General features: G+C 40.4%; 3 protein-coding genes across 4 annotated transcripts; 1 reads left to right on the forward strand and 2 right to left on the reverse strand.

Annotated features, from left to right (window-relative positions):
- Positions 1-2,649: 2,649 nt before the first annotated feature.
- Positions 2,650-167,027, reverse strand: STK32B (serine/threonine kinase 32B). The gene is made up of 12 exons (XM_048304965.1): positions 166,705-167,027; positions 138,422-138,477; positions 130,578-130,729; positions 76,643-76,816; positions 55,331-55,368; positions 46,022-46,111; positions 34,163-34,266; positions 29,528-29,644; positions 28,281-28,406; positions 23,401-23,532; positions 22,595-22,659; positions 2,650-4,230 (listed from the first exon to the last, which is right to left on the reverse strand). The coding sequence occupies exons 1-12, from the start codon at positions 166,778-166,780 to the stop codon at positions 4,092-4,094; spliced, it is 1,269 nt and encodes a 422-aa protein (XP_048160922.1). The 5' UTR covers positions 166,781-167,027; the 3' UTR covers positions 2,650-4,091.
- A 24,644-nt stretch (positions 167,028-191,671) lies between these two features.
- CYTL1 (cytokine like 1) lies at positions 191,672-194,426 on the forward strand. Of its 2 annotated transcripts, none has more exons than XM_048304202.1 (4): positions 191,672-191,930; positions 192,040-192,084; positions 193,445-193,573; positions 193,752-194,426. In XM_048304202.1, the coding sequence occupies exons 1-4, from the start codon at positions 191,790-191,792 to the stop codon at positions 193,833-193,835; spliced, it is 399 nt and encodes a 132-aa protein (XP_048160159.1). In that variant the 5' UTR covers positions 191,672-191,789; the 3' UTR covers positions 193,836-194,426. The 2 variants fall into 2 exon arrangements, with proteins under 2 accessions (XP_048160159.1, XP_048160158.1); XM_048304201.1 differs by having other exon boundaries at positions 191,675-191,933.
- A 76,074-nt stretch (positions 194,427-270,500) lies between these two features.
- MSX1 (msh homeobox 1) lies at positions 270,501-273,547 on the reverse strand. Its single transcript, XM_048305226.1, has 2 exons — positions 273,012-273,547; positions 270,501-271,527 (listed from the first exon to the last, which is right to left on the reverse strand). The coding sequence occupies exons 1-2, from the start codon at positions 273,466-273,468 to the stop codon at positions 271,097-271,099; spliced, it is 888 nt and encodes a 295-aa protein (XP_048161183.1). The 5' UTR covers positions 273,469-273,547; the 3' UTR covers positions 270,501-271,096.
- Between the last annotated feature and the right edge of the window lie 14,811 nt (positions 273,548-288,358).

The following is a 288,358-nucleotide window of genomic DNA, read 5'->3' on the forward strand; positions in this document are numbered from 1 at the left end:
TATTTCCTCTATAATGTACTTAGCTGTCATTTTGAATAATGTACCAAGACCTATAACCAACCCTCCAATTCCCCCGAATCTACAGGAAAATCTTCTGGAAACATTACATTAATCATTTTTGTCAAGACTACAGATGAAAGGACCCATTTGTGCTTTATGACAGTTGGTAATTAAACATTTACAGTACTGTGCCAATATTTAATACACAATGTAGAAGGAGCAAACTGAACAGAAGGTAAATCTGGCAGAGTTTGATGTGGAGTGATGCTGTGGGAATGTGCATGTATGATCAGAACTGCAACACCACAGAGCAAGAGGCACTGCAATAAACTGTGGTAGCAGCAAACTGCTTTTCCAGCTGTGTTAGACTTCTTTCTCTCTTCCCTGGAACAGAAATGAGAAAAAATATTTTTATCCTTTAAATGACTTGGTGAAACCAGATGGGACTTTGGGAGTCCAGATCACTGTCTGCTTTTGCAAGACAATAAAGTTGTATAGAATAAATGTGTCCCAAGGAGTTTCTTCTGATTTTATGACTGCCCTGCTTTCTTCTTGTTCTCCATCTCACTGAGTATATTGTAAAAACCTTCTATGTCTTATTTAGGACTTCCCTATTTTCATTTCTGCTGGAATACAAGACAAGAGTATGTTTGTGTATTTTTTTTTCCTCTAATACCACTTCTGCACTTAAGGATGAAAACTGTTTAAACCTCTCTTACTCCCATTGAATAGATCACAAATTCTCCCATTTTTCATAAGGATTGGACTGCAACTTGACAAACTGTCTGTGCCATCACAAACAAGATTCATCTGACTAAATGTCAGTGCACAATGTGCATGTCCACATCTGGGCTGTGTGCACTGATGTTGTACTCCATGGAGGCAGAGCCACAGGGAGAACCATCTGCTAAAACAGACAGTCAAGACAGGGAAAGTGCACCACATCCTAAAAGCATTTTTTTTTTCATCTCTATTTTTGAGCCTGGATCTGGCTAATTCATTTTTCTTATGTCTAAAGTAGGACAGACAAGTCTCAGCCAAGCATTTCTCAGGCGTGTTCCCAGGCTCTGTGACTTCACTTGTCATATGTGTTCTGGCCCCACAAATCATATTCTATTAAGAATAACCTCTCTTCATGTTCTTCTGCACCATTATCAGAGCTTCCCAAGGCAAGACAGATCCTTACAGCTATGTTGGTTGAAAGAAAAGATGAAATAAGAGTGTAGGTGTTCCAGAGAGGTGGTGGAAGCCCCATCCCTAGAAGCATTCAGGGTCATATTGGATGGGGCTCTGAGCAACCTGATCTAGTTGAAGGTGTCTCTGCTCACTGCAGGAGACTTGAACTGGATGACCTTTAAATGTCCCTTCCAACCCAAACCATTCCATGGTTCTTTGATTCAATATTGGGTCTCCATGGTATAGCTGAGGGCATTCACTGATCTGTGTAATAAGTTGACATAAATAATTATATGTAGCGTAAGGTACAGCTTGCAGTCAGTGGAAGTGCCATGGACTACGGATAAAGCTGATTGGTGCCATGATTTCATTTTTTTGCAAGCAGTACAGTTGTTTGAGAAATGATCATGTGGCCACAAGCGTGAAATTAAAGTGTCTGAGCGAGCTTGCATTCATGCACAATACTCTGTGCAAATATATTTAAGTAGATGCAATCTATTGAATAACCAGGCTCCTCTCAAAAACAGCTTAGTAAAGCACTGGCAAAGACATCCAGCAACAGCCAGATCGGACTGCAAATATTTGGTAGAATCTTGCTGCTAATTAAATTCTGTCTGCAGTAAACTCCTCCAATTTTTGATGCAGTCACCGATGATCTTCTTGCATATGTAGATCTTCCATTCTATAAACTTCTCATTCTATAAGCCCAGGTTTCTTGGGGGCTGTGTGTGCATTAGCTGGCAGTGCAGCTGGACAGGAGGGGCTCTGCTGACCTGACATCCACGAGCTACATTTGGGGAAGTTCCATCTCAGATTTTCTCTTACCTGTTCCTGTGGTCTACAGGCCCAGGGCTGGGCAGATGGCAGTAAGTGCTCTCTCGGAACACATCTTCTGACTTTGTATCCTCCAAAAAGCCTCTGATTTGGGTGCTGCAATAGGTACTAAAATGCAGTAAGGCTGTAAGGTTGAGACATTCACTTCAAAAATGCCTTCCTAGCCTCAGCTAAGGTGCTAGCACAGTGGCATCCTGTCTGGTTGATGTACAAAATCACCCGGAGTAACTCTTCTTGCTCAAAATAACTGTAACCACAGAAAAAGAATAAAATGTGCAATTGCCTTTTTTCCTCATGTTTTCCAGCTGGAAAATTTTACATGGAAAATCTCACTAAATTACTGGTTCTCCTTATAAACGCTCTCTGTCTCTAATCTATATCGTCTGATACATCATGGATCTTGCAAAATTTTGCTTACGATATTTACCCAGTAACATTAATCTCTGTAGGATTACTTAAATAAAGAAAAGATTTTCTTTCACATCCAGATCAAGGTCCAGGATCATAATGAATTTTGACTGGAACAGAACAACAGGTGTTTCCAGAAATTATGTGAAATCTTATCCCCTTTGGTCATTCCCAAGGGAAACCAATGTCAAGAAAAAAAAAAAAAAAGAAAAAGGTCATTATAAGAAAGGATGGATATGAAACAGTTTATTCTGGGCAATGAAATCTGTCCTCTTATGACCAGAAAAATTCTGCTCCTTTGCTTGATCCTATGATTATTCCAGTCTATGACCAAATTAAGCAAGTAGACCAACATCATGCTCATGACAGACATAAAATCTTTATCTTTGTACATTTGTAAACTGCTTGTTGTTGATAGGAACACCATTTCGTGGAGCGATAAAAATCTGTATTTGCAAAAAATTGTGACCAAAATATAACATGAAACAAAATTTTAAAATATATTCAATTACAAAGAACTTTGTAAAAGATAGAATGGGAACAATGCAGTAAAAATAGATTATTTCAAATGTTTTTCACTTCCAAAAACCTTACTTTTTTTTAAAAGGCTGAAATGAAATTTGCTTACAAGTGGTAACCCTTCAAAATAGAAGCACAATAGGAGAGAATAAACATGCATTTATTATCAAAATGTGGATGTACAAGTTGCAAAATGCCATAAATGTTTGGAATTTTGGGTGCTGTTTAAAATAAAAGGATTTCATGTCAGCAATATTTTGACTAAATTATGTTTCTTTCTATTCAAGATAGTTTCATCCAGAATAGATCCGTGAAAATAGAGACACATGTAACTTCTTCACATTTTATAACAGCTAGCTATAGATCTGAGCAAATTCTTAATGTTTTTAGCTCTCCTTACTAACTCTGGCTCAGTCAGCCTATTGGTACAAATAAAAAGGTCTTTCTTTACCATGGTTAGCATACATAACTAATGTGTCTGATCTTGCATCCACTAAAGTCACTAGCAAAACTTTGACTTGGCCAGGGTCACATCTTTTACTACAAAGCAGAACACAGGATGTTAAACAACAATGTGAATACACTCACACTGCAACATTTTCAATGAGTTTCAGGTATTTAAATGAAATTATTCAGTGTTTGGCCCATTTGACACTACATTCATGTATTTACATCATGTACATCTGTTATAAACTCAACAGCAGGTGCTTAGAAACAGCTGTGTGCAGCAGTTTCACAAAATTCCAAACTGGACCATTTTAATTAACGGAGGGATTTGGGGTAATGTAAAGCCTTCAAGATAAAGCTGGCCCCAATATAACGTTGTCTCTTGAAAATATCCAGGAATGTGGCAATCTTTGAGAGGCTGCCTAATGAATTGTTTCAAGTTTTCTTCCAGGATTTTGAAAACAAAAGTCACACTTACTTAAAAAACTGTATTTTGTTGCTGATGGTCATTTTTCCAGTGGCAGATTCAAGAGCAGAGTTGTATGTGGAAAATCTCAGCCAGTGTGCTGTGTGGGTTTGTCCTTGGTCGGGGATCCGGCTTTTGGAGGGGTCAGGTGTCCCAGGACCCAAGGGGTGCAGAAGAGGGGGGGTGCAGAGAGGACCTCCCCTCCTGCTGCCGCTGAGGAAGCGTGTGGGGCCGTGGCTCACTAACTGCTGCAGCCTCTGGTGCAGCCGTGTCCCAGCAAATTGTTGTTCCTCCCGTCTTGGAGTTTCTCATGGCTCTGAAGGGATGCTCTGCTGTCAATGCTGGAAGTCTGTCCACTTTGATCCTGCTGTCTTCTTAATCTGCCAGAGGTTAAAAACATTGATAGAGCTGTCATGTGCAGGTAGCTGTAGCAGAAGGACAGCTGCTGCCTGCCCTGTGGATGGCCACGTACACCTGGGTATAAAACAGATTCCTGCAGCATTTCACCCGTATTAACTGCTTGAGCTTTATAGCTGCCATTTCCTCTAAACACTGATGATTGCTTCCTCCTAAATATGTGAAGTTAGGTCTTGGACAAATCCTGCTCCACTTCAAGCCTACCATAAACAGCCAGCAGAGGAGAGTGCTTTCCCTGGCTTTAGCACCTCTGCTCAGGCTGTAGCTTGGTAAAACCTCCAGGTAGCTGGAGGCTGATGAAAGCTGTTGACTGGGCACACAACAGCTGCTCCCCTCTGTTGTCCTACAAAGTTATCAGTGACCTTCATCAGTAAAAGAGAAAAAAACCATGAGATGAAAGCATATTCAGTACTCCTCTTGTAATTACTTCATATGTTATCAAAGCCTCATAAGTGGTTTCAAGCAACAATGGCAACAAAATCCTATGTTTAAAGACTGCAACATTATCTTTTTTTGACATCACTTTCTAGAGAACAGCAACAGCCCTAGAAGCATCTGCAGTCCTCACCAACTGTGTTATCATAGAGCTTCTCAGCATTTCTGCTCAACAGTGGTAGCAGTCTCTGTGATTTTACTGTGATTCATGTCATATTCCGTGTTTTCCTCCAAACACTGTGTAAATACTTTCAGGAGAGATGGAAAGACTCACAGGGAAGCTACATGGTAGGGACCATTTTTTTTTGAAGCATGGACAGCTACTATTTTGAAGGAACTTTTCTCTGACTGCTTCTTTTCTCAAAATGGGAAATAGTACTCCTGAAAATGGCACCAAGACTTGGCACCAGAGACACGATGGAAGAGCTCTTTGGTACAGTGATTATAAAAGGTATATATGCTATACTCCAAAAAAAACCCAGCTTTGAAAGTAATATAGAATACCTAGAAAATAATCATTAATGGAAAAGGATGAAAAAATCAAATTTAAATGATCAATTTCAAATCCTTAAATGCTTCCAGGTGGCGTAAAGAATATGGAGACACCATAGTGAACACTCAGAAGAGAATGTGAATGGATATGAAAATACTTTAATTAAACAGAGGACTAGAGGAGGCTATTAAAGCAAAAAATATGGGAACACTGTACAAAAACTTAAGTTTAAAAGGGCAGACACATTAAATGAAAAGCTGTAAGGCAGAATGAAAACAACAAATCAGAGGAACAAATTTCTAAGAGCATTTACCCTAATGGTGAGTTTTTTCAATTGCATCAGAAATCCAATGGTTACCATTGAGTCTAGAGGTCAATGTAGGATTTATTAGAGGATAGCACAGAAAATATGAGTCCCCAGCTGAAAAGCCTATGAATTATCTTCACTAATGTCCACAACAAACGCGCTTAGGAAGATTCCTTTCCTTATGACAAATTTGTCCATCATCTCCAGTTAAACCATCAGTGAAAGAGCTTTAGAACCTGTTGCTTAAATTAATGTTGGCAAAGCATCAAGACAGTGGATTTTCACCCAAGGACTCTAAGAAAATTATAATTTTTGCACAGCTGAATGGAGAGTGTAACTTATTCTTCAAACTGTCTTGGCACCGTGGAAGATAGCAAATTTGATGACTTTTTTTTTTTGTTGGTTTGGGGTGTTTTTTGTTTGCTCGTTGGTTTGGGTTTTTTAACAAGACCTTCAAAAAAGATCCAAGAGACTTCCAGGAGAGCAATAGAGCTCGACTTGAGACTTGAAACATCTCAGGATCTGAGCTACTGGTACAAGACTAATGTGTTTGTAGGCATCGAAAGAAAAGACTACAGTGCTTGGAAACTCATGTTGCAAAGTGTGGGTGGCAAACCTTGCAAACTGCTAAATAGTGGAGTGAGACAAATTTTGGCTCTATAGAGATCTGAGGAATCATTGCATTGGTCTAAGACATGCAGGTGCTTTCTCCCTGAAACTGTATATTTCCTTTGTTCGTAGAAAGCTGAAAAAGAAGGCAGTTACTGCACTGCTCAATTTAAAAGGAAAATAAGAATTCTCTCAATAACAACATGAAGCAAGAAAACACCAATTTTTTTTTTTTTTTTTTTTCTGAGAACCACTCAAACTGGCACAAAGGCAGCATGCATGTAAGGAGGACAGTGTAAAAAGGAGAGAAATAAAACCCATGCTGAGTTCAAAAGATACCTCTGGCCAGGCTCAATTTTTTCACTCTCTACAGAGGTGGTTAATAATGGTGATTTATTTCCATTATTTTCTTTTATACTGTTCCTACTCTCCAGGTCTACTATTGAAACAGAATATGGGGATTTGGAAGTGCTAAAGAAATACATTGTTTTAGCAGTGCTTCATTGAATTCCCTTTTCAGACATTTTCTGTTTCTGTATCTAGATTCACTACCCATATTTCAAATGATCGAAGTAAGCAATAGGTTATTAACCTGATGAGGAGGTAAAAAATTAACTGGTATTTAACTATTTAATAATTTATCAATAACTTTATTAAGTTATTAAAATTACATTAAGTATTTCACTCTAGGGGTTTAGTTACTGTGGGCATACAAAAACCTGCTTACCAATGGTCTCTTGGGGCTGGGGAATTGGACTAAGAATCAGAAGATTTTTATTCTGTTTCCACCTCTGTGGACAAATTGCAGCACTTTTCTGTGTCTCAGCTTCTCTCATCAGCTGTCAAGGCAGCTGCTGTCTAAAATGATGGAAGCTGAGAACTTTGTGTCTCTAAGTACTGCTCTGTGTCTCACAGGCCTGAATGAAACAGGGAATTACAGTCTGGTCTCTGTGATTATTAGAAAAGAAGGTGGTGTGTATAATCAAGAAAAATGTAATTATACTGCATGTGTAATTATGCATGTATGCATTACTGAATATATAAAAATACAAAAATAAAGAGAAAAAACTGGCTAAAAGCTAGGATGGAAAATAAAATCTTGAACTGAAAAAGACTGCTACAACTATGGCAGGCCAGAACGAAAATCACAAACATTTAATGAAACCCAGTAGCAAACTTGGGAGCACCAGGGAATTGCTTACAGCTCAGCTTTGTTCTCTAGATGAAGAAGAATATTGAAGTTTGTCTTTAGGCTGCTTAGCAGGATAAGTCCAATGACAAAGAATGAGAAGTTGCAGATTCAACATAACTGTCAAAATTGCAGATTTGCTAAGAATAAGGCCTCCTCCCAAACCACTGCAGTTTCAGAAAAAATAAAATAAGGCAATTGGTTTGTATTTCTCTCTAGCTCAAAACTGCAGACTCAGGTCAAGACACAAAGAAATGTGTGTGCACAGTCTCTTCAGTTAAAATATTAGACAGTTACAGAAGTGAAATTTCTCTCTTTTTGGTGCATTCTTGATTCTTTGGTGTCAAACCCGGAGCACTTTTCTGTCAGATGTTCTCAGCTTTTAAAAAATGTGAGTACCTTGACATGTTTCCTGTAATCATGGCAAAATAAATGCAGTCTGGGCCATTCTGTTCAAAAATGACTCTAGTGCAATAAATCACTTGTAGGAAGCTGCTTTCCAGTGAATGACTTATCTTGCCTTTAAGCTGATGCAGCGACAGGCTGTGATAACTGGATAAAGGCCCAGGGAGAATGAATGGCTTGACAGAGACTTTGTGGTGGATCTGAAGCAGGTTCAGATGTTCCTATGCTGAATACTATTGGCTAAGAATAAATAATAAAATGGCCAGCTATGAATGAAAAAGTGAACAAGTGGTTCTAGTGGACAGTCATATGGAACAAAAAAAGCCTGCAGGGAAAAGAGGATGAAAATGAGTTTGAACAGTTTCTGTTACATTTATTCCATGACAGTTCTGTGCAAATACATAAGTAGTCTCAGAGGCAATTATGCTGAGTGCTTCTGCTGAACCAACAAAGAGTTTTCCTTCCCTTCGCCATCGATCTGTGCAATATTGCTAGTGTGTGACACTGAGCACTGCACAGACTCCTCTCCAGCAGCGAGGAAGAAGGAGGCTGTACCAGCCACTACAGGAATGCAGCAAGAACAGTAACGGAACCTCCAGTCAAGTCTTGGCTTTGTCAGTATTTCTGGTAAAGAGGAAGAGCCTGTGTGAGCCATGAATTGCTTTTTAAGGTTCTCATTTTCTCAATACTCAGATATTACAGTAACTTTCCTGCAGCATTGATTTCTGATGCTGGATCTTGAATCTGATATAGGTCAGTGGAAGGGAATTCAGAGGAGAGGGAAAAATTCTAGGTCCAAAACTGCTATATCAGTACAGAGCAATGGCATCAGGCTTTGCAAAACATAGTTGCTGTGTTTGACAGCCATGCAGAGGCTGTTACACTGCCTGTCACTCATCTGTTTGCTCAGTGCATGGTAACACCTTTGTGCAGCTGATGCACTCCTCAGTGGGCCTTGCCAGGCTGTCAGGGTGAAACTGAAGCCTCAGAAATACAAGGAGTTTCAAAGGGTGAGCCTGCTCTCAGCAGCCATTGAGAGGAGAAAAGAGACCTTCTACTGGCAAAAGAGACCTCAAGCCAGGCAGAGCTGCCCCTCCTCTGAGACTCTCACACTTACCACATCGTAAAGGAAACTCTTTTGACTATGGAAAATCTGCAAGTGAGTTCGCCAATATTGCAAATCAAGTGTCCTAGGTGTGGAGGAAACAGAACAGTCTGAGTGGGCAGTGGATTTGTTTTGCCTTTTCTATATTTAGCATTTTACCTTGGTCTCTTGATATTTCAAACACTTTGCTGGAGAAAATGGATGCTTTGCTTTTGGTTTGGGGGAAAGAAGAGCTTAATAAAATGAACTTTAGAAACTGTAGTTTTATTGTAGGAAAAAAAGCCTATTAATGACAACTTTTACATCCCTTGGGATAAGTCCTGAGGAGTAGATAAATCTGTGGAATATTTATCCCAGTTATTTTTCACAAGGGAGGGGGTCTGAGATCAGAAGAGATGAGGCATGTCTATGCTGGCTTTTTGAAATTCATGAATCCTGGAGGACAGTTTGCTAAATAGTCAGAAAACCATCTCAGTTATATGATTTAGCATCTACACAGAAGTAATGCTGATGGCTTGTGCAGATGGCCTTGCTATAAGGCTAATTCTGAACACATCTGAATCAGAGACTGATCTGTCATGAGGAATGACTGTGCTCAGGAAGGAACTGTTTCATCTACATGTGTCTGAGCATGTCATGTGTTTTGTCTACGAGACCACAGATACAGAAGTCACGAGGAGATTTTAAAAATGCAGTGAATGTCCTAATGTCCAAATCCCATATTTTTAGAATGAGTTGGCAAATAACACAGCACTAGAAACTTTTCATTCTCAATAGAAAAGATCTAGCAATGACATTTTCTGAAGGACTTAAAAGAAGCCAGAAAGGGACAGAGATAAGCACTATTTTGTTATATCCTGGTCAGAGAAAATACAAACGTGAAAGTTATGCCATATAACTAAAATAGCTGAATATTATAATGTTGAAAAACTTTCATCCAAATAATTTTTACAGGGTGGTACAATTCTGTAGAGGGACTCCATAAAGTAAGAAGATCCCAACAGTAGCAATGTCTCGCAGGGATCCTGTCAGAGCTGGGGACACCCAGCATGCCCAGCCAAGATGGGAGCAAGTTGCCAAGATAGCCAAGGATGGAGTAAGATATCTCAGCACTGAGGGCAGGCAAGGTGTCAGTTTTGTACCCACTACTCTTGCCCACTGTTTGTTTCCAATTTCAATTTTTATTCATTGTGGTAATGATGCATCCAAATTTGTATGCAAACATAGCCAAAACAGGCCCAGAAGAATAAATCACAAGTGGTGAACACAATTTCTTTCACAAGGTGGTGACTCTTTAATTATTCCCACACCACCACTGCCTGTCCCTGAACACAACTAATTAGTTTGAGTGATAACTAAGCACTGTTTCACCAAATGGTTCAGAAATTGCTTCCTAAGGAAATGGACGTAGTTAGCAGCTGTTATTGAAACTGGCTTCAAGGCTTGGTTCCACACAAAAGAAAGATGAAATGCTCAGCCCAAATAATTTGTAAAATTTGTGGCAATCTGGAACTCTGTGAACCAGATCCCCACCCATCTCCTTTATTTCCAGTCAAAAGGTATAAAAAGGAAAACTTAATGGGACTTTGGAGTCTAACTGTGGCAATAAGCTTTGCTTACTGTGGAATAAGTACAGACTATATCCCTGTGTTGCTCACATTTTTAAGTGTTTTTATGCAGAGAAACATGTTCTAGAAAGAACAGAAGGATTTGGACTGTGAGGATTCGAAAGGACTCACACTGAGTGTGATACAAAATGTAACCAGAAAGCTGCTGGGCAGCTTGGACTTTACACCTTGGTATAACCCTCATGAAAGGGGTCTGTTTTGGTTTACATCTCTGCCTAAATAATAAGTGTTCAGTAGTAAGCAGGTGGTTGACAGGTGGAAATTAACAATGTTGGTCATGCCAGCTCATTTTCTACATCAGCTCACCCAGCAGCCCCAAAAGGACTCTTCCCTCAGCTTGGCACTGAGGAAAAATGTTCACAGCACCCACAATTTCTCATGCTTTACCTGGAAAAAGAGTCACTTCCCCAAAGTCATGCAAAACCTCATCATTTATAAAACCCCTGTCTAAGCTTTATAGCAGCTCATGCACTTCAGTAAAGTGGACATACTACAAAAACAGGGCAAGTTTTTGGCAGTAAAATGTAGGTCCTGCAGTGCACACACGTCTTTTCAAAAATAATGGGCTGTATGCATGTGCATCTCATACTCCACTTTGAAAAATTCACCCATTATTTTTCTGACATCATTTTAACATCAGCTGCAGGCAATGATTGTGGAAATACTGATAACAGAGCATGATTTCTGGGACAATAAGCAGCTTGGCTTGTCGTCTGGTTTCCTCTGTCGGGAATAAGAATGGACTTTGATACACAGTCACTTAATAATTTTCTGCCTGCATGTTTTAAGGTTTCTCTTATAAATTGGTCCTTGCTGTGTTCTACTTTTTGTAAAAATGGAAGAAGCTGGCAGTACTTTACGATTGTAAATGAGCGTCACGCTTTCTCTTACATCTCCTTTATTCTGCTTACTAGTTCTCTTCTGCCAAGATTTCATTCAACTATACTTTTTAGTGAAAAGGTGAAATAAAGAAGGAAGAAGTGAGCAAAGGATCCTGATCAAGTTATTTTTTAACTGAATAAGCATATGAAGAAGAGTATTTTTACTTTTCAAAACAAAGTAGCCAGAAAAGTTATCATAAAGGACTGAAAATTCCTAGATTTGCTTTCTTTTTTAAAATGTTAGCAAAAGTGAGCCTATAAGTTTATCAGAAGTTCAGACAATTTGCTTAATTTACACTTCCATCCATAAAGAAGAAAATAGTAGCTTTGCTCAGTGTAAATCTTAAGGAGCAGTCAGGTCTACCCAAATCCTATGAAATTCCCCAACTTGAAAAGATGTGCTCTAATTTCATAGCAACATATAGCAGAAATAATTGTTAATCCTCCTTAAGATTAAGTTACCTGGTAACCTGAACATCTGACAATTTATTCATCCACTTCCTATTCCCCGGTGGTACCTGGGAGGGCTCTCATGACAGGCAGCAAATAGAGCACTGCATGGGAATGCAATTCCTGTCTTTTAGACATCAGTTCCATTTGCTCCTGAAGATAAAGATCAGTGCCTGGGAGCTGAGTGAGTGGCACAGACTGCCTCACACCCTTATGGCTAATCTCTAACCTGCAAACCAGAGTTGTTGGATTCCAGCTGCCTGTTGGGCAGCCTTTGGTCTGTGATAACCCCTGATGCATGAAGGGAATTGCTTCAAAGAGTGATTTTAGCCTGGGAAAAATTATGCCAGGGACCACGCTAACAATGGAGCAGTATGGCAGATTGCCTGTGTACTGCCTATGAAAAATAGGCAGAAAACAGCAGTGAAGGTGGAAAATGCAGGATAAGAAAAAAAAGGAGTGGAAATGGAGGAAGGAGAGTTAAACACTTTAGAAAAGAGGACGGATTCAAAAGAATCCCAGCTGTGGGCATCTTATTAATTAAACTAAGTAATTATATAGCCAATTGAAACTGTCCCAAAAGACAGCTGTATATAGCTAATGTCCTTTTTGGTTTGTTTATTAAAAATTCTTTTTTACATGTAGCAGAGGAGCAGAAAGCATGGGAGAGTTGATAGTGGGCTTTTCTTTCATTTGGCCTCTGCACAGAGTGATCTCAGAAGTCTTTTCAGGAAAACAGAAATCACTGGAAAGTGTATGAATTTTCTAATCATTTCTGAGTAAACAAGGAAGGCACACTCTTGCTCTGTGTCAGAGGAAGCTTGGGGCAGACCAGGGCAGACTTATGGAGCTGCTGAAGCAGAGACAACACTCATCACTCAGCCACATCAAAGCTGAGTCACAAGACTCCAAAGTGAAAATTAGTCTGTAAACTCAGATCATTTCCCCTTGATCTGGAGTTTGTGTAGAGAACCGATGTGTGCAGAGCAGCCTTAAATGAGACACAACCCTCCCCGCTGTCTGAGTTACAGCAGGTGTGTGTTTTGGGAGACCTGGGTCCAAGAAGCAACTCCATTGAACCACTAGCCAAGAGTGGATGTCATGAGTCTTTGACACTTCCTTGATAATGTTTACAGCTATGGCTTGCTTGTTCTTGGCCTCCTGCCCCCATGGCTATGGACATACACTCAAATGCAGCTGCCCCACAAGCGATGCTTGGTGCTGCATGAGATACCCTTGATTACCTGACACAGAGAGAGTGGTCAGACCACAGAACTCCTGTGCCTGTGGAACTGACATTTAGAAATGATCTGAACTCTCAAATGTGGGATGGATTTTATGCCAGCTAACTGTAGACAACTGAAAGATTAGTTCAGATTCTCTCTACAGGATAAATAGAGTCACTAACATAGATTAATTTCTTCTGGTCTAAGTAATCTAATATATGTGTCACAGATCAATCTTGGGAGATACAAGTCTCTCCTCACTGAGTACTAAAGGAGCTTAAACTAAATAAATTATTTTAAAATATATTAATTTAAAGGGATACAGGCTTGTTGCACCTCTAGAAAAACATATATGCCTTCCCTCTTTGAGAAACAGATTCAAGGCCCTTCCTGTCTAGTGGCTTTACAAGCTCACCACACACCGCACTGCTTATCAGAGCCAATTTACTTCTGGATTAGAGCTAATTTGCACCCACACTGTTCAGGCGTGCAGAAATTGAATGGTCCCATCAGCCTGTAACACAGCACATGCTGATAAACTCTGCCAAGAGCTGGGTAATGAAATCACCAACGAGAACAGGGTGCAATTGCCTGCTCATCCATGCAGACGCGCCTGTAGCGTATCCAGGCTCTGGCTCTGCCAGCAGTGGCTTTTCTGCATGACTTGGGCTATAACTTGAAAAATACTTTGTCATCTAATTCCTATTTATTTCAGATATCTCTGAAAAACCTTGTGTACAGCCTGTGGGGTAGGAGTTGTTCTGTGTTTAAGCACTATTTAACTCAGTCAGTCTTTGACCCCAAACATGTTCTCTTGGAACTGAGTGCTTTGATGGAAAGAGTCATAACGTCAGGTCTGTTTTCCTAATACACCATGGCGTACGTGTTTTGATAGCTCAGTAGACTACCAAGTAATTATTCAAATAACTGTATTTTAACTCCATTTAAATTTAAATTAATGATTTTCAAACTAAAAGTTACGCTTTATTACAGCTGAATGTAAAAAATAAAATGTTGGGGGAAGTATTCCCATGTAGCCCGTATATCTTCTTTTACCACTGACACTCATGACATTTACTCCCACCTTTTCCAAGAATCTTCAGGGAAATATTCTTAGAGTTTGGATAATTGATTCAGGTTGATGGTTCCTGCTGAGTAATTACACTCAGTAAATGGCTGTGAATATAATTTTCTATCAACCAGCAATTTATAATCAAACCTAATGGGTTCAGGTGCACATACAGCATGAGTGACATGTGAAATACCGGTGTGCAGAAGGCAAGTGAAATATTGTACTGGGTGCTATAGGATGTTGACATTCATTGTCTTGAGATCTCAGGTTTATCCTGGGATTTGATAAAGCAAAATAAGTGAAGACATGAAGTAAATAAATGAAGACTTCAAATGATGTGCAGTCATTTAAGAAAATGTGACTAAACCAACTGATTAACACTAACATTAAAGCCAGGTTCAGACAAGTGAAATAGGTGTCTCTTAGAAGTGGCCTATTGTCTGTTCAAGGTGCATCCTAAACAATGTCTGTCTTGTTCAGCCACATTTTTAAATGTGAACAAGTTTTTCTAGTTTAAGTATCTTTGCAGATCCACATCTACAGGGAACAGGAAAGCAGTTATGAATTTTCCCAATAATATACTGGGTTTTAGACTTTTTGGGATGACAGGGAAAAGATTTTCTTTCTAGTTAGCCAGTATCCAGTTTTAAGACCATAGGCACCTGTCCACAAATAAAGATATTTCCCGGTGTGGGCCAAAACACATTTTCAAGAAAGGCATTAATTTCCTAGCCTGCCTTTGGTGTGTATCCTGCAGGATGTTAGGCTCACCCTTTTGTTCAGCTGCCAGCAGATGGACAGACCACATGGAGGTCAAGGGACCCACTCTGTAGCAGTTTATGAAGAAATGCAGCCTGTGTGAGGAAACTCACATTGGAGCAGGAGAAGAGTGTGAGGAGGAAGCAGCAGCAGAGACATGTAATGAACTAACTGCATTCCCCATCCCCATGTGCCCCTGTCATGGAGGAGGTAGAGGATTTGGGAGTGAAGTTGAGCCCAGGAAGAAGGGAGGGGTGGAGGGAAGATGTTTTTAAGATTTGCGGTTTATTTCTTACTATCCTGGTCTTTTATTTATTGGCAATAAATTAAATTAATCTTCCCCAAGCTGAGCAAATTTTGCCCATGACAGTAACTGGTGAGTGATCTCTCTCTCCCTGTCCTTTCCTCAACCCATGAACCTTTTGTTGTATTTTCTTTCCCCAGCCCAGCTGAGGAGAGCTGTGATACAGTGACTTTGGTGGGCATCTGGCATCGAGACAGGGTCAACACACCACTAAAGTCAGTCTGGCTCTGCCTAATTATTTAGACCTGACAATAAACATTCTCAGGCTGGCATATGCATCTGGGAGTAGGCAGGTTCAGCCCTACCCTTCTCACAGCACCAGACTTCCAGGAATTAAAGGCTGTGAGTTGCCAGGGAGCAGCCACAGCCTGCACTCACCTCTCTGCAGGCTCATCTCTCTCCACCTATTTCTTATGCAAGATTTCTCTGCTCCAGTCCAAAACTTAGCTTCACATGAAGTCTGATTAACTGTGGAGCTCCTTCCTCCCCTGAAGGTGGACCCCACAAAAGGAGGCTGAGCCAGGAGTTCACCTGTGGTTGCACAGCATAACTTGCAGCCTTCGGTTAATCACCAAATCTCCCTGCACAATGTGTGGGAAAGGTGCTGCCTAACACAGGGATCCCCAGAAGCCACTCTACTGAACATCATTCAGGTTAGTCACTAAGGTGCACCCACAGCAGAAGCATGTATTGTGCCCCAGGTGGGACACAGGAAAATTACCTCCACATGGGAGGTCTTCCCAGGGGATGGGGGATGTGTCCTGGAACACAGCAATGGACAGTCTGAATCTTACCTAAATCTTTTACTGACCTAAGTCTGCATTTCTTTTCCTATTTCCAATAGTAGATATATATATAGATAAATAGATAAAGATATAGATAGATACAGATAGATATATATACACACACACATACTTGCATGTATGCATACATACACAGATATGTGCTATTATGAAGGGTATATGAAAATGGAGACCTTGTAATCTGTGAGAAGCCATAAATGCACAAACCCAGCCATTCTACCTAACAGAGATTCCCCTCTCTCATAGTGGCCCATTTCAGACACTAGTGCATGTTGTCGAAGAATGAGCTGAATGGAGACAAATGTCTGCTGTGACATATCCCCCTCACTTCTGACATTTCCAGGTTTCCAGAACCAATAACTGCATCAGAGGCCTCACATCTCAAGGACCTTGATGGATCTTTTCCCATGAATTTCTCTAATCCTTTTTAAAATCTTTTTGTATGTTTAACATCCAAAGCACCACTCAGCAACATGCTGCAATTCACAAAAAAGCATGCTTTGTTTTCTTTTAAACCTGCAGACTGATAACTTTGTGACCTTGGGTTACCACAAAGAGTGAATAATCATTGCTTAGTCATCTTCTCAATAAGTTTCAGAACATGTTATTATTTATCCAGTTCCTGTCTTTTCAGTTGCCTCTTCTCGGAGTTTAAATTAGTTCAAGTCTATTAAATCCTTCTACATGACCCATGTCACCCCCCTGGCCAATCCTGTTTTTCTTGAAACCTTTCTAAGTCCTTTGTAACTTTTTTGAGATATGAAAGCAGAACTGTACACGGAATGAAAGATGCAAGTTTATGTATATGAACATATATTTATCTGTAGCTGTTTTTTCAGGTTTTAACATATCAGCACCTTTTAGTCTTCTGCTTAGCATTGTGCTATCCACAGTTTTTTCAAACTCTCTGTCCTTCATAACTGGAGTTAATTTTGAGTCTATTATCCTAAAGGTAAAGTTTAGATTTTCTTCTTCCTAATGTATTTGCATTTATCAGTACTGACTTTGAGCTGCCATTTTCTTACCCTGCAACTCAGAACCATGGCTATCATTATCTATTGCAGCTCTTTGCAGTCAGATTTAGTCGTGACTACTCTGGTATCATAAGTGAACTTTGTTCCCTCACCATTCACCTCCCTTCCCAACTCATTTATGAATATATTCAACAGATACATGGACATCAGAGGGACTGGCAGTAATAATGTTATCTCATTACTGGCTTGTTTCTGCATTGCTTCATCAACTGGCTCCAAATTGCTTTCTTAAAACAGGACAAGGATTTCAGTCTTCACGACTCATAATGGTGACTCATAATAAGTGAAAATTTATGTTAGTGTGGGACACAAAGAGAGATGAAGAGAAATCATGGAGGTAGTCCCCTATGGCAATGGAACAGTCATGACCTGTTATGCAGCCTTTATTTATCACAGATATGATTTGTCCCATGTAACCTGTTCAAAAAATTAAAATATTTGGTACTCAGAATTATACAGTTGTGCTTCCCCTCCAAAGTCTGAGATGTATAAATGAAGACTCCTCTTTCCTCTGAATTGACTTCCAATTAGTTTTAATGAGGTGTATTTCTGTTTAGTTTTCTGTGAGTAAAAACTAATTTCTGGCCTCCACTGCTGAGGATGTGCATGTTATCCTGACCTTTCCAGGACCACATTTCAACATGGAGAATGCCCTGACATATGCACCCCCATACAAACTTTCATTCCCAAAGTTGGATGGTCAAGTGTAGCCATTATAATGGTATCATTACTTGCTTGGGAAAACTTTGACCATTTTTCCTGGAAGACTTTTAAAATGAGGTTCCAGGTACTCATTAGCCTTTGTGGGTTTTTTCCCTCCATGAAACTGTGAAAGGAACATGTCATTGAAACAATGGCATTTTTCTGACCACTCCTTTCTCAAAAAAAAGTGAATTTGAAGGTATATCTGTAGAAAAATTACCAGTTTGGACCTGCTACACTCAAACTTTTAGGCAGCTTGGCTCACTAGGAAGAGAGTGACATTTGGATTGGCAATTCTAAACCAGCAACAGTGAGCAGGAATCAAAGGCAGAAGTGAAAGGGCTCATGTGAGCAAGCAACAGTTATTACTGCCCAAACACAAATCAGGTTCAATCCCATTCAGAAAAACATCTTTCTAATTGCGAGAGCAATCTCCAAAAGCAGACATATCCATTTCAAAAGGGAGAAGAAAGCTTCAGTGAAAAGCTGTGCAACCACTTGAAATGCTCAGAAAGAAATGGATCTAAACTGAATTAAGGTCAGCAGAAGGGGCAAGAAAAGGAATGCAGCTTCATCCAAAAAGGATTCAGCTATTATAAGGATTATGATAATATAAAGATCTCCAGAGATACCAAAGTGATGTAAAATACATATTAGAAAAGTACATTCAATGAAGTATACTGCAAATCATTATGAATATTCAATTTCAATCAAAATAAAATGAAAGAGAGTACTCAGGGACTCTGGATTTGAATCTGAAAAGACAATTAAAAGAAAAGAAAAAGAACTAAAAAGAGAGAGATAATAAATTTGATCCTATAAAAAATGCAGAGAATATTAAGTAAGCTTTTCACCTATGATATGGAAAAAATCAGACAACGTGATTTTAAGCATCTTAATATGCTTAAAATATGCTCCCTCAAGTATTGCTATTTATTCTGGGAACAGAGAGCTGTCTGTTCACCTCGAGCTGTTCAGGATCATTTATAAGAGAGCTAGATATGCTCAAAAGGTAGGAATGATAGCAGGAAAAGACAGAGCAATGTGCTTCAATTTGTGGCAGATTTTTTTTAGTGTGGAAGCATTGAACAAATACTGAGAAGAGGAATAAGGTGTATCAGTATCTTAGGACAGAGACAATTTTTCAGGGTGAAGAAGAGGCTCAGGAACCATAAGGGGTAAGAAATATGATTTCACTACAAGCAAGTATTGGGTCTATTTCTTAATTTCTGGTCATTTCAGGTTTTAGGTATTCATAAAGAGATGTAGTTGTATGTGAAGATCTGTTTAGTGATTACAGCACAAAAATAGCAAAATAATCTGTGCTCATCTTTTCAATAAAGCTACAAGAACACAGTGTGGATTTATCTGTACAATCTCCTCCACCACAGACACACACACAAAATTAAAAAAAGAAAATTTGAAATTGTAGCCTACAGCTTGTAAATGAGATCAAATTCTTGAAAAATTGCTGGCAAGTCTATGGGAATACACATTAAGATACTGCAGAATGTTTGGTGCTGCATTTCTGGATATAATAAAATATCTACATACAGAAAAGGAATTAAAACCAAAAAATAATTATTTTTCCACCAAAAGGAGCCAAACAGATCCCTGAAACCTACTTCAGATCATACTTGCCAGCTAATCAGTGTGTGGACCATTTGTATATCAGAGTTTATTTTGTTTATGTGTTCAAAACTAAGAGACTGCATTGACACTTTTAAGAATAGAAAACAAGTCCTGCAAAAGGATTTTCCTATGTTGTTTTACTTTGCATCAGTGCAGTGAGTGCCCCTGTCTTGAAGGTACTGGAAGATAACATCACTGTGGACAGATGCCATACCCCCATGTCATATCAAAAGACACCCACACCCACCCACACCCACCCATACGCATTTTAATTTGCAGCTCACGCCCACTGAAATATTCAACAGAAGATGCCACGTGATCAGGAGTGGGTAAGGGATGCATTTCTAACTTTTTTTACCCACTGCTGGCAATCACTAACATCATGTCTTTGTCAAGGAAGCCGTTGCTTAAAGCATTCCTACAAATACCAGTTTTCCATTACTTAAATACAGAAAGCAATGGAATACAGAAAATGTGCACATTCTTTGTCTCCGTTAACTGAAACTATTAACGTACTTCAGTCTCTTCCACTATGTTTAAATTATTTTTATCATAGTGAGCCTTTTGTCTAATTCCCCCTGCTCCTCTTGCCTGCAATATAAGAGTGTCTGATAGTCTCCTGAGCTTCTTGACAAGAAAGCAAGTATGACATATTGCAAGATTTGCAGTGTCTGTTGCAGGATGAAAGACACACAGTGGAAAAGAGGCACAGTGTACAACTACCAGCAAGGCATTCAATAAAATCAGACTCTGCTTTTCATACCAGATATTTTACAAGTATTGGATTGCAAGATATTGTGGAACTGGGATGGTTTAACATCACACAGTTAACTACATATTACTACCTGACTTTGTGTTGCTCAGATAGAAGCATCTGAAATTTTCCTTGAATCCTTGTAGTTTAGAGAGTCTCATTTTTTCCCTTGAAAGACATGCTATTTTTTTTTCATCCTTTATTGGGATTTTTGTGGTGTTCTGTGACACTGAAGTAAACTGAGCAGAAGGCTTAGGTCACAATAAAATGTAGATTTTTGTTGCTGAATATAATGAATATCTATAGAAATATGCAGACAGTTTCAACAGTTACTACGCAGAGGAACATGGAAGAATACCAAAACATCTGGCTGCTTTAATCTGAGACTGATTTAAAGCCCTGTTTGGGGTTGACACCTAACCTAATGATACAATCACATATTAATAGGTATTGTGTTTGTGGGAACAAACAGTTCACATCTTTCAGCATCTGCAGCTGTTCCTAAGAACTTGATGGGCCATGTGGCTTTGGAAATCCATGTAAGCACAGCCTCAGCCTGTACATCCAGTCTTGAGGGCACAGAAGGTCTAAGGAAACCCACCCTGAGTTCCTCTGGTGTATACTGTGTAGCTTCTTCTGGTATGATGGCATCTGTGCCTGCCATTGCTCCTATTTTGTTCTCATTAACCTGAATTCACTTTGCACTTCAAACATTTGACCTCTGCTTCCCCCCAGTCTTAACATTTTTGTCTTTGGAAAGTATTACAGAAGTCTCTCCATGTCCTTCTGAAGCTATAATGCAATTTAAATGAGAAATTATTGTGATCTGGCCTTAGACAATGCAGGATCTGTTGTAGGTCTATACTAAATATTTTTCCATTACCTTGTCAAAGCCAGCCAAGCAATGACCAAAACACATGCTTTTTTTGATTGAAGTGCATGTGGTTTACCTTTTGCTTCCATTTTACTGGTACTCAATTTAAACCTCTTGATCTCTCATCAGCCTCTCAGAGTTCTTTATAGCTTGTGTTGCTACTGTAGTTGTGCAATATGAAACAAATGAAAAAAATTTCCTATGCATAAAATGATTTAAGAATAACACAGTAAAATCATGACGAGAAATTGTTCAAGGTAGTGAACACACCAATGAAATTTTGAGTGTCTTACAAAATCTGGGGTTTTAACTTTCAAAAATTGCTGCATATTGGAACTTCTTGATGTATGACTCTAGAGTAGGTGGTATAATAACAATAGTAGTAATATCTGGAAATTAATTACTTGTGTGAATAGCTTCTAAAAAACTCATTAAATTGATTAATAAATGTAAAATTTTTCTAATCTTGTCATTATGATCTTAATAATTTTATTTTTGTGGGTTAAATTCAAAGTTCAAGCATTCACTGGTTCAACTGATTCAGAGAATCCACCAAGACGTTTCTGAAAACCTTCTATGGGCTGACTTGGTCTGGCTTCTCTTCTTTATGGTTTTTACAGAAACAAAAGGCTTTCTTGTGCTAGAGATCATGCAAAATAACATGAAGAATCTGCTGGACCTTCTTTTTCTTTCTAAGACCTTGTAGTTTCTGTGAGCATCAGTATCAATCATAGAAATGTCCCACAGATTGTAACAGGAAGAAGGGTATGTCATGGCATAATTTCCTTTGTGCTATTGTGTGAACTGTACAAAGCCGACAATTCCTTTCCCAGTTTTAATTACAGAGACAGTAATTACCTGCATTGTATGCATTAATTAAAATAGTCACAACTTTTAAATTAATTTTTAACATCTCACAACTCTATTAGAAAGGCTTGCATATAGAGTTAGGCCAAATAAAAACATGGAATATACTTGAATGAAATGCAATAATTTGACCAAAGACACAAACAACTCCACTGTTATGAGGTGTATCTGCTAATACAAATGGGTTCATAATGACTGCAACTCAAAGGCAGTAAATTATGAAAAATGCAGTGCATTAATTGAACCAGGAAGATTATTGATATCCTTGGGAATCAGTCTTGTGCTTCTGACTAACCCTCAGATTACAAGCTCTTGCTTCGTGTCTGGTATAGGTGTAATACTTAGCTTTGTTGAAATAGGTAATGTTGAAATACACTTTTTCTTTTCCCCAATAGTGGGGAAGTATGAACAGTGTTTCCAAGTCAGAACAGTGCAGCTCGTATCATTAAAATTTCATGAGTTATGACTTCCCTTGGATTTGTTTGAGTTGTGAAAAAGCAGTACCTTGTATTGTATTCCTCTGCTTAATTACTGGCATTTTCTCTGGGGAGTTCAGTAACATTTACCTTATATTTCTAACATACTTTCATCACAAGGTCTTCTGCTTGGTTGCAGAGAAGCAAGCACTACAAAACCATCCCACCAGAGACTGTAGGGGAAGAAATCAATGGAAATCCAGTCTTTTAGGCTCTGCTGCTGTGATCATTAATCACTTTCCCTTATACTGTGAGAAAAAAAAATAGTTCTCAATTTAATTTTAGTAGTGAGTGCTAAAGAGGCATTAAGAAATGCACTTACTTCTCTCTGTTGAATATGATGAATTCTTTCCTAACGGTTTCCAAGCACTGCTGCAGGTGTACGTTCTTTAAAAAACAGCATGAATAGGTTGATTAAAAAAGATGAGAAATCATAGACAAAAATCACACAAACACAAACAACACCTAACAAAAAGGCTTACGAATGAATACTATCACGAGTATTTTGAAGACTCTTAAATTGGGCTGTGATAGCACAATCAATCTCATTCTTTTGGAAGAAGTACCCCATAAAGAATTCCTGAGGATTTTTACATCTGATAGCTGTACGAAGAACAGCTTGCACGAACATACAAAATCATTAGGAGTAGCAACATAATTTATAAAACCTCACTGAAATGATAATTCAAGTCTGGAAATTGTTATTAATTTTCTCAGTACTCTTGACTATTCATACAATGCATCTTTCTACATGGGACACATTAGTCAAGAGTAAATAAAAAGCCTTTTCACTGCATACTTCTCATTTTTGGTAGTAGTACTGAATAAATACTTTTTGTAACTATTTGTCCATGTGTGGGAAGTGTTTTTGGCAACTGGAAACACTTTTTCATACTTTAAATGAGCATCTGTGATAACCTTAAAAATTATTATAGCTTAAACATGTTGTTACTATTTGACCGAAAAAAAATGGTTGCTTTTCATCTTGCTTTGGAGATGATTTATGCAATGTATGAAATGACAGACAGAAAGGTTGAGTCTACTTTCAGAGGTGATAGAAGTGAATGGAGTTTGCCTATTCGAGTGTAATCAAAATGCCACTGACTGCAGTCACAGTCCCCATCTTACCAGCGGGCAGGTTTCCTTGGCTCCGTCTTTGGATTTGTTTTTGGCAAGTCGCTTTTTCTTTTTATGGAGAGGCTTGGACTCTAAAATCATTTCTTCAAGTTCAAATGTGGGATCACAGTTCAGTCTTCCTTTCTGGTACAAAAGGATTCAAAGTTACTCTTTGAAGCATTGTTGTGGTTTTTTAGTTTGCTTGGCAAGTGTTAATAGCAGTAATAATGAACCAGCTCCTCAATCACATCTGTAAAATGAAAACTGTCTTTTTAGGCCTGGAGTGACGCTCAAACTCTAAGTAAGGGAGATAAGATAAAAATCATATTATATAGCAATTATAAAGAGTTAGATCCACTTCCTAGTTATAAACAGATACACTCCTAGAGTGACTAAAGTTATGCTTCCCCAGTGAGAGAGATTAATCTGGTCCCAGGTCTTCATGAGAATATCAGTTAGTGCTATAGAGCATAAATGGCACCTGTAATAGTGCAAAAGAGATGGGGAGTGCCTCTAAGACTTTGTTGAAATCTGATTTTCTGAAGTGTTACTGTGGATTCAGTTACTTACATGCTGTCCATGAGAACAAAGGAAGGAGCAGGCCTGTTTTGTTAGCAGCCTATATTAAAAAAATTGATTCACAGTATTATAGAATCCCAGGTTGGAAAGGATCCCAAGGATCTCCTGGTCAAACTTTTCTGGAAAAAACCACAGTCCCCAGTCTGGACAAGACAGCCCAGCAACCTGTCCAGCTGAATCTTAAAGTGTCCAGATTTGGGGAATCCACCATTTTAATGGTCAGATTATTGAAATGGCTGATTGTTGTTATGAAAAACTTTGCTCTTATGTCCAGCTGGAATCTTCCCAGGAGTAACTTGTACCCAATATCCCTTGTCTTTTCCATGTGACTCCCTGTAAAAAGGGAGTCTCCATCTTTGTAGCTAACCTTTAAATAATGGGACATGGTGATAAGGTCTCCCCTAATCCTTCTTTTCTCAAGGCTCTACAAGCCCAGTTCTTCCAGCCTTTCCTCTTATGGCCTGTTTCCCATTCCTCTGATCATCTCTGTGGCCCTTCTCTGGACCGACTCCAGCCTCTCCACACTTTTATGTGTAGTGTGGACCAAAACTGAACACAGTATTTCAGGCATGGCCTGTCAAGTGCTGAGTAGAGTGGGCAGTGACTTTTCCTCTGCTGGTGATGCCCTTGTTGATGCAACTCAACATCCCATCATCTTTCTTTGCCGTGGCAGCACCCTGGTCACTCACATTGAGCTTGGTGCCCACCTGGACCTCCAGAGGTGCTGGAGCTGTTCCCCAGTGGGGTAGATCCCACCCTGGGCTACATCCCTGGATTATGCTTCCCAGGTTTAAGACCTTACACTTGTTCTTGTTGAACTTCATAAGATTCTTGTTAGCCCACTTCTCCACAGGTCTTCCTGCAGGGAGGTTCTCCCAAAGTGTCCACTTCCCCACTCAGTTTGGTATCATCAGGGAACTTCCTCAGAGCACACTTCCCATCATCTACATCACTTGTTAAGGTATTAAACAGTGTTGGACCCAATATCGATCCCTGGGGGCCCCACTTGTGACAGGCTGCCAGGTGAAAAGGAGCTGTTTTCCACCTCCCTCTGGGTGCAGCCCACCAGCCAGCTCCCCACCCATAATATGCATCACTTGTCTGTGCCATAACACGATTTCTCCTAAAGGAGGCTGTGGGAAACTGTATCACAAGCCTTGGAGAAATCCAGGTAAACAATGACCACCACTTGCCCCTTATCAACTGAGCAGGTTCCTTTGTCCTTGAGTATGATCAGGTTTGGAAAGTACTTTTAGTCCTTGGTGAATCCCTGGCTTTTCCCAATTATGGGCTTCATTCTAGTCTATTATTCTTTTTCTATTCTATCCACTTTATTAAGATTTTCCTTACCCATTACACAAATTACTTAAATGTTTTGGATTCTCCATAAAAAAATGTTATGTTAATTTGTGATGCATGATGCAAATTTTAAGATTCTTTGAATCTTAAAATACAAGGAAGTCCTTTAAAAATTTTTTAAATTTCTTTTGGAAGTCCAAAAAAAATTTTCTGAAAGATTTGAATTGTGTTGTGGAAGATGCTAAAAGCAGCCTGTTTTCTTCTGGGACTTCTGAGAGTTCAATCACACCATTGTCACTGTCAAGGTGGAAGTACTAAAATGAGTCATATATGGATGACAGATATTTTTAGTAACCAAAACCACCAAGCAGTAAAATCACATCAGAAATTACTTGTATAATTTGTGGTATCCTACAATGAAACATTTTGTTTAGCGATCACTCCATCGTTTTTATTCCTAGTGAATTCTGTATAGTCGGAGCATAATATTTACATATCTGATGCCTTTTCCTGCATATTATCCAGACAGCTTTAGTAAAATGTATTTGGCTTTTATTTATGGAAATTTATAGTTTGTTTATATTTATTAATAAATAAATATTTATTACCTCAGGTTTCATTAATATCAGTTTCTTTCTTGACAATGTATAGTTTTGAGATTTGTGTGACTACTTAAAAAATAGATCACTTTAATTCTGAAGCTTTAAAAATAAAAGTAAATTTTATTTTTAAAAACCGTACTAATAATTTATGACTCCAAGCTGAATATGAAGAAACTAACTAAGCCATAAAGAAACACATGTGCTAGTTAAGTAAGAACTATGTTTATGGAATCAAACTATAAGGGAGAAACAAACCTGTGGGATATTGCTCCCACGGGCCTTCCATGTGCCCTCTTAGCTGCAGAGGGCAGACAAGCTCCTGACAGTCATGGCAAGCTGTCAAAATTTGTAAAACTCTCTACTTTCAAAACACTCCACAGGTCACAGGGCCCCAGTTCACCCTCTCATCAAAGGCTGAAAAACAAGAAATATTTTGTTGTGTGGCCCCAATTAATCAGTGAAAATTTTGCTGGTGCAACAAAGAGAAAGTTCCTGGAAAATGTGTGACCAAACTTGGTCTCATGAAACAATAAAGTTTCTATAAAAAGAAATATTGTGCTAGAAAAGACACTTTGATTCCCACATCACTTTTTTTCCTGACACACTTGATTGACCAGGTGAAACGAGCCCTGGTTGATATCAGACTCTTCATGAAAGAGTCTGATAGAGCTTGTAATGGGACTTTCATATTAATCTGGGTAGATAAATGAAACATTTTACTCCTATTTCCTTTTAAATGTAGAATATTATTTTGCTTCAAATAATACAGCTTTTCCCTTCAGTTTTATAGATGCCTGCCAAAATACAAATAAGGTGAATCCAAATGTGAAAAGAAAAGCTGTCTTTGCAGAATCTGAGTCTCTCTTGGATCCCCAAGTATGTTGTACCTTTGGATATGGGGAAATGGATCTCCCTTTTAAGGTACTGTGTTGTGAAGTTTTCCACATGCTGACAGTTGTGGATTAAACTTTTAGCTGGAAGTAGGAGGTCTAAATAATCAGTTGAGTTCTGCCTGAGAAGTCAGTGCACACCTCTGGTATCTCAAAGAGCAGCTTGAACTTGAAAAAAGGAAAAGAGGAAAGTCAGTCTCCACTCATCTTGCAGATCCACACCACCAGGAGAACGGAGTTTACAGTCCACCAGGCCAGGAAGGAGCTTTGTTCTGCAGTGCTTTGCTTAGGGCAGAAACCTGAAGGAGTGGAGGGGAGGTTCCTGGCATGGCATAGCTTAGACACAGAAGTAAGAGGGAAAGACTCCTGGCCTGACAGATATGACATTCACCTCTCCAACTTTCATGTTGCACTAGGATTGAGCTACAAAATGAAATGAAGGAATTTCCCTGCAGGTGAACATTGTCCTGAGTGCCTGTACAGAGGAGCGTGCCTTTCCCTTCTCCTGTTGTGCTAGTAATATACCTGCCATATTCCTGGTCTTTCCCCCAGTTCCCTGAGGGAGGCCTGCTTGCCGACCCGCAGCTTTCTTCTCCTGTAGGATATTGCTTCCAGAGAGGCTCTGGTCAGGTGCCAAGAAGCCCAGCAAACACTGCCAGCAGTGTCTTGGCAACCCACCTGTCTACCTTTGCTCCGTTAGGCAATGTCTCTCACCTCCAGCTTCTGAAGCATTGGATCCTGTCTCCATCATGTTTATGATGGACTCTAATGCGCCCCTGGATGAAGACAGGGTCTACCTATTCCACCTTCGTCATCTTTGTTTACAGTTGCATAAAAAAACCCCCAGCAAAACAGAAACAAACCTTGGTATGCTACAAATATGTTGTTTGGAGAAGAATTATAGTGTGATATGACTGAAAAAAGTGAAGAAGCATGTTAACACCACAGTCATTGCTTTTTATTCATGGCCTTCGAATACATTTAACTTGAAAACGATGAAAATGGAAATACCCAGAAAACACCAACAAAATGAGACTACAGTAAAAAAGAAACCACCAGATTCCCTCACACATCTGAATGTTTTATTGTCAGAAACTGTCACAAAGGAAATAGGTCAGCCTTTTGGAACCCTATTTTTTAAGTGAAAAAGTAGCAGCATACTGGGATGTCAAAAAGTTTTCCAAATGTTATTTAAATGCCGGACTTTCACAGCCACACAGTCTTCTTGGTTTTCTTTGTCTCAGAGTTAACTCTGACAATCATTTGCTCTAACAGCGGAAATGCAAAGTCTAGAAAAAGCTTCCTTTTATTTGAAAGGGAACGAAAAGTGAACCAAGGTTAATTAGTTTTTGTTGTGATCTATTGAAATGGGACGAATTTTCCCTTAGCTGTGACTGAGTAAATGAAAGTAGAATCCAAAGTAAATTGCTGAAGAGCAATAAATACAAGCATAAACAAGTAAAATAGCAGTGATAACTAAAGTCAGAATTTACAAACATATTCACCTGGAATATCGACTTACGTTAGGAACAAAGCCCGGGGTCACAGCTTTCTCTAGAACAGCATCCCAGTTGACATCAGCTAGGTATGGAGAGTTTTGGATGTCTGCAAGGCTTGAAAGGCGGCACTCTGGGTCCTTAGTGAGGAGCTGTGAACAAGCACAAGGCATTTTCTAAGGGACTGGATGCCATATGCAAGAGTAAATGTATCACACACATAATTGTAGGATACATATTTTTAAGTAAGAAAATGGCTAGGGAATCTTCTGACAGATGCTAGAAGTCCCAATTAAAAAAAAAAATTAAAAGTAATAACTCATAGGGTATGGGTATAATTTAATTGCCCCCAGATGGCTGCTGCAGGCATGAAGTATATAAACGCATTAGCAACAAAAGTCTGTTTACAAATACACAAGAGTCTGAGTGAAATGAAACATCATAGTGCAACACCACCCAACAATTTGTATTTTGTATTTAATTTTTTGGACAATAAAGTTACACTGAGCATCCTGGCAGCAATTAAAATTATCCACCTCACTTCTCTTATCTATTCAACACTAGATTGCTAATTGCTTCAAAAGACATGTATTTTTTATTACTCTATTCAAACATTCACCAATATTTCCTGTTCAAGTGTCAATATTGATGATCTGAAATATCTAAAATAGACAGATTATCTTTGCAGTATGGCCAGAAAATTAAAGCAAACAAAAACCTGGGATTTTAGGAAGAACACAATTTTTAGGGTCGGATGCATTCAGAAAGAGCCCTCCCTTGTAGCTTAGCGACATTTACAGCAAAGTGGCTTGACTTTTGTTGTTGCCACTGTAGCAACGTGGGACAGGAAAAGATACAGCCATTTTAATTTTTAATCTCCCTTTCTGGAAACTGCAGCAGAAATTCAGAGGGCAGAGTGGTCCTTCCTTCCCTGTCCCACTTGCATATCCACAGCTGGGGGGAAATGGGGCCAGGGCACAGAGGAGGAATTACTGATCCCCAAACTTTTACTATCACTTGTGAATCAGTTCCAAAATAAAAGAAATATTAAATTTTTACTTCTCTGAAGCCATGAAAAGCCTGAATCCAAGCCTAAGAATAAAGAACCTAAGAATACTGCACCACTCACACTCAGCCTAGAAATAAGGCCTGCTCTCTCATCCTTGAAATGTCGACTACCTAATGTGTGTGCTTGTCTAATGCCTTTTCCAGTATTGGAGGGGCTTCTGGAAGAGAAGAGAACAGAGGACAGAAGGTATTTGTGCTTTCTTACCTTTTTCAGTAGTGCTATCATGCCCTTGCACCATGCAGATGAGTAGTGAACTCTTTCTATCTTGAACATGTTGAGTATCTCATCAATGGGGGTGGCTGAATGAATTTCATAGGGCCTCTGGGATAAAGTTAAAACAAAATCAAGTCAGCAAGAATAGATAAAGCAGTGCAGACTATTCACGTTTTCCTGAGCTCAGTATTGTTTATCTTGGAAATACCAAAACCACAAAAACATCTTATAACAATTTTGAGTCTAATCCTTTGCATGTATGCTTTTCTTTGGTTGTAATAAATATAATTACTCATAGATGCATTTTCTTTGCAATTTTTCTCTCATGAAAGGAAGTATCAGTTCAAATGAGATGAATAAATAATTTTGAACCTAGGACATTCTATGTGAAATGTGGATTATTTACTATTTTTTGGTTGTAGTACCAGTGATCAGTTCTGGTAACCTAAACTGACTAAATCAAAAAGAGGTGGCTGAAAGGAGCTTTGTCATCCTGATTTTACTGAGTAGTAGATAAAGAAACTAAAAAATGCTTACAAAAGTCTGTGTCAGAATCACAGTAAAAAAGAAGACTCCCAATCCTTCTCCTTTGCCCTTGTTTAAAATCCAAAATTTACTCATTATATGGATCTGCTGTCATGTGTTTGCAGTGCCTAAATTCTTCTACAGATGAAGAAAAGCCCCGGGCTTTGCAGTGCTTTGTTCATGAAGTTTGCTCTGATTTATCTTTTATAAAATGCAGAATTTGGAAACAAAGGTACTACATATAAATTTATATTCTTGTCATTTTCTGTGCGCATACTTGTATGTTTGAAGCAAGTTGTTATAATTATAGTGTATTTTTATAAACAAGGACAGAGAGTGGATTGTTTGTGAATTAAGTTGTACCCAGCAGGTGATAAATATGTGATATGAGATCTGCAGCTAAATGCCATCCTAGCAGCAGTGTGCAAATTAATGCATCGTAATTCATAAACAAAATAGAGTTACCTATTAATCCATAACCTGAACAGCAAAGGGCAGACACTCATTATCTTGACTAAGAACTGAATCATGCTGTGACTTTTGCTAGTATGTACTGGTAAAACATTATAATTTAAGAATATTTCTAGGTGTTAGTTATCTAATCTGTTAAGGACTTGGAGTCGCTCTTCATAAAGACCCAGGACATAGTCTTATTCTGGGAAGATTGATGCACATATTTAACTTTTAACATATGTATGAAACCAAGTCCATTCCAAGGCACTGGGGTGTTCTAAAAATAAGTTCAAGGAGGGCTTAAATCTTTTTGCTTTGATTCACATTAAGTTAGCCTGTTGTCATTTAGCTATACCATGTCCATATGAATTCAACAGGACCTAAATGTCTGCTCTAAATACGTAATTTTCTTATCAGTTTCAAAATTGTCATTAGAAATAGTCTGTCATGCTTTTCCCTACCTGTGGCAATGTTGCCATAAAACAGTTATTAAAAATGAAGCCTTGACATGCTTTCTGTCACCTAGAAGTAACCTACTGCTGACTTAACTTGATATAAAAATGTGGTCAATAGGATCATTGAGGCAGAATGTACACCAATTGTTGAAAATGGCAGTTAACTCTAAAAATAGCAACTATAAGGAATTGTGAATCATGAAAAGTTTTTCTGTTAAGGATATTTCTGTCCATGCCTTTTTCCTCGCAGGAAAATCTCTGAAGTTTACCTTATTTTCAAGACTATTAGCATTCTGCCCTCTTGATTTTTTGAGATTTGCAGAGATTTTAAATATTGTTATTAGTTAATTCAAACCATAAATGGCCATTATAAGTTTGGTCTTTTGAGGCTCTTCGTACCTCTATCTCCCCTGCTTTTCAGCTATTCAATCCACTTGAGTGTCCTATCCCTTCAGTTCTATTTTGTGAAAAAAGAAAAAAAAAATCTGGTTTGCTTTTGTTCATGGTTTTTTATCAAAGTTTGTTGTAAATTGGTCACATTGCAGTGAAAGTCAGAATCTGGGAATCCCACCTACTATCTCATTCCTTCTCTTTGTCTCTACTGAATTCATGGTATATACATTTATTGTAGCATTTTAGCAGTTGTCTATAGCTCAGTAGCAGACTGTCACGTGGCAGTTTGCAACAGGCAGTTTAATTACAATTTAATTTCATGGACTTGGTGAAAAGATCGATGCCTGATGCAAGGCTGTATGAATTTGCTTTTTTCTTGCTAGGTATTTTATTAGCAGTTGGGTAAGGAGAAAAATTAAAGGAGAAAAACTAGTGAGAAATGTTAGCTCTGCTGTGGATAACCAAAAAACAGTGCAGACAGCTCTGTACTGGACACAACCTGCTCCTGTAGCTACAGCCTCATTTCCAGCACAGCATTGTTTTAGCTGCCCAGCACTAAGAAGCCAGACATGAGAGCGGCTGGAATGCCTTGAGCACCCTGAACAGTAGAGGCAAATAAAACCAAAAATTTTCAGCTCAATGACAAACAACTCATTTTTACTCATTTTACTTTTACTTATCACCTCTTGAATTCAGATTGTCAGCATCATACGCTATGCACAGCTCCGAGGTGGAAAATCAAATTTGTGATGTTCCTTATTTCTAATGCTCCTTCCTTGCTTGCCTGCTGCCTTTCCCATGCAGCAGCAGGCAGCAGGCTCCAGCTGCAGACAGCCCTGTGTCCTGTGGCTCTGCCCTGTGCCACAGCCTCCTCTCTGCCCAGGGCTGCTGCTGCTGGCGCGGGTGGGCTGCTCCAAGCGCCCACCCATGTTCTGGGTGGCAGTGGGGCTGTTTCCTTGCTGTGGGACAGAGAGCTGTGGGAGCCTGGAGGAGCAGGGGCTGCGTGCCTGCAGCTTTAGCTCGCAGCCTTGTGTGTGCAAAGTGCACCTTCGCGGCCATCTGCATGGCGCTGCTGCCGCAGATGGGGCTTCGGAGCTCGCTGCTGTTGAGACAGCAACGTGCCTCGGGTTAAGCACATTTCCTCAACCCACTGCTACTTCTCTTGTCATCACTTGTCAGTTTAGGCCTTGTCTAGACTAGAAAAATTTAGAAAATATTCACCTTTTCCTTATCCATACAGTGGTGTGGGCTGCCAAGCCATCCTCTGGCTTGCTCAGCAGCCAAGAGCTGCTCTTCAGGAGAAAACAAGCAGCTGACTTGGTTGACTTGAGCAGGTACAGATGGCAATGTTTTTATTAAAAAAAAAAAACAAACAAAAAAATTGATTCAGTCTCAACTTTGCTTTGTTTGTAGCCAGATTGACTTAGTCAGGAAAGACTGTATGGATCTTGGCAAATGGATATTAGTCTACGTAATTTTTCATTTATTAAAGTGAATTTGACACATTAAAGTGATCTTTTGTGATTAGTCTTGGGAGTTCAGCTTTCATTAACAATCATTCATTGTGCTCCTTTCTTGGAGACACTCAGTGGTGAAAGGGTTGTTATAAAACCATCAGGATGTTCTCTAAATTTACCGAAAGTGCAGCTAGAACTACCGTCTCTGACTAGGATTGAGGATGTATTATCCTTATCACTGCCAGACTTTAACTTCTCCATTCCAGAAAGAATGTCAGCCTAAAAACTGCCTGAGGTTTGAGAATTATGGTAGAGAAAAATTGATAATAATTGTTGGTTTGTTGTTTTTGTTAAGAAAGGTATTTAATACTCCTCTGCTTTGAGAGCTGAAACAGTCTTTGCATGGGAGAGATCTTTGTCTCAGGAGCATAACTTTTTCTATTTCTGTGAAAATACAAAACAGATTGGCCAAATTTTAGGCCTTTGAAAAATTAAATGCTGAAGCAACAATATGCAGACACTCTCAAATTAAGTCTTCCACCAAAAAGAGGGAATAACAATTATTCTTTATTTCTATTTTCCTTTTTCTGTCATCCTACATGAAATTGTGAGATCTTTGTGGGATGGATTGTCTGGCAAGACAAGGTAGCAGAACTGTGTTAGTGTCATAATATAAAAAATACTCCTTCCCTTTTAAAAAAGCATACTGCAATGCAATAAAATCCTCTTTCCAAAACAGGAATGCAAAATAATTTTAAAACCCTCAAACAGCTACTTTAGCTATGTCATCTGAAATAGTATCTAAATTAGTGTTTTCCATGGGGAATAGTAAATATTTAAGCAACTGACTGAAATCCTTAGAACCAAAATGGAAAAGAATTTTCCATTATCTTCTGTGATATTTGACCATGCTCAGGAAGATTTTTCATTAAGCTTATTCACATAATTGATTAGATAAGAAACAAATGCACTGGCAGATAAGCATTTTCTATAGCTGGGCCAAGCATCTTAGGATATTGCATTAAGTCTCTTATGGTATTAGCCAAGACAATCAAAGATAAAATAGAGTCTGAAGTAACTCCTGTTTGAAAAGGAACACCATTGTTTGCAATTCAGCATTATAAAGAAGCCATTTAACATAAGGCTTTTCCTTAGCCAAACTGAGGCAAATTTTCATAATGTATTTGAGTGTGGGGTGAAACTTTCCCAAGAGTGTTTTCAGCTGGAAAAGAATCAGGACAGCATTCCTGACCTGGACCTCAAATTTTATCCTGAAGAGTGCACTCAGTGGCACTGCAAACTTGAGACTTTTGTCAGATAACAACAAACTCCATCATTCTTACCCAACCCCTCAGTAATTCATATGCTGTAATTCCTAGAGACCACCAGTCTACTGGGTATGAGTATCCTGGACCTCCATCCATAAAAGCCTGGAACACTTCGGGAGCTAAAACAGTAAATGAAATCAAACAAAAAAGCATTTCATTAAGGTTACACTACAGATATTATTTCACAGCTGAAAAATTATCAAGGACTCAACAAACTGGAATTAAATAGACCTGGAAGAACAGTATTTTCAGGATGTAGTTTCAGTGCCTTGTTTTACTGATAAAAAGCAACCTTCACCAGTCAGGGTATTTCAAAAGTCAGTAATTTCATATGTTAATTCTTACCTGATTAATTGAAGATTTAAGCTATGTGAATAAAAATAAGCAATAAGAGGGGAATTCTTGATCTGAAGTGTGACTTAGAAAGTTTAAGGTAATGTAAACATTTTATGGGAAAAATATCTGCAAGTGAGGTGGTTCTTCCTGATTGATGGAGATGTTGAATATAGTAAATCTCATCCTTCTTCTCCATTTGGGTAGAACTAATCAGACAGGTTTAAAAGTATTCAACATAGGAAAATGGTACTTAGAAATCCTGACACTGATTTTATGATGTGAGAAACTGTGATGACTGCAAGAAAACCCACTGTCAATGAAGCAATGACTTCCATAAAAGTAACTTTTGTGGAGGAAAATAAAATGTATTTTCAAAACAAGGATCCACTTGTCTAATTTCAGGAAAAAACTTGTACTAAATAATGCTACTGTAGTCTCTTCAGAAAACCAGACATAAATAAGAGTGCATATGAAATGAAATTAAATTAAATTAAAACTCAGTCATGCTTTTCTAATGATTTAACAGCAGAATCTTAGTGCACTTTGTGAAAACAACACTTTCACTGGAGATTTTCTAAATAACATTGTCCCCAGCCATAACATCATGCTAGATTACAACTACCATGTGAGCCTCTTCTGGCCATGGTACCGAGTCTAATGTACCACACTACCCTCTGATTATCATGGCCTCACTTTGTGATGTGCACACTGCAGTGAATGATGTGCTCTGGTCACACTTACTTCTGACTGGCAGTTTGGGATTTCACTATTTAAGGCATTTAGAGAAGCACCTTTAATAAATGGAAAGGCATTCCTTTTAGAGGAGTTTTTGCAGTCCTTGCATTATGGATGGCAACCTAATAATTTACAACTCCAGACTTGACTTCAGAAAGTCTTCAAGAGCCAAATATAATAGAAGATTTCAGCATGGCAAAACTCTAATCTGTAGAATAAAAAGCAGTGAATGTATGAAAGTAGTCTTATACTCTTTGGCCAGCAAGACCATGTCTAAACACATTTGGTATGAGATCTGCAGGCACCTAAATAAACATTTTTGCTAGGATACATGTGTTTGGAGAATAGATGACCAGTGGATCTCCGTCAGAGTAAAACTTGTGCTGTGATCCAGTATGACATGAATCAACAATGCCATAAGAGTCATTACACTGAGTTAACTCTGTCTCACCTCCAGATGACATAGCTTCCCTTGGCATGCTATATCTTCATGTGTATTTCAGCTCTTGTTTGCATGCTGCTGGTGTGCAGGCACATTTTACAGGTGTGAAGTCTATCAGATAGGTCCTGAGAGTGTAAGCAGGACTCTTTTTATTACTTGAATGGATGGATGAACTTAAATTGCACATTAGGCACCAAACTTATATTTTGAATATCACCATAGGCACCTTGTAGTGAAGGTTTGCTTGATTTAGCCCCATTTGTTATGGTTTTTGCCCACCGTGCCTAGATGACGTACCATATTTCATTACAGAAAATAGCCTTTTGGCATTTTTACTGAGCTGTGTAGGTATAATATTGGTTTCACTATTTCTTTTATAGCTTTAATATTTTAATAATGAGACAGATCACTATCTGATTTCTGTGAGATAGAGGTGAAAGTACTTTATTGATGCAACCTGACATTGCCAGAATCATGCAGCTGTTTTGCTAACTTAGTGACTGAGCAATTGACTTACACTGTATTTTATTTTCTTGTTCTAGAAGTTTCAAGGTCAAATCATCCTACATTAAGCAGATCAGCAGAAAATGCTGTCTTTTGCCCTGGAGTTTTGAAGCTGTTCTCTTACCTTAAGCCGATGGCATTCTTAGGTCAGAATATGAGCAGTTAAGGTCCCAATTTTTAAAGCAGATAGCCCCTTTTGCCCACTTTAACATCATTATTTCCAGTCCACCTGGAATGCCTCCCTGCATTCCACCAGCTCCAGTGAAGCAGTTGTAAACACTCTCTTCCTGTGAGGTGGGGGACTGGCAGAGGGTGCAATATAATTTGCAGTATCCTATATACAGATTTTTTCCCAGGGTGAAATCTCAACGATGTTGAAGCCAAAAGACCTTTCTCTAATTTGACAAGGCTGTTAAATACCCATTTCACACTAAGCTTGTGCTTAATGTGTCTAAAAGTTTTTCTGAATGGAGACATTAGGTGCGAACAAAGGGCTCCAGGCTGTGTGCAGACTTCGGGAGTTTGCCTGCTCATTCAGAGAAAGCATGATCTTACAGAAAGACAGCACACCCTCCAAATCATGGAATTAGCCAAGCTCTAAAGAACTAGAGCTGTGAAATACATGACATAACACTAGGTTTTGCTGTAAGAAATAACTGTGCCAGGAGAACCAATTCAGAGTGCAAATTGGCTAGGACAAAAGCAAATAAAAATTCTGAAAGGAGGGATGAAATTCTCATTGAATTTCTTTAACATTGTTACTTAAATAGGCTATCTGTAATCTTTTAAAATTTGAACTTGATCCCAGGCTCATCTTGGACAGCCATCCTGCAGACTGCTCTGGGTAGATTCTTCCAATGGATGATCAGATTTGAGCTTGCCAGCTTGGAGCAAGGGCAACAGCTCTGATGTGTGCACCCTTTGTGAACATATCCTCTCTTGCCATAACAGACTTAGGATGAGAAGAATACTTCATCTTTTACCCCCATGCATCTACACAGGCAGAAGTATTCTGCCTTCGAGAGTGTGTCAACAAGAGTGAGAGTACCTGCAACAACAAGAGTTTCAGACCTTTTCCCTCTAGCAGTTTCTACTGAACAAAGGCTTTTCAGGAAAATAAATGGGTTTAATAATGGGTTTGATCCTGCAGTTTGTTTTGGCTGAGAGCTGTAGTTCCTATCACAGGCACTTAGGCAGAATGCAGTAGATGTTTGCATGGCAATAGCACGACTTTTAAATAGCGAAGCTACATCAAGTAATAGAAAGTCTAGCATCAAGAGTGAATTCAAAGAAAAGTTGAGAAGTGTTGCAATTGGTAGATCCCACAGGTCCTCACAGCTTCCCCTGACCTAATTTCTTTCATATGATGGAGAACTACATATTCCTAGAGCTGCCTGAAGAATGACTCAACAGCAGGAACCTGGTCCAGCCTCACTGCTCACCCTTTGAGCAGAGCTGGGCTAGAGGCTCCTGGGGCCCCTGCTATCACAAGCCACCCCACAGTCCTGTGATCCTAATGAAGCTCAAGCAGCCAGCTCCTCACAGCACATCTGAGTGGCATGACAGAGGCATCTGAGGCCAGAAAGCCTCAATGAGGTCTTTACAGCTTCTTCCTCTTGGCAGTCATCATTAACTGCATGGGCTCTTCACCTCTGCTCAGACACCCAGAAAACCTGACACCCAGAGTACAGGGAATTTCTAAAAGTCTGCAATTCAGAAGTAATGCAGTCTTCTTGTTTGGGTTGTTGCTTTTCATGGTTTGAGAAGTGTGATCTGACACCTTTCATGCAACTTTTTGAGAGAAAAGTTTCTTTGACAAAGAAAAACCCTTTAAATACCAGAGCCATTCCAAGCTGGGACATCTGTACTAATTTTAACAGAGTAAACAACAAAATCAGGAATGTGTCTGTGTCTTACATAACAATGAGTAATTGCACATCTTTAACTTTGGCAACTAGCCAAAGTTGTTTCTTTTCTGCATCTGTATTTTTCTCTTAATAATACACTTTCATGATTTTATTATCTGCTTTGCTTTCTTGAAAAATTACATAAACAAATCCACTTTTGTACCGTCTTGTGTGCTTCAGTGCATTTCTTGCAGTCCCCAATACAAATCTCCAGTCAAGATTTTTTTCCAACTAATAAATAAATAAATCCTCTTCAGAGATGTGTGTTCTGATGCTCTTGCACAGTATCTTTTTAGTAATACAATATTACTGCAGACTGTAGGAAGTAAATAAATGGTTATTTCTCTGTAAAATAAAACCATACTAAGGGACAACATATGAAAAAATTGAATGTGAAAGCAAATCTAGTGGGTCTGCACCCATCTCAGAAGCAATGGCTTATTGTGATAGCCTTACTCCTGTTCTGTAGGTTTGTGCAAAAGGGAGTAATTTCTGGCAAATCCATTAATGTACATAACTATCCACTGGAATTTTCATAGTAGTCTGCAATGTGAATTATGTAGATGATGCATCTCATACTGTATACATATTTTCCTAAAGATCTGTAACAAATATAAAGTTATAAAAAAGAAAATGTCATGTAGCTGGTAGGTAATTATCTACCTTTATTTGTGGAAAGGTATTAGTATCTAACAATATGATTCATGAGCTTGAAATTAAAGAGAATATCAATGTAAATGCAAACAATGCTACACCAAATTTTCAGTATTCTTTCCCATTGTAGAAGTCCATTTTGTACAAAGAATAAAATGTTTTGAGTACGGTTTCTGAAAATCTGCTGAGTACTCATTGGTATTGCAACTTCATAAATTTTAAGTGCTTTGGATCTCTGAAATTCAGACTATGTTTAATTTGGTGCTAAAAGGTGAGTTTGAAAATGCTGACCATGATAAAATGATCAATTTGAGGTCTATCTCTTGGTGTGGCTGGCAAAAAGAATAGCTGCTATTATTTCTGATGGAACATCTACATACTAACAAATCTGTCTATTTAAGCAATAACTTACTAGTCAGTCTTGCAAGATGGATTACTGTAAGGAGCTCACTGTCCATAAAAAGCTAAATGTTGCCAATGACAGCTGGTCATCAGTTCCTGCAAAATGCCCTGTGCCAGTGTTATCAATAGGAGAAACTGAAAATGAAACAAATAATTAAACCCTAGTGGTTTTGTCTCTTTTTTTTTTTTGAATGATCCATTTCAGGTGGATATGTCCAAAACATTTCTTAAGAATGAAATCCCTGACATTGCTCATCCAGTTGTCTAGCTACAGCTCTCTGAAGTCTATTTGTATCTCAGCAGAGACCCTACTTGCCAGTAAGGGGAATCAGAGGTTTGTGGTTTACAGCAGGGGCTGCAAAGCAACACACTCTGCTGTAGTCATTGCAGCAAAACATATTTCAGTGGCGTGGCTTTGATTGCAATGCCCAAGATTTCAGATTAGAAAATACATTCCACTGTCATTAACTGCGATTCAGCATAATACCACACTGCCAGATATCATTCTCCTTCCACATCTTAGTCCCTGATCTTGGCAAAAAAATTATGTCTATAAGTATAAATTGATATATACATATACATACAATACACACAGCATAAGCAATATTTTGACTGGCTAGCACAGGTCAAGCTGTTAAAATCTTAGATGTTTGCAAATTTTAAGTGTGTGAATGATGATGGATATAACACATTTATAGTTTTACCTTGCTGAATCAGGCTTAAGGCATGACAGATTGAGCTGAATAAAAAATGAACTTGACTTTTGGAATAATATTCCAAGAACCTTGAACTGAGATGTTTCAGTGAAATATTAATTGCTTTCTCAGCACTGTGATGAGAAAATAATAATTTTCACTTTCCCCTGAGAAGTAAATTCAGGGGTCAGTAATTTTTCTGGATCATGGTTTAAATAGAAAACAGAAATCGAGCTACAGTAATGACAAGTGATCTTCTATCCAGAGTAGAAGCTGTTTCTAGAGCAAAATGGAATAAAACAACTTCCCTCTCCCTGAATATAAATGTGGATTTGGTAAACTATCAATTTACCTCCTAGTGTTTACCTTCTCATGTGCTAAAAGGGTCTAAATTATAATGGTCAGCCTTCTGACTCAGAGCTTTAGACTAGCCAGCTGCTAACTTCTATTTGATAAGGCAAAATGCTGCTTAAAACCTGGGATGGCAATTTTCTACCGTGAGGTTTATACTTGTTAAAGCCATGTAACCGATTTTGCACCATTATTCACATTATACACCTCAATAGTTTTAATACTCATATTTAATGCAATTATTCAATCAAAGTAAATAACTTAGATACCATTACCTGAAAACAGACACGGCATTTAGAACGCCTTATCAGTTTTCCATATGGCTATATAACCTCTCCTGCCCTTATTCAGCGTGCTATCCTCATACAACCCTCTGCTTTACTCAACCACTGAACAGAACTCACTTCCCAACCTTGCACAGAGAAGCCCTTAGTGGCTGAACATCTGGATCAGCCTCAGAGAAACCACCTCAAGTTGCTACCCCTGCTGAAAGCAAGCCCAACAGCAATGAGCATGTCATGGTCTCCCATTATTGAACATGAAATTATACACAAGCACCTTCATTACTCCATACAAAAGCTCACAGTGGCTGCAGGGCCAGTTTTTCTAGAAGGGGTTTTTTTAGAAGGGATTTTGTCCAAAAATATCTGTTTGATGTTCCAGTGTATAGACAGCAGCTGCTCTGCCTAATACTGAAATTAGCTGATCTGCATAACTGGGGATTCACAGGACAGACTGTACCTGACACACCAGAAGGACTATTACATACTCCTGCCTCACATACTCCTCACAGGTTAGAAAATATCTTTACACCAGTTTATGCATGCAAAAACCTGGCGGGGCTGGCCTGACCAAAGAACAAGAGTTATCCAGTGGGCAGAAGGGCCCTGCTGGGGACTATTTGCCACCTCCACTGGACATCTGCTCCCCCTCAGATCTGCCTGCAGAGCTCCACAACACATCAAGCCCTTTCAGGCAGGTAATAAGTAAATAAATAAACAAACAAACAAATAAAAATCCCAACCCAAAACAACCCTTGAACTCAGAGTGGGGTATTTATTAACTGAAATAGTCAAAGAAATGATTACATTAGTAGTTTTGCTGGAAGATCTGAAAGGATGGTAGGAAGTCAGAGAGCACAAAGAGGTGAAGAGCAGCTGGAGGTAGTAACTTCTTTCCTGACCTCCTGAGGTTCCTCAGCTGCTTATACTCCTACTCGTTAATGTCAGAGTGGAACCAAAACCTGAATGCCTGCTTGCAGCTCAGTGTGTAATCCCTTGAGCCAAGTAGCTCCTAGCAGGAGCTGAAAATCCCATCAGTGTGGGGAATATTTATTTCAGCACCTCAAAGTCTCACATGGCCACTCTTGGTTCTTATCAGAACAAACAAGAGCCTCCCTTGCCATGCTGACATAGTGAGATTTCCCTGGGATCAAAAGGTCAGGTAATGCCATGAACACAGCAACTCTGCAGATGGGCAGTCAAACTCCTTGTAGGATAAAGGTAGGATTTTTAAAAACCTAAACGCTGCCTTAACTGCATTCAAAATGCAATGAGCTGCAAAACAATATTTAATTTCAGAGCACTGCTTGAGTTCAAAGAAAGACCAAAGGTTGACCACTTTTGAAAACCCTACTCAAAATTTGCCCCTCCTGTATTTTAACCATCTGAGGAACAAATTTAGCCCTATGGGATACGTTTTTTTTTACATGAAAGGTTTATATCAGAACATCCACTGGCTTTCCTCTGAATCCAATAGTACTCCTACACAGTATTAATTAATAAATATGGATGACTCATACATTTTAGAAGTTCAGTGGACCAGTGTAAATCCATAATCCTCTGGTAATCTCAGGCATACAGTCATTCTTCACCACGACAGCAACTTATGAAAGGAGCTGTGAAAACCTGAGATAACAAGCCTGTAGGATAGGAGGAGGGTAGCTGAAACCTTTCACATAATTTATGACTGATTTTATTGACTTTGGATTTTTGTCAGGTGTATTTGTGTAATAAAATGTATTTTATTAGTTTGATTTGAGGTAAAGTCACAGTGCATCATTTGAATAACTTCAGTCTCTGCTGAGAAAAACATCAAAGAGACTACCTAGTCCCCCCAAACCCTCCTACCACTAAAACCAGAAACTCCAAAAAACCAAAACAAAAAAAAGCAACAACAGCAACAAAACTACACAAAAACCCAAAAAATCCTTAACCCCCCCAAAATATAACCTGTGAATGGCAAGTTTTTGCAGCACTCAGAAATAATACACAGATCCGTGGAAACTAATTATTCCAAAATATTTCAGTAAAGAGAAAGCATATGCTATAGGACTCAAACACCCAGTCCTCCAAAGTGAGGAATAAACAAAAGTGACACCTGTCATGTTTTCTAGATGTGTTTTACTATTTAACTTTTGGGTTTGTAGCTGAGCAACCTGTTCCAGTGTAGAGGGCCATCACTGCAGATGGGTGCCCAGCACAAAGCACATTCTTTCAGACACACAGGTTTTTCCTGCAGCCTTTTTCTTGAGGGAGCAACTTAAGAAATATCCTTTTTTCTTTTTTTTGTTTTTCACTCATAAAGATGGAAAAGTGTTGAAAGTAGCAAGGACTTACATAGGTGCTTCCAGTCAGGTGAACACACACTTCCCTTTCACACAAGAGGCCAAAGTAATATCCTTCTGCAGGAAGAGCCACAGCTGAATCGCCCAGCACAGGCTGCAGCCAAGGACCATGTCCTGCCCTGCACTGGCTTTCCTGGTCCACATCCCAGTGCAGAATGGAGAGGGTCCTGCACAAGTGCTCATGCTCATTGTTGGCAGCAGCTGTGCCTGCCAAAAGCCAGCCTGGTCTCAAAGGATATTTTGTGTTGCTTGCCAGGGTAGGATGACAGCCTGAAACTGTACGAGGTTTCAGAAAGCTATTCCTGCAATAAAGCCTTGACAACAGCTCCAGTCACAGGTGTTGCAGAAGGTTTGAGCAGTGAATTTGTGAAGGTAAAATCAGGCACGGGTGACACACAGGTTTCCCAAATCAGCTGAAGGCACACATTGCCTTCCACAGTCACAGCCACCTGAGTCTGTTGGCCTTGTTCCTTTCACATAAACTGCTGTCGCTGTCTTTGTTTCTGCATGTGGCAGGTATTTCAGTTGTCTGAGTGAACTGGCTGGGAAGGGGGGGACACAGAAATTGACAGGGTTTCTAGAGAAACATTCAGGTTCAGGTATAGTGCATTCTGCATAAACATTTAATAAGTAGGGAAAGAGGCAGGGAATATTTCAGGCTGAGAAAGACTTAGGGGCTAAAAGGCTAATGTGAAGTGGGATTAAGCAAAAGCTGCAGGAGCTGACTCACACCATGCTTAGCATTACAAGATAGGCATCTTAATCAGACCAGCTAGGGCATTTTTACAACACAATATCAATTCACTCTGGTTTTTTTCCTGGAAACCATTTTTATTCTGTCATGCTGCATGTGAACAAATCACTCCCTAGGAATTTCTTAGCCTATTTCAATCAGATTTCAAAGAGGAACGGAGGCTTTAGAGATAACATTTTTCTGTTTATTTCCTTAAATGGGCCATAGGAAGAAGTGAGAAATCCTATAAGGGCCTCTGCTAAGGGAAAGGTTGGAGAGTGCCCTCATATCTGATTAAACATAACAGGATCCACATGAGAGTAAGATTTTATAAACCTTAAAGAGGGGGGGAAAGCTTTCATCACATCTCATACTGTCATCATTGTGAAAATCAGCATAGCATAAGGCATATCTCACAGAAACTGCTAAGTTTCCTTGGTTCTGGTACTCAGCAAGTACCATGCTTGAAGGTGACTTTGGCTTGTTACACCAAGCTTCAAATGTGGTTTGAATTCCTGGTAATAAAATCTTACCACCAACCATAGAGCCAACCTCCCTAGCTCTGTTTTTTTCTATTTTTCTCTTAGTCTAAATGTCTCAGGAGAAGCCACATGGAAAGCCTTTGATACAGCCTTACAACCAGAAATCACTGCAACTGAAAAGTCCTTGTAGAATTTCAGTAAAGTTACAATTCTTCACAAAATAAAAGGTGTAAACTAAAAGAGGAAAGCAGCACCAATGAATGTCTGACCATATCTGTCACACAGCTAATATTTGGTTTGTTGAAGCCTTGATATCCAAACTGCCACAGAGAATCCTTACCCATTGCTTTTCATCTGAAATAGAGGATTTTTACAGCTCTGAAATATTTTCTGTCTTTTTATAGCTCCAAATCAAAACAAGGATGGCTCTTCTGACTCCTTCTGAATGGCAAAGACTGCACTTGTGGCTTTTGCAGCATCTTTGCATTTCCAAGAGGTGAGGAAGGCACACTGAAGAGAAAGTCAGCTGCTGGATGGTATGACAGCCTTCATAAAGGAAAGGAGAGCATTTTTTGGTACTGTTTCTTCTTGTGTGGTTGTTGGATATGGTGGAGATCTGATGTGTGGGGAAGAAGCCTCAGGAGTAGAACAGCTACATGAGCTGAAGAGAACCGAGACCAGACCCATTAGTGTGAAAAGGTAAAATCTTTTCCCTATCTCCCATCTTTCCCTTGACCTCCTAATGCTCTATATCCCATGCCTGTGCTGTGCTGCTCATTTAATCTAAGCAGAGTCACTGAACTAGCCTGTCAGGGGCAACAGACTCCAGCTCCTGCTAACTGTTGATTCACAACAAAAAATGTATCATATGTGAAAAAATCTACTCTCATCCACTGCCTGGCACTGCTCTGCCACAGTCCCACAGCTGGTGTGGAGGCACCCTGCAGATGCCTGCCTGCTTCATGTGCAGGGTAGTACAGTGCTCTTTGTGCTGTGAAAAACATCAGTGTCAATTCCTATTTCTTGAGCACATGCTTTTACTCCTATGCTAAAATGCAGAGGTGTGGCAACACAGCGGCCTCTGGTTCCCCAAATGGCAGTTTCAGAACATGATAATTTACCAATATTTCACCACTGCACGTGTGTTAGGTGTGCTCTGAGCACGTCTGCTAAAGACTCTTGGAGATACACCTGTCTCTTAGTATATGGTTTCCTGAATCTAAATACATTTAGTCTTAAGCTAGTCATCTGCCCAAGCAATGACAATTACATATACAGAAAAAACTAAAACAGCAGATATGTATAAAGCCACAAATAGGACAAATCACACATACACTTAGTCATGGAAGCTAGCCTAACTTTGGTGGGACAAATAACCTTCAGGAGATGCCTTCTATCCTTCAGCTTCAGGGAAAGTTTGAGTTTACCTTTTTGACACATGAAGACAGATAAACAGAATTTTACTCTCCCAGCCTTCAAACAATCATATATTTTAAATATATTATTACAATATATAACATGGCCCTAAAAGCCATAGGGCAAGAACTTCAGCAATTAGTTACAAAGAACTCTAATTTTAAACAGACACCTTTCTGAGGAACTCAACATAGGAAAGCAATTAAGGATGTGCCTAAACACTTTTAAATGACATTATGTGTTCTCTGCTAGGTCATAGCCACAGTGGTGCAAATATACAATATATTCTTGTCTCAAGATGTGGGGATTTACAGAAAGTAACACGGCTGAAATTCTCCTGAATTTGAATTCACAAAACCAAACAGAACCCGACTAGAAGCAGTGTAGAGATCAAGCTCCTCTTTAAAATTAGCATCCAAACTACATCCTCTATCTCCCAAGTTTTGCACTGCTAACACACGTATATCCTGTCAAAAAAAGAAGTTGATCTCATCTACTTTATGCTTTTACAACTTAAAATCATTTTGCTATACCATTAGTAATCCTTAATCTGTCAATTTTCCTACATTTTTAAATGTCTTGAGAACTTACCCATATAGGGTTTTGTGCCAGCCATAGAAGAAGCTTTTTCTGAGCCTTTCACTATGGTTGCTATGTTAAAGTCGGTGATATGAACATGTCCTGCAATTACATAAAGTAAAAACAGAAGTTAAAATAGCACATAATACAAATAGTTCTCTCTTTATCTAACATTTAAATAAGGGAAAGAAACAAATTTGGAAAGATCTGTAACATTAATAGAAACAATATTAAACGTTACTCTTAACTAGAAAAAATCAAATTGGAAGTGGTGGAATACTCTTTTTATGTGGTTGCACCCCACTACCTGTTTGCAGTGCTGAACTGTTTTTGCTGATCGCTCCTGAATCCTGCCCTGCCATGAACAAAGTGGGCCCACAAGAACCTCACGAAGTTCAGCAAGTCCAAGTGTAAGCTACTGCACCTGGGTGGGGGCAATCTCAGACATGAGCACAGACTTGGAGATAACTCATTAAGAGCAGCCCTGCGGGAAAGAACTTGGGGGTTCTTGTGGATGAAAAGCTGGACATGCCACAGCAGTGTGCATTTGCAGCCAAGCCTGTTCTGGGCTGCATCAAAAGAGGCACAGCCAGCAGGCTGAGGGAGGTGATTACTCCCCTCTCTGCTCTGCCCTCATGAGACCCCACCTGGAGTGCGGTGAGACACTGGCATAGGTTGTCCAGGCAGGTTGTGGATGCCCCATCCCTGGCAGTGTTCAAGGCCAGGTTGGATGGGGCTCTGACCAACCTGGTCTAATGGAAGGTGTCCCTGCCCATGGCATGTAGGTTGGAACAAGATGATCTTGAAGGTCCCTTCCAACCTCAGCCATTCTGTTTATTCTATGATTCTCTCTGTATTCTCAGAACAGTAAGTAACATGCAGAAGCAGAATGTGAAGCTATGTGCAAAATTTGCCTCTCCCTCTCCTCACATCTCAGGTACTTGCAGCACTGTCTACAATTGCATCCACTACATGTTACCATCAGCCTGACTTTTTCTGTCTTCTCAGGGCAAAGAGAGAGCGAGAAGAAATTTTTTTATCACACAGTAACTATAAAATTAGATCCATAGTAGCAGAAGATGTGTATGTAACAGGAGCAGGTCCCAAATGCTCACTCATTTGACAGCAGGTGACAAGATGAACAATAAGTGGCAGAAGTCAGCCTGAGAATGTGCTGCCTGACCAGCCAGACAGATGATTTAAACTGAACTAATCAGGCTGGATGGCCCAAACCTTCTATTACTTTTTTCCTATTACTTTTTTTCCTGGGATAGTTTATGATAAGCATAGGTTCAATTACTCCACCACAGTGAAGTAATAGTTGTTAACCCTGGTTTGTCATAGGCAGGTAAACTGAATAGAAATCCAGTTTGAAAATCTGCAGTTTTAATTTGTCAAGTCTTCTGGTAGGTTTTGCATCTTTGCTCAAGGACTAGTGTTGTGGAGTGATGCGGATACTGTCCTCTCTGTGCTTACATCTGGCAATGCCATGGAGGACAGGGGTGTGTACTCCATTTCCCAGCTGAGCTCTGCACTCAGATCAGGATTAATACATCATGTGTTGAACTAGACTCCTGAGTGACAAATTTGTGTGGGTTTTTTTTATCAAGGTCTCAGTCTCGTTCAATCCACAGAACGGATCATGGTTTGGGCATGGTGCAGTTGTTAAGTGAGGGAGGCTTTTATTAGATGAAAAGATTGTAACAAATGACTGATGGATGTTACCCTGGTGCCTGATGGAGGAAGAGCAGTCTCAACAAAATGTCATGCTGCTCCAACAATCTAACCTAGATCCTGCTCAAAGTCCACAGGAAATGTATCTGCCAACCTCTAACTGTGAAGCTATGCATGTGTGAACTGAAATTCTCAGAGGACCCTGATTTGGCCAGATCTGAGCTGACTTTGAATTGGAAAAGGAAGAAGACACTTCTCACTGCTAAACTTAAAGCTGCTTCTCCAAATGGGAGACACAATAGAAGTTTTCAATGAAACGGTTTGCATGTTTTTCCACAATTTTTTTGAAAAACCTGCTTGCATTTTATTGACACTTTTTTCCTAAGATGCCCAGACCAGGAAGTCCTCTACACATGGCAGAGAAAAACTGTGAGCCAGTGAAAGCCATCTCTTTACAAGATGTGGGAAATGTTAGGCTGCCATAATGAGAATTAGTGTTCACAGCCCAGCTTGACATACCATTTGGAAGGTGGTATTCCTACTTCCTGGTGGCTGGAATGTAGCATATTTGCAGTTTATTTCCACCATCACAAAACACTGTGGAAGAATGTTTTTGAAAATTATAACTGAAAAATATAAATCCACCTCATGGCAGTAGTTTAAAGCAATTCTGTGTATACTATAGAATGAATAGTTGTAAGGATCTTAGTAGACTAATGCTTTCTCTTTTTTTAACAAATAATATAAATATAAATATAAATATAGCTCTGTCACTTAAATGACAGCATTGTAAGTGACACTCCCTATTATTAGATTGTTGGAGCAGCATGATATTTTGTTGAGACTGCTCTTCCTCCATCAGCTAGCATCACTGCCCATTGCAAAACATCTATTGCATAATATCTGTTCAGACTGATCCAAATAGGTGATTTGCAATGAAAATGGGATTGTTTTCTCTCCCTTTTATTAGATTTTTTTTCATTTAACAAAACCAAAATAGCACACATGAAGTGGTGTATACATTGTGGGGGATTTTATTAAAAAATGCCTTTCTGGAAGGTAAGGGATGGATTGGGAAGGTAGGTTCTCTATAGTTCCTCTGCATCCTGCTGCCCATACAGCAACAGGCAGCTCCTGTACACGAGATAGGGCACAGTTTACTGCTGGAAAAGCTGCCCTTTTGCTTTTCCCCGTAACAGGGCCACTCCACAACTCTCAGGCTGTCTGCAGGCTGCCTTTGCCTGGTGCTTGAGGGGCTGCTAATTGGTGCTGGAGGGAAAGGAAGGTGCTCTGCAGGCAGAGGAGGCAGCTGGTGGGAGCTGGGGGCAGGGAGAGTGGCTGTGTGTGGGACAGGGGCAGAGCAGGGGTGACTTCCCTGTGCCTGTGGGCGGTGGAGGAGGGCTGGAGAGAGGTCGAGGTGGAGCTCTGCCTGCCTGTGCATACCACTGAATGACCTCAACTCTTGTAAGCCTAAGGACTTTGGGGTTTTGGTTTTGGCAGTTTTTGGTTTGGTTTGGTTTGGCTTTTTAAGGTTTTCATTCCTGGTGTGAATATTTCAAGAGACAATTAGATCCCAGTTCTCTATAGCAGTCTTTCTAATCAACCTCTAAGACAAGTTTCTACTGAAACTCTTGCATGTAGGAAAAGGGAAAGTTGCTATTGCTGCAGTGAATATGCTGGGATTCCACCTACTTCATGCTGTTTGCAAAATTTCTGTTCGTGAGGAGTTTTTCCCATCTGAGCTTCACACCTTGTAGTTGATCTCCCTTTCTGGATATGATTGTGAACAACTAAATGTCAAAACCAAGTCTGTACCCTGGTATAATATTGAACTAAGCAGAATGTCAGTGTCACTTGAATTTAGCTCTTATGAACAGTGAAGCAGAGCAGTGCACAACAGATTCAGCAGACCTAAATAATTTCAAGTATTCCAGGGAAAGAGCTCATTGCTTAATTCTTGGAGCTGCATGACCCCGCACATAATAAGATGGTGGTAGAAAAAGCAAGTGACCGCATTCCTTTGACTCTCTGCAGAGTGGCTTCTTCAAATAACATCAGACTGCAGATTTCACATACACCAACATATACATTTGAAGAAGAAATTATCTCAGTGGAAATTGTTTCAAAATTATATTGCTTCAGTCAGCTTCCATTTAAAGCTTTAACTACCCACAGAACCGTGTATGACTTTGGAAAGCTTTATGCAATGTGACTTTTATGTCTCACTTTTCAACGTGGCCTGAAATTACAGTTTCTGAGGTAAACAGCAAATGATCTGTGTTTGCATTTAATTTTTGAGCAAATCATAATGACAATTAGAGCAAGTCCCGAAAGTTGGCTGGGGCTAGCTGACTAACATTCAGCAGAGGAAGATGTATGTGACTTCAAACCTCATTGAATTTTTCAGAGTCGGAACCGAAGTGGTGAATGTGATGTCAGAGAGAAGAAATATTATACTGGAGTTAATGCCATCAACTCAGCATGCACCAGAGCTGATTGTAAATCTCAGAACTGTAACATTTTGAAGTACAGTCAAATCTGATTTGCTCCCAGAAAGTCGAACCCCATGAAGAATTTAAAAAGCCTCTCTGGGTTCATCTGTACTATGTATGAGAGCCTAAGCTTGTACCCACCTGAACTTGGCATGACTTGGCAGTCTGAAACTTATCATCAGGGAGATTGGTAGAAATTGCATGACTGTATATGGGTTCAGCAGAGCTGTGCATTTCAAAAAGTTAGGCTGTTGAATGGCCATGTAGGCATGTAAAATTTCAGATACACTTTCAAAGTCTAGACAGCTCCAGGTGGATGAATTATACTGGAATCTTTTGTCTTCTTAATCAGCACTGGAGGGTTAAACAAGATTTAGTCCTTGCAAAGTGTCTCACAGACATCAGCATACAGCAATAATATTGTCATTTTTGCTATTCAAAAGTCAGTACTGGGATTCCAATTATTTATTTGTGGGTAGGTTTTTTCATCCCATTTTTGGTTTTAATGCCAGGATTGCCCATTGGCTACATCTTTCAGTTTTGCTGAGAGTTTACAAATAAGAGCTGAAATGTATTCAAGGAAATAGAGTTTTAAGGAAAACTTTGATGATACACAAATATAATAATATATAATAAGGCACAAATGAATGCCAGTTTCAATTAATTTTGCTCACTCATAAGTGAAATGATTTTACTGAGTAAAATTGTCACAAACAGATGCAAAAATCTAACAAACCCCCAAAACCTAATAACATGTAAATAGCCCTGTTAAGTATAACAGTGAAATATTAGATCTGTGATTTCAGTATGGAGAACCATCGGGTAACAGTTTCAAGACTAGAAATAGTAATAATTCGGTGAAATTAGCAGGTAGCACCTTCAAAAAATAACAAGGAGGTAGTGAGTCTTCACATAATCTATCTTTAAACTAAGGACCCAAACACAAGATGTTAAGGATGCTAAAAGTTCTCTCCACTCAAGGAAGCACCAGAAAAGATCTTGGAAAAGGTCAACAAAAGCTCTTAAATGTGTGGAAACCATGATCCAGGAAACACCTCAGTCACAAAAAACTGGAGGTTAGGTGAGTACATGGGGAAAGTACCACAAAAAATAGTCTCTTTATATCCTGCTCTGTCATTCACTTTTTGGAGACTCCTGGAGATAAGAAGCTCAATTAGACAGGTCTTTGATCCACCATGGTTGCTCTTCTGCCCTGAAACAGGAAGCCTGCATATCTGTAACTCTATCTATGGCAAGAGAGAGAGGGGCAAAACATCTCCCTAATAGGGAGACATTAAAAACACTGAGGGTCTTTTGCTGATAGGAGGGTGCTGAAGGAGTTTTTGAATATCTTGAATATTGTGATTGTAAGTTATAATTCATCAAATCCTGGAATTCTAAATGTTTGGATTTTTTTTTTTTTTAAAGAATAATACTTTCAAACTTATTAAAGAAAACACTTTTCTTTCATGAAGGATGGTGAACTTCTACAAATTGTTGCTCCAGGAGGGTGTAGAGGCTAGTATCAGCTGCAGCTTCAAAGAGGCAGGAAACAAACTCATTAACAAGAATTCCTTCATATTCTAAATGGAATATGAAAAGATGCTGTAATATCCCACCACAAAAAAATTGTGGGTGATAGGCAGCACTGAAGCATTTGGTGCCCAGGTGGCAAAAGGCATGTTCCACAAATAATGTTTCCTCTTGCTACCAGTTGCAATAAAATGCTGGCCAAGGTCTTGGATCTCACCTAGCAGGGAGTTCTTCCTCAGTAAACCAAGCAAGGATCTTGCTGCATCTCATGAAATGATGTTGTGGAAAACTTGCCTGAGAGGAATTCCAATCCTTGCAGATTTTTTGTAAACAGATTTTAATGATGGTGTGGTCACTTAGTACAAGGCTAAGCCTGGATGCAAAAGTGGAGCTTGTAATTTTTGCAGAACCAGCAGAGATGTTAATTTCAATGGTGCTACCAAATACCTACAGAAATAATGTTATCATCCTTTTAAAAAGTCAGTTTACTCATCTGTTTGCCACTGCTTGTTTATCTGCACTTAGAAAATTCTATGTCTCTTTAGACGTCATAGTTAATAGATCATGCAAACTTTTAAAGTTACCTTTAATTTCTTTGGTATTTCAGAAAAAAATACAACATGGACCAGACTTAGCAGATTCCAGATCTAAATGTTGTCACTTCAGTTATATTGTTCTAAACCATTAAAATGAAAGGAGTAGAAGAGGAAGCAGAATTCTGCCATTAAGAGAATTCTATAATGCTTTTCTCTGTACGATACAATAGTAGTAGTTCTCCTGGAACACTAGGTAGTCCCTTCAGCAGTCACTGGAATAATTCTGTTTCAGATGTTTGTTAGCAGAACAGAGCACTACTACTAAATTTAGAGATTAATGTTAGTCATAAAAGGAAGAGCTTTCTGGGAAAGCTGAGAAGGAAACATAAAAAAAAAAGAGCTTTATTGAGTGAATTAATTTCCTTAGAGGATCTGATTCTGATTCAGAGAATGAACGCTGAAACCATCCCTACTTTCTCTCCTCAGAGACAGGATGTGGAATCTCTCCAGGACACCATACAATCATTCTCTGATAGGGGCTGAACACTATTTTAAACTGCCAGTTATCCCATTCTCATGTGCCACTATGCTTTTCATGATCATCAAACATTTATTTCCACTGATGCATCAGAACCTGTGCTCAGCAGTGCTGAGATGTGGCTTTGATGAAAAACATATGGAAAAATTCAGACTTCCTCTGCCAGAATGATTTTGAATAGGTTGTATATGTTTTTGTGTTCGTTTTTTTTTTATTTGTAAATTAGATTGATCATTTTTAAAAAAAATCTTCTATTTTCACTACTTCTGTATTCCTGAGGTGTGTTCCCTAAGCCATACAGATAAATTATAGAGAAAATAGTTTTAATGAGCACAAATATCTATAATATATATTCTTGGTATCTGTTCTGAAAGTCAGTCAATTTAACTGCTTGAAGATGTAAGGCAATGTGAATAAGGTAACATTAAATTTTGACTTCAGCCAGAACAGGTTTGTTGAGTGAGGCCAAAGAAATCTAAGTCAGTGAGACAAAGTCTCAGTCAGAAATGCTGTGCATATCCCATTACCTGATACTTTGTGTGAGCATAATTTGTTTAATGAACTGTAAGAAAGACCTAGGGGGTACAGTCAAGCACATAGGAAACTGTTGTGCCATTTTAGAGGCCACAGGCTAAGATAAAGTTCCTTCCCGTGCACCTGGTTAAGCTCATATTAGGTGAATTTGTTATGCTTACTCTGCAGCCAAACATATTTGTGGTGCATATATTCAGCGCATTTTTCCATTAAGTGAAATCTGATGATTTCATTAAAATGATGTTACTATGTTGCAGCTTAATCAGAGCTGTTAGGGACTTTAAGAATAGCTTTTTCTTGCGAAAGAACTTCACTTCTGTAAGGTAAGCCTGAGGTAACGAGCATGGTACAGATGCTTGTCCCACTGATATCACCACATTTAGTGAGTTGAAGTGTGTAGACCCTTTCCCAGCTCCAGGGAATTCCTTCTCCAAACCACATGACAGGTCTCTGAACCTGTTTGAACCCATGAATTGATTACTTCTGCTGACCAAGATTTGTGTGCATGTCTGGAGAGGTCTGTTGCTCCACCACTTGTCTGCAGGTGTGCTATAAGGGAGCAGTACTCTGCTGCTTTGCAAAAAAGAGGTCATCCATCCCAAAATTTCCAAGCTGTTATTCCAACAGATAACTTTGTTGCTGAATAGTTTATAATCACAAAAAAATCCCTTCATTTTGCATTTTATTGCTCACTCTGGTGTGGGTTTTTCTCTGTGCTGCTTGAGTCTCTGTAGGAAAGCTCCCGCAAGAGGCTGGTTTTGTGCACTAATTGACCTTGATGAGAGGCAAGGAGAGATAAAGGTGACCGTGCTTCAAAGGCTGTCAATCAGAGATTTAACATTCTCATACCCATTTTGTGTTGCTGTTGACATCTTTAATTCACCAGGACTTAAAGACAAGATATTTCTATTTCATGCTTGTTTGCTGATGCTAGAATCTTGGGAACATTAACACTTATGGGTCTGAGATATTAAATTGTTGAAGTTCTAAATGGTTTCAAACTCTAGATGGTTTAATATTACTTAGCTTTATTAGCTTTCATGTTCCTAGGAACTTCAGCTATGCAGAATGTTACCTCTTTAATCAACTTTAAATTGTATACCCAGCAGTTCTGCAATCGATTTTGAAACATAATGCCATCGTTGGCATAATTTCAATATTATAGTTGCTCAGAGATTATCTGCTTTTAATCAATTTCTGAAGTAAACAAAGCACAAGATTTTCGCACAGTAGCAAACACATATCTCCTTTTTCCATTTAGTCTTTTTCCTCTATGTATTTCTGTTCTGACTGATACAAGGCCCTCTTTGCCTATATTTCTCATGTTTTCCCTATGAACAATTACAAGAAGATACACGACATTTTAGCTAAATACTCCTTAGAGAGAGTATATGCTTAAAATTTAAGTTTAAAGAAATTAGCTGCTTTTTTTTTTTTTTCATACTATGTCTTTTATCTTTGAGAACATGGAATTAGAAGTAAAAGTTCAAAGTTGTTTATTATGGTCTACTCTTTTTTGTGCTATTTAAGCCAGAACTACATGTAGAGGCACACAAATTTTGCAGTCAAATTTCCAAAATCCCTATCTTGATTTAGGAAAGTAATTTTAGCTACCTATATGAGAAATAATTTGTTATGTGACCTTTCTTAGCCCTTCAGAAGTTCAAAAAAAGAAAATAAAGTGCTTGGTACTGTTCTACTGGTAGGCACCTAAAAAGGGGTTATGGTGATTCACAGAAACCCGTTAATAAAATACTAAGATCTTTTAATCAAGTGTCCCTGCTGGTCTCAACTCATATTAAATTCCTTTGTTTTCCGACCTTGAAAGTTTCTGATCCACACATTTCTTTGGCAATAAGAGAGAAAACTACAAAATCCACAAGGTGTTTTGAGGGAGCTTTCTGAGAAAGTCCAGGTTTAGGTAGGAATTCAACATCTGAGGTTGATTTACAAAGAATGTCATGAGCATGCCACAATTAGAGATTCTGAGACAAAGCAGTCAATATTCACTTACCATGTTCATCCAGCAGTATGTTGTCAGGTTTGATGTCCCTGGAAAATAAGGAAAGGAAAGCATTACACTTTTTAATAAAAGGAAATCTGCAATTTTAAAGTTTTTCCCATTTGGGTATGAGGACTAAGTCACTTAAATCATTACAAAACCAATGAAAACCATGTAATACATACAGGCAAATTATTTTTATCTACATCCTTTTGCTGCCCTGAGAAAACATGCATACTAAAGAGGCTCTCTGGGTTTCCATTTATTGTGCTTTTGTTTTCATATGGTTAACATTGACATGGGTCTGGTTTTCAAGATTATGTGCTTTATTCTTTATAGCACAGTAAAAACGAGAAGGAAGATTTGCATCTAGAAGGTTCCTGATTGCTTCAGGGACTCCACATTTGACAGAAATCATTTAATTGGAAACATAGGTGGTTTACCCTGTCTGCCAGACCCCACTAATCTGCCATGCTCACATGCATGGTCGCTCACATACTGCAGAGTCCCGTGAGTTCTCCTGTGCTAACGGAACATGTCCAGCAGCTCTGCCTTTACCCCCAAATCCCCACTTGGCTCTCTATAATCAAGTGCCATACTGGGGAAAGGAGCAGGGATAAGGGAAGATGGAGATCATGACAGGCTGAAGCATCAGGTCAACTCTTGCCATTCTTGGCTCAAGAGAACAATATTGCCCTAGAGATTTGCACTTTCAGGATTATTTTCCTTTGACCTAAGTTCATGCTGCTGTGAGGAGGGATGGAAACAACTTTTCCCCACCACTGTCAGGCATTCCCATTCTCTTTCTTGGTGCAGAATTATTGCCCCTGGTGTGGAGCTGTTCAGGAAAAATTCATCTCTTCACTTCGCCGTCTGGATCGGTCCCTGGTTTGGCTCACCCCACGGCTTGGTGAGTGTGCTGTGGCAGTGTTGTGTGGCACTGCCTTGTCACTGGTAGCTTGCACTTCATGCAGGTTTGAAATTGTGTTTTTTTCTTGGTGGGGCATTGCCAGAGTGGCAGAGGCAATCATCCACCTTGAGCAAAGATTTTGCCCCTTGGGCTGATTTTTCCACTTATCTCAAAAGACAAGGAACCATAAACTGGCAAAATAAGCTCTTGAATGTCTGCAAATGAACTCCAAACACTTCCACCTCTGTAATCTCTTTTAGATAAGGAATGTTTAAGTTTCAATTTAACCATTTCCTAGGAAATTTTTTTTTACAACATGCCCATAAATGGAATAATCAAAAAGGTGAAATGTTGCAAAAGGAAAACATATTACACCAGAATGTCTTTTTTTTCCAAATTTAAAGTAGAGAAGGACTTTTAAAATAAACATTATACAGGAATAAGATAGCAATAGCAATTATAATATGCATATTGCTTGCATGATATGAGCTCATTCATCACCTAAATTTCACATCTTTATTGACAGAAGAAGGAAGACCACACTTTCCTTAGCATTCTGGATTCCACACTTTCTAGCCCTTCCTGAGAATCATATGCATTTGTGAAGTATTTTACAATTATTTTTATAATTTGTGTAGTGGCAGCTGGGGAAACACAGGATAAATAAGAAATTAGTTTGAATAATTCTCTGCAAATTTGGAAATAATGTAGAATGCATGTACATATGTCTGTGTAAGGAAAAGGATCTCATTATGAATTACCATCTGGAATGGAAATTTAAAATTATACCAGTATTTCAGTGTGAAATACTGTCTTTTTTCTGCACAACTTACAAGCTACCTATAACTGTCTGATTCAACAGCAGTTCTAGTTATGTGTGTAATATAAAGAAACATCTGTCCTAAAGTTTATTTAATCCAAAATCTTCCAGACTCTGTCTTTCCTGTCCACTGTAATCACTTGGCATATCATCTATCATATCATAATCTTTCCTTCCCTGATTTCATATGGGTGAAGCTGTAAGACAAACTGTAGGAATAAATAACTTTGTATATATTATGAAACATGATTGTGTTTTGTTTGAATTTGGAATTTGTATTTTGTTGAATTTGGTTGAAGTATCACAGGAGATTCTATGCAATTCAAATGTAACATCATATCTAACCTCTCAATTGATGAGACAGTTTTTGAAAGAGCTGCTGCTCTGATGATATCTATATTTGCTAGTGACAAAATGATCTTTGGTTTCTGATAACTGTTTTGTGATAAGAGTTGGAATTGTGATTTCCTGTTGAATAGTCTTTGGGATTGATCCATGACTTGAAAATACAGCGATAACTTTCCATGGAAGTAAGTAACTAAGTCATAGTTTTGACAGCTGAGTTAAATATTTTAAACTTTGTCTTCACAAATTTTAACAAGCACAAAGTTCACACATGGGTAAAAATATTGGGGGTCATATACAAGTACATTTGGGTCTTTTTGTGGCTTCCTAAAATCAGTGATACATTCAACATCACTCCAAAGTCTTTTCCCCAGTTTAAGAAAATTGAGAATTAGAATTATACATTCATTAGCACTTCACCAAGAATAAAACTGATCAAAAGGAGAAATTCATCTTTATGAGCTACTGCCGTGTGTATAACAATAGAGCAACCAGGGATGGCTCATTACAAGACAGTGACTTTTCTAGCTTTTTTTTTAAGAAGATTAGTTCAAACAATTTGAATATCTGCTATGGTATTGCATCATTAAATGGACTATACATTTTTATAGTCACCAGAGAAGACATTGACAAATCCACTTGACAACTGCATGTATCATCAAATATATTCTTCAGGCAGTCTGCATCTGTAATGTTCAGAAAGTTGAGTGGTAAAATTAGATCTGTGCTTATCTTTCCATGACTAATTCACGCAGTGGCTGGTACTTGATACAGATGAGCACAACCATAAAGCCTTTCCCATCTAAGGGATGTTCCCCACTGTCAGCTTTGCTCATTTTGCTCAAAGGCAGGATATAGCTGGGGGCAGGCACCACAGGGTGTATCGCCTTGCACACAGCAGCGCAACCCCTCAGTCCCTGAGGCAATCTGATAGACTCATAACCCTTCCTCAGACCTCAAACAGTCCATTTTAAACTGCTTTTACAGCAAGTAAAAGTCTTAAAAAAACTTAAGCCAGAAGGTAACAAGTTTCTTAAGACACTACTGCTTTGGGGTCACACGCCTGGAGACGCGCGAGCCGCACGGATTCACACGGCAGGTGAGAAGGACAAGCACGGGGTCACCGTGCAGAGCGTGCCTTCCAGCGTGCCTTCCTCTCTGCTGTGTGCTTGTCCCCAGTTCACAGTGCACACTAAAAGTTCTGCTCTCCAGAGGCTGCTTGTTGAAAGCTCTAAGGACTGCAGTGGAGCAAGGGCACTGCTCTGCTCTTGCACTGACTGCTGCCAGCCAGGTGCAGGGCAGAGAGGGTTCAACAGGGTCAAGGGGAAGACAGGGACCAGGTGCATTGCAAGTTACTGGATATATTCAGAACTGAGCGCTTCTGAAATCTTTTTTTTTAGTTCCTCTAGATAAATACTCTAGTGAATTTAAAAGATAACGCCTCTTCATTTAAGCAGTTTAAATTCAAACATATTATGTAAGTGAAATTCTGTTTTGATTACACATCAATTTTTCTGAAAAACATTTCCCATTAGCTAGCATGTTCAAACAGCAGGGTGCTGTTCAGCAGCACCTTAACTTCAGGGTTTTCCTGTTACATGTATCCCTAGCTAAGACAATTAATTGAAACACTCATTTCATAATCCAAATACTTTGAACCAGCTTATAGGAGAAATTGAAGGACTTTTGCAAGGAGAACACTCACCACAGTTTGGATTCAGATACGCCCTGGGCTTCTCTCTGGCCATTCATCAAGCCATGACCAGCAGAGCTATGGAAGCATCCTTGACACTTCCTCAATCTGTACTGGTGCTACTCCAACTGTTTTCATATGCAGAAAATTCAGAGCAACATAGAAACAAGGGTAGAGAAACCTTTGAAGTCTTCTGGCCAGTGACAGGACAAGGCATAACTAACATGAAAGCTGGCTCAAGAAACTCAAAGGTGCAGACAATTGAGAAAAAACGTGGAAAAATCCCACAATTTAATTGCCACTTGTTGATACTGCCTGTGAAACAATTTCTAGATTTCTTCAATTGCCTTATCTACAAATGTCAAAATAAAGCTGCCTGAAGGATGAAAGTTGAGTAAGAAGTTGCTATTATAAAAACAATTTCCAAGTAGGAAAGAATGATTAATAATCTACTTGTATCTTCCATAATATCTAGGCTGTATGTGCATCCCATGTGCTTGAAGATTTTCTCTCTGCATGGAGTAAAACTATGCACATGGCTCAACTCACGTTCACTGCATATGCCAGTCAGAGTGTCCTCCCTGGAAAGGCTCACAATGGTTATAAAGGACTTAGGTTCAAGAATCTGCAGTTTTAATTACCTCTTCCATCAATTTCTTTCTGATGTTACTAAGTAGAAGCAGGTTTCTAAATCAAGAGGTGGAGAAGTCATGCAGTCTTCATCCTTGTTGGTTTTCAAGACCTGACTGGATAAATCCCAAATAACCTGTTCTGATCAAAGGCTGACCATGCTTTGGGAAGATCATTATACTGGAGGCCTCTGGAGGTCCCTTCCACCCTGAATTAGTCCAAGTCTATGAAAAATAATGTATCTGAGTTCAAAGACTGTCATACTTATTCCTCCTCTTTTTGACTGCAAGGAAGTTCATGAAAGATTGAAGAAACCTGTGAGAGAACTATATGTGGAATTTAGTGAGTCTTTGATATGGTCCATAGTAGTTGGCAGCTAGTGAGGGTTTTCACCTCTTAAATTCTGTCATGGGGCTTGAAAGCTAATGAAGAAAATAGTAGGAATAAATAGCCTATCTTCATCTTGAAATGAGGTTAAAATTGCAATGTCCTGCAGTTGAGCACTGGAGAGGTGTAACACAGTATTTATTAGCTATGTAAGCTGTAAAAGAATGAGGATTATACCACCTGAAGGGGACTCAAAAAAAGTTTCATGTGATATGATCAATCAGGACTTCATGACTTTTTGTCTCTGTTTTTATTGATGGCACTTGTAACATCCATCTACAAAAGAAAGGAGCATCTCTGGTGAATTCAACCATGAACTGCTCCGTTCTCTCAAGAAAAAAATGATGGCTGGTTCATATCACTTCACACTGAAATCAACTAATTCTAAGCAGGTTACAGAAAATTATTGCAAAAAAGTGTTGTGTGGTAATTTAAAAAAATGTAGGTCCTTCAGTTATGTAATTTCTTAGGAACTGTAAGAAAACAGTCAACAAAGGAAAGATCTAAGACTAAACAAAAAAATTCCTTGTGAATAAAGAACAAATAGATTAGATTGCTTAGTTAACAGCAGAGACCTGTAAGATGTGATGTGACAAATAATAGTACCTACATGGGCAGCAAAACCTTTCTATTTGCTTTTGGAACATGAATGTGGATTCATATTCCATAAAATCAAAGCGAAATAAACAGTGTTCTATTTATACAACTGAGAATTAAACTCAAGTTGATTACTACAAGACATAATTCTGTAAAAATGCTTCAGAGGCTTAAGCAAAGATTTAGCCATTGATGTGAATAACAGAACTACCAGCTAGACTTCCTCCAGCTAATATTAATCTAATTGATTTAGGAAAGCACTTCTACATCAAATACAGAGACGCTCTACCCTTCACCTTTTTGAAACACACCCATAATAATACCAAACACAAGATCTATGCTTTTCCTTAAACCTGTGAGAACTGAAAACCTGTCTGTTTTACTCTGCTTTCAAATTTTGCAGCAAACTTATACACACCACACACTTGGTTTTGGCCATGTTTGACTTTGTGATTTTTTGCTTTTAGCTACATTTTCTCATTTTATCAAAAGATTTCAAGTGTTTCCAACACAGGGACAGCTGTTCTTTGCCCATCCAAACAGCTTTTTAATACTATCAATATATGAAATATTTCCACTTATAACAGCTCTGTATAGGTCTGAATTCACAGATGTAATAACCCCATACCCTTAATTTGGTATCGGCAAAAAATCAAAGTACATTATTTCAGATTTATATCTGATATATTTCACTCTTTGCCTTACTGGGTCAGACCAGCATCTAATATATTATCACATTTCCATTCTCTTGAGTTTCTAAACTCCAACAGTACCATATATGAGCATTTCAGTTGATAGAAGTTTTGCCAGCATGAATTACAATGCAGTATCTCCACTTTTTAATGAGGATTGGTTTCCCCAAAATGAGGACCACTGAGGCTTCAACTGTTCATTAACCAAAGGTGAGTTAAGGAGAAAACGCAATTCTGTACAAACTGAAGAAATGAAGCCTTAGATTTTTAAAAGTAGCTTCTGCCTGCCTTTATTTGACTAGACAAAAGACACATGCTCACTTTCATTCAAAGGACAGAATCTAGCATACGAAAAACAGGTGTGAGTTGCAACAAGGGAGTTCAGACTGGATATAAAGGAAAACTTCCACCGTGATGACAGAGAGAGGAACAGGAGTGGCTGTATGGTCATCATCCCTGGAGTTTTTCAAGACATGACTACATAATCCCTGGGTAGACTGGTCTGGTGTTGTATCTGATCATGCTTTAATCAGAAGGTTGGACTGAAGACCTCCTGAGGTTCCTTTCTACCTGAATTTTGCCTATGATGATTTATGTTTAGACAAGTTCTGAAGGAAAAAAAGAGGCCTTTCTCCACGCTTCAGTTCAGAGCAGAAGTTGAGTAACTTCCTATAAATGACACCCAGCATTGCAGCCTATGGCCAGCCTCCTCCAGGGAAGTGGTGATGCCTAGAGCCCATGGACAATAAAACCCCTGGGTCACAAGATATGTTTATCTCAGCCTGGATGTAGTGACCCCAAATTTACATGTGAATCACTGAAAATTCATTGGCTGACAATGAACCTATGTCCTTGCAGAACACTAAGGGTTTTTTTCTCAAAGATAATTTCAACACATCCACAGAGAAATTAAATTAGATGGATTTTGCATTCTCATAAGGACGCAAAATAAGCAGGATTTAAAGGTCCTTGAGGTCAGTGGAAGAATTACACTGGCTTCAGTAGACTTTGTTTCCACTTTAATAAAGGCTTTCTTATCCATTTGTCTCTTTAGTGCTAAAAATCTAACTGTTGTGTAGGAGAAAACCATGAAATACTGAGTTAAAGGTTTTTTCTTAATTATGCGGTTCATGTCTAGGTATAATATTTTTTTTCCTTACATAGAAATAGGCATTAAGATTAATGCTAGGTGCATAGCAGTTCTCAACAACCATAAAAAAGGCAAGGAGCTGGGAAATACAAGCTTCAGCTATGGATTATTTGAGTTCACATCAGACATCACTGTATCAGAGCACTGAAGTGAACCATATATGATAAAGGGTTTTCTCCTGATTATGGAAAGAAACATGAACAAATTCTGATTTTCACAGATAGGGACCTTATTTCCTTCCTATTTGTTATTATACACACAAATAATACAAATGTCCAAGGCATGCAGTACATAAAAAAAGTGACTGCATACATAGGGAAGTTTTCTTTAGGTGAATTTACTGAAGCTTTGGATAAAGGAAAAGTCAATAAATATTAGCTACTGTATAGTCATCAATTTTGTCAAAGGTGTTTTGCTTCTGTAAGAGTGGTACAGAAATGAGGTATCTTCCAGAGCTGAACTGTGCAGGGCACCTACCAGGAGGACTTGTTCAAGAAATAGCCTTAATGAAGTGTGATGCATCTTTCCTTCCTTTCGTCAACACCTCACTCATTTAGCTTTTTATTTTTCTGTTCCTGACCAACATCCTTCCTAGTTTCAAGAACTGTATAATAGTATTAAAAAAAGATCATAGTAAGAATCTCAGAGCTCTTTACTGTTATTTACTATTAGATGAATGGGAATGAAAGACTTTGACAGCTCCAGAGCTCTGATTGCCTGTTCACATACTACTCACTTAGGTCTCAGCAGTAATTGCTGCCGCTTACTGTCCTTTCATAAAAAGATCTTCAGAGCCTTCTGTTTCTGCTCCAATGAATGTTGTGACATTACATGACCCTGTGCATCACGGTAATTTTGAAATTTAAACAATTCAGTGAAACTGAAAATAAGCTGAGAAGACGAGATACTAGATTTTGTTGTTTTTCTCTGCAATTCCTGCTCCTGGGGCTTTAATGCAGAAACAAAAAATGCATAATTACTTCCAACTATTTATCTGGTAGCAAGCATTCATATGCTCCTAATCAGGGTCCCATCATCCAATCTATTACCACATTCTGGAGTCTTTTCTTTCTGTGGGACAACCTATGTGGCTACAAGACCATTTTCTAGTCTGTATGAAAGATATGACTGCTGTAATAACTTTGACAACCGAAAAAGCTCCCACCCATGAAGGCCTCTGAAGGTCCCACCTCTCCCTATGTACCTTTAAGGAGTGTCTGGACACCTGGCTTAAGGCTTGGGATTGTAGTGCCTCATTATACAGAAAAAAGTTACTGTGATGCTGAGTAGTGTGGTGCCTGGAGTTCCTTTCTAGTTTAATTCTATTTTTTGCCAGGTGTCCATGACAATGCTGGATTTTCTTAGCACTTGTACTAGCCAATTTTACATTGCTCTAAAAATAAGCTGTCAAACAAGACATCAAAACATGTTTATTTACAAATGTCTTAACTGGAACAAGCTCATTATTTTCCAATTTTATCCCCATGTGGAAATATACAAATATGAAAATATCTTCAATTCTCTCCTCGTAGCAATAGGTGGCAGTAATGATATCTACATTTGTCTGGATGGCCAGTGGGTTTTGGAAACACTGTGTTTGCCAGTTTTAGCTTAGACAAATGGTTGTAGTAGATATTTTTATCCCAGGTTGAAGAAAATTACCTTTTTAAATAAAGAAATCCTATATCTAACCTTTCACATATCTGGGTATATATATATAGCCAGATAATAGTCTTCTTTGGCTACATTCAGCTTCTGAATTTACACAGTTGCCAAATTAAAATAAAAATATTAAACACAGACTATTTCATTATATTGTTCTTATTGAATATCCAAAATTTCTTTACCACAGGGGTAATTATATACTGCAATAGCAAGAAAAATAGGCAAAGAGTCTTAAATGTTATACAAGCTAGAAAGATTTGTCCAAAGGACACTGTGAATCTGTACTTTGTTCTTCATTGTATGATGCCTCAGAGAATGGGATTAGAAAGTACCACTGCAGCCTTATAAACTGAGCTTTTACATAACAAAGCCCAGGCTATATTATCCAGGATTTGTCTTCCAGACAAATTTAGTTCTTTTTCAACTAAACATTTACAAGCACAAGCAATTTGCAGGCAATCTAATGGTTAGTTTTAATTTTGCCTGAAGGACTTAAAGTAATGACAAATGTGGTATTCCTTTGCTAGAACAGTTTCCTATAGTTTCTAGAGTTAATGTTACACAGTTACAGGCCTTGGACTTTCACACAAATCTGAAGGGAACAACTGTCAACACTGTGATGATGTCAAACATCACCACATCTCAAATAAAAAGCTTCTTCAGCCAAATGCTTCTTCAGATCACATGGAGGAGCCATGCAGAATCACCACAGAGCAGTAAATTTTGATACTCTCACAGGTAATGACTCCAATCTTTCCTGTGTTGTAGAGTCAAGTATTACTGAGACCTTCTGCGTGTACACGTACAAGGCTCAAACCACTATGTGTGAATCAGTTTCAGGAACAGGTGACACCTCTGACAACCATGGGAAGGGCACAACTCATTAGGCCTGTGGCAGTGTGGCATTTGGAAAGAATTATCTGGTGCAGCAGGAAAGCATATGCATTGCAATGGTGATGTTTCCTTCCATGACCTTGTGAAGAGAGCTTTTTACTAGGAATAAGGGAGAATGTAATCGGTGCCAGCAACTGCAAGACTAGAAGTCTCCTTCCAGTAGAAGGCGTAGGCCCTCTTCCAATTTCCACAGGAAGAAATCCATGTGTGAAACTAAATGAGAGAAGAAATTGATGACATTTGCCCTCTGCCTAAAGACAAATCTGTAGGGTATTGTTACTGATAAGCACATTTGGCTTTATCTGTTGAAAAAAGCCAGCATTGAAAGTGTGGTGTTTTGTAATGTCTGAAATTCATATAGCTGCTCCTTTGTTTTACTCTGCATGAAATATGGAATAGACCCATTCAGATGTATCACATCCCCAAGAGTTTGCTCAGCTTATCAGACAAATTCAAAAAGAAAATATACAGAATTCCAAGCACACACATGTGCTTGTCAGCCACTGTTCATAGTGTGTAATACTGTGTAATATCCGTAATATTTACCTTAAACCCCCTACCAACTTCTGTACCTAAAAGTTCATGCGCCACCTGCTAGAACAACAGTATCCACAATAATACTATCACATTATTTAACAGCTGTTTCCTTCATCTATACCATAGTGCAATCAATTACAGTCAACATGGCTGGCAACTAAAGTGTGGCTCAGCACAGTGCTTTTCACATGCAGGGCAAGGAAATAAACAGCAGCTTCGGAATGTTTCAAGATTTCAGCAAGTACCCGGGTTCAGTGCAGCAGTGAAACTTCCCAACAAGCATATTTTCTGCTGATCCAAGTCTCTGCAGCACAGTGCAGCAGGGAGAAGGGCTGCTGACCAGCAATCAGGAAACAACCACGTGAGGCTGTGTTATTCACTTTCATCTGAAGCCCCAAATCACCTTCACCACTGCCAGTGTCTCCTGCTGGCTTGTGCCTATGACATGGGTACAAGTATTTGGACCTTTACTCCTCAAACTGACCACCTCATATCCTGTAATATACACAACCAGGACATATCACCATGAGGATGTTGAATATGTTCCACAGACAAGCAAACTTTGATGTCCTGCATATGCTTCCCCTTCTGGGTCGTTTTATAGATTTATGCAAAATGGATAAATCTGCTGTGGTAGACCAGGATGGGAGGTGCAGTCTATGCTAGAAAAGAAAATTACATTTCATAAATGATTTAAAAACTGACCTGCTACTGATGCCATGAAGATTTTTGCCTTTTCTTTTATACCCGTTATACCTTTTTACAGCTTCTGTATTCCTAGTGCTTTTTGCCTACATTCTTGGACTTGTTTGTCAAGCTAAGAGACTAAACATTTTAGAAGCCTCGTAGCTAGGGATCAGTGTGCCCCAGACCCCAGGGTCCTCTCCAGAACACATTCTGTAAACTAAGATAGAACCATCCAGGGGAAGGTTCCTTGGGGAGGGGGAGCTCACTTGAACCTCTCATTGGGGAATCTTTGATAGATATGCTAATTAGAAAAGCCTATAACGTTATACCCAATGTTGGGGGGAGGACACGGAAACACACGGGAGGAGAGAGACACAGAGACACAGGGAAAGACTCGGTGGGGTACATCTTGATGCGTATGACCTGGACGTGTACACCTAAGGATCCTTAAGAATAAATACCAAGGTAAAATCCCTTTTCCCCTTCTAACCGTGTATGCCTCTTGATTTTAAGACCAGGAAAAAGGCATCACTGCTACCTGAAATGTCAGTAGCATGTCCCATGATACTTCTCTATGTTGAGCTTCAGGTATCTTGGGAAGCACTGTAATAAGTTACTTGTAAGAATAACTTTGTATGCTTTTAAGAAGGAACACTTGCAAACAAACTCACAGAGCAATAAATGTGTGTATTACCACATGTTGCTGTTTAGGATAATGAGACATGTCAGGCAACATTTGACCCAAACCCAACCCCCATTTCAGTATTCCACCCTTCTAAGAAGTTTCCCTATTCTAGGAGATGTCAAAAACATACTGCCTGTTGCATGAAATCAAGCATCCAAGTATTCTAACTCCTCTTGAAGAATCTGGATAAGGAATTATATAGTGGTAATATTGTTTGAGCCCACAGACTGTAGTGCCAACATCCTGGTTAACTGGATGACTAGGCAAGAATAGTAGGGTTGAAGGTGAGTTTAAACTAGACAGTGCAGAGAAACTGCTGTTACAGTAACTACTTGCACTGAAATGATTATAAGGATTATTCTTGTTATTTATTCAAGTGAAAATAGCTATGGGATTCTGATCTCAGGTTAAGGTGCTTGGATTAGGTTCTATTGTAAATTAGGCATGTATATACCCATTTATAGTCAATAGATGTGTAACCTTCACAGTCATTGGAGTGCAGAAGCCATTCAAATGACTATCTGTTTTTAGATGAACTGAAAGCTTTATAGATTCTGTTAGCTTTATAGATTTGTTGGCTAGGTTGGCTTGTTTGTACAGACAACTAAAAAAGCATAGTCTCTCTCATTTAAATCTTGGTAAACTGTGGACTAAGTTTTTAAAAACAAGAAAAATCTTGCATGCTGTGTGGAATTCTGAAAACAACTGGGGATGTTCTCAAGTCAAATTATTGTAAGGTGCTATCACAGAAGTGCAGGCAGGTGTTTAAGCCTCTTGCAGGAGTCACGCTTCTGGCACTCATTGTCTTGTTTGACGTCATGTCACACCACGAACAGTGCAATCCTTCATACATGATTAATTGTGCCGTATTTAAAACACCTTGCACATTTGAGAATTCTTTTAGTTGCTGCCATCAAATAAAACATTTGCACACACGAACCCTCTGAGGCTCTGTATTGTCTTCTGTCCGTGTGAGGCTTAGAGGGAGATACCTGTGCAAGGAGCCCAGGAGTTCCTTGCTTCCCTCCAAGGCAGGTGGACTTCCCAAGCTCAGCTGTTTGTGGCATGCCAGGAACCTGGCACTGCCACACAGAGCTGCTTTTGTACAACTGGAGTCACATTTCAGCTTGGGGAGTTAACATCTTGTCTCCTGCAAGGAAACTGGTGACCAAGTGTTTCATAGGAGGGAGCAACAGGCAATGACTGAGCCCATTAACTGAAGAGTAACAGTGGTCTGATGTATAGGTTCAAAAATCTAGACAACTAAGGCTTAATAATTCCATTTCTCAGCTGTAGATCTCATATGCTACGCCTTTTGGACACTGTTCCTTCCAAAAGCAAATATTAAGTAATAATGATAGGATAAAAGACTGTTTGCTGGAAATGTACTTCCTTAAGTACATGCTCATAATTCTTAGTTTCAGCAGTGGAGCTACTCTGGGACTCAGGGAAATAAGCTGGTACTTTAATTAGTGTTAACTCTCTTTACATATATAAGTGCATATGTTTGCATTGGGGTGCATCTGTAAAGCATTTCTGTGGCTGAGGAGATTTGCAGAAGAGAGTTGAAGGAGCACCACCGGGGGAAATTCTGCAGCATCTCAAATTAAGAGGCAAGCTGTGACTCTCTGTGGGTTTTAAAAGCAGAACTCTAGATAACTAATATGTTTAATTAGCATAAAAGCTGAAAATGCACCATCCTGGCAATAGGTTTTCCACTCAGCAAGTCTTGTTAAGTGGCTGTATTAGTAATTGTTACTGATTATTGACAATACATCAATTATTTTTTATTGGATTGCACTCAAAACAGACCTCTGACACTCATTGAGTAGTCCCGTTGATCTGATATTTTTAATGAAGACCGTATCTAAATTATTGTAGCAACATGAGAGAGAAATGTGGGAAATATAAAACTGCACTTCCCCACATCATCACTTTTTCTAGAAACACAAAGAGAGATTAATCCTTATGTCCATGTGTTATTTTTTATCCGCAGAGCTCTGAGCAGAGGTTTTCACAGCTGGTAAATAAAGCTGTTTGACCCCTACAATGACAAAGAAAAACATACTCAAAACCATTCAGCCTTCAGTAAATCTTATCCTGCTGACTGGGAATTTGCATACTGCCACCAAGCCCCTATTTCCTCTGCTACTGGACCCCTACGTTCACCCTCTCTGGCCACTCTTAACTTTGGCTTTTAGGGTCTGACTCTTTCCATAGCAGTTTTCTCTTGCCCACATCCTACACCACACTCTGCACTCCCTGGTCATTTCCTTAGCCATCCTAGTCCCCCTGTGAACATCCCTGCCCTACCTGATGGAGATAGATGATGTCCTTTTTTTGGTGCCCTCAAATCCATCTATCTTACCGTCAATTTCTCTTTTATTGTTCCTGTCTCTCCAAAGAGTAGCTGTCCAAAATATTTGCAATCTAAACTCAGCCTGAAAGCAGAGTAAAGACAGTATCTGAGTAGAGAAAGTGGGCCCACAGCTTTATCATAAAACCCTCACATTTATCTTCTAATATATCTGTGTCCATAATTAAAACTCCAAACCTAAAAAATAAAGTGACGTGTGCAGTAAGAGTATCACTGAAATAAACTTTGAGAGTACAACATGGTTAGGCACAGAGTAGTCACTCACTCTGAAAGGTAAAAAAAAAAAAGAGATGCACCAGTTTTGTATTGTTTTTTTCTTAGGCTAGAAAGGAAGTCCTCTACATTCAGAACACTACCAAAGTTTCACGTTTATAACAAAATGAAGAGAAAAAGGTCTGAATAAAAATGGTAGCCAGTGGATAGAATTTCTCATTCTTGTTAGTTAGGCTGTAGAGATGATTTTGATCATCACTGTAAGAATGACCCAATTAATCTGAAACCAATTTAATAAATTTTGGTTTATTGAACATGCAGTGCCTACCAAGTGCTGTTTCCACCTTGCAAGGTCCCAGTTTGGCATTGTATTTTAAGGTCTTTCCCTGCTGACAACATTTCTTCACCACAAGAGCACCACAGCTGCTGAACTGCAGGTTTTCCTTGTTTCCTCTGCTGCAGGCAAGCACGATTATCCACACTGCATTATCCCAGAAAATTCCCTCAGGATAAAGGTAAGCTGTGTATGCACATGTTGGGAGAAGCAGAGGCTCTTCAGTAGCACTGTCTGTCATAAAACATCAAAGCTTTGAGCTGCTGTGATTTCTCCTCTTGAAAACCTATCCAGGGGAGTTGGGACAGGATTTTACAGAGAATATAGGAATGTTTGAAAATAACATTGAGGGAGTGTCCTGAGGAGCATCCAAGAAGGGGTATAGAAAATAAATGCAAGGGAAAAAAAACTGAAAAGGCAAATTCAGCATAACAAATCTGATGGCAATTTTTATCCTAATTGCAGTCCCTGCTCACAAGGTGATTTATTTTGAAAGAAGAAATTGTCATATGATTACAATTACAACTCTCACTCTTTCTCATCTCTCAGTATATCTGTGAAGTCAAAAGTTCTACAAAGTAGACTACATCTCACCTGAAATATTAAAGCTGTACTGAAAGCTGCTGAATGCATTTCCAAGGCATGAAGGAAGCTCAAATTGCAATATCTATTAATGCAATGTCTTCTGCCACACTGTGAACAGTTCGCTCAACTCCTGAGATACAGAAGACTACTGCAGGCCTGAAGAAGTCAAGTAAAAGTCTACTTTTTTCCTAAGTCTTTTTTATTTTTCCATATGTTAGAAAAACTTACATTGTAAGGAAATCTCCAAGGGAATGATAGAATACTTTATGTCTGTGTTGCCTATTCAAGCTGAAAAAACATTGCCACCACTGAAGCAGAAACAGGAGAAAGAAACAATAGTCCATATGCTGCTCTTGGTTCATACTTTGCTTAGCATGAAATGTACAGTGTTTTGCCATATTTCCTTTCCCATCACCTTAATCAAAGATTTTAAATTTCTTCACTGACTGCAAACAAAAAAGATTCAAGTACATTGCATGCAAATCTGCCATTTTGGTGAAGAGAATATGCCACTCAGGGTCATGCTGTTGTGAAATTTCCAAGATACAAAGATATCAGAATACTTATAACATTAACACTGAAGCTTTGGGAAAAAAAGGATGAACATATGGTTAGCTCTTGTTCTCTCCTCTGTTTGTTGGGACTTCACATCATTTCTCATTTGTCTCTCTGGATCAGCCACTTCCTCCACAGATGCATGGAGGGTTTGGGGCAGGAGGTGGAAGGTCACAAAACCAGGGTAAGCCAGGCAGTGCCATATGAGACAGTGGATACAGTTATGCCTCTGTAGAAGGAGTGCCTAATCATTTTAATTACTTAGTAAAAATTACTTGCATGTAGTTATTAATACTCTTGATTATTATATTTAGCATAATAGTATCAACATGCTATTAATATGGTGGTCTTTGCTAGCACAGATCAGTTGAGAGCAGACACCCATACTAAAATCACTTGAAGCTTTAAAGCAAAACCAAGAAATTTTTAAGGGATTTCTGTGAAAGAAAGATATCTCTGATAACTGGCCACAAAGAAACTAGCAATATGCTAAAACAGAAAACTGGCATTAGCCAGATCAGATTTGTGCATGGAGACCTGAGATAATCTTGAATATAAAGCCCTGCTTTAGTTCTTTCAGCATCTTCTGCTTCAGTGTCTGAATGTCTAAAAATGATTCATGATCAAAATTTTAATACTGAGGAGGTATGGAAGGAAGGAAACAAAACATTTAATTTTATTATCCATCAATAGAATGCTAAATTGTGGAGATGAGGGATATGTAGCATTTTAATACATATCGTGTGCCCTAAAGACTTCTTTTCCTAAAAGGGTAGGTTAATGTAAAGGGATTATTGAAGAAAACCAGGAAGGGAAAAGCAGGAACATAGACAGGTGATGGCAGCTGATTTAAGTGTGGGTGCAACCAATGGGTGTGTTTGTGGTGTACACAGCATAATAGTTGGTTTTCTTATTGATTGCTGCTCTGTTTAAAAGCAGACACCCTGACAAGTGAAGACATGAGCTATACACAAAGGATTGTATGACATGCATTTAGAAAAAAGAGTTACTAATTATTCTAGAAAGAATTTCAAGCAATGGTATCTAAATCATAATTTTTATACACTGATTTAAAGGTTTCCCTGAATCCTCCCCCAGATAATTGTGATTTAGCTGCAACCAACAAAATAAACCTGAGAAATCTCTAAAATCACAATGCCATCACTAGGGCATTGTGGACTTAAACATCTCTAGATCATATCTACACTTGTCTGGGTGTCTGATTTTAAACAGAGAAGAAATCAATAATAAAACCAACTACTGTGCTCTGTACACCACAAACACACATTTAAGATGGCCTTGATTTAGGTTATCTTTGACCACTAGGTTTGTTACCTAATGCAAAATGCATGGCCAAGCTCAGTCTATAGGTCAGATGTTCCATCTGCTACCATTGACCAGACATGTAAATTTTAAATGATCTGGAGCTGGTGAGATGAGTTTTCCTTGGCTAAACAATAATTTCATATAAGCACATTCCTGCAATGTCACGATAATGAAAGAAGGAAGATGAAAGAAAGGGCCAAGAGGTGACTTCATCTACTCACTTGAAAACTGTAAGGAAACAAGCAATTCCCTGCTGGGTTCAAGGAGGGTCTCAACCCTGGGGTATTGAAGGAGTGAGGGTGTGATAGGTATCTTCTGGTATTTCACCTCAGTGAGGAAAGGACAGTACATCAGGCCCACAATAAAAGATTGTATCCATGCCAGTGGCAGGAACTAGAGCACTTGATGGGGTGTCATGCACCTCAGAGAGTTCCCTGTGTCTCTTTCCCAATACAGCCTGTTTTACTTCATTAGTGCTTTAGTCTCTGTATAAAGAAATCTCAGTATATTTTGAAACCAGCTTCATTTATTAGCAATATCTCATCTAGTATATCAAATAACTTTTTCTGTAGCTAAATGGAAGTAAAATTAGTTTGTTCTTGTAGGGAATGAACTCCATTCAGAAGTTGAAAGGCTTGTTCTCTACATATTTGCATGTTGTGGTATCTAATTCTTTGTTAAGGGCATGACTGAAATTTAAATACCCTTTGTGCCTAGAATTTGTGAATCACTTTCTTTTTTCATCAGTGATGGCTCATAAGCATTCAACAGGTTTTCAGGGCTTTATAGTTTGCGTGGTGCTTATTTTTTGACTGGTTTTGGTATGTTTTCTGATTTATTTCTCTTATGTAGCTCATTGCTCAGTTCCTGTAATTTTTCCTTGGAATAATGTGGGCTAGCATTCTTTTAAAGAACAAAATAAAATGCCATGGAAGAGACATGGGAATTAAGAAAATTCAATGGACAAGACTCCTGATCTGCTATGATCTTTGATAATGCTTATGAATGGTAGTTGTATTGTGGTTATTTTTTCCCTAGTTCATCTACTTCAGACCTTATTTTTCCTTCATCTACCCACACTTGTCAGAAAGTAAAAAACTATTAGTATGAGCAGAAATCTGTAAGGAACTGTGTTTTATTATGTCCAGCTAAATATCAGGTTGGCACTATTCTGCCTGTGACAACTGTGAAAAACTAGGGGCAAATTTTCCATTTCCAAGAAATTTTCAAGCCTATTTGCTGCTTACATTCTAAATGGAAAATGTTATGAAGGGAACACTTTTAAATAGAGTTTGTTCTTTTGCTATGTGTTGTTACAAGTGAGGCAGGGAAGGCCCATTTTAAAGAAGTGTCGAATCATTTAGATATAACATCTTATTTCACCAGACTGTTGGAGATCTTGAAAGACTCAATGATAATGAACAAACAGGTCCAGTTCTGAACAAAGAGTAGCCCTTGTCTGGTTGATAGCAGTAAGACATCCTTACCCTGCAGTGGGTCATCTGGCAGAGGAAAATGCAGTGCTCAATTTGCCCCCATTTTCCAATTGCTTTTGCCCACCCTGCACTGCTATTGAGTTACTCCAAGATGAAATAACTGCTCGTGCTACTCCCCATTGGAAGCAGAACTTGGAGGAATGGAAAACAGACTGGTGATCACAGTAGCCACACTGCACAGACCTGCCAATCCAGGCTGATTGCAGTCATATTGTGCTCAGAAAAAAATGTTATGTATGCTTATATATGTACACAGACACACATGAATAGTTTTGTATTAAATAAACCCCACTAAAATAAAAGTGTCCTGGGCACACAGATCAAACAGCTAGTCCAGTATCCTAAAATTGTGCTGGAAGGTTACTGCAATTTCCATTCCAGGCATCTGCCATATCCAGCCTCCTCTCTAAGCAGATGAAAACCAATGGAGCCAGACGATGATGAAAAGTTGTGAGGGCAATGCAGTTAACACTTGCCCCTTAGAAAGAGAAAATGTGATTTTTTTCAGCATGAGCATATTACCAGGGCAGCAGCCACAGCATTGCAGGGCCAGCACTGCTCTGAGCCAAGGCTGTAGCTGCAAGAGCATCCTGGAAGGATCACAACACTGGAGCTACTGCCGGAAGAACTCGCTGAATGGAAACAGGCAGCCTACTCTGGTGAGGAGGCAGGTGGTTTTATTGAAATGTATGAACAGCAACATTTGTGAAAGGAGGAGGCTGAGTTACTCATGGCTGAAATAAGTTTATTCAGCCTTTGATGGGAAAACTTTTGTCCAATACATTATTCACTGGCATTATACAATGAGTTCTGGAAAGAATGTACTTAGTCATACCATCTTGGAATGGCAGAATGCCAGATTTGATCCAAGATTTGAGAATGTTGAGATGTATACTGTGAGAAGCCTTTCTGTGTGTACTGGGATCCAAGGGTCTATAAGAAACAGCACTCATCCAGCTAAAAAATAATTAGTTTTTCACGTAAGAAATGTGGATAAAATATAATTACAGGAGTGCTGTGAGAAAATAAAGTTTTTTGGTGTAACTCTTACCTGTGACCAACAATCTCAGTATTAAGTTAGCTGTTGTAAAAGTGTCTCGGGGTGACTTTATGATGTTGTATCTCCAACAGTGAAAAATCTACCCAGACTAGTCTTCAAATAATAGCTTGAAACTTAGATCTTTTCTTTTTAAAGTTTTTATAAGTCTGGGTGAATATCCATGTAAACACAAACATTTACAATAGAGCTGTGAGACATAGTGCAGCATTCATTATTGTGCCATAATAAATAAATCCACTATTGCAGAATTACGAATGACAAATTTGGATTTTATATACATGGATGTGATTAATAAAAAATGCAAGTTTCATAAATACACCAGAACAGTAGTGGTTTTTACTCTATTTATGGCTAAATTTGTCCCTGCAGTAACAATAGTCCTATTGCTGAAATGATTGCCACATTCAAAGTACAGACCACAAACCACATCAACAAACACAGAAGCATTGCAAGGTATCTCCAAGGGGAACTGGCATAGTACTGATCTGTACACTTTGCCTCCATTCATACATGCCTGGTGATTCCTGTCCCCTTCAGTACCATTTCCTTTTGTAGCAAACTCCTGGGGCCACAGGTTAGCCTAGAAAAACCCATTCTGTCATGTTTCTGGATGCAATAGTAATGGAAACCTGAACACATTTCATACACAACTGTATATTAGGAGGAGTTAAGCTCCTGATTCACATCCCCTGTATTCAGTTCTTTATGACACTGCAGTTTGAAAATCCACCTACCCAGTCTGATAAATTGTTCGACTATTCTTTATTTGTAGCCAAGATGAAATTTAGTAGCAGGCTCTCTCAATGACTCACTTACTAACATTCTTCTTCCTTTTTGCTGCCAACACATTCATTTTAAAATGAAAGATCTAATATGGTTTTGTAGGTTAGCATGTGAATGCTGACTGGAAGCACTTGGTAACAACGATATTGCTAAGGTCTGCTACCACAAACTATAAACAACAAGCAGAGCACTGATTTCATCTCCAAACGAGATGGTGTGTTTGCAATGATAAAGAAATGACTACATGTCTCCTCACTGTGCATCACTGTTGGCTCTGCTCCTGAATGAGTTTAAGTCACTGCTGCGCCCTTGATACCAGAAATGCTACAGAAATTTAAGGCAGCTGAAGACCCATCCCACAGACTGCTGTTCCATGTAGTGGTGAGATAGAGGGCAGAATTTGTACTATTATTCCTACTTCCCCACCTCTCTTCCTCCTGACCTTCATGCAGATGCTGCAAGTAAACAAATTAGTCTCAGCTTTAGGTTCTATAACCATTCCCTGATGTTATTGTGGGAAGCTCTTATACTGGATTACGATTACAACATTTTTGTGTTCAGTAACATTGTGAAACTGGAGAATTAAAAATAAATTAAAAGCAGTCAGGATGCTATTATGGATTGTATTTAGTGTTTAAGGACCACAGCGAAAAATTTACATCATGGTATGAGATCAGAAGAAGAAAAGGGCAGCATGAGAAGGATACTGAATGGCTACTGAATGGCTGTAGACAGAAAGAAAGCACTATAAAAAAACCCTTTCAGAGCCAAATTCCACCCTTGAATAGCAATGTGAACTTTTCAGAGGTTTTGAATAAACAGAACTACAAATTCAGATGTGTGATCAAATTCCTCTGCTTTACCAAAAGCAAGCAGCCCATTCCTCAAATGAAATTCACTCACCTGTGAATGATGTGGTACCTCTGCAAATAATCCAAGGAGAGCGCCAGCTCACAAATGTACAGTTTAACAGTTCCTTCATTAAAGTGAACGTTCTGCTGCAAATGGTAACGCAGGTCACCTCCGAGTAAGAGATCAACCACCATGAACATGTCTTCTTCATCTTGAAATGAATACCTGGAAGAAAGAGTTACAGCTGAGGTCTCAGGGCTGATAATGCAGTCACAGCTGTGCCTTAGAGTGGCTCTCATTAAGGAGAGCCTGGTAAGTCCCTGATTTGCTCAAAAGGCATGCACAGAAAGGAATTCTGACTGCTGTGGTCCGGTCCTGCAGCAGACTTCGATTGTGGTGGGACTCTGCCTATTGAAGCATTGTGCTTTTACCCCAGTGACAATTAAATACCATGCAGATGCTCACTCACTCCTCTTTGCCCCAGTGGGTTGGGGAGGAGAATAAGAAAAAAGTAAAAACTTGTGGGTTGAGATAAGAACAGTTTAATAATTGAAAAAAGTAAAGTATAATAATAGTACTAATGATAAAAACAGTAATAATTGCAATAAAAAGGAGAGAAAGAAAGAAAACCTGAGAAGAACAAATGATGCATAACACCAGTGCTCACCACCTCCTGACTGATGTCAAGTCTGTCCCCCAGCAGCGAACAGCCCTTCCCATCCAGATCCCCCAGTTTATATGACCATGACACTTTATGGTGTGGAATATCCCTTTGGACAGTTTGGATCAGCTGTCCCAGCCATGCTCCCTCCTGGCTCCTTGTGCAGCTCCTCACTTGGCAGAGCGTGAGCCACTGAAAAGTCTTTGACTTAGGGTGAGCACTACTGAGCAACAGCCAAAACATCAGCGTGTTATCAACAGTATTCTCATCCTGAATCCAAAACACAGCACTGTTCTAGTAAGAAGAAAACTAATTTTATCCCAGCTGAAATCAGAACATGAAGGCAAGCAGACCTTGAACTGCTGCCATACTACTGTCTTATTCTAAACATGGATTAACACCTGAATGTTGATAAAACAGTATTTAAAATACCTTTAAGGTTTTTACATTCTTAAGTAACCATATTCTCATTCAGGTGACAAAATGGCTTACAAAATAGTACCAATAAAAGGGAAGGCCTTGAAACACACTTGGTATTTACACACATACAACTCTAGTTCAGTGCTTATGGAAAGTATCCTGGCAGCATTGAGAGCTGCTGTCTCAGGGGTATTTTCCAGATTCAATAAATATACACAATGTTCTATTGGCTATTTTTTACAGCTTGCAGCATAGGTCCAAATTCAATAAGGAATAAAACTGCAATTTTACTGCCTAACAATACATTTTTTTTTTCAGTCAGCAACTTATATCTTATAAAATGACAGAGTCTTCATGGTTACTGACTGAATTCTTCTGGACCCTTTCCCAGAACTGCCTGCTGAACACTCTGAGGACCAAATTTTGATGTGATTTAAATCCTGTAAATCCAAAGGTGTAACCAGTCAATGCACAGTATATATATACATATATAGTGCTTGGGCAAGCAGGAATTTCCATGTGTTTTTACTTACCTTGGCTATGCTGCCATTGCTCTGTTTATTGCGGTCTGGGTGGACCAATAGAAACTCTCTGGATTTTGTTTCTAAATGCAACTCTATAAGACAGTTTTTTAGTTTTCCCAAATGGGGATTGGTAAATACCTTATTTCCGATGTGAAATCACTCTTTTCTTAGAAATTGTTCTAGAATTAATTTTGATGTGAAGTTATATTATTTTATACCAGATATATATGGACTACTGAGTCCATATATACAATGACAGTGCCTCTTCCACCACCTTTGCTCCCATGAGGTGTGTAACATATGTTGGCTACAGATGTGATTCAGTTCTCCTGAACTGTAAAATTTATGCCAAGGAAATGAAAAAAAGTGGGCTTCCAGAAAATCTGTGTACACCCTCCCCCCAGAGGCAGAAAAGTCTATATTAGATTATTTTAATTGACAGTTACGTACAGTTTCACATTCATTCCCAGGCTTGCACTTACTGAAGTGAGGCACTGCTTAGGGGTTGTCACAGATGGTTCATTTTGAATTTAATGCTTGTTATTCTTTTTGAACACAGTTCTGAGAAGCGACTTTCTCTCATACTCTGCTCTGCTGTTGCATTTCTGTGTGACTGCCAAATGCCAGGAGGGGAAAATAATTTTATTTGTATTAAGCTTACTTCTCCCTAAGTCAAACCTCTGAAGAAAAATGGTGAAGTAGGTGGCACATGGTGTCTTCTCACCCCTAGAGGTGAGAGGCAGAATTTTGTAACACACAAACACATAGGTTAAAAACCCAGAAGTCTTCAAATATATTCAAATTCCTCCAAGTATTGTGTGTACTCCAGTACTGAACCTGGAGCAAAGGCAGAAGCAAAGCTTAAATGTGTAGTTACATTTAAGATTTTTTTTCTTTTTTGACACTGCTGTTATTTTAAGTGGAGAAATTGTAGCATTGAGCAGACGTAAAATCATCATCATAGAATGGCTTTGATTGGAAGGGGTCTTAAAAATCATCTATTTCCAACCCCCCTGTCATGGGCAGGGACACCTTCCACTATCCCAGGTTGCTCAAAGCCCCATCTACCCTGGCCTTGAACACTTCCAAGCATGGGGCAGCCACAGTTGCTCTGGGTACCAGTTCCAGTACCTCACCACCCTCTGAAAAATGTTAATTTTTCCCTTCATTTACCACTTGAGTAAGGTATAGATTTTGTTTGTTTCCTTTTTATATTAAAAAAAAACCCTGAAAACAAATTGCAGATTGAAAACTCTACTCAAATGATAAGTGAAATACTGTGTCTTGTCTGGGACTAAAGAACACTCCTGGTGCCTAAAATCATATGATTACATGTCAGTAGAAACGGTTCTGATGCAACTCTAGTCTTGAGATACACATGTTCTTAGTCATTTTTTTGGGCACAGCATGAAAACAGGGTAAAGAGTGACTGCTGTGAACTTGCTTTTAAATCCAATGATTACTCCCTTTCTTCGGAAAATTATGAGTGTGTTTCAAGGTGAATGTTCAGTCTGGACAAAAGACCCATCAGAACCATCCAGAAATAAATGTGAAATCTTGTTCATATCCAGATGAATGCTAACACTCGGTGGAACATGGTTTTCATTCCAAGCATGTTTTTCAGCTGATGTACTCTGGTTTTCTGTGCTTGTGAGTGGGGAATGGTGGTCCTTTGTCACCTCCCAGGCAAGCTTTGATGCATCTATAATTGTTAACGATTTAAAAGAGAGATCAAACAAAGCTTTCCTCCAGGGCTCAACCAATCCCCACCCATTCACTGCCTTGGGACTCTCAGGGCCTCAGGTATCTCTGGGAATCCAGGCTACGATGACAACAGATGGGTTTTGTCCAGGGGCTGTCAGATTTGCTAGTAAATCATTGGTCTCCTGCTACTATGCCTTGCCTCTCAGATAAACACATGAAGTGCAATCCCTACAGACAGAGCTACAAGGCTTCCAGATGTGACTGTACCTCTTGAACAAAGTATTTTGAAGCCAAACAGAAAAACCAAAACAAAAAAACCCAAATAAACAAAACCCTCAACAAAACAAAACAAAACAAAAAACCAAAAACCCCATCAGCACCAAAACTAAACTGAGAGGTTTATGAGAAGTATGGCTGATGTTTGCATATAACTGAGAAGTATGGCTAATGTTTGCACTAGGCAGCCTTCCCTCATTAGACACTTTTCAGATTTGTCTGGGCCATCTTGTCTAGATCACGATTTGCTAAGAAAGGTTAGAGCAGATGATCCTTGAGATCCTTCCACCCTGGTATTCTATGATTCTGTGATCTTTCATGACCTGTGGATGGAACATAAGTCAGTTTTATTTGGATGTTGAAGGTAGAATGACGCACACCAAGACACAGCAGTTGTGAAGCTTAGTATACCCTCTCTGATGTTCTGCTCTTTCACTCAGAACCAGAGTTGGTTTTTTTCATTTGTACTGATTATGTGTCTGTGGTAACTCTGCTGACCCTGCCAGAAGTGTTGTACGTACTGGTGTAGTTAAGACACAAGCTGTACAGGCATGGTTTGAAAGAATATGTGCATGGACATGTTCAGGATATCAGCAGATTTTTTCACCCTCTCTAAATTCTATCACACCTGACACACATCATTATGCTAATCTTATTATGCCTGTTCTCATGGATAATGGGGTCTTCCCTGGACATTTGATCCAGTTGGGTCAAACCTTCATGGGTGGCATTTCTCTGACTGTCTGGATCAGACTACAGTGTGATTAAGACCACCCCAAGGTATTTTCTGGAGGGTGAAGAAGTTTATCCCTGTGAAAATATGTGTCTATGACCTAGAGGAGAGCTTGGGCATGGCAAACAGGAGAAAGTCTCTGGAGCTGATAGACACTCCACTAAGCAGATCCTGTAGCTACCAATTTCTAATGCAGAGCACGAGTTTCTCCAGGTCCTGCTGTGCAGCTGGATAAGAAATGGTATTGTTTTCCTCCTTCCCTGCCTTAAGGACTAACAGGACTTCGTTTACCAGCTTAGACAATTTGGTTTGTCATAGTCACAAGCAATCTAGTCCTATGGCTCTCTCCCTCACACAAATACAGTATTCTTTCTTTACATAAGAAATGAAATACTACCTTTATCTTTTTTTTCTATTTCAATATTTCAAGAAATAAGAGCTTTTGATTTATTGGTCTAAGAATTGAAATAGGCAAGTGAAATATGGGAGAAAGAAATCTTTGAAAATGTTGCTGCAGGTTGGGGAGGGGCTGGTGGCAAATCAGACCAGTGGAGATTAATTTTTGAGCAAACACTGTAATTTTACTTCTGTAAGTTTCTTATCTCCTCAAAGGTAAATGACATAGAAAAGGATTTATTGGTTTTTGAAGTAAACTCAGAGGTTGTTTGGGATTTTTATGTTAACCAGTAGCTGGGAAATACCTGCTGAATGAATTTTAACATTGTGACTTATATGGAATATTAATCGATACTGAATACCAATAATACATTACTAGCTTACCCTAAAAACAAAATTTTAATCCTTCTTGAAATGAAAGAGTAAATGACTTGAAGTAATAGTTCTTGTTTCTTAAGTAGCATCATTATCCATTTATAGGAAAACTGTTCTAATTAGAGATTCAGCCTCTGCTTTCTCTTGTTTGAAGAAAAGTTTTAATACATTAGAATCATCTTTCTCCAAATTAAGATAAAGTAATAAAGCCCATGGCAAACAGGGAATTGAATTTTTGGTTATCTTCAGACAGGAAGATAAACTAGTATTGAACATAGTCCTCAATGGAAACACATTTAAACAAATAACTTTTTTAATATGTTATATCTGTTTCCACATTTATATCTGTATATTTGTTTTAATAATATTTAATTTTTGTATTTATATCATATTTGTACTTATTATTTGTAACTCTGTGTCTTCATGAAAGCAGTTAGAAATGAATTGTTAAGATAATTTTCCCCCTTTTCATTTCTTCTTTTTAGTTAACTAGAGTAATTTTTCATTTAAATCCTTCCAGTTGAGGCACCCAGTATTCATATATCTTGTTTCACATGAATTACCTGGGGAAAAGGACATCATGATGGATATTTTATATATTACTTAAAGATTAAAAACACATTAGAAAAATTTCATCATTAAGCACAAACCTAACTTCATAATCTTGAGGTAATCAGTTAAAGCACAGTTCATATATTCAGAAAACACTTCTGCTTTCTATTGAATACAACAAATGATTGATCCTTGGTGTCTCCTAACTACAAAATTAAAGAAAGATCCCTTTTCAGTTTTCCCCTGGTAATATTAAAGGGACATGGTAATTTTTTCAAGGACATAAACCCCCCACTAGGAACTGTAGATTTTCCCAGTGTAGATGTAGATGCCATTTCTCGATATGGTTGCCTTGCTTTTTTCTCTTACCAGTCCAGTTAGTGGAACTATGTTCTAGAATACTCCTCAGCTGCTGTGAAGCAGCAACAGGTTCACCCACGACTTGCTGCATTGAAAAACTACAGGTTGCTTAAAGGCTTGAATAATTTGGCATTTGCCAAAGAACAGTAAGCCAGGGAAGAAAAGTAACAGTCCAGAGCTCTCTTGTACGGGTATGGTGGAATAAAATATAGACATACGTTGGTATAAGTATAGGTTATAATATAGGTGCCAAAAATAGCAACTTCGATCAGTCAAACATCAAATCATTACAAACTTGCCCATTCTGAGAAGGTGTGCTGAAAATTATTACACTCACTGTGACTGGGAATAGCAAATACTTCCCTCTGAATTACATGTTTCATAAAATGAGGTGTCCAAGCCAACCAAATTAATGTTTTTGTTTAAGTTTGGTTTTTCTGCCAGCCAAGGACAAGCCTCAAGAGACAAAGCTTCAAGATATATTAACTTGGTAAATACAAATATGCAAGTATTTTGAAGGAATGTTGGAAATGTTCCCTCATAATGTCTGTTTTTGCTTACATTTCTATAGATTTCTTTGTTCTTTTGGAAAGTGGATAAACATCAGCTATTGGAATTTGAGGTTTATGCTTGCAAAGTATTTAATAGAAGACTATTGTTGGAAAGAAATATGCCTATTTCCAAACTCAGAAAGACACGAGTCATTTCTACAAATGTTAAGGACAACGGACAATAACTTTCTTTATTCTTCCTATATTTCTTCATATAGACATGAAAATATCTTTCAGTATTCCCTATTGAAAATTTCTGAGAACAGGGAATTTCTTCTATAAACTTTTCTATAAAGAGTTGAGTTGTTTATGCTTATACCTTCTCAAATTCTATTCAGCTCTGAAGTGACCAAAAGAAACAGGTAAGAAAAACGCCTAAATAAAAAATGACCTGAAATTAAGTTGAAAGATGACTAGAATTTGTTTCAACAAAGATAGTAAGAGACATGTCACAGACTTATTAGCATAGTAAATATTCACCATTAGCTCCCATCCAGGCAAGGATTATTAATTAGAGACAGCTCAGTATTTATCCTCACACAGAAGAAAATTTTCTCCCTCCAATAGGTTGAGAAGACCACAAATTCTCTCTGATCTGAGAATGAACCATTCATCATCTGGACATGAGCTGGCCATGTGCACTCATAGCTCAGAAAGCCAAAGCTGTCCTGGGCTGCATCCAAAGCAATGTGTCCAACAGAGTGAGGGAGGGGATTCTGCCCCTCTGCTCTTCTCTCCTGAGGCCCCACCTGCAGTGCTGCATCCAACTCTGGGGCCCTATCACAGGAAGGACACAGACCTGCTGAAGCAAGTCCAGAGGAGGCCACCAAGATGATCAGAGGGATGGAGCACATCTTCTAGAAGGAAATGCTAAGAGAATTGGGATTGTTCAGCCTGGAAAAGAGAAGGCTTTGGGGTGACCTAACTTGGGCCTTCCAGCACCTGAAGGGAGCCTACAAGAGAGTGTGTAGGGACAGGACAAGGAGGAATGGCTTTAAACCAAAGACAAGTTTAGATTAGATATTAGGAAGAAATTCTTTACTGTGAGGATGCTGAGGCACTGGAACAGGTTTCCCAGAAAAGTTGTGGATGTGCCTACCCTGAAAGTGTTCAAGGCTGGGTCTGGTGAGGTTCTGAGCAATGTGGTCTAGTGAAAGGCATCCCTGTCCATGGCAGGGGAGTTGGAACTAGGTGAACTTTGAGGTAGGTCCCTTCCAACCCAGGCCACTCTGTGATTTTATGATCATTCCCATATGCACTGTCACAGCATTTGGCTCAGTTCATCACAAGATACACAACCATGCCATGGGCAGGCAGCAAACAGTAATGAACTAAACATGAAAAACCAAAATGCAAAATAAATGTTGTTTGCTCTTTTACAATGCACTTTGCTTTCAGCTAATGAAATAAAACTCATTAGTATATTTTTGCATACACAAACTACAGTTATTGATCAATGCTGTTTTGAAGTGTTTAAACTCTTTGTGAGTCCTGATCATTTGAGCTGGTTTGTTTTAGAGCACATTTTCTTTCACTCCTTCACCTGGTTCTAATCAACTAAGGCTTTGCTCCACCTAAAAGAAGCTTCTTTATTTCTGCCTCTGATTTTGCAAATGCTAGGGGAGGAAGAGGTCATTTGTGATGTGGGTTATATATATATATATATATATATATCCAGGTAATAACTCTGGATAGTGAAAAAGGGCAGGTTTAGATTCGATGTTAGGAAGAAATTCTTTACTCAGAGGCACTGGAACAGGTTGCCCAGAGAAGCTGAGGATGGCCCATTCATGGAAGTGTTCAAGGCCAGGTTGGATAGGGCTTTGAACAGCCTGGTCTAGTGGAAGGTGTCTCTGTCCATTGGAAATAGATGATCATTAAGGTCCCTCTCAACCCTAACCATTCTATGAAAATATGGTATTTTGCTTGTCTTTGATCATGGTGATATTGTAGAGAAACCATGAGAGAAACCATGTGATTAATGTAGGCGGTCATCTACTAAAAGAGAAAGAGTTCTTACTGTTTTCTGTTGCTTTTAGGCTGGGACTAAAGAGCTTAGATGCAGGGTTTGCACACAGCCCACAGTCATGTGAGCTCTTTTACACTGTGATTAAGTAGTGTTCACAAAACATTAATATAGACCCACAGAATAATTTTGAATGGAAAACCTCTTCAGATGTCAGCGAGTCCAACCTCCTGCTCAAAGCAGGGCTAATTTCAAACTAGGTCAGGTTGCCAGGGGCCTTATCCAGGGCAGTTTTGAAACTCTCCAAGGATAGGAATTCCACAGCTTCCCAGGGAAGCATGTTCCAGCCACTCATTTAGTTTTGAAGAGACATTTTGCTTATATCCAGTTAGGACTTCAGTTGCTGAACTGTGCCACTTAAGTCACTCATACTTTCAATGTATGTGAGTTTTTCTCCATCTGTAGGCATTGCCGTCTTCATGTCATCACCACCACACCTTTGGGTAGTGGAAGACTGTAAATTGTTCCCTCCCTCAGCTCAGCAGTGTCATGTCCCAGCTCTGCTCTAACCCAGGAGCAATGATACTTCCTTAGATCTTGTAGAAAAGGGCTGGATTACCTTATTCCAAGGAAGACCACTGTAGTAGGTGTAGGTATCACTTTTGAGATGATAAATGGCATTAGCTGAAACTTTCATGAACACTTGTTTAAGGCCTAGAAAATTTCAGACAAATAGGATGAATTATTGGTACACTATGAACAATCACATGGAGGGAAAAAGCCACACTGCTATCAATTACTGTGATTCTGGAAACATTTTTATTTCCACATATTAAGAGCTCTGTTTTTGCAAATGGCTGGTCTCTAAAAGTGTTTTCTCATAATTTGTTTTTCAGGAGAAAATTAATTACTTTTCTGGCTCATTTGCTCATATACTTGTAGACTTAATGGCACAGTCTCATGATAAAGTCTGTGTTTTCTCAAATATTATTAGACCAATGATAAAGTAAGACTTGCAAATGAATGCAAAATAGGCTCATTTCTCAGTCTATTTGTTTAGGATTTTTAGCAGATTTGGATGCAATATCCTCAAAGCTCATTTTAATTGTTTTGCTATCATGCAAAGCACAACAGCTTTCACCAGCCTCACTCAGTTTTACTCTCTGAGCCCAAAGTCAGCTTCATTCTTCATCAATTTTTTCCAAGTGTTTTATCTTTCATATACCTTTTGTTGAGTGGAATAAAGAAAAGTCTCCACTATCTTCTGTTCTATTTATAGTCTTTAAAATAGCTACATCACAATTACACGAGAGCTCTATTCTGCTTGACTGAATTAGAACATATATAGAAGGCACTTAGGGTTTGTTGACACTCTCATCTGAATGCAGCCTCTAAAATCCATTCAGCTGTGTTGGAGATGTGCTGTGACTTGGCCAATGCTCACCAAGTTCTTCATTATCACTTCGTGTTATTATCACTGCCAATTTATAGCACTTCATATGCACGTGGCACTACAGCAGTAGCAATTATGTGTATAGTGCCAACCAGTCTCTCTTGTCCCCCGCTTGTCTCAAACACTTCCAGATAAAGCAGGCAACAGACAGATTATGTGATGAACTCAGGGAAATTACTCACACAAACAAGGGCCCCACTACCAATACAAGAAACTGCTCACCTAGAAAAATAGGTACTTGAGAAAGTTGTGGGCTCATGGGAAATAATGGACTGAAAACTTAGACCCCATTTGAGATGCAGGTCAAGAGCTTAGTCTGTAACTTGCAAAGTTTGATATATTCATAAATTACGGAATCACAGAATACTTTAGATTGGAAAAGACCTGCGAGATCAACTCCCACCATGAACCCAAGACTGCCAAGTCTACCACTAAACCATGTCCTTAAGAGCCACATCTACATGTATTTTAAACACCCCCAGGGATGGTTACTCTATCACTTCCCTGGAGAGCAAGTTCCAATGCTTGACATGGTCCATCCTGATAAGTAGAAAATCAAGCATAAGAAGAAGGAAGCCAGCATGGATGAGCAAGGACATCCTAACTGAACTCAGAGAGTAAAAATAAGTGTACAAGAGGTGGAACTAGGGGTGGGTGATCCAGGAAGAACACAGAGTTATCCGATCCTGCAGAGATAGGGTTAGGAAAGCCAAGGCTGACCTGGAATACTGCACTCCATTCTTGGCTTCCCAGTCCGTGAAGAGTAAAGCACAGGGCTACACAGATGAATAAAGGACTGGAGCATTTTTCATATGAGAAAAAGTTGGGAGAGCTGGGACTGTTCACCCTGGAGAAGGTTTAGGTGGGATCTCATCAACGTGTATAAATACCTGATGGGCAGAAATGAAGAAGAGGGAGACAGACTCTTCTCAGCAGTGCTCCGTGACAGGACAAGAGGAAATGAGCACAAATTAAAACACATTAATCCCTTGTGAACACAAAAATGTATTTCTTCTGTGAGGATTGTCAAGCATTGGTTTGACAGGTTGCTCAGAGAGGCTGTGGAGTCTTCCTTTGAGGAGATACTAAAATCCCAACTGGGCAACCTGTCTTAGGTGACTCTGCTCGAGCTGGGGGTTTGCATTAGGTGAACTCAAGATGTCACTTCCAAACTAAACAATTCTGTGATTCTGTAATCTTTTCATTGCAGCAGCTAACCAGCTCTCTAAACTACATACAATTAAAGGAGTGTTGAAGAACAGAATTTGAGCAGATGTTTGTCTCACGGAGAATCTCCTCTGTTTCTCTTCCCTCTTTCTCACGGCCTCATTATCTGAGGTTCACAGATCTTCATTTGGTGGAAGATTTTTAAAAAAGTAGTTACAAATACTAATAGAGATAAACACTAACTACTAAACAAGGATTTCAACCTAACCAAATAACCCAAAGTTTTAGAGCACAGAGCAATAAGATTGTGCTGGGACAACAGAAGATAATGAAAGAAAACTGTGGCAGGTCTGGAGTTATACTATGCTGAAACCCAAAGTTCAGCAGTCAAACTTGTGATAGATTACAACAAATTATTCCAAACTCTCTGTGTTTAACTTCAAACACTGTTAAATTTATGGACAATCTTGTGTCTTTTTTCAGTTTTATGAAGTAAAAAATCAAAGTTGCAGCACTTATCATTAAGCTTCAATCCCAACAAAATTTAATCTTCAGCACACGATTCATTGAATGAACAACAAATCACATACTGGAGTTAAGAACAGGTATAAATCTTTGCTGTGTATAACCTTAGACACCGCACTGATTGTGTATCTCTGTGTGCTTGGCACTCTACATGAGTTGAGAGGTGTAAAATAATGCTTTTCTTTTTCATTTATTTAGGCATGAACTAGATTTTCCTCTGAGACAAACAAACCCCTTCATTTTCCTGGTATGAAACCTAGAAAAGGCAGAACAATCTTTCCTTGCATGCATACACCTTCTGTAGCTAGTTTACTCATTGGAATTGGACAGATTTCCTATCATGTCTTTCCCTCTTCCTGACTTCACTGTAAACTAAAATTTCTCACTGCTACTGACATAAACAGTTTTCTTTTGTTGGAAATATACAAACACTCTTCAACCAGCTCCCAGAAAATCTCTGCCACTCCAGTATAATCCTGGTGAGTAAAGCCAGCTACTCAAAAGGTTTCACTCAAGCAGCTTCTCTTACTTCCAGTCAATAAAATAGTTAATTTAAAACTGTGGTGCTCAAGTATAATGCTTTCAATCACATGCTTAGATATTAGTAGATGCCTACTAACATTTTCAGACATTCCTCTTAGTATGATGTCCTTCATTACTTGTGGGCATTTCTAAAACATTAAAATAAATTAAACAAGATGGACCAAAACACGTCTCACTCTGTCAAATCTTTACTAGCTCATTTCAGACTTACCCCCTTAATTGGCATGCAAGTTATTTTGCAAGCTTTCCAAACCCAAAAAATGAAGCAATAATCTGAATAGTAATGTGAAGGATGTAGTGCAAAACAAATCAGGCTTATTGTTTCTCTGTCATTTTAAATCAGGACAGAAAACTGTTTTCAGTTTCAATTTAAAGATAATTTCCTTCATACAAAAATTTCCTTACAAAATTCAATTTCCATGCAAAAAACAATTCTTCTGGAAGGAATATAAGATAACAGTGTGATTTAAGTGATTCTTCAAGCAGTATGAGCATACATGAAATAACCTTTTCTTTTTACTGTTGTTTCTCATCCATACACTAAATCTAGGAGAAACCTTTATCTAAGTGGGCACATGCTCAACAGCTTACTAGAATTGAGTTACTTAGCTCCATTTTTGTCCAGACTACCTTTGGGTACATTATTAATGTACTTTCGGTTAGAAAAGTAGTTTCTCTATGGTCACTGTGCAGTAAGCAGGACACCTATGGTCCTGCTCTAGGTGTGGTAACTGTCCTCTAGAATTTCCCTCTCTTTTCCACTGATTACAGAGGCAGACCAGGTAATGAGACTGATGTCTGAAGTGAGCTGGGAAGAATTCAAGTTCTCTGGAGCTTGTCTTTTCTGTTTTAGGAAGTCCCTATTATGGTCAGTACATCACATTCACATGTACATTTTGACTGCTACAGAAGGGTTGATAATTATGACTGTGAGTGAACGTTCTTTGTTTGATTGGCAGAGAAAAAGATAAGACAGATTTTCTGACTTATGCTGATCTTACAGGTTCTCAGTTCCTTCCTTAACTGTGGTGCATATCTTGCCTCTGATCACTTAATTGATTTTACATTTAACTCCAGGAAGATAGACCTTCATCTATTTGCATTAAAAAGACAGGAAAGGCATTAACTTGCAAATACAACGTTATGATGCATAAGCCAGGAAAAAGGCAAATGATGAAAACTTCCCTAATTTTCTATCTGTGTTGCTTGACCCCATATGAAGAAGCTTTTTGTTAATGTTCTATTTCATGTAAGTGGCACTTTGTTCTTTAATAAGAATAAGATATAGTGCAAGGAGACAGGGAAGGAGTGAGGAGTCCTTTGGGTTAGGGATCCTGAATTAAGAAGGAGATTCTTTAAGGCAGTTAAAGGAATAAGTAAATTAAATAAACATAGGCAATACTCCTGTGCTTTTTAAAAATTTTTTATATTGCTCTCTCTACAATAATCCCAGCATATCAGTGAAGTTCAAAGGAAGAGAAGCTGCTCAAAAATCTCCTCTGTTTAACACATCTTACTCCCACATAATGATAAGCAATTGAGTTTCTCCAGATACTGTAGTGACCAGTCACACAGATGGTCACAAAGTAACCTGCATTGGCTCACAGCAGTGTAAGGATTCAGACTAGGGCATCTCTATGGTTATTTCTCAGCTGGCAGCATTTTATACTCATTAATTTGAATATGAGCAGTCAGATAATCAATGCTTATGATTCTTAGCGTTCTGTTTTATGGCAGCTCTTGTGCCATGCTCATGCCATGCTTACTGCCATAGGAGGCAGTGAGGCTTCCATTTGTATTTTGTGTATGTGCCACATGTTCATGTCCCCTCCTTTTCTTAGCATGGGAAGTGCAACATCTTCCCTTGGTAGATCTTTTGGGTCATTTTGTTTTCTGAAATGCGCAGCACTGTGAGTACTATGTTAGGAACGTTCCCCCATGGTCTCAGAAGATACAGAAGTTGTTTGATACAGTTCTTAGAGCCTCGTTAAGACTATAGTTCTAAAGAAAAAAATGAAGGAAACCCTTTTATTGCTTTACTTTATCCATGAATTAGCCAATCTGAGTACAAATATATTTTTCAGAGAGGATGTACTGAATGAGAATTTATGATCTCATCATGTGAAAAAAACCCAAACCCAAATTCTAATTCTGGTGTAGTCTCTTTGTTTAAATTTTCTGGGAATGAGTCTCAATGGTTCACTGTAACTGCTGCCAAAGAGCAATATTTTTGTCATGGCAGAAAATTATTTCAGAATATGAATAATCAAACCTTATTTCTACCCTTAGATTCAGCATCTTGTTTTTCCAATTCCAATTATAGTCATAATAAATGTTAATATTTGTTATAAAACGAGATAACTCTTGCCTTTCTAATTTATAGCTGAGTTTATCAAGTTGCTTCAGAGCAATCACACAGAAGCAACTTCAGATATCAACTACTATCATTCTATCTCACCCCAGACATTTAAATTATTCTGCAAAATTGTCTGTCAAACCTTCAGTATTTCCTCTTTTTTTTTTTAATTTAATGTGTCAGAGTCATGTTATTTGTGGTAACACTGCTTAGGTTAATAGAGGTGCAGAGAGGAGGAGCATGTCAAACCATCAGGAACATGGGAGAGACCCCAATGAGAGCAAACAACATCACCTTCGAAAGCACCATTGCACTAAGTGAACTAAATCCAGGGCTGTACACAGGGCCTTTGTCATCAGGCATCTTTTTTCCAGATGCAAACAGAAGCAGACTTGAAGGAGTAATACTGAAAGCTTCCTCACAGGCACTGCTTCCCAGCTTCCACATATAGGGCTTCTTGAATCACTATTTCTATATTAAGAATACAACAAAATGCAACAGTTATTAATTGAATACAGTAGATATAAATTGACTTACTGGAGTCTATCAGGAAGACTCCCCTGACAGCATGTTCTGCACTACTGCAGGCCACCTGCCAGAGACAGGTTGTAATATTGGTTAAGATGAGACAAGGAATAAATTGGATGCAATGGTTGTGGATGGCCAAATCTACAGCTGAAGAGCTTCACTCCGTTCTCTTGAATTGATGAGCAAATGGCTGGGCAGTTGCTTTTTCCAGTGGCTCAGGACAGGATGGAGTGCTGCTTCCTTTCCTGACCTGTCCTGCCTCTGCACAAATATGTCCTGATCTTACCTTGAATCTCACTTAACATGTTTTCTTATAAAGAAAATAGGAGGGGAAAGGAAATTTAAGCAACTCTGCTCCAAAATTTGGTTCACTGATGCTTATAAATGTCCATGGAAATCTCAGATTTTTATTTTTCTTTTTAATGTGTGCCCAACCAAAGACTACAAAAGCTGGGAGAGGTGCCAGCCCGATGACACGACAGCTTCAAAGCAGGGCAGTCCAGACACTGAAGTGGGTTTAGATCTTCTGGCTCAGGCAAGCCAGAAGCCTGCATATGGGGAAAGAAGGCAGAAATTCAACCTGGGAGCTCTTTCTTCTTCACAACCCACCAGCAAAGGAGTGAAGATTCTGGCTGTCTAACAGTCCTCCAGGCAAGACAAGAAGGGGGCAGATTTCCAGCAAAATTTTTTCTTAATTGACATGTCTTCAGAACATTTGATTCACTTTAATTGAGGTTCTTCTCATTTTTCTGTAAAAGTCTCAGCCAGGTTCAAACACAGCAAATTTATCTCACTACACACGAAAATTATTATAAGCTGTCCTCCCAAGTTGTATTTGTCTTAATTTGAAGTAATAAGTAGATCTGACTCTCAGTGCTAAGGCTGGCAGCTGTAGCTAAATTGGATGGGACAATGGAAACAATATATTCCTTTAATAAGGTAGTGTGAGACCGAAAAACGTTGGCATTTGGGACTGGGACCAAGAAAGAAACATCACTTTGTTGAACACATTAACCAAGCTTCTAACAGAGGCTGATGGCAATTTACACACTATAGCAGAGAGTGGGAAGATACTTTTAGCATGCAAATGTGTAGACTGAAGATGTAAATTTATCCTATGACAGAGGGAGGCAAATAGCTGCAGAAATGATCCTTTCTGAATGCATGTGTTAACTACAGTCTTGAGTACAGACACAGTAATGCAGCGGAAGCAGTCGAGAAAGCTGAAATTCTGAGAATTAAGTTGGGTAATAGCCTAAAAACAAAACTGGCAAGGCCAAAATCTTAACTTCTTTCTTGGTCTCACATTCTTCTTTAATTCTTAGGCCGTATCTCTAAATAGGCAGGAAAAAAGTAGGAAATTCTTTGTTTCTATAAGTTCATCCATGTGCAAATATGGAATCACCTGTGCGCACCCCTGAGCACTACACCAGTGTGATAAATCTGTCTGTCATCTCTCCTTTCTTTTCTAATGATTACAGTATTCACAAATTTGTAAGTTGGGAGGAAATGAGGAGTGCAGAGCATCCTGCACATCCTCCCTACCGGTTTGTGGTTCTGCCTCAGGAAAGAAAATTATAATGCAAGCTGTAGGAGTAGCTGCTCTGCAAAACAGAAATTAGAAGAAAGAAAGGAATTTTTGTAACCATGGGCAAGGCATGCACTGCCTTCTGTCACTGCTCTGTGTTTTGTCAACAGCATCCCATTTTAACACGAGCACAGCTCTTCTGTTTTGCCCAGCCAGGTCCCCAGGGCAGAAGTTTTTGACTCTGACCTCCCAGTGTAGGAAAAATCAGACAGCCCTGGTTAGAGATGAAACAGTCTCTTTCAAATGGATATTTACAAGAAAAACAATATGAAATTTCTGTCTTTACACACCAGCTTATTACATGGAAGGGAGAGAACAAATGCCCCATGGACCACTGTCATTAGAAAAGACCTGATTATTATCCCTGTTTCACTTCTGAGAAAGGATTCCATTTGCCATCAGGGAGGAGGGGAGTCTGGGCCACAGCTGTTCTTACACATCCAGCCTGTGGATTCTAGATCATCTTCTCACTTTGCTTCCCTGCTGTCCTCAACACGGGTTCCAAGATCTCCACCCCAGCTCTCTGCTTGTAGAGATTTATATTGTACTAAAGCATCTCCCTTCCATTTTGGCTCTGCACCAAATCACATCCACCCAAATTGCTTTCCAGTGAAGCATCTCTGACTTAATCACTGAGCAGTGATTAAGTTCACTCATTAAGTACATATAATTAATACAGAAAAGCAGATCCAAACCTGAAACTATAAGCAAGTCTTACCTGCTGGGAGGCAGGTCATTCAAAAAGAAGCCCACTACTTTTTGCATAGAAGTGACTGGCACTTTCTTACTTATGAAATGAGTAAAGAAAATCACTACTTAATCAGAAAAGCTCAAAAATTATCTCATCTGTAACATAACATTTATAGTGAGGTGGATGTGATGGTCTGTGCTCAGAAAGATAAGAGCGGAACATGAGATAAAAACTCAAATCAAGGGAATAATGTTAAAAGTAAAAAAGGGCTAATACAATTATTTTCCCAATTCCAGACTGTAAATCACCCTATCTCACAGCCTCAAGTCCTCTGTCACAATATGGGCGAAAAATAATTAATAGCAAAAATATGCATTCACACCCACCACAAAAAATTCCATAGAACTGGATAAAAACAATCAAAGCAATTACTACAGAAGTTTAAAAATGTTAATTTAAAAGACCTATTTAGATATCTATAAGGAAGGATAAACTATTTGTTTGTTCCTTTGCTACCATTATAACTTGCTGCTTTTGTTATTGGCACTGCTGATGCAGAGAACTGGTGACAATTCTCAAAGGGATGATCTCAAAGGGAATGGGAACAGGAACAGAAGAACATCAGCATTTAGTGAAATGTTAATAGGGTGAAAACTGTAAAATTGGCTGATGGCAGCATGAGGCCATCAAGGTACCAGCAGTATGGAAGCTTGGTCTCCATGACAATGTCATAAATTCTGTATGAAATTAATATTTAAAAGGCAGGAAGGAAGTCCTCTGAAGCACCAGGGTTTCATCGGAGCACACACTAAAAGGCCAGTGGACACCTCAAACTAAATATTTCCAGAAAAACAGTTTGACAGCTGGAAGAGTTATTCAGTACTGTCTCCAAGTCCCCAGCCATTTTCCACATCAGGAGTATAACTAAATTCTCTGTAGCAAAATATTTGTAGCATTGATGGTCTGCTCATATATTTATCAGATCTGCCAACATGTACATTTGACTTTTTCAAATATTCTGAAATATGCACTTTCTTCCCAGCTAGAGCAAGTCGTATTTTTCTAGCTATCCAGAATTAAGATTTGGGAGGCAATAAAAAAGTGTTTTAGATGATTAATAATTTCACCTCTAACAAGTAGATTAGCCTTCTTTTTTTTGGCATTTAATTGCACTGTGTAAAAAAAAAATACCGAAATGCTTTTAAACAATTGGTGAAAACCTAAATGTTCTTTTTATAACTTTTATATAATTACAGAATATTGGGTATTTATTAATTTGCTTACTAACAGAAATTTTTGCGTATTTGACCAGTAATTCACAAGAAGACATTGATTGGTTTTATTTCATTTTTACCCTCTCAGCTCCTGCATTTCAAGATAGTGGGTCAGACCCTAGATTTTTTAATTTTGGGGAATTCTAAATGATAAAACTTCTAGGACCTTCCATTTCTTCCTTTTTTCACAGTCATGTTAATTACTATTCTACAAGCACCAAAATGAAGCATAGTAAGAAGCAGAAGAGAGATAATGTTAACCAAGCATTTATTTCCTGAAGTCAAATTAGTGAGAAATACCCTTTTCAAAATGCCATACTAAGTTCACAATAAACTGCTTTTACTAAATCAGTACACTAGTCACTTTTATGTTAGTTCCAGACTTTAAAAGACATGAATTAAATCAATTTCAAACTCACCTAATTTTCCAACCATCTCCTGCTCCAAATGAGAACACCCAGTTTCAGGGACCATGCCAGCTCAATCCCTTCATTAAAAGAAAACTGAAGTGCTCACAATTCATTAGCAATAATCTCGTCTATTAAATCATCGTAATTGTCACCTCTCCCAGAACAGACCCATTTCTTGTCAAGAGTGTTCTCATCCCTTACCAGCTCTTCCCCAAACTTATCTGCACTGTTCCAGAAACTAATTTTTCATCTCAAGTCATATCCTTCTTTTCTTCTGCTCTTCAAGTTCAAGGTCAGCTTACCAACAGTATGCCCTTAGGATGAGGCACATGGGCAGCCTGCTCTATCTGCTCTTTCCCCCTGTCCACATCTCATTCTACCCACAGAGGCAACCTGTATCAGTGTATGAACAGTTTATTCATAAAATTCCATCAGGGTCGCTGGTTTTTTCAGGGCTGGACTTGTTATCAGCAGAAAAGCTGCTGTGTAAAGCCACTGCTTGCATATCCCTCTGTTTCTGTGTCCAGGGTTTACTTGTCGTACTTCAGCAGTCACGAGATACAGCACAAATACACTGAGATTTTAAAATAAAATATATGAAGCATATCTCCTCTCAGCAGTCATCTTTATGCAGGAAAGGGAGAAGTCAAATCTTCAAAGTCTTTAAAGAGAGGGAATATCACATTGATATGAATTAAAGAATTAATAGGCCTCAAGTACAATACTGATTAGCGACTTCTAATGGGTTGCCCACCTGTGCAATTGCCCATAATTCATCCCTGTGAATTATGTGGGTAACACTCGTGTCTCCATTCTAGTAATACATTTGAAATAATAAGATAACCTAAAGCTGCTGAAAACTGTTCATCTCATTAGTGGAATCCAATATTAAAAGGATTTCTCAATTCCTATCTGTGGGAACACTCTGCCAGAAGAGCTCAGGTCAGCTCTAACATCAAATGCAATGAAATGCTGTTCAGTGTCTTGGTGTGTATCATTTGATTATTTTAAACACTCAGTGACTGTAATTGCCTTTCTTTCAAATGGCTGGTTTTAATTAGTCAGCAGCTCATTAGTATGTCACAGGTGCCATTCTTTAAATAATCTGGTGGAAAATTTCTTTATTGATATTTCAGGTGATTCAAAAGAAAAGAAGGGAAATTTCATGACCAAAACTTCTGCTTTTGGCAGTTATTGCAGAAAGATGATCTGATTCTATGCTGTAATGCCATGGTTTTTAATGTTCATACTATAGCAAATTTCTAAAAGACTGATGAGATATAAGAGTCAGGACATTTGTAATTCACTGGTGAAAGAAGTGATATGGCCAACAAATGAATTTGAAAGTCTAAATAAGATTTGTAGATTTAATAATGACAATAAGGTGCTGCTGTTTTCACGGAGTTACTGGATATTTTAATCAGGGGAATCAAGAATTACCAGCTACTTCTTACAGGACTGTGAATGATTTTCTGACAGAGTGGTTTCTGGGCTATTGCATCTGCACATGTACATCTACAGTTGTTGGGACCTTCATTTTGAATCATGACTGGTTAACCTTGGCACACGCCTTTAGTTGAACAAACACTTTATGCTATTTCTTACCACCCAACTTACATGTAAGTGATTTTATGGCATGGGAAGCACAGTAAGTGTTGCCAAAAGAGAAGTTTACTTAAAATTATTCCAAGCCAGTACCAGAAAGCAATTAAGATGAATACCCATCATGATGATGGCATATACATCATGTTTCACATCATTTACAGAGAGTATCTGAAAGTGCTACAAGATGTAAAAATTTTACAAAATGTAGAACTTTTTGCGTGAGAGTCTGTCAAAACATCAGTTCACCTGTAGACAACTAACTAAAATATTCAAGTGATTTAATCACCCATTTATACAGAAATGCCTATTATTTTCAGGCCACCAAAGACAAAAGTTGGTATTTTGATTGCGAGGAATCACTTAGCTGAGCTTTCCTGCAGTATAAATGGTTGCAAGATCCCATTTTCACATTTGGGAAGGGATAGTTGATGGTACCACATTCACTCTTTACTCACACTTTTTCTGTCGCAAAACCAAGCTGTTTGAATTGCTCAAGGAATTTAACCAGTGGAATAAAATTTAGTAATAAAAAATTCCAGGGTTCATTTTATTCATTCATCAACAGTTTTTTTTCTCTGTTAATCCCACAGAGGATACAATAGGATTTGGGCTGCAGGGAATGCTGACAATATTGATAAAAACAGAGACACTCTTGTGCTTCTGTGCCATTATATTTGAATAAAAATATTGTGATTTTAACAACAAAGAAAAATTTTCAGGCTTTTCTTTTTCTTCCTTTTTTTGAAGCTTTCAATTAATATATTTGAGCTCTTCGCCACTACATGATAGTCACACATTAAGCAACATGCTTCAGACGTGAGTCAATTTTCCACAGTTCCTCAACTGCAGGAACTTATAAATAAATAAAAACAATGTATGAAAAAAATAAATTTCTTTCAGATTTAATCGAATATTTTATCAGGGTTCATTCTTCCTTTTTCCACAGTATTTCATTTCCTCTCCTATAAGGACTCAAATCAATCAGAACTGCTTTTGAATGACACATGTCACTCAACTATTTGTTCCCCATGGTGAAAATGTATTTTTTCCAAAACACAGTTTAGCCAATAAATCCCCCTGGGCTCTATTGTTTTACTTAAAGAGCATCAGAAATATTTCTGATCTATATTTTATTGAAGTAGTTGCTGATTTTATAGTTGCACTTTTTGTGGTCAAGAGGTCTAATTTTCCAGTCACTGACCCCTGAAACTTGGTTTCCATTTGACATGGAAAATGTATGATGAAGTACTGCATATTCTGACTTTGATCTGAACATCTAAGCCCTCCATTTGGAGGACATACACACACGAACCAAAGAAAAGTATAAAACTCTGGGGTATACCCTAATTTTAGAGTAGCAGTTGTACTATTAGTTCTGAACTTTCTACTTGACTGTTCATTTAATGGAATGAAATAGAATTATAGCAGGAAGCAGAATGTGATTCAAGCTCAAGTCTGGCTTTTGAATTACGAGAGGCTGCATTATCTTTGCACCAAGAGAAAGGCAAAGTAGTAGCTAATAATCTGCAACAGAATCGAAGTACACAAGAAAAGAGAAGTTAATTTGCATGCTTTTCAATTTTTATGGAAGACTGGAAAACAAAATCTAGCAAGCAAGATTAAATTATGCGTTAGAAGATTATCTTGAAGAGAAAAACACATGAAAATACATAAAGGGAAAGCAGTGAGGGAGAAAAATCTCTCAGCAGGGAATTCTTCAGTTATTTGTCAAAACCAGGCAGATAGTGATGCGCAAAACAAGTCAACTATTTCCTAACAGTTGGAAGATGTTCCCAAACAAAGACCAAAGCACAAGGGGAATGTTTTTGGGAGAACAGCACCATAAGCTTTTTAAACCAGTCATTTTGTACACATTTAAATGAACTTCAGAATTTTCAATTTATAAATAACAGCTTGAGACACCACTGGTAGACACATAACACATGTGAGCTGATCTTCAGCAAACCATGCTTACATCCAACATCACAAGAAGTGAAGCCTGGGATGACAGACACTGCAAGTACACACAGTATTTCCTCAGTTTAGGAAAACTGCTTCTGGTTTTTTTTTTCTTTACTACTTTCAGGCATGCTTAATGTGCTAAAACTCATAGATTACCTTGAAGAGTAGAGATGAATATTCCCCTCTTGAAAAAAATTGTCCTCATAGTAGACTTCTGAGTGCCTAAAAGAGGATAACCCCTCCCCACAAAACACCCAAAAAACAGACAAAACAACCTTACAAAATAAAACCTGTTGGGGTCACTTCCCCCCTGCCATGGAGCCCTGGAAGAGGGGCCCTGGGGGAGACACGGTGTTTCCCTGCCCCTGCTCAGCCTCGTTCCCCATTGGTTGGTTTGTGTTCCCTGCGCGGGCAGAAGGACCCTCGGGTCCCGTGATTGAGCAGCTCCTCGGCAGATCCCGGCCATGCGGCTGGAGAAATAAACATCTCTGAAACATCTATCAAGAATCGGTCCATAGATATTTCTTTTCCATGGGCCTCGTTGTCTGATACACATGTTGCAGTATCCCCACTGTAACAAAAACCCACAAACAAACAAAAAAACCCAAGCCCAAACTAGCTCCTCATGCACTGTCTGTTCCCGTTGTCACTTTGATATTTGACCTTCTGTGAGATCTGACATACAGAGAAAGGGCAATTTATGAGGTTCTGGTCCACTGAGTAAAAGGAACATTTAATTTCAAAATGCAGGCAGCTGTGTACAGCTGGTAGACAGCATCTGTTTTACATTAATGGTCAGGAGAGCAGGTGCTAACTCTTCCTGTAGAATAGAAATAAGCCCGCACTATGCTACCATGCCAAAAGACCTTTTCTGTTCTTGTGCCTTATACTGTAAGATTCATCCATATTCCACCCATGTACTAATGATTTTCCATCAATCCCCCTGGCATGCTGCATGATCCTGGCATACCCTCTATGCCTAGCCATTCTGAAAGTAGTCAATACAAAGTGACACCCTTTTAAAGTGATCCTGGGGTTGAAACATCACTGATGGCCCACATTTGAAGCACAATTCAAGCTGTATTTATCTAGACTTGAACTAATATTCGGCAAAAACTCAAACCTTTTCTTACAAGTTCATTGAACTAATGAGAAAGCCATGAAATTCTGTGGCCAGAGTCATCTCCACACATATGGATGCAAGAGAGCCCAATGGAGCAATGGGACAAGGGAGAACCGACCTGTTTCTCCCCTGGCTTCTCCCAGAGCTACATCACAGGAGATACAACTACTTGATGGACTACTCAAGTCTAAGTCTGGCTTCCAAAGGGATCCACACTGTGTATGTACATGTACATGTATATTATTTCCCAGTAAGAGTCTGTCATCCTGGAAAAGGCCACTGGTGGTGCTTGTGAGTGCTGTGTGCTCTGCCTGTGTCAATCTGCGTGACTGGCACAAGTATGTGCATGGTGTAGGGTGTGTTTACATATGTGCCTGGTGGGAATATATGCTCAGCCTTGCTCCTGGTGAGACCTGAAAGCACAGAGCTCTACTGACTACTACATTTTGCACCCCATGAGAGAAACAGTGCTATTTCACCTTCAGAGAAGTGAAATTGCCCCAGCAACAGTAAAATTTTGCAACAGACTTCTTTTAAAATGTGAATAATTCTAAATCCCTACCTATCTGCATCTTGCAGATCTGATTTTAACAAACCCATTTGCTGATGTTATTTCAGTGGCAAAATCTAGATAAGACAAGACAAGACGTCGTGTCATTTAACTGTTACTTTCCAGGCTTTAACACATATTAATATGCTTATGGGTGTTCTGCTAGCAGGGACTGTGACATTTGAGTAGCCCTTTTAATTAATTTTGACCTTTTTCAGTTAATAAATAATTTCCAAATACATTTTGCCCTTGTTCATTGCAATTTTTTGCTGTAGGTTGGATGGAGTGTTATGTTTTCAGGGTAACCGGTAAACAATGTTGGTGATGGCTAAACAGGATTCTTCCGTAGCAGAACAGGAGATACTGGAACAATAGAACCACATCAGACTCGGAGACACAGACTGAGACTCAGTCACAGATGCTGGAAATTTACCAGAAATTCTTAAGTTCCCTGAATTATTTAATGGTGAGAAAAGTCCAGGGCTTCCTGCCTGAAACGCTTTGCTGAGCTAATTCTTCTGTATCAGTGGAAGATGTGTACTGCACCTGCAGCCAGTGTTGACTGTACCTGTCATGGTTAACTCCAGCTGGCAGCTCAGCCCCACACAGCCACTCACTCATTGCCCCCACAGCGGAATGGGGGAAAGAACCAGAAGAGAAAAAGTGAAAAAACTTCTGGGCTGAGATAAAGGCAGTTTAATAGGGAAAGAAAAAGCCACGTGCACAAGCAAAGCAAAGTAAGGAATTCATTCACCATGGGCAGGCAGGTGTTCAGCCATCCCCAGGAAAGCAGGGCTCCATCACACAGTTACTTGGGAAGACAAAAGCCATCACTCCAAATGTTATCCCCTCCCTTCTCCTTCCTCCAGCTGTATATGCTGACCATGACTTCATTTCATGCATGATGCCATATGATGTGGCATACCCCTGGGGTCAGTTGGGGTCAGCTGTCCTGGCTGTCCCCTCTCAACTCCTTGTGCGCCCCTCACCTCCTCACTGGTGAGATGGGTGAGGAGCAGGAAAGTGTAAGCACTGCCCAGCAATAACTACATCCCTGTGTCACCAACTCTGTTTCCAGCACAAATCCCAGACACATTCCTGTACTATGCAGGCAATTACCTCTACCACAGCCAAAACCAGCACAGTATCTTACACCCACAGCTGCTCAGGGCACAGACAAATTTGCTCATTTTCTATTGCTGTTCCCTTCTGTAACATTTGAGTGTATCAAATGAGGCAGAGTCAGTGGTGATTGTTTTCTATTGCTGTGCTTTGATATGCATTTAAAGCAGAATTGAAATTCTAGTTTTTCACATTTGCAGACCAGATTCAAGTCCTGCTTGCTGAATAATGTTTTTCAGAGTATTTTTAAATTTTGTGAGCAAGACATTAAATTTCAATTTGTCTCCAAGACAAAGTATTTCCTTACATCCTGAAGTCCCCAGTCAATAAAAATGGATAGGCTTTCTATACAAATGCATTATCGCAATGTCTTGGGGATTAAATCTCAGAATTCAATTAATTCTGATTTTGATCAATCACTTCCCAACTTCTTTGCAATTTAAAGAGCTGCACAAGAAGAAAACAGAACATCCTAGATGCCCAGCTTCTTACTTTTGCCATTATAGTTGCCATAATTCATTAGGTATGTCCTATTTTCTTTTTGGACTGCTCATATATCTTGGATCTAGAAATAACCAGTGGGTTGCTTCCCCTCACCCACTGCACAACACAAGTCAGAAGCATTTTACTCAAGCTTTCATTTATGGAGGGTAAAAATCAGTATTTGACTATATAAATTAGCTTAAAGGCATTTAAAAAAATTTAGTTCACACGTTAGCTGGTATTCACAAAAGCATGCAAAAAGTTCTCCTGTGTGTACAAACAAGCTTAAAACAATTAAGATTTAAGGTCTTGCAAGAAGTTTAGGGCACTTTCCTGATGATTAGAACCACGTTATTTTGTTTTGTTTCTTAAAAATCCCTCTCTTAGAATATCACTGATATTAGATTTTTCCTACAGGATGAGATAACTAAACACAAGGGAGTTTATTGTGTCCTAAAAATGCTCATACCCTATTTTACAAAAACACAGACCTATTACAAATAAACACAAAAACTAATCAAGATAATCTAAAGCCAAAAGGAGCAAACCAATGTTGACTCTTGCATTCTGGATGCCATAAAGAAACCAGAAAAGATAATTTTTTTATACATTATTCTATACCTACCTGGGCTTTGTAGATTTGAAGACCTCAAGAAAACCCTGCTACCACAGTTTATATTATGTGACACATCAATATGTATTTTATAAAAAGAAGATTAAAAGCAAAATCATTTCAGCCAAATTGGTCTTTCCTGAAGTTAGGTATGTATGGCAAAAATCATCAATAAGGTTTTCTGGCTAAAGTTAGGTTTTCTCTCCAAATCCTACCGAAACTGCTTTGCATCAGAAAATTTAGAGCGACCTGACCAAAGCCAAGTGCTAAAATCAGGTACCCTGAATTTATAACTGAATAACTAATGCAAAACATTCACAAAACCACTAACTTTCCCAGCAATAAATAGTGCCCACAGTAGGCAATGTAACTGTATACTTTTTGTATGCCAAAGGTCCAAGTTGAGACTATATGATCAACTCCTCAACTTTTGAAGTCTAAACAGACATTGATGGACTTATGTGTAAGATTTCACTTTACCCTCCTCTTCGTGCTGCTGATCCAAATGACGCAAATCTTGAGAAAAAAGGAAATTAGGTGAAAAGATTGAAATAACAGTAGCAATAGGAGTTAGCAACATCCATCTGGTTTTTACAATCAACATCAGAGTGAAATCTCTCAATTCTTACCAAAGTGTTTGCTAAACAAAGGGAATTTCAGCAATAGACAAGGACATCTTTCAAACCACTACCACAGCCACTGGCTTCTAAGGGAGAGTGGTTGTCTGCGGGGCACTCACGTCCCCTGTGAGAATATGACATTCTCAGTTTTCCTAAAAAACATTTACTGTAACACCTTTGTACCCTGCATAGCAATAACTTAGTTCCAGACAAACACTGCCTGAGATGTGACAGAACATTAATTAAGGGGCTGCTTAGTTCCAACATCTTCCACTGATAGCCAAATACACACACGTTTTGTGCTGAAGCTTTGACAGCAAATATTACATTTGGGAGACTGATAAACATCTGTTTCAACAAGACATTCCATGATTAAACAAGCTTCTCTATTTCTGATTAATTTTGTAAGGAAACATGTGCAAAGTGAGTAAAACCATTTAATTTACTTATTATATGGGTCATTAGCTTTTCATTTATAAAAAGCAAACTTGTCACGGTACTGAGCTAGGATTATAATTAAAACACATATAAAGGAACTTTTGCTCCTGTTTCCTTTATGTTTGTACTTGAATGGCAAACAAACAAACAAACAACAAGCTCCTAGTAGAAGCTCTGATTATATTACCCTTTTAGCTTAGGACCATGTCTTGCATCAGAATGGTCTTTGACACAGACTGGGGGGATTTTTGGATGAAAGCAAATTTTAAGATCACTGGTATCAGGATGCAATTCTAAATACAGAAGAAATAAGCATGGTCTGAGGAACAACTGAGCAGTATCACGTCTGAAAAATGGGCTTTCTATTTAATATGCAATCTTAAGTTGTTCAAGTTTTTTCTTATTTGGGAATTTGGGATTCTGAATTCTGTGAGATGTTTCGAGAAGAAATTAATATGAATAATTTTTACTGCTAGCACAGTATATTAAAATTATTGAACTTCTTTCAACCTGTATATACTGTAAACTAGCAAAAATCTGATGAAACATCCATATTTAATTTTCATTGTTTCTCACTGGTATTTTTTCTTTTGGCAAAGAAATATATGTACCCTCAAGAAATATATTTAAGTTTTCCAGTAAAAGACTGAAAAACATAAAATTCTGATTCTCTCTGGTAAAAAGAAAATATATTTTTATATGAAATGGCAACCATGAGCATTGCTAATGCTCTGCTTTTTCTTCTACCACATTTTTTCATTTACATGGTACCCTATTCTTTCTTTTCACAGAAGAGTAGAGGGGGTTGGGGTGTTTGGGAATATTTTATGTTCTACCATTGGGTTGAGAGGTTTTTTGGATGAAGGTTTAACAAACAGTTTCTAACGGCAGTTTAACCATTTTTCAAGATTCAAAATTACAAGCAAAATAAAATATGCGGATGTAAATCAGTAATCTTTTTCACAGTGAAACATAAATACTGGTTTTTTACTGTTACTAAAAAAAGATCTGTTGCACTAGAAAAAAAGCATTTGATTTACAATTTCTTAAAGCTAAAATATTTCTACAGAACAGTGACCCTTTCCTGAAAGGAATCAGAAAATGAGCTGACTTGAAGAATGACTCCCTGTCTCAGATGAAGGACCCATGCACCACGTGGTCAATACTTGATGACCGAATACCAAAGAGATTCTGGCTCAGAGATAGACCACACAACCAAAATACCATGAATGCGAACAACTTGACCCCAAAAAATCTTTTGAGCAGTTACTCCAGAACATACATTTGGAAAGGATTAACACATTTGGCTGTTGAGACTTTGCCAGAACCATGGATATTTGTCAGCAGCACAAACCCCTTTAGGGCAGACTTTACAAGAACAGCACAAGCAATTATGACACAAACTTTCCTGTGGGATTCCTGAAACAAACACCACACTTGGGCAGTGAAATTAAAGCAGTGTTGCCCCATTCCTCTCTTTATTTTCCCTATACATTTACAGAGTCATTCAGAAATTAACTTGAATCACCCAGCGCTACTCAAGTATTTACTGTGATATTATATACTAAACAGTTTTTCAATATATAAACATTTTCTTCACTGAATATAAAATATTTCAAAATATTACACGCTATTCTAGAAGATTGTTTTATATAGAGTGTTATACATTGTATTATTATATATTTAATTATATAATAAGAATACCAATGACCATTTATAAAATGATACTGTTTTCCATCTTCCAATGGAGTTCAAGAGACCTACAGAAATATTTACTAAATAAATATCAAAATTACTGAAAAATACAAAAATAATGAAACAGTAGCATGACAAAGTCATCAAAATCAAGGATTTGAGCAAACGAGAAGAATTGGAAGTGTCCCCAAATAAGTATGGTCTTACTGGAGGAAAATGAAGAGTATCATTGCAGTAGCCCTCAGGAAAAAGAAATTTAATAAGACATAAGAGAGTGCCATTGGCACTTTGGACCTGACTCAGTGTTATTAAGCTGCTCTAATGCAGCACAGTGTTCTTTGTGAAGTGTTACTGCAAGGAAAGGATGACATCTCAATGTGCAGCATTCAAATTAACTTTGACATTACATTTTGTTATTGGAAGTGTTGTCAATGCATTCTTCTCGTAAAAAGATTCAGCATCAACTACTGACTGATCTGAAGATTTTAGAGAGCACCAGGCTACAGAATGACATTACATACTGACAAAGATGTACCAGTTTTAAAATCCAAGTCTATGTAGAGTCTGCTAGACACAAACCATTTAGACACTTCAATAACTTGCATGCATTCATCATAACCTGTGTTAGAGACAGCATAACCCAAGGGACCAAATTTTATTCCCAGAAACATTTCTACAGCCTTAAAGCCTTCATGCATACAGTGGAATATTACTAAGTATCAAACCTGAGAAAATTAATTTGGTCAATTAATTGTTTATTTTACTCAACCAAGTTTTTCAGATGTTGTTTTCCACTTAAGTAGCAGAGAATCCTTGCACGTTCCTCTTTCAGGGCACGTTTCTCCTACATTCATGAGAAAATAAATTCCTCCCGTTTGTATCTATTATGATCACTTAAATATTGCTGAGTGTAGTGGTTTGGTCCAAAATACTCATTACTGTTTATCTTCTGTGAGATAAGAATTAGGAGAAACGCAAAGCAGGCACCAAACTTGAAAGAATATAAAGAAGTTTATTAACAGACCTAAAAGAGGGGGAAAAAAATTATACCACCTTCAGAACTCTTCTCCTCCCCCCACCTTCCTCCCTTCTCCCACTGACAATGTAAAAAGACAACCCTTAAGATGTTCAGTCTGTTTACCACTTCCATAATAACCTTGTTCAGTCCATTTAGAAAGAGAAGTCTCTTCTTGCTCGTGCTATGAAAACATTATCACAACGAGACAGCCGCCCACTTCCAAATATTGTTCCGTCCATTTAGGAAGAGGAGTCTCTCTGCCTGCGTGTGAGTCCCTTCCCCCGACTTGCAGCTTTTCCTGCAACTGCTTTCGAGGGTCCACTCTTGAAGTTTTTTGGGGTACAATTTTAAGGTTGAGCCATTCAGGAACAAAAACAGAGGCCCCTCTCCTTCCCTGGGAGCAAAGGGTCTTCATCACCTTCATCTTTAGGACTATCTCTGGGAGCATCTCTAGGAACTGAGGTTTCTCCTTTCCCATTTGGAGCAAAAGTCCTCATCTGGTTCATCTCTCCCTGTCCAAACTTCTCATGAAATTACAGCTGCGTCAGCATCTGCCTATCTCAGTGCAGGTGCTTTTGCTCATGAGTTGAACACTCCACCCCCCATATCTTCATGAAATTACAACAAGATACTCTGATATATCATAGCTTCACAACAGAATTTCAGCTTTAAGCATCTCCTCTCTCTCTTCCCTCAGGTTTTCAGCTCTTCACAGCAATAAAAGGGTTAATCTCACCTCGGCCTTGCAGCTTTGCAGCTGGAATGTTGAATGTTTCTTATCGCAGTGGAGAGGGGGGAGAGCCGAGCTGCTCCGGCTGCCCACGGCAAGGCAGTGGGGGGGGTTCCACAGGTGGAACAGGTCCATGGCTTCAGGATGGCCGTGGCCCGGCCCGGCCTGGCCCAAGCAGGGCCTGGCCGGGCCCGCTGGCCCCCGCACAGGGCCCGCAGCCACCTGTCCCAGTGCCGGAAACGAGAGAGAGCTTGGGGGGGAGTTTGTCTATTCTTAAATGTGGATCACAGAGGCGGTCACAACTTTAAGTGGCTTAGAGAATTGTCCATATTCAAACTGGCCAGCTGATAGGTTCTATCAGGTCCCAGAGGAAGCTGTAAGCACCCCTTAGCAAGGACATCCCTTCCGGGACTATGCTTGCTAACCTATGACACTGAGACAGCTACAGCACTAGTCTAAATAAAAAAAAAAGTCTTCAGAAAGTTTTAGTCAAAATAAAACTGACCACATTAAAAAAGAAATAACATCTGTGAAACTTTGCTTCTAGTACTGAAGTACTAGTTTGCTGTAGCATTGAATATTTCTGTGGAGAAGCTCTGAGGCTGTAAATTAGCTGTAAATGGGTAAAAGAACACACAGAATTATGCAGCTGTCAGAGGCTACATGCTGACTACAAGGGAAAGACAGTCAGAAACAACAGTCCACACATGTACACAGTACCTATGAGTCAACCATAATAACACCAGGCTGAAACAAACGGTAAGAACAGGGACAGATCCTTAAAAACAGATATAATGATCTCTCAGATATTTAAATTTCTTCCTTGTACCAACACTTGGCAAGTTCTTTGCTAGCAATAGAGCTGATTATTGAGCTGATTATGTTTTAAATACAACCATTTTAGTCACCCATATTTAGGAAATATGCATAACAGGACGATGTATGAGTGGTAAGACATTTGCAGCTTTGGGAAAGGAAGATTATATTTCCTTTATTCCAGAAAATATTACATTAATAATACAAATAGATGTACATTAATAAGGCAGGGAGAGGCAAGAAAGTGGATGACAAGAAGGCAGAACATTGTCAGTTCTAGAGAATGAACCAGTTACACTTGGATGAGCTGAGACGCCTCTGAAGACTGGTCCCGATACTGGCACATAAGAGAAATTTGTGCCTTCCACAGCTTTCAACTTTGTAAATTCCCAGCCAAAATGTCTCAGAACCTATTGAAAATGGAGAAGAGCTGTGTGGTGACAGGAACTGATGTCATTCTGAGTCAAACCTTTGCTTGCACGGCAAGAAATATTAATTGCTTTGTGATCAACCTCCAAAAGATGTAAAGGAGGAAGAAAACTTTAAGAACAGGCTTTTAAACACATAGAAAAACAGTCTCCGTGAGAAGCTCTACTTTCAGATTTTCATCTCAAGGGAAGAGAGATTAGAATGAGTATTCTGGGCTAAGAGCAAAATTACAGTGGCCTTATTAACTCAGAAAATTACACTGGTATAAAACTGGTGATACAATTCAGACCTAATGCAAATCTTCTCACCCATATAGCTAGAACAAAACGAAACCCCAAAATATGTAATAGCTATGTCTGGTAATTTCTTGCCTTTAACCCGCTGTAAGCTTTTCCCTTATGGAGTGATGAATGTTGCTAATTGCAAGAAAAATGCTGTCACAACTGAATGAAATAATTTCATACTCATTCTCTATGGGAATTTATATAGAACTTGAAACAGCAGAGACTTCAGCAAAAAAAGAAAAAATCTGCCATATTTTAATTAATTCTGTGCTGTTCACAACTTTAAGTGCAAGACAAAAATTACAGTTTTTAAACTGTTAGTAGTAAATTCACTGGATCTCAAGAACCTCTCCCTGAAGTGGAAGAAATTTTCATCTTTATTCCACATATATGTTTTTCAGTGTTACAGAAACTGAGCAAAATAACCCTTAGGGTATGTTTTCCTTGCAATACTCTTCAGAAGGTTTAGGAGTGTGGTGCTCCCAGCAGAGAGCATACACCTAGAGGAAAGGCAAATGTCAGTGATGCACTGACAGTGCATGTGACAGCACTCAGCTACAGACTCCTGAAACTCAAGAAATTCAAAGGCAGAGGAACATGAATGGTAGGTAACAATTCCTCTCTCCACAGCCAGCTCCTGATCTTTTATCTACACCAGGGATAAATAATTTTGGCATTACAGATGCAACCTTTTTTCTTATATGGATGAGAACTTCATCTGAGGGTTTAGGCAGCTTCATCAGAGAGGCATATGCTTCACTGAAGGATGGACAGGTACCAGCTCCCTCTCAGCTATTCCTCTGAAACAAACTTTGTTCCAATAACCTGGCTGCTTCCTGTTTAAGCAGAAACAGATCTGGCTGCTGAAAATGCCCACAGATGCATCTTTCATTTCCTCCCTTTCAGCAGCTGTTTATGACTCACCATTAGCAATTTTAATTATAAAAGCCTCCAGTTATCATTTTTGTATTCTACCATGATTGCTTATTACTATACACCTAAATCTAATTACAATGAGGTAATTACTGTTGTTGAATTATGACAGTCCTCTATCTTTGATTTAAACTAGTAAAATCAATGGTTCTGCCTCTAAAGAAGCCACAACCATAAAATATTGATCAAATAATTTTACACAGTGTTGGAAGTGGTATAAAATGGATATTTAAGACTAGCAATTAGCAGGAGACTTTGCTGAACACAATGACATTTAAATCAGTCGTGGATGTCTGAAATGTCAGAGAGAGTTATCTACAGAATGAAGGGGTTCTTACTGCTTAATGAGGGTTAAAGATTTTTCACTGCTCTGAACCTGGTCCTTGAATACCAATTCCAAAATAATATTTGTTGCATGGTACCTTAGGAGGCCAAACTATTGTAATACTGAGGAAGGACCTTTCATGTCCAAGCAGGTTGCCTGCCCTACTGGCACGGTCCAAAGGCACTGTGGCAGGGCTTTATCCCAAGGGAAACCATCCCATTTGCCTTTGCCTTCATGAAGCTGCTTTGCTTATCAACCCACAGAATCTTTGGATTGGTCTCATAGTTTTGGTCCATAACTCTTCACATTCCCCTTGAAGGTTCTAACTTTATGTACCATGTTATTTCCAGGGCTGTAATCATTTACATACCCCAAGATTTTAACTAAAACCATAGATGTGCAGAGCTTGGCCAATCAACACACAACAAATGCACCTGAGGTGCAACGGGTGCTCATGCCATCGTAAGCAAAAACTGACAGGGAACTTGGGAGTCCCAGTGTACACCACCATGGTCCCAGTCCACAAACCCACACTGAAGCAAAGCACCCTGAAATGAGCATAGCATGGGTCTTCAAACCTCAGCAACCACTGCTTCACTCCAGAAATCCATTCCTAGAGGGCAAGCAGTGTGCTCCTTGCTGATACAGACACAGCCTGAAAGAACTAAATAAAACACAGTCAGAAGTTTTAGCCACCTCTCTGTTACTGACTGCTGGTTGCAACAGTTTTTCATCTTTCTCCAGGAAGGACTGACCCTGTGCTATGGGTAAATGTACCTCTTCATGAGCATTTTAATTTTCTATTATAAGACAAATACAACCCATTTTGGATTATCTCAGTTCATTTGCCATCAAAATTGGTCTGAACTAAAGAGCCCATGGGTTCTAGAAGACCAACTGAGCTACAGGAACCCAAACCCTTGAATCTTTGGGGACTGTACTAAAAACATGGTGTTCCAGTACTTTCCAACACCGGACATTTTTTCACTTCACAGTTTTTTAGGCAAGAGATGTTACTTTCAGTTGAAATCTTAGTTTAAAAAAAGCTCATCTCCAAAAGAACTTGCTGCAATTTAGATGGTAAGACAGCTACAAAATCAAAAGACCAGAAAGAAATCTACATACTTTTCTCAAGGCCGTGAAAAAAAAAAAATTATGATTGAGTTCAGAAGGATATTCTCATTGCCAATCTGGACAGAAAATTTTGTCTTCCAAAGCGCACAATGTAACACATTTATTAGCCTAAGAATTCAGAAAATTAGAAGGCAAATTTATGGCATCTTTTGCCTTACAATAATACCTTAAAAGACAAACAACCAACCTTATCCTCAAAACCAAAATAAAAGACCCCACTTAAAAAAGGAATCCTCCCTATATTTTACCCAAACTGACCACAACTCCAACTGTCTAAGGTGTTTCTTTTCCGCGAGTTAGTGAGGTGCTGTAATAAGTAGATCTCATGTGGGAAATAAAAGTCAGTACTGTCTACACACTTTGAAAAACAAAGGAAAAATGTAGATAAAAGCTGCTTAAGACATAAAATATACTGTTTCATCCTGTAGACATTTTTGGCACAGAATCCTTAGTTTTCTCACCAGACTAAGACTTCAGCTACACCCTGCTCCCTCGATTATACAACCAAAGTCAAGAGCCTTCTTCCTTTCTCAAGAAAAGCTCTTCTCTCAGCCCTCGCACCTGCCCACCCCACCACAGAGGATGGTGTTACAGAAGCCTCCTCAAGCATTAGGAGCTGCTGAAGTGGCAGGCACGGGCACACGTCACACAGCATTTTACATTGTCCTTTTTTCTCCCTTCTCTTTGGCAGTGAAGAAAGGAGTCGAGACAAAATAGTCTTTAAGATACTTACATTGGCTTGTGTCAGAGGCCAAAACAGCATTACTGCAGGGGAAGATATCATTTACCAGAATTATGATTGTTCCTGTTCTCAAGCTGCCGTAACACTTGGGCTCCTTCAGGGGAAAAGGGTTTCTTCTGCAGGGTACTTAGCTATCTGCTGCTTCCCAGCTGTTTGGGCACACTTCTTTCCTTCTGTGGCATAATTACTCCTCATAGTAATTGCTCCTGGTTAAATTGTGAGCTATTTCCATTTCTCTGAGCCCCTGTAACACTGGTCTTCTATGCCTCATCCAACTTGAAAGTTGCTAGAATTGTATTTACTTCTCTACAAAGGCTTCTTCCCAATTCCATTTATTTTTCTGCCTCTGAGGCTTGTGCTTTTTGTGGGGATTTCATAGATGATCCACACTATCACATCGTTTACAGATCAGTCTTGTGGGTACACCAAAAGAGGATTGCAAATACTGTTTTCATATCCCCTTACAGATAAAACATTAATCCATCCTTCATCTCCAAGACTTATTCCACCAGGTTAGCATAGCAAGCTTTTTGTAGCAGGTGGGCTGCAGGTGTGGTTTCTGTGAGAATTAAGTTAATTTCTCCAGGTCAAGTCTGTTTTGTCTGCGATGGTCACCAGTGAGTGATCTTCCTCTGTCCTTATCTTGACCCATGAGCCTTTTATTCTATTTTCACATCCAGCTGAGGAGGGCAGTGACAGAGTGGCTTGGGTGAGAACCTGCACTGCAGCCAGGGTCAACCCAATATACTTACCTTTGTCCAGAAACCCCCATTACCATTCTCACTGTCATTATGTCTACTTTCAGTTAGTCTGTACTCAGATTATATCAGCAGCACATAGAGAGAGAGGCAGAATTATTCCAAAATAAACTGAGCCAAAGAGGAGGGTTTTGAGTATCCCCACAAACACTGAACCAGTCTCTAACCCTCCCCTGTAATTCCTTCTCTTTGAAGGCAGGCTGTCACCACTGTAATCAGACTCCCATTCAACCAAGTCATTTTTGTAATGACCTAATTCTCCAATCTATCCTGTATCAGGAGGTTCAGTTTGGGATTTAATTAGTGATTCTTCTCACTCTCATCACATCTTTACACATCAAACCACTTTCAGAGTTTTCATTTTTGCAGAGCTACCTTGTACACACAGCCATCCTCAGGCTTTACAAGTGCCTTGTTTTCTTCAGCAGCCAAGCTTTGCATTTCTAAAATGTTAGCAGAAGTAGCAGGTGTGCCAAAGCAAGCCTTTCTTTTACAAAGCAGACCTTTTAATTGCCAAAGGCAGAATTTATACAATTTTTCCTGAAAGACAAGTAATAACAGCAACCACTTTCTCCAGTCCACTGTTACTTATTCAGTGAAAGTTTATAACATCCATCCTGATTAAACCTTTTGTGGAGACCATTTATCTCAAAAATCCTGGGCATATCTTGTCTTCTCTTCCACTGCAGTTGTTTCCAACTGTTTTCCTTTAAAAAATCCAGTTTAAACAAGCAGCTCCTCCTTCCACTGCTCAAGCCTCCTCCAAAGTGTTCATCTTTGAGCTGTGTGGTCCTTTCAGATTTTAAATTGTGTCGTTTTCTACAACTTGTGATACCTCCTTATATGCAGAAAGTGGTGCAAGGTACAAAATCCCCTTTCTTATGCCTGGTACGTGACCCCTTTGGAGGAGCAGGGTGGGAATGTATCTTGCACTCGATAAATAGCACAGTCCGTTGCTTGGGCCTTCAGAGACATCCGTAAGATGACATCTAGAAGGACCCAGGGTGAGGCTGAGGGTGTTTGGGGAAGGGGTGGAGCACACAACTTTCATTTTCTGATCATCTACATACCACCAAGAACTGGCTCTGATGAAGTCACAGCCTGTTCACACAGCTCTCCCCAGCTGTCAGCAAGTATTTTTCAACTGAACATGTTGAATAGTTGAATCGGGCACTTTGCCCAGCTTGTCATAAAATGTGACAACTGTTCCGCAGGTATCTGACCCCAGCTTTTGTATTTTGAAGGTTCTGCTGCTTGAAATTTCCCTTAGAAGAAGTGGGAATGTCTCTGGCTTGTACCAGTGAGACACAGATGCAACTTTTGGAGCTATACTCACAGAGATACTCACAGACCCTGATGCTCCAGAAAGACAGCTGAAAATAGGAGGAATTATTGTGCATGTGTGTGTTTCAACAAAATATGTCAGTGCTTTCCATCACGCACACACCAAAAAAAGGAGCACTGTAAGATAGGAAACACTGTTCAGGCGAAGTCAGCTGAATGTTTTGGAGTAGACTGATTTATTTTGTAGACCCATATCAGATCCATTTGACAGCAAGAGAGTATTAAAACCAAATTTCTTGTCTATCAGCACTTGAGAAAATTTACAATGACTTCATAGTTCCACTCTTTGCGGTTCTCCATGAGGAAACCTACAGCTATCTTCAATACCTGTGCTACAGGCTAGCATCGATGGTTAAGAACATTGATAGAAATCATACATTTCCAGAATTTTGTTCTAAGCACTTTTTACAATAAGATACAAACTTTCTCTTAAAAACACCTATGTAAATATGTGTAAATTAGATTGCTGTGTGTGCCTAAACTCCTTTCATCTTTGTCTCTTGATTGAAACAGGAAGCAAATGTACCAGACTACAATTCGCGGGAGAATCGATGCCAACACTAGAGAATCAAGATGATTCTGGATTTCAGAATTTTTTCTAGTAGAAGACAGACATTTGGAAGAAAGAAAAAATTAGATTTTAGTTAGTACAGCATTTTCTGTTAAAACTATTTTCAGGCATCTTTACACATGATTTTCATATAACTGTGTAGTTAGGCTACAGCATAACAACTCCTACCCTGATTTTATTACTCCATATTACTACATTAGTTAGGATAAAACCCCTTATTGTATTTGAACAGACTATTCTGTAAATAGCAGAGAGTCAAAATTGCAGATCAGCATCTCATCATAGTCTACATTTTTACAGAAGACTCTGTAAATAAAGACACAGCAGTATAATATGTGACCAAACACTACGACAATCTAATTATTTAAATGTACATCACATTTGTAAGGCTACTGACCAGAATGCAAATTGTCAGTTTTAACTATTGGCTCTGACTGATTTCTCTCTCTCTGCTGTCATGGAAACCTACATTAAAGGCAAAGAAACAATGGAAACTAATTAATGTCTCATCATTCTTCTGTACAGCAAATGTATTGTGCAATACTTGGGAACATTATGGCAGCACATACAACATGATTTTCAAATGCATGGTTAAAGGATTTCTGCCAAAAAAAAAAATGTTTTGCTATAAAAACTTTTAAAAATGGAGATAAGTCAGAAGTACAAGATGGATAAAAGAGAGTCTCTCCCACCACTCTTCCCCCAGATATATTTTGAGGGCTAAATTTAAAGGAGGAAACACCACTTTGAACTGTTCTTTCATTTAGACCCTGCAACCTGGCAGTCTCTCTATAAGATCAAGGATCCCCTTGGGTTAGAAGTAAGAGCCTGTCAGGTTGCCATGAGAGATGTCAGGATGTGGGTACTGGTAGAGGGAGGCAGCATCAAGATGGTGGCAAGAGGGTGTTAAAGAAATAGTTGAGAAAGAAGGATCTCTCTTCATTAAACTCTTTGTCACTGGCCAGGTTTAATTCATCTGTGTACTGTGGTACCTCTGTACTTTACTTCCACATCTGATTTTTTCCCCAAAGACTCACTGTTTAAAAGAGTACAAACCACCATATCTTGCTTTTCTAGTCTTGTCCTTAGAAGAAGGCTCTGCAAGCACAATGGTACATGTGATGCTTTTACACCCTGCTGCAGCTTCATGTTAAAAATTCAGTATTCCAGAGAATATGGGAAAGGATAGGATGGGTGAACATCCTGTAGGCTTAACTGGAACTTTTTACTCATTACAAAATCAAGTCCCGCAAGTAAGTTAGACAGGAGATAAAAGTAATACTTTTTTTCCCAGGTTAAACAATGGATAGTTATAGGATTTTGTCTTTACTACAAATTCTAGACTGCAACAAAACCCACCATGTCTCAGGGAAGGAGATGCTTATTGGACACTATAATTTAATTTCATTATAACTATAAATCCTCTGCTTCTGGGAGTTATGAATGAATAAAACAAAGAATCTTCCCAATGTTAAACTGAATCACTTCACACACAACTGATTAAGCAGGGAAAAAAAATGTTTGGGCATATTGATTTCTGCTGATGTGCACCAAATTGTCTGTCCATGGCAGTGACAGGACCCTGTTCCAGCTGCCCCATGCTGTCAGCCTGGCTGGGAGCCTCAGCTGTGACTCCTGCCCTCTTCTGTGCTCAGCACTGCTCCCCAGCCTGATTGTGTCTGACAGCATCCTTAGTCTCTTGTGTTCTATAGCTTACGAAAAAGTCATGCTTGTAAGGCTGTAGAGGCATTGTTCAGCCAGCATTTCCTACTTAAACAGAAGCTGGACAACAATTTGGAGGGTCCCCTTTTTCTCTTGTCCCTGGAAAAGAACACAGACATACAGGAGAGCACGAGTCTCAGTGACATGAAAAGTTTGCAGCTGTCTCCCAAGTAAGAGAGATAAAAGAAAAAAAAAGTGTGAAATGAAATTGTTCATTAGAACAGCTATAGAAAAATGAATATAGGATGTTATTAAAACAGGCTATACTTGTCAAAGTTTGTGAAAATAATAATTAAAGATAAATTCCATCAAAATTGAGAGTATCAACCATTGCCACTGGTTATGCAGATACTGTGCACGTGGCATCAATTGTAATGAACAGACAGCTAAAGAAAGAACCACAGGCAACTCTATATTTATTGATGGGGTATCCTGAAGCTGGTGTGTCAAAACCCTATTGAAAGGTCATAAGATTTTCTTGAATTATTTACAGAAAGGAAAACAAAAGAGAAGGAGAGAGGTATTAAAAAATACATGGTTCATCCAGCCACAGAGGAAACCCAGGAGATACATCTGAGCAAGCATTTCTCTATATGTCACAAGTGAGTGACAGACCTTGTTGAGCACGAAAATGATTGATTAGGAACACAGACAGACACTGTGTGGAGTTTTTTTAAGAACTCAAAGGAAATTTAAATACAAGCTCGCTGAAAAAGCAGTGCCAGCAGAAAAGTTCTAACTCTTCTTGAGCACTGAACTTTGTCAAAGTCATAAGAGTATTCCTTTTTTCCTCTGTTAGTCTGAGTGAATCCTGTTGTGCTGTTTAGCTGTCTCAGTCTGGTGAGGTGCACAATGGTCAAAGAGCTTTTTACTTGCTGTGTGGAGGAAGAGCTGTTCAGTTCTTGACAGCACGTGTGCATGAGGCAGTCAGCTCAGAGCTAGTCCCAAAAACACCCTGCACTCTGTGATTCCAGATACTCACAGTGATATTTTCAATGTGTCACTGCTTTTTAAAAGACTGCCTTACCAATATTCTTATATCTTCGTATGCTAATTGCTAATTTTCCATTGCAACTAAAATTCCACTTTCCACTTGAACAAATGCTAAAAACCCCTATGCATCATTAGTACCATTCTATAATTTAGTGATCCCAAATATGGATCAGAATCAGAGTTTAGTCATTATTATTTCATAGGAACCTTGTTATACACCATATTCCACCAGACTTTTAGAGGAGTGATAGGACCACTGCAGGTAGCTTGCCTCAAACCATACTTTGCTGAAGACTGCAGAAATGGAGGCAACTACACCATGGTTGAATATCAATGGAAGATGTTGCATCATGTTGGGGTCTCCTCCCCTGCCATGTAGCCCTGGGAGAGGGGCCCTGAGGGCACAGACACGGGGCTTCCTGCCCCTGCTCAGCCTCGTTCCCATTGGTTGGTTTGTGTTCCCTGCGCGGGCAGAAGGACCCTTGGTCCCGTGACTGGAACAGTTCCTCAGCAGAGCTCCGGCCATGCGGCTGGAGAAATAAACATCTCTCTGAAACAGCTATCAAGAATCTGTCTGTCCATATATATTTCCTTTCCACGGGACTCCTGGTTTGATATATGCGTGTTGCAGGATCCCCACTGCAACAAATGGTGGAGATTTGTGAGCAGAACGATCCCCGATCCCTAAGCGACTGATTTGTGTGAGTAAACCCTGGAAACTTTGGATTCCTCTTCTTGGTTTTGCTTTGCTATTCCATACCTGAACTATGGAGGAACCGTGGGAAGACTCTTGGCTCTCAGAGCCGCATATGGACATTTATCTTAAACTTAAAATGATTCTTGAACAACGATTTGTAAATTTTAGCTTGATTCAAGCTCAAAAAGAACTGAAACACTTCCTGGCATGGTTGTTTAAGAACTTTTTCTATGTTTCTTGGGATTTAATTCTTACCAAGGGCTTTTGGAAAACCGTTTGGACACAGTTAATACTGGAGTCAAAATATATGCCGATGGAAGAATATTTTCGTGAATATTATTTAGTTACTGAGACTGTTGAGCAATGTCAGCTGTGTCCTGGTGAAGGGAAGCCTGGCGCAGGGACCGTGCGGCCCAGGCCACGTGCACCGAGCGCTCTGCGAGCAGCAGCGAGGCAGTTCCCGCGTGCGGGCGGAGCCACGCGAGCCGCAGTGTCGGTGGCGGAGCGAGGCGCGGCAGGAGCAGCGGGACCCGGCGGTGCCTGCCCGGTCCTGTGCAGCGCGTGGTGGAGCGAGCCCCGGGAACGCCCGACCGAGAGGGGCGGCACGCGGGCGGCGGCTGGCGGCGGTGGCGATGGAACGGAGCCGTGCCCAGCCGAAACGCGCGCTGGAGCGGGGCGCGGGGGAGTCATCGCTCGGGGGCCCGGCCGAGACGTGGGTGCAGCGCCCGGCAGCGGCAGCGAAGCTGCGACCAGAGGAGGCGACGCACGGAGAACTGAGCAGCGTGGCCCGGCCCGGCCCGCGCAGCCCCGAACGCGACCCCGGGAAGAGCGCGCAGGCACCAGCAGCCCCGACAATTCCAACACGGGAGCGACCGAAGGAGAGAGCAAAGACGCAGCGAGACAGAAAACAGCAGCCACTCGGAAAAAGGAAAAGATCATAGCAACTAAGACCTTAGGGATAGTAAAATGGTATAATGTTAAGCAAAATTATGGTTTTATAACAAGGTGTGACAACCAGCAAGACATATTCGTGCACAGAACTGCTATTAAAAAGAATAACCCTGAAAAATGCATCCCAAGCTTGGGAGATGGAGAGGTGGTGGAATTTAATATTGTACTAGGGAGAAAAGGGTTACAAGCATCGCAGGTCACTGGGCCTGATGGTGTTCCTGTAAAAGGCAGTATATATGCAAAAAATCGTAGTCATGTTAGACAGTATCTCCATTGTAAGCCCCCCCTACAGTTTCCCTTTCCTAATCCCACCTTTCCCTTTTACCCTATGTCCTATTACCCCCAGTGTATTCCCAATCCGTTTTTTCATCCATGGTTTCCCTCACAAAACCATGCTTTTGCCAATTGTTTCCCCAAAAATCCCTTTCCAATGCCGAGTGGGGGATGAAAAGGGGGAGGGAAGAAGTTAAACCCTCTCCTGCCTCAGTTTCCCCACAAAGCATGCTCAGAGAATTCTGTCTCCCTTCTGTCAGCCCTAAGATGTTCCAGAGAATCTGTTTGGACATTTAAAGACTCAGGAGGGTGGCTTGTTTTGTTTTGAAACTGTTCTTGTTATGTTTATCCAGTTGTTTTCATTCTCCTTTTATTAAAATAAAACGGGTGAGGTGTTGGGGTCTCCTCCCCTGCCATGTAGCCCTGGGAGAGGGGCCCTGAGGGCACAGACACGGGGTTTCCTGCCCCTGCTCAGCCTCGTTCCCATTGGTTGGTTTGTGTTCCCTGCGCGGGCAGAAGGACCCTTGGTCCCGTGACTGGAACAGTTCCTCAGCAGAGCTCCGGCCATGCGGCTGGAGAAATAAACATCTCTCTGAAACAGCTATCAAGAATCTGTCTGTCCATATATATTTCCTTTCCACGGGACTCCTGGTTTGATATATGCGTGTTGCAGTATCCCCACTGCAACAGCATCAGACTTCCCAGACCCAGTAAAAATAGGCAGGTGCCCACCATATGAACCACGATCATACAGTAAAGCTGGTACAAGAAATGGGAAATGTCCTACCTGTCAATTCCACAGAGCTGCTTGTACTGACTGGAAAGAAGCCATGCTTACGCTCCCTGAGGAATTCAGTACTGTACTGTCAAAACTACAGATGTCACCATTAACTAAGCGATGAACAATAATAAAAAGGATAATACTTGAGACCAGCATAACATATTTTATTCCTTTCAAATGTTAATATCTTCACTTGTAAATGATATCTCTACATTTTTTTAGTGCCTTATGAAGCTTAACTCCTAAAATTCCTTTTAAATAGATATGGCTTAGAATGTGCTGTTCCTCCTTATCATATCATTTGATCATTTATCAATGACCAAGCTATTTTCTCTATGAAGAAATATCTAGGTTTTGAATATTTTCTTCAAATAAAGAACATTTTCCTCAAGAGAGAATTTCAAGTGCTCTACTTCAAGACAAACAAAATACTTAGTTATTTTTTAAAAAGGCTGCAGAATTTTCTACTTCCACAGAAAGAACAACTTGCACAGAAGTCTGTAGTTCATCTCTCTTTCATTGGAGAGACGAGAAACAAAACCTGATTTTGTCTTCTGCTTTCTTCATTTTTAAACATCAGTTAAGAAAGTCCAGACCTTGAAGAATCTGATTTATGCAGTGATGTTGGTTACACTTTCTAATTAGGTTAGATTTTGTACCCACTAAAGGAGAAAAATGCCTTCTCCTTTCAGCCCACCGTTCACATTCTCACCAAGCTCATTACCATTTTTGTTTGCACCTGTATTTTCTCTCATCCTTCTCCCAGCCCATCTATTGATGAGGCTGTGAAAGCTATGATCAAGAAGAAGAATTATTTCTGTTAGTTCTATTTCACTTGCTCATTTGTCAACAAGATTCAATACCACCACCTCACCTTTTGGCAAGAAAGAACTTGCTCCCTGCACCCTGGATAAATTCTAGTTTAGGTAGTTAGAGAGAATTTGATGGGCAGAAGTAATTTTCCTACTGGCTATATCCATTTTGCAGAGGAATTTTAATAGTCATCTTCACAGCTCATGACCTTTCTTTGGTCCAGATGTTAATTTGTAAAATGTACATCATCATAGAAAAGGAACCTTAAATCCTCCCTTATGTGTCATGTACTTATGAAACATGAGAGTTATCCTCTTCTCATTAGAACTTTACACTGCAAAACTGTCATTAATCTTGAAACAGGATACCATTAATAATTTTCTGAAGTCTTAGTATCAGGTTCTAACTGCACTTTACAAGCACAATAAATACAATTTTCGTTCAATAAAATGGAATTAAAAGCACACTTATGCTGTAAAAATCTGTAGTTGACTTTTAAATTAATAAAAGCTTTGATAAATTTTAATGAGATAAGGCAAAGGTTCTCCTAGGCAGGCAAATTAATGCATTACAGAACTTCCTGCTTTCTTCAATTGCACTATTTTCCATTTAAAATTCAGTCTGTTTGATACAGTTCCAACAATGGAAATTTTAAATTTTCTTGCACTCAGGATTTTTATTGTTATTTAATCATTTATTTACATCTCTTATTCCCATATATGCAAACTTAGGCTTCTGTTCTGTCCTTCTGTCACTGTTTTGATATCTCTTGCTAGTTCCATGGGGGCTTTGGTTTTGTTTTTGGTATCATTACTATGACTTTTACTTCAGCTTTTAACTCTGTTATAAATAACAAGGAATTCACCAATGTGTTTTATCTGGTTTGAACAAAAACCATCATCACTAAAACCACAAATATATTCAAAAGCAAACCAGGAAAAATTTATATAGCTATAATAACTGTAAACATTTGTGGACTAGTTGTATATCTGTAGGATCTGCTCAGTATCAAAGTTTTGCAGTGCAAGTGTTAAGAAATGCAGTGCAAGTGTTATTTTTATTCTACAATGATCACCTACTTTACATTCACCCTTTGGGTGGTTTTATAGGTGCATCCAAGACAGTTTTGCCCTCTGATGGCCATTCCACTGTGGTTGGGCTTTGTTAGCACAGTGCTTAGCTGCATCTTGTATAATCTACATTTAACAGCCTTTACTACAGGCTAATTGCAGTCCCAGTTTCCACAGCATAAGAATTGATCCTGACTGAAAATAGTAGATTTACATGATGTACTTATTACTCTGTCACAAGAACCACTTTACCTACAGAACCTTGGTTATCAGTCTAATTGTACACTCCAGATATTGTGTTTGGCATTCATAAACTTTATAGCAGGGAAGGGAAAAAACAAAGAAAAAGAAAAAAAAAACCACTGCTTGCCAAAAGTGGCAATTGAGGAGACTGAAGTAATATCTAAGTGCTTTCCTTCTTTCTTTCACACCTCATTAGGTTGAGAGTACCAAAACCCCGCTCTCATGCTCTCTTGAGAATAACCCTGCCACAGCACTGGAGCTCTGCATCCACCCAAAAGGAATAATACTCATCCCTGCCATAAATGTGCAGAGGATTACTGCAGCTGTCTACACCACAAACCTGAGACATGGCCAAGGCTCCCTCCAAGCTCAAGAGGGTCTGCTTTGGGTAGCGGGTACCCCCCTGTGAAGGCAGAACAAGGTAAGTATTGCAAATTCATAAGAGAAACATGACTGGAAATGAAAATTTTTAAAACAGATGAGATTATTTTTCTCAGAAGTTTGATTTTTATCAATATTTATAATAGGACTCCTCTTGCAGTGAAAGCTTTCTGTGAGAAAAGTTTATTGGGGTCAGCAAATAAAGTGTGTGTCTCAGTAAGAATGATCCAGACACTCCTAAGGGTCTTGGCAGGCAGCGAGACACACAGGAGATGAAATATCTCGTGCAGCAGTTTCTAATGCAAAAAAGATCAAAACTTAAACTATGCTAAAGGCCAATTCCTGCTTTTAAGAGGAATGTATTAAAGTTGAGCCTAAAGATATATATTTCAAAGTGACAGCAATTTCTCACAGGAAATAATTAGTCACCAGAACAAAATTTATCCAGACAGTGTCCCAATACTGTTAATTATTATCTTAGGGTATTAAAATCAGCACAAAAAATAAATAACTGTTGGATCACGCATTCATCAGTTGGTGATAATGTTACAGCTAACATTGATTTAGCACAAACACCCAGAGGTTGCCAGCTGGCAGTGTTGAGTCCGATGTAATTTCCACAGCTAGAAATAATATCCTGAACATTTACAACTGAAGTCAAATCTCTTCCATACTCTCTTCTTCCAATTATCTTACCCTTCCTGCTGCCTCATCACCTTTCCCTGCCCTTTTTCCATCATTATCTCTTCTAAGGCTCTAAAGAACAGAAAATGTTTTCAGTCTTTTTCAATATCTTCGCCTATTTCAGATTTACATTAATGCAGTGAAGAATTGATAGCTATTTGAGGAAAGTACTCACCCTTTGCTTTGTCTATAGAAAAAATAATTCACCCATCTAAGATCTGTACAAGATGCTAAATATATCTTTCTCCCTTGATTTAAAATCTCTTCTTGGCTGGAATAAAAACTTAGACACTGTCAGATACCTGAAATGGACCACGATTACATGGCCTGGCATTCATGACCTCAGCTAAATTCACAAAAGAAACACATGTTGCATCAATAAACATGTCAGTGACTGTTGTCCAAATGCACTAAGACCAAATGGCACAAAAATGCCTGCACCTGGTCAGCTCCCAAACCCAGGGAGATGTGGGTTTGCAAGCTGCCTACCTACTGGGAGCAATCTGGCTGCCCCTGGGGCTCCTCTGGGATGATGCTCATGCCCCAGCCCACAGCAAGGCTGGGAGCAGGCCTAGAAACATTTTGCAACATGAAATACTGGGTTTGAGAGCCCAGAAAGGATACCTAGTTCTAAGTTACTGGTATAGACATAGCCAATGAGGACAACACCATAGTTTTTCTCCACATAAACCAGACTTGGAGCAGCTGGGTATAACCAAAGGGAGTGAAGAGCATTGAGCATCTTCATTACTCTCCAGGAGAACTGAATCTGTGTCAGGATGGTTTCGTTACCTTTTTGGGATCCACCACATACTATGAAGACAGACATCAGTGCAGGTTACCTTTCCTTTTCAGCACGGGGCTGTCAGGACAGTAGCAAACACCCAGCCTGTGTCCTAGCAGGAAACAACACAACCCCACTGCTCCCTTCCAGAAACATAAAGCAATTTTTCTGTTAGATCATGAACTTTACTCACAGCCTTTATTGTGGTGTCTCATGAAGCTCAGAAAGCCAGTCACACCACTTGTCAGAAAAGAAATTTTGAATCCCCCCATAAAATCTCTTCATTCCAGATTAGGCTTCCTATATCATGGCAAGTTAAGCAGCCACAAGACCACAGCCACTAAGCAAGCTCACCTGAGACTGACCTAAACTACCTCCTTTTGTTGCCTCTGATAGGTAATTGGTGCTCCTTGGTTGGTCATTTTCATCTCCACCCAGCAGTAAAACACTTGGTCAGGTGTTCTTGCTTCCCTAAGTTTGTAGATTTATGTACATTTTTGATGCCAACCTGAGGAGCAAAGCCATGCTATGGTGCAGTCCAAGGTGACATCGTTCCCAAAATATTCTAGAAAGAGCACCTTCACAGGGAAGTGTTAATGTCCAGTTATGCATCTGTAAATGTGCATACATTAAGCAACCCATCCAACCCTTGAGACTGAACAAATAATTTCTTGTCTCCAGAATCCTTTTTTTTTCCTCTTTTTTAACTTCTCTTTCTTTTGAAGGCACGTTGGGGTATTAGATGAATTCAGAAACGCATGAACATTTTTGCTGCAATGTGTGTTCTTCACTTTTCACTGATTTGAAACTTGGCTTTACTGTAGCTGGTAACAGTAATGTACTTTTGTGGGTCTGTCATGGAATACATGCAGTTTCTGCAGACTGATGAGTCAAAAGAAAAATACATCGCAGTATACAGCCACTCTGAGAATGCAGCTAACACTTCTACATGGCTTGTTAAATAAATCAAACATATTGTTTTGTCTATACTAGGAAAATGACCTATAAGCTGACAAAAGTAAATGGTTATCCTTCTCCCTCTGCTGCTTTAGAAAATGTTCTGACAAGTTAAAAAAATTTAGCAAGGCTATTAAAAATAAGATCACTTCAATGTTTCAAAACTTTTGAGAAATGATCCAATTTTTTTTCAGTTTTTTCAGTTCTACATCAGCATAGAAACCACTTTGATACATTAGGTTTTTTTGCAAAAAAATTTCTGTCTTTTGTGGTAAGCCTTGTTGTTTTCAGAGCTTTCAGAGTAGATGCTTCAAACATCTCCTTGTGTTTGAGGACAAGTCACATAATACCAAACCTACCGGCAGTGGTACATGGCAAGTAACCTGGCTCTTGTCTCAGTCCTAATGCACGTTGTAAGAAATGTATTTAAAATATGAATACATTCAGGAACACCACGCATCTTGCCCAGGGGACACTCAGCTATCTGGGGAAGGATGAACATGGATAAAATGCTGAATATTAGAGAGGAACAGTCTCGAGGCAGGACCAAGTTGGCAGCTGACATTTCCACAGCCCATTCATCTATGCTTGAAATACCCAGGCCAAAAAAAGTTCTGATAAAAAACAGACTGAATTTTATTTTAAGAAGGAATCTCTATTATCAGAAATGCCTCTAATGGTGATAAAACTGGCTTTAAGCATTTATTCAATTTCATTTCTAAAATGAAGGTTATAAATCAACCCCAAACCCTTCCTGAAAAACACTGTTATCCTCCAAGCCTTTATGAGCATTTACAGAAGAGTAATTCCTTTCTGTGTCAGATGTTATGAAAGACAGTTCATACTTCAAATAATGTGACTTATAGGTTGAGATTGTGAAGTTAAATTTAATAAAGCTCAGAGAAGATGCATGAGCCTCAAAAAGCTTTTTAATAGAGATCTTTGAGAGTTGAGATGCTACCCTTTTTTTATATGAGCTGCTCTGTATTCTTGTGTAAGCTGTGGTTACTGATAGATCCAGCAGAACTACCCACCACAGAATGTTCACCCTCTTTCCTCTTCTTTTTCTCTCCACAAGAATTTAACTGATGACAGATTGTATGCACATACCTCATTACTTTCTTCAGTTATCATGAAAAACCAAAGGACTTTCCAGTATTCATGTTTGTTTCTTGAATTGCCAACTTTTATTTTTGATGATGTAATTTCTCAAACAAAGATTAACGTGCTTGGTTAGTATTCCCTTTTGTTCAAGGAGTTGTTGGGAGATTTATTACTATTTTAATTTTATTTTGAAGACCAGATGATAAACTTTTGAGAATCAGCTGTTCTTGTTGATGCCATGAAGATTTTTGCCTTTTCTTTTATACCCCTGTTATACCTTTTTACAGCTTCTGTATTCTCAGTGCTTTTTGCCTACGTTCTTGGACTTGTTTGTCAAGCTAAGAGACTAAACATTTTAGAAGCTTCGTAGCTAGGGATCAGTGTGCCCCAGACCCCAAGGTCCTCTCCAGAACACATTCTGTAAACTAAGATAGAACCATCCAAGGGAAGGTTCCTTGGGGAGGGGGACTCACTTGAGCCTCTCATTGGGGAATCTTTGATAGATATGCTAATTAGTAAAACCTATAATGTCATACCCAATGTTGGGGGGGACACGAGAAGAGAGACACAGACACAGAGATAGATTCGGCGGTGTGCATCTCGATGCATATGACCTGGACGTGTACACCTAAGGATCCTTAAAATAAATACCAAGGTAAAATCCCTTTTCCCCTTCTAACCATGTATGCCTCTTGATTTTAAGACCAGGAAAAGGCATCATTGTCAGGGACAGTCCCACAAACACATGCTAAGGTTACCATGACAGAATTTCCTCCAAATATACTTTTCAGCTTTGATTTAGGATTTGATATTTTGAATTGAAAGATTCAACTTTTCTTAATTTCAACTCAGCCCAATGCAAAAAAAAAAAAAAAGAAAAAGAAAGGACACCGAAATTGTTCCTACAGGATACTTTAGGAAAAATAAAAGTATTTTGATTTCTGGATTTTAGTTACCAAATCATACCTTAGACAGGATTCCTGAAAACTGATATGAGCCCTGAGAGAGTGTGATAGAGGCTGGAAAGCCAGCCTAGGCCAGAAGAACCTTGTCATTTAAACAAGCTGCTGCTGTGTTATTCCCCATACAGCAGGACATAACTGGTTTTTGTTAAATTACTATTCCAGTTCCTGAAACAATACAGCGTTAGTGGCTCCTGTTACAGTCCCTTTGTACATTTACAGTGCAATTAACAAAACAAACAACAAAATCTAACTCTGAAACTAATCTAGCTGCAATTACTACAGAAGAAATGCAGATTCAACTGTTTCCTTCCATTAGCATGTCAGGAATTGACTCATAAGAGGAAAATTCATGGATTTGTGTTAATCATCTAATACAAGTTATAACTACAATGTAAACGTATTTGGTGCAAATTATTATTGCATCTAAATTTCAAGTAAAAATACATTAAACAGGATGCTAGTTCACCTACAATCAATGAAAATGTTATTTTAAGACATTATTTCTGGGAATATATTTAAGGACTATTCCATTCATACTTGCATTGTTCCTTTTCTCAAACTACATTTGAAATGTAGTTTCAAATATTAAATAAATGAAATACAATTCGTATGTTTAAAAGCTTCATATGGCTTAGTGTTAACAGAACAGATGTGACCATTATTCACAGATCACTTATGGTCTTTGTGATTTTCCCTTGTTGCAGTTCAATAACAAAAATCATTATTTGAAGATAATGCATAGAATGTCTTGAAATTCAGGTGAAATTTGAGACAGAGAAGTCAGAAGTCTGGAACATGCTACTGTAGCCTGCAAGTGTAGACACTCCAGAAATATATCAGAAGTTATTCTAAATTCATTTAGGATTGTTCAAGGCTAATTTTTATAGAAACATATTATGAGCCTGATACGAGGAAAGACCTATTTGGGGTAGACTAGATTAATTTTGGGAAGGCTCAGGCTCAAGATTTCCCTTTGCTATCCCAGGGTGAAATACAGGTTCTCCAGCAGTTCAGTAGCTCACACTGGAGTCAGGGCTTTGAATCACCAAACATTTAAATGTGCAGTGTTTGAGGTGAACACTTCAGGTGAAAATAATAAGGGTCAATGAAATTATTTTTTGGAAAAATTTCTACAGTTCTGATAGTGTTAGTCCAAGTCCCTGAATGTCAGTAGAGCCTCATACAGAATCATAGAGTCACAGAATATCCTGAGTTGGAAGGGACCCAAAAGGATCATCAAGTGCAACTCCTGGCCCTGCACAGAATCACCCCGAAAGTCACACCATGTGCCTGAGAGCATTGTCCAAATGCTTCTTGAACTCTGTCAGGCTTGATGCTGTGGCCACTCCCCTGGGGAGCCTGTTCCAGTGCCCAAACACCCTCTGGGTGAAGAACCTTTTCCTAATATCAAACCTAAGCCTCCCCTGCCTCAACTTCATGATGTTTCCTCAAGTCCTGTCACCAGCCATGAGAGTGAAGAGATCAGTACTTGTGGATACATTGGTCAACTATAACCATAGCTAGAGACATCAAATATAAAACATGGTTAGTGCACTGAAGCATCTTGAATAGTGTCCTGTATGCCTGAAATGTTTTGTTAGCTCCAGAGTACTATATTTCTCTTTCATTTTCTGCATTTCTCATACACACATATAGTATAACATTTGAGTCTTGAGATCCTGTGACAGTACCTTAGAAGTGCAGGAAGGATAAAAAGCATCATAATGCCTAATACCATTTTAAAATATTGCTTATTTCAAGTTTAATATTTGGCATGGAAAAAGAAAAAGAGAAACAATATTTATCATCTGATTATAATTCTGTTATGGGAATCTAGCATTGTTTTTGTTTCACAATAAATATTTGATCTTCAGTCTTTCAACACTGTTATGTTTATCTCTCAGACCACATTAACTTATGACTGTTTCGGTACAGTGTGTAGTTACACAGTGGAAACTTCCATACCTCCTGATAAAGAACAAAAGTTAGTGGGATTTCAAGAAAGGTAGACAAATGCATAACAGAGAAATCCACAGGCTCCTAGGCACAGATATGATATATCTTTGGTCAAGAAATCCCAAGACTACAGGTTGCTGGAACCTTGGAAAATATACTGGAAAAGTTTTGTATTATAGTCACAATGTTTATATCTTTTTCTTTAAGCCTTCAACAGGGTATTAGATTAGCTCAGATCATTCATGTCAAGTGGAGATCACACACATATATATATGTATATATATATATATAATTAGGTCATTTTGGAACCAATTTTGTGTTCAAATGCTTTGCTGTTATAACAGAGTGCAATTATACTAAAGCTGTGTTCACTCAAGACAGAACACAATTTGGCTTTTAATTGAAAAGGTGAAAAGTGCTAACCTGGCACCAGGAGTGAGCTAAGGGATGGGCAAAACACTGACCTCAAGTAAGGCAGCTAAAACTCACAAAACACAAGATCAAGTGTGCATTGTGACCATCAAGCTATTCACAAAGAGAACAATTTTATTATCATAATGATTTATGTCCCCTCCACCTTTTTATTTTCTGAATGATATAGGTCATTAGAAAAGGAGGAAAACTCTGCATCCCATTACTACTATCACTATGAAAGCCAACGAGTATTATCACACTACATAAGAGCCAGCAAATACTTTAAGCTGGTGGTATAGTTGACACTAGTCATTGCTTGACCAGCATTTTCTCACACTCATATGTGACCAAGAGATTCAGTGGCTAGCATGGAGAAGATAAGGGAAATTCCAGGGGACAAAAAGACACTTTTCTGCTGTCCTGTGTCAGTAATTTTTAGAAAGTAACTGAGTTTTGACTTTTCTCTGAATCAACTCAAGAAAAAAAATTAAATGAATTATTGGTTTTGATATTCCATGGCTTTATGAAAGATGTTTAATCCAGGTATTATCACAGATAAATGATGAAGCTGGACAGGACAACACATTTCCACACACTGCTGTAACAGTTTGGAGAGAAACCAAACCATAAATGAACAGATGAATATGATGCTTAAATATTCCAATTAAAAAAGACACCTTAAAATATTAATGACAAAAAAAAATTCTCTGTGAAACCTTAATACCTTTAACAAAGGAGGTCACCAAAAATCTTTTGTTCTTTTCAGCTTTCCAGCCTTACATAATCTGAACAGATTCAGCAACAAGGAGAAAATGAGAAATCCTTGAAAGCATTTTAAAGATTTTCTTACCACAGATTGACTAGGAAGGGATGTTCCAGGCCTTGCATTATCTGTAGCTCCCGGAAAACATTGCGAACTTCATCTCTCTCAATGCACTTCTGTTTATTCATATACTTCATGGCATACATTTTCTTGGTGTCTCTCTTCTGTACAATGCACACCTAATTGGCAGCAAAGTAAAAGAAAAATTTTGACACCTTAAGAAAGTGAATTCAATTGTGACTTTGAATAAAAGGATTCTTTAATGATATTTCACTAATTCAGATCTGGATACTACAGCTGAGTAACACCTTCGTAAGTTCACTTCACAGCTCTGCAGGATTCTTTGTAATAGATTAAAAATTAATAAAAAACCAACCCAACCCTGCATAAGAACAAATGGGGACCCAGAAAAGTGTCTGATTTTCAGAAGTTACATGGTAAAGCTGAGAGGAGTACATGCCAATGGCTGAAATCACATGCTATTTCATTAGTCAGAGAAATTATTGCCTCCTGCCTAGGAAAATGCGCAATCATTGTCCTCATTCCCACAAGTCAATACTCACATCTTGATTACTGCATCATAAACCTTGCCTGTGTTACCGAGGCTCAATATTTCATCTAAATATCAGAATTATGCTCCCTTAATTGTTGTTGAAAAGAAAAAGAATTTTTATACAGATATTCATCATAATATTTCTGAATTCATGAGAGACCATTACAATGATTTACTCTCTGGCAGTAAACTTCTATGATTTTACTTTATCTTCTTTTTTTTTTTTTTTTGAAAGAAGTCAAATAATGTAAATGCATGAAGAAAATCTTAGTCAAGAGAACTCCCATGGGAAGTCTAGATTGTTTTTTGTCATGGTAGTTTACCTTGAGAATGGAGCTGGAGAGTGTCACAAGCACCACAACCAACCATCAGGTTAAGTACAATTTTTGGCAACACAGAAATAGACAATTGTTCTGAATGTACTGCAAACATCTGACTTAGGTATCACAGGTCTGTAGTGTCTAAGTTCAAAGGTATTCTGGATTCACTTGGTGTGGGAATTATTTTTTTATTTGTATATTTATGTACGTACACACACATACACATACATGCTCCCATATACGCACAAAAAAATTATAATATGCACTCTTGAAATTTGTGCTCAGAGATCAGATTATAACATGGTGACAGCCAAAAAGAAATCCTTTATGTCCGAGTTGTATTTTAAGGAACTTATGCACTCAATATTTAGAAACAATCAGGAGTAACTAAGGCAACTTCCCACAGCTGAAATTAGGAAGAACAGGGCCAGCGAAGCCAAACCACATATGTTTCTCTGAAACTCTGTTTTCATAAAATGTGTCCTTGAGCTCAAATCTACTCCAAATAGCAGAGTTAATAGAGTACCTTTAACCTATAATGATAAGGCATGATTAAGCAGAGTTTCTAACTACCTTTCCTAATATCACGAGATGTTCTGCTATTAAGGAAAACATGGATGGTAACATTTTGTTTTGAGCCCATCAGTTTTGCACAATGGTGAGTACTGAAGTTTTGTTTCATTTTTCACCTTGGACTGTTATGAAAAATCTGAATATTGTTGATGCCCTTAAGATAACTAAAGGTTCACATTTATATGGAAAGAACCCTGCCTGTGGAACAATGGGGATTTGTGTTTGGCCTTTTGGAGGAAGAAAAAGTAGCAACTGGGATCGAGCTGAAACTGAGTGGGAAAAGAAGGGACAGAAATGAATTTTTCAAGCTCCCACAGGTCCTTCAAAAGCCTAAGCAATATTTTTAGGGGCAAATCCTGACATCCTGTCTTAGAATATCTGGAGACTCCATTTTAGCGAGTACATTATAAAGTACAACAGTTGGGGATTTTAGCTCAGAACCTAAGTCCAGGAGTTCAGTCATGTACATTAGTTTGCATCATGATTTTCATGTACTACTTGGCCAAGAGTTAGGTGTTTGCAGAAGTCTCCTGTTCCATTACAGTAAAAACGTCCCTACTGAAGGGTTGACTAGAGAGACTGCTGAGAGAATGGGGTTTTACCCAGCTGAAAATTACATGTTTGACCGATGTGGCAAACCAAGATCACATGCAGCATCTACATATGTAATGTAAACAGATTTTGAAACACTACTGTGACTCCAGAAGGCATTCAGTTCTCTTACCTGGCAGTAAAGACAAGGGTGTTCAGCACAGCTGAAACAGACCTTCTGTTGTTGGTAGAAGCTTGTCTAACACACAGCTTCAAGGCAGAATGATAGTAAACATTTTCTAGCAATGTGTACCTACGCAAATCTTCTAGCATGGTTACAAAATCAATAGGATTTTCATTAATATGATAAAGCTACCTCCTACTAAAAATCAGGAAACACAACCTGCATCCATTTTGATGTTATTGTGAAAAATGCCTGACATTGCTATGACAGCACTGGATCACAGTGGAGATCCTCCCTGGCACTTCTACCTGCTGGATGTCAGCTCTTCTCCTGAGCAGGACATCAACAGATTGAAACTTTCCACTAATGCAAGAAAGAAAGGAAAAGCCCTCGAGCTCTTCTCACATGTGCAGACTTAATGGAAATGTTTAAGTTGGGGGGTTTTTTTGTTCCAAAGGAGCAATTTTAAAATAGGGATAAAAAGGTGCTCTGGCACCTCAACAAAAAAATTCTGTGATGATTCATTATGATGAAAGTCTGTGCAGAGCTGCCTTATTTACATGTATCAGTATGGAAGCCTGTCACACTCACATTCTCTTTCCATTTTCCTGTGAATATCATTTACCAAAGCCCAGACAGTATGATGATTCAGAGCAAATATGGGTTGTGAACTCAACAACTATCCAGCTTCACAGTCAGCAGAGAGGGACAAGAACATCCATCTCCACATAAGTTACAGATGTAAACAGATACAGGGGACTATCTCTGTACCTGGGAGAGTTTCCCTTCTAATGTGCCCTAAAGAGACTGCAGATTACTGGATTGGATACAGGCATCTGTGTAGTTTAAAGGCAGGCATTATGAATCCCTGCTACTTTTCTCTGGAATAGTATAGTGCTATTTTTAAAAATCTCTTGTGAAAATATTCCCTTTCTAAAGAGGTTTTGTTAACATAGTTGTTATCACAGGGTGGTGTCTTTTGTTATTTCTATTAGAATGTAACAGTGAGCTGCCTTAAAACCTATCAAGTTAAAAGAAATTTCAACAGAGAGTGACTTGGAGCCATTTCCCCTCAAATCTGGGGAAGGAAGCCAATAGGTTATGGCTGTAGGGCTAAGCTTCATTTTTCAAGAGCAACATGTGCTGTGGTCCACTTCTAAACTACCTTCTTGGATTTCCTCTGATTTCACAAGCAGAAAACAGAGAACCTACAAATCAGGTTTAATCTGCAGATTAAGAGGTCACACAGACACAGTGCTGTTGGTGACAAACTGCCCTATAGGCTATTGCAGAGTTTAGTAAGTGAAGTGAGAGATCATGCTGAGTAAAACTGGGGCAGAATTTGCTACAGGTTTGCTGAAGGAAGCTGCATAATGCTGTATAGGTTTGAGCAGCCGTGGGTAGTTTCAACAAAGTTCTTCCCAGAAAAAAAGATGGGGATGGCTGAAATATCAGACTTGCTGTAAAACTTGCTGTAAAACACTCCTGTTTCCCACTAGAAGAGACTTATAGCTGCTATGTACATGGTCTGGAAAGAACAAGGTGTACTTAGTCTCAGTTTTGGTCTGAATTTGGCACGTGAGTACTTAGACCTCTCAGCCTGCCACCTGATGTAGTTTCACAGCAGGTCATAAAAGAGGAGAGATACAAAACCCACAGCCAGAGAAACCTCTGCACAAAGTCACTGTTAGGTGGAGAGCTGGAAGCTGGAGCACATACTCACCCATGCTCCTGTATGATATTATGCATCTTATGTCAGTAGATGAGATGGGGCAGCTACAGCTGCCACGAGGAATGACAGCCCAGCAGAGCGGCTGTGGCACTGCTTGGGCAGAAGAACTCACCCCAACACAGAGGACTACAAGACAGAAATCAGATCTATCCTTCACACTCCATGTGGGAATTGATGAATCTGCTATTGAGCATTTGCCTGAAATACTGCTACCCTGTCTGTTCTACCCATGTGCTCAGAAAAAATCGTTCTCATAGTCTTAGTGTACAAGCAGAGCTGGAAAAATTTACACAAAGAGGCTGGAGAATGGATATCATAAGTTTGTCTTTATGCTGCCAGGGGATTTCCTTTAAACAGGGAGATTCATTCCCAGATTCCCCTGAGCAAAGCATGACATCTGGAGCAGCTGAAGCATCTGCTTAGTATCCTTTCATATTAACTCAAGCTAAAAAATGGGTTGTTACACTGTCAAACAATATTAATACTCTGCAGTTGTGTGCTATGTTGCTTTTAGGATAGCAGCATATTTTTTCTGAAATATTTTGCATATTATTTACTAAAGTACCCTCAATCAGTGCAGACGTGGTTCTGGGCTCCCATCTGGTTTACACCACTGTAATTTCAATTACTTCATCACAGGAAGTCACTGTTTTATACAACCAAATTAATCAGAACTAAGTCTTGTGTCTCAGCATCTTAGACAAACGAGAGAGTTTGTACATTGAAATTATAATTTGAATTTAATTTAAGGAGGTCAGATTGTTCAATATACCTACTCCCACGAACAGAGAACTCAAAGAAAATTGGTACTATAATATCTCTGAGAACTAGTTGTTACACCTGAATACAAATTATTTTGCAGCAGTAACCCTGCAATTACATGGTTATTGTTGCAGTAAAGGACAATGAGAATTCTTGTATTTCAATCCTCATTGGTTTTGTACAGATTGGATGATCTTCAAATATATAATTTTTTGCAGTATTTTGTTTGAGAAGAGTGATAGCTCTACATATAACAACATGGAAAAAAAAATAACCAGATTAAGCAGGAGAGAGTACTTCTAAGGTATCACATGCCTCTGCCTCTACTGTCTCTGCCCTTGCAAAGGGACCCTCACCCTTCCACAGCATACAGGAAAATGAAACAAGCCTATGTATTTTATGAAGGCTTGTTGGTTGATTTTGATCCACTCTTCTCTATGGCATTCAGAAAATTCGTGAATATTTCTGTGATATTTCTAAAAACATCTAATTTTCTTACAGGTTTTTATGAGTGTGGTTCTTGTGAACCTGCTTTGGGGAATCTGCATTGGTGAAGATCCTGATCAATCCTGAGAGAACATGTTTTAAGTATGAGTTCCCTCTAAACTTAAATCCTTATTTTGCAGTTGTCAAATGCAACAGGAAAGTCCTTGGTGTAACAGGCCTTGTTTTTCCCAGATGAGTACAGGCTTCTGACGAATCACCTTGTTTTTCCTTCCATGGGCAAGGGAAAGAAAGCAGCCTATTTTAAAATGACCTATTATAACATAGCCAAAAGCACAACATGGTAAATCAGTCACCATTTCAAATGTCTGTCTCTGTGAGTCAGTCTTGCCTTTATTGTTCATTTAGAAGCCTCATTGCTGGCAACTTTTCCTATTATTGTCCTTCTGGAAGTACCTGGCAGCAGAAAATGTCAAAAAATGATGCAAGACTGTTAATCTCTATTGTTGGGTGTTTACTGCTTGGGGTCTGTTTTGCTCTAACATCTTGCAACATATAACACCATGTTCAGTATCATGCTTACCTTAAACTGCCTGCTTCCTTTATGGCTCCTCTGCGGCCTTTTCTGTTTTCTGAGAGCAACAGGGTGTTTTAAGACATGCTCTATTTTTTTATTTTATTGCTCTTGGTTCAATATCTCCGTCTCTCTCTCTCTCAATATTTCTTAAATTACTCTGGTTGCTACAGCAACCTTAGGCCTCTGCAGGATATTTCTGCAGGAGATACCTGATATGGCAGAGCTGCTCAGCTCGCTCTTGTGCACAGAGCTCAAGGTGATGCTCAGCACCTCACCTCCTCCACTGGGGCTGGCTGCTTCAGCAGCTGTGATCTGTCCCCCTAGCTGGCTTCAGAAATCAGCTCCCTGCCTTCACTTTTGGCATTTTCAGTTCACAGTAGCACCATTTGCTGTTACAGGAATTCCTAGGCCATTTGGTATCAAATGCTTTGTATCTTAAGTGCGTGTCTTTTCTGTGAAGTGGCCACCTGCTTTCAGCTGCTGCCTCTGTACCCACTGCTTCTTAGGGACATGTCAAGAGCAGGTGCCATCTCATAGACACTGTTGCATATTTTTCAGAAAAAGATACATCACAGCAGTCTTGAGAAGGGTAGGAAATGGGTATGGAGAGAAGAAAAACCACGAGCATGCTCTTTTTTCTAGAAGCAAACAGGCTCACTCCAAAGGTGTCCTTTGAGAGCTCAGGTTTCACCAAGTAAGGGACAGATAAAGGAGGTGAGGTCTGAGCCTGCGTAGGACCATCACAGCCACAGCTTCTGTGTAAGCTGGTGGTTCTTTTGTTCAAGCCAAGTGACAGGCAAGCTGTGGCACAACGTGTGTGACCACTCACCAAGCAGCTGCCCGCACTCCTGGGCACGTGTAGACCTACCTGGTTGTATTATCTGTGCAGACAGACACTGGCACACACCTGGTATATCATCTGGTGCAGGTTCCAAGTACATTGGAAGAGGATAGGTTAGAAATTCTGATGAAATGGGTTTTATTTTAATATTAAAAATTTGCCAAGTAAATTCAGAAGCAGACAATTTTAAATATTCAAACCAAAAATGCTGATCTCTGATCTAAGTAGCTCTTCCTTTGTGACGGCTAGTATGATTCGGATATATCTTTAACTTCTTTTCCTGTACTTAACCTGCACTCTTGGACCTTTATTTAGTTTGGCATGGTATTCCATCTCTGTATTGCAATAATAAACAATCACAAATCTCTGCTGCCCTGATTTTTAAGGAGTTTTTAAGTACCATTTTGCCCAAGCAGCATATTCTTCTATTGACCTCAAAGAGGGTTTCTCTTGAAAATTACTGAATTGAATAAGGACTATGCCATGAAGGACCATGCTGTTCTGCAAGAAGTATTTCTAGCCTCTCTAAAATTAAAGTCATTGTTCTGCATTGGAGGCCAGCAAAATCCTTTGTGTGTTCTTAATGCATGACTACAGAAGCGCCTCACCAGCACTGAGCTGGCATATACTCAGGAATCACTGAAATCAAGATCTAGACAGCTGTTGTTTGACCAGTCACCTGATCAAGTATCAGTTATATTTCACCTTCAGATGTATTACTGTGAGGAATGGTTTCTAATATTTTTAAAATATGATTTTCTCTGACTTTGTGGCTTTGTATTTACCCATATTAAAATTTAAAACCTTGCTATAATCACTATTATAGGAAAGAAAGGTTCTCTACTCAAGTGTAAACAAACCATTAATCTTCTCTGTTTCAGAAAATCCTGTTGAATTGAACAAACATTTCCTCAATGATCATAATTATAGTGTATGTCAGTTTATACAGTCCCAAGAGGATTTAATCTATGTAAAGTGCCTTTAAAATACTGCAATTATTTTAAAGACACAAATAAGCTGAGATTTAAGAACAAGATCACTCTGGTGGACAGTCTAAAGAAGTAGTCTGCTCCTACCTTTTTATTCATTTTTGTTTTCAGGACAGATTTCTAAATTCTGCTAATCTCCACTGGGGATAATTAATTAGTATAATAATTTTTGCTCAATTAATTTTAGTGAATGGATTATAATAGAAATATTTTTAATGAATAGTCAGACAGTTCATACTGGTTGTCAGATGTCTTTAAGAAGGAAAAGGCTACAAAACCTATATTCTTTTACCTTAATCAAGCCAGAAAACCACAAAAGTATTCCCTATTAAACTTTTAACTGTTAAAAATAAGTTGATTCTTACCTTTCCAAAACTCCCTTTCCCAATAGCCCGCAATATTTGGAAGTGGTCAAAGTTAACTGCAAAATAAAGGAGAGAAGAAAAGGAAAATAGTTTGTAGCATGCTAAGTCAGAATCAGAAATCAGACAAGAAAAGAAATTCCCGTGTGTCCAACTAACATCTTTTTACCACGTGGTATTCAATTTTTCTCTTAAAATACCAAATATACTTAATAGCTAGCAAAAAGGAAGTTTGCTTTAAAATGTGCTGCATTCATTTCGTCCATCAGTTCATCTTGCACCAATTCCTCCAGTGCCCACAATCTCCAGAAAGAAACATATCTCTGTCCTAACCAAGTAACGAGACAAGTTAGCATTATGCAGCCATTAGCAAAAACTGCTCAGCATTTTCCAGAAATACTGAGATCTATTAAAAGGACACTGAATAATTCAAGTAAGTAACGACCTCTACCTACAGATACATAATAACATATGGTTAGCATTTTTACAGTAGTCACTCTTCAGAATAATTCCCATATTTTGTTACAGTGATGGAAGCTTGTCCCATGGTGAGCTAGTATGATCAGCCTTTCCAATGTTTTCCACCTTAATGCAATACTTAATTCTAATATTGTAAGACTGTTTCATAAATGTAGCATAAGTTTGTTTTGAGAGATTCCATTTTAGCTTGGCAGTAGCATGGATTTACTTGCACTTCAGGAAACCTGACAGCACAGACTGTCCTAGACACTGAAGTGCTTTGCTGTGAGGGTGAGTGAGATTTCATTTCTCAGAAATGCCATTACTGTTGGTGTTACATGAGTTTAAACACAGCATGACCTTCAAATCTTCATTGGTAGATCTAGTTTAAAAAAACTCCAACAACATCCTGAACAAAATTGATGCAAAGCCACTGAAATACAAACACGACAATGTGTGATACAGTTTTTACAGTCACTTCTCAGAAAAGAATCACACTTAGAGCTAAATTCAGTGAACCAGAGATGACAAAGTTCAGTGCAACTTAACAGGATTTTTTTAAATTAAAACTTTCTTATGTTCCTGGATTTGGCCATGGACCTTCACCTATGTGCCTGTCATTGATGTAACAGTAACTGGCAAAACTGTGGACACAGACTGTCACTGGAAAAAATCATGGAACCGTAGAATGGTTTGGGTTGGAAGGGATCTTAAAGATATCTCATTCCAACCCTGCTGCCATGGGCAGGGACACCTTCCCCTAGACCAGTTTCTCAAAGTCCATCCAACCTGGCCTTGAACACTTCCAGGGATGGGGCAGCCCCAGCTTCTCTGAGCAACCTCTTCCAGGTCCACCCAAAAATGTGGTAACAAGAATAACTACAATGAAAATGGACTCACATAAAGATGAAGGAGAAAATCCTATAAAACTCATAATACTTCAAGTATTTGCCAAAAAATTATACCATGTCAAGCTAAGCTTTGCATAGAAAATTGAAAGGTTGATAGCTATCAAGCCTCTAAAAAGGGTTAATATCTTACTTTCCCTGTTGCAATAATATCTCATTTACACTACTAACACCACAAAGCATTTGTTTATTTATGCTTGCTTACGCTGCCTTTGAGGAAACATGGTTGCTCCTTTCATTAGTGCAGCTATAGCAACCACCTTCCTGGTAATTGCTGCAGACAAATCAAACCCAGAGCTGACAGAGCTGAGAGCAGCAGACTCTAGTCTACAGGAAACAAAGATGGTGAGTATAGCAGCTTTAGAATTTGGATACTGAAATAAAAATGCAAAACTTTACAAAGGATATATAAGCTGCTTGGAAACTGAAAATCAGGAAAAAATTATTTGTGCTGAATCCTGTAAGATTTAGGGTTACCCAGATGTTTGAGAATCGAGATTGTCTGTCAGCAACCTGCAGCTGGGAACTGTGCTGACAGTTTTTACCAGCAGGGCACTCTCTTGTAGCTCTCACTGGCTGGTACTGGTCCGATGAAGAAGATAGCCAGTTTAGCAAAACCCCTTTCCACATAAACTTACATCCATTTAAATCCTGTTCCCACCTGTCATCCCTCCCAAGTGCATGACTGGGCTGTCTAAGATGATCATTAATTTAGGTAGGAATTCAAAACAGTGTTGAAAATATCCTAAACAACATGTTAATGTCATTAATTGCTTTGATGGGAAAAAATCATCCAAAAATTCAGCACAGCATGCTGGTGTTTTCTGTGTCACTCCTGTGTTTTCAAACTTTCTCGTGTTTCCTGCTTATTTTGCTAAATTTTTTAACAAGAACATTCCTTTAAAAAAGCTTATTTTGAATTTGTTCTTTACCTTGCAGACATTCAGCTGAGTCCAGTTCCCAAAACAAGTGAAAAATTGTTGCAACAGTCTGTAATTATCTCAATTTGAGTCAAGCCACATTTCAGTAATACTTGACTATATTATATTCTGAAACCTGACATGTTTTGAAATACATCAGTTTGAAAAATTATTCTGTTTTTGTAAAACTAAGATTAAGCATTTATCTTTAGCTATGAAAAGGACATTTTTTATTGTCCATATAACTTCTATTCTAGTTCTCTGTACTTCCTTCTTTCCCCTGTTTGTTGCTCTGAATGACTAGAAAAACTTAATTTTTAAATTGGATTTAATTTAAATTGCACTTCCATAAGAATGAAATTATTAAATGAGGCACAAGACCATGGAATTGAAGATGGATTATTAGTAAGGTAAATAAGTGGTTAAAAATCATAGCCACAACAGCTGATCAAATTTTCTTAATTTCTGTGCTTAACTTGGATAGAAAGTGGGATGTTACATTTTCATATCTTCATTAAGAAAAAAAAGATTATTTTCTTTCTGTAGCTAACAGTGCCATAAGCCTTATTTAAATTAAGGTACAATGATTGTAACACATTTTTTGAAGAGAAAATAAAGACAATTTTAAATGACTGAGGAAATATGTAAACATGCCTGAACCTGCATCTAAAATGAGCAAGCCACTTGCAGCCATTGTGGTTCTCTGGAAAACAATAATTCACTAAAGTGAGACAACTCAGTCTCTTTTGATCATTCAAACATACAACATTGCAGATTCACAAACTGAGGAAGTTCCTCTCTTGGGATATTAGGAAAGAATAACAAATGGGCTACCTTGCAGCTGAGACCAATACTGAACTCATTGAGTAAAACTAAGATGCTTTAAGCAACAGTCCCATCTAGAACAGAGCAGCACAGCTCTGAAAATAGTGAAGGCTTGAGCTAAGTTCACTGCCACCTTGCTACTACATTAGCCAAACACCTCAGGTGTTTTCCTCAAATGTTTTTATTTTCACCGTCTCAAAACTTTTGTCTAATTTTGTTCCTCTAAAGTTTTTTTTCAGGTTCTATATGTGCTTTTTTGTCCTTATTTTTGGTGCAAATTCAATGCCAAAATATCACCACTTACTCTGAGAAGAATTACAGCTCATCATGACCTCTGTCACTTCCAATGTTGAAAATATCATCAAGGTCAGACACTGCCATTTCCTCTGTGCAATGAGGAGACCACAAGTGTTAAATTCTTGTCCTCCATAACATGGCATGTGTAGTTCTTTTGGTGCCTGGTTTTACAGCTAATGACATTTTTCTAGTGCAAAGCCCCACTGAGATAATGGTGTGGCTGGTAGAAGGACATTTTCTTCTGTATCAGTAATATGAGTATTACTCTTTTGAAAATAGCTTTCTTTGTACCTTTTACTCAAGAGAAAAAAATATATTTTCCAACTCTTTGAGCACCTTCATTTTTATACCACACCATACTTTGGAGGTCTTATACATCAGCTCTGAATTTGAGTCTAAGAATATGAACAGTTTTCAGAAAACAAAATTTGTTTGTATTGTCTTCAGGTAATTTTTCGTACAAGTATACCCACAGAATGAAACTTACTAACAACACTATGAGAGACTTTCTTTCCAGGTTCTTTGATTTCCACCAGTTTGGAAAAACCAAGTATTATAATCTCTCCTACTACATCTCCCACCTTCATCCCTTAAAAAGCCACCGTTAATTCAAAACTAAGAAGGAATATGGAATAAATCAGATATTTTGCTAACTAAGAAACAAAATAGATCAGCATTTATGACATCTGTTTCATGTTACAGTATCAGAGCAATGGATGCACGTTAATTTCAGCAACGTGCTGTATATATACATATAAATATTTTGTTGCTTTCCATTTAGTCATACTCAAATAAACCTTAAATTCATTCCATTGCACAGACTTGACTCTCTATTAACAACTTTTAGCACAAGTGTACTTTACTTGGATTAGAATCATAGTTTCGAATTAGCCCCATGTAGAGTAGATTGATCTTGAACAAATAAAAGCCAGATGATGGTAACAGGAATCACAACTGAATTAAAGGTTTCATCCTGCTTGCCATGAAAAACAAAAAAACGTGGTCCTAACCATTACAGATACCTGGTCAAATATATTAGTGTAGTCAAAAATGATCAGGAATATCTAGAAGGATGGTGCAGTGGTTTGTGACTGAATTATACACAGGAACCCCTCTACTGCCACAGTCTTCTCATGTGAGCTTAGACAAGTGCTCCAATATTTTCTGCCACTGTCTGTAGAAAAAAAGAATGATTCCATCACCAAGCAGCTGTAAAATTAGGTATAGGGAATATCTTAGAGCTCAGACACACAAAGAATTGGGAGAGTAGTAAGAGCCAATTCAGGTAATAGTGCTTTATAAAAGCACTGTGAAGAATGAAAGCCATTTTTAAAGTGTGAGAAGTCTTCACCACTGTGGAAGCGGAGGTACAGAAATCAGTAGACTGATTCAAACCCCACACATCATGTTGTGGTGGAGCTGAGAACAGAACCTGGCTTCCACTTCATACCGCACATTCTCAGGCACCTCTTCCGAACTGCATGAGCCCTGATGGAGCAGATATTTGGTATAAAACTTTCTAGTGAAAGATAAAATAAATATTTCTTGCTCCACTGCTCCCTGAGGATAAAGTATACTTTGGGGAAAATATTCACATCACAGACTAATGGGTTTTACAACCACCCAGCAAAAACACTGGATAGTTGTAGTGGAAATGCCTATTCTTTTTTTAATCAGCACTATATACATAATGATATATGTTAAAACAACAAAGTATTTTATAAGCATTCACCTCTGCTGCATTATTCACAAATGCTATGTTTACTTGAACCAAAAAAAGTTACATCAACAACAGACCATTATGTATTATGTATTTGATTTATGATCTCACAAAGGAACATAACATTTTTACCCTTTCGCTTGTAGTTTTACTGGTTTAAAATATTCTCATGTCACACATCATTTGTTCAGGCACAGATTACATTTAACTAAAGAGGCAATATGAATATTGGGTGGATTCTAGATAGAGCTGACATCTGTTTTGTCACTGCAGCTGAGGAATATTTGCTGCATATATATGTGATTAGTCCAAATACACTCAATAACCATTACCTGAAAGAACTTTGTTTCTTCTAGAGAAAATATTCAATCGAATGTGGCCAAAGCACAGGCATACACATGCTCTGCAGAATAAAAAAAATGTAGAGGCCTTTCTGGAAGAACTTGATAAGCTAAATACAAACTCTCCTTCCCTGGATGAGTCCCACTGATTTATTTGGACCGTCTGGGAGTAGCCAAAACCAGAACACGAGGACTAAGGCATTAGGAGGTGTACAGTAAAGCCATATTTTTAACACGAGCATTTCAACACGTCGAGCTTCATTCTAACTGATCTCAAGAGAAAACAGAAACAAGGAGATATGGGCATTAGCCAAGAAAATAGATTTTTATTTAAGTCTGAGCACTGTCTTGCAGGTCTGTTTTGGGGTGGTTTAATGCTTCCTGTTTCTGTGAATCAGGAAAACAGAATAATAATTAAATCGAATTTCCTTCTAGATTTGGCTTGTATAGTTTGATCTGAGACTCATTGGATAGCACTGCTATTAGGATTTCAGACTAGTTCTGCCATCTTCTTTCTGTGTCTGTCTACTTTTCAGATGTTCCAGCCTTCTGTAGGGAGAGTCACAGGCTGTGCTGACAGAACCTCAACAAATCTTAGCAGCCATCAGATCTTGTTAAAATTTTTACTGTCCTTCCACACAAAACACATAAGATGAGTAACCAAGTAGACACAGTCATATATATTCAATAGTCGTAATAAAACCCCCTGCTTGAATGGTCATAGATAGGACAAACATGAACAGTGCCTAAAAATTAAGTAAAGGGTCATAAAATGGTTTGGGTAGTCATAAGGAGTCACATTCCATCATGCTCTGTTCACGGTAAGTGCATTAGTGAAGAAAGACACTTCTTAAATTAAGGCAGAAATTAATTTCTGCTGACAGAATGATAAAGCCAGGCACATCTTTGAAGTGAACAGAGTACAAATCTGCATAGCTTCATAGGTTTCTGAGTAAAATGGGACATTGCTATACATTATTTGACTGGGAAACTTACTAGCTAGAAAGAGATACATAACAAAAAAGAAGTTTCAGAGCTGGTTTTATCTCACTAATGATGAATCATGATATTTAGGGGCTTTGTATTTAAATTGCATCACAATGTCTCAATTCTTCATGATTAATGAATGTTTTAGTCTCAATATAAACTAATTATGTTAATTTTTTAATAATTATTCAGACTTTATTTGCAATTAGAAAGAATTTAAGATCTTTGTATGCATGCCAAACAAATTTTATTTAAAATTCGGCTAATTTTGTTTTGAACTTTACAATGCATTTCAGTCTTATCATGTTTGCATACTTCACTTTCTTCAGTCAAAATGAAACATTCCTGTATTATCAAAAGACTTTCATTTCAGAACTCTTGACTGATCCATAGTGGCTTTTTCAGAACAGCTTATTTCTGTGTTTTGCTTCCTTGTGAAGCCACCTGCAGGATGGGATCGTTGGCTGGGCTACATCTCCCTTTCATGGGTGTCCTCACAGCACTTGCATGGTCTGTGCTTTGTTCCCTCTGAGCTGGTGGCCTGTTGGGCTACAGGAGTTGTAAACAGGTACAAGATTTGGATCGACAGAAGGGGATACAAGAATCTGATTCCAATACCTTTGAAGAAGCGTCATATCACAGAAATGTAGTCCAGCTTTGAACTGTGCCAGAAGGAAATCTGGAAAGGTAAACTTGAATTCCATTCAAACTTTCAAAACCAGCTTTGTTTTCCCAGCATAAGGCTTAATTTTTGTCAAGCAAAATAACAGCATTTTGATTTGGCAACAAGTTTAATTATTCATTAAAATTGTTTTCAGAGGAAAGGTCTGATTCAAAAAAAAAAAAGAAAACAGGGTGACAGAGTTTCTTGTTATCTTCCATCTATGTCACATTTCAAACAAAACATAGGGGAAGAAACCTTTTCCCTTCTTAAAGTGGGGAGAAAACCTCAGTACCAGGGTGTTAGAAAACCAACAATGTGATTTTATTAGAAAACCAACAATGTGATTTTATTTATACCTTTCTTATTTCTATATTCTATCAATAAATAACTGATACCATAGATAAAAGAGTAGGCTAAAGAACATCTGCTGTGATGCATTACAGACATTCTGATTTCCTTATGTCAATCCTCCTACAATGCAGTACTTCACATGCAATTTAGCTACACATTTGATGAAATTCACAGAGTATTTAGACCATGCATGGTTTGTTCATCAAAAGCAGTGCCAGCATCATGGGGTTCTACACTGTAATTAGTGAAATCCACCTCACATCACATCATTAAAGAGAGTGGGGTTTTCCCTAAATGGCTGGGGAGTTTTCTGAATGTGTTAGTTGAAATGAATACTGGAAAGAACTACAACAGCCTACCATTTTTCAAAAGGCTATAAAAACAGACTAGAAGAATTTGGTGAATCAGCTAATAATTTACACTGTTAGAGAAACAGGCATGTGTTGCCAGAACCAGAAGTAACATTGAAATTCTAAAGAAAATTAGCATTTGAAAGTTACCAAGCTGCTAAGCAAAAAAGATACTAGGACTGATTCTCAAACTCTTCTTCCCTTTAAATTCTGTAAAAGAACATAATTGTATTTCTAATGCTATTCTGTAAAAGCTGCAAAAAAAAACCAACATGAGATTTTGCATTCACAAGGGAACTGCCACTCCTTGGTAAAGAAGAATCTGTTTGAACCCAGGATCAAATGAAAATTTCTCTCCAGAGCTGCTTACCCCCAATAAGCCAAATTAAAATGATACTGCCATTAAATACATCTATTCTGAAAAATATATCAGGCAGCTACCTGAAGCCTGTAAAACAAAGTTTGCTCCTTTGACAAGTAGAACAGGCTGCAAATCATTACAACTTTTCTCTGAGGGAAGTTTAAACCGAAACTCCTCAGTGCCATCCCACAGTCTCCAGACCTTGTCTGAGAAGTTAGAGGTCTATCACCAAACCGAAAATCAAGAAAAGACATCTGATGTTTTTAGGGATGTCAGTGTCAACTTCCATGAGTCACTGGGAAGGATTTGTCTGCCAGCCACTGAAGTCAGCACAGAGCATTACAGCTGTAAACTGCAGCAGGATTTTGATCTAAGAGCACAGTTATTAGCTTTTGCCCAAAGTCGACTGAAAGGTTGCCCTGTGGTAGCCTTAGTAAGAGCTTCACCAGAAGCACCAATGACTCCAGGGGTTGCTGTTATTTTTATCCTGTCAAAAAAAAAAAAAATTGTTGCTCTGTGGAAGGTGTGGGGATGTTTAGCTGCTGCTTTGCTCCACAAGAATTTTAACACAGATTGGATGAAATTAGCTATTCTTTCTGAAGGATTGAGCACAAATAGGTGTTTACTAGCAAAGATTAATTGTACTGATCAGAAGATCTCTTGTGACTTCATATCTCTCCTGCAGTGTTTCTTGGGATCATTAGATTAAAAAATAAAGTTACTTTTCTTGTCTTTATGCCTCTTTAAAACTAGTCCACATTTTTACCATAACAATTCCTAATTGGAGATTTTTGTGTGCTGCCCCTGTCTTCAGACAGGTTACTCTGTTTCAGAGGCATACAGCAGTACTCTCAGGTGGCTGGGGAAAAAAAAGAGCAATTGAAAAGCCAATTCTTGCCTGTGATGCTTTGTGTGAGCATATGCAGGAAGAGGTGAGAGGAAAAACTATTCTTTAAAATAAATAATCTCTGTCTGAAGGATACAAAGCAATATGAAAGTTCTGTTCTTTTGAGTAAGGATGTGATATCAGCTCCAATGAAAGCAAACAGAAAGTTACCTAGTTTTGGAGTCTTTCTCATCTTTTTGCTTTGTGCCTTCTTTCCATTTTTCCTCTTTTTTATTGGAGAAGGAAGCAAAAGAACTACAAAATCAAAAGGTCTTCACTCATCTCAGCTGAAATGAAAAATTTCTGAGTATTGATTCCTGATGGTTTCTGCTTCACTATTATTGCTGTCTGTGTCCATATAGAGTATGTGCATTTCTGATACTTTTCTTCTGAAACGAGAACATTTCAAGAAATTCTACTTCTCATTTTCCTTTTGGCTTTACACAGGAAAGACTTCTATTTTAGGCTGTATTTTCATGCAGCCTAATAATGAGAGGAAGTAGACAATATTTATATTTCCCAACATCAGAAACATATGCTTTAGGCCCTATACCATACCAAATTTCTCTCAAAGATCACCTCACTGACACTGTATTTTAGCCCTTTATGATCCTTTTCATATGATGTTATGACAAGAGCACATGATCATCCAGGTAAAAAACTTGTTCTTTGAAAAACTGAGAAGAAAATGAGGCAGTCACAAAGACACCATGTCTGGCACGCTGCAGACAGCAGGAACAGAGGAGATCAAGAGCACCCCTTTTGATGGCAGTATGGATGTTTAGACTGGATTAAGCTGATTGTGGCACCTTATTATACACCTACAGTGCTGATTTGGTTGGAAGTCAAGTTTCAAGGGCAGTGCAATGAGATGGTCACCTTCACAGGGAAGTTACAGTGCTTATTAGTACAGAATTTATGTATTTTACTTTAACAGGAATTGTTTTATATCACAGTAGAGATCAAACTCTGATCCCTGCCATGTCAATATATACTGACAGCAATATTTGCATTTTTCCTCACACATAAGTGAGCACAGGCAATAAAGATAAAGAAAAATTCAAAATTACCTGCTCAGCAGGTCTTTTGACTTTGTTGGCGATTCCAAGAAGGCAACCAATTAACTTGATGCAAATAAGTAGGAATAATAATAAGCAACCTATGTCAGAAGATTTACGCTAATACAGACTAAAGTTCAATTACTATTATTTGAAGGCAAAGTTAATAATTTAAATTAATTAATTTTAAATTGTTTCTTATTAAAAAACAAAAGGAAGGTCAAATATTGCTATCAGAGCTTGGCAGAAGATACAAGGAACATGAAATGTGTGTTATCATTGCAAAAAGTCAGCTGGACAATCTAGTAGGGATCAAGGCCAAATTCATAGCATGTCCTCAGCAGTGCAGTACAAAAGAATGACTATCTGTTTAATGTCACCACAGATGATGTGAGCAGCAAAAAAATTAGCACAGACAATGATATGTTTTAGTTGTCTTTTTTTTGGGATAATGGAAGATCTTCAGAAATCCTGATGACGACTAATGGTACAGGCAATTACCAAGGTGAAGCTCCCTCGACAAATACCTAAGATTTGAAACAGCAGCAGCTGAGACAGCTTAAAAGGAAAAAGAGACAAAATATGACAGTGGCAAGCATGAATGGAGGATAACACTGCAAAAAGTCAATTAAATTTATAATAATTCCTATCCCAAGATATCATCAACTGAAAGGCAAGTTCAGAAAGGGATAGAACTAGCACATAGTGAAGGCACAAAGTGGGAAAGACTCAGACTGTGACTAAGAAGAGAGATACGTGCAGAGCTGACTCTGCAGGGTAACCACAAATGACACTCTTTCAATGCTACTTCCATGCCCATGGAGGTGGAGGGTCACTGATCTGATCAGTCTGAAAATGTGATACCATGGACAGAGAGCGAGAATTTGAATGCTTATGATGGGCTGTCAGCCTAGATGGTCTTGATTGTGTGGGTCAATTTAGTGTAATCCTTCAGCAGCATAATTTTAAAGCAGACCTTTTCAACATCTCATTACCCTCTGTTATGATGTCTGGTTAAACATCCATCAGCTGAGCTTAAAAAACCCCAAACAATTGGACTCCAAAGACATGGGCTTTTACTGTTAGATTTAACAGAAAAGTGAAAGGAATTTGGAGTGCCAAATCTACCACTCTTTTTCAACAAAGAGCAAATAGCAACAAATTGTTGTGAAAAGCCTGTAGCAGCTGTCAGGGGTTTTACATATTGATGTATGACTCAGTGCTAGGAAAAATAACCATCAGAGGTCAGGTGTTCCTCTGGATAGACTGAAATATGGTAACAATCCTCACCTTTGCTAAATAACAGATATTGATGTCTGGAAATGACCAGAGCCTGGTTAACACAATCCTGAAGCTCAGAAAAGATTTGCTAGTAGTTGAAAATAACACACAGTGTGGTAGGTATGTTCACTTCTTGCACACAGGATTCGGTTTGACTGGTCACATGAAGCTGGCCACATAAAAATGGCCACATCATTCCATGATTCTGTGAAAGAACGCAAGTCTCTCCATATTTAGACTGGCACTGAAACTATGTGACATGAATAACTGCCATTATTAGGTTATTATTAGGTTTGATGCATTGGCTAACAATGAAACTGCTTTAAGTCCATAGTCCTGACCTCACTGTCACACAGAAATGACCAGGATTTAGTCAGGCAGTGTCAAATCTTCAGTATAACCATAGGTTAGTTTATCATAACAAAGCTGATTTGTCTGCTTCTACATTCTGTTAGCATATAATCAGGTAACCTATTTTCCAGTAGAAAGGTTTCTTTTCATTGACTCACTTGGCTTAGTGGAAAGTAATTGGAACTTCTCATCCATGTATCCTATTATAACCAGCAATTTATAGAATTTTACTATTATAAACTCACAAGTCAGTGAATTATTTTTATTTTAAGACCAGTGAAAGTGTCAATTAAAGATCCCTTTTTGTGGCAATGAAAACAGTTTTGTTTTGTGACAGGACAGAGATTTGGTTCTGATAACTTAATAGCACCACTGGAAACATCAGAAGTCATCAAGGAACAATTGAATTGATGTACTGGACCTTATCACAGCCAGTGAATAGTAGGGAAGCCTCTGTGAGTCTTCATGATTTTCATAGCTCTTTCAAAAGACATTGACATTGAAACTAAGGAGAAAAGTCCCAGGACCTGCTCCAATGCAAAATTTAAGACTTTTGGTAAGTGAAAAAACATTTGTTTTTGTTGAGAAAAGAGAGTTTCTGATTGACCATGTTGTTCACTTATGGATGAGCTGACAGGAGCAATCTCTGAAATCATTGCAAGGAGAAACAGGTTGACAGGTATAAGAAGCAGAAAAGATACTCCTTGTGAAAATGTATTGCTACAATATAGAAAATCTAAATTTCACTTTACTGTAATAGACTTCCCTGTGACATCAGGATACACATAATAGACTATGAAGCATTCTTTTCAGCTTGAAAGTGGGAATATTCACCTCCCTCAGAGTTTCTATGAAAATAACCTCATTAATAACTGACCTGGAAGGCTCTCTGAGGGAAGTTGCTATGGGAATAAAATGTCAAATATCAGTTTACCAAACTCTTTTCTCCTGCAATAAAATTTATCAGAGTGATCCCCAGGTGAAGGAGAATTCTTTAAGTGAAGTTAACAACAAAATCCTCAGTGAGACATCCATCAGTCTTATCCATGCAAAGGTCTCTGTAATTCCAAACATGCCAGGGGAAGCAAATAAACCTCTTTGCTCTTGGCTCCTGGGGGTAGTGGCTCTGAAAGCACTGTTCTTGCAGATCAGAATTTCACAAAATGAGTCTTGGTGCTATGTTAATGGGAGGTTGGGGACCCATGTGAAGAGGATTTTACTCAAACATCTAGAGAACACCTTCAAACACCTTCACCTATGAGTTGTTCTCTTTTTCTTCTAAATTCAGAACCCAAAACTTGAGGAGTCTCTCTCCAGAACCGAATCTTGAATTATCTCTTCTATTTTTAACCACAACTACAAATTAAATACTTGGGGTGAGTAAGGACAGTAAAGAGACAGAATGATTCCCATTTCAATTGGGATTGCCTCCCATTTAGTGATTTTAACTCAAACCATCACCTTGGGCTTCAAACAAATGGTGCCAGTTCTAAGTTGCAGCAGAAGTGTGCCTGAAGTGTCCCTGCCTGCTCCAGCTGCACAGTGGCACATCCCAGCAATAACCTGGGCCGTGGCTGTAGGACCCAGCTGCACGCAGCAAGGTTGCACAGCAGTAGCTGAGGGATTGTGAACAGGAAAATCTGCTTCTCATCATGGAAAAAGGCAGTATTTAATTAAATTAAGTGCATATAGAGAGTACCTTTAAGGGCCAGATCTCCAGCACAGGAGAATTAAAGAAAATTTCAAGTATTCCGTTACTGCCTGGCCACAAAGTAGCACCTCAGAGTCCAGTGGATGCTAGATACCTCATAAACTGGCCAGATTTCTATTGACTGTTTAAGTAAAAGACACAACATACTTTTAAGAGGACTGAGCTCCATTAATTCCATCTGTTAGCCTACCCATAGTTATCCATCCTCCATAGTTATATGACTTTCACTATGTACTTCAGCACTCAAGTTGCATTTTATTCATAGGTCTTGTAAATTTTTTAAACTAAGTTATACTTCTTAAAAAAATAATAAAATCCATTTTAGAGATGGAACCTCAAATCCCAACCTCTGAGGTTGTAAAGGGACTGACCTCAACTCAGCTTAACATTTCTGATTTTTATAGTCATCTGGAGCCAGGAAGAGGCTTCTTTTTGATTCTAGCTAGGGTTCTCAATATTTCACTGTGTGAATCATCTACTTGCGTAAGAATCACTCCACTTTCTCTGCAATTTTGGAGGAAAGCAGGTCTCACAAAGGTTTTTTTTTTTTACCAACATGCTCCAGACTAAACTGTTGTTGATCAAACATGATCAATTTTTTCCGACTTCATCTGAGCTGTTAGTTAACACCTTTGTATACATCACTTTTTGTGGATGTTTCTCTTCAGGATGGCATAGAAAGGGTAAGGAAAAAAACCTGATAATAACAGCTCTATTTAATTGATAAAAAACTTCCATAATTTCAGTGCAATGCATATGTCTTCATCTCAGTGTTTACAGATAAATATTTGATGATGGAATGTGTAGTTTTTCTACAGAGACTGAAAAAGATGGGTTGACTGCTGTACATAAAATGACCACCTAACTGCAGAAGTTTTTTTTACTTGGAGCTGATGATTTATTCTCTCATCATTGTGCTTCTTACCTCTGGGAAATTCTTGTATACTTATTTACAAGTTATTTATAAGTATGCTTATTTACAGTCCACAAGCAATTACACCAAAGCTGATAGGACCATTCATTGTAGGAAACAGTAAATATGAATAAAGAAAGTAGGCACTTTATCTTATCTATCCACTGCTAAGATTAGGAGTTGTCCTTGTTTCTGTTGGAATAGAGTTAATTTTCTTAGTATCTCGTATAGTGTTGTTTATTATTATTATTGTCATCGTTATTATAATTTACTTTATAGCAGTTATATTCTTATCTCAACCTACATGTTTTGCCTTTTTCTGATTCTCCTCTCTATCCAGCTGGGAAGGGGCGCAGAGTGAGCAAGCAGATGTGTGGTACTTAGTTGCCAGCTGGGATTAAAACCACAACAGAAATGAAATATTAAAGACTTCAAGCAAAGCAAACATAGATACACTTATGAAACAAACCAAATCCACCTCAGGTCAGCTGATACAGTGGTGACTGAGGAGAGGAGGAGGACTTCACATCAGCCACAATTCCCAAGTTATGGCTGGGGATTGGTATTAACAGCAGGAGGTCAGTAGATTCTAAGCCACAACTTAGCTTAGATTTACCTCATATCACCACACAACAGGAAAAAATATAAAGATTTTCCTGTTGGTGGTGCTCACCTGTTGGTGAGCAGGGTGGGTAGTTGACAGATATTAATGGAAAGGACATAAGTTCTAATTTTAACCACAGAAGTTACTAGGTGCAAAGCACAAACAAACAGTGAGCTGCAGAGGATAAAATTGCTCAGTGTAGCAGAAGGCTTGTTAGTCCCTGAAACATTCAGTGGCACTAAATGTGCTTATACCAATTCTGTATAATCACAGAAAAAGAACCTCAAATAAGTTTAATTATAGATATTAGATGAAAATAAATCATGAATACTGGTGACTCAGTTCTAGAGTTCCCTACCCCATACACTGGGTTCGTTTTGATGAGAGTAAAGTATATAAAATAAATCTATTTATATAGAGAGAAAAAGAGGGACAGAGAGAGACATAATCTCTAAAAATACATGTGTATTTGTATTATATTTTCTTAACTAGAATAAAATGGCAAATCAGTATATCAGAGCTTCTTCTGGCTGTCTATGAATATAGTATTAAACAACCTTGGCTTCTTCACAGTACAGATTGGGAAGTTTTCAACATAGCAAAAAAAAAATTGTGGGGTTTTTTTTATTTACAGATTGTGTAAAGGACTGGAAATCAGCTTTATATCACTAAATACTAGCAGAAACATGATGTATATGACAGTAGTCAGCAATCTTTCTTGGGTGATCTGCTGGGGTGTGTTCTTTTCCAAATTGGAATGTAGCACATCAGGAAGATTTTTACAACATCTGGGACATCCTGTCACTCAAAAATTCAGGATGACATTGATCCACATATGTCTGTGGATCAAAAGATGTATATGATCCACCTAGCGGAGGAAGGTTAGAGGGCTGACAGCAGCTGGTAGTTACTCACAGATATAAATATGCCCAGGGAAGCATTTAAAATTCTCTGCATCTCACAAGTGAGAACCCTGAATGCTGCAATCTTTCCTCTGTAATGGACAGCTACAACAGTGATAGGGCCGCCTTCTATGAATGCATTTAAAATCCGTGACTGTGCCTCATCCAACACCACTGAGACAGACTGATGGCTCCTGGCTTAGGAGCATCAACAACCTGAAGTCAAGGCAGCACTCAGCATAAGTGCTTGAAACCACTGAAAACACGGCAACCCTTCACTGCCACATATTACTTAATCTTTTCTAAACAGCAGACATAACCTCTCCTCACTCTCACAAAAGTCCTGGGAAAGCCGTTCAGAGAGCAGATGCTATCCTAGCAACAGCTGGAATTTGCCTAGCCACCAGACAAAGCTCCACTTGGATGTCCTGCCTCCCACAGCCACAGCCAACACCTATGAACCTGATTTCCAGTCCTTTTCCCAAACTATAATAGTAAAAAAAAAAAGGAAAAAAAGGACAGGACAGACCAGGTGATTGTAAATAATTTTTTTGTTATTTTGAAAGCTGCCCAGGCAGCTTTACTCTAGCTGTTCTCTTCCCCTGTTCACCAACAGAGCGCTCACTAAATCCAAAAGAAAAATTATTGCCCTGCTGAACATTTGGATCAACAGCAAGTGTTAAATACTTTATGACTCCTTTCCAGCAAAATCTCACAGCACTTAGTGCTGACAATTTTGTTCAATAAAGATCAATAAATCCTTCAAGAAAGTCTTTCAATACTGAGATTTTTATGGAGAATTTCACACTAAAAATGTTTTTTTCTTTCTAAGGTATTTTCACCTGCTATTATTTTTTTGCACCATAAAACAACCCTAGTTTAATCACTCAGTTTAAAAACTTGAGCAAGAGATCTCAAAGACATGTCACTAGGCAGGAAAAGATGTGGCAATAAGGGCATAATTGGCATGCAGTTACTGAAAAATCACATGCCAAGGCTGGGCAGAGAAGAATCTCATGAATCTGCATAAAACTTCTGTCTAATCTGTTCCTCATGTTACATCCAAATCAACCTCAATAAAAGCTAACTTTGTTTTACAGCAATTCCCCACACAGAAGATTGTACTTCTGTAGTTTTCACATGCTAAAAGAGTCAAATATGAAGCTCGGCTTAAAATAATGACTTTTTCCTACTTCTCAAGACAATCTTCTGATGATCTCTTGTTGTTTGATTCAAGCTCTGTGTAGCAGTTCACAGTGCTTGCCCCAAAAGTATTTGCAGACTTTACAGCTTGGACAAAGATTTATCTAAACCTTACCCCAAAAGGCACAAAATCAATCTTCATAACATAATGTGAAAGCAATCCAGGGGGAAGTGGAAGATTTCCGACAAGTTTCAGAAAGGTGTGAAGGACACTCAGGAGGCTGACAGTGATTTTGTGATTATATTGCATCTTTGTTTTAACAAGGTAGCTAAGAACAGTTCTCATCACTCAGCAAGGGAGGTGGAACAATCTCAAAAGGAAATAATAATTACTGGAAGGATTAACTCAGTTTGCATTTTTATGTCCTAAATAAGGAACAGCAGGTGTTCCCTTATCACTGCAAAAATAGGAAAAAGAAGGAAAGTATTTTTTGCCCACTGCAGCAGACTGCCTTGTAGTATATTTGTCTTACTAAATACAATAGTCTTTCTTACACAGAACAGTGCTAGCAATAGAATGATGAAGTCAGTGCTCTATTTTATTCAGTATCATATCAAGCAAAAAATGACAGGGCAGAAAAGTACACCGGTTGTAGAACTTATCTAAATGTTTCTAAATTTGATATTATTAAAAAAAAAAAAAAAGAAAAAAGAAAATGAGAAAGAGTGAATAAACACAAAATCAATAAAATATTACCAGATAGAAGTCAAAAGCACTGATTTAATTCACATTTTGATTCAGATAAACAGACTGTATGGTAGATTTGATGAATATATCTAAAACAGCTTTTTTCAAAATATACCAAAATAGAAAAAGTTTAATGAAGTATAAAATAAAGAAGCATACTTCAATTTAAAAGGAAAATACCTTTGTCTTTATTATGGAATGAATGAAGCTTAGGTGTCTACCTCGTACTTAGTACCCATATCAGAAAATACAATACAATATTTTTAAGAATGAAAGCATTACAGTATTTGATACTTTTGTGTCAAGACCCGTGACAGCAATCATAGAAAAGAGGTGTAGGAGAAAAACTGATTATAAAGAATCTTCCACTAGTTGTAACAGAAATAAATCATATGCAAAACTGGAAAACAAACCTTGACAGACTGACTACCAGTGAAATAAACTGAAATCACAGAATCATACAGTATTTTAGGTTGGAAAAGACCTTTAAGATCTTTGAGACCAACCATAAACCTAACACTGCCAAGTCCACCACTAAACCACGTCTGTAAGAGCCCAATCTCCAGTAAGCTTTCCTTGCCAGGTTGGAAAATACAGAAACCTGATAGTCTTTAGAAAAGAGGTGGTGAATTAAGAAGACTTTTACAGACATCTTTTTGCAGAGTTCAAATTTCCAGTGATTAAAACCAGAACTGTCCAGTGACCTCACAAATCCTAGCCTGTCCATTCAGACTGTTTCATTTACTCAGTAAAATACACAAGTTGATGAGAGTCAAAGTGGAAGTTAAGGAGTTAGAGATAAGGTCAAACTGAGCATGTGAAAGACTGCATGTAAATAAGTCTTCTAGCTATTGGAGTGGAAAATAACTTATTTGGAAACGAAAGGAAGGAAGTCCTCATTTCTGTGACACAAAAGTACAACCCTACTAGTATCACTGTTGATGGATATTTGAGGTGAATGCTGACTGCCTAAGGGAATAGACCACTGTATAACATCAGGGTTTTCTTGAGGACAACATGAATACACATCATATGCGGCACTTCCATTGTATTTGTCAGATTTTAGTAAGTGAGGAATCTGGGAGGGAAAGCCTGGTAGTATTCGCTAGTGAACAGATGCCTTCTTTCTTTCCTCCAGAAATGTGTGTTTTATAAAGGTACAGTACTATACTGTAGAATACAAATAGTATATATTGGCCTAACTATAAAACTGTACTGTATACATGTAATGTAAAATTTAAACAGTATAATGTTAATTTCTAAGAGTTTAAAATTAAATAAAAGGATTTTCCATGAAATACTGTATTAAGGCAATCAGTTCTAGGTCTTGATGAACATATTGATGCTCAACATCCTCTTGTACTGAGAAGGTGTAGGCATCCTGGGCCTCACCAGAGCTCATCTGCAGACACAGTGTGATTTGAACATACATTTCTGATAAAGGAAATAGTTTCCTGTGATCAAGTACAGCCAAACAAAAAAGTGTTATTTTTCAAAACATTTAATGTATAAGAGACTGAACCCTAGAGAGTAAACCAACTTTGTTCTTCTTTAATCGTAGGAGAAAAAACCCAAGACATTTGCCTGCTCTTTTTCTGCAAAGACCCTGTATTTGCTATTCATGCCAAATTTTGATTGAGTCCAAGGGAACTCAGAGTATGATTTAGTAAAGAAAACAACTTTTATTGATCTCTTCAGTTTTTTATGTTTGTGTAACAATAATCTTTTACTTTTTCCTGTTGCAGGGAAGCTTATATACACACACACATACATGGTGTTCACAGGCACAACAGCAAATTAGGCAACAGTCCAACATAGGCCTATGTTAGGCAGTAAGTAATGCCATTCATGGTAATCAATTTAACTAGTTCACTAAAATAAGTAGAACTGTGCTCAGGAGAGATCACACCCTCTGATGTGCACACTGCTTACTACTGCTGCTCTTCCCATCCAAAATGTCCAGGCTTTTCCTGTGGAGTTTGGTGGGTGTCCTGTATATTTTGTTCCTTTCCCTCACATGTTTTACATGATAGGATGCTGTGGAGCTCCTCTACCAGACTGAACTAGAAGCTGTCCTTTTTAATTGAATATTCTCTCAGAAATTTTTGCTTTGTATTGATTGATCTCAGTAGCAACCTATTCTCTTCTACACCTTTCCCATCATCTCAGCATTAGCTCACTCTGGCTAAGTCAAAATGTTGTGAAACCTCGAAAATAACTTGACAATCTCTCCTCTATTCCACCCTTCAGTGCTTAGTCACAGGTGTCACAGCCCACCAGGTTTTGCTTTAGGAAGGTTTCGCCTTCTGCCTCCCCAAGCTTGCTTTTTAATGAGAAAGCTAGAAAAGAGTGAGTCTTGTGCTTGGCCAACAAAACCCTGCCTTCTTTGGTTTTATGCCCACATTCAGAAGATACTGTACAAAGACAGTTCTGGTGAGACTGGACCTACTTTCTCTGAGTATCTATGAGCAAGATCATAATTCCTTACTATGTGTTTTTTCCCAAAAATTTTCTTGGCCATTTTCTAATTCAGTCAGGTACAACATTTGATTCCAGGCTGAACTTCACTCATTGGACAGTGTGATACCCAAGGTACACAAAAAACTGCTTCCCTCCCTAGAAGCTACTGCTGGCTTTGTAGCCCACATTCACACATTCACATCAAGGAATTCTTTCACTTTTATGCCAAGTGCTATCCATGACTCAGTGTCTGTCACACTGGAGCCAGGTGGGAGGAAGTAGATGTGTTCCCCCTTGTTCTATGGGAAACTGTCAGAACTTTTGAACTCTCCTAGAAGTGAAGCCAGTATTGAGGAGTAGAGTCAGTTTAACATCTCTGTACATTTGAAAACCATTAGCCCTGGGATAAAACCAAATATTTACTTCTCAGATTGCCACCCCTTCCACCATTCAACTTTGCCAGTCCTTCAGAACCCAGCTGCTCTTTGGCACAGAAAACATCAGCAGCACAGCTGAAGCAGCAGAGCCTTTTCACTGCAAGCAACAGCTGTGGGCAGGGACAGGAGACAATGTCTGAATTTGTGAAGGAGGGATTGTAAAAGCAATGGTGTTGAGATTGAGACAATAATCTTGTTTTCTCAGAGTTTATTTCATAATCAGAATTTTCCCTGATCTTGAATAAGAGTCTCTGAGCTTACCTTGCTTGATGCTTGGTTAGCTTTGAATTATTTATACTTAGTTATACACAAAAAGCCTATCTTGATATGCAGGCACACTACTGACACATATTGCAACATGGATAAAATGTTACCTCTGTGAGCATGTCCTCTATAACAAGTCAACAAGAAATTCCTTAACAGTCTTAGACATAGGTGTCATGCCAACCACTTCTGCAAATTTTAGAAGTCTACAAAAGCAGCAGCAAAGACTTACATTATGCCTTTTTTTAAGATGGAGGTCCTGACAAGGATGTTTCCACCAAAGTAGAAAACTAAATTGGAATTGTAGTAAATATTATTAGGAAGGATCTTGAAAATTTATCTGGTCCACCTCTAAGATATTGCTGGCAGAGATTTTGTTGAATCTGGATCATGTAAAGTAAAGTAGAATTGGCAAATACTGCCCCTGGAAAGGATCTTTGTTCTAATCCTGACAGTGTGAGGTAAATCTGATATTGCACAACATTTTTAGGACATTCAAATGGTGGAACAGAGATGCAGCTCATTTGAGATAGCAAGAAGCTAAGGTGAAAGTGCCAGATCCATCTTCTTTAGAGTTCTCTGTAAAAAAGGGAAAACTGATACAGTATCAAACTTCACCTACAATTATCAGTGTCTGAAGAGGTCCACATTATTTGTGTGCATAGCACCAAAGCCTGAGTCACGAAGACGAGGGCTGATGGTGATTGCAATGTCATGATATTCCTTCTGAACCTCCTTCAGCACAGACCATGTAAACTGTCAACAGCAGTTTGGTAGTTGGTACCTTTGTGGCTGCCTGAAATTATCATATTGTTCTCCTGTGCTCTCCTTCCCATCTATATTCTCCTACTGTCTCATATCATGCTGTAAGTGTAAACTCAACACTGATCTGTTTTGTGCTGTGATTATACAGACACTGGTATTAGGGTTTCCAAAGTGTTTTGCACTACCCATAATGATGACTTCCTGTCTAAAGTTCAATACATAGAAAATGAAATTGTATAAAATTCAACATGGTCATAAAACAAGTAAAAAAAATATACAATGGTCTGGATCTAATTTATCTAAAACATTGATATTCCACATAAAATAATGCCTTTGACAGCTGTGGCTTTCAACAGAACTGCCTTTGAGCAGTTTTTAAATCACATTGTGGTATTCTTATCCAACTGAGTTCTAAAGGGAACTGGAATATTCATCTTTGCAAAGAAAAAATTAAAATGCAATGTAACACACCATAGAACTTCCAAGAACAAAGTAAAAATCCAGCAGAAATATTGATCCCACATGATGTTTGCTACTTTCTCTAACAGAAGGTATTTAGATGCCAAACCCTTTATTTAAGTGTTCTTTAGGGCTGTATTTTATGGAACAAGTAGTTTGAAGGAGTGTGTTATTATCTCGTGATTCAAGTTGAGTGCAGCAGCTCTGTGACTGCATCAGGCATTATCCATTACAGCTCTGTGGCAGCAGGATGATGAGCACTATCATATCACTGACAATAAGTGGACACTGCATACTCTGTTCTCAATCTGACTCATTTTGACACTTAACCACTGCTTTAAATTGGTTCCAAGCAAAACTCGTTTGTCATTTTTCCCTATGTCACTTTACAGTTCTTCAGCTTTCACAGCCCTTATATACAAACTCAGCCATTATGCTCAGAATTTAACTACCTGAATCCATACTAATTGCAGGCATTTTTCTTGGGCTCTGCATCTGGGTCTTAGGATTTTAGTACAAGTCTTTTCAGCAGATGGACATTTAATAATGATGTTTTCTGACACTCACCAACAATTTCAAATCCTTCATTTAAGATGAAGGCTTTTCTAAAGAGGAGAGGTAGAAATCAATTTTGAATTACATCTTCAAATTGGAAGTTTAACTCCAGAGAATGGATGCTATATTCTCTAGTATGTAAGATTTCCATTGAGCTCTGTAGTTATGACACTACAGCAGAACAAAGCCTTATGACCCAGGCAAGGAAGTGGGACTTCAGCACTTCCTTGAGGTAGATACATGAGCACTGAAGTGAAACAGGTTCCGGCCACGGAGAATAAGCCAAGGTATGTTGCTGTGCCTCATTTCCCACACACAAGACTACGCTACTGAGGCACAGCCTGTCACAATGATCTCCACAGAGGGGTGTTCAAGCTCTACAACTTCAGGATGCTCAGTGAAAGGCTCTTTGGAAATACATATTTACTTTAAATGTAAAGTCATGTACTACAAAAATAAAAACAAGCTCTTTAAAGGTTCAGTACACTTATTTCTAAAAGTAACTGTACCAAAGCTGCCTTTTTGAGCCCCAAATAATCAAAAACAACTGCCATATCACTTGGCAGAACCAGCTTCTAACTTCTAACACTTTGTCTCTTATCCTTTCCTCTGTATCTTCCACCACAATGTAGGCAAATACATTATTCCTGTTTGATAGTACTAATATCTCTTCTGAGTCAGCTCTTTTCTAAATTACTCTTTTCGACTATTTCATTTACACATTTTGAATATGATTGAAATTTTAACTGAACATAGTCAAGCAAATCCACCATGAAAGACACTCTTCACAGACACTAGTTTGTTAATATATTCATTACTTGTGATATTTACTGAGAATTTGCAAAGAACATTTACCTATGGTGACTATTACCCTTACTCTTCTATTTCCATTCTTGTGAACATATTGCTGTTTCTGAAGAGTTGAACATGAGGAAAAATTTACTTCTTTGCTCTCCTGATATCAGTACTGGATATATGTATTCAGGAGAGGGTAGTTATGAGAACAGGAAACATTCAAGGTGAAGAGAGTCAGGTTCCTGTGCCTTGGTAGTATTAAACAAAATAAAACTGTTTTCCTTTTACCTGAATTGATTACACAATTTGGGTAGTACCTGGCTTAAAATGCTTTTTAAATGTCTGAAAAAATGTAGTTACACACAATATAAGTATCTAGCTTTGGTAAGAGGTAGTGATGTTGCACAACACCAGACCTAATTCTCTATCCAACCTATACAGCAATAAAAATCAAGAAATGAAACATATTTTTCTATATCATTAGCTGAGTGCAAGGTCTAGGCAAACAAAGGGCTCTGTTCCCTGGATTATTCCTAGCTGGTTTTGTGCTTTAACCCAGGCTAAGAAGAAAAAATGATATTAATACAGCATGGTTTTACCAGAAGTTTTTTGCACATGAGTAACCAGACATTTCTCCTTGATGACAAACTTATTTTGTAAATGATAGAGTTGGCTTAAAATTAATTTTTCTCAGTTTCAGTGGAATGATAAGTAAGAAAGTATAAGGAAAGCTGAATATGGTAAGGATTAACTGGCAAAATGCAAGGTGGACATCTGTGTTGGTTTTGGCTGGAATAGAATTAATTTTCTTCACAGCAGCTAGCATGGGGCTCTGTTTGGGATTTGTGCTGGAAACAGTGCTGATAACTCAGGTATGTTTTAGCTATTGCTGAGCAGCTCTTCCTCAGATTCAAGGCCTTTTCTGTCCATCATCCCATCCCACCAGTGAGGAGACTGGGGGTGCACAAGGAGCTGGGAGGGGACACAGCCAGGAGAGCTGACCACAACTGACCCAGGGACATCCCACACTATATGGCTTCGTGCTCAGGATATAAAGCTGGGTGAAGAAGAAGGAAGAGGGAAACATTCAGTGTGATGGCATTTGTCTTCCCAAGTCACCATCACATGTGATGGGCCCTGCTCTCCTGGGTGTGGCTGAACACCTACCTGCCCCTGGGAAGCAGTGAATTAATTACTTGTTTTGCACTGTGTTTGTGTGCACAGCTTTTGTTTTCCCTATTAAACTCTCTTTATCTCAACCCACGAACTTTCTCACTTTTATTCTTCCAATTCTCTCCCTCATCCCACTTGGGGGGAGTGAGCAAGTGGCTGTATGGGGCTGAGTGAGTTGCTGGTTGGGGTTATACCATGACAGTAACACTGGAAAAAGTATTATTTAGAAGTGGGAATTATGAGGTTGGCAGGGGTTAACAGCAAAGAAGATCAAGTCTGTTTATGATCCAGCTGAATACTTACATGAAGTGTTCAGTGGTCTTGATAACTGGGATGGAGCTGATCAGAGTGGTGATAATTTAAAACACTGGATAAAGAAGAATCAGAGTGTTGCAAGGAAAGAAGTGAGTGATCATCTTTGAGACTATGAATAATAGAAATGGACCAAAATTCAGTCCTGCAAAAGGCCATGTACAGAGGAACATCAAGAATTTCTAATGTAGATTGGAGTTCATCAATGGAAATTACTGAGCAGGGCACTGACCACAGGGTGACAGAACTATCCACATGGTATGTCCAAGAAAATGGCATATGTAGTTAGTTATAGGCTGTACTAGAAGTTATTTCCAGTAGACAACAGGATGTATTTTTCCAACACAAGGTCCTGGTGAAAACTACAGTTCTGTGTGTAATTTGGGTTATCTGTGTGAAACCAAGACAGGTTCAAATGCAGACAGATGCAGGGCACAGCAAACTAGAAAGCAGTAGAAATAGTAGAAAAATAGAAGAGGTTTCCCTACAAACCAAAGAGTGAGAGGGGACATTTTTGCTGTCTGTCAAAGCCCCAGAGTAATCCTGGAGGGGAGAGAGCATTTTAAACTAACAAAAACTTGAAATAAACACAACTCTTATAAATAGGTTTAAGAAACATTTAGTCAGGAAAACAGATGTTTCTAACCATTCAAAGAGAGACATTCTGTAAGATCCTGATAATAAAAATGGAACACAGAGAACTAATGTAGCTGGTAAAAATGGTATGCATTACAGCCTTCAAAAAGATTAGTGTATGGAAATGATGTGTTATACTGTCTGTAATAACTGGGGACTAACAGCATGCAGTTCAGGCCTCTGATTCTCTAGAATAATTTTTCTATTATCCTGAGCATGGTGGGGAGTCTACATATGACTTACAGTTTTTAGATCTACTCGATGGATCAGCACCTCTTCTCATCAGAAAGCAGGAGTTGTAACTCTGGAACAGACACCCTGTAGGCTTGTCAGGCAGCACCTGGGTGCTCTTCACACACTATTTCCATACATTTATTTGTTAAGTAATACACTAAGTAACTTTTTTCTATGATTTACAGAGTGACATTACATTGTTTTAAACCTTTTCTTCAAAAATTCATGTTTTATTCTACATCCATCATTAATGTGTATGGATATAAAATGACAATACTTTATTCTGCTCATTTTTATAATTTTAAGAAGCAGCTGTGATATTATACACAGTACACGAAATAGCTTATTTTCTACTATTCCTACATCTTCATGCACAATTTACTGATTCCAGTTCTCTCTGAATTGTCATTCTTGAGCAAAATTATACCATCTCAAGAAACAAATCCACTTTCTCTTGTTATACTTTCTCTTTAGCTTTTTTTGTTTTTAAATTACACATTGAGTGCAATATTGTGGAAAATGGTGACTTTTTTAGCTACTAGTGGGAATATGAAAAAAACAGCTTCATTTTGCATTAAATTCTGTAAGATACTTTTTCAAAGAGGAGATATTTCCCCATATTGTTTAGGTACTTGGGAAAATGCCATCCTGAACAATATTTTGTAAGTAGTATTGGAAACTGGTTATTGTTTCAAAAGCAACGGACTCTTCTGAACTAGACAGTTGTGCCAAGCAAAATATCTTAAGAGGAATAAAAGATTAGGTTAGGAACATTCATAATGGGGAAAACCACCTCAAAACAAAACAAAACCATGCAAAGAATAAATAATGACCTAATAGAAATCCATAAATACTTCATGTGCTTTTTTTATTAGCTGTTAATAATGGCTGCATTACAGAAACATGTTCCTGATGGAAAGGGAACTAAGTGGCATGAAGGCATCTCTGCAATAATTTACTATTGGACTTTGTTCATTTTGTTTAAAAATTGACCACACTTTTGTATCATGGAAAAAAAAAGTAAGGTGGTAATAATTAATGGAAACTGCTAACTCAGGAGAGCCCAATTAAAAGTCTTCAAAGGCAGGAGCATGGGTGTGCTTTTACCTTAGGGTGTCTAGACAGCATGCTTTCACTCTGGAGTATTTCTCAGTGAGTTACCTCGAGGTTTACAACACCAATTGTGCATGGTCGAGACTTTACCTGGGGGGAGGTGTGGGGGACTCTTTCTCATTTGTATGTTTACACAGCATGACCCATGGTAAAAGTCTGAAATTTTAAATCAGTGCAAGAAAATGACAGCTATGGCTCCACAATACACAAATGGTAAATAATCGGTCCCACTCCCCACACAAACAATGGAATGTTGTAAACCACACCTCACCAAGCTTTACCAAGGAATAGGGAATGGTAATCTTGTCTTAATGTATGTAAAGTGCTTAAAAGGGTGAATATATCTTTACTTGCATTTTAGACATTTCCCCCCTACTAGCAAAACAATACAAATATCTCCATGTGCCCTGAACATACATGTTTTTGACTTGTTATGAAACCCAGGAAGCCAAAACAATGTGAGTCTATTAAGGCATAATCACTTCCTAAAAAAATATATTGGGAACTTCTAGAGAAGGAATACGCTCAAAATTAAGCACCCATTGCCTGGATAGGCAGCAACATCTATTCCATAAGTAACATTAAAAACATTTCTATGTTCATATACAAATATCTGCTTTCTAAGAGTGCCGTGTTCTCTCTGCTTCAAGACCCAAAATTTTTTAAATTGAAATGCATTCACATAATTCCAATTAATTACAGTCTACATTGGAAAATGACATTGAAATGCATAAAGAGAAAAGAAACACCACATTTTAGGCAAACTTTTCCATTGCCTTCCAAAAACTTTACAAGACACACTTTCTTATGACATATTATCTAGGCAGGGAGTAGAAACTCAGAGTAAGAAAACAAGCTAAAAAAAGTTTCAGAAAGTATAGGTGATGGAAGAAGTCTAGAGTAAGAGAGACATCACCATTTAAAACAGGCAGGTGGGCAAAGAGAGAACCATACACAAAAACAAAAATGTGGGCATCCATCTCCAAAACGATGCCCATTCATAAACGCAGGTATGAAGTTACCTGCCATGTGCTTCAACCCCAGCTGACGATGTGCTAGACTTGAGCCTGTGCCTAAAAGCAGCCACCCACTCTCTCGGTGTGGATGGCTGGACAAAGGCGGGCTCTGCCGCTGCTGCCCCGGGCAGCGCACCCGCAGCTGGCAGCCCGCGGGAGGACCTGCGCCCGCGGCTCCCGCACGGAGCGGGCCCGGACCCCGCACGGCCAGAGGCGCCGCGGCCCCGGAGCAGCCCGGCGGGGCCGGGCGGGGCGCGGTTCGGTACCGCGGACAGCTCCGCACTCACCGTCCTCGTTCTCGTCGAAGACGGGCGCCCTGTGGGAGTGGCCGCCCCCCATGTTAGTCCGCGGCCGGCTCCGCATCCCCCGCCGCCAGCATCCCGCGGAGCGCGCCGGCGGCACCCCGGCGACGGGGCAGCTGCCCGCCCGCCGCCTGCCCGGCCCCGGCCCCCGGCCCCGGCCCGGCCCGGCCCGGCCGGGGGAACCTCCGCAGGGCTAGCAGTCACCCTGCGACATGAAAGCGATCCGTCTGCCCCTGGCAGAGACCGCTGCTGGCTGGAGCGCACCGACTTGGCCCTTCTCTCATCGCGGAGGGGCAGGGGAGGGAGGGAGTTAGGGGAGGAGGGAGGGATGGAGGGGGGGAAGGGGGGAGGGAGGAGGCGGAGGTCCTGCTGCTGGTGGCTTTTGGTAAGCGGTAAAAGCTGGATCTACCTGGATCCTCCCGGATCCTCCCTCCTCCGCTTTTCCTCCTCCGAGACCTCCACAGGGGAACGCGGAACCCCCGCTCCCGCCCCGGCAGCGGGGCTGGCCCCGCGCCCTGCCCTGCCTGAAGTCTGATGGGAAGCGGGTGCAGAGCTGCTCCTGCCGCCCGGCCGGGCTGGCGGCACCGGCCGCCCAGGGCTCCCGAGGCGCGGGAGAGGCAGGAAGGTGAACGCTGCCCTGGCTCCAGATGGGTTTTGTTTTGCCTCCCGACTGGGAGGGCGCGTTCATGCCCGGCAGCCCGGAGGGACGCGGCCGGCTGGCCGAAGTTCGCTGAGTTTACAAAGTGGCAGAAAGAAGCAAAGGGAGCTGCTCCCGGCCGCTCGCTCCCCCGGCGGGGCGGCCCCGCCAGGCTCGGCCCGAGCGGGCGCGGCGCGGGCAGCCCGGCCCCGCAGCGCCACCTGCCGCCCGCAGCGGGCAGCCCCGGCGCAGGGGCGGCTCCGGTGGCCCGGGCGTGCGGCTCCTGCAGAGATGTGTGTGTGTGTGTGTGGACATGGACACGTATAAATGCGTACACATACACATGTGTACACCTGTGCATCTGGAAATCACTCCCCTGTAAAAGTGCATTGGGGAAAATTGCCAGCACCGGTAAGGGATAACACGGATCACCTGCCATGTAGCAAGCAGTAAGGGCTTTCTAGGCTTGCTATTGTATAGACAGAAGTAGCTGTATCGCTCCCTTACAAAAATCCTACCGTTAGCAACTTTTGAGGTGAAGTAGAAACAATTGCGTTTGGCACTTCCTCCAAAGGGAAACAGATAAAAAAAATAAATATCCATATTATTATTGTATCCAGGTCAAAGCCTTTGCAGTTCCTGTAGGGGAAACCTGCAGACAAAAAAAAAAAAAAAAAAAAAAAAAAAAAAAAAAAAAAAAAAAAATCAAATGGAAGTTGCATTTTTGGCTTCTTCACTGTTACGTGGGGAGAAGAGGGAGAAGGAATTGGAGCTTGAAGCCAGGGTATATGTATTTCCTTATACACAGGCAGAGAGACTTTAATGTTCTCCTGTAATGTTTACCACCCTTCTTTCAATATAGCTGTTTAGAAATGCCCAAGAACAAATACTACATAAAGCAGAACTTTCAGTCTCTTTGCTTATGATTTTTACCTGGCTTAGTTTCTTTCGTCACCTGTCTTTGAACCCAATATAATGCTGCTATAACCTTTCTGGGAAAGGCTGATTAGACTTAAATGAAGTGGGTAAGACCCTCTACTGTGTGGCTAAGAGCTTAGAGCTTGCAGCAGCTACAAACCCAGAAAACTGATAAATTCAGACATGGTGATATTTTTTCCATAAGAAGGCATGGACAGATTGTATCACCTGCTGATCTCCTTTACTTAAATTATTTGGTTTGCCATTATTTCCATATGAAAGCATCTGCAGAATAGGGAAGCTTTCAAAACTTTGACCAATGACTGTTCTTCTAAAACGTAGTCTGGAAAGCATGACTTACTCTTTGTTATTCTTTTGTTTATTACTCACCCATTCAAAGATTTAGTCATCCAGTCAAAAGCAGAGGTAATATCGTGTTACTGAGGTTATATTCCTTCAGTCAGAAGAGAGTAATAGTATTTAGAAATCACAGACCTTCAGCTCTCTTTTGGGTTAACTAGCCAACACAGTGCTTTATGTTAATTCATTTTCTTTGGCAGGACCAAGCATGACTGCACTTAGAGTTTAACACATTTCAACTGATAAGAGTCACCTTCTGCCTGAGCTAAGGGCTTACATCCAGTCAACCTAACTGGTTCAATTCATGTGAAAGTTTTTTAAAGTCACCTTCCAAGTAACATAAAGAACTAATTTGCCAGTAAGTCCCCAGGCTGATCATTTTACGCACAAGAAACACACCCATAGAATATAGATATGAGGGATAAGCAAGAGCAGTTTGGTATTCCTTTGCATGCAGAAAATACAAATTAATTAAAAATTACTTAAAACGACCTCCAAGAGTTATTCTATTTCTTTTTTACATCTGACATCCTTTATATATACCAAAAGTCTAATGAGTCTTCTGAGATGACTTTCTTGATTTCATATAACAAGGCCCATCATGAAACAAAACAGTTCTAACAATTTTCAGAACAATGAGTTGTCTTGGTCCATTAATTAGTCACTCCAACTAGGCTGATGTATCTTTTTGACTCCTTTTTGACAGCTTTGCAATAAATCTGTCCTTGATTTGTAAAAAATTCTGGCTTATGTTTAAACCTCAGCATAGCTAGGAGGTTAAGACAAATGGCATGCTGTGTTAATGGGAGATGTGAAAAATTAGCCTATAGTAATAAAGTATTGATGAGACATTCTTTTTTTGATTTATTAATTGATAACATTATATTCCTCTATAACTCTTGCACTTGAGTAGTGCCAGCCATTATCCTTCACAGTCATTTTCTATAGAAACAGACCAAAAACATGATAGTCTGACAAGAATTGTTGCATTTGCTGTTCTGAAAGCAATGTAATGTATTCTTTGTGTCAGTGTCTTTGCTGTGAACTAAGGTGTGTTTGTATGATACGAGCTTCCTGGGAGCATCAGTGTTTCTGCAACTAAATCAAAAGTTGTTTACATAATGGTGTCCAGTGGCATGAAGCTTAGATGTGTGCTCAGAGCCCAGCAAAGACTCAAGGAAATCAGTGGCAGTTTTCCAGTACCTTTGACATGAGTAATATCAAGCCTTGGACACACAGGCTCTTTATTCATGTGGTCCTGGGTTGCCCTTTGTCCTTTGCAACTCTGAATGAATGCTAAACTCTGAACAGATGCATAACTCCAGTATCTTTTTTCTTAAAAATATTCAGAACCATCTGAATTCCATTGCATCTTCTTCAAATTTAGCAACAACTCTTCAAGAACAATTACTCATATGTTTTTCCAATTGCTTTTGTAAACCAGAAATAAGTCTGAAATTCTCTATCATAACATCATGCATATCAGTAAAGCTCTCTGAAGCCTGAGAATTCTCAGAACTATCAAATGTTTACTCTTCTGGGACAGAGATTTCTAATCTACAAGCAGTCCATTTCTAAGTCTTGTAAGACCAAAACCAAACCCAAATTCTCATGCTTTTCTTTTCTCTTAAAAGACAATCAGGTTTTTCTTGAGGTAAACAAAATTCTAAACTTAAAAACTCATTTTATTTTTAGCAGATAACTGCTGCATAGCCCATGCAGAAAACACAGTAGGGAAAAAGGACAGTCTAATAGAGCTGTTTTCTTCCCCCTCTTTTCTTTCCCCCTTCCTCCTGCAATCAGCATGAACATCATTTTAAGATATTGTTTTACATTTTCGTTTAAGGCCTATATTGTCTGGCTTAGATTAATAGTGATTTTTTCAGATCTCCATGCAGAGTTTGCAATAAAGAAAATCAAATACGATTACACTCCTTTGCATTATAAAACTTCCCTCAGGGAATTCAGTGGTTTAAAGCCAGTAATTCTGTGATTACAGCTTTTGTATTAAAATGCTTCTGATGAGACTTACGGGGTGAGGGTGACCTTACAGTTCTTGATTTCACAGCATACCTTGTTGGTATGCTAATATTTGTAAATTGCAGACTGTTTACACTGACATTTTTGTGTTTGAATACTATCCTGGAGTTAACAAAGAAGATATTGAAATAGCATCTTTTATCTTTATGGTTATGACTACTTTAAAAAGAAAGATGATGGGTAAAATGTCCCCTCCTTCAAAACCAGTAGGGTCCCCACATCTATTCTAGTCTAGTCTAGTCTAGTCTAGTCTATTCTTTGACTTTGCACAGGACTGCAGTAAGCTCACTTTGGCTGTTCACTACGTCAGCCGAAGAGGTGGTAAATCTCCTCAAACTCTGTTTCCAAGCCACATATGCTCTCCCCCAAACCCTTTCAGATCAATAGGATGTGACAAAAGGCAGAACATGCTGAAATCAGAAGAAAAATTTTTTCTTTCCATGGTTCGCTCTCAGAAGATGGCCTCTGCTCATATTTCTTTTTGTTTTAGAGAACTTATGCATTGGGAGTATTTGCTAAAGAACCAAGCAAGAGGCAGGAACTGGAATTACATGCTGACAGTCTTCTAGTCACTCATCAGGCATAAGTGCTTGCTGTTTCCAAGAAAGGCCAGAGACTGTGCAAATTGACTGACTCCTATTTCACTCCAGATGAATTTGGAGAAAGCTGTTTCTTGTAAGGCTCTATCAAAATAATGTTAAAACCCTGGAGTTTTATTGAGATTTACTGTGAAAAGCAGTGAGTCCAATTGGCATCATCTGGCATTTCCATGCAAGAAACAGATTATAAATTCAAGCATTGGTTAAAGTTTCCAACAATTGGTTCAAGCACAGACCAAAGTTTCCTTTACTTCACCAAAGTTAAGACAATCCTGGAAGAGAGTGGCTTAGTTTGGCTTCACAACCTGCTCTCCCAACTGCTCCTTCCCCACCCATCCCATCTCTATTCCCCAAGACACCAGTTTAAAGCATAACATAGTTTTGGACTAATCCCAGTATAGGTCACCAGGCATGGATTTGTGTGAGGAGAAAAGCAGCTATAGCAAAGATTATGGAGTATGGAATAAATTCATGGACAAGTCATGCACAATCAAATCTTGTGGTTAGAATGTGAGTGTTTCTTTTCCCATCATCCATTTTACATGGAGGTCGGCAGGTTTCACTGTTATTTATAAAAGGCTGCCAGCCAGCTCCTTCATTTGCATTGCATCTGTGTGAACACAACACAACTGTGTGTATTTACTTATACCTGCTGTATCCTCAGCCTTCTTTCAGGAGAGAAAGAAAGTTGATGGTCCCAGCTAAGCTTAGGAAATCATAGAAAACTTTTACCACCTTTAAAAGGACATAAAGGGCAAGAAGAACAACGATGCCTGAGTAAGTAATATACTAGAGCAAAACTGGAACAATTTATTTGTACAGAACCCTAAACAGATAAAGAGGGGAAAGTAATTTCTATATTACATCAAATACACTGGGGTCCTAATTGCAGTAGGTTTGGGGCTGGGCTTCAAGTTAAGTTCTAGTCTTACTTATCATATATACGTTATCTGTACAATACTGGGATGCCAGCCAAATAGCAAAACCAGATTGAATTACCTACTTGCACAGCAAATACCATTCCAGCACTGGCTCTAGAAAGAGTCCCCAACCCACTGGAGTCCCTCAGAAGCTCATTGTCTGTAGAAAGGAAGTCAGCTTCCTGTGTGTATTCAAGGAGGGAAAAGAAAATGGTTAGTGGAATCTGAGATCAAAAGTAGTTACAGGTCCAGAACTGCTGGCCCCAGTTTGGACATATTACTATTGAGTTGTGTTTTTGCAATTGGCTTCAGTCACAGCCTGATCAGGTCCATTATGCCCATCTTGTGATTTGACACTGTTACACTGAATCTCAGATTGATAAATCCTAAGCAATTTTCACTGCAGTATATAGCAGAAATCACTTCAAAATAGAGAGCATTTTGTTCTTTTGTAGCTTTTACCTGTTTTCTGTGGAATTCAACGTGGTATGCATTATTTATTTCCCTCAGCACAGAAATAGCACAGAAAACTTGTGAAAGACTTTCCTAAGTACCTTCCTTGATATGACTGAAGTTTTGAAGTCCTGGATGTGAGAGAGCAAACCCCAATGGTACAGCTGGAATGTGAGAAACTTGGTGTCACCTCTCTGCAGGATTATGTGTGGCTGTCCTCTTCTGATCCCTGGCAATACTTTGGTCAGAAACAGCTGTGGTGGAGCAGAGTCAAGTGGTGTAAGACCAAAAAAGTATAACAAGAAGTCAAGAGATTGGTCTTTACTGCATGCAGGTACATGAACAGGAAGCATAGGCAAAATATCTTCTGCCTGTGCAGGTTTTGGTCATAGCCTCTGATTTTATATTTGGGATGTTGGAAAGGATTTTTTCTATGCCTTCTGAGGCTGTCAAAACATGTATATGACAAAAGACTTGGGAGACCACAGGACTTCGTTCTGATCAACTTACTGCAACATCGACTGTACTTGAGCCTATTCAGCCTGGGCATGAAACTGTGACTAGGGGTCCCCATGTTCCACTCCTGCTGCTCATGGTCTGTGGCCACTACACACTTCTTTGTCTTTCCACCAGATGTTTTCATGTACAAAGTATATTTTTCAAAGTAGACTTCTTGCAACTTAAGGAAGGGGCAAATGAAAACATCTGAAGTTAATTTCCTTTCTTTAGAGAGACAAAATGGTTCCAGCACGTAACCCACCTCCTGCCCCTCCCCACAGCTAGGTATTCCACAGGAGGTCATGCTGGATCTGTGCTTCCTTGGGCAGCCTGCTCTGCTGTTCTGCTGCTCAGCAGCACTGCCATTACCCTGCACTGCAGTAGCTCAGCCATTCTCTCTCACAGCCTGTACCAGCCCTATGTCGTTTATGATCCCCTCAATCTTAGCTGTTTAATAAGCTTTATTGCTTAACGATTTTTTTCTTCCTCTCCTCACGTAATACAGCTGTATCTGGAGCACTGGGGATTCTCCATTAATAACTTGTCTTATTGTGTTTTGCCACGTCCTTTCTTGTGACTAGTAATTTATCAGCGACATTGATTGATGGAAAATTATAGACTTCCCAATCTTTCCTAGCCTGCAGTGTGTCTTTCAAGAACTCATAAAGTAGCTCAAGTGATGAAGAGCCCTACTTTGAAGAATAGTTAAGAGGCTGCTCTTTTAGAGCTATTAAGCTACATTTGGGCTATAAAGGCAAAACGCTTAAATAGGGGTGCCAGGGTTACTTACAGCTCTCTTTTATTCTCAGGAGTGTAGCTACACCTTTTAATTTTGGTTTTGTGTTGTTTTTTTAAATTTGGACATAAAAATCCAAAGCTGCTCAAGACATGTATATTCTCATCTCAGAGATAAGAAAATATAAGCTTGTTATTTGAAAGCTGAGATACTCTGCTGAATTCACAAGATAAAACCATGCAAGTTGTGGAACCATGATGGTTTTGAACACAGGTAGCTGAGAAATGAAAGAAAGAAAAATCAATTTTTCACAGAAGTGGCACCTGGATGAACTGTTATCAACAATAATTGGATGTGTAAAATAAGGAAAACACTAGCTGCCAAGTAACCCATTCTATTTGCTAAAATGTGTCAGAGTAAAGCCTAGACAGATGCATTCATGAATTGCTGAAGTGTGCAGCAAAGGGTGAAAAATTCACATTCAAATTTACAGAGCAAATGAACAAAATTTAAATGTTGTCCTGTGTCTGCTGAAAACAATAAATGAGAATCCAAAGTTTTATAAGTGTTCTTGAAATTAATAATTTTATTATTTTCCACTACCTTAATTGCTTAGAGGGTAGGAAATAAATACTTGATGATAATTTTCAGGGGAAAAAAAGCTAAAAGAATAACACTGTAGTCCTAAGAAAGATGTCTGTATTTTCCTCTGTTTGGTTTGCTTTGCTGTTCTTGAGATTTAATCACATCTTTCTCTGCCCTTGTCTCATAAAGAGATTTGCTGCATGTACATTCAATAAATGTATACGAGACTGTAATCTGTGCAATAGGATGGTAGAAAAGACAAAGTAGGAGGTTTAAGTATGCTATGGAAGTGAGGCCCAATGGTGCTTGAGAACTACATGGGTTTGGAAAGTTAAAGGCATGTAATTGCACCTTGTGAAAAATAGCAGGAATTATTTATCTGACACCTTGCAATTTACCTTTGGTCACGCATAAGCATGGGAAAGCATTTTGCTGCTCATTGCTATTACATTTACTGGAATCATATCCAATTAACACAAGAGCCTAGCTATCTGACAGAACCTTATTATAGAGCCAAAGTCATCACCAATCTCTGTAAAATATATTTCCATGAACCCACTAAGCTCCTTTATCCCCCAGTCCATGCATTAGCTCAATGAAAAAAATGAGACTAATAAAGCTTTCCATTAAGTTATGTTTGTCTTCTCAGCTCTAGGATTTCCCTCAAGTGAAATTACTGCAGAGATGCCCTGAGCAAACATGTCCCTAGGACTGTGACCAGATGCATTTTTTTCCCCCAGCACTGCCCACATTGACAGTGCTGGTTTGGTTTGACACAAGAGTGCACTTTTAAAGCAAATCTCACAGTTGAGTCAATCCATTGTGCTGTGCTTTACACCATGGAGCAGTCTCAGTACACAATCTGGATTCCTTTGGGGGGCACCAGAACCAGAAGGTGCCTTGCAGGAGTGCACCTCGTACAACCTGATGGTACTGGGCACTCAGCCCATGGCACCAGAAGAGAGATCATCCAAGTGAACCCCCAAAACACACACAGTATGGATATTACAGCCTCAGAACCAACTCTTTCCCACTCCAGATCTGGGCCAACAGCACTGAACTGATTGCTAATATAGATAGAAAAGACATCTCCAGGCCCCTAAAGAGGTTATGGCCCCTGTTTAATGATTTTTTGCCTCCCTCCTCCCTTCCCAATACCCAATGTTTCTGTCATTATCATGAACATGAAGCAGCATATCATTAGATCAATTGCAGAATTTACCTTCTCTTTCTTCACTATTTCTCTAAAAAAAGAAAATAATCAGAAAATACAGTTTACGGGGAAAAGATTGGTGAAGAAAACTCTTTGTATGTACAGTCACAACAGCATTTAGTTCTGTGTTATACTCCATCTTATCTCAATTTACATTTAAGCAATGATTCAAACAGAAAGATGTATAAAAGTACCAGGAGAGGCATCCTATTTAAAGTCCTCAGAACCGTGCACGGATGCCAGTGATGAGCAGGCTACAGCCAGATACATCAGCTGTCCCTGGGAGCCAGTGAGCTGTGAGAAATGAGTGTGTCTCCTGGGGGGAATCCTGCAGGATAACATACATTCACAACAGCAATTTTTTTCTTGTTAAAGTACAATTGGACACCCAGTTTGGAACAGTCATGCTTGGTTAGGAAGGGGAAGGAGCTCTTTCTACACAGACTAGTCAGAGCAGAAGGGGAAATTGGCTGTTCTCATGTTATCTGGGGTTTTCTAGGATTCCTAATATATGCAGCTCTGTAGATGGCATTCATGTGATGCAGTTGTAAGTCCTTACAATGTGAAGAAGTTCCCAATTATTCTGCCATTTCTACTTTATTCAGATATCTTTATTCAGATATTTTCCTCTGAATAATCTGTGTAATGGCATATTTAAATTCAGGAAAGAAACTTCTGTCAAAGGTTAAATTTACAGTAAAATTATGCTTTTAAAATATCTTAATGTTAATGTTTTTTATGCCTCTAGGAATAATTTTATAATTTAAAAGTAATTAAACTTTTTAATAAGTATAGATCTATTAAAGGGTCATTTTATTAAAGGGTCTGATATATTTCTGACTTTTCAGGACACAGTCACTCAGGAAAGAGGAGAAAAAAGACAACAAACACTGAATGGGGATCCAGTTTCTCCTGTCCTGATACAGAAATGAGACTTAGGACAATTTGGTCTGGATTTTAAGACTTTTCAGATGTACTGTAACCTTCAGTGCTTATGACCCCTTCAAGCCTGTTTATTTTATGTCTTTTCTGAATTCTTTTTTAGCCTTATGAACTCTTCCATGAAGGAGAATGGAAAGGGAAAGTAATACAGCAGGAAGTACACAAAATATTCTACAACTGGTGGCACAATGTAATATGTGATTATTATATGAGTTTTATGATTTTGCCTCCCTTTACGAATGTTTAAAAATAGCTTCAGAGTACATTTGTGCTAATCGTGACATTTATAGACAATTATCATTCTTGTTAGAACCTTAAAAATGGAGCCAGCTTCCAGGAGGTTCCTTTTTTACATGCATATAAAGGTGTTTGTCTCTTCTGCTTCTGAACAAACATTCATGAGTAGAGAGTTACAAATGTCGATACTCAGCAGCGACTGCCACCTGCCACATCCATTCTTCTGCCCGTGTGTGTGTTTTCCATAAGGAAAGCCCCATTGCATCTTCAAGATGGAAAATGACCCTAAAGTAGTGATGCAAATGGAGAACTGGAAATAAAAGAAAAGAAGCTGAAGAAAACATGGCTCCTACTTCCATTACTCTGAAGCCAAAATCTGATGAGCATCACTGAAGGCAGCTTGTCAAAACTGTTTCATTTGGTATCAAGGTTCCCAAAAGTAGGAGTCCCTTCACGTCTCCTGAAAAGTATCATAAATTTCCAACTGCAGGTGAAAGAAGTGTGGTGTTTACCCTGCAAAGGGCTTTACCCCTCAGCCTAGAAAGGAGAAACCGCAGCAAGATCATGTGAAGGAACAGAAGCTCCTGCAGGTAGGCAGACTGCAAATATTTGGGTTATTTTTCTGCAGGAAGAAAATGTTTTAGCTTGCTTATCTGTTTTGTTTCAACCCAGTTTGTAGCCTTTGTCTTGCTGGGCTGGGAGATGGTGATTTGGGATTTGGAGCACATTTGTGTGCCTGAATGAAGTCAGAGTGTGCTTGCTTGGAGGGAAATGTGTTACTGTTTCTTGCTGTGACGCTGCTGCTGTTGATTGAAAGGAGCCTGCTGTGGCTTATTGCTGAAATTACAGGAATCTTCAATAGAGCGACCGACAGCCCTTGGAGGGGGATAAAAAACACAGAAAGGAAAATGTTGATATAAAATTGTGTTGGTGGTGAAGTTTGTTGATATTAACTGTTCCTGCTACGAGCCCGAAAGTGGCCTTTTCTCACGTAGGGCGCTGGAGCTTGTTCCAGGCGAAAGTATTTGCAAGTGTGCTCACAAATGAGGATTTTACTGAAATCCTGGCAGTTTCCATCTGAGTCATCTCACAAGAATGGGGTAACAGCAAGAGTGCAAGGGGCCAAACACCCCTGCTCATGTTGATCTACTGTGGCCCATGGGCATGGCAGCAATTTGGGAGAAAAAATGTACTCTTGCTGGTTTCAAAGCAATTTGGTTTCAGTTGATCACTGAAAATTAATAGACCAGAAAGCCTCCAATTTTCTTAGGAAGAATACTACAGGATGCTTTAGAAGATAGTATGTCCAGAGGAGTCAGAATACACCTCCTATTCTGCACTGACCAAGGGAAAAATGAGTCTCCAGCAACATCCATCCTAGTTTATAGACTCTAGGTGTGTGTAGTTACTGAAGCATTCAGTAACCCAATTATTAAAGGTGCTTTAAAAGCTGCTTTTGAAATTGAATATTACACAGGACAGAAAAGGAGGCAAAATCATAAAAATCACAGCAAAATATGACCAAAAAAATCAGTTAATTTATTTTTGTTTTGATTTACATGCTATCTGTACCTAAAGAGGTGTGATATGTTCAGTTACTGAATAGATAAATTCCAAACCAGTGGCATTGTGGCTTGAAACACATCTGAATACATTTCCTCCCTATATTTTGTGCAAACATTTACTTTCTTGCCAAAAAGACCAGGAATTCTCTTTAGGCAACATTGAACACACAGCTCATGCTTGCTTGAACACACAACTTGTGTTTGCTCGCTTGCTTTATTTAGTGCAGAACTCTCTGGTCATTTACCACCATGATTTCTTGCCCACGGTTCATTCTGTGCTCTCCTGCTTCCCCGTGCCCTTAGGGTTTTCATCCTCACTCTCAGCAAGACACCAGCTCACAATATTTCATTTTCAGTCCTCAGTGTCATCAAGATGGAAGCACCACAGAGAAGAAAACAACTCTCAAGCATGTGGTACACATAGTCCAGCGGCTGGCACTGGACTTGTCTATTCAGTGCCAAATGAGCCTCCATTAGAGAATTGTGGACATTAAAGTGACAGGAATTGAGCTGAGGCCTTCTGAAGCTGAATACATGAGCTGGAGCAGGATAGCCAAGTTCTTGGTGCTGTGAAAGCTCTCTGTTCTATGGACCAGATAGTGGAGTGGTAATACAAAGGAAGAGTTTGCCTTTTGGGTTTAGATTCAAACAGAAGAAACTGTTTAGAAACACTGACACATTCATTGTGCTATTCATCCTAAATGTTGCCAGATGAAATAAACTCCAAAAGCAGTGTTTCTTCTACTAGGAAGAACTGTTGGAAGAAGAGCTGGCCAGTCTGAAAATCCCAGGTACACAAAACCCCCAAACCAGATACGGACTTTTTCAGATGTATGTATGTGCTCTTGGAAGAGACAGAAATTTGAGTACCTTCTCAGTGTGCTGTCTCAAGAAGGAATGATTAATTGATGCCAGTAGACACAACAGTGAGAAATCCACCATATTAACACAGACATTTTTCATTTATTGATTCCATGAAACAAATGCTAAGCAGGCATGCAATTGCCAGACAAGCAAAATACATCATTATTAATGGACTGTAAGGAACAACCTGCAGAGAAAGACGGCAGTAGGTTAAACAGAGAAGCGTGCAAAGTTCTGTGACCCAGAGATCATCTTTTCACCACATGTTTACACAGCTTCTGACTCAGTGGGAGTCTTGATCTATGACGTTGCCCCGTAGGCTTTAATCCATACAGCAGTGCTAACAACATGTTTCACCTGGAAATTAGTCTCCAGCCCTCAGCAACATAGTAGATAATGACATGTAGCGTCTGCTTCAGATATCCTCTAGTGAGTTACACTCACTATCAGCAGATTTCGTTCCCTCACTGGAGTCTGTGAGCCAAAAGACAAAAGGAATTTTTTAAAAAAAGCATGCATAAACAAAAAAAAAAGCCAGAAATCATTATAGTCCCTAAGGCATCTGTGCTTCAGAAGGACCAATGGCCGCATGATTTATTAAAGAAGATTCTGAATTATGCATTAAAACTCCAGCACAGAGTCCACCCAAGCATACTTCACTTGACTAGGTAGTTGCACACAAATATTTGTCCACAACTTTCTCTGCATGCTTTTTATGCTCTTGGCACACACACACAGAGTTTCAGGTCAAAGGGTGTCCTTACTGAATTCACTATCAGACTGTGAACCTTGAGTTTTACTCCGAGAAGAACACCATCATCTTTTAATCAGTGCTGTCTTTGAAAAAGAAGTCAGCATCTGATGCTGATCTCTGACACAGCTGAAGGTCTTTCAGAGATTGCACTGGAAATTCAAGTAATTTGTATTCTGTAGCAAGAATCTCTCAACATCAGCAGTCTAATCCAAAATTATTTTGTATTTCTTTTAAGAATATAGTTGTCACATCTACTGTTTAATGTTAGCTGAAGCACCAGAACAATCTGAAGAGGAGAGCAACACCCTCATTTACATCAGTCTTATCCTACTTTATAAGTATTTGCTTTCTAATTACTAACAGAATTCTAATTGAATCATTTGCTAATAAATGATGGTGTGTTCAACACTGCCCAAAACATTTATAAAAATTTTGTCCCTATCTAGCAGTGCCTTTGAGTAAAACATTGCAGAGCTTATGATGTTTTCACCTCTGAGTGGAGCCATTTTTCTGTATTGCTCCAGCATCAAACACTGGCACCTCTTCACCTTTGTCACTTAAGACAGGACCATCTGCTTTCTGGCTCTTCCTCTGCTTGGGGAAGCTGGTAATGGAGGGAGCCCCAAGAAGGAGAGTCCTTGAACTCACTGACATGAGGGGCTCTGATCCTCGAGGACTTCGACTGGGCAGCAGAAGAGGGGCCCCTATCACCAGGTCTGGCAGGAGAAGTAAATCTCATGGTTTGTCCTCATGTTTGCTCATCTGAGCCACCTGCAAGCAGCCCACAAATCCCTGGTGTCTTTAGTTCCTGTGATCAGAACCTGTAAAACAAGTAAAGTTAAATAAATAAAAATCTTGATAAATAAAAGTTCAATAAATAAAGATAGATAGATAGATAGATAGATAGATAGATAGACAGATAGATAGATGTGTTAAAGAAACAAAAAAATAAAGCACTAGAATATAGTTCATTCTCATAGAGTGTCTGGCCTAATAGCAGCTCTGTTTCAGGGCTGAAGGCAAGTCCTAAGTGAGGGTCAGACTGATAGTTTTAATCATGTTACTGTATCAGTTGTCCTGTTTCTGACTCCAGCTGCCAAAATGGATGCCAGTATCTGGCTCCATCTGAGAATAAAATAGAACTTGATTTTCCTCACATCTCTGCCTTGAGTGAGTGAAAAGAAAAGAAAGCATGAAAGAGTAATCATACATATATGACTTCTCTTGCCTCCTGACTTGCATGATTCTCCTCCACAGCGACATACTGTGCAGCAAGTTCTCACTCATGACAACAATTGCCACTCTCCATGTCTGTCTCACACGTGGGAAAAACAAGTGAGTGCTGGATATGCAAATATTTTTTCCATGTTGTTTTTTTCCACTCTGACCTGGCCAGGGGATATAGGGCTGTCCTTGGACAGTGCTCCCTGTGTTCAGAAAATGACTATATTGGTCCACAGCCCAGCTGGTAAAAACAAAGAAGAATGTGAAATACACAATTAAACATGCACTGAAGTTCAGATTCCAGACCCAGTACTGGTTTGTTTTCTCTTCAAGCTTTGAATTCTTCTAATGGAAGGCCTGTGTGTGTTGTGTGTGTGTGGTTTGGCTTCAGTATTTCCTGGAGGAATGTGTCCACACAGCTAAACAAAATACCTCCCTGGGGGCAGCTTGTGCTTTGCAGTCGCTGCAGCACAGAGAGAAAATCTGATTTTACAAAGACAGAAATGGGGTACATCCTGCCAGGGTATAAGAAAAGCTTCGTGCTTGACATCATTAATGGTCAAATGATAACATCGACAAAATAATATTTTCCTTCCGTGCATTTAGATCAGGTGCCTTGAAACCTTGCCTATGTCTTTGGGAAAATAATGGGAGATAGATACATAAAAATAATCAATATTTTCTAGCCATAAAAGGGCTATGGTCTTTTCCAAAATGCTCTTACATACTCTGTGGGTTGCTCTTTTTCCCTGAGGCTTGGTCTGCTAACAAAGAGCTATATTAAATACAAATGAACAAAAAATCTGCTCAGAGCTTCTCCTCATGCTTGCAAATGCTGATTTTCCTATAGGGCTACTCAGGCCTGACACCAGGTCTCCCTCAATGAAGGCTCTGCTTCCTCAAAGAACAACAAATACATTTAGTCTTTTCCTAGCAAGTTCAAAACTTGATAGCAAGGCTTAGAAAACTCAATTCACTAAAGATTTTTTTTTGTTGTTGTTCCTACTCCTATCAAAGCATAAAGCTAAACAGAGCTGGTTTATTGGCTTCAAGAATGGACAGAGTATGTTTGGAAATGTAACACTTCTTTGAAAACTATGTGTAAAGCAGAATAAAAGAGGCTGCTTTGATCACTTTGATACTTTCCTGAATGTTGTTTGGTTTCTTTGACTCCATTTGCTCCATTTCTCTTTGGTGTCAGAGAGACAATGGTGTGGACAATGCTATCATTCTCTGCCTGGCACACTGTTTTATTACAGAAGCTCGTGTACCTAAATTATGCAATAGCAAGAATTGGAACTGTGTCTTTTTGATGTGAACAAAGTTGATGCCAACCTTTTTTGTTAGCATACATTTAATGAATAAAGTGGGTTGATGTTCTGAGTGCAGCAGCTGCTCTGCTGCCTGCCTGTACATGTGCTTTTCATGTTCCCCAGGAGCAAAACCAGCCTTTCTGTGTAGCTGCACAGTGCTGCTGGCACAGCTGTTTTAATGCTCAATTCAGACTAGGTGGGACAACTGTCCTTCCCTGGCCAGCACATTGTCACGTCCTTCTCTGGGCTGGACTCCAAGGCCTCCAGCCTCTACTTCAGGCAGCTCTGAGCTCTCTCCTAGAAAGCCATTGACCATCGTCCTGTGCCTCCGCAGCTTCAATTCTCACCTCAGTCCAAGTGATAGCTACCGGTCAGCCACCAAGGCAGAGCCCAATCCAAAGGGTTGGGCACAGAAGAAGAGTTCCCTCTTTCCCTGGGCTCTACAGTCCCAGTGTGCCTGGATTTTGAGACACTGGAATGTATGTGCATAGGGGTCTACAGGACCACCTCCCTTTCTATCCCCTATTACAGAATTTCCCAGCAGCAGCCGTGGGAAAATGGATTGTGAACAAAGGAGGCTTCGATGGATCCGGAGTGCCCTGAGCAACACAGCTGAGAGCTGGCTTTGCCAGAAGAGCAGGGCAAGGACCCAGCTGTTGGAAAAGTAACTGGGGTGACAAGGAAAGAGATGTAGAAGGGAAATATGCACACCTTGTCCCAAATTTCCCTTACACTGAATATTCTCAGTTCTTTCTGCACCCCATGCAGTCTGAATTCATCCTCCTCAACTATGGGTGGCCAAAAGTGGCCAACATGCCAGATGAGCAGATCCCTGCCTTTATACCAGAATCAGTATCTCCTTGTCCTTGCTGGCTGTAACTTCTCTGACACATCCTAAGATTAAATTCACCTTTTTCATGGCTATTCCAACAAGCAGCTAATATTTATCCCATGATTAATGAGCAAGTATGTAGTAATTAACTTAGCACTTTTTTTTTGCATCCTCCATCATCACCATGAGTTCTTGCACTACAGTAGAAATTCTATGTGAAGGCGCATAGATAAACACATAGTGCTATTGGATTTAATTATTTCCATTAATCCAGACTCTAGTTATCTGCTTTTTGTTTCTGATCATTTATGTTGATACAGAATCCCAAATGTTTAAGTTAGGTCAGTGGAAGGGTATATGGTAATACTTGTCACAAAGATAGATCATGATTAATATAGTAAAGATAAAGCTTCAGCCTTGTGTCTTTATGTTACCAGGAAGTCATTATTTCACACAAGCTGCTTGGTTACTAGGTAGATGGTGAGTACAGTAAGTCTGGATAATTTAAGATAAACAGACAGAGTTTTCCTTTAGTATTTACTCAAGATTACTGGGGAATTGGGAAGCCTCTTTCCCTCTTGTGCACTCACACATGCTTTTACCCTTTTTCGGCTATTTATTTGAGAAACAATGTTTTAACAAAGAACATTTAAATTGCCCCTTCAGACTTTGGCGTGACTTTACTCTTGTGTATTCTATATATATGTATATCAGAAGGACACTTTACATTTCAAAAGCAACAGTTCTCAGTTTTTTGAAGACAGCTGCTTATTTCAAGAGAGCTTCTCATTTGCAAGGGTAGGCCTAGCTCTCAGCAAGAGAGATCACTGCAGTGATCTAACTAACTCTCATTGCTGATAAGATTGCTTTTTGCCCAAATGCAGTCTGCCTACTTTTCAGCTTGGGAAAAGTTAAATTCTCCAGTGACTTTGCCAGCTAGACAACGACAGCATCAGAGTGTGAATCACACCGTTTCAATGGGCTGATTGTGAAATAAATATGAACAGGAACAGCAGGGGGTGGCTTTTCTTTAGCAGTCACAGTTTCCTTTTCACTATATGCCCTTAAAATGCCCAGGCAGACCATTAGCAGAGGGGAAGATTGATAGAATTGCATTTACATCTTAAATCAAGCCAAGTTCTCACTTCCCCAGCCACAACCCTTCCAAAACATCAAAAAAACAAAACAAAACAAAACAAAACAAAACAAAACAAAACAAAACAAAAAAGCTGCAGCCAAATAGAAAGAAGGAAAATAAATGTTAATTTGATTATTTCCAATGGAAATTAGCTTAATGGTCCAAAATTAAAAGCATAGATGTTTAAGACCTTGGCTGGTTCTACACATGAAAGACATAATGCTCCAACTAAGGTGATTCTTCACTCAAAATATTTCTCTTTGTGCCATCCCTCAGTGCTTTCCTCACTACATTACCCAGATGTAATATTGTCTCCATTTTGTGGTTTATTTGGGAATAACTATAAACTGAAACTTTATAAAACTGTGAGAGTAAGTAGACACTCTTCTGAGGAAGGCTCCCAAGCCAGCCTTGGCTCTGCCATGCCTTTCACCCAGGTGGTGACCATGAACACACATCCCTGCCCTGGCTCTCCATGCCACTGGTTATCCCAGTGCTGGGTTAACCCAGCGCTGGGTGCTCTCTGGGAAGCTGCCTGAGAGCCAGCCCTGCAGGCAGAAGGGGCCTGTTCAGCACCTCATCCTTACAAATGTTCTCAAAACTACCTGTGAGGATGACAGGGCAACCTCTGGGTGTAGGCAAGACCCCCTGCAAGCTACAGTCTAATTCTTATAGCAAAATATCAACTGTATCATGTATGTATGCAGCTACACTCCATGGATCTTCGACTCATTCTTTCCTCAGTCACCCAACTTAAACAAAACCAAGCTAAAACCACACTTGTAGGGACACTTAGTCATCTGGGAACACATGTAATATGTGATTCAGAGGCAGAAGGAGATCCTTTTTCTGTTTTATTTTTATCAAAAGAATTTAAAACAGAAAAGTTGTTCAGGTTTAAATGGCAATTACATCTGAAACACAGTCTGTTGTTAACACCAGTTTCTGACATGTTCTGGTATTTATGTTTTCTTTGTTTCAAGTCAAGCTGACAGAACAAAAATATAATTATTAAGCTGATGGATTTTCTTATATAAAATTAACCTCCACTCATTTTCATCACTTCTGGATATTAAGTAGTAGAGTAGATCCTCAGCTATTCCCCTCTATTTTATACACTTTTATTCCTTAAAAGAGTATTTTAGCTGTACAAGGTACTTGTCATATCATTTGGCTTCAAGGCACTGATAAAGCTCTGAATCTGTGCTGTGTCACCAACAGACAGGACTCCAAAGGTAATGCTCTCTGTGACAAACAAGAAATAATGAGACTGATTTACTCTTACTTTGGCTTTAGGGCTTTTGTGATACTAAGGCCAGTGAACTGAACACAAGTTTTAATCTAAAGTGAGAATGTGGATCCACAAGAGTCTGTGACTTGTGTTATTGATTTCAGAGATGGCAGGATTTCTTCCACTGATCTTAAGTATAAAGCTCAAAAAGCCATGTACAGAAAGAAAGCAGAACTAGGAAGACATGACGTATTGTGTGGAGTTGTACCTTACCTTCTCTGCCAGCTGAGATGAGAATTTACATTACCTTGCAGTTTTTCTAGCCTGCTGGAAGAACTATTGTTTGTATCTAGAAATATACAACAACATAAGCTGTGACATTTGCAGTTTTCTAGGCAAGAATAAGTAGAAAACTGTGCCTGCTAGCATGCTAAGCAGCTACTAAAAAGCTCTTGTGTAGGCAGTACTTCAGCAAAGTCTCTTTGGATTCTTCTTTGGCTTGGATTGGATTGTTTTACAGAGCTGCACTTTCAGTCTCATCTATTTTTCTTTCAGTGACATAATTCTTCTGAAAGGTGCTGGAATACCAGTCCTAAAAAATAGAGTCACTCATCCCCTTGTATATTAACCACAGCATAGACAAGAGCTCCTTGGAGGGACAGCAGAGAGCTTAGACCTTGCATTTTTCAGCATTTGAATTCCCTGGAGGGCTTATATCCAGGACAAATTTGGTAGATGAATACATTTATTTATATCACCCCCGGTACACTCCTTGGTGGCTGACATAATTTTTCATCACGAGGGTAATTAGGGCGGGTGGGAAGCTGACCAGCAATGATAAGACCTTGAGCTATCTACCACATTTGCATGTGAGAGAGAGAGAGGGAGGAGGATGGACGGCAAGGCAGAGCAGGAAAACATGAATAACTTGAAATACTGCTGCTCTGAACCTGAACAAGGCTCCCTCCTCAAAGCCCTGTTATTGTGACTCTGACTGCAGTGTTAATAAAGAATGGTATTACCTTGGGATAACTCACACGAGTGGTCTCAACGCCCAGGCAGAGTCCAGACAAGGTACTTGTGTGTAACTGGGACAAGGCAGCTCTGCCTGTGCCATGGCCAGACAGGGAGCCAGGCTGAAAGCACCACTGTTATTTCACTGGAGAGGTCTGCAAGTTACTCCAAGCTAAAATTGCCTTTTTCTTAGCAAGGTGGTGACGGCTTAAACCTCTAAATCCTGCATTACTTGAATCAATACGCCTTGCAGTCACTGAAAAGAGTATCCCTGACAAGGCTAAAACCGCATAATCTCCCGTCTCCCTGGTGTTGATGGCTGAGTTCCCACAGCGTCTGTGGGAAATACCATTATCCCCATTATGGGGACAGCAGCCAGGATGGAGACAAGCCAGGCTACGCCTGCACTGCAGTGACAGATGCTCGTGTGGACATCTCTGAGCTGTCTCGGGCTCTGCCATCATCCAGAGCCCCGTGTGCCCTCTGGGTGCAGGATGCTGCTGCCTGAGCCCCTGCTCTGCTGCAAAGGCAGGTTGGACACTGCCTGCAGAGAGGGCTGGTCAGCACAGACAGTGCAAATGATTTGGTCACTTGTCTGAGGCTGCACATGGAAATGATTCCTGCTCCCCAGGTCTGCTGGGCTGTCCTGTCTGTGTCCTGGATCACAGGGCTCCCCATTTCCATATGTTTTTCGTCAGGGAAAGTGCCCAGTGCCAGGTTCGTGCTAGCAAGACCAACAGATTTCAGAACATCTAATTTCTTTTTCTGACCCAGATGGTTTTACCTGCTTCCATAACCATTTTATGTAAGAACAGGCTATTGAGCAGTAGCATTAGTTTCCTCAATATATATGTAAATTTTTTTAAATAACAGCAACAGTGAAGAAAAAAGAAGCCTGTACCACTGAGTAAGGAAAAAAAGACTCTTGCTTAATTATCATGGGGAAATGGCATTGCTGCACCAGCCCAGAGACAGCTCTGAGACCCTGCCTGCCTTGTCTATGTCTCATAGCTTGGCCAAGCCATGCAGATGGTCAGCAGACTCTTACTGCCATCATGGAAGAGAAAATAAGATGCATTGGATTACCCCAGCTTCAAATGCAGGCATATCAGGCTTCTCTCTGTGCCAGGAATCTGTCAGCATTGTGCACCAGCACCCCCAGACTCAGGGCAATGTGTGAGGCTGCACAACTTCTGCACTGAATTTCAGCTGATGTTTACAGAAAGGCTCAGCAAAATGTACTGTTTCACAGCAAGGAAAAACATGACAAACTGGTAAGACCTTAAACAAGAGGCCAGGGTTTCCAAAAAGTCTTGTGCTGAGCTGGGAGCTCGCAGGGCAGTTTAGCCCTGCTTTGAAACAAGAAGTGGCTCCTTCATCACAGCAAAAAGCTGAGTCATTTTGGGCTTTGAGGTGCTGCTTAAACACAGAGCTTTCTCTGTTTTATTGTTTTTATATTTTACTTTTTTTATTTTTCATTATATTCATTACATGAGGTGTCTCATGATGGCCCCCAACTATTTTAAAGTAAGTATTTTCATTAAGAAGGTGGATTTTGGTGTTAAAAAATCAGCAGCTTCCAGGGGCTTTTGTCAAAAGTTGCTGGACACCCTAGTAGACTATTCAAAAATGGGAGAATTTCTGACTGCATAGTGAGTCCTTTGACTTTTAGAGAAGTATTATTGTTTGAGTTTTCAGTAACTTGGAAGAAAAGGACAACACAGATTAAAACGTTTTAATAAAAATATATACACAGTTATGTCATGATAGGCTTCTCAGTTTCTTCTCAGCCCATGTGTCTGCTTTTCTATGGAATATTCCTTATATAAGAGCAAAGAAATGCACTGTGAAGAACACTCAGAGATGTAGTGACATCATCAGCATCAAGAGTTAATGCAAAACTGTGAGAGTGTGTGTCCTGAGCCCTTGAAGCCCCCGTGCTCACTGAATGGAAGAGCATGATAAAGATGTGTCTGTGCTGGAGATGTCCACAGTGTGATAACAAATATGGTGACACTGATTGACTCCCGCTGTGCTCCCTCCTAATGCCAGCCTGAGCATTGTCCCACAGACTGGAAGGGCTGTAAATAGCTGCTTCTCCACAGAGGCAATCCTTAGGCAAGTTTTGATTCTAATATATTTTGATCCTTTTCCCCTTCCCCTCCTGTAGCTCTAAATTCTATTTCCATGTCCATTTTGAATATTGCCTCTAAGAGGCTATTAGCCTTTGTGAAGAACAGCTTGTGTTTCCCTGTTAAAGACCTTCTCTGCCCAAGGCAGGGTATGCACCAGAATTAATAAGTGGCTTTGCATAAGTGACTGGATAAAGACAGCCACTGAAAAGATTCTGGAGTTTCAAGGGCTTCGGTAACTGTGTATCTGCTTCACAGTTGTGCCAGGTGCCTTAGACTGAGAGGACTCCTAGTGCCTGGTGTCACTTGCAAGTTCTCCTGAGGTCACCACTGAGCTTGTTGGAGAAAAAAATTATTTAGTCATATCTGGACCATAAATTGAATGTACTCAGAGATCAAGGATAATCTTGCTGATGAGCTACAAATAGAAGTAACTGAAAAGAAAGTATTTGTCATCGTTTAACTGAATTGCATATTCTGCACACTGAGATAGGCAATAGTGCTGATGAGATACTGGATATTGGAAAATAATCATTTGGGTCAGAGTCACCTATGCAAGTAATCTGGCCCAGGGAGAATATGTAGGTGAGGAAATTAAATGCCAGTATTTTGTGTTTTTTCAGGAAATAAAACATCCTATGGTTTCTGAGGGTAGCTCAGACATCCGTCAAAGGTGACTTTCCTTGACTTAGGTTATATGGGATCAAAGGGAAACCACAAGGTAGGAATACTGCAGCTGAGCAAAAACCTCACAGCAAATTATCTTAGGAATTTTCCACCTTCACAAAATAGTTGTTTTGGGGTTTTTTTAATTTGATGAAGTGTTTTGGAGAAGCCAGATCCAGCCTTTGCTTTCCTAAGTCATCCTTGGCAGCAGCTGGGTTGCTGACTTCTAGTACTGGGAGAGCATTTATGCTGTTCAGAAAACTGCTGTTCTGGCAGAGCAACTACATTTCAGCAGCTTGCCAAACATGAATGTGATAGAAGGATCATATTTCACTCCTATCCTCAGCTATTCTTTACAGCAATGAGATGGTGATTAAGAATCTGTTTCTTTACTAGCAAGACCCACAGTAAGTAGGATCCTTTCCTTGGATGTGCATCATGTAGCTGCACTTAGAATTATGATCCAGCTGCTTGGGGCCCTCTCAAAAGGCTTCCTGTCTCCCTCTGGCCTCTTAACTCACTTGTCCAGACAACTCCTTTTCCTGAAAATAAGTCCCAGCAGTCCAAGGCTGGTCCTAAAATCCCCACAACCAGGATTCCCAACTTTTCTTTATTCTCCAAGGATCTACCATTTTAGCATTCAGGAGTACATGACGTTACTAAACCAACTGTTCTTTATGAAGGCAAAGAAGTGCATAACAAGAGAGTAGTATACAGCCCTGTTCTCCTATTTCCCCCAGGTGTTTTGGTGGACTTAAGTCAGAGTCCTCTGCACCATACAGAGTATGTTTTTTTTCTCCAAAACTGGTTTTCCCACCTTCAGATTAATCTTCCTGGTGTACTACAATGCCAGGGGATTGCAGTACTTCATCAGATACTTTATTGTTTTGGTTAATACTTTACTAAAATTTGAATTTAAAAAGTTGGGGGTGGCATAACTTTCAAAATAACCAATTATTCATTCAAGGGTACCTCCATTTTACAGGACAATTAACATATAAAACAACATATGTTCAGCTTCAGGCCTGCATCCCAGCATCTGGATTTCTCAGCTCCGTCTGGCATCTAATAAAAGAACAAAGCCTCAGAAATTCAACTCAGAAAGCAAAATAATTTTTATACATTTATCACAGCCATATAGAGATGTATTCACATTGCTTGAGACTGTGAATATGAAATACATGGGTCTCCCGAAGCAGCCATAACAAGCACTATTGTTTTGATTGATAATTGTGAATCATAGAATCATAGAATGGCTTGTTTTGGAAGGAACCTTAAAAATGGTCTCTCGTTCCAACCACATTGCCTTGGACAGGGCCACCTTCCACTAGACCAGATTGCTTGCTCAGAGCCCAATCCAACCCAGCCTTGAACACTTCCACAGATGTTGCATCCACAAATTCCAGAGGCAACCTGCTCCAGTGCCTCACTAAACTCTCAGGAAAGAATTTCTTCCTAATATCTAGTCTAAACCTACTCTTTTTCAGTTTGAAGCCATTCCCCCTTGTCCTGCCACTACATGTCCTTGTAAAAAGATCCTCTCTATCTTTCTTGTAGGCTCCCTTCAAGTACTAGAAGGCTGCAATTAGGTCACCCTGACATTTTCTCTTCTCCAGGCAGAACAATCCCAATTATGTCAGCCTTTCCTCATAGGAGAGGCGCTCCATCTCTTTAATCAACTTGGTGGCCTCCTCTGGACTCACTGCAACAGGTCCATGTCCTTCCTGTGCTGGGGAAGTTTGCTTTTTGGAAGGATTTCTCTCTATCTGCAGTCTCTGTAGTCCCACAGCTCAGAAAAGAGATGCATGTGCCAAAGCACCAAAGGGATTAGGGCCTATGACACTTGATAACCCTGTGCTCTTTCTTACACATATTTCTGTTGTTTGAGATGCTCACTAGGTTGTTTTCTGTCTGGAATGTAAAGGGCTGGTGGTGTTTGTTTTTGTTACCCTCATTCCCCCTTTCCCTGCTCCGGGCAGGAAAGTGCTTGCAGCTCTGCCTCATAGGTTGGCAGGAAATTTAAGACGGCAGTAAGCTGCTGCTCGGACCACCCCCAGACTTTTTTTCCTGTTCATGCAGGAGACTATTTAATTGAGGACTGATTTGTCTAACTTACTCATTGACACTCAGCAGTACCTACCTAAGCAGTGGCAGTGATTTTTTCCCTCCCTTCCTCCTCTTCTGGACAAACTCCCCACAATGAAGATGCTGCTGCTCCTGTCTGCTCTGCTCTCTGCTGCCCTGCTAGCCAGCACAGCCCCTCCAACTTGCTACTCGAGGGTGTTGTCTCTGAGCAAGGAAATCACAGAGTCTTTTAAGGAGTTGCAGACCTCCAAAACTGTGGTGAGCCCACCTAAAAACAGCTCCTGAACAGACATTGCAGGTTGCCACTTCTGACACAGTTTTCTCTCAAAACAAAATTGCAACAGGTTTTTCTTCTTTCCTGCAGGACTCATGTGTGGAGACGCTGCCCAGGCTGTACTTGGACATACACGTAAGTTTGCACACTTCTTTCTTACTGTTGTGCAGTAAAAGCAGTTAATGAAAAGAGAGAATAGCTCTTAATATTATATCCCAGGGGAGTGATTTTAAAGGATTTTTAAAAGCTTAATTAACCAGACAGATGAGTGACCAAAAATAATCTCAGTTTGAACTTTATTAAAATCCTTATGAACTTTCTGAGATTTTACTTGATTAAAAATTTTAAAATGAGGAAATCAATATTTTTAAGTTATTACCATATGCACACTATTAATTTACTGTGGCAGAGCCTTTACAGAAATTAAATATGTGCAACAAAACTTTGAATAATAGTTTAAAAGAAGAAATCCAGAATAAACTTTTTTCACTTAATAAATCTACTTCATTTTATATCCTGAGTGGTTCTTGGTGTGTAGTTTTAATAAAAATCAGTGCAGGAATACCTTGCTGGCTTTTTCTCTTTTAAATAGCTACTTGTTGAATCCAGAAAAAAAGTGTGCCTGAGGATACAGAAGTGTGATACTGAGAAAAAACAGCAGTAGCTGTCTCCTAGCTAAGACAAAATAACCTCCGGCACACAGTTAGTGTCATAGTGTTCTGCAGTGAGATATTTGATGTATTTTGCTTCTTTTTCCAGTGCTCAACAGAGTAAATAAAAACCAGAAAATTTCAGACAAAAGAAATGTCTGACACATTTTCTGTAAGCACTACACCAAGTCTTGTAATTCAGGACACTCTTGATCCCAATTCCAGAGCTGCCAGTGTCTCACATCATGGCAAAGACCAAGAAATGTGAGTCCAGTGCCTCAGTTTCCCTGGCTTTAAAGCAAAAGCTGGGGTATTTATTTACCTGCTTCACAAAGATGTTGTGAAGTTCATGTTGTCTGTGCTTTATTTTGGTAGCACAAAGTCTGAGGTAAAAATTACTCTGAAAAATTCAGGACTGGTAGTCACGGTTTCACCTATTGTACAGGAAGAGAGGAATCGAGTCTGTGAGATCTTGATAATCTGTTCATCTGCTAAATCAGGTGCTCTCTAAAAAGTGAAATAGTGCACCTATTCTGTAGAATACTCCACCTACTACAGGAGCAATTTGATTGTATTGGCACTGCTACCTCCTAAAGCCTCTGAGAAATAAGCTGGCAGACTAAGACTGTATATATGCAATTTTCCGAGCACTTATTTGGACCAAACATCTTTGTCATAAAATATTGATGATGAATTTTCATAACTAAAGGCTGCATAGGTTACATGTACATCGAGGTAGGAATTCAAGGTTCCCCCACAGCAGTAAGAATTTTGGAAGTGGTGGATGAGAAACATGAATCTGTATTTGTGCAGGGTTACACAGACCTCTTTTGCATGCTTTGCAGAATTACTGTGTGTTGGCAAAACTCCGTGATTTTGTGGCCTACCCCGGATGTGACAGAGTGGTTGAAATGAATAAACTGAAGGAAAAAGCCCGGAGCCTGTACACCATCTTGATCTCCTACTGTAGAAGGGTAGGTCAAGATGCTTCAATGCATCTTGAGTCCCTGCTTTTAGTCATTTTTGTCTCCACACTGTCCCCTGACCAGCAAAACTGGATCAGGCCCAAGCTTCTCAATGTTGTTCTGTCTTCTGCCTTCCTCCTCTCATAAATGTTAGTCTTCCTTTTTTTTTTTTTTTTTGTTTCTCCAGGACCTGGTGTTCCTCACTGATGACTGTAATGCTCTGGAAATTCCCATTTCACCTCCCATTGAACACTCCATCACTGAGAGCTAAAAGACAGTTAAACCCAAAAGTTATGCCTGGGAAATTTTCGACGTGACCAAAAGTCAAGATATGTATATGCAGTCTATAACATCAACAACTAAGATCTTTTTCAAGCACACTCGCAATATGATCTCGGACCCACCCATTTTTCTCTGCCTTGGCAGGAAATGAATTGCATACCTTGCATACCTACTGAGCTGCTAGGGAACCTACCATTAGGGAGCAGTTTTTCGTTTGGCAAGGTATGATATTTCAGCTTAGCCAAACGTATAAAGTATGTTTTGTTTAAACATCAGAAACTAGATTTTTTATTTTTACTCTTTTATGAATAACTAGACTCATATAAAGAAAAAAACTGTGTGATTAACATTCTCTCTTGACTTAGCTGTTTTTCTTGTATTAGATGGGCATGGATGAGACCATATTTGTTTTTTGTAGGATGTTTAATAGAAGAACGTATAGTAACGTTGTACTGGCAGATTTCTCTGCCTGAATAGCTCAAATATATATCTTGATAGTTTTTGATGTCAGATTTGTGAGATTAGAGGTGACAAAAAATGTGTCTGTGGAAAACTAAATAAAAACAGTCTTCTAATCCAAGATGCTTGTGTTGCAACATGTCTTTCAAGATCAAGCTGAAAGGTGTCATTCTTATAAACTTACTGTTCACATTCACTTGCAAGTTGTTTTTCCCAGCATAACCTTTGTTTCCATAGCAGTGCAAACTTTGTTGTGTCTGCATAACTTGACAATGTATAAGTTTCTACTAATAGAACTTTTCTATACTGCAAACAATTTCTTTGATGAAATTAGTGATTTGTTTTTAATAGCATTTCTGAGTTGTGAGAATGTAAATTCTAAGCCAGAGGCCCAGAAAGCCTATTAAAATTTCAGACAGTTTTTGAGACATAACCATATAGTTGAGCTACCGGGATTAATAAAACTTTCAGACAATAATTCCAGAGTCATGGGTGTCTTCAGAATCTGCAGCACATGAGACCTTCACAACTAAGAGCTCTTTGATGCCAAGAATAGAAAGGTTCTTTCCCATATTCTTGGAAGCAGCTGCTGTTACCTCAGAGAATCCCTTTCTTCCCTCTGTGCAAGTAATTCCTCTCTCTCCAGTATAGTATTTTTTGACCGTTCATCTACAGCACCCCCAACCCTGGTGACTTGGTCAGTGGTCTCACCATGTTTTATAAAAGCCATGGGGCTTCCATAACTGGGTGTTTACATGACAATCACAGTTCCTCTACTTGACATCCTGATGGTACAACCCAAAATATTTGACAACTGTTATGTAAATAAGTAAATAAAAACATTAACCCAAAGGAAAATAAGTGTTGGGGATGGGTAGGAAAGGGTTTTTTCTTTATTTTGGAATCACCCTGTTTTGTTGAAACTACTAGTCTGATTTTAGCTGTAGAAAATTTTACTGTCCCTTTGAGTCATAGAATAAGGGTGGGAAAATCTGAACCCAGGGGAAGTAGGGAAGAAATAAACAAGTGCTTTTCTTCCCAGTATGTCTCAATTCTAAGTGTACATTCAAGGAATGTGCCTATCAGACTTTGTCATTCCCTCTTGAAGATTAAGTCCTCGTGTGCTAACCCTACTAATCCTTTAGATGAGCCATTCTGCCCACAGTGATTTTACTCAAGTGTCTCTACAAGCATCTGGTGGAGACAGCAGCAACTGAGCAATCTAATCTAATACCAGGCTGAACTCAAAAATGTGCAACAGCTCAGATAGTCCTAATATCAGGAAAGTCATTGCTTAGTTTGCCTTTCAGAATCCCTCTCTGAAAGGCAAGAGAAATCCCTCTCTGAATCCCTCCAAGCTAACAGCCTCTGTACAAGATCCAACACACTCTAGAGATACCAATACCTATTTTTCTGCATCACCTGGACATGCCCAAGACCAACTCCTTCATCAGCAGACATATTCTGCAATAAAAGCAGCTCTTAGCATGCTGGTGGGGAGCCTGGGACCCACAGAAGGATCATGTAAGTACTGGCAGATCCCTGGATCAAGGAGAAACATAGGTAGAGTTGAACCATTTGCTGTCAGACTCCACGTTCAAGCTTTTGCTCCCCCTAACCAGGGACAGAGACTCCTCCTGGGAAAGAAAGCAGTGCTGGTATAACATCAATGTCTATCCACTTCCATACAAGTACTAAAACCACATCACAGCCTCTGTTTTTCATATCTTTACAAAGCCAGGCATGGATGAACCCTGCAAGAAAGTGTGGTAAGGTCACAGCAGGCCATGGTGCTTACAAAGCTAACCAAGGGATTGGGCAGTACAAGTGCTTGGAAACTGGCAGCAGAAGCTGTTAATTTTTGGCTGTTTTTTCCACCTCCAGATGTCACAGGTTTTAAACACTGTCCTGTTGTAAAGCTTGTATTGCGAGTTGGCAAGCAAATGCTTGAAGATTAAGTCCTCGTGTGGCAAGCAAATGCAAGCAAATGCTTGCCAACTGCAGAGCAAGATGTGTTTCGTCTCCTGCAGAAGCCCATACCACAGCACCTAGAACCAGACCTTGGGTAAACATGCAGGTAACTGTGGCACTTCTGCCCCTGCTGCTTTCCTGTCCCAGTGACACACAGTCTCTGAAATGGAGTATTTAATGATGATTTTCTCATGGATCATCTCATAACTCCTCTTTCTTTATTGAGGCTAATAAGCCTGCCCTGGACATTTTGATGAAATTCCTGATCCTAACACCAGATTTCTCTCGTGATGTTCCCATTCCTTCAGCCATCTTCCAAATATATTTTCTCCTGTTTCAGGCTGAAACTTCACTTCTGTGAAGAAAATGTAACCTGATATTTTTAGTACAAAATGTCTTGCAAGAAGTCTCTGGAACTGGAAACAGAGTAGAAATCATTGCTTTATTTGCACTGTTTTTGTTAGTAACTTTAGCTTTTTCATGACTGACAGGGACACACTCTGCAATACTGGCTGTTTACCAATAGCTCTGTTGTGTACTGGTACATCCTAGTTCTGCAGAAGCTGCAAAAAGCAAGTAGGTGATTTGGGGCCTGTACATACTTGCATGGACTTTAAAAGCCTGTCCACCATTTGCAGATGCTGTGTATTTTATTCCCAGAATCCGCTTTGTCTGATCATTGGTGTGCTTTTACAACAAGTATATTCCCTATGGTTTATGCTGTGACTCTCTCTACATCTCATATGACATTTTTAATGGAAAGTGTGCTGAGAGCAAAGCTATGCTCTTTCAGTTCACCATAACCTCCAGTCAATCAGACTGTCTCAACATGATTTGTGATTAGATGAACCCTTTTTATGAACAACATATTTTTCCAGATTGTCACAGTCTAGGGGCAAAAAAACCCCACTGATAAAGAGATATAAACCACTTTTGACAAGGAAACATCCACCTCTCCCTTTCAGTGCAACATTAAGTTTACCAGCTTTTTAATTCACCAGGTATATAAGGAGCAGTGGAGCCATTCATGCAGCTGAGCATTTATTCCTGCATCACAGCAGTCCGTGCTCATTAGGGCTCCGGCCAGGAGGGAGACTGTGGAGGGATTAAGAAGGGATTGTAATTTGCCAACTGGCATCTTGCCTATTTATTACAGAATATTACTACAAGCACATCATTAAGAAACTGCACTTAGTTTTTACAGTGATTAGGGAAGAATTGTAGAAAAACAAAGCATCTGTTTCCTTGCTTGTTGAAGGAGGTTTGTTGGAAGGAGCAGTCATTCCTAGGAACAGGTTTTCTTTTGCAGACTTCTCTGTCTCTGCAAGAAGCCTCACTATAGACCTGTCCTAGGATGGCTAAACTCTCCCTTATATTATCATATGGAATCCCAAGGTCTTGGGTACTGTCTCTGCAAAGCTATTAAAAACATTAATTTACAATTTTGCCAAAAATTCATAGCAATTTTACTAGATCCAATTCCTTCCCCTTCTATTTTTTTCCAGTCAAATGGGCTTTCCTTAAGTAAGGACTCTGATCACTTAAGTCCTCCTATACTGGGTTTTGTGAAATCAGGAAAGATGGCAGACTTTGAACTAATAATTAAGTCATTCAGGGTGATGAGGTTCTGGATAGAATGTAACTTGCAACTACTTAAAATGGTACCAATTTTTTTTTTTTTTTTTTTTAGGAAAAGGAAAAGCATTCATGCAGACTTGAGGAGAAATCTGCTCTTTTAGGCTGTACACTTTGAGCAGAACATTGGTTTGTCCAAACACCAGATTTGGGAGTGCCCATTTGTCCATTGCACCATTTCCAATGCTTGTGGTGTTTGCGAGTTGCATTAATGGGATGCTGAGAGAGATTTTCCAAAACTTTGCTACAATGTTAAAGTCTGGTAAATAGTGTTGCCTTACAAATATTTAACCACTGTACTTGGACAAGCACTTTTATCCACATCAAAATCTTCTAATTTTTGGAGTGTATGGCAATGCAAGTGAAAATTACAATGGACAAGCTCCAGAAACTTTAGTTGTGCAATCTTTTGGGTTCACACTTTTCTTTTGCTGTGGCTAGGAACCCTGTGCCATCCAGAGTAAACAAAGCTGCAAGGGAGCTCGTGGTAACTAAGTCAAAATTCAGAGACAATGTCCAGAGAAAGGTCATGATCTTTTTATCAAGGGATTTTTCATAGTCTGAGTTTCCTCAGCATAGGTGTCATAGGTTAGCAAGCATAGTCCCAGAAGGGATGTCCTTGCTAAGGGGTGCTTACAGTTTCCTCTGGGACCTGATAGAACCTATCAGCTGGCCAGTTTGAATATGGACAATTCTCTAAGCCACTTAAAGTTGTGACCGCCTCTGTCATCCACATTTAAGAATAGACAAACTCCCCCCCAGCTCTCTCTCGTTTCCGGCGCTGGGACAGGTGGCTGCGGGCCCCGTCTGGGGGCCAGCGGGCCCGGCCAGGCCCTGCTTGGGCCAGGCCGGGCTGGGCCACGGCCATCCTGAAGCCATGGACCTGTTCCAGCCGTGGAACCCCCCCACTGCCTTGCCGTGGGCAGCCGGAGCGGCTCGGCTCTCCCCCCTCTCCACTGCGATAAGAAACATTCAACATTCCAGCTGCAAAGCTGCAAGGCCGAGGTGAGATTAACTCTTTTATTGCTGTGAAGAGCTGAAAACCTGAGGGAAGAGAGAGAAGAGATGCTTAAAGCTGAAATTCTGTTGTGAAGCTATGATATATCAGAGTACCCATTGTAATTTCATGAAGATATGGGGGGTGGAGTGTTCAACTCGTGAGCAAAAGCACCTGCACTGAGATAGGCAGATGCTGACGCAGCTGTAATTTCATGAGAAGTTTGACAGGGAGAGATGAACCAGATGAGGACTTTTGCTCCAAATGGGAAAGGAGAAAACCTCAGTTCCTAGAGATGCTCCCAGAGATAGTCCTAAAGATGAAGGTGATGAAGACCCTTTGCTCCCAGGGAAGGAGAAGGGCCTCTGTTTTTGTTTCTGAATGGCTCAACCTTAAAATTGTACCCCAAAAAACTCAAGAGTGGACCCTCGAAAGCAGTTGCAGGAAAAGCTGCAAGTCGGGGGAAGGGACTCACACGCAGGCAGAGAGACTCCTCTTCCTAAATTGACGGAACAATATTTGGAAGTGGGCGGCTGTCTCGTTGTGATAATGTTTTCATAGCACGAGCAAGAAGAGACTTCTCTTTCTAAATGGACTGAACAAGGTTATTATGGAAGTGGTAAACAGACTGAACATCTTAAGGGTTGTCTTTTTACATTGTCAGTGGGAGAAGGGAGGAAGGTGGGGGGAGGAGAAGAGTTCTGAAGGTGGTATAATTTTTTTTCCCTTCTTTTAGGTCTGTTAATAAACTTCTTTATATTCCTTCAAATTTGGTGCCTGCTTTGCGTTTCTCCTAATTCTTATCTCACAGAAGATAAACAGTAATGAGTATTTTGGACCAAACCACTACAATAGGGTAAATGTATATCCTGAGACAAATAATATAGCAATGAACATAAAACTTATCAAAATATCTACCTTTCTAATACAGATAACTGTATCGATACATACCTTGAAATCTTGTTTCATATTTGCAGATCTGTAAAGAGAATGCATTCAGACAGATAAGAGGATTTGGAAGGCAAATAGATGCAGGGGAAAGAAAAATTTCTCCAAAGATGTTTTGCAATAGATTGAAATAGATTTACATTATTTCATTAGTATTCAAATCTTACAGAAGTAAAAACCAAAAAGTCACAGAACAAGAAAGAAACTCAAGATCTCCTACTGTGTCCCTTAAGCCCAAGACTAGCCTGGCTATCACAGGTCTTTTCTGGTAGCAGTTGGCCTGAAAGACTTTATGAAACAGTTGTCTAGAAAGCCCACAGCAGTTCAAATCAATCCATCCCAGACCCCTCTTTTGTTACAAAGTTTTACCTGGAACGCAATTTACCCTCTCAAAATTTAAACCCTTTGCTTTCAGATTTATTCATCACAGAAATGGGTATTGGATTGTTCTTTCTTTTTTTGCAGCAGATGTTAGTTGAAAGACTTCTGTCTCTCCCTACTCTACAAATCCAGTTCTTTCAGTCTTCCTTCTTTGATCAGAGGTCTAGAAAACACAATCCTTCTTGCTGCCTTTCTTCTAGCTCTATTCTCTTGTTTCCCATCTTTTTTGGAGCACAGTGCTTGAAGTTACATATAGATATCCAGCTGAGGCTTTATCAATGTCAAGCAGTGTAGAAGTAAAGATTTATTGGTATTTCCATGAAAACAGTAGATTACAAATGAAAAATTATCTCCAAGTATTTGGAGACAGTGTTTCACTTTTTTGTTTAAATTTTAAGATGAATATAAAAATTTAGAGTACAAGTTGGCCTCCCTACTCTATAAAAAAGAAAATGTTTGGGGAAAAACAGACACACAAAAGCAATGGATAGTGAAATACAATGGCTGCTCCTTTTGCTTTCCTGTCCTAACTACTAAGCACTTGCCCTCCTAATCAGGGTGGCTTCAGCCAAGTTGCTTCTTGGCAATGGTCATCAGTCCATGCTATCCCCTAGAACAGATCCAAAACTTGTTTGGAAGTGTGGCATCTCCCCCAGGTCAAAACTGTGCTCAGAACTGTTATAAAAATTTCCAAGTATAGCCATGCATGCTTTAACACCTGGAATGTTCCTAACGCTGAGCAAATAAATAAAAGACTGATTTTGGAGCACAGTGTTTCAGTTGTTCTCCTGAGAGAAGAGCTGTGCCTTTCAAATTGTTAATGCATTTAGTATTATTACTGAGTTTAAACACAAACACTGAAGTAGTGCAGGGAACAGATCCCAGATCTTCCCAGTCTCCTGATGACTTTCTCATTGGGTAAGTACCGGATAAATGAATTGGAAAGGTGTTATTCCTACTGAGAGAAAAAGGCAAGCAAGAATGTCAATTTTAGCAAACCACGGTCAGACAGAACACTAATGACTTAGAAAGGAAAAAAATATTATTTGAACATCACAACATTTTTTGTCTGCTAGTTTTCCCCTGTTTAAGACAGAAGGATCTTTTTCTGCAGTTGCACAAGCTAGACTTTTTTTCCAGTGTGAGTTCTCTAAGATCCGTAAGTGCTTGGCTGTTCCTGTCTCCTTATGACAGCTAGAGAGCCAGAAGATGTGGGCTTGGAAAGTATGTTGTTTATCAAAAATTTTTCCTTGATCGGGACACAGAGGCCAGGTCAAGGAAGTAAAGAAATCCACTCAGGCTGTTCTATTGACTCCCTCTTCTAGTGAATAGGTCACTAGCCATATATCTGGGAATTATTTGCATTTGATGCCCCCAAGCAGAACAGTCTGTCTCTTAGTTGATGTTAAGTATACTGCTTGTCTTAGGGTCCTCTTCTGAAATTTTAATAACAAGCCATAATTGATTTTTAAATCTTTTTTTCAGAAGACCTGCAAACTCAGTCATAGACTAAAGCCAGTCATGAGTACCTTATGTTCAGCCTTTACACTCACCAGATTGTATAGCTTGGGCCTGACTCACATCCAGCTGGGGCAGTTCAGAGCTGGGGAAGCCATAGCCTGTTCTGGAGGTATGTCTGCCTTGCAGAAAGGAGCAGTTTTCTTCACTTTCTTCTTTTATTCCCTTCAAACACTAGTGTCTCATTTGTATTAAGTATCTGAATATTTAATGCTGAAAAAGTCCTAGGAGTCTGTGTCCTGAGCTTTCCCAAGCTTGTACAGACACTTGGAGAAAGTCTATGGTCAAATTACTTGCAGCATGGGGTACATATGTCCTCCCTGAAATCCTCTGCATCGAAGGTAAAAAATGTCACGAAGTGATGCAAGGAAAAGGAAAAATGATACAGCATGACAGTCTGCAGGAGAGGAAAGGCTGGGCAAACTACCACTGTGGCCACAAAGAGCCACAGATCAGAGCCACACCTTCCCCTTCTCCCACATGCCAACTCACTGCTCAGCACTTGTGAGAACAAATGGGCTTATCCAATTGCCTGAGATAAACTTGACTTAAACCTTGTCATTTTGCCATGACTTACAGAGTCAAAAATTTTCAGCTGATCCAAAAGGTCATTTGGTCATTTTGGCTGAACAGAGAGCAAACAATGGGGATGGGAATGAAGAAAAACTAGGCAAGAGCATCCTGCCTCTTTGCTTTTTCAAAGAAAGATACTTAAATTTTCACAAAACTATTTTCCTCAATCAGTGCAAATTCATCAGTCTTTCTCCAGTCTCCTCTAATAGCATTTTATCACTTACATCCTCACAAAGCAGGCTTATGCAGAAGAGAAATTATGCAAATAAAATCATTTCTAATCATCACTGTCTTCAAAGGAGGACAACAAGAAGTTGCTCTCAAAAAAATCTATTGATAAGGATAATTATGCTATTAGGCTTTCTCAGTCATCTCTTCATTTGTACAGTAATTGCTTTCAACTTAGAATTTTTTATCAGCATGGCATAAAAATCTGGATAGAGATGTAGACAGGTGAAGAAAAGATCATGAAGTGTTTTATTTACATTAATTACACCTCATAATACCTCTGACAACTCAGAAAGAGATTGTTAAGCTCAGGCATTGAGGCCTCTAAACAGGCTGCGTATTTTGTTATTTAAATGTGGTTTTGAGGGTATGTGTATGAACACTGTAGCACAAACAGCTTGCCTAGAATCAGACAGCAAATTGATGACAGTGACAAAAATAAAACAGATGTCTTTCGAGCTTCCTCCTCCAGCACCCTGAGCAGTGACTCCAGCACATGTCCTCACATAGTCTGGGTGACACATCCAGCATTTTACATGGCAATCAAACAAATTGCTATTTTATTGTTCCTGGCAAGCTTTTGACCAAAGCTAGGTTTGAGGCCCAAATTTTAAGTTCTTTTTATTACATATGCCATAACCAGTTTGAAGAAATATTTCCTCCACATTAAGGCTACTGTCAAGCCAAAGAAAGGTCAGTCTATTCTCTGTAATACTCTCACAGTGACTTGCATGGGACTCATGATGTTGAAAAACAAAGACCTGATGGTCACAGCAAAATGTACTTCACAAATTGCTTGCTGGAAAGAACATAATCCAGAAGTCAGCAGCAAACAATAATTTCAAAACAGCCATGGATTCCTTAAAAATGTTGAAATCCTGAAGAACAATAACTGTTTAATCTGGATCACTAAGAGCACAGTGATTCATTCTTAATATCTTCAAAAGCCAATTCCGCAGCCACCACCACTGAGAGCATATGATGTGTCTGCAAACACATGGCATGTTTAGAGTAAGACATCAAAATAGACTGTATGATAAGGCCCCACACCTCTTCTCTCTTTTACGTGGGCAATCAAATGCAATTTCTTACAATTTCACTGTACAGATGATAAAAGTCAAGAATCCAGTCAGGATCAGGGTTGACAATTCTAATTAAAAATTGAGGGGAAGGAATCAACAGTTACAAGAGGTGTTAACTCTAGTATTTTAAGTTAACTGTAGTATTTTAAGAGTGATTTACTGACTGTAACGATATGTTATTGAGAGTTTAGGGTAGAGATCAAATCAAGTAATGGATCCTAGTAAACAGGAAGCTCTAGCAGGCAGTGATATAACCTTTTATGAAACTATGCAGACTAATCAATACCAGGCTCTTACACAAATATGCAATGTAGTTAATGGCATGTTCTGCCATACTGCAATTGCTGTGGGACTCAAAAGAAGACCCCAGGAGGGGATGCACCCACAAACATCCTGTCCCTTCTCCATCACACAAATTCTTGCATGAGTTGGAACTATGCTAAAACTTATGCAAGGAGCACAAGGAGCCTGAACTGGTTATATGTTTCTTAAAAAAATCTTTATAGCCTTCTATTATTGCTACTTGAAGCAAGTCAATCTGTTACACTGTAAGTAATTCTTGTTCATTGCCTGTTCAATCTGGAAAACAGATGCTGTGTCTCAGCATCTGAGTCACTGAGCTGGGCTCAAAAGAAAAAAACAGCAGAAACAGTCCTATCAACTTTTGAAACTGTTTGAGCGCTACATAAGTTTTAACAGCACATTTGCAGTGAAAACAGTGAAGTTGGCAACAATAATTCACACCTTTCACCCTTGGGTTTTTTCTAAGCTTAACCTCCCCCTTAAAAGATTGTATGCTAGTTAGTTCAAACTGGTTTTACAATCAAGATTTTGGCATTTCATCACTTTTGCTTTTCATCTGTTCACAAATTATGACTCAACTCACCAAGTCAGATTGCAAAGTCAGATAGCTGCTGCATGGACTGTTTTTGTCTTCTTCATTCCACTTAGCACTATTGGTTTTGAAATCTGCCTCTCTATAGCTGACTCAGGGTTTACTATTAACAATAGCCAGACAGATTCTGATGCTACTTGATGCTGAAGATAGCTTTGGATAAATTGGAGGAAGATTGACAAGAAAGCATGAGGATCATCTTGTCTCTGTAAGTCTGGAGTATGAAAAGTTTATTGCCATGTTTAATTTCTCTTTGCTGGAAGACACATGAACTCCAAGAGATAAATTTGTCCCAAATGTGCAGAAAACAGTGCATCTCATAAAAACTGAGCTCATTTATCCTTTCAGTCAATTCCCATAAATCAACCCCCAAAAATGTGATTTATTAATATCCTATTATATAATGCAAGTTGCAGACTGTAAATCTATTCCCCTTGAAATTACTTTCCCTGTGCTCCACACTTTTCAAAGAGAATATCTTTACCCATGCTAAAACAAGAGCACCTAAAGGCCTGCATAGGTGACCAAGGAGATCCTGTCAAAATTCAAATATAGAAGTAAAGCTCACATGAGGTGCAATTGGGGTCAGAAGGCCCAGGAGGAATATAGAGACACTGTCTGAGCAATCTGAGACAGGGTTAGGCAAGACAAAGCCCATCTGGACCTGAATCTGGCAAGGGGTTGTAAGGGCTTCTGTAGGTCCATGGACCTGCATTCCACAGCAGCATGGAGACACTGCTGAAAGAGCAGGAGGCAAAGCTGGAGGCAAAGGTACTCACTGCCTTTTTCATCTTGATCTTTACTGGTAAGATCAGACTTCAGAAATCCCAGGCCTCAGAGACCTCTAGAAGCATCTGGAGCAAACAAAACTTACTCTGAGGGGACAAGAGTTATATGAGACATTTAGATGATCTGGACTTGCTTAAGTCTCTGCAGCCTGATGGGTTTCACTTGGGAGTGCTGAGCGCTGGTGTCATTGCAGGGCCACTCTCAATTACCTTTGAAAAGTTGTGGTGATTGTGGGAGGTTTCCAAGGACCAGAAGAAAGCAAAAATCATTCCTATCTTTGAGTAGGTAAAAAGAATTTACGGAATTGGAGGCTGGTCAGCATCACCTCCATCCCTGAGCAAGTGCTCCTGAAAACTATTTCCAAACATATAATGGGAAAGTAGGCAATACGGTTTGGATTTATGGGTTGTGATTTAACCAGCCTGATAGACTTCTATAACCAGATAGTGATAACAGTGTGTGAGAGGAAAACAGTGGGTGCTGTTTACCTCAACGTCAAAAAGGCTTTCCCATAACATCATCAAAGACAGACTGGCATACAGCCTAGAAAAATAAACAACGAGATGGATTGCAAACTGGATAAAATGCCAGGTCCAAGAGGCTGTTATCAGCAGAATGAAGTCCAGTTAGAGGCTGGCCACTAGTGACATACCTCAAGGGTTGAGACTGGGGCCAACCGTTTTGGTCTGTTGTACAAGATCCGCACCTGGACATGAGCAACCCCAGGCACAAGACCAAGAGTCCAGAAAGAAGCTTTGTAGAAAAGGACCTGGAAATTCGGGTGGACACCAGATTAAACATACACCAACAATTCCCAACTGTGGCTACAATAGAAAGAGTGCTGCCAACAGGTCAATGGAAGTGATCCTTCCCCTCTGCTTCCCCCACTCACTCTTACTGGGAGGGTGGTCAGACACTGGGACAGGATGAACAGAGAGACTGAAGAGTTTCTATATTTCCAGATATCTGAAATGTAACTGGGCAGAGTCCTCAGAAACCTGTTCCAGCTGATTTTGCTTTGAGTATGTGGGGTGAACTAGACTTTCTCCAAATCTGAACCTTTCTGTGATTCTGCAATGACATCCATGTGTTTTTGCAGGCACATGTTCCTGATGGTCATCTCTAAAGAATATAGGTAAGTGCAGCTTTACCAAAGCTATCTGAGAGGTTTATTTGGTTCTCAGCAGAGAAAGGACTCCATTAAAAGGTAGTTTATGTAACAGACTCCACCAGTGCAGTTTTTCTTCTCAAAACTTTTTCCTCCAAATTGTTATCTTCTCTGACAGAAGGACTAAATATAGACTTGGTCAGAAGACTAGTTTCAGTAGTAAGGAGGTCCAATCTATTTAAACAGCTCATGTGGGATTTTCCATTTACAAGAGCTCTTACTAATTTTTACACTCGCAAATAGCTTTCAGTTAAGTCCAGCTTGGAATAGCAGAAACAGTTGCTTCTGTCATAGAAGAGAGGAGGGTGGGGAGAGCTGAATGTTGTCTTTATTTGGAGGATAGACATTTTCCTTGAGAAAGGAAAAACAAACTAAAAAAAGCCCCCAATTACTCTTCAAGAGCACAGAGCTGAGTAACACTTGACAGTGCTCGTTCCATGAGTTGCTGCCTTCCCGTGCTCGATCACTTCCCTTTCACTTCTGCTGTGTGACCGTACACTCAGTGTCAGGAATATTCCTCTAGGGAAGGCACAGTTTTTCCTTTTGTCTCCTTTTAAAATTAAATTCCTAATCAAGTCTCTACAAAGAAGATATGTAAGATATCAAAGGTAGAACCATCACCACCTCTTGACAGCGTAGGATGATGTGAATGGACGTGAAAAACCTTCTGATCCCCTTGAAGCTCACATTCTACCTTTCCCTCTATAACAGCAACAGTGTGTTGATGTGGTTCCATAGTGAATACAAGGGCTGGATGGCCCACCAAAAAAACTTCTCTCCTCTTATCACCTGCTACAGCCTTGTAAATGGCTGGCCTCAGCTCAACAAATTAGATAGATAGGTATTCATTAAATCTATATTTAAATGTTATGCTGACTTGGAATGGATTTAAAAACACAGCATAGAATGAGCTCCTAACTGGATATTCCAGAAGAGTTTTGTAGGAAAATGTGTTCCCTGGCAATGTAGCCAAATAAGGTGGGGCTGTTTTACTTAATCCCCTTATTAAAACCAATGGTTCATGCTGTTCCAGTAAAAGAATAACAGCGAGGTTACATAAAGTGTTCTCCTGAATGACACGAATCTCTTTGTATCTAGGGAAATCAAGGTCTCTTTTCTCCAAGTACATAAATACTTAGATCATACAGGAAGCAATTAATAAGTCAACATTTATGAGTTCTAGAAATACCTTGCAGACCAAGACATTGGAGGAATCATGCAACTGAACCATACCTTGCAGATATGTAGACATGAAAAACGTAATTTTAGTAATCCCTTTGAATTCAAGAGATTATTTTGAAAAGTTAGCCAGTACACCTAACACCAAATTTTCCAGAGGTTAAACACACAAATACCTTGAATGAGATTGGGTACAAGCATCTCAAGAATTGTATCACAGTAAGAGAAACTGTCAGGAAAGTGTGAATAAAATTGATACCCACTGTAAAAGACTGGAAAATCCTAAAAAGATTGAGAGACTATTATGTGTACTACCATTGAGGAAAAAAATGTAGGCAAGAAATAAGGCATTTGCATGACTGTTACTAAGTCAAATAGTTTCCACAATCACCAACAGAGATGAGACCCACTGTGCCTATCAAATTTACTTGTGGTCTAAACAGCATATCTAGAAAAAAGCTAACAGATATATTGGCTTCCGTTTTAGAGCTTTCTGAGACAGGTTTTATTTCTGAAAAATAGAAATTCTAGCTTTGTATGGTCACATCCAGAAGAACAGGGTAATTCAGTGCTATTACACCACAAGTGCAACAGCTTTCCCTCCCTCTTCAACTCTCCCCTACTCGAGACACTTGTCTCAGTTAATTGATGCTGATAAATGCCCAACTTTTTACATATGTAAGGAACATATGTACATACTTATATATGTGTACATTTTTAATTTTTTTTTCCTCCAAAACTTACTGTTTGTTACCTTTAACAGTAAGCACAACATCCAATTATCTCAATGAACCAGGATGCCACAGAGGTTTTTTCTGTGGTAGAGATCACAGAGGAAAATACAGCCTTATCACAGCAGAGAAAACCGGAAACAAATTCAGCATCACAGGAGGCAAGAGCTGCCCAGGCCAAACAATGAAAAGTCACAGCCAGGGGGCCACCCCACCTTCTTGTTTAGTTTGTTTCAGAGCTGTCGTTTTGTGGTCATCATGTTTATATCCACAAAACCTGGAGTGTTCCTGTTTGCTTTGAGTCTGTTATTCAGTGTTCAAAGCCCCACAATAAGACCAGCTCATAGTCTAAATGAGCCTGGAAATATCATGACTTAGATGGAGAGAATTAAAAAGCTCCATTTAAAAAAGCAAAACAAAACAAAGCAAAAAACCCAAGCAAAGCCCCACCAAAAAAAAATCTTTAACCTATAATCCAGCAAACTGATCCGTGTAACACTAAGTAACTTGAAGTTCTGTCAAATCTAATTATTAAAGATAAATTTTGCAAAGTTTAAGTTGCAACAACTGAAGTGAGAACAGTTCACAGATTCCTGTGAACCACACAAGTCCTTTGTTAAACTATTACTCTTGTCTCCACTAATTGGTTTTGGCTTGAGATAAGGAGGAGATTAATTCTGCTTTGGAGACAGCACACTAGTGGCAAGATAGGGAATCCCACTCTAGGAAAGAGAGCAGTTATTGAATGACTGTAGTTCTGCCACTTAAAGCTTCCTTTTTTCTCTTTTTCTTATGCAAAAGTGTGACTTGAAACAGTTCTATTCCAATTACTGAACTCAAGAAATCAGACACTCATTAAGGACTTCACTTGCTGCATTTGTGAAACTTTTTGACATACACTGGTCAGACAGAAAAAGGAAAATATGTCTAATTTATGGCTAGCTCAGAGTGAATGCTGGACAAAGCAAAGAGCAAGTTGTGTTAGAAGTACCTTTGTGCTAAGCAATGGATGAGAGAGATAAAACCTGAGATTGAGAAGTGGGGAGACTTCTCTTAAAATAAAGATTAGGAGAGATGGAAACCAATTCCAACAGCCATCTGTCCAACAAGACAGGCCTAAACTCAGAAAACTGCCAGACTTTAGTGGAAGTGGGTCTGCAAATCTTCTGTGCTTGGTTTGTGGAGAAAGCAGAAGATGCGGTTACTGGCACGTACGGGCATGTATGGGACTAGCATTGCCCTCTTCCTGTACCTGAATCAGCCCAGCAAGACCTGTGGAGAAACTCTTGTGGACATCAGCCAGACCCTGAATAACCTTTGAGGGTTCGGTCCTGCTCAGACTGGGCAAAAGTGTCCTCCTGCCTCCAAATGCCACCCCATTCCCCCTCCATAGCTCTTCACTCCCTCACACACACTATACCAGCTTTGCTCCCTGTTGCTGTGAAGGCCCCTATAGTACTTCTTCCTTACCTCAAGCACCTCCCATGGATGTAGGCAAACCCACATGCTTTACTGTAATAGATGCAAAAATTTCTGTTCTTTAATCACTTAGAATGCAATGACTCCAGTTCCATGGTCCCATAAAGCATTGTCTTTTGCCTCATGTTTTATGAATGAAATCTTAAAAAAAACCCCATTCATATAAAAAATGCAACTCTCAACAGTATTTCCCTTCCAGGCTTGCCTGGAGCTAATTTAAATCCAGCCACAAATTCCTGCTAGTTCACAACCATCATGGATGGTGGGGAGAAATCCTCCATCTGTTCCCTGACTTTCTAGTCATCCCTTTCCTGCCAAGGAAAGTGCTACTGATAGAGTGTCATGGTGTGACACTAGTTAAAATACCAGGCACCCACAAAAATCATAACAAAGGGTTCATGAGTTGAGATAAGGATTGGGAGAAAACACTCTTAAGGGCAAAACAGGCTCGAACATAAAGGTATAAGTATATTTATTATTAACAGAGTCAGAGAAGGATAACAGGGAATAAAATAAGCCTTTAAAACACCTTTCTCCCCTCCCCAGCCCCTCCCTCCTTCTCACCGACAGCGCAGGGAGACAGGGCATGGGAGTGTTAAGTCAGTTCATCACTCAAGATCTTTCTTCAGTTCGCTTAGGGAGACCAGTTTCTTCTGCTATGCCATGGGGTCCTTCCCACGGGAGACAGTTCTCTGTGAACTTTTCCAACGTGGTTTTAATTTCATGAGTAGCAGTCCTGCCCAACCTGCTGCAACATGAGTCCCTCCCACAGGCAAAACAGTCATCTCAAAACTGCCATGGCATGGGTCACTTAGTCCATGGGGTGTAGTCTTTCAAGGATAAGTTGCTCTAGTTTGGAAGCAAGGGCTCTCTTTTTCTATCTCTGAAAGCAAGGGTCCTCTCACTCTGTTCAGGTCTCTCATTGGATTACAGCTTTTTCTAGCATCTACCCACTCCAGCGTGATCACCTTTTCTCACAGGCTGTGAGTGGATCTCTGCATCACCCCACAGACTTCATGGATTCAAGGGAGAGAGTTTGTTTCATTATAGTCCTCACCAGAGCTTGCAGAGAGAGCTCCACTTATGCTTGGAGCACCTCCTCCCCCTCTTTCTTTCCAGTGACCTTGGTGTCATCATGTTGTCTTTTTCCACTTGTCCTCACTTCTTCCTCTTTTTCTGATTAAGAGGAAAAAATTGCTGCTCACAAGTACCATTCCTAACAAATTCCACCAGTTCAAAGATTTCTGCAGGATTTTGCAGCACTGAGAAGTTGATTTTGTCTATGTTCTGCGTTGGGGAATTTTTTGCCATGTTTCAGCTGCCAGCCACGTGGCCCCTGGCACTACTGTGTGGGCAGTTGTGGCCGCCATGGCACCGGTGCCGTTCAAGGCCTCTCTTCATGCAGGGCGCTGGAAAGGAGAAGCCAGCGCCGCCCCTGCCCTTCCACCCGCGGCACGGCTGGCTAGGGGCGGCCAGGCAGGCAAGGCTTGCCGCAGGCCGTGCCCAGATGGCGGCGGCCACGCGGCCGCACAGTGCCGGGATGGTGCTGGTGGCGGCACCTCAGCACCCCTGGGAAAAAGCTGCCGCTGCACAGTTTGGATTTCATTCTTAAATATGTCATCACAGAGGCATTACCACCTTCTCTAATTGGGCTAGCAGCATGTCCATCTTCAGAGCCATCAGAGATTGGCTCTGCGGGACATAATGGAAACTTCCAGCAACTTCTGTGGCTTCCCCCCCACCAAAAAAATCAGGCTGTGCTAAACCAACGCGTAGAGAGAACCAAAATTTCCCACTACCCCTACAGAGAGGAGAGGCAGGGCACACGTTTATAAGTGTTCGGGATGCTCAGCTGTCACTCGGGTCTTGTAGGGCCTGAAGCTATTCTTTCTCTCTCCTTCCAAGGATGATGGGAAGAGCATTCTGTGCAAGCTCTCCTGCACTCCCCATCCCATTTCCTATGCTTCTTCTCTTTGCACCGTCACCCTGCTCAGCACAGCTCATGAAGGCTGCTGCAGGAGAAGTCGTATTCAAGGGACAATGATAACAAATACAAAGGTTTTATCCAGCTCTCCAAGAATGCCAGAAGGAGGACTTCTGTATGCTGATATTTAGTTGTAATGGAACTGATGCATTTCACTTATTGGCAGGAGTCAGTGTCAAGGAAGAGCATTAGCGCTTGTGATGGACTTTAATCATGTGCCCTCAACTGATTTTGGTGGGATTTCCCACCAGCCATACTTCAGCACATGTGTAAATGCCAACTGGATCCAGAGCAAACACAAGCAACCCTGAAAGTGGTTCAGACCCAGCTGAACTCCCACTTCCACCAGCTGCTGAAGACAGTCAGGGAGCAGCTCTGGCTCCAATACAAGTTGGCAGAGTTTGAGGGTGGAAAGAATAAAACCATGCAGTGAATTTGTTCTGTTGTGGCAACATCAGCAGTAAGCAGGCAGGAAGGATGTTGAACAGCTCTCCCTACACATACACGCCTATTCAACATGTGAGTTGGCAAGTTTTCCCTGTCTTTTTTCATATACATCGTCATGATTTAGCCCCAACCAGCAACAAAGCCCCACACAGCCACTCACTCACTTCCCACTGGTGGGATGGAGGAGAGAACCAGCAGAGTAAAAGTGAGAAACTTGTGGGTTGAGATAAAGGCAGTTTAATAGTAAAGCAAAAGTTGTGCATGCAAGCAAAGCAAAACAATGAATTCATTCTCTGGTCCCAAGGGTAGGCAGGTGTTCAGCTATCCCCAGGAAAGCAGGGCTCCATCACACATAACAATGACTTGGGAAGACAAAACTTATCACCCCAAACAACCCCTCTTCCCCTTCATCCCCCAGTTTATTGCTGACCATGTTCCATATGGTCTGGAATATTCCTATGGTCAGCTGGGGCTAACTGTCCTGGCTGTGTCCCCTCCCAGCTCCCTGTGCACCCCCAGCCTCCTCACTGGTGGGGTGGGATGCAGAGCAGGAAAGGCCCTGGCTCTGTGTAAGCACTGACCAGCAGTCGCTAAAATATCCCTGTGTTTCCAATACTCTTTCTGTCACAAATCCAAAACACAGCCACACACTAGCTGCTGTGAAGAAAATTAATTCTATCCCAGCCAAAATCAGCACACACCACAGTTTTCTGAAAAGAGTACTCCCCACAGAAATATCCTGTACAGACACAAACATATTTGAGCTACAAGTAGGATAATTTACAAGAAAAAAATATGAATAAATCATATCTGGACACAGTCACCCTTGGCAAGAGCCACATCCCTTCCTGGTTAATGGAGTTTCAAGACTGAAGGGATTCTATCTTGGGACATATTGTCAACATTCCCACCACACCAAATTACCTAACACCATGGTAAATCACTTCCACTCTGATTTTTACTTGGCATAGTATATCAAGCACATTAATAATAGTAGATCTCTAAATAAGCTATGCTTCTATTTCTGTTTGGATAGACTTCTGTGGAAACTGGAATTTCTTATTATTCCCCTTAGATTTTACAATCAGAGAAACATGTCATTATTTACCATAAAGCCATGCTGTGTTCAGATATTAGTACTTATTTGTATGTAAAACCATAAAAATTCTTTTTCTCTTGTCAGTGTAACATTCTTCCTCCAATTTCTGATAAGACATCATAGCACCTGCTTCACAATACCCTAGATTTGTCATTCAGAAATCTGGTCAGCTTATTTCAGTGCAAGAGAATAGCTTATTGTCTTGCTTTAGGGGATTGTGATTCTATTTTTAATTAAAATAGATTTATTTCCTTCTGTTATCACTAGGTTCAGACTGCATTTTCTCAAAATGGATTCAGGCCAGAAAGAAATGCGGAAACATGCAATGAATCCTATTAAACCTGAAACAGTTGTTTTAGCTGTATTCACAAGCCAGTCTGGTTTTGAGTTTTAACCCAGCTCTTGCAAAGAACATCCAGTTCTTCTTACATTATGCAGTTAGTAAGATGTCTTCAGATTGTTAAAAAAGAAAAAAAAAAGGCAAATTCTATTTCATTCTTAGTCATAATTGTTTTTCCTTTTGATGAATACTTTCCTACAGAATGGATCTTTGAAGATGCTCAGAGCTCTCTGTTCTCAGTACTTCTCCCACACCTCTTACAGCTTAGCTTTTAAATTGATGAAGAAAATTCTTTGAAATCGTGAGGATTTGAGCTTTCCCTGAACTTCTTTGTTTGGAGCAGGATGATAAGGACAGTAGAACTGAACAGCACTTTTCTCTGATAAGGACAGTAGAACAGAACAGCACAGCCTTGGAGTGGTAGATAAAGGACGTAACTTAGGCAAAGAGGAGTCATGCAAAACACAAGCAGGATGCCAGCTCAGCTCTGCAAGGCTGACAAAGCAGAAGTTACGCAAAACAATGAGATTGTGCTTACTCAAAAGTGGGGTTGAGGAACAGCCCTAAAAAAGAACACCAGACGTTGAAGACAGACCCCAAAGAACCAAGTAAGGACTTCCAATAAGGGGTACAACTGTGTAAAATAAGGTAATAAAATAAATAAAGTAATAAATAAATAAATAAAGTAATAAATAAAGTAAAATAAAATAAATAAAGTAATAAAATAAATAAAATAAAGTAATTAAAAAAGCATCAATTAAGTGTGGATAGCCAATTAATATGTAATCAGTGTGTATGATCAAAACTCTGTTCACCTGATGCTTGGGGCACTCAATTAGAGGAAGGATCCTCTGAGTGACCAGCATGCTGCAATAAACAATTCCTATTTTTTAATACTCAAAACTGTGTTAGAAAGTTTCTATCTGGCTGATTTCACTATCAGGATTCAAGGGAAATCAGTGCCACACAGACCTTTAGCATTAAGGAAAACCCCTCAGCTGTTCTATTTGAAATGTACGGAAAGAGGGCAGTGTCTTCACAATAATGTAGTTCTTCAATTTTTGTGAATGTTGGGGTGATATTTAGGCCTTAGTGAAGTAAAAGAGGTCACTTATTCCTGCTCCCTTGGAATTAGGATTTCAGCCCTTCATATTAACCAGTAGCATACACCATTGAAAACATGATATTCTTAAATAAAAAGCTCCAGCCTTTCATTTTAACCCAGTGACTCATTCCATCTTGTCACAGCACAGGCAGCCAGACACAAGTGAAACACCTATTATTTGGCTTTCCGCTGTTTCCTTTCCCTCCCTCAAGGATCTTTGCTGAGTTTTACCCCAGCAAGAAAATCTGGGTGGACAATGGAAGTGTTTATGTGGAGACTCTAGAATTGTCCTCTTTTCTCAAGATATCTGTTGTTAAAGCTTTAGCAGCTGAAAAATTCTTTATTCTTCCTTCAGGGGACAATAGGAGATTAAATGCTGTCACAAAAGATGGATACATTGTTTCAGGAGCAAGACTCTCAGCTTCTTGGCAGGATTTAATGTCTTCTTGATGCTCATGTTAGCAGCTGGCTTTTCAGTTTTGGAAAGCTGAGGTATCTGATCTGTTTGATAAACAACTCAAGAATGAGCAATCTCAAGAATGAGATGGGATAGAGGCAGGTATTGTTCAAGTCCACACTCCCCCACTTTGTGAAGTGCGGCAAATCACACCCCTAAAATCCTCCACAGAGATGCAAGGTAACCATCTGAGAGAAGCTGTTTCCTTACCCAGAGGAAGCACAGACTGATTCACAGCCTTACTGCTGAGAAAAGCTTTCCAGAAGCATTTACGGAGTATGTTCCCCCCAGGAATGTGAGTCCACTCTGAGACCTTAAAGCAAGAATGCTTTAACTTCAGATGTGAAGCCTTGCCTCATTTTACAATGTGTACTAATTTAACTCCTTGTCAGGCTGTGGGGAATAAGGTGACAGCACAAATGCTGGGCAATTAAAATATAAGTGTATATGAGGTGAATATGACTAGTGGCTGGTTACTTGCTGGTACCAGGTGGAGCACATCATTTCACTCATGGTTCATTGACAGCAGCGCTGTAGGTGCTGACACAGCCGCATGTTAATACCTCACCTCCTATGTTTCCCATCATTTCAGGAGCTGAGCACCACAGACTTGTAAATTCTCCCCTTTCACAAGCAAGTATTTCCACTTGCAGTGTATTTTGTTGTGGGAAAGGATTTATAGGCCAGCACTTAGAACCATCTGGTCAGTGTTTAACAGGAAGCTGAAGCATATATTATTCATTCAGAGGCTGCTCTCCTGGCTAGCAGCTAGCTGCCAGGCTCCCTAGGTAATTTTCCCCTCCCTATCATATGCTTTAGAGACTGATGCAGTAAGTTAAACATTGAAAAAGCAGTATCTCAGGTAAGTCATCTGTCTCATCTACAAATCTGTCCTACAGACATGATCTTTACCTTCCTCACCCCAGGGTTAGATACTGGGGTGTCAGATGCTGGTGTGCACAGCTCCTCCTGCATCCATGCCAGAGCAGGCAGAAATACCCTCCAGACATGTCCTCAATCTGTTTCAGACAAGTGAGAGGTTTCAAAACAATCTCAGCTGATTTTGTGGGGCTGCTGCACTCTTGCTTTCTGCTTGGACACACCCACCCACCCCGTGTTGAGTTGATTTTCACACAACTCCTTTACTGCACTGTCTCACCCCACAACTGCCTCAGGGTTAGGAGGCAGAATCACACAGCTGTGGAGGGAGGAGAGTCCAACTTAGACTGGGATGAGCTGCTGGGGAATCATGATGTTGCCTCTGCAACAAGCTGCCTCAACCCAGGAAATGTGGAACTGCACTTAGGAGGAAGCAGGAAGCCTCAGTGAAAGGTAGATTAGATTGGGACTTGACAGAGGTTGAGCGAATGGGGATGCATGGCCTGCGTGCAGTCAGGGCAATTGTGTCCACTCTGGCAGAGCACTCTCGGGCTGTTTGCCAAAGCTGGTGCAGACATACCCATAGTGTAGGTTCCTTTTACAGCACACCTTGTGCTCTTCAAGCACTTTCATGTCTCAGTTTTATGTGTCCAAACTACACCCACTCAGCAGGTCAGTCTGACCAAGAAGCCATTGTCATGCCTCCATCCTGCCCAGACACATCCTGAGGGTACAGCACCCCTGAGATAAACAAGACCTAAAGACAGACCCTATCAGGGTTGTATGGAGAAATCCATGAGAAGATATAAGTAACAGACCACTCATCTTCATCCTGCCTCTACAGGAATAGAAGGCATTTTCCAAAAGGGTTGCTCTCTCTGGTACAACAAACAAACAAACTTCATAGTTCGGCTTTTCAGAACTTTTTCTTGAGCCTAAGACTTAAAAGCCTTAGATAATAACTGGAAAAATCCCTTAAGGAACAAATGAATCAATCTTTTTGTGACAAATTTTGAAGTAATTCTGCATTCAGAACCCCATTTCTTTTTCTTTGAAATGATCTGAATGCCTGGAAAATAGCATCTGTAATTAAGGTCACTGAGTCATTAACTGCTCAACATTGTAGGTGTCTGACATCTCTTGTTCAGGAAGAATTCTTAGTCTTGGCCTTCTCATCCCTTAGTGGGGTTTGGTTTTGTTTTGAGAGTGGCTTTTTCCATGAAAGAGAATTTCCAGAGGGTAGCTAAATTAACCAGGCCAGGAAGGTATGAATTTAGATACTTCTGCAGTTCTGCAACCCCCCCCGCCCAGAGGCTGAAGATGTGGATGGGATCATATCTGCATGAAGCCCACCTAAATTCCTGGTAGCTATGACTGTATTTTCCCCCAAGGATGTACTCCCTTCCATATCACTTGAACTGTTATGAACTCACTACTGAAAGTTAGTAAACGGTCAAGAAAATTTCTGCTTTGTCTGTCCATGTTTTTCACTTCCTTTCTCCTCAATAGCTCATTCATCAAGCCAAGCAAGAAAAAAACCCCACAGACCTACTTAAAATAGTAGTCCAGCCAGCATATTGGCTTTGCTACCATGTGTACTACATGCAGACTGCCACTAATGAGAAGTGGAATTCACCTCACAGTTTACGAATTTGTTTGAGGATAATATGTCAGTAGAAAAGCAGATACATATTTGAGGCCCAAATTAAACACCAGTGTGCAGTTCTTAAGTAACAGAGTCACTGTTACAGCTACTGTTTATTAGCAAACCTGGAAAATCTCAACCAAAACATTTAAAACACTGGATTTAACTTTTAATCCATTTGGTCTTGTCTCTTACATTTGGTGGTGACTCTCAGCCTGTGCTTTAGAGGAACTGCCATCCACAATGCTGTAAATAGAAGGGACCTCCAGATGTTTGAGACACAGAAACAGTCAGTTTATGCTCAAACACTCTGGTATTTATCCTATTGACACTTAAATGTCTGTTGATTTTAGTGTGACAGACAGACATAAAATGGCTTCTGTGGTCTTAGAGCCAGTGTCTACCATTCCGTATTTCTTTCGGCATTAATGGCATTGCATTTGGTAATACAAACTGCTCCCATGGTAGGAGTCAGGTTTTATCTTATGTGCCAGATGTCAGGGCTCATGAAGGCAGCTGGAGACAAAGTCCATTCCTTTGCCTATAGAAGAAAAGGTCTGGCTCAAGAGGCTTTCACTCTATACTTTTGTTCAAATATTCAAAGCTGAGTTTAAACATCACAACTGTCTATAGAAGTACAACAGAAGTGAACTCCATCACTGAAAGGTTATGGAAGCAGGGAATGCCCCCCTTCTTACCATGCTGGGCAGTATTGACAGGACTGCCTGCACCCCCAGGACATGGCTGGAGGGGCTGGATAACCTGGTCCTGTCCAGAAAGGTAGCAGGGATCATTAACGCCTTGTACTCCTGCCAAGCTCTAGCATCAGTACTACAGCAAATTCTTTGTAATCCATAGAGATGATTCAGGAATGAGAAGGAGAAAAAAGATGAAAGACATAAATTAAAAACTGCAGGATTTTTCTGCTGCTTCTGCATCATAATTCACACTTCCCTGCCTCAGAGCTATCAGGAGCCCATAGCAGGGCTGAGAGCAGCAAGTGTTCTCCACAAAGCAGTGACACAGTTTTGCTTCACTTATTATGGAAATTCCTCTTCCTTGATGCGTTGTGGCAGCAGCAATCTAAGAAGACAGATGCTCCTGAGAAGAGTTGACCTGAATGCACAAAGTTGTCCTACCCTGTCCAAACACAAGTATATCTTATGTCTTTGGTATTAAATGACTTTTGGAACAGCACTTCAGATTTATCCCAAAGTGACAGTAACTGACAGGCATAAACTACATAAGGCTAAAAGGAACATAAAGTGAAATAAATAAGCTCCTGTTACTAAAAACTTGGTCATGGTGAACAGAAGGTCTGTCATTAATTCCTTTCCTGGGCAGGAGGGTGACCACAGGTAACAGCTGAGTGAGACTCTGCCTCTATTCCCAGTTTTCAATACAGCTGAGTCAGTGCAGTTAGTGCATCCTGCAGCACTCAGGTGTCCTTTGTCTGTGGGGTAGGAGAGAAATCCATCTCATAGAAATATATATGAGGAATACTTCTTCTCACAGCCTCTTCATTCAGACCTGCAATCCCTCTCCTGCCTTTTACAGAAACAAGCAACCACTTCAATTCACAGCAGTCCCACCAGTGAGATGTACCTCTGTTTTACAAGTCATAATTTAATGCAGAAAACAGAAAGGCATCCTGATAGTTTTCCATGTGAGGACAAGATCTTTTTTCCATAAGGGTTCAATTTTCCTGCCTGCACAGAGATTAAATCCTTGCTTTTTAAAAATACACCAGGCTCATAGCATGAAACCTCATCTGACTTCTGCTTTGCCTGTCATCAACTGCCCCCCTTTCCTCCTGCTAGCTGGGATCTCCAACAAACCAAAGCAAGACCAGGATGTCCAACAGCCATAGATCTGCAGGAACTGTGGGAATTTGCAGTGTTCTGACTTATTTTTCCCCTTAATTCATCTTAAAATATGAGAAGATGACCCATGTTCATCCTTGTTTAGTTAGAAATAGATCAAATTACTACAACCAGACTGAAAACATGGTAATACAGTGATTCATACACACATTGAAGCATGAGCAATACAGACGTGGGCTCAAGGTCCCAGATCTTAGTACCCAGTAAAAATGTAAAAGGTTAAGCAGTACCAAGATATCTTCTTGAGTTTGTAGATAACGTGAGATGATATCTTTAGGAACTGGAAATTCTCCCTGCTTGCCTGTGATGGTAAACTCAGAACTATGCAAGAAAAGAAGGATTAATCAGGCCTTCCCCACCATGAGGGATTCCATCTGTCACACAGTGAGAAGAGTAAACCTGGCCTATCTATGGAGAGTTACATCCCCTCCCTGCAACTCCTACCACCTTCCTCCTTTGAACAGGAGGTGCCTTTTGCAAGGCACAAATTCTGGTGTCCCTCAGGCAAGGAGGATTTATATCGTCCACTCCTGAGCAACACCTGCTGGAACTGGGAGCCCTCACCAGCCACCCTTAGTGTGCCTTCTGGGGAGCAGCTTGGTCGTCCTCTCTCACCCTGCAAACAGCAAGCAACAAGGAAGACTCTTACATGATGACTGCCAAAATCTTGTCAGGGCCAGGACACTGATTGCCATCTTTTAAAACAACATCTAGCAACAGCTTGGACATGTTCATGCAGAGATAAAACAGTGTGAACTGTGTGATATGGGTCTAAGTCCAGCTCAGGGCAGCCCAATGGTCCCCTCCTCCAAAAAGTCTGCAAAATCTCCATTGACAAAATTATTAAACTCACTGCCAAATTTCCAGATACTTAGAGAAATTAACAATATAATCCATGTGGGATCTACATATTCTGTAAAACGTGCTAGAAATGCTGAAAACCCACATCTTTTCCACCAAAGCTTTTTCACTCAAAGTGAGAGGAGATAAAAGAAGAAAATATTTCTTATAACGGATGATTTTTCCCTCATCCTAAAAGTCATGAACCAGACACAGTTAGGTGATAAAATACAGTTACTTTTATGAAGATCCTTATGGTGCACAACACTCTGGATTACACACCAGAAGAGTGCCAAAGATGCACACCGTGATATAAAGTGGGCACAACTTCGTATGTTTAGCAAATTAGTATAACTGACAAGAATCCCCAGTTAGAGACACAGATGATGAGGTAATTCCTCCCTGGTTTGACCCTTTTCTGAAACCCCCCCTTTAGATAGTAACTAAATTTTGCTTATGAAGAAGTGTCTCAAGAACCTGGTTTTAACCTTGGTCCCCAGAAAACTTAACCTTGGTCCCCAGGGGCTTGGAGACTCTAGGAAATGTATTTTGTCTTTCTGTCTAATAGAGTAGGTGAAATGCTAGGTACGAATCTATGTATTTATACAATAAAAGGCTGCAGAGCTACAAATATATATATATATATATGAAGAATGTAAAGAATCTATAAAGGCAAAATAGCAAAAATAAATTTGGCACCATAACCATGATGTGAAATCTTATGAAGAAGAATGGAGTAAAGCATTTGTTAGCAAAGGACTACAGTATCCACACAGCCTCAGTAAAATGGATGTACTTATGCCATTGTGGCAAGGGAAAAACAGCAGCAGAGCACTCGTGCGCTGTGAGCGAGCAGGGTTATGCACTCTGGCACCTTACAGAGGTGAGTACCTCGAGACACACTGACAGAAAAGCAGGAGATGTAAAACTGTAACACCAGATCTGTGTCACATCCAGCCGTGCTGCTTCGTGGGCTGCCAGGATCAGCCACAATGACAGGCTGGAATAGGAACAGGAATGTGCTGCAGTCACTGGGACATCTGGAAGGACATGGGAAGCACACAGGGATTCCCTCAGGAAAGGAAGGACATGGGAAGCACACAGGGATTCCCTCAGGAAAGGGAATAGGGGGGAAAAGGCCCCTCTCAGGAAATTTGGTGGTGTTCATTGCAGTGTCACTACAATTTCAAAGCAGTGCCGTATCTCAACTTCTTCCCACATCTTACATGGGTTTTGATCCTTCATAATTTCAACACCTCTCTAAACACATGACCTACAGGGCAGAGAGCTCTACAGAAATACAAAATTTCTGAAAAGAAAGAGGGCATTTAAGAAAGAATATGTGAACCACATTTTTGTTTTTAAGCTGACAGCAAGGGAGTAAATACCAGGTATTATATGAGGTTACTCTCAGGAAGAGCACTTAAAACACATGTACAGTTCTGAATTACTTCCTCCAAGCATTACACAGAATTTTTTCCTCTGTAAAAAGAGACATAATCAGCTTACAGGCACCATGCTTCCTCTCCCTCCTTAGATTTAAGACATGCTTTTCAACTCACTGGTCCTGCTGTTTACTAGTTGCTGCTCTGTCTGGCAGCCCTTGCCAGACTGACTTCGTTTTGAATTCAAATCTTCACTCAGTGTTCACTACACAAATAAATTTCACCAATCAACCTAACTTGGTCCCTAGCCAAGGTGGGATGAATTAGTCACACGTAAATTAAGATAGATGCCCATCTGATGCAAGTCACTGTATTTCTCTAAAAAACCCAGCTCCACTCTCTCCAGTAGGGATCAGGTTTTAAGGGATTATCATAGAGGAAACAGCGAAGTAGGGCCACAGCAGATGTCAAGACATAACAGCAGTGTTGGCAATGGCCACAGCCTGCGGGGCCAGCACCACCAGCAGCAGCCTTTGAAGTTTCTGCCATCTCCAGCACCAACACCTTCTTTCATGAAACTACTGTAGGATTCAGCATCTAGTGGTAACTCTCATGTGTCCTTCGGAGCAAGTACTGATGTACCCTGAGCAGCCTTTCTACACCAAAAGAAAATCAAAGAACAAAAGACACCTTTGTGTTACCTTAATCTTGTGGGCTGATTTTGAGAGCACTTTGGTTTTCAGCAAGTGCAGGGGACTGCGCTTTTATGAACCAAAAGCTGAGACAGGAGTAAAGTGTCTGAGGTTTAAAACAATAGGGAATTATTTTCTCTGTTTTCTCCTTCTGCCATTTTTCCCCTGTCTGCTCTCAGTTTGGGAACAAGCGCTGTGTTTGGTTAGCCAGCATTTCAAGGCCCCTTTAGAAGCAGCATTCATTGCTGCACACTGCTATCTAGTGGTACAACTGCAGATGGTCGGGGGGAAGGAAGTGTTAGCAGATCTCATCCCAGGTGCCACTGCTTTTATACTCTTAACATCTCTGTTATGACAAGAGAATCTGTGACCCTGTGAGTATTCATTCCCCTTAAATAGCCAGCACATGTGAATAGAATTTGTTTAGTGAAATAGACCCATTCTAAATCGTACTTCATATACTGTACATTTCACTATTTGTGAAGGAATTGTTTTCTTTTGGACCAATGTGTGAGTCTAGGCCCATATGATTATGGAAGATGAAACAAGAGGCTGATTTGAAAAGATAAATTACCTTCCTTAGGAAGGATAGAGAAGGTTACATGGGAGAAAAGAAGGAACAGACCTCTCTTCCTTAGTTATTCCTCCCTGAAAGATCACCTGTGTCGCAGGATAGGAATAAAAGAGTGGCTGAGGTTAGAAGGAACCTCTGGAAATCACCACCTTCAAACCCTCTGCACAAGCAGGGCCACCTAGAATCGACTGCCCAGGACCAGGTCTTGGCTTTTGGATAAGGATGGGAATCCCACAACAACTCTAGGCAACCCCTGCCAGAGCTCAGTCACCCTCAGAGCAGAAAAATTAGATGAGATGGTTTCTGCTCTGTGACTGCATGGCCTACCCACTGCCAGCAGCAAGAGCATCTAAACAACCCTTCTGGGCTCTGGTTCAGAGAGGGAGAAAACAATGGCTTATAATCAGGAGGTCACACAGTTTAAGGTTCTCACCTTTACTGCACTGAAAAGAATAATCATCTTGCCTGTGGACAAGTCATCCCACATACATGATCTGAAAAGCACCAGACATTAATTGAACTAAGTTAGTAGTCAGATCTTAAAAATGAAGACTTCTTAAATTGAATTATCTGTCATAAATTTGGATCACTGTTATTTTTTAAACACAGGTTCAGACTCTTGATCTGTATTACTGTAATAGCCACTAATCTCCAGAAAGACATTATCCTACAACAACCTGTCAGTACAGACTTCTGCATTTTTCTTGGGTATTAAATATACTGCATGAGCCATCACTCTGAACAAGCTCTTTCTCCTGCTCTGCAGCAGTAAATGATGAGGATGTAATAGTTTCATGAAACAGTTGAATTTGTGGAGCCCAATCCTGTTTAATTAACTGTGCTCTCAATATCCTCAGTTCCTCTGAACTTCTCCATAAAACTCCCTCCACTTTCTGGGTGCCAGGTGTCTGTAGAGCACCCACCACCATCTCTTCAAATGTATTTCTCTAAAAAAACCCACTCCACTTTTGAAGAAATCTTCATTTCTTCAAAATGAAACAAAAAAAATTAATGAATGACAAAAGAAGAGAGGAGGTGTGAACTGAGAGCAACCCAAACTGCCCTTGGTAGCTTCACTGGGAAATTAAACAAGCTGCTTTCCTTTGCATTCCTTCAACACTTGGGTAGGAAAATAGTTTGGAAATCAAGTATGTCTTTATGTTTGCTGAAAATGTGCATCTGAAGATGAGCTGCTCTGTAATACTGGGTCTACCATGAGATATAATTAAGCAGAAGGAAAACATTGGAGTTCTAGGATTAACATCTCCTGAGATAATAAGCAGCAGAGTGCTTGTTCTGGAAGCAAATAAATTGCAACCTCTTCACTTTATATCACAGCTGTGTCCAAAGGAAATGGGAAAGCAGGTCAGAGCAGAGCCAAGACTGGAGAGGGCAGTATGAGTGGAGAGCAGCTCCGGCTGTGAAAGCTCAGCTCCTTGAAGTCTGAAAAAAGGTGCCAGAAAATCTCAGACAGGAGCTGATGAAAGCACATCCGCTACAATGGATGATAGTGTAGATCCTACCAAACTTATCAGGTAAAAGACCACTTATATCTTACTTCTTCCTCTGACTCACACTTTTCCAACCCCTGCTGCAGTGGCACTGCATGATGGTGTCAGGATCACTTTGATCAGACACTCTCTAACTAGAGACAACCTAGTCCATGAACTTCTATCAGGTGGAGCTGCTGCTGACCATACCACAATAACACATTCCATGCCATATGATTTTACCACAGTACTTAGTGTACATCTCGAGGGAACTGAGCCCCATTTCTTCTTAAGACTCAACACAAATCCCAAGGATGTGTCAACACACACTTGAAACACCACCAGTCTCAGGCCTGAATTTTTGTTACAAAATAATTTCATGAAAGAGTTAAAAGATCTTGGATATGGTTTAGTGTCTTGCCTTTGGATGCAGCATTGCACACAGAAACACAGAGGGGCAGAAAATTGAACTATTAATTTTCTTTCTCCTGCTTTCCCAGGACTTTTATGTTCTCCCTTCAGGATTTTGAGACCAGAAAAAAAAAAATCTATTGTGCTTTTAATTGCATTTCTTAGATTGAACATTTTGATCAAAACACTGGTGCAGGATTGTTCCCACTGACAAACTTTTAATTTCACAGTCATTGCTGTTGTATTGCTGTTTTCCCTCTCCCACTCACTGACCTAGAATCTCAGATCTCATAGTTTTTATTAGGGTAAGAAATTAATGACTATAGATATGTGGGTTAATACAGTAATTTAATATAAAAATAATATGCACAGTCCTGCTTCACTGAACAAGGGCCGGTGAGAGCTTGCTTTGCTCCAAAATCTCGGGTCATAGAATCATAAAATCACAGAATGAGTCAGGTTGGAAGGGACCACAGTGTGTCATCTGGTCCAACCTCCCTGCTCAAGCAGGGTCATTGCCCAGGATAGTGCCAACACCTCCTTGGCTTGAGGCAGAAGATGAAAAATGCAGTGTTAACATTAAGGATCTCCCCAGCTTGCCCCAAATCCAAATGTGCTTCCAATTGGTGCAAACACACAGTTCCTGGAATTTGACTTTAATTCCAATTAAGTTTTTGTTCACAGTAGTAGGTTACCAGCCTTTCATTCTTTCATCAACTGCTCATTGATGAAGTTCCCTCTCAGTTGCCTCTTCTGAAGACTTCTCAAAAAGGAACCCAAGTCCCTCAGCCTTTCCTCGTAAGAGAGATGCTCCAGTCCCTTCAGCATCTTTGTAGCCCTCCCCTGTACCTCCTCCAGGAGCCCAGAGCTGGACACAGGTCTCCAGGTCTACTCAGCCCAGGTGACCTCACCTGGGCTGTGTAGAGGGGCAGGATCAATTCCCTAATGCACCCCAGGACTCCATTGGCCCTCTTGGACACCAGGGCACTGCTGGCTCATGGACAGCTTGTCATCCACCAGGTCCCCATGGTCCTTCTTGGCAGAGCTGCTCTCCAGCAGGTTGGTTTCCAGCCTGTGATGGTGCCTGGGGTTGTTCTTCTCCAGGTGCAGGACCCTGCATTTGCTTTTGTTGAATTTCAGATTGTTCACCTCTGCCTACTTTTCCAACCTGTCCCGGTGCTTCTGAAGGGCTACACAGCACGTGGGACAATCAGCCCAAAGCTCCTCCCAGCTTTGTGTCATCAGTGAACTTGCTGAGGAGGCATTTGCCCCTTCATCCAAGTCATTGATGAACACGTTAATCAACACTGGCCCCAAATACTGAGTAGTACAAGCTGTGGGGACCAAAACCTTCATCACAGCATGCCACTGTTGAATTATTCAAAATGGAAGGTGCATAAATGGTGCCATTGCTCCATTTGCTGGGATGTTACGGATATTTGTCCTGCTGAACACTTATCCTTCGGAGCCACTAAATGATATCTGTGCATTGTGAAATATGGATCTGTCATCCAGTGTAGGAAAGCAGAGGATTAGGGCAGCAATGGCAGATAATCCTCTGACCTAAGCAGGCAGGAGAGCACGTGTTGTTATCCTAATTACTGCCATGCCCAATTCACTGAGAAAACTGCCAGGGAACAGATTCAGGGTAGGGCATCTGAGCAAAGAATAAATTACATAAACCATCTTAAGGTACAGTAATTCGTCCAAGTTTTGTCTGCAAGATGTTACACGGCAATGTCCAATAGAAATGAATCAGTATCAGGCCTGCCTGCCTTCCCAGGAGGGCAGTCATTAAATCCTTGCTGAGTCATTGCCTAGCTGTGGTTAAGACTAAAGAGTTCAGGATTAAAGAACATTATAGTAAAAATTTATTTTACAGAGTTTGGTCAAAATTCTATTGTCATCTACAGTAGTGTTACATTGTACAGTGTGTGGTCACTCTGATGCTGCTCTGAAGTAAAAATCCAAATTTCACAGCTAGAGAGGAGGCAGTATTTTCATCCTTTGAAAAACATGCCAGCTCATTAGAAACTCCTGACTTGCTGCCCTGCCATGAACGGACTCAAAAGAGATTTCATAGTGGACAGTTAAAAAGGCAAACCTTTACAAGCAATAATGGAGAGAACTGCATAGATAGCACTCCCAATGCCTGATTTCCCACTAAGGAAGAAAGGAGTCTTCAAGTCTTTTTGAATGCAAGGGAGACTTTGTGGAGGGGGAAGAAGCATGGGCAGTTTGTGGATTCACATGGTACAGATGAGAAATCACTTGGACTTTGAAATGCAGACAAGAGGATTAATTTATCTTGCTTGAACTGAAAGCCCTAAAATTTTCAAACTTTGAAACATCAAATCTAAAATAAGACAAAATTAAAGGAAGAATGTAAAGATTTGAAATTTGAAGATTTGTCGCAGAGTCAGGTCACTTTCAAAGAGACCTAAATCCTTGGCAGAGAGTAAACTAGTGTGGCATTTTTTAGTTTAAACTACTGGCATGTATTTGAAGTGAATGGATCTCTGCTAATATCTGCCAGGTCATCAATAGTTACATCAATGTATCATACAGCTGTGAGGATTGTCCACGATAACGTTGAAAACTACCTCTGTAAAAGTAACTCATTTGACTACAACATTCTTCTGCTATCATTTCCTTCACATGGTAGGCTCTTGGATTTATTTACAAAAGCAAAGGCCAGTAATTATTTTGTTTGTGAGTTTAACTTTGACCAAAACAAAACAAAACAAAACAAAAAAAAAAAAAAAAGACACCAGTATAGAACAAAATAGAATGGAACATGGAAATAATTTTGTTAAAATAAAAACACAGCTGACCTCTAGTGGCTGCTTGTCAAAATTAAAGTTGTTGAAATACTCCAAGAGGAAAAAAACCCACCACATTTTTCTGATTAAGTCTTCAGTATGGATTCAAAGATCGTTTTTTCCCCCGATTCTCTAGTAAGTATCTCTTTTCCTGACACGTCTCTTTGCCAATCCCAGGTCTCCTCCAGATAGCATCTTAGAGTTTTGAAAGAAAGATAAAAAAGATAAACTCAAATGTCTGTTGCTTTTAAGCAAATTTTAACTGCAAATTTCCATTTTTCCACATTTTAAAATATTTTTTTTGGAAAAACATACTTTGCTGAATAATTTGTTAATTTGGTAACACATTGATACCTCTGCCTCATGTGTTATTCTGGGTCTACTGGATCAGGTGGGTACAGCTCCATTTTTTAATATACAATGAAATGGTGTTATAAATTTTTAAGTGGCTGTCCCAAGTCCCAGCCTGTTAAGTCCATACATGTGTCCTGGATAGGGCTGGAAGGGCATGATGTGAGCAGCAACTCACAGCTGCTTTGCTTGAGGAACCCCAATTGCCTTACTGCCTTAGGAACAACTTAATCTCTCATCCATGTGAGGCCAAAAGTGGCTCTTGTACCTCCTCCTTTCTTGCTCCCCCCACCTGCCTGCTGGGCAGCACTGGGTGTGATGCCCAGAGTGTCAGAGCCTCCGGGATGCCTCCTCCATGGCCTTATTCCACTTACTCTTCACATCACATCCAGGCAGAAGAGACTGCCATGAACACACTATCCATGCAACATTTGATGTAAGGGTGTCTCAAGTGCTTTGAGATTTTGGCCTTTTTATTCTTCCTGCAGAGGGGATGGGTTTCTTAATAAAAAACTTCCTTTTTCCTTGGAAAATATTTGTGTGGAGAGCTTTTGGTCAGGCTGTCTTTTGTAGTTCAGCAGGGCCCATGGCTCCCATCACTTCTGCAGCGTGTCAGAGTGATGAGTGTGAGTGCTGGGCACAAGAGAGGAGGGAGCCTGGCCATGGAGAGCCCTTCCACATGCGTGTTTTCCAGCATGCTGTGGGCAGGCGACCAAAGGCTGGCTCAGCTTGGAGAAGCACTTCAAACCACAGGACCTGCCTGTGTTCAGCTTGCTCTGATACCCAGTTGGACCAGAGAGTGATTACTCAGCTCTCTGTCCACTTCTGGGGTGGGACCCCTCAGCTCACACAAAGCCAACAAGGAACAACAGCTTTGGTGTAAGTAACCAGAGAAAACTCTGCATTGAAAAAATAGTTTTCTACGGTGAAAAGAATTTAATGTCTTGTCCAAATAGAGGTTGACCTTAGAGATTTTGTATTTTCACACTTCATTTTTAAAAAGAATCATACCAACAATCAGTACAGAGGTGTGGCTATGATGGCCTAAGGATATAAGCAATGTCCTTTGGGGAAAGTTAATAACTGTTACTCAAGAGTGTCTCTGCTTCTTCTAGTTCTACCACTCGGCATTGTAGCATACCTTCCCCTACTTGGTTTATGTTTTCTGGGCTTTGGCAGGGAGCTGTGAATAAAGTGTATAATTCCTACCTTGAGACCACCAGAGGGGTTGCTGGTTTCTCTGGGTGAAGTCACCAATGCTGTTGTCACTGGGCTGAAGGCTGCACATGTTGGGACATCTGTACTACAACCAAACTCCCACAGAGCTGGGTCAAGGTCAGTGTCTGGCTCACAGGTGGCTCAGATGGGGGTGCTCATGGTGCTGCTGACAGTCACCTGCCCTGGTGACAAAGCAGCTCAGGGCAAAGCCTGCAAATGACCTGGGTGGGCTTCAGACTGAGCTTAAACCAAGAACCTTGCAGGCTGTCAGCTGGCACCCTTTTATTGATATTGACATTCTTAAAAAGCCAAGACAACAGAAGTTTTTGAAATGGAGCCTGGATGCATAATATTTTTCTTGCAAATCGGTCTCAGAAATTGCACTGGGCCTGTAGAAACTTGCAGAATGCTGAAAACTTGTATTGATGTGTGTTTGAGAAGTTCCAAATCAAGTCACTGTAATACTGTAAAAAATAGCTAAAATGGAAAATCGTCAACAGAAAAACTAGAGCATTAAATGATCTATGTTATTATTCCCATAGTGATTAACATACTGCATTTTCCCAGCCTGTTGCAATTTATTAGCCCATGTTCTTCTGTATCAGTATCAAATATTATTTCATTATAAAAAGTTGTGTGCCTGTTAACAAAAAAAGTCCAAATTAACTGTCAACATATGTTACTTTCACATTTTCAAATTAGAGTAAGCAAACTGGCTCTAATTAGTTTCTTGATTAATGAGTGCATGGTAAGCAAGAGAATTACATTAAGAACAATTTCCAGTTTACACTGGTTAGGAGGAGGTAAAAAAATAATTTTTCAACAGGGATCAAATAAATCTACAGAACCTCATTTTTTTACAATGCTGTGAAAATATGCAAGGCATCACGTTGTAAATTGCTGGTTAGGTCACTGAGCAGGATGAATAAATACTCTTTGCCATATGAAATTGGCTAGTTAAATGAAGATCACAAAATTGTTTGTTGCTATATAAGGCTCATTTTTGCTATAAAAAGAGCAATTTTAATTTACAGGGGCTTAAGGCAATTTTCCATCTAATTTTATGTTTTATAATGTCTGCTAAAACACTGGAGCCTTATTAGTTTGTGTGGTCGAATATATATTGTTTCCAAATTTCAAGGCTCTTGATTTATCTTGACCAAAGCAAACCAGGGTCACTTTTTCTTCCTAAATGCTAAGAAAATTCCACACAGATCACATTAAGACAACTAAATTAACTGCATCATAGATCCATCTCTTTTTGTGACCAATAGAAAAACATTCTGATTTATTTGGGTATGAGTAATGATAGGTTAACTTCACTGGTCAGAACTATAATCCTTCCCATGCCACTTTTTGCTGTGCAATTTCACTCCTAAAAACCTTAAAGCTGAAGCAAATTAAATGGCTGTTATAACTCAGAAACAGCTGGATGGACACACAGCATGATTTCTTGAACACCTGAGCCCTGTTTTCTCCAGGCAAGGTCATGGCAGCCAGGTCAGAGGAAGCTTAAGGCTTTTCGTCATCCTGTGGATCAGAGGCTTCAGTTTCCTCCCACCTCCCCTCCCAGACATCCACAGTGGGAGGATACTGGCATTGTCCTTTATCCATCAGTCCAGCTTTGGATGGTGTTGGCCTTGTTACCACCTGCCCCACAGAAGTGAGAATAACCCAATTTCTTGTTAATAGATCCCTTGGGGTGGATTAGAGAGAAACAACACTGGATGATCAGTGTTTGTAAATATATACATGTAGGGTTTAGTTTAGAACAATTTGGTTGCAATGGAAAGCAGGAACGCAGCTGTTTTGGTTAGTATTATCTATAGTAATACTGCAATATGAAAGCATACAAATATTACTTAAGATAGGGAGAAGAAAGATAAAAAAAGGATAAGAGCAGAAAGATACATAATCACCACCCGTGGATCTTCGATGAGGTTTGATTGTTGCATCTTAGATGTCCATTGGTCAAAGCGATGGTCTTGATCTGTTGGAATTAGGGGAAGAAGCCCCAAAACCACAAAGTCCGATAGGTTAAAACATGCTCAGGCTGGATGGGAACGCCCAGGTGCCTCCCCTGGAGGGGAGCTTTCAGTCCTGTGGTGGAAGGCTCCAGAAATGAGTCAGGGGGTGCTTGGGGGCCCTTTGATGGTTTATGACACCTCCTCAGCTGCCCCTCACTTCAACACAGTTGAGCCAGTACTGCCCCCTTAGACCTTCCCAGGGTGTGGGGGGAGTTTTACAACAGATCGAGTTGTGTAAGGCAGAGCAATTAACATGATAAGAAGCACCTTCACGCCTTTCCCCTTATCAACCTCAAAGCCCAGAGAAGTTTGTAGCCTCCAGGCAGTGCTAGTTCACCCCTCTGCCTTTTGCAGACCAGCCATTATACACCCCAAAACTCACCTCCTCCTTCGAGAGATGCAAACCTGGCCTTAGTTAAGCACCTTGGAACCTCCACAAATGGGTAAATGTTTTGTCATTAGTCTTTAGTAGTCCAGTCTCTCACAGCCTCACTGCTCAGGAAAATCAATCATCTCACCTTTTGGCCATGACACAGACAAGAGGACAAGCAAAGCATCAGCCCTACACCCACAGGCTGAATTGCTCTGGAACCTTGGCCATTTATAAATCTTACCTCTTGTCTGAAAAGCAGACAAGCTTCCAGCCAGATGCTTTTTTTTTTTTTTTTTTTTTTTTTTAGTTTCCTAATTAACACCCCTTTCCCAGTCCTTATTTCACTGACACAAGGTCCCCAAAAGCCAAGAAAGCATCTAGACCATTTGTGTTCCTTCCCTGGTTCACCATGAGATATAGAGGACAAGGAGTGATGGATTTATGGTTGGCTGGGACTGTATGGCTGATCTACTCTGACAACACAGCCCCAGTTTCTAATCTTTTCCTTTTCTGAGTCCATCTGCACAGTGCCAATACCACAACCTAGCTGTGGCTCTATCACCCCACTGTACACAAGGTATGAACTCAAAGCAAGGCTAATCTCAAAGACATTTCCTCCAAAGACTTTTCCAGCTTATGTTTCTCAACCGCTGGTATTGTTTTGTCTTTGCTCCAGAATTTCTCCAGCTCCATAAGCTGCTGTTCTTCCTTTCTGCAGTCACCACAATTTTTTCTTCTGGTCATCATCAGCTGTTTTCTCTGCCTTCTCTCTCTCAGGTATGTCACAACCTTTTATCCCAAGTACATCCTAATGTCATTTAACACAACAATTTTATTTTCAGGTCACATGACCATGTATTCTGAAAATAGCATTTTTTTCTAGTTTCAGTGAAATGGGGGAGGTGAAAGTTCGAAAGCAGTCAGTGCAGCAGACCTGTGTGCCATTATCAGTGCTGCAGTAGGCTCGCCTGAATGCATCAGTGAGAGATGTGTTGTCAGCACTTAGCAAAGTCAAACGATGCTTATTTTCTACCTAAGTAGGGACAGCCTTATGTGAGGAAACTGGGTAGCACTTGTGGGAGGAGGTAATACCATGCCTAATAGAGGGGCCAGTAAGTCTTCTTCCATCTTTTCAACCTCTGAACAGATGCTGGTGTGGAGGGGCAAAAATTATCGTTTCCTGGCCCAGCAGCCCTGTTTTGTTGTACATTTCTGTGTACTGGTGCTTCACAGGAAGGAGGACTCTCACTAAAAGTTTTGCAGAGATCTCTGCCTTGCTTTCACATTAGTCTGAACTTATGTCTTGCTGCAGAGTTGGTATTGGAAACTGGCTTAGTGCAAGCAGCTCCTGTGCCCGGCTTGGTGCAAGGTAGCAGCAACCTGGTGAGTGCTCCCTTCTACCAGCTGGGTTTGGCTGAAGACGTGAACACCGTCGAGGAAAAATGGATTTGAGAGAAAGATGCAAGCCAGTGGCTGTCTGAGGTGTATAGACTGCTTCTAGCTAGTCAAGGACAAATGCAAGTTTTGCGTCCAAACAGGAGACACCCCCATCTCTTTTCTGCACAGAGGCACTGTGAGTACAATAATGCATGATAAGTGCTCTTCCACACAGAGAACGAGCCCAGGTAAGATGTCCTTTATAGACAAAAATAGTAATGCGATTATCCTAATATGAAGCTTTATCAAGTGTTCCAAGTAATCATCTTTTCTTTCCATGATCACAAAAAAAATCATATAAACATTTTCAAAAAACCTTTATTTTTTTTTTAAGCTAACCAGGATTTCTGGTCATAAAGAATAATGGCAAAGGCAAGCGTTTTTTCCTTTGCATGAAAATTCTTGGAGCAGCATGCAAACAGACCTTCTTGTGGTATTAATATTGCCCCATTTATGCTGAAGCTATGCAAACAGAGACATATAAAATCGTGCTCCTAAAAACTTAGGTTGCCAGTAAATATTTTTACCACTTTTAATTTATACTGTTTGCAACTTTGCCCCCTTGCAGAAAAATGATTGCAGAATGCAAGCTAAGTTATTCTGAAGTTTCTGAAGCTATCAGACATTTAAAATAATTTGTGTTCCTCTGAACTTAACCTGTTGTTTTTTTGAAAAGATTTGAGTTGGGAGTTTGCAAAGCTTCATCTCACGGACTAGTGACAAAAACTTAGAAGTTTTAGCTTGAATTGATACCAAGCAGCCTTGTTTACTGCCCCAGGAGATTTGAGTTCCCATCTTGACCTTACTGTGCCCTTGCTGCAAATATTGGGTGTATTTTCATGAGGTTACTGCTCTCCAGTTAGCTATCTTGATATCTCAGTATTTAAAAAGTCTCAGTATTAAATAGATTTAATGTGCCTTGCTACATAAAGATACCAACCTGTATTGCATTAAAACAAAAACATGGCTTCAGGCTTCCTTTATAAGCTTACTGAGTTAATGGAAGTTACAAATTCTCACCACACTGAAAAACTGGTGTGAAAACCAGCACTTTTATTCTGGTGCCTACATAGTGCCTGCTGGATTTACTATCTAATTTTCACAGCGCTTAAGGTGATATTCATCTTTAAAAGGTACAAGCTGTGCCTCAAATAGCTGGCTTATAAGTAAGAACATGGTTTGAAGTAATGACCCCGGGTATTTTTTTAAAGGGTTTTTTTAAGACTTTTGGGTTCAAACTCCAAAAATTTTACCCATATTCAACAGGAGGAGAAAAAAGACAGCTGAAGTTCTCACACAGTGCTTGAATGTGTGAGCTGTGGAATTCAAAGAAAAACTAGAAGATTGTGACAAAAGTGGGGGAGCTTGCAACTCAGTCTGCCCCAGGGGTTGCTGAAACTAGTTCTGAGCTATTATATTTACAATTACGTGAATAGAAGTTAGAGAATACTTAGAAGGTCATGGGCAACCTGACTTTCTTAATTTTTGAGAGTTTGACTTAACAAATTTTTAATTGTTCTTTTAGACACATAAGTAAATGCTCACACTTCTACTAAAGTATAGATTTCCTATCATTTTCATTTCTGTCACTTTTTCATTTTACAACGATGTTAATTATGGCAATTTTGATATTATCTATTCCAGTGCTAATTATTTACTAAAGAAACCAAATATTTTTATTTGGAGTTTGCTTTGGTTTTAAGCAGCATTCAAAGCACTGATGTAGCTCCTAACTGGTGCTACAACTTTGGGACATAAGCCCATAAAACTTCACGCATTGGCAAGCCTCTGATCTCCTTTCATTCCAAAATTCTCCTCCTTGAGATGAAAACAAAGCAGAAATATTTGCAATTATAATGTCGTAAACTTCTATTTGCTTGTTACATGTTTTCAGCTCTCAGCCTGTAACTGAGGATGATGGATTGAAACCTGCTAGCTTGCTAATGAGGCAGCTTCGCCTCGGGGAGGGGGGAAATCTGGGCAAACAGGTACAACTGCAAAAGGAGTCAGCTGCATCTTCTCAGAGGACGTGGCAGTCCTGGGGGGGAAGTACCCAGTTGTGTGCACTTCTCAGCTCTGCGTAGTCCAGGCAGGGCAGCTGTGGGGTCCAGTAAGTTACCTCTGTATCTCCCAGAGCACTGGTTGTGGGTATCATGAACAGATCCTGCACTGCTGTTAAAATGTGCCTTGGTACTGGGGGTTTGCATCTATCTGCAAATTTTCTAATACCAGGAAGAGTTTTGTGCATACACATGGAACAAAACAAAACCAAAATATAGCAAGGGAGGAAGTAAGACAACATGACAAAAGGAGAAAGACTCTGGCAAATGTCACTGTTTAACAAAGCTCAGTTTTGATGAAGATCAATGAAGCTGGTTGGCAATTAGCCTTTGGCTGTATGAAGAAAGCACTTTTGACTAGTTCTTGCATTATTCTGCAGAGGTTAGTGTTATATATACTCCCAGTCCTCCTATGCCACCCAGCTTGCAAGCATAAAGCCAGGAAAAAATTTTACTTTTAGCCAGTTGGCTATATAATTTTCAGTGGCCAAAAGCCAACTAGTTACTAATTGTTATTGCAGTGAAACTGAAAACAAAGCTCTTGGTATGAATACTTGGACTGTTTGTTATATTCCCCCTTGAAATTCTTCAGGAAGTGCCATGAACTGCAGCTCACACCCACAGCTCCCAGAAAGGATGAACTGGGTGCCTGTATCTGCACACAGCACCTGGTCTGCAGCCTTGGTGAATATTTTCCAATGGCTGTCTACAACTGAGATTAGCTGTCTGCAAAGAAATTAAGTTATTTAGGTACTGTGCATGCTTGGAGTATTTTCCAAAAATCGAGTGTTTGTAGGTCCATGGGGGCCCCAGCAAATGTGTGTGAGGCAAGAGAGCTGGTGAAAGGTGGAATTGTTTTCAATAGTAAGGGAGATAACTCACATCTATTTGTTATTATTTGTGGAAGAAGCTCCTGAGGCAAGGAACAAGTCTTTGTTTGCTATTTGTGTAGCAGCTAGCACAGCGGAGTGTTAATCCATGACAGGGAAAGCAGGGCACTGCCATCATTCAAGTAAATAATAGTGGTTACTTCCAAAGCTGACTGAGCAGACACAACTGCATCACCTGTGCTCATCCTGTGAGTCACAACCACCTCAAGTAAACACGAGGGGAATGTGTCTAGAATCTTTCTTGTCCCTCCTTCACACAACCCTTTGCACAGGCTATCAACACTGAAAAAAAAAAATCCTTCTTAGTAAATTTAGACATATTGATAGGCACCTCCATGACTGCTTGGTTTCCACTTAGTCACAGAACTGAAGGCAGATCTGTGAACCAAAGTTTTGTTTCTCTTAGTTATGTTCTTCCAAACACTAATTAATTGTGTCCCCATCAGCTGCTTTTGCTGTGCCCACAAAACCTCTAGCAAGGGTACAAAAGGTAGGGCATCGAAGGGGCCACATAATTCCAGGTACAATTTTAGCCCCCATAAAGGCACCAAGCAAATACACACATTTCTCAGACTTCTACCTGCTAATGGTCTTCCCCTGGGGTGTCACTTGTTGCAATGGAAAGAGGAAAAAAAAAGATAAGGGACCTTGTGTACTAGCATTGAGGGACAGTATGTCAGATGTTAGCAATAAATAGTGGAAATTGTGAACTTTGAAACAAAGAGACAAAGGAAATCCTGTATATTTTCCAGCAAAGGAAAGCTGTGGTGAAAACCAACTGTGGATGCTTACTCACAATGAATCAGGCCTATCTAGAGTCCCTCAGAAGAATCTATACATTTGATTTTACAACCAATTTAACTATTTATTTGATATATGCTAATGCTTAATACTGTTCATGCAAACATCAGGTGTGTTCCGTGATTACATAAAACCTTTCTTTAAAAAACCGTACTTCAGAATATCTACAAATATCGGTAAATATTTTATCATTAGCATATAGTATTATGGGTTCAACCTTGTGCATACATAGCTAGCACAGAGAATCAGAAGCTGGATCCGATGGTACTGTCGGCTTGCAAACACAGAGTAAGGCATTGTCCTTCCTCCAGTGCAAATTTAAAATGTTGATCAGCAAATACTTAGGCAAGAACTTCTGCAAGCGATAGTCTCATTGGATGTAAGAAGATGGCTTGTGTTAGGTAAATAGTCTGCACACATTTGCAAGATCAAAGCCTTACTTAGGGAAATTCACACGTTTGAAAAACACTGAGATAAAGAGAAAGAAAGGATGAGCACAATAGTGAAAGAAACATGACATGACACCTTAACATCATAAACTATTTTGAATGCAAAGGTGTCATTCTAAAAACTATTAATGACGTTATTAATCTCCATAGTAGATGTGTCTACCACCGTTTGTCACTCATTATTCAAAATAATAACACAAAGAGGAATATGTTAGAAATGAAAAAGAATTATCACTGCACAGAAGCAAAAGAGGGAAATGTCTTTCCTTCTCCAGAAATTGCTAAAGGGGCAATCTCTGTCATTGCTGTTACTGTTGTTAGGGAGAACTGAGAAACGCTGGAGACACTGACCAAGTTCAAACCACAAGACAGGAAGGTGGTCAGTGCTGCTGTGCCCAGCTCTCCACCCTCATCTTCAAGGGCTCACAGAGCCACGTTGCCTCAGGAAAACCCTGGGAGGTGTTCTTCCTCGGAAAAAGATGTTTCCCAAGCTCAACAGCTGCTTTATGCAAAACTCTTGGTGCAAATATATCTTAAATTGTGGTTTGTCTCCAAACTATTGTTAACTTAATTTGGTCCCCCAGCCACTCCCTCCTCATTCCCTGTGGTAACTTAGGTTATACTCTCAGCCTCAAGTACTCATATATTCACAGGTAAAGAAAAAATAGATTAATCTGTGATTTAAAGATTAATATGTTTAGAGGTTTTAGCTGGTCCTTGGATTTCTGTAATGTCAAGGAACTTATTTTTAGGTTTATCTTGGTGAATAATAGGATCACAAGTTAACCACTTAATTTAGGGACCCTGCAAATCTGCTGTAATATTTCTCCAGTTTTTATGAACTTAGAAAAAATACCCAATACCATCAGCTTTAGAAACAGTGCTCAAGTAATTTGGCAAAATTACTCCTCCTGAATCAGCTGTCTAAACACTCATCCACAGGAGCAGAGATTACAGAGAAATTTCATCATGACCACAGAAATGTGTCTGCTGCAGATCTTGTAGGAAACATCCGTTCATGTAGGAATTTTTAAGTTTTTCTTTACTTCTGCCAGTATTGCTGTAAACCAAAACTCTTAAGATAAATGGAAAGCAAACAACAAGAGGCAACAGAACAAGCTAAGCCAATGTGGCATAACAAATTCAAATAATTACAACTTCTCTGGAAGATTCCTTCAGCTGTGGATCTGATAAATTCCTCAACTAAAAATGCCTAACACTTGTGTAATATTTTTTTCTGAATGGTTTTACAAAGGGTGTTATATATTATATATGCTATATATATTTCTGGTTTCATTTGTATTTTACGTCCATGATCATTCAAATAAAAATCACAGTGAAGTGGAGTACTTGAAAGCATTCCTACAGCAGAATTTTAATTGCCTAGAAAGAAATGCATTCAGGTCAGCAAAATGAAGTAGCTTGAACAGTTTAACAGTTACTGAATTCTGCTAGTAGCTCCCATTGCTAATGCAAGCCTAGAATCATCCACAGTTATGATTTTTCACAGGGAATCTGCCAGTAATAATACATGTTTTTATTTTACAGTTTCGGGACACACACCAAAACAGACTTCAGCAGGGGAAGAGGCAAAGGAGGGTTCCCAGGGTGGGAGAAAAGAAGTCAACTCCAGAGAAACAGCTAAGAACTGTGTTTTCCCTAAGATACAGTGTTTTTATTTACCTTTAGCCAGTGATGTCCTGTTTAATAACTGTAAGGTAGCACAAGGCTGGCCTTGTAAATTCAGAAAAGAATCTCAGCTTTTAGGCAACCAGAAAACTGATGGGCCACCTTGCAGAGAGACGTTTGTGGCACGCAAGAGTGTGCCAATAATTCCTGCAGTGTCACAGGAGCGCTGCAGCCAGGCTTCCTGGAAGATCTGTCCAGATCTCACAGAGGACACATTGCACCACAGCCACCTCAGGGAAGTATTTTAAAACACAGAAGCATGGCCCCTTGTTCTATGAGGGCCTGGGAATTTAACATGTAACCACCTTTTGTCATAAAAATGCGTTCTTCAGTTTCAGCTTTCCTTTCTTAAAAATATGTGTGGCTCTGCTTTCTGACTGGGAAAAAGCTTGAAAACATCTGAGCAAGAGAAGTGCTCCTGAGCCATGACTGCAGCCTCAAAATCTGTTGTTTTCTATTATGTTCTGAAACTCAGTAGTCTGGGCATCAAACTGACTGGTTTGCTCCAGGCAGATATCACACAGGGTTTTTCTTTCCCCTTCTCAGTGAGGACTTGCCTCTTGCTGTTCCACTTTCCCCACAGAGTGAAGTCAGCTGGACAACAGTGCTTGTACTTTCTACGATGTTTTATGGAAATGGACAGCTGTGTAACAGAGAGGCAGTTATTGTGTCTTTGTCAGAGACCCTTCCCCTGGTGTAATTACAATTACCTTGCATAGCTAGGGTATAATTACTGTCTGGATAATGCCGAAGTAATTAATGATCATTCTTTCCTTGTGAAAAAACATTTTTACAATTGCTTTTAGTATCTGAAAAGTTAAAATTAGATCTATATTTCATTGTTGTATAATCTTGTGTGTGCTCTTCTTGGACTTCTAATCTTAAAAGTATATTAACGGCAGTGTCTGGATTTTCAACCTTGGTAGCAGCCACATCTCACTATTTCCAGACACAGCGCAACATTTTCAAATGTAGAATTTTTAAAAATCTCTTGTTTGCTGCAGGAAGGCTGCCATGGGTCTTCAACATTGCTGCTGATAATGACAGTTGTTCCTGCAGAAATCTCTCATAGTAATTTCTTATGAGACTCTGTTTCATACTAAAACTTCTTGGTGTACGGACTTTCCTGCAGTGGGCAAAGCAGAACATGTGGAAGGCAAAGCCAGAATGGAAATGCCAAGGGAGGTTTGCCTCATACTGCGAGATGAGGAATAAAAGATGAGCTATGATTTATGAGGGTACCTGAAATCCAGTGGTCACTTATCTGCCTGGTGATATCTTTCTGGTGTTACTTAAAGAACCAGATATATACATGCTTTCAGCATCACTGTTTAATACTTTTTCAGAGACTTTTATCTTTCTGTTCCTTTTTATCTCTATCTTTCTTCCATGGGGTTGGGGTGGGAGAGATTAGGAAGTTAGATTTTCCCTCTCTTTCCTTGGTGGAAATAAGCGTGAGAAGATTAAAAAGATTTTTCACCTCCCCTTCATCCAGTTTGTCTAAAAGAATTGTTCCACTTGTAAACTCAAGTGATTACTAACACACCCACTAGTTCTCAGATCATCTGAGACATTCCTTAGAAAATCAAAGGTCTTTTCTAGCTCAGAAGAGAAGTCTTTACATTAAGTACTAAAATAGAAGCACTCTGGCATTCTGCAACCCTCTATAACAGATCATTATGCTGAGACAGACTGGGTTCCAAATTTTCTACGGGGTAAGGCTAACAATGTTTTACTGAAGAGAAGACCAAACACAAAGTTCCTGAAACATCTAAGTAGGTGCTGTCTTTTCCACAATAAAACATTTTGCATATTTTGAAGTTATTTCAAGTTTTGTGACTTATTTTTGTGTGTAATGTGAAAGAAGTGCCAGATAGTTACTTTTTTTTTTCCCAGACCAATCAGATTTCCTTCTTCTTCTTCCTAAGAGTCCAAGTCACTGTTCCACGTATTTCCCATTCAGTTAAGATGTTTAGATTTCTTCTTTTTGTTTTGAATTATGCTGCTTTGATTTTAGGTATCAACACCTCTAAGTTTGCCTTGGATTGTCTTGAATTTAAACGTGCTGTAGGAAGGTGTTAGGCAGCACAGTCAAAGCAAAACTCTAGACAGTATGCACTAGGGTACAGCACATGACTGAACACCCCTGAGCTACAGCAGCTCCCAAGATGAACTTCCAATTTTTAACCTGTTTTTACTGTATCACACTGAATTGTGATTCGGTGTCCACAGACTTCAACTGTTCTGACCTCACTGAGTGACTTTAAGTCGGACTGATAGCATGAGTGCAGTGGTGTTAGCACATAATGTGCCAAGTGCTGTCTCAGCCAGCAAGATGTATCCAGCCAGCACAGTCTTTGCTTCCTGACAGTTTAGTAGGACTCTAATTCTGGGACAAACTTCTTATCTACTCTGTAATACAAATAGACCTAAACAGAAGCAACCCCACAAGATAATAGACACACTAACGATAATAATAATAATCCATAGGACCACACAAGGTGGTGTAATTTAATACACAATTTTTCACATAAAGCTAGCTTTTAGCTATGGAAATATGAGGGGAAATTCACACCATTTCCTATCGGCACCTGGCTTAACGTAGGCATGGTCTCAGATTGATTTTCACTCTGCTTGCTCTCCTGTTCACTAGCTGCAACATGGGGAAAGTGCTTTAAAACCTTTGAATATGGATTTCTGACTCCATAGACGCTTGACTCCAAATGAAATGTCTGATCTCTAAGGCTTCTGAGGTTTCAGACTTGTGAAGTATCTCACTTTAGCAGCTGCACCCATAAAATTGAGTATACAAGCAAATTAGTAGAGACCCAAATCTTTCCCTACTTCCTCATGAAAATTCTGGAGCAAAACCAGTCAGATTGATGTATTGCCATATTCCCAGCTGTTTCTTACCACCACCATAACTGCCAAAGGAATCAAGCATAAAGGTACCTGGGGGCATTGTAGGGCAAATCTAGTGGGAGAAACTAGTTCCATGGTTGCTAGACTTTGTGCTGAAACGGATTTGTGAGTGGATTTGTTCTTCTTCTCTGGTACTGATAACTCCTTTTGATGTCCTATTGCAGAACTTTGTGCTGAGCAGCGCTTCAGGTGCCCAGGAGTCCCCATAGCTCTCCAAAAGGCTACGGCAGGAAAAACCAGCAGCTGGCACAGGTTCCTGCTTCCTGACATGCTCATATAAGTGAGCAGTGGCTGAAATGACCCTTTTTTTCCCTCCTGGTTTGCGATTAGGAAACTAGCTCACCATGGACAGAGAGGTGAGAGTTCACAGTGGCAATTAATATAAACACCCCAAATCACCCCCCTTGCACGGTAACTGAATGAGAGGGAGGGCAAGCAAAGTGCCTTAGCTTATACTTAACTAGAAACTGCAAAGGAACCTTTGAAAATTACCCCTTTGAATTCTACAGCAAGGACATAGCTAGAAAGTGTCAGCAGAGAACAGCTGCCCATGGGCCCAGACTCTGACACTTAATAGCTTTCTTCCTAGGTACCAGGTACATTCTGCCAGCTTCCCTCTCATTTTCTTCCAGGTTTTGACAAAAAGATCTTTCCTTCTGGCTCAAGCTACAATTTTCCCAGCAAGTCAGTCATGGTGAGAAGGTGTCTGACTTCAATATTTCTTAACAGAAACAGCACTTCTAGATTTACAAGCCCCAAGAGAAAAGCTGCATTTAAGCAGAGCAGTCTCTCTTATAGACACAGTCTATAATCAGAACTGTGAATTCTCACATGCTGAGCATGGGACTTACCCCACTGGCTTCTCCCTGAGGTCCCGTGGTTAGGGATCGATGCACACAGTGCACTGTCTCCCCCATTTCCCCTTGGAACAGAGTACTCCAGAATCTGCTAAGGAGCAGTAATTGATACAGGATCATGGATTTAGAAGGCTGAGGCCAGCAGGGCTGCCAGGGGTCCCACATCCAAAGCGCCATTGGAGACACGTTCCTCAGCTCCAGCCATGCACTATATCCTTTCCTGAGCACCTGCATGAATAAAATATCTTTCCATGATGCTATTCATAGGTCCATTCTAACATATAATCTAGTTCCCAAACAGATACTGGCCCTCAACATTTGACTGGAAATAGAGCATTAACCTCTCTGACTCTTATATAAGCATTCAAAACCATGGCAGGGGCTACCTATTCCTGTTTGAATCATAGAAACTATTCTGGCATGAAAATCACTTACACCCAAAAGGAGTGTGGTTAGTGATTTGAGGCTGTTTGAGCACAAAAGTGTGAGTTCACTATTTATGGAACCAAAATGCTGTCTGGGACCAAAATATTGTCACTCACACAGCAACCATGTCCATTAACAAGGCAAGACAGGGTTTTGCTTTCCATTTCCACCTCTTGCATCATGACTTCTCTTTATCTCAGTCCATTTTGAATAAAGGCTTCAAAACTTTTACAGTACATAAGCATGGGTACTTTTTCTCCATTAAAATTAGGAAGATCTCTAGTTTAAATGAGTTGTATGTTGTAGCAGCAACCTGAAACTAATGAATTACAGAACAGAGGTTGGCAGCAGAAACCTACCATAAGTTACAGTGTGCCCAATTATACTAACAGGCTGAGTAGCAGCAAGTGAATTATTCCAAGAGAATATAAACCAGCATAATTGTTTTCCTGCAATTTTTATATCAAATATCACTTGTTTTTAAAAACACATTTCTTCATTCCTTTACCGTAGTCTCCTGTCGAGAAGTTTAATCTATGCCTGATCAGTTTGTTGTACCCATTGGAAAAGAGAGAACACACTGCTTGTATGTGGATTAAGCTGCCTGTTTCCTCACAGATTTTCTCCTCTGATCTACCTTTAGGATAGAAACCTGCCCAAGGGCTTTCTCATGGACACAGTCAGCAACATTAACTTTCAGTGTGGGTAGATTGCTACAAACCTGGGCTGATACAGCTCGGACTAGCTGTCGTGTTTTTGCTCATCTACGTTCTAAAACCCATAGCAAAAACACAGCACATCACAGGAGAAGAAAGGACTTCCTGACAGCATAGCTCCAGAGCTTCCTCACACAGGTGAGATGCAGTGACACCACCCTGAGTCTGTGTCAAGGGTTTTGCTGCACAGTTCCTTCAGTGAGTGAATACAGGTTCTTTTTTTTTATGGTTGGTGGGGTTCTTTCCCTGCTGTTATTCCATATTACATAGCTTCAAAAAAAAAAAAATTAAATTCATCACTGAGACCTGACCTTTCACTGAGTCTCTTCGCTCCAGTTTTGGGCAGGGATAAGGATTTACTATATATAAACATGGCTTACAGCAGTTTTAACAGTAAGGATTTGAACCAAAGTAGCTTGGTGATGATGATTTCTAATGATAGAGGTCTCCAGCAGAGACAGTTAAGGAAAAAACATTAATTCACCAACCCTGATTTTTAGTCAGATAATATTTGGGGTTAAATTTTAAATAAAAGTCAACAAGGAACACAAGGGTAAAAGGAGTCTTTCAGTGTTTCAATTTGCCCTCTTCCAGGGGCACAGATTAAAAAGATACGACTTTCTAGTCAGTTCTACTAGAGTTTATACATTTCTCACTCCAGAATCTTGTAAAAATAGTGGTTTGGGGTATATTTTATTTTACTTAATTTTATTTTATTTATTGCCTTATTTTCACAGACTTTGCTGAGCGAAGAGCCTTCAAGTATTCCAGCAATAAGTGGTCAGTGAAAGAGGTCAATAATTGTGGCCCTTTAGGAGTCCCAGTGATGCACTTTGGCATTCCCAAACAGCCCCATGCCATGGCATCTGGCCATGCACCCTCTGAGAAGCAAGGCCTAATGTGAGCAACAGCTTCAGCACCAGGAACATATGGACCATGCCCAGCCCCACCTTGGGACCATGCAGTGCCATGATCTGAGAAGAACTCTGCAGCACCCTGGATTTTGGGCAGCATTTTTCTCCCAGATGCGGCAGGGCATTTCCCTGCCACCACCTTGTGTGCAGCCCCCTGCCCCTGTGTGGTATGAGTTCACTCCAGCAAAGAATGTGCAATCGAGATCTACAGTTCAGACCCAGGAGCAGAATGCTGTCTTTAATTTATGGAGCGTATACACAAAGTGAACCCTCAATCTGACTTTATTGTTTGTGCATATACTACTTTCCTAGTATCAACATAGACTTATGCATATAATTTCATTTGTTTTGGTTGGGTTTTTTAAATTTTAAAAATTCTTTTCAGCTTCTACTGCACAACACCCTTCGTGTCTCTTTCTCTTAGTGAGTTGAAATGTGTGCATGCAGTTGTGCAGATAAATGTGCACACACAGAGCCTCCATTCAACCCTGTTCTGCATAGAGGTTCCCAAGCTGTGCATTTCCTATTGCCCAGCTCCAGCATCTCAGGAGGTGGAGTTCTATTTATGTGTAAGTTGCTTCTAAATAATATTTCCTCCATCATATGAGAATTATTTCTGATTCTGTTCCCTGCGGCATTAGGAATGTCAGGTGAGAATGGCCTTCAGGGATGATGACAGCAGTCATTACTTCTGCCTCCATCATAACAACAACTTCAAGAAACTCATGATATCCCATCTTTAGGCTCTACTGGTTACCAGAGAACTTAAAAAATTGTAATGAGACAAATAATTTTTAGGAGGCAAAACCACTTCATATTAGCATCAAATTCAAGCAATATGCCTTTTAACGTTCCTTGTTAGTAAGGCAAAAGTATTTTTGATTTGCACTGCATTTTTCCATGTTGTACCGTGTCCAGAATCTAGAAGATCTACCTGACAGATGTTTGAACACTGTGGTTAGGCAAGCCAAGAAAGGTTCTAAGAAATAAAGGAGACTTGTACAAAATATTATAAACAACAGTGAAAAAATGTTATTATGGCTGGCAAACAAACCAGAAACAGAAACAAAATAGTCTATGCTTTATAAAATATGTTAAATTGTGGGTTATGACATTTCCTCTTTTCATCCAATGAATTGGCCAAGAAGTAAAGTCTGGATACTTTTATTACTGCTGTTTTGGTACAGGACATTTGTTAAACATGATCCCATTGTGACTGAAGGGTGTCCTGCAGCAAGTCTAGTGACTGGGAGGTTGATCAATGCCATCTGCTTCCAGGACTGGAGAACTCCTGGTCTGAGAATGCAACACAGGCACAAAGAAATGCAGTCCAGGCCCAGGACTGAGTGGTCAATGGTGTAAGGACAACTTGTGAAAGAGTCTTCAAGGGACAGAGTTGCAAAGGTGGAACTTGGCATGTAGGAGCAGGGAGAAAGCTCCAAGGGTAGGAATGAGTAAGAAAAAAAATTAAAATGCCAATTGTGGGAAACTGAGACACAGGAATCAGTAACAAAAAACAACCAGAATTGTATGGACGAGAGATCCCAAAAAAGAGGCGGGGAGGCTTTACCAACTTGTTTGTGCAAAAGTTGGAAAAAATGCCACATTCTACTTTTTGTGTATTTTGGATGGTTGAAAAACTCGTTGAAGTCTTCCAGCATTTCACAGAAAAATATTCTGAGATTTTTCCTGGGGGTGTCAGTAGGGGGAGGGGTCCTTTTCATTTAACATTTTTAGTATTCAAATTAGAAGACTTTCAGCATCCTGGGGTGAAACTCAAAAGCCTTTCCCTAGGAAGCCTGGGACCATATCGAAAATCAATGGCATGGAGGATGGAAAAAGTTTCAAAAATGTGAGACTGGCAGGAAATACTGGCACATTTCTGTTTGATATTTACTTTCTTGGCATGCAGTGGCTCTTTTAGCGCCAATGGAAAATCCTTTAGTGCCAAGCCACTCTCAGATAAATCTGCACACAAATACACTTTGAATTGGCATGTAGCTTTTGAGATTAAGGTTTAACCCTTGCCAAAATATGCATTTTTGGATTCTAGCATCTCTCTTGAGTTAATTAGGTAACTTTGTAATACGAAAATGCTACACATGACTGATTTGAATTTGATGCATCTGAGCTCAGCAAAACCAAATGACACCTGACATGGAAGAATAAACAACCTAGGCTCTGAATTTTGTAGAGACATCAAGGAAATTGCAGCCTACAAACTACACAACCTAAATCTAATCTCTGGGGGTGACTGAGTCTTGTTACAAGAGCAGAGGTGATCTTCATGTGAGTGGGGAATGTGAAGAGGTTGAGGAAACACAAGCAAACTTTACTTCTAGTCCTGCTAAGGAATTTTAAAGCCCCTTAGCCATCCTTATTAAGTCCATGCTTGCACTATAACCCACTCAAAATCATAGAATGTCAAGTTCAACCTTCAATTGAACAGTCTGTATAATCCTGAAAAAAAAACCCCTTACATTATTCCAGAGTTCATGGTTTCCAGCTCAGCCCATTGACAGTTCTGTCCCCAGGCTGGTCAAATGACTGGGTGGAGGTTTACTGCTGTCTGTTTTGGTAATTAAGCACTGATGTGGGAATATCTCAGATCAGTAGTGCTCCCTGCAGCAGTCTGGGAGCAAGCACTGGAGCCCCAGGTCATGCATGGATTGAACATAACTGCATTTCAATATAATAAAGTCCATGTGGACTTTTAAAGTCCATGTGTCCATTATGGACACAGGCAGGGCATGTACATCACTGTAAGCAGTGCCACGGTCGCTGAATCAGGGCTGTGGTGAGCATCCAGAGCCAAACCAGGTAGCACAAAGAAAGATCTACTGAGCAAGACAATTAAGGATATCAATCAAAGGCTGAAGCTGGATCTTTAGCCCGTTTCCCACTCATTTTTTCCTTCTCATTCATCAGCATTATGCAGAATATTTCTCAGGAAGGAAAGGTTCCTTGCACCCTCTTTTTCCTCACAACTTTGCAAACCAGCACTTCTGACAGAGTGCTTCTCTGCTGTCAGTGGCACAATGAGAACCCACTGGCACTTTTGGAAAGCTGGAGAATACCGCTCGATCAGCTGGAATTCTTGAAATTACACTCTTTTTTCCTGTGAGTACGTGAAGACAATATAGTTAATTGCAAAGAAATTAAAGGTATGAGAAGAGAGATCAACTCAAGTAATTCTGCTGGTATTGTTTTTGTATGGAGTTTAATTAGGCTTTTTTTCAAAAGGCTAGGACACATAAAATCAGGATGAATCTGAATTCCCTGTATTCCATAATCCCATTATTATACCTCATCACAAAGCAGTTACTTGAAATAGAGCTTGCTCTAAACCAGTCCATTTTTGACAGCAGTAGAACAAAAATCTTAGAGTTCAGCCATGTCAGCTAAGGCAAAGCCTAGTGCTGTTAAAAACTGCAGGTATGCAAAGTCTTCCAGTGTAATGTAATAGAGTAATATTAACTTTTAACAAAATACAATGGACAGTCTATTCAATAAGGTGCAACATACCTTGTTTATGTAATTTATCTCCTCTACTGTTGCTTCTTTGGTTTCAAACCACTTAAGTCACAGAATCCTAATACAAAGTCTCTAGACCAGTGTTTCTAGGCCTAACCAACTCATGAACAATGTCAGACTCTAGATTATTCTGACTGTCTCACTGCAAAATGACTTGCAATCATGGATTTATGAAAAGAGGAACATCAGCTGTCATCCTAGCTTTCCAGCATTTGGCTAACTTGCTTCTACCCTGTCAATAAAAGTAGGTTTTATTAACAGAGCAGGAACTCAAAGGAATTGCTTGAAGCCTGTTTCTTAGATACACAATTCTTGGTATTCAGACAAATTCACCAAAAATGTGTCGGGGAAAAAAAGGTTGTTTCATATATTTTCAGATCAAAGAGCTCATTATTTAAAATACTGTCAGGTTGTCTTTCATCTTCAGAGCTGGCAAGCATAGGAAAACATATTGCGAATAAAAGCAGCCTTCCAAAATGTCATACTGATTATGCATTCACAAGTCAGCTACTTGAGGTTCAGCGAGACAACAAATATCACTGGAGTCCACTACATGTTTTATTTTAGCTGTTGTGGTTTGAGAGGCTGGACAACAGCCTTTTCTACACATTTTGCCAGAACAGCCATGTCACAATATGTACAACCAGTGACAGTATTTCCTAACATATGCATTTAAGTTTAGGTTAATTTCTTTTGGTGGTTGATAGAATATGGTAGAGACTGGCATCAAGTTCCTAGCATTTTATCACACCACTTATTTCACAGGACATATGTTGACATGTTCTGTAATTTGATCCACTATTTTTCCACACTATTTCCCCATACTATGACAGCAACAGCAATATATGACAATCTGGCTCTAGGAACCTGGAATTACCATTGCATTAGACAGTTAGACACTTTTTGTGCATGCAGGATCTTCTTCAAAGTTGTGAGGTGTTCCCCAGTGTGTACCTTTCCAACATTAATGAGGTGTTGAGAAATAAAAGGAATGTATGCCAAATTGTAACTGTTAGCGGTCAATGATTTACTTCCACTGACTTTACCAGTTTTTCTCAGAAAAAATCTTTAGTGTATATTTTCATTAGTATAGTATCCTCAGAAGAACAGGGAAATTGAGACTATTTAATGTCTCTTGAAGGAATGCTTTCAACTGCTGAGAATGGAGGGGAAAAGCCATGGAAGTAATTTGCTACTGAATTTTTTCATAATTACAGGGTTACGACACATGCAAAAACAATGAGTCTCCTTTTGAAATTTTACATGGGTGAAAGGTGAAGATCAAGCTGAATTGGGTCACTTGTTTACTCTGACAGTGATGACAAGCTTGAATATATAATAATCAAGAGAAACCAAGAGCCACATTGACATAAAGGAAAATTAACACACCCTAAAGTTCAGAAAAGTCTGAAATTATTCAGTCTTTCTTTTTCCAAAATAATTTCTGCAGATTCTGGTAGAACCAGAAAAAACTGATAAAACACCAATACAGCTTAATTTTTTCATGCCCATATAGTCTGTGTCTGTAGTAGTTCCCATTATGATAGCATTTTGTCTGTCTTGAAAAGCTGGCAATAAGTAAATGTTTGATAATAAAACAAAAAATTCAGCTGAATTGATGTTTGGTGGTATAGGAATAAGGTTTGTGAAGAAGCAATTGAACAGTGTGCAATTGACATTTTCATCCACTAATGTTCTTTACCACACACAGGTAGGAAATTCTTTACTTAAGGATGGTGAGGCACTGGAACAGGTTGCCCAGAGAAGTTGTAAAAGCCCCATCCCTGGAAGTGTCCAAGGCCAGGTTGGATGAGGTGCTGAGCAACCTGACTGAGTGGAAGGTGTCCCTGCTCATGGAACTAGATGATCTTGAAGGTCTTGAAGGTCCATCCAACTCAAACCATTCTATGACTCTATGAATTTCAGCTGAAATTAGAATCTCTTCATCAAAAAGATGGTGAATTAATCATTATGAGCAGTTCAAAGTCCTGCACTTGATCAAAAAGCATCACAGAATGTGTTCACATGTGTCGCTTTACAAATGTAAAGATGGTGTTTATAGGATTTCCTCTTCTGAAGAAACAGAATTATAAATCTTTATGAGCATAAGACAGACCACTGTTTCATGATTTTTTTCCTAGGTTTTTAGAAACAAAGTATTAGACTCAACCTACATGATTCACGTAATTCCCATCACTTCATTTCCTGTTTTAGCACTGTAGAGATCCATACTGCGAATCGGCAAACTCTCCTGCTTTCTTTGGGTAGGAAAGGAACTTTTTTGTGCTCAGATAGATTTAAATTGTAGGAGTCATCCTCCTGGGGATGAAGTAGCAGGTTTTACCAGCTTTTACATAATAAAGAATTAGAGACTCTGTATAACCAACAGAGAGTCTCTGAAGGCCCCCATGGCACCTGAGTTAATTCTGTTGCCTCTTCAGTGAAGGTCGGTAAAGAGTTATTATTGACACTAGAGAACAGCAAAATTCAATGAGCTCTTCAGAGCCACACCGAGTGCTTGTAGACAAACCTGGTCTTAAATCCAGACTTCTGGGAGCCAGACAACTTCTGTACAAGATCTTCCTTAGTCATCACCATGAGGACCCAAATTTGATTAAAAACTAATCTAGGTAGACCTGTAATTATTATTAGGGGTATTATTGGAATGTATCTTGAGAACACCTTCCAGGTGATCAAATCAGACTGTGATCTCCACAGTGTTACTAGAAAAAGAAAAGCATTAGAGGAAAGAACACCATTTGAGGCTGAAAAGGGTACCTGTTATGAATCAGTGAATTAACATTTTCTTCTAGATAAAATATAATGGCAGCATGCCCAGTTTGTGATGGTGAACAAAATGATTTAATAGGTTTCTTTCACCTCTAATTTAAAAAATCACTTACATACTTTAACAAGATTTGTTTTTGACAAGGGCCAACAATAATGATGACGGACGTACCCTTTTCACTTACAGGGGTTTTTTACTTACATATATAACATTTTTCATAGCATTAACAGTATTCAAAAACATGCTGAAAAGGTAATTGAAGCAAGTCTAGACCTGTCTGTCATATAAACATGTGGAGTGCAAATATACACAGGATGATTATCAGTAGCTTAAGTGTCTTTTGTCATAATGGCATTTAAGCCTTATTTCATGTGTTCTGAGGTTATTTTTAAAAATCTGTTATCTCAGAAGACAAATCACTTCTTGTGCGTTGTTTGGCCATATGACTAAGAATTACTCTTTGCCCCCAAAAGTTCTGCAGCTGTTCTAGCATAAAATTTAAAGTCAAGATATTGTAAATATCAGGAATAATATTGCAATTATTTGATTTAAAGTGTATTTGTTTACTTGCTGGTGTTCTCTACATTCCTAAAATACAGTTCTTAAAAGCTATAGCAAGAACTAATTCAAGTAGCAGCTCAAAAAGGCAAAGAACTCAAATCTTTTTCATCCTTAATATGTTTGGTTTTCATTTTGTAAAATGAAGTATAAAATGAAGCCTGAAGCATAAATATTAACAAATACAGCTATAACAAAAATGTCACCTTTCTCAGTATATGGTTTCCTGCTTCTTCTGATGCCAGTGTTCATTTCCCACAGTAGTATATCTGTTTCTTTGCCCAGACATATGGGCCAGAGGTTGATTTCTCAGCTATGGAAAAAACAGTAGTGTAGAATCTAAGTACATTCTTTTTGCAACTTGCCTTACTTGCCTACACCCAAACCAATACCCATCAGTCCTGCAATGGGATGGTCAGACAGCATGCAAAGAAATCTCTTTTTCCAGAAAACTCAGCCTAGCAGTAATTGTGGGTTTGCAGGAATAACTCTGTCACAAGAATTGACCTAATCAGAGCCTAAAGCAAAGAGCAAACATTCCATTTGCCTACACAGCTCCCTGTAATCCAGCTGTAGTCTGTCACCCTTGCACAAGTTAGAAGCAATAATGTGTCCTCCCAAAAGCAACTGCTGTTTTCATATTTAAAAAAGAACCAGGAGGTTTTGAGTGTACTGATCCACAATGCTAAGTGTTGGTTCACAACACAATCAGGTAAAGACAGAAAACAGTATCAGGAGGAGGTCCTAGAAGTGCTTTATCAAGAGCCTGAGAAGAAGTTTTGCTGAAATTGGAAAAAAAATGGGAAAATCTCACAATTATATTGAAGTTATTAATACAAAAGTAAAGACTGGCAATGCCATGAGGCAATTTTGATGGTAATTTTTGTATTATGACATCAGTTATTTAGAACTAGATATGTGCCCTTCTCACGACAAAAATCCTATGATGAAAACAGAAGTTAAAATTCATTTTTCCATGTTAGCCTGTTTGTGATTTTTGAGAATAGGCTTTCTATTAAGCCCTCCTTTTGTCTCACTGGATGTGAGTAACAAGATTAAAACTTCAAGAGTTCTGTCCTCAGCCAGTTTACATTTGAGTACAAGAGCTGAGGCTTTGGACTAAACTATTCAAAAGCTCCGTTTTGTTTAAAAAATTCAAACAATCTTAATATTTTAATATTCCCCCTCAGGTTATTGAGAAAAATCAGATTTAATACTCACCAACCATCTGATTTATATAAATATCTTATAAACTTTAATACTGGTGCCTTTGCGCACTTAAGAGCCACATGGGATATGAGAACAGGGAAAAGTTGCAGAGAGAGTCAGTGGGAAAAGATCTGGTTTCTTAGTTATAAAGCAATAAAAAGCATGCATTTAAAATTACATATTTTAATATTTCACATAACCTGTACTGGATGCTGTGGAGAATGAGGCCATGAGTTCTGAGCTTTGCATGTGCTTGTTGATGGTAACAAGTCCAGGTGGGGGGCCCTCGCTGTGTGCTCAGGCACTGTGTGGTCAAGCATGCCTGCTTAGGACTGAGGAAAAATCATCCTTCTGAACTCGAACTCCATGACCACTCCTGCTTTTTATGCTATTAATATCCCTCTTCTGTGGGATTTACCATCAAGAAAGGTTACTAGGCTGCTGCTAACACTGATAGCATGAAGTCATTTGCTATATAGCACTGGAAAGACAGAATTCATTTGAATTAATCACCTCACTTGGACAAAATTCCTCCCTGTATAGAGGGCTGATATGAAATTAATGTACTGCAGAAGTTCTAGTCAAATCGTCAAAATAAGCTGCAGGCTGGGGAACACAGGAGGAAAGCTGTGGGGATGGAAGCAAGAGGAATCAGAGAGTGGGGCAAGATAAAAATGTACTAGGCAGGGCTCAGTGACAGCCAACCTGCATGAACCCTAGCGGGCGTGAACACTCCCTGTGCTCCCCTGCAGATGGAAAGGAGAGCTGGGGGGGTGTCTGAGGGGCTTTTGGCCTTGGGATAGCCCTGTAATGGCCTGGGTGTGCAGAGGGAGGACAACATGATCTGGCACAAGGGAACTGAGGAAGGAACTCAAACCTATACCCTTTTCTGATGTCATCTATTGCTGTACTACTTCACTGTGTTGTGGAAGGATCTTTTTTCCCAGGATTGACTGTGTTATCTTATGCTGTGAGAACTGGGGGGTGAAAGCAGGGCTCTATGCTGAAAGCTGCCATTGACCCACGAGGGAAAAGGCAAAGAGCTGCAAGATGCCAACAGCCGCAAGATGTGACGAGAGCCAAATCCCACAGCGGTTGTTCAGCCCATGCTCTGTTCAACCCCCTGGCTCTGTTCAGAACAACACTGTTCCCCGATGTCACTTTGGAAACTAAATGCATTTAAAGCCAAAAGAAACTGACTCTTATCGCAGAGCAAGCATCTCCCCAGACAGCAGTGTAACAATACAGCTACACTTGGAGCCATGGTGCAGGAATAACTGGTGAAGCTTTCCCGTGATGACAAGCCTTCAGCTTGACACTGCCTCTGGAGCTCTCATGGCTGCAGAGGCAAGGAGACCCAAGACAGAGAGGCCCATGGAAAGGCAGGAGCAAGGGGCAGCCTCTGCACTGTATCCTGCTCCCCTTCCACTCATCTTGGACAATGTCACCATAGAGGGACTACCACAGGATCACCAAAAATTAAAAGAAACTTAAAAAGTTATTTAGTTCACCCTCCCCTCCTCCTCTCAAATGCAGGATCAAATTTAAGTCAAGTCTTGATAGATGCTTGTTTCCCTGTCCTTAAGGAATTTCTAGTTATGGACAGTGCACATTTCCTTAGTAATTTGTTTCTGTCATTTTTCTGTCTTTACCATTAGACTTTTTTTCCCCCCAATATCCCACTAAACTAGGAAATTTAAGCTCATCACTTATTTTAGCAGACAGAGAAGCACTTTTTCCCTTCCTCACTAAGGAGCATTTGACATGTTCGAGGCCTCTAGGACATCTTCCAGAAGCCTCCTTGACTCAAGACTGGGAATGGCAGGCAGATGGAAAATTACTTACACAGAAAGCTTATGTATTGGACTATTGCATCCAAGTCTGTTAATGTAACACAGATATAACAGGATAATCCATCAGGAAGAAGCCCTCTACTAGAAACAATGATTTTAATGGTGAAATTTAGGAAATAGTAAAAATAAGAAGAATCCAATAATTTTATTGAACTCTGTGCTACAGAACTGACCTTAATCTGATTTATAGGACTTCTCTTTTTGTTGTCAGGGAGAGAATGGTGTATGATCCATTACTCCAGACTAACAGCTAAAGGGGCTGGGAGTGGCAATGCTTAGTTCTGATAAACTACTGCTCCATGACCCATTTTGTATATGCCACTCTTGCTGGAGACAGACAAGAAAATGGAAGAGGCAATTTGCACATTGGCCAAACCTTTTGTCCTGTAAGAGTGTTTCGTAAATAGAAAAGTGCCCAGATGATTCTCAAAAGAGGCAAAATATTAATTTTGTATAGCTTCTTAAAGTCTCAGATGTGTCTATGTCTCACTGCACACTGAGACCTAAATGCACCCCCTCTGACTGAATCGTCAGACTGAGGTTTCCAATACAGGCAGTACAGAAATATAGGACCCTCCAGAGAGATGCAGGAAAATCATTCACTAATTGCCCGCTGGCTTAATTGAGGAATTAAAGGCAATTTTATTCCCAACTTTGTCACTTCAGCCAACCCAAAGCTCTAATTATGTAGGCCTAAGGGAGGAGGAATATGATCTACAGACACTGTTGAGGCCCCTAGTCTACATACAGTGATCCCAACAACATTTTCCTGCGTACCTTTTTCTGATTCCTGGCCACAGCTTTTCTATACTGACTCAAACTGCAACTTACCTATCGTTCTGATATCTCTACTACATTGTTTTTATGATATGATACACCAATCCAAGCTTTTTCTTCTGCAGTAGTGTTGGCATTTTGAGCAACATGAACAGAAAAACAATTTTGAAACAATGGAAAATAGGAATAATTTTTAAGAAAATTTCCCTCTTTCTAGAGGGAAATGTAGAGAAGAAATGAAGGCATACAATTGTGGAAGCAAAGAAACAACTTTTATAGAGATTGTCAACAGGTATAATTGGGCCTGAGAATCCACCTTCAAAGCCTGAGACTAATTTACTACAGGCAGGAGACCTGTAAAGGGATGTGGAATTTCCCACAGCAAGGTCACCTCAGAAGTTCTCCGTGTTGACAGCAACCCAAAAACTTTGCCGCCTAGCAATCACTTCAGTGACCTGTGCAAAATAAGTAGATAGTTTCAGCTCAGTTTCCAGATGTAAGGTGGCCACAGTGTGGAAATCTCCATTAAAATTAACAGTAACTGGCAGCTGTGCCAGCAAGGCCTCAGATCTCCCCTGAGAGCTGGGCAGGGATGGGAAGAGCACCTTCAGTGTACAGTCACTGATAAACTGCTTGCATTGCACCCAGCTGGCTGTGCCTTGCTAGTCTTACAGTAGAGTAACCAGTAATGTCCACACAATTTGTTTACAAATGCAAGATTTGAAGTATTATTCTTTATTTCCTTTTACAGCATTTATTTCTCAACACCCTGAGTACCTGCACAACATTTTTACTGCAAACATCATTTTTGTGAAGAAATTCTCATGTTATGTATTCCTACCACATAAGGGGAAAAAAGACCAAATTCAAACGGCTGTCCTAAATAAAATACAACACAGACTCACAAATCTGAAGGGGAATTTGGTTAGCAAAAGCATTACTAAGATAATACAGGGCATGTTGTTTTTATAGGTGGGATGTGGCTGCTGAGGCAGCGGAGTCGGACCCTGCTTGGACAGCAGATGGTGTCCTACTGTAACACTAAGCTCCAGTGCTCAAAGAGGAATCTTAAACCAGCCTTTAAAATACTCTCCAATTTCCATTTAATTACTTTAATTGGCTTTATAGGCTATGTAATAAAAACAATGGATCTGTTTAAGCACTAAGCTGAATTTAAAAGTTTAGTGTGTCAAAAAAAGTGATTTTGAAATATATGTCCCATTTCTATGAATTTTTTCCGATACTTAAATGAACTTTCGAATGATGTGATCATGCCACTTAGGTGCCTGGGCAGTCCTTTTTAAAGGTACCACAGGCAAATAACTATTAAGAATCCCACTGAGTGTCATGGGAGTCAAATGCCTACACTTTTTTGTGCCTTTGAAAATGTTCTCCTTACAGTATAGGTTATCTGCATATAATAATGAATAGTCTAAAGTTGCTGTTGTTCCAGTAAAGGCAATGCAAAGACTTATGAGCCTTCAAGGGAAAGGACTATCTTTTTTCTTCTGTGCCGTATAGCATCTTGTGCTATATAACAGCTTGTTCAGTGGGCATCTGATCCCTACTGTAGCTCTCAGATACCAACAGTACAATTATAAATCCACAGGAATTAAATTTATTCCTGATAAATGACATATTGTTGCTGTATCACTAAATCTAAAAGAATAATTTCATGCTTTCAGTCTGCAGCAAAAGATATTTTTCCTTGTAGCGTTTATTTTTTTCCCTGATCTTTGTGATCTGCAGAAGTTCCCAGCACTTTGTGACTAATAAGGTGAACTGGATGATGAAGAGAAACCTGTTGTTTTAAGAAGCTCCAAGTCTGCTGAAACCCCTGGACTTCAGGAAGTAGGTGGGTAAGAGATCCTTACAAGCTTTCCACTTTGAGGAGCCCCTCAAAGTGCTGCACAGAACCTGACTCTTCTCCATATTGTTCAAATCACAGCTGTGGTCACTGTGGGGTCTGATGCATTGCAGCAGACCAGTGTGACTCAGTTCAGAGATATCTGGAATCTGCAAGCCCAGATTGGATTTACTGTCACCGGGTGGGCAAAATTTGTTGGGAACAGTTTTGTCATTCATACTGGGAGGTGATGAAATGTTTGCCTGCTGGAGCAGATAATCATCATCTTGTTCAGCCAAACCCAGGCTGGGACAGTGGAGTCATAAATGGTGTTATACACACAATCATCAGGGAATCACTTTTTTTTTTCCACACAGAGTCTCTTGTAAAATTCTACTCTCTTTTTGTTTCTTTCGGAAGAAAATTATTATTCATCTAGCTCCAAGTTATGGGAGTAGTATCATTAATTTTGATGAGATTCTTCACTTGAGAAAGCACTCTGGATCTGATCCCTTAGAGAAATAGGTTAGGAGTACCTGTATGAATGAGATACCTGGTTTTCAGAAAACACTTTTTTTTCTTCCTCATCCCAGATATGACAGAGGATGCAAGGGTCAATATTCTCCAAGAACATTTACATAACTTCTTCAAAAGCAATAAAATGATGAAACCCAAAATCTGCAAATTGTGGTGATTTGTAGTGCTTTGATTTATAGCCCTGTTGGGTTTGGAGTGAATGATTTCTACAGAGACCAGTCCCTCTAATCGGAATTTTACAAGAAACGGATGTGCTAAAAGAAACAGAAAGCTAACAGGGCTTCTGGTTACATTTTCAGCCTGATTTATAGAGCTGTAAAACTCTCTGTATCAGGGAGCTGACACCAATTTCTAGAAAGCTGTGAACATTTGTTTCCATCTGATTTTCCTGCAGGGCTCCTAGGCCCACTTCGTTCACAAACGACCCCAGTGAAATCCATGTCAGGTGTTAGAGAGTGTGGGACACTGGTGACACAAGCGAGCTGGCAGCAAAGGAGAACCAGTTGTGTAGCTAATCCTGGGAATGTCTGTTTTGGGGACAAAAGTGTACTTTAAGGAATCAGGAAAGGAAAGGGAGTTGAGGTGGGAGCAGGCATTACCAGGGATGAAATGGCTAAGGGAGGTCTGATCTGGCATGGCAAGGGATGCTGTAGAACTGAGCGGTCCCTGGTTGAGGAGAAGCAGGTGCAGGAAGCTGATGGCCAAGCCTGGAGCTGCAGCAGCCATGCCACTGCAGCAACAACTTGCATCCTGATACATGCAAATGCCACCTGCATGTGGATGCATTCAGACAGCAGAAGAGCAAGGTTGTGAGAAGAGGAAGAACTGGAGAGAAAATGGGCAACAAGCCAGGAACAGGAGGTGCATTCTAGTAAAGGCTGCAGCCTTGGTTAGTGCCCACGACACAGCACAGGGATGTGGTAAGTCTGGTCACACAGGCAGAGAAGTGCCATGAGCAGGCAGGGGGTGGCAGAAGTGCCATGGCTGCTCTCCTCTGGAAATCTCACCAGAGTTGGGAACATGCACTTACAGATGGTGCTCATGGCCATTTATGACAGCAAAATTCCCCAAGGAGAATCAAACCAAACCAGCACATCCACCCAGCCAAGTGCAATGCCCAAGATGAAGCAGAGACAGTGGTGAGGAGCAGGACAGGGCATGGGTCAGGACAAGGATCAGGAAAGGAGAGCTGCGAGTGAACTCTCAGGTCAATGGTGGGTAGATGACCGAGAAATGTCCTCTGGACTTGGGCTGTGATTCACAGTAAAACATCCATCTACCTCTGTGAGGATGCTAAACTATTTGACCCACAGCAGGGAAAAGTTCCACAGCTTGGATATTTCCAGTTCTGCTCCTTCTGATAGCTAGAAGTGTGTAGAAATGTTTGGCTTGCAATTTCATGCCTGAAAGGAAAATGGTGTAGAGGTTCAAACAAAATGCTCTGAGGTCTCTTTTGAAAAGGCAAGCTGTTCCCTTCCAGAAAACAAATTATGTGTCAGTCACAGGTTTTTACAGGTGTTTGAACTAGTATTCCATTCAAAGAGAGTTACAGAAGATTTTAGTGAAAAGGAAAATAAAAAATTACTTTAAACCAGCACTTTTAAGACTAGTGGATCTTCAGATCCAAGGTCCTGATCATTCTTTGTTCTAAGGCCCTCTACACTTGAGGGCACTTAGCAGGGTGCCCAGTTGGCAAAGGTTTGGGGATCAAAGTCTGAGGTATTTGTGTGTGGGCTAACAGGAAGCATAAAATGGTAGTTTCTGCTGACATAGCTTTTAAGATAATGTTCTTACCTTGTTATGCTGTTTAAAGAAACCCTATCAAGTTGCTCTACTGTATAAAATTATTAAGTATTAAATACATTATTTTATAAAATGGTTTAGAGTATGTCTGAGTTATTTTGGTTTTAGAGTGTCAAATCAGAAAAACAGATATAAATTAATAAAAAAAAGAAGCATTTTATTGCACTAAGTGCAGCTCCAAAGTTTATTACCACTTTCCAAGGATTTACTTCCTTTATCTAAAAAAAATATACAGGTGTCTTAAATTAATTATAAAGATCAATCTTATATGGAGAAGCCCTGATCCAGCAAGCACATATGCTTATGAGTAATTTAACTGCATGAGTAACTTCATATAATTCAGTGGGTGAGAGAGAAGCTGTGATCCGTGGAGCTCCTAGTGTGGGTAAAGTTATTCGTGGGTACAAGTGTTTGCAGGACTGGAGCCAAGTATGACACATATACAAATTCCCATTTAAAAGAAAAGGCAAATGAATAGTAAAAAGCAATTACATGTTATTGAATGTTCTAACAACTATATATTCTACAACAAGTGCATGGACACAATTATGGGTTCAAATGCACTCAGGACCTACCCAAAATTGATGGATAATAAATGGAGAGGTGGAATGAAATGGAGAAGTGAAAGGAACACAGTGTAACTCTCTTCATGTCTGAGTTTCTCTCTAATTTCAATGTTTCATAGATGCAATAAGTATACACAGGAAATACGCAAAAAAAAAGGGGCTTGCACTCAACTACCATCTCGGGACACTGAATGAAGGTGTTGTCTAAAGAGAACTTATTTTGGTCTCTCGATATGTTTTAGAGCACCTAAAGCAGATGGTTTACAGATGCTCAGTGTGGTCAGTAAGTGAGAAGCAGGCATCTCTAAAGACTAAAAAGGCCTTCTGCCACCCTCGGGACCCTGACACAGAAATTACCTATGCATTTTCTATCAGGTAACTGCTCGCCAGAGCATTAAAGCAGAGCCAGGTTTCTCCTGTTCCTTGTTCACCCTGAGAAACCCTTGGCTGTGCTCTGTGTGCTGCAGAGGCACATGGCTCCCATGGGAGAAAGGGGCAATTCTTCAAGCCCCAGAGGGGGAAGAGGATGTTGCCCTGGGAGGTGGATGTGTTGGCTTTGAACTCTTTGTAGAGGGGAACCCTGCTTGGTCTCACCTAGGGCTGCTGTGTTCTGTTCCAGCTGTAAATTTTTAAGAGAGTGATGCTGACTGACCTGCCTGATGTGGAATTCAGCACTTCCCAGGAACAAGAGTGCAAGTTGAGTGCCTTCACATGCTCACTGTGAGCTGAGCTTCCTTGGGAGAGAGTCATGTAGCTGCTGAGTTTCTGGCTGTTAGGAGGTGGTGTTATGCCTTCAGGAAGCTGTGTATTCCAACACAGGAGCACCAGCTGCTTTTAGATAGCAGAAAGCATGTGAAATTGCTCTCCAAGATGTAGGCACCTGAAGTTTACCTGTGCTCCAGGACAAGCAGAATCCAAGTGGCCATCAGCTCTTCCACAAAGCCAAAACCTTACAACTGGGAGAGATTGGATAATTTCCTTTTTGGCCTGTCTTCCTCATTAAAATGTGTGTGAATACCTTCAGTCCCCCGGGCCTGGCTGGGGAAGCATTAAACACTCTGCAAGTTCTCCCTATGAATTGCCAGTAAAATAGATGGTTTGCAAATGTTTATGTTCCTGCACTTATTTTGCCCCTATGAAATAAATGCTGCTGCCAAACACAATACAATGCACCCAATGTCTTCTGCAGTGTTCTTGCTGCTGTTCACTGTAAAATGCATCTTTAGGGCTGTGCTTCTACCTGTCCACCTCCCTGCCCCCAGCTGTACTTTGGCAATCCCTACACGGAGGAGGTTGTGTTTGCTCTGTTTACACACTAGACATTCACTTCTGTTCCACTGCATGATAACTGCCTATTTTTCCTTTGCATTGGTTTTTTCTGTTCTTATTTCGCTGAGTTTGCTCTCCTCTCTGGCTGAGCTTGGCTGTCTTACATCCTGGACATCTCCTTAAAGTACTTCCACTCTGGATGCTGCCGCAGTATGGTAAGGATGCTATAAAAGGTGCAGTTATTTTGCAGCCTTTCCTCCTGGTGCATGCTTGGGATGCACACAGCTGATGACTGGATCTTTTTTCAGATATATAATATCTAAAGTATACAAATGCTTCCTTTCTGTTTACACAGGAGGAGAAGAACACAAACAAGCCTTAATAAGCCCTTATTTTTCATTTGCAATTAGAATTTAAAATAAAATATCCTCTTCATATCAACACAGAGTTTTGTGATGGGGCAAGTGCCGCTGTTTCCTTGGCGGCATTGTCACCTTACAGAGTTCAGTGTGCTGTGACTTTCTAACTACTTCTCCCTTGCCACACCCATTTTGCCAGTGCAACCATCAGCAAAGGTCGTAGCTCTAAATCTCATCGGGCAACTGATGCAGGCTTAAAAATGCCATGAAATGTTTTGTGACACATAGCCAAGGGGGATGGGGCTAGGGACAATGGAAGAAACGGGGAATAGGGATAATGTGGAACAGATAAACTAGTACCACCTCTGAAAGCCTCAAAATGTGAAGCCACATCTTCAGGCACAATACAACCACTTCACAGGTTAATCAGGTGCTCGTTACAGGTCTGAACGCGCTCATACCTGAATAATCAGTGGTGGTGCTGCCACTGAGTTTATATTCAGGCTAAATACTCACACAGGATGCTGGAATTTTCATCTGAATGAAACAGCCAGTAAAAGTAAAGGTTAATCATACCTGCAACAGAGAAAAGCTTTCAACTGGATCATCCAAAATAGTGCCCCTTCTGGTTTTTTTCCCCTTTTACGCAAGAATTGCTTTACCGCTTTTTGAATGTGAGCTAACTTTGCTTATCAGTACCCAAAAAGCAAGCCCCCGCAGGGTCCCCGCTGACAAATGCTGCAAGGCAGTCATGTCCCTTCCTCTGCTCTGAATGCAGTAATTAGAGAGATGCAATTTTCCAGTAGCGCTTGACAGCCTACATCAAAGGCGCAGAAACTGTTTCTGGACATTGAAAAGATAAAATTCTAATACTAACTGACGCCTCCTTCAGTTTTTATTGCAGTTCAATGTAAACAGATGCTGCTGGTTTTGAAAGCATATGTTCAGATCTGTCAAAGTGTATGTATGGCAGCGGTGATATCTGCTGTAGCAAAGGCTGATATTTGCCATCATGTGCATATATTGATTCAATCATCTCTATGGCATCAGCTGAATGTGTGTGCTTACACGTCCACAGATGTCTGTCCTTGCATGTGCACGCATACTAACACAAACACATGCATATGAATTAAATGGAAACTGTAACCTAATCTTAACCAGGGGTTTAAATTAATCGTAATACATACACACACTTACAAACATTGGGCTATATTTAACTTTCACATAAGCAGTGTAGAACTATTATCTTCTGAGGAGCTCTGCAGTGTATGAGTCAGCCCCAAAGCCTCTTAGTTAGCCCATGGAAGGACGCCACTGACTTTATTGGGCTTTGGATCAGTCTGAAACCAATGGTTAATTGTCTCGTATAAAATAACTTTCCCTTCCAGCAAACTTAAGATAAACTTAGATTCTAATTCCAACAACTCTATAATTTTTCCAAACAAATTCCTTATGGAATGGAAATGCCCATTCTTGTTCTGGGCATTTTTCAATGCTTTCATGTTTCTTTGTTTTGAAAATTGATTCAGTCATGTTAAACATTATGCAAGCTTGAAAAAGATCACAGTCTCCAACTATGCAAAGAGAAATTCTCATGCATACATAGCTCAGAAATAAATGTCATTAGAAACTTCAAACTTGGCTAGTATTAAAGCCATCTTTGAGGAAGGGGAAAAAAAATCACATTTGGAGAAATTCGGCCTGGTGTTTTAGAGAGTAAAAATAATTTAGGATTACATGTCCATCTCAGCTTTCTCATTTTATTATATGCCCTGTACAACTTTCTATTTGCTTTCCAGGTTTTTTGAGATGGATTTATTTGAGTATATACTTGAAATACACAATTATTTGGAGGGAAAATTAGCATGCCTGCACGGGTGTTCTTGAATTAAAGGGATAACTGTCTGGAGGTCTACTTTCGAATTCTGAGCTATTAAGACCATAAAGTTTATCCTAATTCAGGTATCATAGCTGACAGAAATGTAGTTAAAGTGGAGTCATTTTTAAGAAACTATTCTTGAAGAATCTTTTGACTGCCAGTCCTCCTTTGAGTAATCTCTGATTTAAAAATCTGAGTTAGAAACTCATGACTAAGATTTCTGAATGTAGATTTTGTACACACAGTTAATACTTAAGCTGTCTCTAAAAAGAATGTGGCTGTGCTAATCACTAAAGAAGCTCACATTTGAGTTATTATTTATATTGATATCATTGGTATCTGATATAATCACTGTTGTGGAGACATTGTGCTGCTTTCTGGCACTACAGGCTTACCGCTGATGGTCATCTCACAGAGTCTGGGTTCCCTGATAAGAGGTAATAGAGAACATTTCTGTTCAATAACATACAGTCTGCATACTCAGGTGGGTGCCTATAGTCTTAATTCGAGGCAGTTAATGTTTTAAGTGCTAAATTGTTTTGAAAACCACTGAATTCTGTTTCTCTCTGTGTCTATTCCAGTCCCATGCCATATGTATTGTGTTTTCCAACCCAGTATTTTATTTTATAAATAGAATTTAGTGTGTATTGTTTATGTAGCCTCCTACCAAAAGAGAAGATTGATAACGTCACAGAAAGAAAAATCTTTGGTCAGACTGACAACATCTATGACATCCCACTGTCTCTTCTTGTGGTATACTACAGACTCGGTTTTCACAGTAAGTCCAAAGCTCATTACGAGGTCTAGAAAAGCATTTATGGCTTTTAGTGAGTACAGTGTGAGGAGCAGATGCTCCCCAGGACTAATGCACACAAGCTTGCCATAATGTGAGGGCAAGTCTCTGAGCCTCCACTCCCTTGCTGATGTAAATGGGCACAGGGCCATTGGCTTACATCTAAATGCAGTGTAATGTAAGGCAATCACCCCTTGAGTTTTAAAGCATCCTTACTTTGGTATTTGTGTTAGCTGATATTTGCATAATAATGCCCAATGCACACAAAACATTGCATCAAAAGAAAGTTGCTCCTTCCCTCCAGCTTGTCTTATGGAAATAATTCTCTTTTCCTCCATTCCTGAGAGCTTCCCTGCACCTCTCACTATCTTCCAGCTAACATATTTTTGCCATCCTTTGCTACCAGATCTCTTTCCCTAATTCTGCCACTTCCTTTCTCTCTGACATGCAAATGGAGCCTGAATTATAGCAAGACGTCTAAATACTGCCTCACCTGAATGCTCTTTCTCTTTCTACACTTACATTGGGCAGCAACAGTGGTGGTCAGAAGGTTTTGAATGCGTTTGTCATTATAAGGTACCTCTTTCTCCAATATACATCATGTGCACACCCCACCCTGCCTGTTGCTGTGTGCCTGGTACAAAACCCAACAAAAGCATTACTCAATTAGGGTGAAATGAATATTTAGTTTGGGCTGCATCTTTTTTTGCCTGGGTGCCTGAACCTCAGGTCTGTCCGGTGCTGATCACTATGACCCCAGTGCCCGGTTGTCTGCCCCAGCTTCGATGAAAATGGAACAAAGACATAGAAACAATCTCAGATTTTAAACATTGCTCCTGCAAAACTCTCTCCCCAAGGCTTGTCTCACAGCTGACTAGCAAGGCCTGTACTATTTTAGTGGGTAGTTTGATGGCTGTATGACATACGCAAGAGATTTGTTTCTCTTCTACCAGGCTAAGCAAGAAGAAATGCAGGGTGTTGTTCACACCGCCGCGAGAATGTTTGCGGGCCGAGGGGACTCGGTCGCACACCGGGCAGCAGCGCACGGCTGAGCCGGCTCCAGGCACTCCGGTCCGGGAGGAGTTTGGCTCCGCGCGCAGTGGGATCCTCAGCTGCGCCACTTCCCCAGATGAAAAGGAGAGCTTTGCACGGGGGGTTTATTGCACATTCCTGATCACACCAGGGAGACTGGGTCCAGGTAGCTGCCTCCTCGCTTTCCCTTTAATCACTGCAGGGTGGGAACCGGATCCAGCCTGGAGGGATAAAAGATCTCTGATATGAAGAAGTACAATGGAGCAGAGTTAAAGTCGATCGGTTTACTGCTGTAAGCGAATCACTACCACGTCTCTCTGTGCAGCATGTTACAATTTACAACTCGTAGTTAAATGAGTCAGAGCTATTGCTTCTGGTTCTGCCTCCAGCTTCTCCTGCCGCAGAGCTGGACAGACAATGGGTCCGTGTTGCAGAAGGGGCCTCGGGCCAGCCCCAAGGAGCTGTGTTGCAATGCCCATTATCGAAATGCCTCATTTTTAGGCTCCCTGCTGTGGAACAGATTGCTCAGGCCAGGGACAGACACCACTGTGCTTCACATAAGGTGTGGAGAGACTTAAAAGGTAATAAAAGAAAATTTCAGAGGTCCACATACACCTTGGGTTAGAATATATATATATTCTATTGTAGATACATATAAATATAGATAGATACAGATGATAAAGGTATAGATATAGATGACACAGATACAGATAGATATAGATATATAGGGGGGGGCAGCACTATGAAAGGCAGGAAGAAGGTGTCTCTGCCACGGACTCCCTTACAGTTCAGCACAGAAGTCACATCAGCCTGCTTTTTCTGAAGAACTAGAGAGTGAGTGAACTCATTGCATCCAGGAGCTCATTGGGTACAGCATATTATGTTCCAAGCAGTGGGAGACTTACTCACCAGTCACCACTCTGCTGGATTTAATTTGGACGGCCCCATGACTGCTCTGAGGAGTGTCCTGGTCTTGAGACTGCTTATGCAGCTGCTTTTTCTTGCTCTCTCTGGCCACCTCCGTGTCTAATATAAAATCAAATGTATCATTAGAAGACATGAAGAGCAATTACCTCTGAGTCTCTAATAGGCTGGTGATTGGTATTTTCACTTTGCATACTGAACACCTGAGTTCAGCTGTTTACCTAAATTCAGGCAGTACTAAAGAGTTAGTGCCAAGCATCCCACTTCCTCCTGAAGGTGTCCAACCAGTTTGTTCAACAGACTTTTCACTTCCCAGACTTTTAGGAAGAAGGTTTGATGTGACTCAGGAGATTCACACAAAATGATGCGCCTGGATTTAAGCTTATGAGCACTACTGAGAAGCACTCGCCCCCTCCCCTTCCCCTGGCCTTTACAATGGGTAAGTTAGGCAGCTTCCCTGTTTTGCCTCTGATTTCTTAAGGTTCTGTTCTCAGGCACAATCCTGAGCAGCAGGAGGCTGCTGCTGCGCCTAACTCACTTGTTGAATTTAGCCTGCCCTAATTTTGGAAAGCAATCTTTTAAGCTCTGAATTCGCTTGAGCACTACGGAAAACATTCGATAAAGTATTCGACGGGGCACCTATTCGTGTTTCAAGTGAAAGAGCGAATTCGGAAAGAAACCCCAAAACCACGAGAAATTCAGAGCAGATGACAAATGTATGGTTTAACCAACGATTTGCACAGCAGGTTTGCCCGGTAGTCACCTTCTCTGTAGCTAAAACTGAAAGAGAGCCTTTCCTTGTTTTTTAAGCTCTCAGCCCTCGCTGTGTGCCACTCTGCCCCTCTGCCACAGCCGGAGCCGGGCGCGATCCCGCGGCATTCCTAGACGGGGCTCTCGAGCTCGCACGGAGCCGGTGCCGGGAAGATGTGCCCGAGGGCTGCCCCTGTGTACGGGTAATGGAGCCGTTCCCCTCCTTTGTGGGAATAAGAGAGAAAAATGGCTTCTCTTTTATTTTGCATGTGTTTCTGCACGTGTTTGCTTCGTCTCCGTGCTCTGGCTACTGTGATCTGTATTTCCTACGCTCCGTGGAAAGTGTCGCACCAAGGCGCTATCGCTTTCCCACGGCAGAGTCAGCCTCGGCTGTGAGTCCGTGGTGGGACGTGGATGTGCTCGGGGCCCCTCTGCTTTCTCTCGTCTGTCTGCCGAGGCTCTCTAGGAGTGCGTGTGGAGATATGCATCGAAGCGGAGGGGGGGGGAAGGGTGTACCGGCGTGACTGGGGAGGGGTGGCGGGGGAGAGGGGAGTTATTAGGAAACTTTGCTTTGGCTACTCTCTATCCTTGGGGCTGCGTGGCGCCAGCACCCTCAAGTTGAAAGGAAAACAGCCATTCTCACTTCCAACTGCCCACTGAGATCCTTAAGGCGACAAAGACACAAAAGTGAGTTTTATTTGCTGGTAAGCCAGAGGCAAGAAAAAAGAAAAGCCAATTCCCCCTTAAAAAGAGCCGACAAATCCTTTTTGCTCTTTTGTGTGAGCTTTTCCTATTCACATGGAGCGTTCATCCGTGTGATTCCCAACTTATTGTCATTACTTAGTTATTAATTGTTCTCATCTGGGTTTAATTGAGCAACCAAGGACTTTAGCCCAAGGGTCAGGGGGAAAACTTAAAGCAAAGACATGTTCAATAGGAATCCTGCGCTTCGAATATCCATCCCGAGTTAACATAATGTAAAAAAAAAAAAAAAAAACCAAAAAAAACCCAAACCAACCAAAAAACAACAGAGACAAAGCGGAGAGATGAAAGGGTCCCGCTTTGCCCGGAGCCCCGCGCCGCAGCGCCCAAAGGTGCCGGCAAAGGGGAGCGGTGCTTGCGGGGAGCCAGCTCAAGGCAGTCCTCGCTGTTTAAAATCTCTCTCGGATTTTAAGGGCATCCTTACAGGATAAACCCGGCCTCCTGGGCGATTAGATCTCCCCAAACCCGCGGTCTAATCGCATAGAGGCTAAGTTAGAGAACGAGATAAGCTGGAGATATTCAGCCTTTTTCTGCCAGAGACAATGTGGGAAAAAGTCGGCAGAGAGCTTTCCCGCTCCAGCGCAGCGTTGGGCGCTGGGGTCAGGATCACAGACACTGTCATTTGCACAGAGAAAAGAAATGATCGGAAAAGAAAGCCAAAGGGGTTGGAAAAAAAAGCAGAGGAAAAAAAAAAAAAAGAAGAAGAAAAAAAACCAAACAACCACAAAAGCCCCAAACTCATCCCAGCTCAAAAATGACTGGGCGGCCAGAGCGGAGCGAGAGATGAGAAGGGGGATTAGAGCAACGAGCTCTGGAGAAAGTGACTGTGTTCAGGTATGTTGTTTCGCTGAGTTATTGAAAGCATCATTGATATTTAGGAGATGATAAAAGTCCCGCCTCGCCCCCAGCTACAGTCTCGCTGGAGCCATAGTGCCTGCAGAAGATTGCCGAGCCTCATTACAGCAATTATTTTCCTTCTAACTTTGCTTCAACCTTAACGTTTTAAATTGCTGGAAATGAAAGCAGTAGAGTGGGGGTTGGGGGGAAAGGCAGAAAGAAAAATATAGAGTCCCAATTTCTCAGCAGCTATTCCTCGAGCACAAAGATAAAGCACGAAATTGGAAAAAAAAAAAAGGAAAAGAAAAAGAAAAAGAAAAAGAAAAAGAAAAAGAAAAAGAAAAAGAAAAAGAAAAAGAAAAAGAAAAAGAAAAAAGGGAGAACCCAACGCTCTCCCTTACCCGAGGGATTCGCCAAACCAAACCAGGCGGAGCGGCGCACTGAGCGGGCTCAGGGCGCAGCCGGAGGGGAATGCGGCGAGGCGGCGGCGCCGGTTCTGGCGGGATCGGCAGGCGCGGAGCCGGGGCTACGACTTCCTCCGCGGGGTCCTCAGCCGTCGCCAGCGGTTTCCTCGGGGCCATGGTCGACCGGGACGGGTTTCCAGCGGAGCTAGCCCGAGGCTCGAAGGCCCGAGGATGGGCAGGAGACGGCGCCGAGTGATCCCGCCCGTCAGTCCCGCGGGTTCCACCGGCCGCCGGGCCCGCAGTCATGCCCAACACCATCGTCCCCACACCCCATCCGCCGACCCACCGGCTCCGCCACTGCATCGCCCTTAGCGTGCTTTATCCCCTTCTTCACCACCAGCCGAACCGCGACAGCCCCTTCTGCTCCCCACCGCCCCAAATCCCGGTGCTCCGTTCCCCCGAATAATCTCGGCTGGAAAAAAGAGCTCTGGGAAAAGCCCTGGATCTCACGCTAGGCTTGGCACTGAGATGTGCGGTATGTCACCCCCGCCACCCCTCCAGGCTTCACAGCCATCGGGGGCTGCGGCCAGGACACAAGGACCTGGAAGGGAGAGGAGCAACTTTTCTCTTTCCTAGGGCTAAGTAAACCCGGCCGATCCCGGAGCCGCTGGGGGAAGCAGCAGCGATCACATGCACCTTCAGGGCAGGGATGCGGTGAGAACTGCTGGCAAGAAGCAGTGGGGGGAAAGGAGGAAACCTCAAACAGCTGTGAGGACAGAAAAGCTCCGGGATGCACAGAAAGCTGAAAACTCAGCTGCTGTCTCACCACCCAAGGCTGAAGTCTCTCAGAAAAGAGGGAAAACAGCTAGTTTAGCCAGACCCTCTCTCATCCCCCAAATTCAGTCTCTTCTGTCACCCCCAAGAGGGCAAAGAGGGAGCAAACAAACCGCATGAAACAGTAGCTTAAAATTAATTTATTTAACAAATATAGCTATAATATAAATGATAATAAAATTTCAAATATACAGTATATTACATAGTACACAGAGCCCCTTCCAAAGGAGCTGGTGGAGGAACAAAGACAGGTAACAGACAGCACTGTTACATGGGAACAGGAAAGGCTGTTTTATACTTCTGCCTCTTGACCTTGCCTTGCACAAAGTAAGAGAAACGTCCTGTCTTTCAGTCCCCTTTTCCATTTCTCTTCCACAGTTCCTGCCCCCATGGCAGGGGGCTCTCCGCAGGCTGTTAGTTAGACCCAGGGAAGCAGGACACAGTTGGCCCATCACCATCCTGTGCCAGGAAGAAGTTGGGGCAATGCCTCAGGTTTCTGCCAGCTCCCCAGGACTGCTGAGGAGATCAGAACAGTGCTGGGGTAGGGGCTCAGCATCACAGGGGGAAGCAGAGAGGTCAAGCAGAGCCAGATTGGAGAAGTCTCTGCCATAGGGTCCATGGGGAAGTCCACATCGAAGAGCCAGAGGAGCAGGGTGGGAATGCGTGTGGAGCCAGCGGCAGCACGCAGCTAGCAGTGCTGGACTGGGCTCGGCTTAGGCTCTATGTGAGGTGGTACATGCTGTATCCCACATGTGCTGTGTACAGTCCCACAGGAGCCACGGGCAACCCTGCCCGCTGAAAAGGGCTGGAGGCACCGTACAGGGAAGCACCGGCCACAGCCGGGCCGCCCAGTGGGAAGGAGATGCCAAAAGCAGCAGGCGGGAGCATGGGCTTGGCTGCCATCTTCAGCTTCTCCAGCTCGGCCTCCTGGAGCCTCTTGGCCTTGGCACGGCGGTTCTGGAACCAGATCTTCACCTGGGTCTCGGTGAGGCTGAGCGAGCTGGAGAACTCTGCACGCTCAGCGATGGACAGGTACTGCTTCTGCCGAAACTTCCTCTCGAGGGCCAGAAGCTGCGCCGTGGTGAAGGGCGTCCGGGGCTTCCTGTTTGTCTTGTGCTTGCGCAGGGTGCAGGCTGGGGGGCTCAGCCGCCCTGTGCCCAGGAGCAGCCGGGGAAGAGGGGGAAGGAGAGACACCTTGGTTAGCAGTGCTCAAACCCCCACAGCCTGCAGAGCCCCCACCCTACTACAGCTGAGGTGGGGAAAGGGGGGAAATAGGGTCCCACTTGACGCAAACTGCTCCAAAATGACCAGGGTTGCCTAGGCACACTTAAAATTGCTGTCTCCCGTTCCAGAAGAGAGTGGTGCTTCCTATCAGGAAGCTCTGATCCCACTGAGAAAAAGCCGACAAAGGGTAGGAATCAGACACCTACACACCCTGCACCTCCTGCCTTCACGACCACCCCAGCTCATGAAGGGAATGACCCTCCAAAAAGAAGAAAAAAATAGTCCTGTCCTTTTTATTGGATTACAGGAAAAAAAAATAAACAAAACGGGCTGGCTTCTCAGTCTCACACCCTCTTCATTAGGCCCCTGGGAACCGGATTAAGCATGTAATTAATTACGAGGTTTGAATTGACACTCATGCTCTATCTACCACTCTTCACCGGTCTGCTCCTCTCCTCTTATTTAAGATTTCTAAGGGTCTTCAACATCCATCTGTCCCGGGTTTTCTTAGCAACAGCAAATTTTAGCTTGCAATTTAAATAAATTAAACCGCTGCTTTACTCTACACAAGTCCTGTCAGGAAACCTGCCGATCTCCAAGGGACGGAGAAAACAGCTCTGTTTGCAGCTTTGCTAAGGGCACCCCAAACGCTCTAGAGAGCCTCAGACCAACGTCATCCCTTTCCACGGGATCCCAGGCAGGGAGAGAGAGCAGCCAGGCCGAGGGCAGGCAGCTCATACTGCCCAGACCCGGACTCAGCGCAGCCACTAGAAATTATTAAAGGACTTTTCTGATTTCGGCTCTCACGCTGTTATTTGTAATTATTTAGATCACTCTGCATTAGAGCAGTAAAAAAAAAAAAAAACCCCAAAAAAACCACCACAACCTGATTGTGGCTCTTCGGACTTTGGAGATGCACCACTTAAGACAGAAGCCAGTGGGGCTGAAGCCCGCAAAACTCCCGCTTCTAGGAAATCGATCTGCGCGGATCCTTATGGAATTGTTTGAGGCACTTTCTGAGTAAACCTCAGCGGTATTGAGTCAAGATTTGCGTATTTAGTTCGAGCCCCAGGTCAATTTAACAGGCAAGCCGTGTTGCTTTTTCTTTTCCCTCCCTGTTAACTAACATTTGGCACAAGATATCACCCTGGCACGGCCGCTCTTTCCTGTGCGTTCGCAGCCATCCTCCGGCTTTACACACTCTCGAATCCCTTCAGTACTTCGGACGGGCCGAAGCGGCCCAGAAGAGTGCGAACCGCACGGAAAAATATACCAGGAGAGGCAGGCAGGGCGAAAGCAACAGGAAACCCCCGGCCACCCGCGCAGCCTTACCCTCGGTCCGCCCGGCCCCACGGGAAGGTCGCAGCCGACCGAGAGCTCCCATCCCGCCCGCTCCCGGACCATTACTTACTCGCGGGAGGCGGCGAGAACCGCGGGGTTTGCATCCAGGGGCTCCGCTCCTGCTTCTCGGGGCTTTCCGCCTTGACGAGCGTGTCTTCGGGCAGCTTGACCAGGCCCCCGACGGAGAAGTGCCCGCCGAGGGGCAGGGGGGAAGGCGGCGCCTCCGCCGACAGCGCGCCCAGGCGGGGACTGAGGCTGGAGCGGGCGGCCGCCCCAGCGCCCGGCGGAGGCCCGGCGCCCTCGGGTCCGTCCCTGCCTCCCGGCTTCCTGTGGTCGGCCATGAGCGCCTCCACGCTGAACGGCAGGAGGGATGGGGAGACCTTGGGCTTGTCGCTTTCCTCCTCCCCGCCCATCGCCGCCGCCGCGACGGGGAGCGCGCTACCGCCGGGACTGCTGAAGGCGGATGCGGGCAGCTCGTCGCTGCGGACCCCGGTGGGCGCGGCGGTCATATCCACAGCCGGGGCCATGCAAGGGCGGCCCGCCGTCGCCACCGCAGCGCCGGCCGGGAGCGAGCAGCGCCGCCGCTCATGGGGCCGGGGCGCGGGGCCGCGGGCAGCCGTCGGCACACTCCGGCCCTGTGGCGGCGGCGCCGCCTGATAAAGCGGCGCGCGGGCGGCTCCGCCCAACCGGCGCGCGGGGGGCGGGGCCGCGCCGCCCCATTGGCCGCGGCACCGGCGGCGCGCGGGGGGGCGGGGCCGGGGCTGCCGTCGGCACCGCTCCGCGCGCCCCGCCCCGCCCCGCCCCGCCCCGCGGCCCCCGGCCCCGCTCCGCTCCCCCCTGTCCCGCTCCGCTCCCCCCTGTCCCGCTCCACGTCCCCCGGCCCCGCTCCGCTCCCCCTGTCCCGCTCCGCTCTCCCCTGTCCCGCTCCGCTCCCCCCTGTCCCGCTCCACGTCCCCCGGCCCCGCTCCGCTCCCCCCTGTCCCGCTCCACGTCCCCCTGTCGCGCTCCTCCCCCCCCGTCCTGCTCCATGTCCTCCAGCCCCGCTCCGCTCTCCCCTGTCCCGCTCCGCTCTCCCCTGTCCCGCTCCGCTCCCCCCCTGTCCCGCTCCATGTCCCCCCGGTCCCGCTCCGCTCTCCCCGGTCCCGCTCCGCATCCCCTAGCCCCTCTCCACGCCCCAGCTCTCATCTTAGGCAGGAGCGAAGAAGGCCGGGTTGCCGGCGCAGCGCTCCGCTGTGGGGATGGGAAGGCTGAAAATTCGGGGAAAAAAAGTATTAACGTCGGAAAAAATGCCGGCCTTTCTGCTCGTACAGCGAGAGGGAGACAGCCCGAGCCCGCTGTTCTGCCAAACTAGCAAATACCGGGCTGTCCCGAGTGTGACATCTCAAAGGGAAGGAGACCCTGCCCGCTCCGCAATCGTTTCGTGGGTTTTGTTTGTTTGTTTGGTTTGGTTTTTAAATTAAAGCCGGCCCTGCGGTGTGCTCGATGTGACTGTGGAGATCCGCGTTTATATACGTACCCGCATACACAACGCATAAATTGAGCTACTTTTCATGGCATAGATGTGTGCGTGCCTGCAGATAACGAAATGTTCGTTCACGTAAAAAGAAATATATAAGCCCCTGAGCCCTTAAAGTCCCGGCTATTTTGTTTTGTAAATTCGTTTTACGATCCCTTATCCCCGCGCCCAGGACGGATGTGCAGTAAAACGGAGCCGCTCTCTAATAACGGGATTGGCCGCTCGCTGAGAAAAGTTTATTGATAGCTGCAGGGCTCTAATCTCCTCGGAACACAAGAGCCTCTTGCAGTCATTTAAGGGCAATTATCTAAACGGGGAGGGACAGCGAATTCCCTTTCCTTTTAACTGGACCCTATAAAGATGGTAGATTAGGAACATATAGATTATGAAATGAATTGATATAATAGACATTTTATTAACTGATAAGCAACAGGATCTGATTGAAATGAATTGTCCAGCGCGCAGCTCCACACACACTTATCTCACACCACGCGTGAGCATATGCCCTTGCCGGGTGCTTCCTGTGTCCTGCATATACATCAAAGCCACCTCCCGCATGTGCTGCGCTCACGGATGATCCCTCTGCGTGAAGGTGATTTGGAGACGGTTTGCGGGCTACTCCCGGCATTCCTGTACATGAAGGTGAACGCACTTTGCACAGAACTATTCACTATTCTCCGACTCACGTTGGTATATCCAGCTGCCCTCCGGCTCCGTGCCGCCCTGCTGAGCGCTCCTGCCAGGCGGGAGCAGCGGTGCCGCCGCCCAGCCCAGCCCAGCCCAGCCCAGGCCGGCTCCGCGCCCCGCCGGTGCCGGTGCCGCTGCCGGTGCCGGTGCCGGTGCCGCTGCCCGCGCTGCTCTCAGCCTCCCCTGCGCCCCATCGGGCCGGGGGCCCGGGTCGGGCCGCGTCGGGGCGGTGGGGTGGGGGGTGCTCGGAGAAGCGGCTGCATTGCTAATTGCGAGAATAAACAATCTGTCACGATTAGTCAGTGCCTCTAATAGGCAGACAAGTGATGTTGTTTTTAGGCGCCAGCAGCGGTCTGATCAAAGGCTTCAGCTGGAGGGGGACTATTGAGGACGTTAACCCGCATCAAGGGAGCAAGGCGCCTTAGCCCTGGGACATCGGCACATTCAGCCTGACAAAATTAGTTTGCTCTACCAATCACACGACATTTTCCCAAAGCCCGGTACTCGGCGCGAAGATGCACCCCCACCCCACCCCCGACTAAGAAAACACGCACATATATCGATGCATCGTGTTTCACAGTGTTACGGTGTCCCCTCCACCCGATCCTACAGGTAGGATCTTGGTTTTTTGGGTTTTTTAATTATTATTATTTTTTCCCTGATTCCAAACTTTACCATGCAAAAGAAGAAGTAATGTGTTTATTAGACCTCGAGGCAGCCCCTGGGCTGATTTCAATCTCCTTGTTTGGTGGAAACATGAAAATAAAAATTAGAGCTGCTGGCTTTTTTCCTTCTCCTCACTTTTCTTTTGCACAATGATTTGAATATTGGGATGTTGCTGAGGTTTGAAAAGATGCGTGCGCGTCCCAGACCGAGAGCACGATCCCGCTCTCATTTAGAGGTGTCAGAATGAGATAATTAGCTCTTTATTTATCTCCCAGCAATGAGCGCTTTGTGTTTACATTTCTGTCATACTCGCTGGTATTTCAATCACTGTACCATAGCAAGGACTTGATCCTAATTCACATGCTGGCTTTTCATCTCTTGGGCTGAAAACGAGATGCCAGTAAAGTTTCTTTCGTTTCTTGCTCCTTTTATTCTTTCCCTTCTTTCTTAATGAAATCGACAAGTTTTAAGTCAGGAATGGAGAAAACAAATTTGCAAAACGAAATCTCCCCCAAGACTGATTTCTGTGTTTAGTGGGATATTTTTAGTATCCAAACTCTTCCTTCCTTGCTTACTGCGCCTTGGGTGACCAAAACACCACTGGATTTTAGGAATTTTTTTAGTACCTGTTTCGCGTTGTTGATACTCTGGATTGCTTTTAGGTGCCTCCTTATTTTCTTCCCTGGACTGTAAGGAAAATCGAAGTGAAAAGGCAGAGGGAAATAGGTGACTTTATTGGTGCTTGTTCGGTGTTTTTACTGGGAGCCGTGGCGTTTCCCTGAAGGCACTTGTGCTAGATAACAACATTGGGCAATTAGCATCCTAAACAGTCCCGTTTCAATATAATGAATGTGCTAGGCAAAGCCATTACCCATAGCATTTTATTTCGGTGGGAGTACAACAAGGGCTGGGAGGAGGGCGTGGGGGATGGGGAGACAGGACAGGAGGCAGCGCTAAACCACTTCAGGGCATTGTCTGCCTTTTGTAAACGTTATCTTTGACTTAAAGGCAGAACTCAGAAAGGAGAGGGGTGTTGTTTCCCTTGTTTCTATTTTATTTCTCCCGAGACAGCAGCCCTTAGGAGACCAGACAGTCCCGCAGGACACGAGCCGGCTTTGGGGACAGGCAGCTCCGGGGCAGTTCTGCTGCCCCGGGCACCGCCTGCGCACTGCCTGCACGCTCCCTGCGCGCCCTCCAGCAGCCTTGCTTCATCTCTGAGAGTCTCAGCCCTGGGGGCAAGGAGCCAGAACTTTCACAAGTGCTAAAAATGTCCCGCGGGCTTTACAAGCCCTCAAAGACCTTCAAGTGCTCAAAGCCCTCCCTGCTTTCGTCGTTGGTCTCCGAGTGTCGGAAAAATGCGAAAACACCTCAGTTCTTTTCTTTTTGTCTTTTCCCCCCCCTCTTTCTTCTCTTTTTCTTTTCCCCTCTCTCTTTCTCCCTTTCCCTTTCTGCCCAGATTAGACATAATCCAAACTACTTTTAAGGCTTCAGGCACCTGGACTGGTCCTGGGGAGGTCACTAGGAGCTGTTTGGATGGCCGAACTCCAGTCGCCGAGGCGTCCCCGGCTCTTTGAGGGTCGGAGGAGCCGGGCTGAAAGGAACGCACTATTTCAAGTGGCCTAAATTAATTTGATCGCGACATTATGATGCACTTGGAAAAGATGAAAGAAAAGGCTGGCCGTCTCCTCCAAGATCTCTATAATTATAGATAATATATCCTATTTCAAAGCAATTAGCTCAATCAGGCGTAACGAGGCACTTTGCTGCCAGGGAGTAACAATGCCTTACGGTTATTTAAGCTTCAAGATGTCAAGCAGACTTCGAGACTCTGCTCTGCCCAAAAGGGATCTTGGCTGCCTTGGCGAAACCTCCATGGCTAAGGCACTGGTTTCCCTTCAGTGACAACATACCTATTTAATTTAATATATATTTTTAAAGCTCTTGCAAAGGTGTCGGCTCTGCTGGAGAAGAGCACCGCTCCTCCAGGCGCATTTGGGGCTGGTGCCTATGTGGCATCACCTCTGCCCCCGCCCGCTAGCACCGACCTGTCTCACCTCGCCCGCTCGGTTCGGGATACTTGTGCTCTCCGAGCCTTTCCCCGGCTCGGTGCCTTTCTTTCGTTCGCTTTTTTGGGGTGACTCCGGCTATGTCTCACGGAGTTCTGCAGGAGCAGCCGCTGATGGGGCGCACTGGTCGATGCACGGCTCCCAGCCCCAGTGTAGACCTCCCTGCCGAGTCAGCGCCTCCTCCCAGCCCCCAGAGCTTTACTCTGCCCTCGCCTCGGCTTTTACCTGAAGCGCTTGCAGATGGCAAGGTCCGAGAGCACCGAGACCATTGCGTTAGCCGCGAGCCGGCTGCTCTGCGTGTCAGCCTGCCCGTGTGTGAGGGGCTCTGCAGGACACGTCGAGGGGAGCACGGCCGCAGGGCCGGAACCCCCTCGCCCTGACTCAAACCCGCAGGAGGGGTGCGCAGAGCGGGTTGTTCCCCCGTGCCCAGGGGCGGTGGCTGTAGGTGCGGGTTTAGGCCAAAATGCCGAAAAGTAAGTTCTCCCCGTTTGCCTGTGCCGCTGCGATCCGCCGTGCGGAGCCGCTCCCCGGCTGCCTCTCCACAGCCGCGCCGTGCCCCGGGGACTCGCCACAGCCGCACCGGGCCGGGCGCTCGGCGGAGCCGCGCCTCGGGCACCGGGCTGGCCGGGAGTCTCTGCCCAGCGCGGCACGGCCCGGCCCCGAGAGGCCGCGAAAGTAGAGCCGTGCTCGAACGAATAGCTGCCGAAGGAAAATTATTAACTGTACAATTAGCCTGTCAGCGTTCCTTCCAGGGATTTTTACTGATGGGGGTAACCGAAGGGAAGACAAAATAAAGATAAAATAAAAAAAAATAATGCTCTAAACCAGGATAAAGCAGTTCAAGGGAAAGAGGAGGCCGGCGACGTGAATGCGAACTAGACAAAGTTTAACCACCCCTCCTTCTTTTACCCATGCACAAAATGGAAACCTTATTGCATGATTCACTGTGAATCACTAGATTGAATGCGATCATTATGAGTGAATGATAGTCGGAGCTCTGCTGGCCTTTTCTTTCCTAGAGGCAAAAGTATAAAATACGAAGGACATAAATGATCTTCTCTCTGCTCCCTCATAAAGGACATTCATTCAAAACCGCACTCAGTCTCTCTCACAACTGCTTTGGTCCCCACGAATTCCACAACGATCAAGGTAGATTTTGACGAGTCCCAGTTTATTTGTCTTCATGTCCTTGTTTATTGGCTGAAGATCATGAAATGCAATTTGTCCCAAATTCTTCAAGATGAGAAAATAGTTTGTGGTTGAAGGAATCCATGCCAGTGCTGCCAAGGCGGTCTCTGATGCTCAAAGCAAGTTCCTTATCATGCTATTTTACAGCATTTCCATATTTACTCCTCATTTCTCAGGAGTCTTTTACATATTGTTGCATAAGAAAAAGATTTCGACAGTTCTAGTTATGAGATTTCCTAGATTTTTTTTACAGACGGAGCCAGCTTACAAAAGCTGTATTGTTTGGCTGAGGTCTGGGTTTCCTTTTCAGGTAATTATTGTATTCCCAGTCTTCTTCTAATCATTTGCTCACAAGGACAGGTTTTTTTCCCTTGCCTTTTGAAGAAGATGAAATACCCCAAAGTTGCAAGACTATTGAAATAATCCTCCCACTTCTTTGCCTATTGTGTAAAAACTGTTTCTTACATCTCCCTAAATTGCTGGAAAATATGTGACACAAAGGACCATATGAAAACATACAGCACAGTAGAAACGCATGTCACCACATTTTGAAAAAATTCTGCAATCCTGATCTAAGCCTGATCCCGCTAGAGGGGTGTGTGCAAATGGAGGGGGGGACCAAACACAAAACAAAACCACTTTTCAGGAGGAAATACATTTCAGCTCTATAATAATCAGCTCCTGAGGAAAGAATGTCCGTAGAAGGGAAAATTAAGTGAAAGCAATGCCTGTGTGCGTCAGGGTTGCCTGTGCAGAAGGATTTCTCCTCCAGCTGCTGTCTCCAGCTGCAGAGCTGGAGGAGGGCCCTGAGCCACGGCCCCACAGGCAGACAGCAGCTCAACCTGTGGCATGGCAGTGGAGCTTGGCAGGTCTCCTCTTTTCAGCACCCCTTTTTCACCTTCCTGCTGATGTCACACAGCCAAGACTGCTTCTCCCCCCTGCCTTTAATTTGTGTCTGTAAAATCAGAGTCCCAAAAATATCCCTCTAAACTCACAAGGAACAGGTTTGGGGAAAATGGTTTTTTCCTTCCTCTGCTAAGATGGTTCAGAAGAGGTTGCCTTAAGCCAAACCCTGCCATTTAGGAAAACATACATTCATGCAAATACGTATAGAAGGATTTTAATTTCCTTGTGTAAAGGTGAGGAGACTGACAGCTGGACGACTAGTGTGGCTTTTATATCTGCCTCAACAAGAGCTACATAAAGGAAACTACAGCTAAACAGCAGAGTAACTGGTATCAGGTATCTTCCAGACTCTGTCAATTGAAAAACAAAACATCATCACACTCCTGCAAATATCAGTCATCCTCAAGTATTTGAAACTGTTCTGATGATATGTAACCCCCTGCTCAGGAACTCCAGTGCCTTATTATTTTGGTGATGTGATCTCACCACATCCTTTTGCTCAGAGGCAACCAATGGCTAGATATGATACTGGGAGCTACCTCATTCTAATAAATCGATATAACCAAAGAGTTCCACTGCCAGAGGAGGAGGGAAAAAAATCCCAGCTATTTTGTAGGGAAACTGAATTTTTCTTTTAGAAAGCTTATGTTCCTCTTAGACGTTCCATCAACCACAAGCATAGTCATAACCTAAAATGTTCCTGGCTTGCCCACTGCTGGGCTGATTATCTTTTGGAACAAGAGAGATAACATTTGTAGACATTGGTCTGCCTTTTACTGCCTCCATGTTATTCTCCAAGTATGTGGTTTTGACATTATTTATGTAGCAAGTGTGGGCTCTCTCTTGATGTTGGGTCACTTTGCTTTTCAACAGCTGGGGTTTTTCTGTCTCTCAAAGCAGGACTTATTTCAGCCTTTCAAACAGCATCAGACTGCTTGCAATCCACGACTTTAAGGTGCAACACCCTCCATGCACCCTCCAGCCCTTGCAGGGGCAGGCCCAGGCCATGGGTGGCTATGGGGTGCCCAGACCAGGCGCACAGGCTGCTGCCCACCTACCCCTCCCCTGTCAGCTTCAGATGACACTATGGAGCGGGATGATGTCCTGCCATTGGGGCCAAACTCTGCCAGTTTGGAGCGGCAGCAGATGCAGTCTGTGCCCTGCTATTAATGGTCCTATTACCCTTGGATGGATTTAGGTCCATTTGATTTTTACTTCTGTAACAATCTTAAGATAACACAGAGACACAAGGAGGAGGTTCTGATAGCAGGCAGAGCAGGGGAACATTCAACACACAGAATTAGTTTTCCCTCTGAGGTTTGCTGGTGCTATTTTGCAAATTGTTTTACCTCTTTTACAGAGAAGTCTCTCATGAGAGTCCACCCTTTGGTAGTTACTAAGTGCAGCTGGAAACCCTGGCAGTAGGTGACATACGCACACACACACACACACACACACATTTCACATCCTGACTCCACTGTGGTTGCTGGGGGTTGGATGTGGGGGCAAATTACAACTTATTTGACCCAGCAGTAGCTATTTACAGAAAAAAGTCATGTGCAGCAGCCTCACAGGTAAATTCAAGTCCTTCTCTCTAGCCAACACAAATAGCTAAATGTCAGTGATGTATAAATCCAGGCACAGAAAAAGAAATGCCACATGAGAGTACACAGATGTGGCAAGGAAGGGAAGAAGTACATTCACTCATAGTGACAGGGAACACCTCTATTCCAGCAGAAAGTTTGAAAAATAAGAGTGGGAGGGAAGAAGGAGAAGCAAAAAAGGGAGAAGGAAGTACCACGAGCATCTCGGAAAGTCACCGGAAGCTTTGTTCTTAGGAATAAATCTGGCTTCTTGTGATCCCCTTTCAGCAGTGTTGGCTGAGAGCCAGCTGGGTCCCCTGGAGTCCCCCTGGCCTTTTTGTCTGGAGCCTGGGAATCTGTCTAGAGCACAAGGCTGGGGGGACCAGACTTGTATTTGCAGGAGGGATGGGCTTAGGCATTGGCCACATAGAGGAAAGGGGGTTTGCAGTCCTCAGAACTTTGGGAGACTTTTCCCAGGGCTGGTGGGTGGGCAGGGGAGCTTTTCCCTGCTTTGGGGGCACTCTCAAGGGAGTGGACTAGGGAGCAGGAGGAAATGCAGGCTAGCTGTCTCCAGGCCTGAGATGCCCGAGCAAAAGGGGCAGGATGGAGGGATGGAGGGGAGTGAGCAATGCTCTCTAGCCCTCACCCAGCTGGCCTGTGCAAGTTCTCCCATGGTGTCTCACCTTCCCCAAGATATTGTTGCAAAGGCAAATGCCAAATAAAATGATAAATTACCAACAAACAGGACAAAACCAAAGGCCCTGGACCCATGGAGCATTACATTTCCCTTGCTGCACTAGCCCTTCCCTTCTGCAGAGCTCTTTGAGGGTGATGAAAACTGGGCTCTCAAATCTCCCTGTCAGATCCAATGATGCTGATTGGTATCTTTCCAATACTTACGGGTTTTCATGCATGATTGAGACCTTTCCAAAGATTTTATTCACTTATTTTTTCAGATTTGGTTATCCTGGTACATTATTCTGCCTTTATTTTTCTATTTTCCCCCGCCCCCTTTATGACCTTAAGAAATAAAATTCAATTTATTTGGCTACTTTGCAGACAAAATCTAAAGCCTGCCTTAATTTGTAGTTTACTAGCCCTCTGATGTGAGACTACATAGAGAGCCCCTATCTGATCAATTGGCTAGTACCCTGACACAGTCCAATTATGTGAAAATATATCCTTGCTTATCATTTCAAATGTCATATAAATGGAGAAACTGAAGTAGCTCCCTGTCTGTTTGATTCTCCTGTTCAGATACACTTGTTTAAACAGGCACCGTGAGACTTTTTTGTAATCTTGGAGGAGTTCAAAAAGCGTTTTTGCCTTGAAAGCTCCGAGATGGGTGATGGTGTCCACCCCCCAGCCAGCTCCCAGTCAGGCAAGGCAGGGAGTGGGCTCAGAAGGGATATCCCCTGCAGCTGAGCGCTCTGCCCTCTGGCCATGAAATGCACCTGTGGCCAGGTATCTCCCTGCAACATCCTCCAGCTCTGCCCACCTATACTGACCCTGCTCCTGAACTGCTACCCACCTGCCCCACAGAAGTCCCCATCCCAGCCTGGTCTCTCTGCATCCCTCTTCCCCACCCAATAAGGGATTTTTTCAACTTTTTGATAATTTCATGGTGGTAGGTTTCATTGAAATCAAGGATAACACCTAGAGTGAGTACATAAAATAGATCTTGGTGATTTTAAGTATTCTTATGCTTCCCCTTCCTAAGCATCTGCAATAATTCTGTCTTTAGTAATATGACAAAATTGATTTTCTGTTAAGGTATGTGTACAATAAGTCACTGCTTTTGAAAAATCATATTTTCTACTAATTTCTTTCTTTTTACCTTTTTTAACTCATTTTTTTACTCTCAATTGTAAAGATGCAATAAAATTTACTTTTTCTTGAAATAAAACTATGGTTAGTAATTATGTTTGACAGAGGAGATTTTGTCTTGTTACTTTGATCTAGTTTTGCTTATGTTTGTGCTGTGTTTGGGAAGACTGACATATAGTGCTGACTAAGTCTTCCACTGTGCTTCTCTGTGATTCTTTAAATCAAACTATGCCTGAAAGGAGCCAATGTATGAGCAGTTGAAGTGCTCAATCTTTTATTTAGCAGTGCTATCAGTTTGTGGGATTGAGAAAAACAAATTTCTTACAGAGAGATGAAGAAGCTTGTGAACATTGAAGAAGCTTGAAGAAGGATGGAGAGTCAGAGATATTAACAGCCAAACCAGTCAGAGGTTTCTCCAGACACAAGGATGTTGCAACCAGGTGGAAGGCATTCGCTGGCTCACCACTGGCAGGGTGCTATTTAAAAATAGCTTGCAATGACATTATTCAGGTGTCTTTATGGGAGCTGTTGAAAATACTCAATTACTGAAGCATAAAATACAAAATAAAAAAAAATACTCTCCTGCAGGGTGCAATCTTTAAACACAGAGTACTCTGAGTTCCTGCCTGGACCAGTGGGAACCGAATAACTGAGAGCACTCCATACAGAGCCACAGGCACTCCATAAAGAGCCAAGTGCTTATCCCAACCCAGAGTCAGGCTTTGTTTAAAGGAGGGTCGAGCTGGCAAAGCTCCAGAGCCCAAGGGCTTCTCTTAATTCACATATAAGAGACCATCTTCCAGACGATGCTATCTTGCAGAAGGCAGTGAAACCATGCAACTGTAGGCTTGATCACAGAATTCTGGTTGCATTTCTTGAAATTGAGAATTGTACTCTGGGAGTTGCAGTCTTCACATCTGTCATCACCCTGAGAAGTTTCTGGGTTAATTTATAACATTGAAGGACTGATGGGAACATCAAATTCCTTAAAATGATCTCCTATATACGTTACAGGCCATTTAATTTCATCCAATTATAGTAGCATTGAGTTCAAAAAAGTGTGTACTTGGATAAAAGATAGCTTCCAAAAAGGTAGCAGCCCTTAAGCTGGAAACACTAAAATATGAAGAAGTCAACACTGAAGTTCAGAGATGGTTTTAGCAGTTAATTACGTGAGCAGTAAGAAGCCTTTTTAGTTCCAGCATAACTCTCTGTCCTCAGCTTTTGTGTGTTGTTCTATATGACTGTCACTGCTCAATTAAGTGGTGCATGATCTTTCTTCCAGTAACAAGATGAAACACTCTCTCATGCTTCCTTTTAGTAAAGAAGCACCTGGATGGAGCTGTTTCTCCATCTATCTGCCCTTGTTTCCAGTCTCTAGATCCATCTAGAGTCTTGTAGGTCTTGTTGACATTCACTCCAATCTCACTGAGTCTTTCTCAAAGTGAAGATGTGAGGCCTGGGTTTGCTGTTACAGAGTGCACTCCACTTGGATGGTGTACATGGATGCTGTTTGAGCCTGTCCAAACTTCTGCTCCTCGTGTCTCAACACCAGTGAACTCCAGGTCTATCACTGAGCAGTGAGGGATACAGCCCAAAGCAACAACCATCTCCCAGGAGCACCCGTACAGACGGTGCTTATGAATTATTTAAGTGTTCTCATCATTTAGTAAAGAAGCTGGGCTTGCAGGGCTTCCTGCGGTCCCTCATAGGGTGTGAGAGATAGAGAGGCATTGCCAGCTCTCCACAGATGAACCTTCCCTCTGCCCTTGACACCAGCCTTGAAGGGAAAACCCTTAAGCAATTGTCATCCATATATGGATATGGAGTAACTTTTGCTCCTCATGCATGTCCTAAAAAAACTCATGGGATGCACCATAGCTTGCAGATCTATGAAAGGACTTTGTAGATCTCTGAACTAATGCTATTACACTCTAATTCACACCCTGCACTGACTTATCCATCACTTTTCCTCCTTCTTTTAACACTTATGTGCAGTTTCTGTGCTTGGTGTACCTGCCAACTGAGTCAACAGTAATCATTAAATAGGTTGTAATATTCAACATGCAATGCACATATTATCCACTTCTGTGGAAACACATTTACTGCAGACCTCATAACTTTTGCTTTACTTCTCCCAGCATTTGAGAGCAGTGGTTTGTTCAAAGGTGTGTGTCCTGTGGCAGCAGAGGACCTTGTCCTCACTCTGTCTCCAGCGTCTTTTGCTGGGCATTTTGTCCCAGCTAGGCACAAAGCCATCAGGGTGTGCTGCAAACGCATGGGCTGCCATCCCCCAGATTCTGCTGAGTATGTGGGATGAAAATTGGGGTTTGGTGCATGACTTTTGAAATTGGTTGTCTTTGTTTATTGTCCTAATTTGAGTGTCAGAAAGCAATATAGGGTGGGAGGATCAGGAGGAAAAGGTGGGGACTCCCAGAGAGGGGAGGATGGCTGTACTCAGCAGTAGCACAGTCTGGTTTCCAATCTCACAGGGAATTACTGTGAAATATTGCTCTTCAGTGTGGTCAGAAATCTCTGTTTAAGATGGGCTGCCACAATAGCTAGGCAGCCTGGCAGCAGGGTGGGCAAAATCCCAGGAATGGGCTAGTAGCATCTGCGGCAGGAAAGGCATGGGGCCATGAACACAAGTTTGGCTTCACTGAGGTTTTAGTGGGCAGGTCCATTGTGCTTATTCACATCACTGAAGGAGTATGCAAGATCAGGGAAAGACAGCGCCCTTCACTCTGAAGCATGTACTGGAAGGTAAACTCAGAGTTTACCATTTCATTCTGGAACAAAACCAGGCAGTTTCCTATTTTTTGTTTGTTTTGTTTTATTTCATTTTCTATTATAACATCCCGGCCGTTTCTAGACTGAAAGGAGCAAATGGACCTTAACCTGGGGCTCAGTTCTGAGGTACAAAACTCCTTTCTCTAAATATTGAAGTCCATTGACTCCTATAATTTGTTTTGGTCCTGTCTGTGATAGCAAAACCTCCCTGAAATTAGCAAATGCCAGCCTGGAGCAAAAATCAGTTTGGCACAGGGGAAATCATTTTATCTGAGGGGTACTTGGTATGGACTTCAGTAACAGCTAAAGGGAAAATATGGTAACACTTAAGAGTTCAACAACAAACAAGAGCAAGCCATCAACTCGTCGCAGTTAGTGTAACCCCCTTGAAGTCTACGAGACGAGTGCATGGGAGCTAAGAATCTGTCCCTCTATCCTATGGGCAGTCTTGGATCAGATAACACAGATGTATTAGATTAAGGAGAGAACCTTATAAAATAAAACACTGGCTGCACTAGGAAAGATTTTTTTTTAAATCTGTCCATTAAAACATAACAGCAAAAAAAGGCATAAGGCAGAGCAGAGAGGTAAATCAAAATAGTTTACACTTGTTAGACTTTCTTCTTTTTTTCTTTTTCCTTTTTTTTTTTTTTTTTTTGTCTCATGCACCCAACTGGTTTAAAGGTCTATTCTCTTTGTGGTACATGCATACACATAACTACCATTGATGTGGAGTCTCCAGGTGATTTGATGTGCATTCCACATAAGGCATGGTGTCAAGTATATGATCCCCACACAATAGAGCTGCCTGAGAACCACTCCTTGGAATATTTTTTTTTTTTTTTAGATTCCTTTGCTCTACATCTAGAATTTACAGATCAGAGTGCCTAACCAAGCAGTGGAACTACCACTGCTACTCTTTCATCAGCTTTGATCTGTGTCAATTTACAGGGGGAGGGGGTTGTGATGGGAAGAAAAATTTCAAATATGGGTGCAGTCTTGCAAAATGTTGAATATTTTCTACCAAAATAATAGGAAAGAAGTAAAGGGGTTTAAGATTTTTTAGCAAATCAAAAGAAGCAAGCAGGAGTGAAAGTGTATACATACAAATTGAAGAAATCATTCCACACATCTCTGTATGGTATCCATTAAGGGTTTTTAGGTCTACAGTGTGACTCATTCTGACTGCCAAGTCTAGAGCAAGCCTGCTCTCCTCTCCACTGGATACTGCAAACCCAGATATATAGGCAATCACAATTCATGTGAGATACAGACATTTAGCAAAACTAGCAGCTGAAGATAGCCATGCCCAGCTGTTGATTTCATGCAGGTGTCAGTCACAGCACCGTTAAGTCAGGATGCAGCAAGACATGCTTTAAGGGTTGACTAAAGCTATATATCAGGCCTTGAGCTTTCTATTCTGGTTTGATGTATTGTCCTCCCGTGGCAAATACAATTATTTGAGGGTAGGATTTTTATACAGTAAAGTAAGTGGTGGCTTTTTCAGATAAAACCTAAGTCCAGTGTTCCATGCTGTCAACATTAGACTTTCCTATGTTTAAGAGACAAGCACCAACAATTTTTGTTGCACCAGATTTCTTCTTTCTCGCACACACACACATGCAGTCCACCTCCCAAGTGGGAGCCAGTTAGAATTGTGATAGAAAAACTTCTAAATTAGTGTTAATTTTATTGTGTCAGTAGACATTTCCCACTTTAAACCAAATGAAAATTTGTCCCTTTTGGAGCAGCTCTGTGTGTGTATTATTTCGAGTTTTCCAAGCTTGCCTTCCTGTCTTCTGTTCTTCTACTCTCCCAAATGCCCTGCTTGAATGGAGAAGCAGAGTGACTAGAAAAAGGGATGAAGGGCTTGGAGAAAATTGGGGTGCATAATTTGAGGGAGTGAAGGGAGTACACAGATATAAAGAGGGTTTGTGACAGGGCTAGGATGGGCTCAACAGAACACTGGAAACAAAAAATTTACGAGATTCATATGGATGTGCTGTAGGTTTTCTTTCATGGAGGAAGAGGAAAAGGGAAATTTAGATGGTACTGATTTATTTTTCTATAAGGAAACTGAGCTGGAAAGAATCACATATGGTAATAGTCCTCTGAGCCCTCTGATCTAGTTGCTGTCTGAAAGATTTTTTCACTGGAAAATGTACACTTGGATAAGACAAAATCAAAT

The sequence above is a fragment of the Corvus hawaiiensis genome, chromosome 5 (genome assembly GCF_020740725.1).
Source record: "Corvus hawaiiensis isolate bCorHaw1 chromosome 5, bCorHaw1.pri.cur, whole genome shotgun sequence".
Classification (NCBI taxonomy): Eukaryota; Metazoa; Chordata; class Aves; order Passeriformes; family Corvidae; genus Corvus; species Corvus hawaiiensis.

What these genes read in the sequence shown, in the direction of transcription:
- MSX1 (XM_048305226.1), bottom strand. Translation starts at nt 273,468, where the DNA reads ATGGCCCCGGCTGTGGATATGACCGCCGCGCCCACCGGGGTCCGCAGC. An exon ending in GTTCTCGCCGCCTCCCGCGA is followed by an intron (nt 271,528 to 273,011) that starts GTAAGTAATGGT and finishes TCCTGGGCACAG; the next exon opens with GGCGGCTGAGCCCCCCAGCC.
- CYTL1 (XM_048304201.1), top strand. Translation starts at nt 191,790, where the DNA reads ATGAAGATGCTGCTGCTCCTGTCTGCTCTGCTCTCTGCTGCCCTGCTA. An exon ending in GGCTGTACTTGGACATACAC is followed by an intron (nt 192,085 to 193,444) that starts GTAAGTTTGCAC and finishes CATGCTTTGCAG; the next exon opens with AATTACTGTGTGTTGGCAAA. An exon ending in TGATCTCCTACTGTAGAAGG is followed by an intron (nt 193,574 to 193,751) that starts GTAGGTCAAGAT and finishes TTGTTTCTCCAG; the next exon opens with GACCTGGTGTTCCTCACTGA.
- STK32B (XM_048304965.1), bottom strand. Translation starts at nt 166,780, where the DNA reads ATGCGGAGCCGGCCGCGGACTAACATGGGGGGCGGCCACTCCCACAGG. An exon ending in AGGTACCACATCATTCACAG is followed by an intron (nt 55,369 to 76,642) that starts GTGAGTGAATTT and finishes CTTATTTTCCAG; the next exon opens with GGACATCAAACCTGACAACA. An exon ending in CATACTGCTGGATGAACATG is followed by an intron (nt 46,112 to 55,330) that starts GTAAGTGAATAT and finishes ATGTAATTGCAG; the next exon opens with GACATGTTCATATCACCGAC.